General features: G+C 54.5%; 3 protein-coding genes and 1 long non-coding RNA gene across 10 annotated transcripts; 1 reads left to right on the forward strand and 3 right to left on the reverse strand.

The window, feature by feature from the left end:
- Positions 1-23,432: 23,432 nt before the first annotated feature.
- On the reverse strand, positions 23,433-31,189 carry FIGNL1 (fidgetin like 1). 4 transcript variants are annotated; one of them, XM_062179129.1, is made up of 3 exons: positions 31,116-31,189; positions 28,196-28,309; positions 23,433-26,890 (listed from the first exon to the last, which is right to left on the reverse strand). In XM_062179129.1, the coding sequence occupies exon 3, from the start codon at positions 26,879-26,881 to the stop codon at positions 24,848-24,850; it is 2,034 nt and encodes a 677-aa protein (XP_062035113.1). In that variant the 5' UTR covers positions 26,882-26,890; positions 28,196-28,309; positions 31,116-31,189; the 3' UTR covers positions 23,433-24,847. The 4 variants fall into 4 exon arrangements, with proteins under 4 accessions (XP_062035113.1, XP_062035114.1, XP_062035112.1 ...); XM_062179130.1 differs by having other exon boundaries at positions 28,196-28,304; positions 31,116-31,148; XM_062179128.1 differs by lacking the exon at positions 31,116-31,189 and adding an exon at positions 30,589-30,811.
- Positions 31,190-36,466: 5,277 nt separating this feature from the next.
- Positions 36,467-81,670, reverse strand: DDC (dopa decarboxylase). 2 transcript variants are annotated; one of them, XM_062179105.1, is made up of 15 exons: positions 81,564-81,670; positions 70,398-70,610; positions 69,056-69,169; positions 68,517-68,636; positions 62,773-62,907; positions 61,942-62,085; positions 56,945-57,011; positions 55,729-55,823; positions 52,945-53,012; positions 46,014-46,090; positions 43,660-43,679; positions 41,747-41,845; positions 40,252-40,353; positions 37,810-38,011; positions 36,467-36,556 (listed from the first exon to the last, which is right to left on the reverse strand). In XM_062179105.1, exons 2-15 carry the CDS (start codon positions 70,596-70,598, stop codon positions 36,543-36,545), a joined length of 1,458 nt encoding a protein of 485 aa, XP_062035089.1. In that variant the 5' UTR covers positions 70,599-70,610; positions 81,564-81,670; the 3' UTR covers positions 36,467-36,542. The 2 variants fall into 2 exon arrangements, with proteins under 2 accessions (XP_062035089.1, XP_062035090.1); XM_062179106.1 differs by having other exon boundaries at positions 81,530-81,666.
- A 30,215-nt stretch (positions 81,671-111,885) lies between these two features.
- GRB10 (growth factor receptor bound protein 10) lies at positions 111,886-223,255 on the reverse strand. Of its 3 annotated transcripts, none has more exons than XM_062178457.1 (16): positions 223,167-223,255; positions 197,535-197,619; positions 151,043-151,262; positions 148,365-148,506; positions 132,998-133,154; positions 130,441-130,556; positions 129,519-129,587; positions 127,674-127,811; positions 125,141-125,251; positions 122,808-122,906; positions 119,387-119,464; positions 118,451-118,567; positions 117,804-117,870; positions 117,572-117,659; positions 114,212-114,305; positions 111,886-112,368 (listed from the first exon to the last, which is right to left on the reverse strand). In XM_062178457.1, the coding sequence occupies exons 2-16, from the start codon at positions 197,557-197,559 to the stop codon at positions 112,222-112,224; spliced, it is 1,668 nt and encodes a 555-aa protein (XP_062034441.1). In that variant the 5' UTR covers positions 197,560-197,619; positions 223,167-223,255; the 3' UTR covers positions 111,886-112,221. The 3 variants fall into 3 exon arrangements, with proteins under 3 accessions (XP_062034441.1, XP_062034440.1, XP_062034442.1); XM_062178456.1 differs by having other exon boundaries at positions 148,365-148,509; XM_062178458.1 differs by lacking the exon at positions 197,535-197,619 and having other exon boundaries at positions 148,365-148,509; positions 223,167-223,245.
- A 398-nt stretch (positions 223,256-223,653) lies between these two features.
- Positions 223,654-225,191, forward strand: LOC133749028 (uncharacterized). The gene is made up of 3 exons (XR_009864567.1): positions 223,654-223,714; positions 224,289-224,432; positions 225,114-225,191. It is a non-coding gene; the product is annotated as an uncharacterized LOC133749028 (long non-coding RNA).
- The last annotated feature ends 58,768 nt before the right edge of the window (positions 225,192-283,959 follow it).

Below are 283,959 nucleotides of genomic sequence, written 5' to 3' on the forward strand. Positions count from 1 at the left end.
TCTCCACGGCCACCAGGTGAGCCAGAGACCCAGCCTCAAGCCCATCTTAGAGCTTAGACACGGGGCCATGGCCCTGACACACCAGGGCCAGGGTCAGTGATGTGGCCATGCCCACTCGGGACTGCCTCACCCCAGCCTTCACAGCGGCCCTGGGAGGGAACGCAGGCCGCACCTGTGGGGACAAAGGACCAGCTTCTGAGTGCCGCCCCTGGGTTTCCCTCCTTGAAAATGAGTCCCGGAAACAGGTCCCCTAGGCAGGTTGAATGACGGAGGGGTGAGAAGGGCGCCTGGGGACCGGCAAAGGGGCAGTGCCACAAGAGGCCTCAGCAGGCAGGCTACGTTCCCTTGGCAGGGCCCCAGAGCCCAGCAGGGTGCGATCAGTGCTTTGGAAAGGACAGGAGAAAGAACCCCACTGAGCCGTGACCTCCGTCACCCCCAGGCTACCCGTCCCCCACGTCTGGGGAGCCTGGCGGCCCGTGCCCAGGACCATTGCCTTCGCACTCGTGGAGCAAGTCCAGCGGCTCTAGGGCAGCAGCCGGCCCTGCCAGGCCCCGCACCCTCCTCCTCAGCCGGGGCACACGGGCGAGGCCCCAGCGGGTCAGTGAATTGGCACAGGGGAAGCAGATGCACCCACCACAGTCCCCAGGCGCACTGGGAACCCATGGCTGGGGGGAGATTTGCATAATAGGGATAATTTGGTACCAAAACTGCCCCCTGAAGTGAACTGCATGGATCCCCATAGAGTGAACAGATTTCACTTCTTCTTTCCCATGTTCGGTCAAACGGACGAGTGTGACGTGGAATGTGGGAATTGTCCACGGGCTTCTGCCTTCTCTCCCTTCCTGAGTCAGCCCCAGGCCTCCCCCTCTCCCTCTCCCTCTCCCTCCCTCTCCCTCTCCCTCTCCCTCTCCCTCTCCCTCCCTCCCCCTCTCCCTCTCCCTCTCCCTCCCTCCCCCTCTCCCTCTCCCTCTCCCTCCTTCCATTCCTCCCTCTCCCTCTCCCTCCCTCCCCCTCTCCATCTCCCTCTCCCTCCCTCTCCCTCATTCCATTCCTCCTCTCCTTCTTCTTTCTCTCTCTCCCTCTCCCTCTCCTTCTTCCTCTCTCTCCCCCTCCTTCTCTCTCTCCCTCTCTCTCTCCCTCTCCCTCTCCCTCTCTCTCCTTTCTCTCAGCCCTGCCACACCCCTATGCCTGAGAGGGTGGCTGTGTCATTCCCACAGGGTCCTGTGCCAAAGCGTGCCCCAAGCCCTTCTGCCATCAGCCGGTTCTCAGCAGCCCTTGCGTGCAACCGTGCAGGCTCCAGGCTTGCGGGAGGCGCCGGGCATCTCCCCCAGTGCGTCTCACGCTGCTGCATCCCAGCACCTGCAAGAGCTTCCTCCTTGTCCCTCCTGCTCATGTGGGCAGAGGGTGGCCCGGCCCAGGGCACAGCGGGCATGTGGTTTCAAGGCTCCTCAATTCGATTCCCCTTTCAGGGCCCTCCTCCCTCCGGGCACGGCCCAGCCTCCCACCCACAGTGGCCCTGCCCTTGGCAGAACCCTGCGTGGATCCCCTCTGCCTGCGCCACTCCCAGCACTTGAAGTGTCAGGATCCCTTTTTTGAAAGTTGGCTCCTGCCACCCCATGGAAAGTCAGCTGTGCACTCAGAGCCACTGATCCAGCAAAGAGAGATTCGCATGGACGGTCAGGGAGGCCTGCAGCGTTGCAGGGACCCCGAGGGGCGTGGCAGGCGGCCCAGGGGTTGGACCCACTCTCTCCAGAGTGGCCGGCCTGACCCCAAATGCATGCTTTGAGTTCTCTGGCCCCAAGGCCCTGCTGGTCCTTGAGGACTGGCGCCCCAGTTTAGGAGCTTTCTCAAGTCCGGCACTCTGTGCTCCTGGAGCCCTTTGTCCAAGTCTGTGCCGAGTGGTCGGGCTGTCACGGGGCTGTGCGTGAAGCAGAGCCTCCTCCATCGGACTGTGAGCCTCTGGAAGGCAGGAGCTGAACCTGCAGCCATGCTGGGTGGGCCTGGGGAGAGGGAGCTGGCCCGCAGTGGGAGTGGGGGAGGGGGAGGGGATCTTCTTCCAGAACGCCTCCAGGGCTCTTGGTTTTCCAGAGTTGTGCTCCCACTCCTTTGTCACTGCCCTGGGCGGGTTCTGTCCCACCAGCATTCAGAGGGACCTGGGGCCAGTGCCCTGCAGGAGCCATGGGGAAGCTGACAGCTACACCACCAGGGAGTGTCCAGAGCCCAGCCTGTGCCAGATGGGACACGATCCAGCTGAGACCCTGAGTCCAGCCAGGATCTGTGGGACCCAAGTGCATCTCGGCTGAGTCACCAGCAGCGGAAGGTGGGGAGATGCAAAGTTGTCAAAAAAAAAAAAAAAAAAGCCGGAGAGGGCAGAAGAGTGGAAGACACAGGAGGAAGCAAAAGGGGCTCGAAGTAGAAGTTCAAAATGTGGCCGATTTTAGCCCAGCTGAACCGATAACCACCATAAATGTCAGTGCTGCACGCTCCAGTCACCAGGCCAAGACCGCGAGGGCGGAGCCAGAACCAAGCCCCCCTGTGCAGGTTCTCTACTTGCATCTCATTTTAAACAGAAGGGCACTTAGGTGTCAACAGTACGGGGGCAGAGAAAGGATCACCGGGAAAGCGGGGGGCCACGCTGGCTTCGGAGGGCGTGGGCGGCAGTGAGCAGAGTTGTCGGGGTGGAGAAGTGGGGTTCCGTAGTGGCTCCAGGGCGCACCCCCGAGATGCAGCCGCCCTCCGTGTGCATGCCCCCAGCAATACAGCACCAAGACTCGTACAGCAAAGGCTAAAACTGCGAGTAGCACAGACCGGCCCCACGCTGTTGGCTGGAGACTGGGGCACCTTCCCCCGGATGAGTGCTGGGTGGGCAAGAACCAGCGAGGAGAGGCTGAGCTGAGAGGCAGCAGGTGTTTGGGTGAAGTCAGGTAGCAGGAAAATTCTAGGCAGGTGGCCGGCCGGGGCCTGGGTCCTGAGCCTCGGATGTTGCGGGCTGTTCCTGGCTGTAGGGGGGGCTGGAGTGTCCCAGGGTGGGGGTGGGGTTCCAGGGCCTGTGGGCAGGAGCGACCCTGCTCCACTGGGGCCAGCAGGGGCCCCGTGCCCTGGGGCTGCCGGCTGCGGTGGGTGGCACGGTTCCCTGAGGAAGGGTGGAAGCTGCACGAACAGCAGTTTCAGGTAGTGAAACTCCAGCCAGCGAGGCCCAGGGTTTCCCAAGGTCACAGGGAGTCGCCCTCGGGCTCATCTCCTGAAGTCCATGCTGCACAGCACAGGAACGGGCAGGGGCAGGGGCTCAGGAGAAGCTGCCGCAGTCCCCAGGCGTTTGAGAGCTGCCTGTGCTTTCTTTAATCCCGACGAACGCAACTGTGTTCTCGAACCCAGAGGAGTCCCACCGTCCCCTGCTTTACTCTCCTCATTGTCTCGGCACCTCTGTGGAGAACGGGGCTCCGGGAGAGGTGCCGTGGCCTCCGTGCCAGTCCCTCCCAGGCCTCTCTGGTACTGAAGTCCCCAGCACAGCCGCGCCGCACCTGGGCGCCAGGCTCTGGGCCGAGGAGGAAGAGCCAGGCTCAGCCCCTGCACCCCGGGACTTATGTCTCCTCTTCCTGGAGGGGCTCCAGGTCCCCAGGGCCTGCTCTGCCCCTGCTCTCTCCTGGCCTCTGGGGATGAGCCTTTCTGTGAGAGCAGCACTGGCGCAGGGTGCGTGAGTCCGGGGCCCACAGTGGCCCAGCCTGGGCAGTTCAGAGCCAAGGGGGCGCCCCCGGCCCACGTTCCTTGCACAGGGATGAAGTGGCATCCCCGTGTCTGCCGCCGCTGCCTGTGCCTTGGCCCCATGCTGGGGTGAGGCCTAACGGAGCACCTGGACCACGCAGAACGGGTTTGGGATCTAAACATGTGGGTTGGCTGTACAGAAAGCACCAGCACACGTTTCCTGGATCATTCTAGATCAGACCTAGGTCAAAGGTATCATCAGGAGAGAGAAGCTTCAGCATTGGGCAAGTGTGCTGTGTGCCAGGTCCCGAGCTGGGAGCCCCACACCAAGGCTCTTGGCACCGGCCCGAGGCTTTGCCATACCCGCGTGGCTCCTATGTCTCAGGCAGAACACGGACTTCCCCACAGCAGGCGGCGTCCACAGATCTGTGGGCCAGGATAACGCACTTCCCAACGGCAGAATGAGCGCCAGATGCCAACGGTATGGTAATAACCTCAACAAGGGCTTCGTGTATCTGGTGTGTCATCTTTAAGGCAGAGGAGAACGGCTGTCAGTCAACAGTCACCCTTTTCTGCCAAGTATTTTCCTACGAGTGTTTGCCTTAGGCGTCGTTCGTCTTGATGCTTGGCAGGATGCAGACTGTTGGGTGCACATTCAATCATTTGGACTCACAGGAAAGAGTTGGGAAATCATTCCACCCGAGCAGTGGGCCACCTGCTTCTGTCACTGTACGTGGGAGGCTGCCACGGTGGGGAGGGCAGGAAGGAAGTGGGAAAAGTGGTTTTGGGAGAAAAACGTGATGGAGAGATTGGCCACGTGCTTCTCCCGCGTGTGAAGGCGTAGGACGTGCATTGTCACGGATGAGAGTGTGCTGACTTGGGGGTCAGGACTGCCGGTTCTAGGGGAAATCCGAAGTAGCAGAAGCAGTTTTCCAGGAGGGAAAATGAGCAGTGCGGACAGGTCCAGCAGTTGCCCACGTGTCAGCTCAGAGCGATGGCTCCCAGAGTCCCACCAGCCGCCCACGAGACTCACAGCACACGGTGCCAGAGTTCGCCTTCCTGGAAGAAGTGAGGGTGAAAAATTCCAAAAGAATTCCTTGGATAGACACCAACTGCTCAACCCACGCTTAGGAGAAATTAATCCTCTCCTGTGCATGTTGTTCTCTGCGGTGTAAATGGCTTCATTCAGTTTATTTTCATTTTTTCTTGTATTTGAAAGAGTGAAAAAGAGAGAGACAGGCAGAGAGAGATCGTCCATCCACTGTTTCACTCCCCAAGTGCCCGCAACAGCCAAGGCTGAGACAGGCCAAAGCCAGGAGCCCAGAACCCAATCCAGCTCTCCCACATGGGTGGCAGGGACCCAAGTACTTGAGCATCACTTGCTGCTTTCCAGGGTGCACATTGGCAAGAAGTTGAATCTGAGGCAGAGGAGGTAGCACTTGAACCAGGCACTCCAAATGGGATCCAGATGTCCCAAGAGCATCTTAACCACGGCGCCGAACGCCCAGCCCTCTGCAGGCCCAGAAGCTGCAGGTGACTCAAGTCTCCCGGCATTCTGCCCAGCCCCCACGAGGCCTGCACGCTTCACTCCACAGCCCACGGCAGGTGTCGGAACGTCTGTGGAATCACTCAAGTCCTCCCCCCACATCCCAGTCATCCTGGTATCTGTTCATAAACACGTGAAGAATCTTCAAAAGCCTCACGGAACGTGGGCATCACCTGTTCAGGACATTGCCGTTCCTTCTCTGATAGGAAGCGCGGCTTCAGAGCAGAGCCCGGGGGCATGAGGCGCAGTCCAGCCCGCACCTCTGGGCCCTGCAGCGGCCAGCTTCTGGACCAGAGAGCATTTCTCACGGCTGGGCTTCCTCCCCAAGACCTCTGGGCCCAGGAGCCTTCCCTCTGGCCCGCAGGCAGACACTGCAGAGGCAGCAGTGCTGTGGTGGCTGCTCATCCCCACCCGCTAGAGGGAAGAGCCAGGCTGAGCGAGGCAGGGACCTTGTCTGTGGTCCCCCAGGGAGGGAGCGCTACACCTCTCATCACAGCCTGGGTCCCACTGGGAGGCTGAGACTCCTGTTCCTCACGTGGAGCAGTGTGAGGGGTGCACCTCGTGCACACACGAAGTCCCCTTCGGCTGTGCGGAGAGACCGAGCCCAGAGCAGCTGAGCCACGCCTGACAGTCTACTCTGTTGCCATTTGTTCAGAGTCCCACACCTTTCCCGGCGACGCCAACACAACGCGCAGCCTGTGTCCCCTCCCCAGGTGGAGGGGCTGCTCGGGGCAATGCTGGCCCGGGGCAGGCCACAGCCGCCTGTGGTATTAAAGTAGGACAGAAGGGGCCGGCGCTGTGGTGCAGTGGGTAAAGCTGCCGCCTGCAGTGCTGGCATCCCATATGGATGCTGGTTCGAGTCCCGGCTGCTCCACTTCCGATCCAGCTCTCTGCTATGGCCTAGGAAAGCAGTGGGTGATGGCTCAATTCCTTGGGCCCCTGCAGGGTGGGAGACCTGGAGGAAGCTCCTGGCCCTGGCTTCAGATTGGTCCAGCTCCTGCCATTTTGGCCAATTGGGAGTGAACCAATGAATGGAAAACCTCTCTCTCTCTCTCTCTCTCTCTCTCTCTCTCTCTCTCTCCCTCTGCCTTTCTGTAACTCTGACTTTCAAGTAAATAAATAGTTCTTTAAAGTAGAACAGAAAACGCAGTCACCTCAGTTCACCCGCCATGGGTGGCTGCCTTGCTGCCTGCGGTTCCCAGGGCTCCCAGGGCTCCCTGGGTGCAGCCCAGTGCCTGGCCCAGGACGGGTCCCTCCCCTGCCCGAGTCCTGCCCAGGGCTCCCTGGGTGCAGCCCAGTTCCTGGCCCAGGACGGGTCCCTCCCCTGCCCGAGTCCTGCAGGAGATCCCAGGCCTTTCCAGGGACGCCTGCCCGGGGCGCCTCCCACACGCCAAGCTGGCAGCACTGCTCACTCCCATGGCGCCCAGAGCTCTGCCCTCTGCTGACAGGGAAATGCCATCCCTGGGGACAGGAGCGGGCGGCCGGTACTTGCTCCTGCACGCCCAGGTGCGGGGCCTCTCAGACGCCCCCGCCCCGCCCGTCTCTCTGGAGGTTCCTGTGACCTCCAGTCCCCTCCTGCCAGAGGTGACCTGCAAAACAGAAACTGAGGGTGGGATTTCCAGTAAATAGGGAAGAACTCACTCCGCCCTGGGCCGGTTCTTGCAGGATCATCCTCCTCCCGGGAGAAAAAGAGGAAAAGCAGGCAAATCACTTTCCTCTTGCTTCTGCTTCTCCTAAATAAACTGCTTGCCTCATTTCCTTTGCAGTTAGAGAAATGTTCCTTGTGAAAGCCGCGATTTCCACACAGGACACCGCGGAGGCATTTGCATCCCCAGGTTCCTGCCGTCCTGCAGCTCATGCTGCCCTTCAATCTCTGCCACGCGAGCCCAGGTCACCGGGATCTCCCCCAGCCCGGCCCCAGGGGCGCGCAGCTGGAGGTCTCCGAGCTCACCCATGACAACGCAGGCTGGACCCAAGGACGTCCAAAGTCACTTCTGTGCCCTGAACCCATCCTACGTGTGGCCATCTCTGTGTGTCCCTAACGACCTCCCCTGCTTTATCTGCAACAACAGAGCATGGGAACGCTCGTTCTGACTACTGGATCCTCCCTGCAGACGGGAGAGCAGACAGGAGAGCGGACAGGCACGAGACTGTGGGGCCTCCCTGGGAGTCAGGTGGTGCCCGCCCTGAGGACGCATGGACACGCTGGTGCCAAGCAGAGAACCCGGGGCTCAATGGGCCGGTCCCTGCCCACTCTGTCCTCATCCTCACCCTCCACCTTGTCTGCTGGGCCAGGAGAGCACTGTTCACTCCAAAGGGACTTAGGTCGATGCTCACTGGCCTCAGAGCAGATGTCAGTCAAATGGTTCTGTTGGAGCCCTCCCAGGAGTTCCATGGAGGCCAGAACATGCTGGAAGCCCAGCTAAGTGTCAAAGTCTATGCAAATGTAACTGTGCTATATTAAAATAAATAGCATAGAGAAATAGCAAGGGAAACTCAAATGTTGAGATTTTTAGAATGAACTGAACTTTTCCTGAAAGATGTATTTATTTATTTTGAAAGAGTTACAGAGAGGGAGAAGCAGACAGAGATCTTCCATCCACTGGCTCAGAGCTTTCCCAGGCCATAAGCAGGGAGCTGGATCAGAAGTGGAGCAGCCAAGACACAAGTCGGTGACCATATGGGATGCCAGCGCCACAGGCCTTGGCTTTACCTGCTACACCACAGCGCTGGCCCCAAAATGAACATTTTTTCTAACAGTTGAGTTGAAATTGAAAAGATACCAGAATGCAAGGTGATTTCCCCAGGGGTGGCTGGGAGCCGGGGGAAAGCTGGGAGAGGCTCTCCACCTAGTGGTGAAGTGAGGCTGGACGGACAGAGCTGTGGCCAGGACCACCCTGCCGCCAGGCGGCCCCAGGGCGCCCTGCCTCCTAACTCCCCACCATAGAGAGAGGAAAAGCCAAGTGAAGTGGCAGGGAGCTCTTCTGAGTCCCTCCAGAGTTGGGGTGCACACAGTGGTGCAGCGTATCTGCAACTTGGAAGGTGTGCTAAAGATCTGCTTCCCAGATGGTGTCCCCAGGACCAGTTCTCACGTCGGCCCCCACCCCTGCATTCCCACTCAGAGGAGGTGGCAAGGGCCCTGCTTGGTGGTCCGCACCCCTCCAGCCGGGGGCCCTCAGCCTCAGCCCAAGTCCGAGTAGGAGGAGGCTGCCAGTGGTGAGAACCAAGCCCAGGACAGAGTCCTGGCTCCTGGCCCTCGCCCTTGTGCTGCCACTGGCCACCTCCACTCACCACGCTGTGACGTGGATGACAAAAAATGACCGCTGGGCCCCAAGTTCTGGTCCTGCACATTCCAGCTCCAGTGAGCTGGGGTGTGTCGCTCGCTGGCTGCTGTGACGCTGGGGCAGTGACTATCCCTGCCCCGTGGGTGACCGTCGCTATGAAGTGACCTCGTGTGGGAAAGCCACAGCGCCCGGCACATCCAAGGCCCTGCCTGTGTCCCCAGCCTCTGCTCTCTGCCACACCCTCACATGCCCTGGAGCCTGTCTGTCATTGTCAGGAAAACTGGTGAGGTTTAGATGCGGGCGTGGAGGACTGTGGGGGACACGGCGCTGATGACTCGGCTCCGTCTCCACGAAGCAGGCGTCTCCCCGAGGAAGTGCCATTGTGATGAATCCCTTGTAGTTTTGTTTTGTGGTGTTGTAAATGTCTGTTTATTCATTTACAGAGAAGCAGAGACAGCGGTGGGGTGGGGCGTGGAGAGAGCAAGAGGAGCGTACTCATGCATGGGTTCCCTCCCCACAAACCCCAGGCTGGAGCTGGGAGTCGAGAATGCGCCCCAGGCCTCCCACATGGGGGCGAGAACCCAATCACAACCAGAGCTTGTGTTGGCGGGAGATTGGAGTCTGGACCCAGAGCCGGGTGTGAAACCAAGGCACCCTGTTGAAGGGTGCAGAGGTCTTAATCGGCACCTTGACCACGAGGCCACATGCCTGTCCCTCATGCAGTTTGGATCGGCAAGTACACTCAGATAAGCCACCCAGCACAGTTTATGGAAGTTGTATTTGTAACAGACAAAATTTAGACACAACCCCTGTGCGTGTCAACATGGGTGCATGCAAAGTCAAGACTTAAACCCACGGTGGCATACTATCCACAGAGAAAAGGAACGAGCAGCTGGCACGCGCCACAGCAGGAGTGAACTCCAAAATAATTCGCTCCAGCACAGGAGCCAAGGCAGGCGCACACTGCGTGCTGTTTCCACGCTGTCTGTTGAATGCCGACTCACGTCTGGGTCAGCACAAAGCTCCAGCTACCGCCTGGGCTGGGGGCGGGGGCTGGGAGTGCTGTGGGCAATGGGGCCTCCTCTCTGATGATTCCTGTGTCCTGGCGATCAGCGAGGCCCGACAGAACATTCTGTGATGGAGGGAATGCTCTGTGTCTGCTCGGCCCGAGGCAGGGGCCGGTTGCCCGGGACCTGGTCTCGCAGCTCCTGTGATGTGAGTGAGCAACGCTGATGGCCGCCTAGCACGGTGGCTGCTCAGGAAGACAGCACATCCGTAGCCGCTCCTGCAAACGTTCCCCTGGGTCCCCGACATACAGCAGGTCCTCAGCCCGATCCAGCGTGTTCACCAGGGGCACTGTTGAAGAAGTGTTAGATGTTTGAGGAGCTAGAAGTGTTTACCCTGAGTAGACACCACACAATGTACACAAGTATTGAAACATCCCCTGGGACCCCTGGAATATGTACCAGTTCTGTGTCTCTGTTGAAAGATTTTTAATTCAGCATCTTTAAAGCAGAATAAAAACAGAAGTGAATGAAGTCGGAGATTCTGTCACTGAGCAGGAAATGTGAATGAGCTAGTAGGTTCCGGGTAGGGGGTGGATCTGTAAGATTTTAGGGGGGCACCTGGAATCCATGGGGAGCTCTTTCTTTTACTCCCAGCTTGCTAGGGGCAAATGCACTCAGGTGTGCACGTGATGCTTGCCAATGACAGAGCACATGCGTGACCAAGGTCCCGGAAGATCACGATGGAGCAGAAAAACTCCACTCACCTGGGGGTGTGTGAGCAGCTGTCACATTGCAGTGGAACACGTCACTCACGTGTACGCACTGACGCCAGTGCAAATGCCAGCGGGGCTTCCACAGTGCACACACACTGTGTATGAACAGGCCCCTGCTCAGCAGTCGCTGGCTGTCCCGGGCTCTCGTGGTCACTGCACAGCACTTGTCATGGGAGGGAAAGATCCCTGTGCAGTGGTGTACAGTGTGGCACCAGCAGCCTCGAGGCCTCGTGCTCACTGCGTCCCTCGATGGCATTCAGAGGCCACATCCAGTGGCTGGCCACGCCAACAGGTCTGTGTAAGCACCCACTCAGGCGGTCACACAGCGAGGTCACACAGCGAGGAAGCTGTGTAGCAACGTCCCTGGCACTCAGCGACACACAGCGTGCACACAGGGGTCACCAGTGAGCTGAAGAATTAATCCCATGTTTGCCTTTTGTGCCCCAAACCAAGTGGGCAGGAAATGTCCTTTTCCAGGCCTTAGTAGTTATTTATTGCTGCACGCCACGTCTCAACACCTAGCAGCTCCCAGCAGGAAGCATCTATTCTCTCACGGTTCCTGCGGGTCGTGGATCAAGGTGGTGCACGGGGTCAGAACGAAGCTGCGGGGCCCGACGTCCAGTCTGAGGGCTCACCAGGGGAGGATCCACTTCCACTCCACTCCTGATCTCAGGTTCCGGCCTCAGGGGCTGCCGGCAGAGAGCCTCATTCCTTGCGGGCTACTGGCCAGGGGCCTCTTGGCCCTGCTTCTGGCCACCAGCAGAGGGCGAGAGCGAGTGGCAGAACTGATGCAGGTTAGCAGCCCTGCTCAGTCTCATTCCAAAGGGGAGGCCTAAAGGGATTGCAGGGGCCTGCAGTTCATCTCGGAGAATCCTGGACAAAGCTTGAAGGCCAGGGACTCATCCACCCGTGGCTACTGGATTTGCACTGGGTTCTGGGCCCTGCCCCAGGGATCAGCCATCCGTTTCCACAAAAGGCTTTTGCAGACGAAGAGTGTAACAGCTGATTTCCTGCCCGTGGAGTCCAGGGGTCCGGTGGCCGCCTCTGCTCTGTGCTCTCTCCGTAGCCGCGTCCGTGTGACCTGGCTCTGTCTCTGCCATGGCGTGCTCAGAGCTGTGGCTTCACCCCACACGCACACGTCACGCCCGTACGCCTGTGTGAGTTAACGCCTGCTGTGCCTTGGCCTCACGCTTCCCAGAGGCCCCCCGTTTGTTGAGAGGCTGCATAAGGCACACAAAGCTTCTGGGTGAGTGAATGTCCTGACGTTTTCATCCATCTGAAGTTCTGGCAAAAGACTATTTAATCAAGACCCCACCCCCACCCCGGCTCCTGCCCATGGGTCTCTGGATCTCAGCGTCTCTGCCATCTGAAAAGACTGTTTCCGACTCGCTGGCCCTGGTTCTGCTCTGAGCGACAGCTCTGCTCTCAGGGCGCTGGCTCCTCCTGCATTTCACTGCAGGCCACGGTGGGAACTCCCCCAGAGGCGACTCCGACACTTTGCTTGGAAATCCCTTTAGCTAACGCAGCTGAGCCAATTGACCACACGCTCTGCTCTCTGCAAACGGCAGGCGACAACACCACCAAGCATCTGCCACAAGACCCCGCCCTGGCTCTAATAACAAAGTCCGTGTTCCTAGGACACCTGGCCACTGTTGCGGGGCTCTGTCCACCGCCCTCCTAAGCCTTCCCCTGCTACTCTAGTGACAGTCGCCATCCGCTTGGTCTGGACACAGCTGAGCCAGGTCCTTGCCTCCCTGTCTCACATCCCACAGAACCACAGCTCAGGTGTCAGCTGGGCCGCACTCGCTCCCGGAAGATGCCCTGGGGAAGCCACCGGGTGTGAGCCCCCTCGGGTGGCGGCAGAACCGTCGGCCTTGCGCTGATTGGACTGGAAAGTCAGGTGCGTGCCGATGATGGGACAGATTCCAGTGTGGCCAGGCGCCTTTTCAAGACCCGTGCCGGTGGGAGAAGGGATCTTCCAGCAAGACTTTTCTCTGACAGCTTGAATTGTATTATCTGCAGCAAACACTGTTGGTTGCTTTTCTTGAACGACGCTCACTCCATTCATTTATGAGAAGACGCTTGCCAAAAACTCGAGTCTGAACAACCACAACTTGGCTGCCGTTCTCTCCTTAAGAAATGCCGTTCCACGGGGAAAGCAGCTGGTTTGGTGCCCGACTGAGACAAGTGGACAGGCGCCCCTCCTGAAGGACAGCAGGGCTTCAGCCGCCCTGGGATTGCTGGGTGTGTTCTTCCCATCTTGAAAGACATGCCCTCAGGGCTTGAGCTGTCACAGAACCAATACTTCTTTGCTGCTAAATCAGAGATGTCCTCTTTTTCAACATTTAAAAAGTCTTAAAGAAAGAGAACAATTCCACAAAGGGGGAGGACAGGGAACGGGGTGACTGTTGAGAAAAGCCACCAGCCAAGCCCATCCAGTGTTTAAACACAGAGACTCCGAGAACAACGACGGCACAGCAGCGACAGGAGGAGAGATGAGAAACAGCACACAGCTGTCTGGGAGCTGTGGGAGACACCAGCCCACCAAGGCCACGGCTACAGGGGTGACACGGGACCCAGCAGCCTTCTCTTCCTCTTGGGAAGGGCAGAGGAAGCAAGCACACAGCCACATCACGACAGCGGCACCAGGAGTGACACTGGCATTCTTAACTAGGAGCGTGGCTATGTGCAGCGCAAAGGCTCCTGGCCGGGAGAAGCCACGCAGGGGACAGCGTGGGCAGCAGCAGCGGGGCCCCCTCGGCTCTCTCGCTGCCGTCGCCGACCACAGAAACACGGACACATCTAGGTCAGGCCTGAGCCTGGGCCTCTCCTCCCCACAGGGACAGCTCTGGTCCGCAGAGCTCTGTGACCCACACTCTGAGAACTGCTGCTATCAAAGAACAATCAGCTCTAAAATCCTGAGAAATAAACAGGGAAAAACCGAAAATTCTTCAGTGAACGATGCCATAAACTCAGCCGTTAGGAAAACATCAATTTAATGTCTTCTATCATATTCTACATCTAGAAAAGAATCAAGTGAAAATACAAATATAAGAGCTGAATTGGATATTGCATGTCTGGTTGGAAAGAGTCTTCTTTTAAATAAATACAAAAAGACATTTTTTTCTTTAGAAAGGCAGAGTTACAGATGGGGAGGGACAGAGGTCTTCCATTCACTGGGTCCCTCCCCAGATGGCTGCAATGGTCAAGGCTGGGCCAGGCCAAAGCCAGGAGCTTCATCCTCTTTTCCCACGTGCGTGCAGGACCCCAGACACCTGGGCTGCTTCTGCTGTTTTGCCCAGGCCATTAGTGGGGAGCTGGATGGGATGTGGAGCAGCTGGGAAACGAACAAGCGCCCATATGGGTTATGGGTGTCAGGCAGTGGCTTTACCTGCTCTGCCACAACACCAGCCCCTCGCAAGACTTTCTATACCAAAAACAACAGAAGACATCACAAACCACGGATCTGAACATCTGAATGAGAAAACATCCACTTCCTGGACAGCGTCCCCTTCTGTTTCCAACCAGCCTGCCTCTGGGACGCTGAACACCCCGAGTCCACGCCTCCGGTCCAGCCCGGCAGGCAGGTGAGCAGGACCCCGAGTCCACACCTCTGATCTAGCCCGGCAGGCAGGTGAGCAGGACCCTGAGTCCACACCTCTGGTCCAGCCGGGCAGGCAGGTGAGCAGGACCCCGAGTCCACACCTCCGATCCAGCCCGACAGGCAGGTGAGCAGGACCCCGAGTCCACACCTCCGATCCAGCCCGGCAGGCAGGTGAGCAGGACCCCGAGTTCACACCTCCGATCCAGCCCGGCAGGCAGGTGAGCAGGACCCCGAGTTCACGCCTCCGGTCCAGCCGGCAGGCAGGTGAGCAGGACCCCGAGTCCACACCTCTGATCCAGCCCGGCAGGCAGGTGAGCAGGACCCCGAGTCCACACCCACCTCTGGTCTAGCCCGGCAGGCAGGTGAGCAGGACCCCGAGTCCACACCTCCGATCCAGCCCGGCAGGCAGGTGAGCAGGACCCCGAGTCCACACCTCTGGTCTAGCCCGGCAGGCAGGTGAGCAGGACCCCGAGTCCACACCTCTGATCCAGCCCGGCAGGCAGGTGAGCAGGACCCCGAGTCCACACCCACCTCTGGTCTAGCCCGGCAGGCAGGTGAGCAGGACCCCGAGTCCACACCTCCGGTCCAGCCCGGCAGGCAGGTGAGCAGGACCCCGAGTCCACACCTCCGGTCCAGCCGGCAGGCAGGTGAGCAGGACCCCGAGTCCACACCTCTGATCCAGCCCGGCAGGCAGGTGAGCAGGACCCCGAGTCCACACCTCTGATCCAGCCCGGCAGGCAGGTGAGCAGGACCCCGAGTCCACACCTCTGGTCCAGCCGGCAGGCAGGTGAGCAGGACCCCGAGTCCACACCTCCAATCCAGCCCGGCAGGCAGGTGAGCAGGACCCCGAGTCCACGCCTCCGGTCCAGCCGGCAGGCAGTTGAGCAGGACAAGGATGCCACTCGACTGCTGTTTCTGTCGTTTCAGACATCACTCTGCATTTTCCAGTTGCATCGTTTCTTGTTGCATTCTGAACTGAAGCTGGAGCTTCTTAGACCGAAGTGTGCAGGCGAGTTCCCTGGGGGTCAAGGTGAAACGCAGATTCTTGGTGCAGTGGGCGGTGCCACTGACTCTGCGGGGCACTGCAGACGCCGTGGTAAGTGAGGTGCTGGGCACCTCGCTGGGGTTACCAGCCTCCTACTTCTCTTCAGCCCATAAAGTTCTGTGCTGCTTTTACAAGAATTTCCTCAATCCCTGACAGTCTTCTCCCGACAGCAGTCAGACAATAGGGAGTTAAGCCGAGTACAGCATGGACTGCCCATTCAACAGAGTACCTTTACCCCCTGGTATCCACGGGACTTGGATGGTTCCAGGAGCCCCACAGATCCCCACATAACCCATGCACACCCTCCCACATGCTTTCAGTCAGCTCTAGATTACTCACGCCTAATGCGATGTAAATGCTACGTAATTGTTTCACTGTTTAGACAATAACCACAAGGGAAACGTCTGTACGTGATTAGTACAGATTGAATTTTCCCCTGATGTTTTTTATCTGTGGTTGGTTGAATCCAGAGATGTGAAAGCTTCAGATGCACAGGATTACTATGCAGCCCTATAGAGTTTTGGGGATATAATCTTAGTTTACGGTACATAAAATTTTAATGGCAATTGTATCTCCACTGTAATTCTAGCTACTAAAAATAAAAAATACTGTTTGTACATTTACAAAAAAAGAACAGCCCTGGGGCCAATGCCTAAGCCTCTGCATGCCGCACCAGCATCCCATGTGGGCACCAGTTCATGTCCCAGCTGCTCCTCTTGCAAACCCCAGTTCTCTGCTATGGCCTGGAAAAGCATGGAAGATGGCCCAAGTGCTTGGGCCCCTGCACACTCATGGAGACCCTGAAGAAGCTCCTGGTTCCTGGCTTCGGATCAGCTCAGCTACAGTCGTTCAACTATTGCAACAATTTGGGTAGTGAACCTGCAGATGGAAGACCTCTCTCTCCATCTCTCCCTCTCTCTCTGCCTCTCATATAAAGGACAGCCTGGACAGAAACATACCAACAAATTCTGAGTTGTGGAATCCTGTGTTTTCTTCTCCCTTATGCATTGTGAACTTTTCACACTTTCTTCAAGGAGCATATATTAGAATCGATTCTTGATATGCACTGAAGCGTTCTTTAGAACCAAGATACTACCAATCAGTAGATGTGGGAGACTCTTGTGGCTGCTGATCACAAGGACCTGTAAAAATCTCTTTAACCCCAGCCCCAGCGAGACATCACTCAGGTGCATCCTCTGCACCCAACCCTAGCATTCAGATGAGAGGTCCTCCAGGTGTATTCTCTGAGTGTCAGTGGTGTCTTTACAAAGCGCTTCGTAGCACCTTGTTCTGCCACATGCTGATCCAGAAGTTTCAACTAATACTTGTACAAAAATGCCGAGAAGAAATACAGAAAACAGTGGAACGAAGAAAATTTTAAAATCTTTTAATCTATATCAATCATACACATGACATTTTCAAACTATTTCTCATTTGCATCTATCTTTTCCTCAGGAAAAACACAGGGACAAGGAAGGCACAAACATTAAATTCTAAATTCTAGTGCTTTTCAGGGATAGTTTGTTTTACTTGTTGACCCTGGGCCTGTGTGTATTTCTTTTTGTTTTTAAGATTTATTTATTTTATTTGAAAGATAGAGTTACAGAGAGGCAGAGGAGAGAGAGAGAGAGAGAGAGAGAGAGAGAGAGAGAGAGAGAGAGGTCTTTCACCCCTGGTTCATTCCCCAGATGGCCACAACGGCCAAAGCTGTGCCAATCCGAAGCCAGGAGCCAGGAGCTTCTTCCAGGTCTCTCACGCGGATGCAGGGGCCCAAAAACTTGGGTCTCCTCCACTGCTTTCCTAGGCCACAGCAGAGAGCGGGATTGGAAGTGGTATAGCCGGGACTTGAACCAGCGCCCATACAGGATGCCAGCACTGCAGACAATGGCTTTACCAGCTGTGCCACAGCGCCAGCCCCTGAGTGTATTTCTGGGGTCACCTACATAAATACAGAGTTTTTCTCTCATGAAAAACTCATCTTTTCCTATTGAATACGTCTTCTCCTCTTTAAAATCGGTAACATCTTAGAGAAGCTCATTTATCCTAAGCTGGTTTCAGCATTTATCATGTTGCTTGCCACTTAAGAATTTTCTGTAGAGCATTATAAAGTGCCTACTACGACTTAGTAAATTCTCCATTCCTGAGAATAGCTATCTATGATGTGATTCCTAAACATGGTAGAATCTTAGGGGATTCCTGAGTAATAGTTTGATTTTTATCCTGTTAAAATTGTTCGTGTGGGCTGCAAGCAAGACCAGCCTTGCTCCTGAGTGCAGTCACCGAGCATCACTACTGCACCCGGTGTCACAGCGCTCAGGGGCACTGGGCTGGGCCTGCACCCAACAGCGATGCTAGGTGGGTCTCTTGGCCCTGTCTTGCTCACTTAGTCTTTGCTGAGCGAAATTCCTGAGTATGCTACAGGAAGAGATGCCCTTGATCCAAAGAACACTGTGAATCCATTCAGTGGTGAGCCAAGTGATTGCCTAGGCAACATCTAACACCCAAAGGTACAGGGTAGATGGCAGTGGAATTGAGAGAGAGAGTACGAAAGAGCCTGGGGAATTAGCTATACATCAGGATTAAGTTGTCCAAAGCACTAAAAGGGCTTCAGGGAAAACAAATTTTTCATTTCTTTGTGTACAATTGCAGCAGGAACATTGTGTGCATTTTCCACTCTGATTTAGGCCGGTTGAAGGGAATAAATAATGAAGTATGGAGATATTTATTTTGCATCTAAGCTTATCCATTAAAATAGATTTATCTGCATCATTTCCCTTAAATTGCAACCATGCCCTCGTTTTACAGCAATTTTCTGTATTTTGTGAAATTGCGCCTTCAGGAGCTTCTCGTGCGCTCGGGGATGCCTTGTCCCGCCAGGTCAGAGACGTGTGTGTCGCCTGGCTGTTTCCTCCAGCTGTGGGAGCCCTACCACGTCTGCATGCCAACGCCAGAGTGGGGTTTATCCACTTGCACAGTCATGGATGTAATGCAATACATGTCTGATGCTTGCTCGAGGGTTCTTCTGAACATTGTTTCTTAAAATGCGGATGAAGTGTGTATTCAGCTCATGGCTACTTGTTAAAGTGGTTTTGATGGCTTTGCTTGGTTTAGAGTTGGGTGGTCAACAATGTGCTATGGATTCTGATTCAGGTTTGTTTCTGAGTACAAACGGCCACAGGTGTAGAACACGGCCATGGCCAGTGTGGGTTTGTTTGGTCACCACCTTTTCAGTCCCATTTTCTACCTGCCATGCATGGTGTTTTCTTTTCTTTTTTTTTTTTAAAGATTTTATTTATTTATTTATTTGAGAGGTAGAGTTACAGACAGTGAGAGAGAGAGACAGAGAGGTCTTCCATCCGATGGTTCACTCCCCAAATGACCACAATGGCTGGAGCTGCACGAGGAGCCAGGAGCTTCTTCCAGGTCTCCCATGTAGGTGCAGGGGCCCAATGACTTGGACCATCTTGTACTGTTTTCCCAGGCCATAGCAGAGAGCTGGATTGGAAGAGGAGCAGCCAGGACTAGAACCGGTGCCCATATGGGATGCCGGCGCCGCAGGCGGAGGATTAACCTACTGCACCACGGCGCCGGCCCCATGCACGGTGTTTTCTAAGAGGAATTCATAACAGGGTTTTAAATTCTTATCCCTTGCCTATCTGTTTCTAACTGAATTAACAGCTCCAAGTTTTAAAATACACTATTTATGCAATGAATCTACAATCAGTAGTTTGGAGATACTATTCTACTGAGATTTGAAAACTTACAGAGGGGTCTATTATAGTAATCCAGCGAAATCACTATGCTGTGTGGAGTCAAACACGGAGGCCGGTGCCCCAGTGAGGGTCCTGTGCGAGTGAGTGTGCAGCTGACTTTCCCCTGGACAACCCCTTCCCTGTCAGCGCAGGTGAACTTAGACTTCTGCAGGGAACCCCACAGAAGGGATTTCATTATTCTCTGTTGCTGGATATTTATCTATTTTTTCTATATTCGAAGAAAAATGCCAATGTACTTATTCTGTGGTGTGTGTGCCTAGAAGGGGAATCATATTTGCTGGACAAAGATGGGATATACACACGCTGTCTCCCAACAGCACACACCTGTGCTAGACTCACCAAACCCAAAGAACAATGGATAATACCAACATCTGCAAACTGTATGCCAGTATTCTAGAAATTTCTAAAATGTCATATTTATTTTCAACTCTGAGTGGCAGAGAGGGAGAGAGAAAGAGAAAGGAAGGGAGGGAGGGAGGGAGGGAGGGAATTGCACCCGAAGGCTCACACTGCCTGGAGCCGAGAATCCCGCCCAGGTCCGTGTGTGAAGGTTCCTGGCTGGTGTCACGGGCAGCGACTGCAGTCAGCATCAGTTGTTTTCCTGAATTCAGCTGAGTGCAGTCTCCTGGATTCCCTTCCTTTTTTTTCCTCCTCCTGCTCATCATTTGCACTTCCTGTTCCTGTCTATTCCTTTTCAGTATTTCTGTTTTATTTTATAAAGAGAACATGTCTGCTCCTCTTCCAGTCCAGCTCTCTGCTATGGCCTGGGAAAGCAGTAGAAGATGGCCCAAGTCCTTGGGCCCCTGCACCCACCTGGGAGACCCAGAAGAAGCTCCTGGCTCCTGATCGGTGCAGCTCTGGCTGTTGCAGCCATCTGGGGAGTATATCAGCAGATGAAAGATCTCTCTCTCTCTCTCTCTCTCTGCCTCTCCTTCTCTCTCTGTGTAGCTCTTTCAAGTAAATAAATAAATCTTTAAAAAATTTCATACCAAAATAAACTTTTAATTCCTCTCCATGAACTCTTGGTGTGCCTTCATACTAATACATGGAAATAATAATGGGATGCTGATTTCACCGGATTCTTTTTTAAAAGATTTATTTATTTATTTATTTGAAAGTCAGAGTTAGAAAGAGAGGGAGACAGAGATCTTCCACCTACTGATTCACTCCCCTAATGGCTGCAATGGCCAGGGCTGGCCTAGGCCAAAGCTAGGAGCCAGGAGCTTCATCCGTGTCCCTCGTGGACGCAGCAGCCTAAGTAACTGGGTCATCCTCTGCTGCTTTTCCCAGGCCATTAGCAGGGAGCTGGATCAGAAGCAGAGCTGTCAAGACTTGAACCAGAACCCATATTGGATGCTGGCATCGCAAGTGGCAGCTTTACCTGAACGCCACAACGCCAGCCTCCTCACCTGGTTCTTTTGGCTTTTTAAAATGTGGCTACCAGGAATCTTAAAATTATGTCCCACTCACACAATGAAAAGCTGGTGACACGGATTCCCCAGAGTTGCCGACAATGCCCTGGTGAAGGTGGCAGTTTAGGGAGCACTCCTGGCCGTGGCTGGTGGTATTGATTCTGCTGAGTTGACTTGGGGTCTTGTTTTATTGGCTCTGCAACAGCTCTGTCTTGACGGCATCTGTGACAGCCCCACATTGGCGTGGTTCCGGATCCTGGCAGCAATTCCCTGAAAACACAGGAGTGTCCTCTCTAACACAAAGTGCACGGTGAGGTCGCTTTCCTGGCATCCTAAATTCATCCTGTGGTCCAGAAGAGACCAGAGGCTGAGGTTCCGACTCTGGATTTACTTTGTGCACTGTGATCACTCCTATCTTCTAAATGCCTGGAGCCTTCGTAGTTCTGTAGCAACTTACACTCAACTACTCCTTATGCTCTGTTAATATTATTGATAATAATGTATAATTATTAATACAGTAATCTAAAATCCTGTTTCTTTATCCTGTATGAAAGTAACATTCAAGTTTCTGGACATCATCCCTTTACAAAGGCACCGTGTTCCTGTGGTTTAGTTTCTCACTCCCTGGACAGTTTAGTGCCCAAAGCCCATGGCTGCAGCAGTGTCTTGCTATGGCCTTGCTGGCTCCATTCCAGCCCTGCTGTGCTGTGGTCAGAGCTGAACCACCTTACCACACAGGACTCCCTCACCAAGTGCCTCCACCTCTCAGCTTCAGGGCTCCTGGGCCTGCCCCTAAGCCTGTGTTTCCTATCACAAGACTTCACTAAAATATATCTCAAAAACTCCTTCCAGCTCCCAGCATCACCAGAGGAAGCGGTTTGCTGAAATCACCTGGAACTTTAGCAATGGGCTATTTGCAATGTCCTGCTTTTATCTTATGAACTCTGCTCAAGTTTCATTGGATCCCACATGGTCAAGAACTGGGTTTAGCCGTGAGGCTCCTCGGCTCTTGCTCACAGCTGTTTATGTTCTCCATCTTTCTTTGTTAATTTCTCTACCCTCATTTTTCATTGAGCTGGGTCAATCTTGAGAGGTCTTTTTTCCTCTTTCTCATAAAGAATGCGTTAAGTGGTAAGTTTGGGGGTCCACGTTGTTATTTTGGACCTACAATTTTAACCTAAACGTCATTTGTCCCAGGCACTTGTAGCACTGCCCTGTTACTTTCTAGTATTTGATGTTGACGCTGGTGATACCGATTCAGTCTTCGTACCTCTTTCTCGGTGTCTCCACTTCTCTCTCTCAGGTCAGAAGTCTCACGTCTCCAGTTCCTTCTGCACACAGTGAAGTCTGATGGAGTCCCCACGTGTTGTGCTCAGGAAACCCCGTTCTCATTCATGACACCGTTGGCTCCCTCTCCTTCTCCATAGGATTCTTGTTATGTGGACAAGACTTTACAGAAACACACTTTTCACATCACTCCCTATCTCCATCTCTTTATCTTTCTGCTTAGGGTTCTCAAGCCGGTCCACATCTTATTCCCCCGTTAACTAACGTGTTGCCATCCTCTTCCATTCTCAAGCTCAGTCCTCACTCTAAGATTTGCCATTTTGTGATCCAAGGTCTCTCCTGCTTCAGTCGCTCCTCCAGCCTTGTGGCTGTTGAGGACAGACTGTGAGGCACCCTCCACATCCTCACTCCGTCTGTGCCCCTTACCATCCCCGGGTGTGGGAAGGGCAGCTGGCTTGCAGCACAGCCAGGTACAATGGCCAATCATGACTGTCTTGCCGATGGCACTATCCATGTTCCCTTGTTGGCTTTGGGGAAGCAGCCACATTGGGAAGCACATGGCACAGAAAGAAGTGACCTCCAGCCAACAGACTGCAGGAAACCACTTGGGTCCAGCCACCTGTATGAACCCAAATGCGGCTGATCTCTGGTGAGCTTGGATCTGCCAGAGACGGCAGCACTGGTCACACCTTCATTGGAAACGTGAGCCCTGGAGCATGGCTGCGGCTGAGCCCAGATCGTTAAAGTGTGTTGCTGTAAGTCGCCAAGTTCCTGGTAATCCTGCTACATAGCCGTAAGCACCTGATACAGTGGCTGCCTTTCCCTTTGTGGCCACTGTGTCTTCCTGGGTTGTTTTTTTAGGTTGCTGGAAGAATTCAGTGCCATGCAGTTGTAGGACTTGGGTCTCTGCTGACTGCTGGGAGGGGCAGGGTCAGCTCCCAGAGGCCTGTCTCCAACACTCACACATGGACTCCTCTATGTACCTGTTAGTGGGAGACTGACTTTAGAAAAATGAAGCAGGTAACACGTTACAACTCGAGACATTGTGGAAGCTCTCCCTGCTTCACAAGCCCTTGTGCTTCTGTCCGCTGGGGCAACCTGAGGTTACCTTCTACTTCTTGGGTCACAGGACACACAAGAGCCAGGCCACCGTGATCAGCTGCCGATTTACACAACACTGCTGCCCAGGGACTCGGGGTTAAGTGCTACGGTTTAAACAGGACTTGGCTAACCAAACTCATACAGAAAGTGCCCACATCTTACAATGAGTAAGTGCTAATGGCTGAGGGAGGCTTGACCTGTTTATGTCTCTGAAGGTGAGGCCTTTGGGAAAGAAGTGGATTTATTAGGCTGCCGAGGTGGCTGTGGCTGAATCATGATGGCTCTAGTGGGAGTCCACATAAAAGGAAGATGAAGAGTGCTTCCTGTGTTTCCTGGCTCACTGTGGGACCATCCCCTGTTCCTCTATACACGCTCTGCCATTGCCAGCTTACACTGGATACAGGACTAATGGGGCTGCCTGACCTTGGACTATGAACCTCCGGAACTATAAACTGTATCAGCTCCTCTCAGGCATTTTAAAGTAACAAGAAGCTAATACATCAACCCTGAAGGGAATAAGCTATGCTGGACTGGCCTTTGGTGGCAGGAACCCTAGCACTTGAGGCATCACCTCTGCCTCCAAGGGTGTGCACTGGCAGGAAATTACAAACGCAAGTAAACCCAGAACTCAAACCCAGGCACTCTACATGGGATCCAAGCAGAAAAGAAAAACTACAGAGAATTACTTGGCATCAACACCTAGGAACCTAAGCTTAGTGTTGTTTTTATAGAAACAGAAAAGCACAAAGGCAATAACAAATACCGTGATGTTTTATAATGTTAAAACAACTAAAGATAGCTTTAAAATCCAAATTCTATTAAACAATAATCACATATTTCAATAGGAAAAGCATTAAAAATACAAAGAATAAAAATTGTACAAACTGACAAATTTACCCATTAAGGCCAGCACCGCGGCTCAATAGGCTAATCCTCCGCCTGCGGCACCGGCACCCCAGGTTCTAGTCCTGGTCGGGGCACCGGATTCTGCCCCGGTTGCCCCTCTTCCAGGCCAGCTCTCTGCTGTGGCACGGGAGTGCAGTGGAGGATGGCCCAAGTCCTTGGGCCCCACACCCGCATGGGAGACCAGGAGAAGCACCTGGCTCCTGGCTTTGGACCAGCGTGATGCGTGGCCGCGGTGGCCATTGGAGGGTGAACCAATGGCAAAGGAAGACCTTTCTCTCTGTCTCTTTCTCTCTCACTGTCCACTCTGCATGTCAAAAAAAAAAAATTTACCCATTAAACGTTTCAAAGTCCACATCAGCTTGCACTGTTCAGAGAAAATGTTAGAGCTTGAATGCAGACTCCATGAGACCAAGGGTCTGTCTGTTGGCTGCTGCTCTACGTTAGCAACCAGAACACTGTGACTCAGTTTTGTGAATGAATCAGCTCAAAAAGAATGCCAACAAGACCCAGAACCATCCAGTACTCAGTGCTGTCATGGAACAGTTATGTGATCCCTTTCGTTCAGGGCAGATGGAAAGTCTACACGGGTACTACTTTTCTAGAGGACAAAAGTTGCAAAAATGTGCCTAGTACTAATGGTATTTAACATATCTTTGTTTACAATAAGATGACCTAATGCCTTGTCCTCTAACAGAAGAGTAAATAAATTAAAACCCATCTACACAATGGAACCTTGGGCAATGTGTAAGAAGATGTCACAGATATTTATGCAAACATGGAAAACAACAATGCACTTTAAAGTGTAGGCTCCAAAAGTGAGTGCATGACAGGCCCACTCCTGTATCCGGAAGAACCTGTGCTAAAACAGTAACCAGACATCCCCCAAAGTAGCAGGAAAGCAGTGATTTTTATTGCTTATTTCTATTTTCTAATATTTCTACAAGGAACGTATATTCTTTATAAAACAAAATGATCCATTATAAAAATCTGAAAACACTCTTTTGAATGAGTACAATTTTATAGGCTGTGAAGTAGCAATATTGTTAAACACTATTCCCCCCCAAAAACTACAACACTCCCCTCTCATTGTGTAGATATGTCTCTGACTCTAGATTGTACTTGGCTATTTCTGAAACATGTTTTCATCGTTAGCCCTGATAAGGGAAGAAAAGCATAAACGTTACAAATCAGCAGAACAAGGTAAAAACTGACATATCCACTCTAGCAGCCGGTGAGATCTTAAATCTACTTATTTACCAATACACAATGCTGTTTCACTATTCCTGTTTGAGGTACAGAATTCAGAACATATCCTAAAAAATACAATGAACACATTCCATTTCCTGTGCTAAAAACTGAAGATGAATGTAATACAATGATGCTGTCTTTTAATTTCAAGTGACTCATTTACTTTCCACAACCAAAAGTTCTGTTCCAGTTTTCGTAAGTCTCTAAATCTTTCGCAGACACACTAGGCCGCACAGTTTTAAAAGCATTTTCAAAGTCAACATAAGCTATTCGTCGAACTTGGTCTGGTGTGATAGTAGTGATGTCGGCAGCCTGCAAGCTGCGGATGGGGCCCAGGGAAGCTTCTCTGCAGAGCTGGGTCACGTCCGCGCCGGAGAACCCCTCAGACTGCTGCACAATCCGCTCCGTTTCTCCCTCACTGAGGCAACACTGCTCCCTGGACATCAGATTAATGATGATCTGTCTCCTGGCCGAGGCTTCTGGGAGGGGGATGTAGAGCCTCTTCACTAACCGTCGGCGGGCAGCCTCATCGATCTCTTGTGGCCGGTTTGTGGCTCCCACCACTAAAATGCGGTCTTCAGAAGATGTGGTTGCTCCGTCTAACTGGACCAAAAATTCGGTTTTTATCCTTCTAGAAGACTCATGCTCTCCGTCCCCCCGCTGAGATAACAGGGAATCAATTTCATCAATAAATATCACAGCTGGCTGCTGACACCTTGCAACAGCAAACAATGCGCGGACCATTTTCTCCCCCTCACCCACCCATTTAGAAGTCAAGGACGAGGCAGAGATGCTGAAGAATGTTGCTCCAGACTGACTAGCGATGCACTTGCCAATCAGAGTTTTGCCTGTGCCAGGAGGCCCAAAGAGCAGAATCCCTTTAGGGGGTCCCCGTAGCCCAGTGAAGATGTCTGGCCTCAGCATGGGCCACACAACTATTTCCTTGATTGTGGCCTTGGCAAATTCTACTCCTGCAATATCTTCCCAACTCACTGGAGGACCATGGTCCAGAATCTCATTCATAATAAGTTCAATCATCTTTGGCTCCAAATTCTTCAGACGCTCATCAACAGGCTGTGCGGGTTCTGTGGGCCCTGCCCCGCAAGGCTTATTATACTGCATTCCTCCACTCTGTTCTCCCCCATCTTGCTTAGGTACAGGAGGAACAAACTTCCCAAATATTCCTCGGGATCGACTAGCTCCTAGAGACTTTTTAACACCACCATATGAGGACCCTGCCACTCGCTGGGGCTGGTGACACTTCTTTTGCTGATCTACCCATAGTTGTTCTTTGGCAGTTTTAAAGGTGGGCAGGCTGCTCTCTTCCCTTTGGCCATTTTCTTCCATTCTACTGAAAGTCCTGTTTGGTATTGGGTTGGAAAGTGCATCAATGAAGCCAGAACCATAAAAAGCCTTCCTTTTCCGTGGGTTCTCACAGCCAGAGGGAAAACAAGACTGATCGGATGAGAACACACCTAGTCCTACACTGGCTCTCGGAGAGCTGTGGTTTTCCTTTTTGACATTTCCAAATAATGGTGTGGTATGGAATTTTGCAGTGGCTGACTCACCTGATGGTGCTGAGAATGTGGGACAGGTATCAGTGGTATTGGTCACGGCGGGTGGCTGGCCACTTGGAGGACACCTCAGGAGGCTGCTCTCTGGGCTGTCCTGTACCCTGTCTATGTCGTGAACTGAGTTAGGTAACAGGTCACCCTCTCCAGAACCTCCAGAAACACTGAATTTGGGAAGATCTAAGACAGGGTTCTCCTTGTGGATTACTACTGAGGCTTCTGCAGGTTCTAAGAGACAGTCTTTGGATTTTTTGCCAGCTTGCATCATCTTCTGTACACTGCTCATTTTGAAAACATTATTTATTGACAATCCAGACTGCCACTTATCACTGTCAGTTTGTTGAGATCTTGCCAAAGCTAAAATGCTTGCTGCATAATTATTCAAGCCAGTTTTAATATTGTCAGAATCAATAATTGCAGAATATTTCTCTGCATACCTTTTGAACAGTCTGGTGGCACAGACCTGGGAGATCTCAGAGTTTGCCCAGGCATACTGAATGCGTAAGATCTGTGCGCGGTAGGCATCAGCCTTCTGTTCAGATGTACAAGTGCCAGATGTAATTGCAAAATAATTCTTTTGCCACTCACTCAGATGTACAGACCTAGAGCTGGAGGTCTGCATTTTATAGTTCTACAACGAAGGGGAAACAAGAAAAAAATCAGGACCAAGAAGAAAACAAAGACATAACACTTTAAACATAGTTTTAAAATCTCCACTAATATGAAGGCCAGTACCCTTGACTTTTAACACATAAGATAAATTTAGGGGCTAGAGGTGGTGCAATGGTATAAAGCCCTGGCCTGCAGCGCCAGCATCCCATATGGGTACCAGCTGGAGTCCTGGCTGATACACTTCTTTTTTTTTTTTTTTTAAGATTTATTTTATTTATTTGAAAGAGTTACAGAGAGAGGCAGAGATAGAGAGAGAGGTCTTCCATCCGCTGGTTCACTCCCCAGATGGCTGCAAGGAGTGGAGCTGCGCCAGGAGCCGGAAGCTTCCTTCAGGTCTCCCACGTGGGTACAGGGGCCCAAGGACTTGGGCCATCTTCCACTGTTTTCCCAGGCCATAGCAGAGAGCTGGATTGGAAGAGGGGCAGCCGGGACTAGAACTGGCACCAACATGGGATGCCGGTGCCTCAGGCCAGGGCTTTAACCTGCTTTAACCTGCTTTAACCTGCCACAGCGCCGGCCCCAAGGCTGATACACTTCTAATCCAGCTCCCTGCTAATGTGCCTGGAAGAGCAGCGGAGGATGGACCCAGTGCTTGGGACCTTAGCATCCACGTGGGAGACCCAGAAGAAGCTTCTGGCTTTGGATCGGCCCACCTCCAGCCGTTGCGGTCATTTGAGGAGTGAACCAGAAAATAGATACTACATTTGATCTTAGGCTAAAGGCCGAGAAGCGATAGAACCAGAAAATAGAAGACCTCTCTCTCTGCCTCTGCCTCTCTGTAACTCTGCTTTTCAAATAAATAAATGAATCTTTTTAAAAACAAAGGATAAATTTAAAAGGACAGATCATAAAGCAAATATCTAGTTAACCACAGATTTCAAGTATTCAAGACACAAAGATATTCTGATATAAAGTCTTCGTTATATTAACTTAATAATGACTTTTATAAATTAAATTGCTTGAATTCAGATGGCTTACACAAAAATGATTTAAACTTAATCAGCAAAAGAGAGGCGATATGAAAGAATAATAGAACCACTGTTACACAAACCAAACCAATTCAAGAACTTCACTTTGATCTCTTAAAAGAAAGCAGATGAGTGGTTTAAGCAAGCCTCTTTACTGTAACTGAAGCTTGTTTTCTTATCTGTAAAATGGGAGAACTATTGTTGAGTATCCAGTCAAGTGATAAATATGAAATTAATGTGAAAACAAGTATTGTTACGGCTGTTGCACAAATGAAGGCAAGAGTTTAGGAACTTACAGCCAATTACGAATGGTGCCAAAAGTCAAAGCCAAGCAGTTCCACTCCAGACACTGTGCACTTCACCAAGTATGCAATGTTCCTTGATGGCACCACCAAAAGTCACAGACTGAGCTAAACAGAACACAGATGGGCTGTGATACATGAGACGTCTTCAACGATTACTCACAAACACGCACTTGCAACAGGATGAGCCAAATCTCTTACAACTTCCTAAATTCATGCAAACAAAACTGTTCCAATTAATAAAATATGAAAACAAGCTAAGTAGTCTGCTTTCTAGGTTTCTTCTCTCAAGTTGTTTTCATAAGTTTCCTCACAGGAAGTTGTATTTTAATAAAACTGTGGGTAAATGCATCATATTGTGGGATGTGAAGAATGGACACAATTCTAAGCAAATTTGTAAGAAAATGTCCGTTTTCCAGGAGTACAAAATAAAATAGAATCAAAACACTCAGATGCTTTAAGCTTCACCTTTCAAATTACCTGTAAGCACAGGTTCATAATCGGCAAGTTCTTTTAGTGCAAGAGACACTAACAGCTGTAACATAGCATTGTATCTCCCATAATGCCCTGCAAAGGATCTGTCATATTGCAGACTGGCACTCATCAATCTTTGTTCAAAGAAAACAAGGAAATTTAAGAACCATTGAGATTGTATTTAAAGCTATAAACTTCAGCTAAGAATAGAAGTGGCCCCTTCGTAAAAGCAGTTCACCCTCCTTCCCACTACGCTGAAATCAAGCCCTAGTACGCTGTTGCTGACGCAGATACAGACATTATCAAGTCCTACTCGGCACAGTCCCTGACACTGCCTCCCTCAGTTTAAAGCTTCCTTGCCCAGCTTCTCCGATGGCAAATCAATCTCTTACTAAAACAAGTCACTAAATTAGGAAATTGTGCAGATGACCTCAAAGTCCCAATCACAAAACTCATGAGGTCATTTATCTTCTCTACAGATAAAGTCTTGTCTGGAGGGGTTTTCCAGGAGTCCCAGGCCCTGAACAAAGAACTACATCTGCAGGTAGCCCCCAGACTACAGACTGTGTCATCATCAAAATTCCCCAGAGAATATATCACTGACCAATCAAATGAGGGCTATCAGCCCTGTGACCAACCAGAGAGCTGCACACCGGCTGCACTCACACCTCTCACTCTCAACTTCAATCTACCAGATCCCCTACTCTTAACTCCTCAGGGAATCTGGGAATTAAGCAAGATAGCTCCTGACTCCTTGCTCTGATCTTTGCAAATAAATACCCACTTCTCCACTGCTCTGACTCTGACCAGCTGGCTGCACACGGGGCAAGTGGCCCCAGGTTTTGGAATTCCACAAACATTACCCCAACTCTTATTTTAATCTCTTTCAAAAACACTTAGCCTAAACCTTCAGAGTCACTATCTCACCCTCTCCTCTCCACGGCTTCACTGCGCTCCATCACCCACAGTCCTGCTATTCTCCAGCGGCCCAGGGGTCGTCACTGTTCCCAGAAAGCCCTTTTCTACCTTCCCTCTCACCATCTCTTTCAATACTCCTCTCCCAAGCCTCAGTCCTTCCTTTCAATTCAATTATCAACAAATACGGATACCGATAACCAAAACCACTTGCCCATCACTGATCAACACAGCCCTGGTCCTAAAACCATTATCAAGCCGATTTAGCCTTTCTCAGACCTAACAATCATGGACAGTTAGCAGCAACACAGGCACTGCATTTTAATCTTGGACTTGAAAACGTTCCGATTAAGAATGTACTAAGTGGCCAGCGCTGTGGCTCAACAGGCTAATCCTCCGCCTAGCGGAGCTGGCACACCGGGTTCTAGTCCTGGTTGCCCCTCTTCTAGGCCAGCTCTCTGCTATGGCCCAAGTGCAGGGCCCTGCACCCCAGGAGACCAGGAGAAGCACCTGGCTCCTGCTTTAGGATCAGCGCGGTGCGCCCGCAGCAGCGCGCCGGCCACGGCGGCCATTGGAGGGTGAACCAACGGCAAAGGAAGACCTTTCTCTCTGTCTCTCTTTCTCTCACTATCCACTCTGCCTGTCAAAAAAAAAAAAAAAAAAAAAAAAGAATGTAGTAAGTGTCTTCCCAACTAGACAACTGGCTTCTGCGAGCAGAACTGCTTTCTACTGTATTTGCACTTTCAGTACCTACAGTAACGTACGCACTGGGATAACCGCTGTTAAATGGGGCCAGGGCCCCTCGCACACCCATTTCTCAGAGACCAGGACCCGGCGCCCGTGTGCACATCACTCCATGGCCTGCCGGCAGCAGGGACCCGGACACACCTCCTAACATCGGCTTGTACCTGTAGCAGGTGCGCACGTGACTCCCCTGACAGGGTCTGGTTCTCGGCTCACTGCCTCGCCAGGCCCCCGTGAGGCATCAGCCTTCTTACCGCAGGTCACCGGGTCCAGCCGACCGCGGCTCCGACGCCGGCATCCCCTGTCCGAAAGCCTGGGCCACGCAGCTTCGGGGTACAGCCGAGCGCGAAATCCACGCGCGTCTCACACGCGCCTCAACCTCAGGGAGATTTTACTCAACATCTTACAGAGTGCCGCGCGTGGGACCGTTTCACGGGGTCTCGCTTCCCACGTACGACCCCGAGCCACACTCAGACCTTCAGATTTCAGAGCATTTCCGGCGTGGGCTGAGCGACGCTCGACCCGCGCGGGGCCCCGCACGTCCCGGCTCAGGTGCGCCGGAGCCGCCTCCCTCCCGCCCGCGCCCCGCGCCCGCGCCCGGCTCCAGTCGCCGCCTCACAGCGCCCCTCACACGGAGGATGCAGGGCAGCGGCGCCGAGGGCACGACCGCCGCCAGACCGGACCCCGCCGGCCGCAGCCGGCCCCGCCCCGGCTGACCCACGGACGCCGAGCCCGCCCCGGCCACCCGGGCACCCGCCCGGCTCCGGCCGCCACTGCCCACCTGCAGCCGCCCGCCTGCCAACTCCGACCGCTTCCGAAAAGCGCGGGGCCCGGCGTGCGCCTGCGCCCTGTGACGCGCCGGGCCTGCGCCGAGCGTGCGTGCGTGCGTGCGTGCGTCGCGGCGGGGCGGGGCGGGGCCGGCCTCAGGGGCTCCGGGGCACCTGGGACGCGCCCGTCGGGGAGGGGTCTGCGGTGTCCCCGCCGCGGGGCCCGCCTGGCCCAGGGGTCCGTGCCCCTGCGCGAGCCGTCGGGAGGCCGGCTCCGTGCCCATAGAGAGCGGAGCGTGCAGCCGGGTTCGGGCGGTAGCGAGGGGGACGCTCAGGTGCCAAGGACGAAAGCGCCGGAGCCCAGTCCGGTCCTCCCGGCGGACAAGGCCGAGGGTGGGTGGCTGAGGCTGGCAGGCCTGGCGACCGCCGTGGTGCGCAGAGCCCCTCGGCAGAGCTGCTGAGTGGGAGACGAAGTGAGCGATCTGGTGCTTGGACTCGGAAACCCCCCATCCGTAGCACGGAGCCAGGGGCCCAGCTGCGCGCCTGGCGAGGAGGGAGCGGCCGATGGGTCAGCCTCGGGCTGCCTCCCGTCACTCTTCAGAGGACGCCTGCTGGTACCGGCCCGGGTCCGCGGGGCTCGTTCTGACCGCTCGCAGAACAGCGGTTCCGGTTGAGGACCCCCCAGAGTGGTCTTGTGGCACGTGAGGTGACTGTGGGTCTGTCAGGCCTTGTGCAGGAGCTCAGTCCCAAACTACAGGTTTGCGGGATTCCTGACGTCTCACATGGGGCAGAGCCGGGTGGGCAGGGCTGACTGCGTGGTCGCTTACCTCAAGGGCCACCCTGCCTGCGGGGGGCGCACTTGCAGGTGCTTCCTGTCGGATCCGTCCGCTCCCTGTTCACGTATCCCCCCAGACAGGTATGTGGGAGTCCTGACCACCCCACCCCCACCTGTGCAGGTCCTGGCTGATGTGATGGAATTAAGATGACGCCACACTGGGTGAGGGGGCCCCTAAAGGGGGGGGAGGGGAAACCCGGAGGGACGAGGACCCTGTGAGGGCACAGCAGAGGAGGATGGTGTTCCCAGACTCCCTGAGTTGTCCCTGCCAACCCCGTTGTTCTGGGCTCTGCCCTCTGGAACCGTGACGGTGTCCATTTCTGTTGTTGAAGACCCTGGGGTCCTGGACTTCATTCAGCAGCCTTGGGAATGAACGAGCCCAGGTGTCCTCACGACATCGGGCCAGGGTGCTGCAGCGACTGAGCAGGGCTCTCCAGGGTTTAGGTCCCAGCCCCACTGCTCAAACCTCCAGGGATGGCTGGCAGTAAAGTGGTTGATGTTTGAGGCACCCTTAGCTCGCAGCCCTGCCCCTGAGAGCTGCCCGGTGCAGAGCTGAGGACTGAAAGGTAACCCACCTTGCTGGGGATTTTTCTACTTACAGACAAACTGTCTTGTTCTCATGAAATACTGGAATCTCAGATGTAGAAGATAGCTTCAAGGGAGCCTTGTTTTCGGTTCAGTTTCTGTCCCGAGGAAGAATTTCCTTTACCTCTTCCCAGTCTTTGATTTCCCCCGTGTTCACCTTCAGTGCCCTGCAAGAAATCCCACTGCACCTGCTCCCAGGCTGGTCTTTAAGTTTTTCTTCCCATGAAAACAAACCAAACAGCCCTGTCTCTCCGAATGTCACTTGCTGTTTGGAGCTGCAGAGCAGCCTTTGAAACTGAAGTCAATGTGATGTTTGCAGACTGGCCAAGTCCTCTCACTGGGTGGCCCATCCAAATTCTCATAGGACTTGGCTCCCTCTCACCTCACGACACCTGGAGACACCTCCCTTAGGAGGGGTGGAGTCTGGATTGGACCTTGGACACTTTGGGACCCGTGGGTCCCCTGGAATTCAGCCCACTCTCCCCTTCCTCCTTTTCTCTCTTTCCTCAACCTCCTAATACACATCTCTGCTTTGAGAACCTCCACCCAAATTTCTCCAAGATGGGAGATCCAGTTTTCCCCTGTTTATGCAAGTTCTTTGTCAGGAAGAAAATCAAAGTGGAGTAGCATTGGCTAAAGATACTTAGAGTTGGCCGGCACCGTGGCTCAACAGGCTAATCCTCCGCCTTGCGGTGCCGGCACACCGGGTTCTACTCCTGGTCGGGGCGCCGGATTCTATCCCAGTTGCCCCTCTTCCAGGCCAGCTCTCTGCTATGGCCCGGGAAGACAGTGGAGGATGGCCCAAGTCCTTGGGCCCTGCACCCGCAGGGGAGACCAGGAGAAGCACCTGGCTCCTGGCTTCAGATCAGCGCGATGCGCCGGCCGCAGCGGCCATTGGAGGGTGAACCAATGGCAAAAAGGAAGACCTTTCTCTCTGTCTCTTTCTCTCTCACTATCCACTCTGCCTGTCAAAAAAAAAGATAAAGATACTTAGAGTTGAGACTGCACGCAGTCAAGGCGCCGACGCACCAGCAGCTGCACTCACAAACAAGGCTGCAGACATCCACCTGCAGGTGCTGTGGCCTGGGCTGAGGGACAACTCACTGTAAACCATTTGTAAAAGCCCTGTGCCTGAATGTAGGTGAGGCGGAGCATCCCCTACCCAACTAAGCAGGAATCCTAAGACCCAAAAACAGAAAGGAAGTTCCATACGGGAATATGTGTTCACTAGGGCAACTCACATTGGACTCCAGACCTGGGCAGCAGGCAGTGGTGGCGGAATTGCTGCAAGTCTTGGTCCACACAGAATGCTAGAAGGGGCAAGGTGCTGTTGAGGCACCTGCAAGGCTGGAACTTGGGTCACAGAGTTCCGTACTTTAGGAATAGACCCCTAAATGTCTCTGAGCTTTCTATCAGGAAAGTTGTGACAACACAGGTTTTATTTCTGGTGAGGCAAGTGAGTGCCACTCCACGTGGTGTTCCGGTGGTTTCTCTCATACACCCCTGCTTCCCTGAATTACCACCCTCAATTCCTTCTTAGGAGATAGACTGACTCTTGTCAGTGCCAATCACAACTCCTGATGAGCAAGTGATGTGACTGCCACCACCCCCTTGTGACTTGAATCCTAAATATGGCCACCCTTTTGTAAGCGCATGCTCAGCTGCTTGAATAGTTTATCCCAATTGCAGTCCTAATTATTCCCACATAAATGTAATATTCTCTGTTCCCAACAAGCTCGATTTTATTCGTGATTGACAACCTTCTCACAGTACTTTCTTGCCTTCTATTTATTACAAGGGTAGGTCCTGACAGGTAACACAGAGGTGCTGAGGAAAGAGATTTTGACAATGAACACAGTAACAAAAGCAAAAAAAAAAAAAAAAAAAAAAAGTTTTACATCTGGGATTTATGTAATTCAGAAAAGCAGTAAAAACCTTTAGCCATTCTCCATATGTTTCCTTAAATATAGGCTCCCTGAGATAAATATCAGTTTCTAATCTGCCACCTCTGCTGGATTCCCAGTCCGGGCCACAGGTATTGGTATGAGTTGGGCGGGAAGTCAGTGAGGAACTAAGCTAAGGACTGCCACACCTAACCCCTGTGCGGAGCCCAGATCCCATCACCTGTGCCTGTTAAGACTCAGCACACCTCTCAGGCAGCTGAGCCTCACTTCCACTCAGGCACCAGACGGCCTGATGCCTTCCTGCGGCTTCACCCAAACCCTGCCTCCTCCGGATCCTCCTCAGGCCCTGCCCTGGAACCTCCCCAGGAGGAGGAGCTGGCCTGGGTGGGGCAGTTCTCTCTGGATGCCTGCACTCAGGTGTGCGTGTGTACTGTCTTCCTGTCTTTCAGTGAATCTTGCTTTTCTGTCCCCCTGTGTCTACATCTGGTTGTATTATCACACATGGGAAGGCAAGGAGCTAGATTAAGTCTAGCTGGGGGCCTCAGTGCCCAGGGCATGATTTGGGGACCCTTATCCCCACAGCAGTGTGGAGTTACTCAAAGCTGCCTTCCCTTAGAGTCTTCCCTCGATTCCCTTTGGACTCTGCCCTTAGGAAGGGACCACCTGGTGACAGCCCCTCTCCTCCTTTTGTTTGGCTTCTGGGGTTTGAATGTGTCAGCCTGAACAGGATTCTCTGGTTTCAGGGACTGTTGCTGTTTGCGGGGTTGTATGGATGAGGAGCAATAGGATCACAAGTTCCATCCCTTCTATCAACTGCTATTTGCATTCAGATCAAGCTGGTTCTTTTTCAACAGCAGGGGTGAGGTGCTTACTCAGAAGATACCAGGGGCCGTCACAGTACCACCTAGCTCCCTTGCCAGCAGTAGTCTCTGCAAAGTAAGAATTAAATGAAAATTTAAGACTATCACAGAACAATGCCGTAGTTATGTTTTTGTTAAATAAACTGGAAGGAAACACAACCTCCTATTCCTATCGTTGGGTGGTGTTTGGTCCCCAAGGTCTTAGGTTAATGGCACTAAGAGGCTGGAAATGTCATCCAGTTATGGTGTTTGAAGACAGGGCCTTTGGGTGGTGACTGGATTGGGTCCTTAGTGTGGAGTCCCCATGATGAGATCCTGGTGGCTTCCTAAGAGACCACGTAGACACAGATGTGGACAAGCACATCCTGTCTTGTTGCTGTGTGATGCCTTGCACCACCTCACAGCTCTGCCAACAAGAACTCTCACCAGAGGCTGAACCAGTGGAGCCCCTGGGCCAAAATCAAGCTCTTCCCCTGTAAAGCGGCTGCCTTGGGGATTGCATTACAGAGGCAAGGAGCTAATACAGTGAGTGATGTTACTGGAGAAAATGTCCCATCCTCACTGGAATTCACAGGAACACTCCAGTTGTTTATTGGCCATGATACCATAGGGCAGTCTTGGTGACCAAGGCCCAGAAAGTCAGACTCCCATCACAGCAGGAGAACCTGGTCTCATTGCTTGGATCCGGATGTCACTTGATTCCAGATGTATTTCCTTAGAAACTAAGCAATATGTGTATGTTAATGCATTGAAAATACTGCCTGACAGATACCAGGCACTCAAACAAATGGTGCACAAATGAATGCCATTAAAAATATCCCAGGAGCCTTCCCTTCCCCTGTCTGTTAGAGATGGCAAGTCTGCAACACAAGAACCATTTGGACACACCACAGCACAAGAACATCCAGTCATTCATTGCGCTGTAGCTGTTTATTAAGCATTTAGGCACAGGACTGAAGGCAATCTAGAGATCACAGGCATAATCTTGGGTCACGTGAGCACACTGTCCTGGGAAATAGCTTTTCTTGCCACCACCAATGGCTTCAAGGACATCAAAATCACAAATAGTGAAATAGAAGCTGTAGCCACCAGGATTAACTTCACACAGCAAATGATATTTCCTCATGGATGGGACACAGAGCAGATATAACAAAGCTCTGAGTAGCTGGGGAAAGAGGTGACCCACACACAGGATCTGGTTCATGCAGTCGGGATTATGTTTATTTTTTTCTTCTCATTCTGGTTTTCAGACACACTTCAACCTTTGGTCTCTACAGGAAAAAGAAATAGGGTAAATATATGGCTACATTCAAAAACAGAATTTTGCATGCACCTTAATTGAGTATAGAAAAGGGGTAGGCTACTTCTGCATGGTAGGAGGCAGCAGTGTGATGTAAAAAAGTTGAAACAAGGAGAGGAGGTTTGTTGCCAGTCTGGTTTCTCCAGTGACATTTTTATGCATATCAACTGGAATCTCTAATTTTCTACCCACAGCAAAACAGGGACAGCGCCTGCTTTCTCTGGGAACTACACACGCATGCAATGATGGCCTCAGATAAACACGAATAAAGCCAAGGTGTGGCCGTTTTCATTGTTCTAATTAGAGCAAGGTGCTTTCCTTGTGACTGACTTCTGTATCCCATGTGTTTTTCAGAAGGCTGCACCCCTGTTTGCATTTTGGGTGTGTGGCACATTCACCCCACGAGAACTAAGACTGCAGAGAAACAGGCCTTGGTTACCGAGTTCTCAGAGCTGGGTCTCATAGGGTCATGTGGGCTATGGGGATGGGGTCAGCAGGTGATGCTTGTTCATTAGATTCGCACAGGCGTGGGCAGCAGTCCGCTTCACTGGGAGTGCCCGCCGGCCTGCCACAGTTCTGTTCTCTGCATTGCAATGTGGTCCACAGCAAAGCAGGCCCTGGGAGACAGCCGTGATGGCTGTCTTGCATGTGGGAGACGAGACTTGGGTTGAGTTCCCAGCTCCTGGCCCCAGCCCCTCAAGTGTTGCAGGCATTTGGGATGTGCACCAGAAGACGGGAGCTGTCTCTCAATTTAAAAAAAGAAGTGGGGTTGCTGTTGTGGCCTAGCAGGTGACACTTGGGACAATGGCATCCCATACGGTGCCGGCTGGAGCCCTGCCTGCTCCACTCGGGTCCAGTGCCCTGCTAATGGCTTGGGAAAAGCGGGGTAAGGTGGCCCACGTGCTTGGGTCCCCGGACCCACGTGGGAGACCCCGAGGAAGCCTTCCGCTTGGCCCAGGCCTGTTAGGGCCACTTAGGGAGTGAACCAGCGGACAGAAGATCGCTCTGTGCCTAACTCTGCCTTTCAAGTAAACACATCTCAGAAGTGAAGTAGAAATCTAAGCCTCATGACTCGTTATGTCTCACCCCTTCCACTTCTCCAGACGTGGTTTGCGTCCCTCACGTTAGCACAGAAGTGGTTCTTCCCCAGGGCATTGGGCGTCCACGCGACTGCGGTCACGTGAGGCGGTCACGTGAGGCAGGCGCGCGGCTGCCGTCACTCACCCGCAGCCGGCTCAGCTTCCAGCACGGCGCCCGCCAGTTCCCGGATGTGCGCCCAGGCCAGCCGCACATGCGCAGACTCCGTGGTGCGCGAGCAGATGGCGAGACGCAGCACGAACTTGTCTCGGAGGTGGCAGGGCACCAGGTGGATCTTCTTGGCGTCGTTAATCCTTTGGAGGAGCGCTTCGTTCACCTGGTTGGAGCCCTGCGGGGTTGAGAGAGGCCACGTCAGGCGGCAGACGTGGAAGCGGCCGCGTGAGGGGACGTGGCCGCGTGAGGGGGGACGCGGCGCGCGCCTCCGTTACCAGGTCACCAGCGGCAGTGAAGGGCGGCCACGGGCCAGACGCTGCCGCCAGCCCGCCGGACAGCTCTCCGAGTTCTAGCGAGCTGCTGGTGTTCAGAGATGGAGGCGGCAGCGTGCCAAGGGCCCCCACGGTAGACAAACACCTGGCGCTTCCGGGAGCCGTGGAGTCTCCAGCGGCGGGCCCACACTCCCCATGAAGGGGCCACTGGCAATTCAGAACACTGCCCGGTGTGGACAAGCCTGCTCCTGTACAAGAGAGGAGGAAGCAGGGAGCGATGGTGCCAGGGGAATAGAGTTCTACCAGGACGCAAGAGCACGCAGCTGGCGTCATGTGATCGGAAAGTTAAACTGTTCAGGGCAAGAAATGCTTGCCCTGTTCAAATGGATTGGGCAAGAGAGGGCCTTCGCAGTGGAGGCAGGGAGCCATAGGATGGTCCAAGAGGAACGACCCCCCTCCCCCAACACAGACCCAGCAAGAAAGCTGAGGCCGAGGAAGGACTGGCGGGCGAGGCCAGAGGGAGAGAGCGTCTAGAGCCGCCTCGGCCACATCTGCTCCCCCGTGGATGCAGAGCTGTGCGGTCCTCTGGATGCTCAGCCTGCAGAGGACTGGGCCCAGAAGTCTGATGAGGTGGCGCAGACAGACGCGCACCCCGTTTGACAGTGTGCTTCCTCAGAGAAACACGCGACGTGGAAAGCAGGTGCACGGAGGAAGACACCGGCAGTGGAGCAGTGCCTGACCTCCTTCAGGCGAGCTTGGAAACTGCCCACAAGGGGACGGCACAGCTGGGTGCCATCTGCACAGCATGCGAGCAAAACAAAAGCCTTAGCCATGCCAAAGGTGGTGCTGTGGGAGATGACCCGACCCTAAAAGGCACGTGTTGTGCTGTTTCCCACGAATGCCCAAGCAGGCCTGTGGAGGGGGGCAGAGGGGAGGAGTGACCGCTGCTGAGCGTGTGGTTTCTTTGCGGGAGTGAAGGCCTGAGCTTGGGTAGTGAGATGGCTCCACAGCCCTGTGGATGCCACAGGCCGTTGAGACATACCCTTTAAGTGATGAGGTGAATGGAATCTCAATAAAATTGTTAAAATGAAATACAGAAGCCCAACAAGAACAGAAACGCTTGCTGGCGGCAGACGAGTGCCAGTGCTGAATGAACTGCCATGGCCCACCCCACCATGGCCCTCAGGACGCAGGTGCCTCAAGGCCCTGCCCCATGCACACTGCCGTGTGCCACGCCCTTGTGTCCCTCTGCACACCTGCAGCGGCCCCCAAGCCCATCATTCTGTGCCCTGTGGAGACCTGGGTCTCTTCAGAGCTGTGTCAGAGCAGACTGCAGATCTCCTGCTTCTGGATGTTTCCATGGCTGGCTCTCCTCCTCACCTCAAAGCTGCAGGACTCAGGTGAGGGGCAGCCATGAGACTGGAGACAGTGGTGCACTTGGACAGCACTGTGACAGCAGCGCAGCCCAGCCTGCTCCTGCTCCTCAGATCACTGCCTTTGAAAAGGAGGCCTCAGGAAGAGGTCTGCAACTGATTTGGAGGCTGTGGACCAATCAAAAGCCAGCGTAACAGTGGTCAGAGCACCAGGTGTCTCCAGCTCCATCCATTTGACGGTAGCCAGGGGCTGGGTGCTGCATAGCTTCCAGCCTGCTGGCAAACGCCGTTCTGAATCCTGGGAAAAATGGCGACACCCAGTCTACAAGGACCAGCGCCCTTCTCACAGGTACCACTCAGCCGGTGTGCTCACCCTCCCACGAGGGACCTGCTGGGGTCAGCATCAGCCTCACCCTCCTGAGGGGATGTTAGGGTCATGGTGAGGATGATGTTAATGGTGTGGGGTCATGGACAGCCTGGACCAGCACCCAGAAAGTTCTGTGGCAGAAGTGGGGGCAGAGCTTTGGGGATGGGAAAATGAGGTGAATTTTAGGGACAAGAAAGCTTTGCAAGCAAGTAGTGTCTGAGAGTGTGAGGAGGAGGCCAAGCAGCCTTAGCTCACAGAACAGAGTCTGTGGAAGGCGTGGAGTCTGGTGGGTCAGTGCAGTGGGACCTGCAGGCCTGTCTGTCAGACTCCTGGGAGAGGGTGGAAGATGCTCCCCCTGGCCCATTCAGAGAAGGCAAAAAAGGCTGCCTGAGTGCAAACGTACCTTTAGCCGAAAACAGACGAGTCCCAGCGTGACTTTCGTGCATATTTCAAAGCGGGGATCCTGGAGCACCAAGGACTCAAACTCGTGAGCCAGCTGGACATGCTTGGGAGAGAAAGAGGAGCTGCCCGCGTGTCCCATGGGCTCCCAGTCCAGAGGCCAGCCCCTGGAACAGCTCCCTGGCTGCCCAGCCGCAGCTGAGTGTGGGAGCCTCCACTCACCTGCTGTCCCCTTGCATTTCTCAACTTGAGAAAAGGGCTGGCATGTTCACACAAACCCAACCATTGTGGTCTCTACACAGGGCTGTTTTACCCCACCTAGACAGTCTTACATCATTGTTGCGTGAACGTGCTGCAGAGGCGTTTGAATGTTCTAGAAGGGATGATCGCTGACATCCACTGGCCACTCCCTTTTGTGTGAGCCGTGCTGCATGCTTCTCACCCTGTCATCCCCACCACATGGGAGAAACTGTGATTGGACCCATTTTGCAGGGAAGGAAAAAGGTTCTGAGAGGCAGGTAATGTGCCCAGACTGCCCTGGGGAGGCCCTGGCAGAGCTGGGATGCTAAGACAGCCAGGCCTGGGTCCTGAGGTTGCCGTTCCACCTCTTGGCCACTCAGAGGTGGGAACCACATCCATCCACAGCATTGGCGCTGCCTGTGCCTCACTGAGCACACCAACTTCTAGGTGTGCAGGCTCTTCCTGGTGGGGCTGGGGGCACGGCTTGCTCTTTCTATACCTGGGGAACACACTCCAGGCCCCATGCAGCAGGTGCTCTGCAGGCTGTCAGCCAGAATCCTGGACCCCGCCTAGTTGGAACTGAAGGACGGTCAAACACACTGCTGTCATCCTACCACCAGAGGGCGCCAAAGACCTCACCCTCCAGGCGTTGGCTGTGTGGGCTGCACTGCCCTGCAGGGAGCTCCTAAGGCAGCATTGGGAGCATGTCCAGAGACAGCGTAGTCACAGCCGTGGTCCTGGAGCTTCCAGACGTGATTGCACACGGGTACGCCTGCTCCGGAATGCTTTGCCTCCCCCCCCCCCACCATGAAGCTGAATTCCCCTCCTTGTGCATTCTCGGCTGGGGAGGACGCCTCTGACCCTGACCTCACACACTCCCCACTCACTCAGGACCCTGACAGTGCTGCTGGCTGGGAGCATTGTGAGGATGCCTCTGACGGATCCCTCCCACCCTGGGGTCCTGGTCAGCGTGGTTGGGAGGACAGCAGCCAGTGTTCTCCCCACTGTGCTGACTGCCTAGACTGCTGGCCAACAGTGGTGACAGACAACCTGTGCAGACTTGTCACTCTGACTGTCTTCTGTGGGCTGAAGTGTTACCAGCAGGCAGCAACCCCAACAGCCCCTCACCACAAAACAACCAGGTCCGTATCAGGGCACTGGGCCATGGTCAACCCACTCTTAACAACCAGATGATAGGGCAGAGCCCTCCCCAGAGTGCCCTAGGCCCTCAGCAGCCCAGGAAAGGAGGACGCAGTCACCTTGCGGATGTAGGCCTGCAGCCCCCTGACACCGTAGAGCCGGAACACAAACCACATCTTCAGGGAGCGGAACCTGCGGCCCAGCGGAATCTGCCAATGCTGCAACAAGACACTTCGTCAGCCAGGAGCGCACCCAGAGTGGCTTCCTTCTCTGCTCCCCAGTCCACCTGTTCCTCTGGGAGGCAGCCAAGTCCCGGAGCCACTGCTCTCTGATGGCCTTGCCACCTCCGGAGCTGCCAGGCCCACCATGGTGTGAGCAGGGCCCCAGGCAGAGGGTATCTTTGCAAAGCTCTCAAAAGAGGAGTTCAGACAGGGACAGGTGACAGCGGCTCAGGTGTCCCTAGTTTTCACTCTGTGGAACGGACCTGTGCCAGCTCAGATATAGCTGGAAGATGGCTGTGCCTCGGGGGACAGAGGCTCCTGCTGGGGGCAGGAGAGAGATTGATTCCGAGTCTACACCTCTGTGGAGTGGGCACAGCTAGGGAAAGCAGAGGAAGAACACGGAGCAGGAGACAGAAGCAGAGAACAGCCAAGGAGAAGGCACGGGAGGAGCTCCAGGGACCCCAGCTGGCGAGGCCGGGGCAGATGCTGCCCGCCCTGCTCATCCTGTTTCTGGTGGAGCCACGTGGGGAGGCACACACAGTTCTTGTGTGGGTTCTTGTGCTGGGGTCCTGCAGGGCATGTTGGTCACTACAGAGTTTCCAGTAGCACCTGGGCTACTTTATGTCCCTTGGAAGCGGTGTCATGCCTTTTCTTCCTAGCAATACTGAAGATGTAGGGAAGGGAAGTTTAAAGGGAAGACAGGGTAGACAGCTTTGTCCTGTGGCCTAACTGCCCTGTTTTTGGTCTTATCCACTAGGAAGAGCTCATTGTGAGTGGAAGGCCCCACTCAGACTTGTGAGAGAGCCATGCGTGGTCATTCGTCACAGGGACATCAATGCACCACGTAATGTGGATCTCTGTGTGGCCTCTCTGTAATGATTAAGGCCTTGGAGGAGTCTGGACGGCATTACGATTTGCATTTCAGTGGAGCAGCAGCAGCAGCAGTGTGGTCAGCCCAGCCTGGGGTCTGAGAACCAGCACAGAGAGGACGCCGGGCATCAGCGCAACCTGAGGCAGTGTCAGGCTGGGGAGATTACAGGCGGTCCTGCTCTCAGACGGGATTGAACATTCCTGCTATATTTTCCTTAAACAGACGCTGTTTCCTTAATTTTGTAAAAGGTATTTGGATCCTAAAGGGGATTTTGTATCCGAGTGTCAAGTGACCTCGTTCATTCTCCTGGCCATGTCCGGAGTGCACACCCTGGCCTTGCTCCCTGGTGTGGAGCTGGGCGGTGCCATGCCTGCCCACCACTGCTATGTGCAGACACACACCTCCATCAGCAAGGGGCAGCTGTACTGGAGTGACACCTGTGCCCACCACATCTGACCAGAGGATGACTGGACTCGGGTCATCTCAAGAGGGGGAGGCGCCGAGCCAGAGGCCCCAGGCCTGTCCCCCAGTGGTTCTGTGTGAGCCTCCCAGCACTGCCTTTGGCTCCAAATTCCTTTCCAGGGAAAAGCGTGGACAGCTGCTGTCTCCAGAGCCCACTTTACCACTGTGACACATCACAGGGCAGGAGAAGCAAGGGGTGAGGTGAGGCCCGCACCACCAGGCACTCCATGTTCCCTGAATCCTTCTGTCCCCCAGCCCTCAGCATCCTGCAGCGACACAGAACCCCCCCCCCTCCCTGGGAGGGCGCACTAGGGACTAGCCCCACTTCCCCTCCCAACCCTAGACCTCCTGTGGGGGTCAGCAGGACGGCCCAGTGCCTGGAAGAGCCTAGTTAGTGGGTCAGTTAGGGCCCAGTGAGCAGGAGGCCTGTGCCCACTCACACCTTGGGTCACAGCCTCCCTGGAGTTCAGCCACTTACCCTATAGTCAGTGATGAGCCCTGGAGAGAAAGGAAAGGGAAGAGAAGGTGTGAGACCTGCATGGGCCACGCACAGCCTGTGTCCCCTGCAAGTTCTGAGCTGAGGCAAAACCACACGGTGGGCAGGGCCTGCAGAGTGGAGGCCTGGGAGCAGGAAGCCCCAAACACAAAGGGGACCCCTGGTGTGTGCTTTGTGGGGTCCCACAACTGTGAGCACTGGGCTGTCACCTCGTGCCCAGCAGACATGCTGTGCTCAGTCACTTGTGCTCCTGTGGGCCAGTGGAGGGGGCCCAGAGCAATCAGAGTGATAAGGAGAGGAAGGGAGGAGGCCTGCATGGAGTTCTCACTTCTGCAGGTGCGAGCATGGGCCGCAGGCAGCATCTGGCATGGGCGGGTGCTCCGTGGCCACGTCTGGAAGTCCAGGGCACCACGTGGGCCACAACAAGGGGCCACTTGACATTTTGTTCTCCCCACTCCCCTGAACTGTGGGGGGACAGAGCCCTGGACACTGAGGACACAGAGGTCCTACAGGCGAGGGATCAGTGAGAGTGAGAGGAGCTGCGTGGACCGGCGGCGGAGGACGTCTCAAGCATTGGAAAACCGGTGGTGGAGGACGTCTCAAGCATTGGAAACCTGATCCACTCACACAGGTCTGGCCCTGCACACGTGGGGCTTCCTGAATGCCTCTGTGCTCAGATAATTGTGACTACGACTTGGCCATCACAGGCCCTCTCCTGGGATGAGCTGGCCACCTAGCACTGCCCACTGCATGCAGTGGTGTTTATACGGTTTTTTTTTTTTTTGAAGAAAGTCTCAGTTAAAGTTTAATAGATACTACAAAAGGTCAGTGGACTGATGCTCCACTACTGGTACATCATACACATCAAATGGCCTTGTGCCCCAACACAGCTCAGGCCATTCCAAACAAAAGGAAAAGGCTGGACTCCCCAACCCTGTAGGATAGGCCTTTCCTTTATAGCACACCATATCTTGGCTGAATCTATAGTTTTCTATTTTAACCAGGGGGAAAAAAGTACAAAAAGATTTTGTTCTCATGGTTGCATGCTGCAGCCTATCACTAACTGGCTCAGCGCTCACTTCTGCTTGGAGATGTCCTTCCTGGGCATCACTCCCCAGCTGCCACCTGCCTGGCCTTTCCCAGGGGAGTATAGGCAGGAGCTGCAGGCTCAGGGCCCTGTGTTATGTGAGCCTGAGAAGGCCCAGGGTCCCCCAGCTGACCCTAGGTTCCAGTGTGCTCCATCCCCCATGCCACAGCCTCTCACGGGCGGTGCAGGGCTCATCGGTGGCAAAGACAGCGCCAGCTTCAGGGACTGCATCCTGGCGTGACTCAGACACCACCAGGAATCCGAGGACAGAACACAGGTGCTCCACAAGGGTGTACTGACAACCACAGCGTGTCAGGGGAGGGTGGAGGGCCCCCTTCTCCAGGGGCACCACACCACCTGTTGTGGTGGCCATGTGAGTTAGTTCTGAATTTCACACTATCTTTCAGAGCCCACCTCGGAGACATCCTCATTGCCAGTCCCTTGCACCCCTCGGGCCCAGCCTGTGGGAGCACAAGAGCCTCCTGGAGGGCGGTGTTACTCCCTGCCTCACAGGAGGCCCCAGGAGTTCCTGCAGCATCCCTGAGCCAGAGACAGCTCTGTCCTCAGCCCTAAGCTCCGGTGCAGGCAGCAAATCCGCTTTAGAAAGACATTAGGCTCTATTTCCTAACTATTTTCCTACCCCAGGAGCTGTCTATACCTACGCTGAGGTCCTGTGGCTACCCTCACTGTCTACACCCACACTCTACAACCACCACCCACGCAGGTCCCATGGCTATGCCCACCATCTACACCCACGCTGAGGTCCCATGGCTATGCCCACCATCTACACCCACGCTGAGGTCCCATGGCTATGCCCACCATCTACACCCACGATGGGATCTCATGGTTATGCCCTCTGTGTACACCCACACTCTATAACCACACTGTCTATAGCTACACAGGTCCCATAGCTATGCCCACCATCTACACCCACACTGAGGTCCCATGGCTATGCCCTCTGTGTACACCCACACTCTATAACCACACTGTCTATACCCACACAGGTCCCATGGCTGTTCCCACCACCTACACCCATAATGGGATCCCATGTCTGTACCTACGGTTGTGGTGCTGCCCCTGCTCCCATCCTGTGGAGCCCAAGTTCAAAGCAACCATAACCAGGAGTCTCCCTCTAGGACATGGGGATGAAGCCCCAGGGGCAGGGCCCAGACACCATGTGGGGTGGCAAGGACACAACTCCCACGAAACCAGAGTGTGAACAGAACACCAGCAGCAAGTGCCTGCTTACCTGAGTCCTGGTGGCTGTGCTTCAGGTAAACAGGATCCAACTTAAAGGCACCTGTTAAGTCTGTCCTCTTTTTCACCCTGGGTCAAGAGAATACACAATAGGGCTCAGGACGCAGGGCTGTGAATGGGACCACGCTTCCTGCTCTCCCCATGCTCGGGTACCTGTTTCCAGGTGGGAGCTAGAACAAATTGTGAGTGTTCCCTGGAGTTTGTCCCCATCTGTGGCATGTGGTTTCTAACATGCCTGGTGTCTCTGGAGCAGTGAGAGTGCCTTTCCCGTGGTGAGGAGCTCGGCTCTGGCGTGGTTTCAGGGTGGCAGCTCCTTGACCGAGGCCAAGGCGAGAACAGAGGGATGCACATTGCGGCCCCACCTTCCAGTCTCCAGCAGGGGCTGGGGCCAGCTCGTGATCAGATCAGTGGTGCTGCTCCATTACAAAGCCCTCAAAGATTGGGTTCCACTCGGGTGGGGAGCACCCAGGGGGACCTGGCAGCCTGCGACCTGCCTCCCCACCCTCCCCTTGCCCACAGCAGCTCCTCCTTGGCCGTTCACACACTAAACCTGCAGATGTAGGTGAAACACACTCAGGTTCTGTGAGGTTAGCAGAGGCTGGCGCTGAGCCCAGCATTTGTGGAAGCCCTCAACTTAGGGGTCACATCACACAGAAATGCGGGTGGCCTGGGGGCCTGGTCCTAGCGACCAGGCTCTTCGTGGCACACAAATACACCAGCCAGGGTGTTGACCAGAATGGCACTGAGGTCTGGACTGAGTCGCGATGTTCACAACACGTCACTGCATTTAGCTAAGGCTCCTGACGCAGCTCCCAAAACATTCTAGAATATTTTTCACAATGACCTAAACAGGTTTGGATGTATTTGTCCATAGTAACCTATGTGCTATGAAAAAGAGTATTTCCGTTTTGAAAAACGTCGTGTGCTGCTCTCTGTCAGTGTTAAAAGTCCACTCCTTCTGGAAAGCCCAGGCCTCGCCAGAGAACAGCGGGTCTCGGCTCCTCAGCCCAGGCCTACCCTTTCCCTCCTTCGTGTTCTCTCTCATTGTGACGAACAGGTTTCCTGCAGCTGCTTGGTAGATAAGAAGGTTCTCTCCTGTCCCCGTGTCGCTAAGACCCTTTGTCCTGAGTGGGTGTTGGGTTTACGTAATGCTTCTTCCGCACCAAGTGGGACGATAACGCCTTCGTCCTTCCTCATCGACTCCCTTCTAACACAAAATCACGCTGGCTCATCTGGAACAGACATTTGGTCATGGCAACCGCATTTCTCCACACGTCAGCAGGCTATGCTTGCTCTCCTTTGACTTGGGAGGTTTACATCTACGTGGAGCCCCAGGCACACTTGCTCTGTGACAGGAGGGGGTGGGGGAGTCCGCTTCCACTGTCTTGTGTGCTGCACCCACCGTGGGATGGGTACCAGTAGGATTTTGGCTGCAGGAGCAAAGTTAAAATGTTGGCACGCTGTGTTTGTGATGGGTTTTTTTTTTAGACTTCCTATGTATTCTTGAGCTGCACTGGTGGCGTTTTGTGGTTGCTGTCTGTGTGTTGGTGGTGATTCGGGGCATGACGCCGTCACGGGGTTTCAATCTCCGGAGTGCCTACATTCCGTCCTCCACACCTTCTCCTCCTCGTCCTCCCCACACCTTCTCCTCCTCGTCCCGGAGCCGCCGGCCCACAGCTGTTCTCCCAGCAGCCGAGCTCTGCGCCTGCTCGGCTGGGCCTCTCTCATGGGTCTTCATAGCCTGTTTCATGACGTCAGTTCATCGTCATTATTGTCTTCCTGTTAGCTTTTGGGAATCTTGCCTGCTGCTGCTCTCTGGCTCACTCTGCTCTCTGGGCGTCGCGTCCGTTGCTCACCTCGGGTGCTGCGGCGTCTTCAGCTGAACTCAGTGCTTCTTCTTCCAGTCTCCCCCGGTGCTTCCTGGCCTGCATTCCGATAGCTCTGGCGGGGGAGGGGTCTCCTCTTCAGTAGTGAGGTTTGGACTTCGCATTTCCTTGTAACATTTCATGGACATAAAGGGGAAGAATTGTTCTTCAACAGATGATTAAAAGATGAGTGTGTGAACGCACACACACAGACGCACACAGACACGCAGGGGACCGTCCACCCATGATTCTAGAATCAAGTCCCACCATCGCTACAGAAATTAACTCTTTCACAGAAATAGAATTTTTAAAAACCTCCATTATAACAGAAGTGCGCAAATGCACTAGAACAATTTATGATAGTCTGAGGTCTGGACCAAATCCCAGCCTCTCTTAAAACGCTTGCTGCACAGGCCCTGGCCCATTTGGAAGCTGGGGCTGTCTCTGGAGGCCGAGGGGCCGGCATTCACACAGAACACATCCAGGATCCCCAGTGAACAATGAGACGCCTGCAAACAGGTAAGGGAATCGCCGGGAAGCCTGTTTTCTGTGCTGGTCATGAAAGGCAGTTTTAGAAACAATTATCTTGTCCATTCCAACAGTTAAAGAAGAGAACCAAAGTGTTTCTGTTAAATCATGGACTAACCACTGGCAAAACTTAATGAAACAAGAGACACTTTTTTTTTCTTTAAAGATTTTATTTATTTGAAAGAGTTACAGAGGGAGAGAGAGAAAGAGAGAGAGAGAGAGGTCTTCATCCGTTGGTTCACTCCCCAAGTGGTTGCAATGGGCAGAGCTGAGCAAATCTGAAGCCAGGAGCCTCCTCCGGGTCTCCCACATGGGTGCAGGGGCCCAAGGACTTGGGCCATCCTCCATGCATTCCCAGGTGCATTAGCAAGGAGCTGGATTGGAAGTGGAGCAGCCGGGACTCGAACTGCTGCCCATAAGGGATGCTGGCACTGTGCCACAGCGCCAGCCTGAGACACTTCTTTCAAGGAATACAAAGAAGGGCATGAGAGCCACATACAACCCATCTCTACCACACTTGGTGGGTGGGATTAGTGAAGTCTAACTAGACTGCTGTAAAAACGTTCACAGCTGCTGTTTGCTTTAAACTCCCAGGAGTGTTGGGCGCCCCCTGAGCTTTTCTGAATCTGGGTCTTAGGTGCATCCTTGGTCTCTGATTCCCTGGTCAGGGAGGCTTGTGCCACTGCAGCAGCCTCCTGGACCAGCCATCTATTTGCTTCTGCCCCACGGAGATTCAGCACAGCATGACGACACTGGGGAGTGGGGTCTCAGGCTGTACCCTCCCCATGCAACGTCACCACCTGCAGGGCCCCAGCCCCATGGCCACTGCAGACACACAGGGCAGGGCCAGGGTGGCATGGCAGGGCAGAGCGTTGGGGTTCAGGCATTCATCTCTCGGCTGCAGGCCGCACCTCCTGGGCTAACATCCAGGACTGTGCTCAGTGCTCAGGGAAAAGAGCCGATAACAGCATGGGGGGAAAGGAGACGGGATCAGACCCATTCACACCAAAGAGCTGCTCCCTGCTCTCTGTATCTGTCAGAGAGAACCCCAGGGTGCACGCTGGGCATCGTCCCATGTCCACGCATCTGGAACATGTGTGCGGCTCTGTGTGCCTGTGCTCTTGGCTTTTGTGCTGTGAAAGGCAGAATCTTGTCTGACTCGTTTTACCTGGCACTAGGATTCTTTTTAAAGACATATTTATTTATTTCAAAGGCAGAGACAGCAAGGGAGATAGACGGAAAGAGATCTTCCATCTGCTGGTTCTCTCCCCAAATGGCCGCAATGGCTGGGGCTAGGCAGACTCAAAGCCAGGAGCTTCACCCTGGCAGCAGAAGATAGGCTGAGTGCTTGGGCCCCGGCCACCCACGTGGGAGACCTGCATGGAGTTCCAGGCTCTTGGCCCAGCCCTGGCCACTGTGGCCACATGTGGAGTGAACCAGCAGATGGAAGATCTCTGTCTTTCTGTGTGTTTCTGTCTGTAAACCTAAAGAGAGAGAGAGAAGTGAAGGGGAGGGGAGGGAGGGAGAGAAGGGGAGGGAAGGGGAAAGAGGGGGAGTGGAGGGGAGGGGAGGGGAGAGAAAAGAGCCCATGCCCTGCGCAGGACTGCTGAGCTCCCACCACCACGACCACGGAACTGACACTTTTAAGAGCTCTCATTACTTAAAGGGTTTGCAGTGGGCATCATGGTACAGCCGGTTAAGCCCCACGTGGGATGCCTGCATCTTGCAAAGGAGTGCCTAGTTCAAGTCCTGGCTGCTCCACTTCCCTTCAAATTTTCTGCTAATGCACCTGGGAAGGCAGCAAATGATGACTCAGGCATTGAGTCCATGCCACCAACCACCTGGATGGAGCTCCTGCCTCCTGGCTTCAACCTGGCCCAGCCCTGACTGTTGTGGGCATGTGGGGAGTGAACCAGTAGGCAAAGGAACTTTCTGTCACTCTGCCATTCAAACAAACAAATAAAATCTTTTTTTAAAAAGCTGTACGTTCACATAGGCAGCTGGTGCAGGCCACATTTAAACCCTGTGGACCCAGGGAAATGGCCTATGTGAGTTCTGGGCTGTACCCCACAACCTCCGTTCACACAGGGACCTGTGCACTCACTCCTCCCCCTCCTGGGTGTGCCTCTGCCATGCAGCTCTAGGTCCCTGACCCCTGGCCCTCAGGCAGCCATCCAACAGGTGGAGGGCTGCCCGCCAGTCTCCAGCACAGTGCTCTCACTGCCAGCTCCAGGGCCTTCCCCGAGCAGCGCCCTCTCCTGCACCTGCCCTCCTGCCCCTCCCATCACAGGGACTGCTGTTTCCAAGTCACCAGCGCTTGGCACCCCTCATTCTCCTCATCCCGGTTCCTGGCTCAGACTGGGCAGCCCACCAGCCTCAGCCACGGTGTAATTCCCTGGGAGGGGTCTGGACAGGTGCCCGGAAGAGCCCGCCCACACCGTGGTGCCCACAGGGCCATGCGGGAAGGGAAAGGCCCTGCCCTTGCCCAGACAGATGACGGGAACACAGGTGGCACTGAGGGAGGGCGGCAGGTCCTAAGAAGACACAAACGCTGTGAGGGCCACACAACCAGAACGTCCCTGGGGCGGAAGAGCCACTGACCCAGCTTACATCTCGGGGCGCAGCCTCAGGGCTTTCAGGAGAGATTTCTTAGGGCTCTCAGGGGCTGGGAGCCTCTGAATGTGGCCTTGTTTGGAGGCAGTGAGGTTACAGCAAGGCCACCAGGTGGGGCTTGGTCCAGCAAGAGGTGTTTTCCTAAGAGGAGGAGGCAGGGACGTAGACGCGCACCAGGGGCGGCCAGGTGAGGCCCACTCCCTGCACAAGCACAGTGCCCAGACAGCCAAAGGCAGCAAATCCTTCCTGCTTTGACTTGGCTGGTCAGTCTCCAGGTCGTGGCCTTGGGCTCGGGGAGGCCTGATGCCCCACAGCTGCCCGTGCAGGAGAGAGGCACGCAGGCTCCGTTACAGATACAATCATGTCTCCTTGGCCTTCCAGACCCCTGGGAGGCGAGGGCTCCTCCGTGGATGACAACCACAGCTCCCCACAACACCGCCCATCGGTGCCCAACCATAGGCAGCTCTGTGTCTCAGACCTGGCTTCCAGGTCCCCTCCTTGGACACCCTCTGCACCTTCCCCTTTCCAAACGGTCTGCCACCTGCCTGCCTTTGCTGTCCGTCTTCTCTCGTCAGTCACCCCCAGGATGGCACCCCTCCCTCTGCACGCAGGTCCTGCACCCAGCGCAGCAGCGGCGGCTCTTGGCTCTCCCCGCCTCGGCTCTGGGGTGCAGTGCCACCCAGCGTGTCCAGAGGCAGCAGCAGTGCCCCAGGGCCTGAGCAAACGTCCTTCTCACCACGTTCTCCCTCCCTGGGCTTCCCGGGAAGGCTCCCGTGGGCTCTGCAGACCCCCGTCATGTCACTGTGGCTCCCTCCAGCAGCCTCCCCAACTGACCAGATACCCCAGCAGCAAGAAATGACAGTCCACTCAAATTGAAAGGGACTTGTGACACATGGAATAAGCTGTCCTTACCACATTCCACGTCCAGTAAAACAGGAAACACAACCATGAGAATAAGGAAGAATACTCAGATTCACAAAAACCAGAGCTTCTTGAAGCCCTCATTATTATTTCAGACAAAGTTAAGTTTGCACTGCCGGAGCATAGTGAGTTTTTAAAATCCTGCATCAGAAACTGGAGAAGAGACTTTGACAGAACACTCTGCTGCTTGGAATAGGAACAGAGGCTGGGAAGACAGGTGCCTCGGGAGACACCAGGCTGTGACGCCAGGCAGGGGCTGGCAGGAGCTGCCCGTAGGAGCTCTGCTCACCTCTCTCTCCAAGGCTAGAAACCACTCGTTTAACCACACACTGAGCCACCTGCAGAGCCACGCATATGGAACAGTCTGAGAATTCTGCAAGTTTGCGTGTTGTGTGACACGCACACAAAGGCCCCTGGTCGGTCCCAGGATTGCTTAATCCATGTCTCACTCCCGGAAGCCACACTTGCTGGATTCCAGGGTCGCCTCCCGGCTGACAGTGTTTCTGTAAACATCGCACCTGGGGTGTGGTATCCACTTCTTTAACTCTCAGCTCATTCTCTTACTCTAAATATGCCCACAGCAGTCGTGGCACGGTCACAAGGACTTCCAGGGAGATTCTTGGGTCCCAGGGCTACTTTTAAATACATGTGAATTGAATTTGCCCTTAACAAAGGCTTTTCAACATCTACCCTGGCATTGCTTAAACTCAGCCTTCAACTCTGACGAATAAAAATCTAAGGACAAAAACACAAACAGCCGAGTTCCAAGTAGGAGCTGAAATTTCCTCGCACTTGTTTTCTGCTCCTGCACGATAAATCACGCTGAGGACTCTCTCCACGTCCTCTGCTCCCCGATGGACGCCAGGATGTTGCAACCGTGTGTTCCCGACCAGAGTCTGCCCCGCACGGAGCGCTCGGGGCCCAGTGCGCCCAGCTCCCGCCTCCCTTGCGGCCAGCTCCTCTGAGAGGCAGTGGGCCCGGAAGAGGCAAACTCACCACATGGCGGAGCAGTCGAAGTTCACCAGCAGCCACTTGTGGGGGTTAAAGTTAAACGAATCTGCAAACTGCAGAGCAACAAGAACAAAGAGCAGCGGTCAGGGGACGTTTTAGTGACAAGTGCCCAGCTACAAAGCCAGGCCCCACACTCAGTGATGTGCCCGCATCCCCAGCAGGAGCACTGTCGCTCCTGCGTCGCCTCAGGTCTGCTAACGTGTGTCCACATCACATTTCAAGTACTGGAATATTTGGAAGGCTCAGAAGTGTCATGCCCAAGCACTCTGTTCAGAAGTGGCGTGGGTCAGGCTGGTAAGATCCTGTCTGCCCATCGCTCCTTCAAGTTCATGAACTTGCAGAGTTCCCAGAGTGTATGCAGTCATAAGTAAGGAGAAAGCGAAAGCCCCAGAACCAACCTATGCGCTCAGAGATGAACCCAGCTTTTCACTTCATTGGTTCGTTCCTTTGCCACAGCTGCCCAGTGGTCCCACAACCCTGCCTGTTTGCCTACGTGGTTTCTCCTGTAGTTTTAAGGATGGCATCCGGGCGCTGATGTTCCTGATGGGTGCAGCGTCCCCGCGAGTGATGGCCGCGGACAAGTGGCTCCAGCCTCTGACGGCACGTTTCCAGGAGAGAGCACACACAAAGTGCGAAGAGGGGCTGAGGATTCGCCCTGCACTCCGCATGCTTGCTGAGCTGTCGCGAACGCTGCCTCCTAACAGTTTTCAGTGCATGCCCTGGTTCCTCCTCGGACAGAAGAGCTGGGGATGAGGCCGCCCAGCTAACAGTGCCACCGCCCGGCCCCAGTCTGGCCATGTTAGGTAGGAAGTCAGAAATGAGCTTCTCTGTGTGTGACAAAGGCCTAAGGCATTGACACCCAGGCCCAGCATCTGCATCTCAAAGTCATCCCCATAACCTTCCAGGTGCAGCCCAGTATCTGCACTTCAAACATCCTGCCCCTTCTACCCGATAACCATCCTTCCTCTAATGGGGCAATGCCAGCCAGGCTTCCCCCGTCTGATTACTTCAGGGGGGAAACTCAGAAAGGAATTTTTCGTATTTACATCCAAAAAGTCCTTTGTTCCAGGAGGAGAAGAGGCGGGAAGGCAAGACCCATCCCCTTAAAAACCCCCAGCCTCAACCAGACGGACTGCGCTCTGCTGAGCCGCCCGCCTGTCCTGCCCAGGTGTAAACTCTCCACTAAACCATGTAACCCCGCTCTCCCCCAGTCTGAGTGGCTGGGCACTCTCCCTCAGGTCCTGTCTGGAGAGGTGCCCGTCTGTTCTTACGGATGTCCCTGCCCTAATAAACCTTCCTACTTTGCTTTCCACTACTCTCTGTCTCACGCCTGAATTCTTTCTTGCTCAAGACAAGAACCCTTGCTTTCTCCGGTAACAGCCACATCCCCCGGAGGGGAATCCTGTCTCCCCAGGCTTTGCGACATCTCCTTTCCATTGAGTACCATGGCTAAGCACCAAGGGGTCGCAGAGGTTAGGTGGCCCAGGTGGGCACCAGCGGGGAGACAGGGAGACGTTAGCCCAGCAACCATTACCTTCCACCCTGCCCACGCTGGAGGGGCCGCCTCATTTCCTTCCCCGGCTTCCCTAAATGTAATTTTGAGGAGACAGGATATTAAAGCAAGGTTCATTTGTTGATAGAAGGAAACAAAAGGTTAAAGAGAAGCTTTGTTTGCTGTGCCTTTTATTAGCTCCCTCCTCTGGGGCTGATCTGTTTAAACTTCTTTCATTCCCCAGCAGTGCTATTTTCCTCCTGCTGACAGGGGGACAGGCTCTTATCTGCACGGGGAGGGCCATGACAGGATATTGCAGCCCTTATCTGACCCAGGAGCTGCCAGGCTCTCAGAAGCAGGGATGGAGTCAGGACTGAAATGAGGCATTGTTGGGCACGGAGCCTGTCTGTGGCTGATAGGATCGCCCCGGGCGTTGTCATGGGGTGGTCTGACAACCAGGCACCTTCTGCGAAAGAAGGTCCTTGGTCTTTGGGCAGAGAGAGGCAGTGGTGGGAGACCATGCCGCCCTGCACCTGACCACCCCACGCGCCCCGGGAAGATGAAGAGCGGAGGCTCCTAGCTGCACTCCGCCCAGGGCCCAGCTCCTTGATGTGTGTCAGCTGTGTGTGCCTCACCCAAGGTGCTCTGCTCTGTAGTGTCTGGGAGGTGGGGTTCTCTGGGTTTTGGAAAATTTGCAAAATGAGGTTCCTGGGGAAAGGGACCCCAGTCTAAATGTAAAATCCACTTTCGTTCCGTGCACGCCCCACACACATAACCTGAAGGCATTTTTAGAGTCTTTTTAAGAGACTTAGGCATGAAACCCAGAGGCATGGTGTGGGATTTTCCACTTGTGGCCCCTGTGGACACTCAGAACATCTTATATTTGAAGCCGTGAGCATAAAGGGCAGACAGGACTGTGAAAGCGAACCAGCTGGTATGGACTTGCAGCCTGGGGTATCCAGTTACCCCAGAACTGAAATGCATCAGGGCTTCATCTGGGTCCATTGCATGAGCTACAGTGTCTGGGGTCAGGACGGCTCAGTCCAGGACTGGCGTGGAGGGCAAGTGGCTGTCACCACCACGGCGTGCCAGGAAGGTGCCATGTGGTGGGGAAGCCACCAGCCCTGGCCTGGGGACCACTTCCCCTAGTCCCTGGAATTGGCTTTAAGGTCATTTGCCAATACAGAGCACAGAAAGAAACACAACATCAGACTCTTAGGAGGCAGAAGGCATAGGCGACCCAAGCAGGACCCAGCAGGAGGGAAGAGTGCACCCACCTCCACTCCGTTCAGAAGGTGCCGGAACTCAGGGCAGATGAAGGCGCTGCCGGCGTAGGCGGCATCGATGTGCAGCCACAGGTCCTCCTGGGCGCCTGCAGCAGAAGCAGCCGTGAGCCCCTCCACCGCGTGGCTCTGCCCTGCCCGGCCTCCCGAGCACCCTGCTTGCTGGGCCTCGGTGAACTGGTGGCCCCAGACACACACAGGCACCCAGTGACTGCCTGCCCCACTCCCGGGGGCCCAGGCAGCTCTCCATGTTCAGTGTTTGCCAGCCCCTTCCCCCTCAAACACTCACCTACATTTTCCTCTACCTGAGCCCCCTCCCCATCTCACTGCTCTGCCAACGCCCACCCAGGGCTGCCTCCCTAGCTCTCCTCACTGACCCCTTGACCCCTTCCCTAGTGGCCTACGCGCATCCCCTGAGGGAGGGTCTAGCACACATCCCCCGAGCCCTCCCCGCCAACCAGGCAGCAGCAGCGGCTTTGACCCTCCCCCGCCTCACTCTTCACAGGCAACATGGGGAAGTCACACTCAGGACGCGAGGAGTAAATGAGGCAGAGCCCACAGCCTGCCTGCCTGGACCCTGTAATGCAGTGAGAAACATTCCCTCCTCAGCCCCCACCCAGCACAGCCAGGGGGCAGCTGGGGTGGAAGGGCCCTGCCTTGTGAGCCTCAGAGGTGCACCTGCACCTGCGGGGACAGGTGGATCTGTGGCTCTCTCGTCCTGAGTGCCACTTCCCCGTGTTGCCTGTGAAGAGTGAGGTGGGGGAGGGTCCACTCCTCTGCATCAGGCCACAGGCAGATCCAGGGTTGGGAGGTGTGGTTACGGGGCACATGACTGCGATGTTGAAAAGGATTTACACCGGACTTGAGCGCGGCCGGTTCTCGTGTTGTGTCCAGGGCCCTGGCACGCAGGGTGTCCTACGAGGGTGGTGGCCCTAAGCTTTGAAATCTATCATCACCCCCAGAGATGACACTGCTCGCAACACCTGCTTCCTCCTGATAGCGTGTTGGTCTAGCTACACCCGGCTCTGGGCCAATTAGCCCAGGTTCGGAGTGCGCAGAGAACAAGTTAATAAGGGTTATGCTGTTGCAGATGCAAGAAGGCCTGGCAGCTGCTCTCGACAGGAAGTCGGTGAGCAGGAAAAGTGCTCGCGCCTCGCGCAGGGGTCTGCCCTGCTGCCGCGTGCAGAGAGCACAGGGGGCCGGTACTCACAGATAGGACCCACTTCGAGGAGGTTGTCGAAGGAGCAGCAGGAGGTGGTCCCCAGCGTAGCAACCACCTGCAGAGGAAGAGGCAGACGAGCGCTCACCCTGGGCTGGTCGTGGCGCAACCTCTACACATCCAAGCACCGACAGCGAAGCCCAGAGCCATCACAGCACCAGAAACGCGGGCAATGGCGAGGCAGGGTTAGCGCAGATGGCAAAGCAATGCACTGGGCTAAAGGCCACAGCTGGTGGTGCAGCTCTGGGTGGCCAGCACAGGTGCCTCACCGGGCGTCTGCCCCCTCTCACACAACGCCAGCACGTGGGACGTGGGCCCTGCCTCGAGCGACGGGGGGCAGGCGTGGATGCTACCAGCTGCCATGTGCTGCTGTGCTTCTCGCCCCTCCCTGTCGCCCTCAGGGATTCTCCACGTGGGTTCCCACTCCAGTCTTGCAGTGGGAGTTCAAGCTCGGGCGCTATTTTTCTCTGGTGTTTGCAATTTCATCCTCATACATAAATTTTTTTTGACAGGCATAGTTATACAGTGAGAGAGAGACAGAGAGAAAGGTCTTCCTTCCGTTGGTTCACCCCCCAAATGGCTGCTATGGCCGGCGCGCTGCACTGATCCGAAGCCAGGAGCCAGGTGCTTCCTCCTGGTCTCCCATGCAGGTGCAGGGACCCAAGCACTTGGGCCATCCTCCACTTCCTTCCGGGACCACAGCAGAGAGCTGGACTGGAAGAGGAGCAACTGGGACAGAATCCAGCACCCCAACTGGGACTAGAACCCCGGGGTGCCAGCGCCACAGGCAGAGGATTAGCCAAGTGAGCCACGGCACTGGCCTCATACATAAATATTAAAATGCTTTCTGGAAAGCACCTGGCTAGCTCGGTTGGTAGACATGAGACTTTTTTATGTCATTAAATGAACAGTAACAATATACAGCAAGGGGCTGGTATTGTGATGTAGAGGGTTAAGCTGCACCTGTGACACTGGCAGGCCATGTAGGCGCTAGGTTAAGTCCCGGCTGCTCCACTTCTAATCGAGTTCCCTGCTAATACCTCTGGAAAAGAGAGGAAGATGGCCCAAGTACTTGGGCCCCTGCTACCCATGTAGAAGACCCAGATGAAACTCCTGGCTCCTGGCTTCACCCTGGCCATTGCAGCCATTTAGGGAGTGAACCAGGGTATGGAAGATGTCTCTCTCTCTGTGTGTGTGTATGTGTGTGTATTTCCTTTTCTCTCTGTAACTCTGCCTTTCAAATAAGTAAAACTTAGACAATTATACAATAAACAGAGAATGTCTCAATCACATTAATATTGCTTGTTATTTTATGTTCTCAATTTTGAGCCTCTTAGAAATGATATATCTGTCATTTTAACAATTCCTTTAGTTTCTTCTCATTTAAATGCCAATTGAACTAAACGCAAAACAAAACAAAATACCAAATCCCCTTGTTAACACCACTTTCCATCAGTTAATGTGTGCACAGAGGGGCTGAATGATGTTCCCATACTATTAAGACTGCTTATCTCCAGAGATGAGGTTTTGGCGAACATAAACCTCTAGCCTTAGATTCTTATTTAATTATCGATTCCCTTGTTGTTCTGAGCAGGAGACCTGTTTGCTGAAACAATAAAATCCTGCCTTGCCCTGGCAGTGGCGTCACCGTGGGTAAGAGCAGCTGCCCCAGGCTGAGTGCCTCCCGCACGTGGCAGGCTGATGCTGGGAGATTCAAACCCATGTCAGACTTCAGCATCCCAGCAACCTGAGGCCAGGGGCTTCGCGATCCCCACATGAGTGAAGCCCAGAGGGGCCAGCTGCCCTGAGACACACCCAGGCAGGAGTAGAACAATCGTGGCTGGGCTAGGTTAGCTCCTCTCATCCTGCCACACCTGGGGAAGACAGTCAGGCCCCAGACCCTGATCCACTCACAGAACCCTGTCCTGCGAGCCCCGACATGTGCAGCTCCTGAGGGAGGCCATGAGTAGGCTGTGGGCTGTGCCAGGCTGATGGACAGGCTGGGAGCTGGGGGGCAGAGTCCTAAGTAGCCTGTGAGGTGCTGAGCTGCAAGGCAACGTGCTCAGTTGTCAGAAGCCACAGCACCTGCTTTGCTCCAGGCTCTGATTACCCTGGCTCAGCATCCTCACCGCTAACCTGATTTCAGTCTGCTTTGCCAGGGCTTAATGACATTGTGCAGGGTGGGGAGGGAGGGAGGGGCGGGACCCGGCGCAGGCCTCCGTCGCGGAGCTCCCTCCGCCCGGCCATCCTCACCTGCTCTCCTCGCTGTCCTAGGCAGGCCTCATCACGTTGGCTCTCAGGGAAGGGAACTGCCACACGGAGGAAGGGGGGTGCACACGCCCCGAGGGCTAGCTCGGCCCTTGCCAAATGGGCCCCCTGCTCTCCGTGGTGGTCTTGACTGTTGAGTCTGCAACCCCTCTGGGAACAGAACCATCATCATTGGGCACGGGCAGGTACAGCCTTCAGGGGACAACCCAGCACTGAGACAGAACTCCAGGCAGACCCATCCCAATCTGCCCGATTAAGACAAAAGCCAGGGGCTTTCCTTCTACGTCTGTGCCCTTTGCCATCTCCTCATCCTGCAGGCCTCTCCTCGGCAGCCTGCCGTGAGTGCCACAGGATGCGGCTTCCGTGGTCTTTCCTGGGAGCCGGGCAGAGGTCACACCGCACCCCCCCAACCCCACCATCTACATGTGTTGTTCTCACCCAACGGTGAGAAGTGAATCTCAATTGAATTTCATCCATGGACACTTTAGCAAATCTACTTTTAAGAGTCAAGTTGCTTCCTCCTAGCAAAAAGTAAAGAAGCGAAAAGGCTTGGTCTAAGGTGCTGGTTAAGACGCTGCGTCCCCTGCTGATGGCGTCATCATTCAGCTCTGGCCCCTGACTCCGCTTCCTGCTAATGAAGACCCAGGGACACAGCAGCAGTGGCTCAAGAAAATGCGTTCCTGCCACTCACCTGGGAGACCAGCAGTAGCAAACACGGGGTCTGAAAAGACCTCAACAAAGAAGATATTTATATAGCAAACAAGGATGCTAGTCAGTGTCCTGTGTCGTTAGGGGATTTCAAATAAAGCAATGAGTTACCACTGCACACCTGCTAGAAAGTCTACAGCTGAAACCACTTCCTAGGATATGGGAAAGCAGGAATGATCCCTGATTGCTCCTGGGAATGCAAAATGGTAGGGCCGCTTGGGAAGATGGTTTGGCAGTTTTTTGTAAAACTATAGACACTTTTACCAAGTTACCCAGCAGCTGTGCTCCTAGCTGTTTACCCAGTACAGCCACAGGAAAGCCTACACACAAGTGCGCATAGCCATCTATTACAAATGTCAAAATTTGGAAGTGATCAAGATATCTTCCAGCAGGTGAATAGATTAAACAAGCACAATGCATCCATGTGTGCACCGTTATTCTGCAATAAAAAGAAACATGACAGCGAGCATGAGAAGTCACCAAGGAAATGGGAATACTTGTTGCTAAGAGAAAGGAATTAATCGGAATAGACGACCTCCTGTATATTTCCAACTACATGACATTGTGGGAAAGGAAAACGTAAAGACAATGCAAGGATCTGTTGTTGCCGAGGTGTGGTTGTGGGGGAGGAGAGGGAACCGGATGGAGCGCGGGGGTCTGACAGCTGTGACCCCGTCGTATATGATATGGAAGTGACGGGTATGTGTCGCGTGCGCCACCAAAGCCCTCAGAGCGCAGAATGTGGGAGTTAGAGTGGCGGGCGTGATGGCTATAAGTGTCGATGATGTGCAGTTTTGGGGAGCAGTTACAGAAATGTGAGATGCTAATCCAGAGGAATGAGGGGTGCGAGATAAGGGGGAATGTGGGATCTCTCTGTCCTCTGTGTCGGCAGAATTCATGGCAAGAAGAAGTTGTGGATTTATGAGAATTACCAGAAGAAAAGAGCTGCCCCACGGAATTCTACTCCCATCAAATATATCTCTCTAAAGGGAAGGCAAAATAAAGACATTAAAAAAAACCTGAGATGACGCATTATCTCAGATTCACACTGGAAGAAGTTCTAAAGGAAATTTTCAGACAAGAAAATCCTGTCAGATGAAACTAAGGAATAAAGACCACAGGAAGAGAAATGGGCAGGTTTATCTGTGGCCTCCCATGTAAAACAATGATAGCTAATGGGGTTTCCAATACCTGTAGGACTCGGTGGCACACATAACCTGGTGATGAGAAGAACACCTAACTCAGAAGCTAAAAAGTGAAGAAAATGGAATATTACAGATGTTTGAATCATCCAAGGAGTGGTCAGAAAGTAGAGAAGAAATCATACAACGGGTAAGATGGTAGGGGCCACTTAAGTTCATCAAAAGTCATCTGGGTACAGAAGAACAAGACAGGTCAGCAATTCCCACACCGGGTTTTAGAACAAATTTTGGGAACCAGAAACCTCATACACTGCATGCCCAGGGCATGCCTTAGAAATGACAATGGGAATGAGAAGCAAGGGGTGGAGACGCCACTGGTACATGCTGTCTGGAGCTGTAAGCCCCCTCCCCACTTCCCACCCCTCTCCCCGGGAGCAGCCCTGTCTGCAGGGAGGAGCTGGCGGTGCTCCTGGGCTCTCAGATACTTCACCTGGGAGTGCCACTGCTCACCTGCAACAAGCCTCTCCCAAAGGATGCATCTTAGCATCTACCAAGAGCCCGGGCACAGGCAGCAAGCCTGCTGACTGGCCACACACCTGCGGTGATGGAGGGCACCCACCACTGCCCCCAGGGCTATCGGGAGGCAGTCACAGGGCGTCCCTCCTCAAGGAAGTGGAAACAAGCAGCTTGGCGAGCGCAACCATGCACGTGTGAGTGCTCCGCCGTCAAAGATGCAGAAGGAGAAAAACGTGTGATCTCCGCCTAACCCAGCCCGAGTCCATGCCGCAGCCTGGAAACTGGCTGTGGTATGCACACACACACACTGACACACACACGCACACACACCGCAGGCCGTGGGTGTGCACTTACGAAGAAGGGAATTAGACCCGCAGCCTTGTCTCTGTCCAGGGCCTCCCGCAGGGCAGAAGCCCGCATGGCGAAGCTGCCATCCGAGGGGATCGCCCTTAACCTCACTGCGCCAATCAGGCCGGCTCTTTCCACGGAGGAGTGTGCCTGCAAAGACAGTGGGGTGGAGGCGGGGGTTGTGGCCATGGTCCTCTCACACCACAGCGGGGGCAAAGCTGCTCCCCCCGCCCCACGGAGCCTTTTGTCCTGGAGTTGCCTGAGTCACAAGGAATCTCCCTCTCAAGTGTAGGCAGGCACGGTCAGGGTGTGGAGGTCTGGGCTGGCATCGGTGAAGATTGTAGTTCCCTTGTTGGAATTCAAGAGCAAGTGGACTGGGAATCGCGGGCTCAGAGTCCGTGGGTGGATGCGTGGGGTCAGTGAGGCTCCATCAGCCTCCATATCCCTGTCGTCACCTGCAGCCATCAGCCCAAGAGCAGTGCGTGCCCCTGTGAGACGCTGCAGACACAGGCTCCGAGACTGCACCTGCTCTGCCCGGACGTAAAGCAGCAGCGGCCAGGCCAGGGAGCCCCACGGCGAGATGTCTGCAGCGCTGCTCTGACAGAACTGGGGGCCCAGCCCGAGCCCTTGCTGGCTAAATGGTGGTGCTGGGGTCACTTGGAGCCCTCGGCTTGATCTTGGGAGTTCCCACCCAACTGTGCCTCTCCCCTTTGCGTGGGTCTCCTCTGTCACAATAAGATAAACGTGATGCTGCCTGGTTTCGTTTGGTTTGGCCTCTGCATCTGACACAAGACACTGAGATCTTGAAGCCTGGGGACCCCCTGCCCACACACTCACCTGATCAGAGGAATAGGCCACCAGCTTGTCCATGATGGAGGCCGGCGTCAGCTCGGGGGAGGCCGCCTGCAGCCGCCGGATCACCTTGGTGCGAGCAGCCAGCAGGGCCACCAAGGTGGCTTCACTGGCACTTCCCTAGAACCCAGAGAAAGGCCCGAGTGAGACCTGGGCCCAGCACAGAGCCTGCGACCGCACAGTTGGAAAATGCGTTGCTGCGCACGCACAGTTGGTGAGGGCGCCAGGCACTGTGACGCCTGTTTCCCAGGGGCCCATGCATCTGTTCACCAGAGCCTGGCCCGGGTCATAGCCATGGCGCACATCTCAAGTTTGTAAAGTGGGGATGTGTCCTCAAGACCCAGACCTTCCTTGGAGGATTTCTTTCCATCTCTAATGCTGTGGGCTGAACCGTGTCCCCCACAGGGCTCCTATGTGGAAGCCCTAAACCCTAGTGCCTGCGAAAGTAAGATGTGGAGGTAACTAGGCTAACATGGGGTCTCCAGGGTGGCTCTAATCGCCTCTGGCTACGTCTGATACAAAGAGGCTGTTGAGACCCCAGACCCCTGACACACAGAGGAGCAGCCGTGTGGGGGCCCGGGGAGGAGGCAGCGCTGCCCACGCCTTGCCCGTGGCTCCCTCGTGTCCGGAGCTGAGAGAGCACCGAGCTCCATGCAAGCTGCCCGGTATCTGGGCATGGCTGTGGGGGCCGCAGCAGACCCGTGCGGGTGACTCATTTTGGCAAAGTAGCAAAGAAGAGTTCAGAATGCACTCCTGGGAGGCCAGGAGCGGCCGAGGGATGCACGTTCCCTGCCGGCCACGTTCATCCCACACGTCCATGCTGTGGCCTGCAGCAGGGAGAGGAGACGGTGAGCAGGCCCCTACTTCCCCAATCAGAGGCCAGGAGGGAGCCCTCCTGTCCCCTGGGTGGCCTGGGCCTGCCTGTGAGCAGCTCTCCTGGAGCCAACCCTTCAGGAGCACAGAGCAGCTTCTGGTTGACTATGAGAGATGTTTGTGAGATTAGCGTCCTACAGATACAACACACAAGTCACAAAGCCAAAATGCTCAAATCTTGTCATTTTATACTCCCTTCACTCACCCTGCTTTCTCATTGAAAGATTTAAAAATGTATTCGAGAGAGAGGAGTCACACGCGCAGGACTGACTGCAACCACCCCTCCCCCAAGCCCCAGCCCAGGTGAGCCCTGAGCCACAGTCGAGGTGGCTGAGTCTCTAACCAGTTCCTTATGGGTTTTCTCTTGGGCTCTGTCCACTTGCCCAGGGAGCATGCTCCTCCTGTGGTCAACAGTAGTGGTTTTTAAAAAAGATTTAATTACTTATTTGAAAGTGAGTTACACAGAGGGAGAGACAAGAGACACAGAGAGATCTTCCTTCTGCTGGTTCACTGCCCAGATGGCCACAATGGCCAGGGCTGGGCCAGGCTGAAGCCAGGAGCAACGAGCTTCTTACAGGTCTCCCATGTGGGTGGCAGGGTTCAGTCACTTTGGTCCTCTTCTGCTACTTTCCCAGGCCATTAGCAGGGAGCTGGATTGGAAGTGGAGCAGCCAGGATTCAAACCGGTGCCCATGTGGGATGCCATGTTGCAGTCGGTGGCTTTATTTGCTACGCCACAGCACTGACCCAATAACAGTGATTTTTACAAACCCAAGGAAGCAATTGTCAGGAGAGTGTGGGGATGGCAATAGCTCCTGTGAGCCAGCAGGTTTGCCACCTGCAGTGTGAGAGCGGAGGGGCCTCTGTGCCCAAGGCTGGTGCAGACCCTGGCTGCTGAGGGCGAGCGTGGCTGCTCCTGCTGTGGCAGAGCAGGGACCACGGACATGGCTTTGCCTCAGGCACACAAAGGTTGCCATGGCGAGCCAGCCCCAGCCAGAGCATGGAGACAAGACAGGAGGCTGAGGGCTCCTGACACCCCACCCCCACCCACACCCGACAGCTGTCTCTTCAGTTCCTGGTTTCTGCAAACATCGCCGCTCAAGAAATTGGCTTTTCTTCCACAAGAGCTTTCAGACCCAATTAAGGGACCATTTTCACAGCCATGGTGTGCCTGGCATCATGACGATGTCACCATTTGTCCCAGACGCCTGCTGCAGGGATCAATAACACAGGCCGCGCTCCGGGGCCTGGCGAATGACAGCCGTCAGCCTCATCATTGGGAAGGGCGCTCTGCCGGCTGCAGGCACGCCCCAAATGCCTGTTCTCCCCCAGCACAACCTGGCATGGCGCTGTGGGGGCTGGGTGGCAGCCTGGCCTGATTGTTCCTGACCAGACCTGGCACGTCCTGTCTCTGGAAAACGGGATTGTCCTTAGTGGGGAGAGGCGGTGACCCACGGCGGCGTGCACAGCAAGCCCAGCGGCGGGGGTGAGCCGGTGCCAGGCTCAGTGCGCCCGCCCCCCGTCCTTGATTAGCTGTGGCCCTGGACCTCAGTTTCCTCATCACGGAGAAGGGCTGATGCTGATGCCATCACTCCCCGTGGACATTCTGAGGGTGAAGTGGGGAGGCACAAGAGACAGCCTCAACACGGCCGAGGCCCCAGACGGCTCAGTCACACGCAGCGGCCGTCTGACGGACACGTCCCCGACCTCAGGCCTTGTGGGACTCCTTGAGAAGCACTGGGTGGCAGGGCGGGGCCTGGTTGCCAGACGAATGATGTGCAGCCCCATCAGGGGAAGGTCGAGAGAGGCAGTGTCTCTGTGGTTCTGCTCTGAGCCCTGCTGGAGCACGGGTGCTGAGTGTGCCTACAGCCGGGACAGCCGCAGGCAGAGGCTGAGACCTGGCCCTGAAGGGCGGCCCTGAGCTGTCATTCACAGCAAGAGTGGAAAGTGTGGTAGACTAGAAACATCTTATGGATGTGAATCTCAACCCAGGAGAGAGATGGTGCCCTGGCACTCTCGGCAAGGATGCTGCACCCGTGAGCAGCCACCACAGCCACGTGGCAGGTGACACGCCCTGCACAGGGCCCGTGTGCCATGCGGCACCTCCATTTTGCTGGTATGTTACTTACTTATGCACACACTACTTAGTCTGCATACTCGCGGGACGTCAAACTGAAATTAGCCTGGAGGGAAGCACGCCCCCAGAGCCCCCTGTTCTCCCCGCTGTGACCAAGGCCCCGTGTGAAGCAGAGCAGAACAGTGTGAGTGAGTCCTGCAGTGAGCACAACGGACCAGCGACGTGCAAGACGAAAATGATGTAAAGAAAACCCTGAGACGTTCTCTCAAAATGGAGAGGAGAAACGGGCACAAGAGGGGAATATCCAGAGAGAGAGAGAGAGAGAGAAAGAGAGAGAGACAGACTCTGGGAGGCCCCCAATCTGCAGAACCCAAGACAGCTGAGAACTGAGCGGAAAAGGCCTACAGACTCTGCAGAGATTCTCCCCTGGGAAGAGGAGGCCAGTGTGGGGTTAGCAGGGCCCCCAGGTGCCAAGTGGGACAGGATGGATGGGAGCATGTGTGGGATTATAGGAAACAGTAGGTCTGGCCCTAAGCCAGGCCTCTTGTGGAGTGCGAGACTGCACTTTGCCAGGAATATATTTTTTTGAAAGCTGACGTGGCAGAGATGCAGGGGCTGGGAGGGGTGGGAGTGGGGTGGGGGAGGGAGGGAGTGGGAGAAAGAGAGACAGAGACCTCAGTTGCTGGTTTACTCTTCACACACCTGCAACTGCCAGGGCCAGGCCAAAGCCGGGGGGCAGGGACCAATCCAGGTCTCCATGGGGCCACAGGGGCCATCACTGCTTCCTCCCAAAGTGCCCATCAGCAGGACGCTGGAGCCAGGAGTGGAACTGGCACTTGAACTCAAGCACTCGGGTATGGGATGCAGGCATCCCAAGCAGCATCTTAACCACTGTGCCAAAATCCCTAGCCTCCTTGCCTGGGGCCCAGAAGCCAGTCCTCTGTGGGTGCACTGCTGTCCCTGTGGCTCCCTGCCATGTCCACGGCAGGCTTGCTGTCCCTAGACAAGGACTCAAGGGCATGCCCTGGACAAGCCAGACCCCTGCAGCCTACAGTGGGAGCTGCCTGGCCATCACCACAGTACAGCTGACCGGGCATCCACCCAGGCTGTGCTACGGCCCCTCCCCACGCCCACAGGGCACGTGTGATGTGGATCGTGGCTGGGATCTTGGCCACGGAGGCCTCTGGCAGGAGAAACCACGTCCTGGGGAGCCCAAGTGATTTCATGTTTGCTGAGCCCTTGCTGCCTCTATACCTAAAATCCAGTTCCTGGTCTCCTATCACAGCTCAGCTCGAAGCAGGGCCAAGGTCTTGTTTCCACCAGCCCCCACCCCAGAACCACTCGTGTGTGACAGGAAGCAAGATAACCAGAGCGAGCAGAGAAAGCGGTCGGAGCCTGGCTGCTGGCCCATGTGTCCCAGAGATGGCGGCCAGCGCAGGGCGTGCAGCGTGGCTGGCCCAGATCCCCTGCAGGGAGTGAAGCAAGGCCCAGCCCTGTGGACGAGGGTCCCTGGAGGTGCAGCATGGGCAGGCATGACAGCTTCCTCCTGTTCCCACGCATGCCGCCGTGGTCCACAGAATGAGGCTGTGCCTCCCCCACGGTTCCAGGTTTAACCGCAGAACGTGACTGCTCACTGCACAGGTACAGTGACTTTGAAAGCTGCTGGGATTAGGTTAAGAGTCTTGATTTGGGGAGATTACTTTGGATTATCTGGGCAGGCCCAATCCAATCAGAGTAGGGCCCTGCCTTCTGATCTGTGGTCAGAAGGAGCCGTGACCACGAAAGAAAGGTCAGAGAGAAGGGGCACAGTTGGCTTGGCAGGTGGTGGGGGCCACGAGGGATTCCAAGAGCCTCTGGAAGCAGAGAGACCCAAGGAGACGGATTCCACCCTGCAGTGTCAGGGGTGGCTACTGAGACCCCAGCCGCAGGGCCAGGCTCTGATCTGTGGTCCAACACTGATACCTCCTCCAGCCGAGAGCCAGGCCCAGCGGTTTGAAAACCCGGACTTGCTGAGTTAGGGCTGGCTTTGTGTTCCGTTTGGACATGTCACCACGTGTCCACGTCCAAAGGCACTGTCCAGTCTGTGCCTCAGTGTTCTCACTTGTTGAATGGGCACAGTAATAATGGCCCTCACTCGCCCTCAGAGCCTTTGAGAAGACAGTCACTTCAAGGCCGACCGTGCTTTCCCAGTGTTCACTCAAGCACTCCATGTAGAAGACGCTGAAGGGAGGTGGTGGTTTTCACATTGTTCACCTTCTATGCCAGGGAGTGGAGAAAGCACACAAAGTCCAAGCGGCCCCAGTGGTGCTTGTCCCAGAGTCCCAGGGTAACTCCAACACGGCTGCCATCCGGTCTATCCTGTTTCCTGGTGAGTCACTCACAACAGGTGCAGGTTAAACATGGACGGCGACTTCCGTGGATGCGGAAATGGCGCTGGCTCACGCACCAGCGGCATTCAGGACTGTTGGGGCATGACCACAGCTGCCACTCCACTCCCTCCTTTATCAGCAGCCCGCTGCTTCAGTAAGGACGCTAACCCACCCACAGGGGCTGTGCTCCCATGGCTGCGGTGGTGAGGTCACAGGCTGAGTCCCACAGAACACAACTTACACAGACCTACAACTTCCTGACTGGGAGCCAGGAGACAAGCTCCCTAAGTTCTGAGTTCCCTCTCCTGGAACCCCAGGCCTACCACAGTGCCAGAACCAGACCCAGACCCTGCCAGGGCAGCATCAGGGTTCAGCCCCTGCAGCCAGGGCCTCTGTGGAGTCTGCCCATACCTGGATCACTCCTCCCCCTTCTCCGGCTCTCCCGGCCAAGAACGCCTCCGGCAGCTCCAGCATCTTCCCCAGCCAGTCCATCATCACTGTCTCGAGCTCCGTGCATGCCGGGCTCGCAGCCTGGGGGGGCAGAGGGAGGGAATTAACCAAGGGCGGCTGCCCCCCGGTTCCCAGCAGCCTGGGAGCGAAGGTGTGGCAAGGAGGTGATCGCACTACTTCTGTCCCTCTGCTCTACTGGTTTGTCAGAAGGATTAAAGTTTTTCAAAATGCCCACCCTGGATGGGGATGGCTGATGGCTGCTGAGGTTTGATTCAGGCCAAGTGCTTCTAACAGCAGCACGTGCAGAGCTGGCTCTAGGCTGTTGAGCACCATCCAGGCAGCCGCACACTGGCTCTTGTCCCGCCTGTCCAATCTCCCCTGCAGCCAGCCTCTCTGGCACGGAGCCCTTCCCCCTCCCTGCATGGTGGCTTCGGCCTGTGTGTTGGGGGCCAGGACCCAAACATGGCCCCACTGTCAGGACCGCCCCCCGCCCCACTCACCCAAGAGAAGCCGATGCAGCCGATGGCCCCGCACAGCATGTCGGCCAGCATGGCCGGGTAGGAGCTGGCCGTGGGGAAGTAGGCGAAGAAGAAGGGGCTGTGCCAGTGCGTCACCTGTGGGAAGAGGTGGTCACTGGGGGTGAGGAGGGGGCCATGTGCCCCGTGTGGCCCCGATGGACGCGTCCAGACCCAGTCATTCTGATCCCTCTCCCCACACCTGTGCAGTCACCACTGTTAAAAGAGCCGCTTTCCGGACACGAACATATCTTCTGGCCCAGAAAGAGCTGACACAGCCCCGAGATGCAGCCAGAGGCCAGGGCTGTTTGCCATGCAAATGACCTCAATGAAACGGTGTAGAATGGCTGTGTGTGTGTGTGTGTGTATAAGACTTCAGGTGAAAGCCAGGATCCTGCACTTCTCAGAGCCCAAATGTCCAGGGAAGAGGCCCTGGAGGAGGCAATGTGGGCAGGACTAGGGGATGTGCTCTGGTCTCAGAGAACTGAGCTCTGAGGTCAACGTCCCCACTGGATGATCTACTCCCCCAGACCCCCGTGCTGAGAGCCAGTGGTGGGTCTGATGAGTCCAGACCTCTTCAGCTCTGAAGACCACACGCCTGCTTCTCACTGAGTTCACAACCACCCTCAGGGCCCCGGCAGAGACACAGGCCAACTCCACCGGCCCCGGTCCAGGACTCTGCCCACATCCCAGGGCAGGTGCACCTGATGCAGAAATTGGAACGTTCGGTCCAGCCAGGCACTGAGCCCCGCAGAGGGGCCATGCGGTGCATCCCTCAGCAGGAACGTCCCACTGCGGAAGCACAGAGCTGGAAGGAAGCTTCCTGTGCCATGTGCTCCCCGCTCCCCGCCGAGGGTGCACTGCGGAGGCTCCTGTGCCTTCCAGAAGCTCGTGGTGGCTCATCAGCCCCAGAGGGAGGCCTGCTGGGGCTGTCAGCTTCCAGGAGAGCAGGCCCCCGTGGGCCACTCTCAAAGTAGGAGAAGCTTTTCTCCACGCCTGCCAGGGACCCTCTGAGGAACACGAGGTGGTCAGGGCCTCGTCCTCTGCCCAGCAGATGGGGCAGACTCCACGTGGGCCTCTCGGGGCCAGCACTGAGTCTGGGGGCACCTCGGGGGAAGACGCACTTGCTGGACTTGCAGCTCGTGGGAGCTGGGTTGGGATCTGGGCTCCATCATGAATGGACTGTCTTCTGTGTGACCTCAGGTGCCCACCTAACCTCTCTGGGCCTCAGTTGTGAGAAATGCCACAAGTTTCTCTCCAACCCATGCCTGGGCGGCACCGCACTGGTGTTAGCCCCCGCCTTCTCCCACCATGGATGCTCTCTTACCCCTGGCATGATGATCTTCTCGATGTCACTGATGATGTCCTCAAATGTGTCTGGCTCCTCGGGGGCGCAGGTGGGCACCAGGGGCCGCAGGTAGCCGGGCTCCACGTCAGGGTAGACCTGGCGGCCCTCAATGCCTTCCAGGTAGTCAGCCACGTAATCCACCATCTCCTTCCCTCTCCTCCGGAACTCGCTCGCGTCCATGGTGACTCAGCTCTGTCAGAGAGGCAGGCCACACACACACAGAGAAAACAGGCAGTGAGCAGCATGGCCTCTGGCCCGGAGGAGGGAGACTCCAAGGAGGCTGATGGGTGGAGTGACCTGGGCAGCGACGCACATGCTCTGGGGCCACCCTTCCACGTCTGGACGAAGTGGACGTGGTGGTGCCTTGGAGGCTGCCCACAATGCTGCTACGTCTACCAGTCCCAGGCTCTTCCCCAGGAGAAGACAACCCAAGGTCTCCCAGCCGGAAGGCAGACAGGAAGCACCAGCTCTCTCATTATCTTTTCCAACCCCAGTGACAAACATGGCTCAAGCCCAGCTGTTGCAGAGAGACGCTCTCCACCCCTTCAGCTTGTGCTCGTCTGAGAAGCGACAATAGCAATGCCGAGCCCCTGGGAGCTGTGAGACGGCGTCACTGATGCTTGGGGGCTCTCCGTCCCCAGCCTGGGACAGTGCACCTGCCCCCAGAGCTGGGGTCCCCTTCCTTCTTCTAGGTTCCATACCCAGGACACTTGCACGTCTCACACATTCTGCTTTTCTGACATATGATTTCCCCTCATTGCCTAAGTGACACACAGCTAATCCTTGGAAGTCATGGGTTATGCTCTCTAAATACTCCCCATTCCTGACTCAGTGAATGGTGAACTGTCCTCCTACGGGGGCACAGCCTAGCTTCCTGTCATTTTTGTCAGCCAATCAGCACATCGTCTTTGTAATGTGCTTCTTGTTAGAGACACCTTGTTCGTGCACGTCAACTCATAAACACCGATCTTACAGCCAGCAGCACTGCCACTCACGCCTGCGGAAGCTTCTGTAACACGCGTGTTTCTCGTGGGGCACGGCATAGTGTTCTTGTGATGGGAACCCTGGACGGCACGATGGCAGGACGTGGCAGGGCTGCATCCAACAGTCACATCACAGGCGAAAGCACAAACCTGTGAAGCAGGTGGTAGGAGACGGACGGAGGAAGGCACACTCGTTTACGAGGGCTGAGCCAGGAAGGCAGGCGGCGCCTTGTGCAGCCTCAGCCGGAACACACTTGCTGGGACGCAGCTTTCTGCTCGGCTGCACACGTGTGTCCGTGACCACGTGCCACGACCAGTGCTGATCTTGGGTTACAAGTAAATTTCAGCACAAACTGAAACTATCTGAAAGTGTTGCTGCCAATCTTCTTGCTCGCTTTCTTCACAGAGGATGGACCACACGCCCCACCCCCGGCCCCATGCACAGGTGCCTTTCTCTGTGGCCCTCACAGTCACGTAACACGTCACAATGCCAGTGGGCTAAGTTCACAGCACAGTTCTCTGCTGCTGTCCCCACCTCCCCTGTGGAAGTGGTGAGGGGCAGTGGCTCCCAGTGCACTGGGAGCTGAAAGGTGGGGGTTGGACTCCATCGCATCCCTCTGATGGCTGTGGAGCTCATGCCAGGCCACCATGCTCAGCCTCATTTTCCAAATGGACACAAAGTCAGGGTAACAATAGCAGGGCCTCAAAGAGCTTTCTGCAGAGATTAAATGGATAGAAACAGCTTAGGACGGTGCATGGAATAAGCCCTGGGTGAAGGCCAGCTCAGCGTTGCCGTGCAAGGCAATGCGCAACCTCTTCACATTTTTGCACATTTTGTTTTCTAATAAAAAAATCCCCAAAAGAAGAGTCCTTTTTTTGTGCATACACACATGTTATATTGCCACATTTCTCCCAAGCATGTTGTTTCAACTAAGTCCCTCCCACAACCTTGTCTAAGAAAGACCACTTTGCTGAGTTGTCCTGGGCCTGGATGCCCATGGAAGCTTACCAGCATCAGAAGCAGAAGTGATTCTGTTTTACCTCAGCTAAGGGGGACGGTTCCTCTTGTTTCTCTGCCATTTGGATTTCCTCTTTAAGAAATGCTGGTTCCCAGCATTGTTAGACATCTTTTTTTTTTTTTTTTTTTTTGACAGGCAGAGTGGACAGTGAGAGAGAGACAGAGAGAAAGGTCTTCCTTTTGCCGTTGGTTCACCCTCCAATAGCCGCCGCGGTAGCGCGCTGCGGCCGGCGCACCACACTGTTCCAATGGCAGGAGCCAGGTGCTTCTCCTGGTCTCCCATGGGGTGCAGGGCCCAAGCACTTGGGCCATCCTCCACTGCACTCCCTGGCCACAGCAGAGAGCTGGCCTGGAAGAGGGGCAACCGGGACAGGATCGGTGCCCCGACCGGGACTAGAACCCAGTGTGCCGGCGCCGCAAGGCGGAGGATTAGCCTGTTGAGCCACAGCGCCAGCCTAGACATCTTTTAATTTTCTAGTTTCTATCTATGACATAGGTTGCAAACATTTTCCTCTGACCTCCTTTGCCTTTAGATTTATTCTGACCTGCAGCGATTTTGACTTTACGTGGTGGAATCTCATAGTCATTCTCTATGGTTTGCCCCTTCAGTGTGACAATGAGAAATGCCCTTTAAGTATGCCAGCGACCTCCACCTGCACAGCTGCAGGCCTGGAGCGAGGGGCCTTGCAGAACCAGGAAGCAGGCTTGGCCTCCGGGGATCAGCCGCCTGTTTCCAAGGGGAGTGAAATAGTATGAGGTCAAGACAGTGTGCGCCAGGAGGAGACAGAGACAGCACCTCCGAACATGCCGCCTGGAGATGCGTCTCTAGCTAAATGGAAAGGCAGGGCCTGGCAGTGATGTGCAAATCATTTTCTGCCATTTATTTGTGTGGATTATTTCCTGGGATCCCTGGCCGGACATCTTACTGTGTCAGTAACAGCCAGAGCTGCATCGAGCAGAGCCAGTGCACCTCCAACCCCACACGCTGTGAGCAGAGTCCAGCTCCCCTCCCTCCCTCAGACCCCCTGACCCACCGTGGGGCTATTATTATCCTTATCTTGGCGATCTATGGTCTAACTTCCACTGATGCCCTTTGCTCATTGAGGCTTCTCCACATGGGGCCTTCTGCTCCTGTGCTTTGCCTTTTCGGGTGCAGAGAGAGATGGGTGGTGGGGGAAATGTGAGCACCACAGGGGTTCAGTGGACTGGGAACGAGGGAGTAGTCTCCAGTCCTCTACGCCATCCTATGCTGGTCCTCCTCTCCCACCTCAAGTCCACACCTGCAGCTGGAGACATCTCTGCCATACCCCGGAGTCCCAGAGACCATGACTCAGGGTCAATAGCCCTTCCCTCCCAAAGCCCCTCTCCACCTGCCCACACTTCCACTCTCCCAGTGCTGGGATTTCACGCCTTGGAGTCCCCTGCCACTGCCGTCTGCCCAGAAGAGGTTTCGGCAGGTGGTGGGGAGAGGTGGGAGTTCAGCACCCTGGTGTAGGAAGTTTGCTGGTCCTTGCACACCCAGCACCCAGGGGACCACCAGCCCCACTGTTGAGCCTGTGAGCCAGTGCCCCTGTGCCAGGCTCTGTCCATGGTGCTGCCAGTCCCAGCTCCCAGGGCAAGCTCTCCTGGAAATCTGGACAGGGAGATTTCTCCAGCCTTCCCAGATTTTCACTTCATGCCCTCAACAAGAGAATGCTGTCAACTCTCCTCACACACCTTCCAGCAACAAGAACCGCAACTGATGTTTCAAAAACACACTGGCACCTCTGGGACTGCGAGGTCCTGTCTTCCCTAGAGCACACGCGTGGAAACCTGGGCACAAACCTGACGTGGCCAACTTCCCCAGAAAGACGGCGTTGTTGGTGAACACTTCCTCTGCGGTTCACAGTGAGCCCGATAGGAGAAGCACTTCCCACCAAGATCACAAAGAGTCCAACAACAGGGAGTGAGGCGGCTGATATGTCGCTTCACGAAACCCCCAGCCCTTGTTAACCCCTGCAGGCTGACTGAACAACACAGCACCCCAGAGTTGTCCGTGACACAAAGCACAAGCAACACCACAATCCACTCCCAGGGGCGGCATCTGGCACAGTGGTTACGATGCTGCTGGGGACACCCGCGTCCCACACTGGGCTGCCTCGGTTCTAGTCCTGGCTCTGCTCCCAATCCTGGCTTCTCTGCCACTGCAGACCCTGGGAGGCAGCCAGTGGTTGCTCAAGCATTTGGGTCCCTGCCACCCACTGGGAGACCCAGATTGGATTCCTGGCTCCTGGCTTTGGCCTGGCCCTGTGCTGACTGTCGTGGGCATTTGAAAGTGAGCCAACAGATGGGAGTTCTTGTCTCTTTGCCTTTCAAATAAATAAATAAATAAATAATCAGCTCACAAGAGGCCTGAGTATGCCAAAAGCTGTCAGGCAAGCCCAAGGTCAAAGTCACCACTTCAACCTCTGACCTTCCTGAGCAGGTGTATGTGGCAACCCCTCCCCATCCACACAGCACTCCTGGGAAGAGCCACAGAAGCCTGTTCACCTCCTGAGCCTCAGCCCCTCTCCCCGAGTGAGGGCAGAGTCCAGGCTGCTCGTGCCCAGTGCCAGGTTTGTGCAGTGGGAGTGGCCCCAAGAAGACTGAGCCAGCATCTGCCCTCTGGCCCCTCACCTGCCCTCCCACTGGCAAACACTCCCAGAATCCTGTGTCTGAGGCCCGAGACGTGCAGCTGATGGGGGAGGAGGCGAGAGAGGGTGATCTGTTTGTCAGCAAAGACCTGGACACACCTCTGCCTGGGTGAGCACTATCTCAGGCAGTGCTAGGTCTGTGCTCAGTATGCAGAGGGGAACGAAGACCAGAGGCAGGAGGGGCCCCCCAGGTGAAGGGGGAGGGCAGCAAAGTTGGGGGGTGTTCTCTGTCCTTTATGCCAGGTGACCATGTCAGTCCAGAGCCGGGCCAGCAGCCCCCCACAATCCCACCACTTCTTTATGCTCACGCAATCATCTCCGGGTCAACTGGGTTCTTCCTGTTTCCACAGGGACTCTCTCATTGGCTAGAAAACGATTAACACGCATGAAGTTAGCCACACTTCCTGAGGATCCGCTGCACTCTGCTGAGCTCCTCACCTGTGTTCTCAACCCCTGCTTTGTAACCACCACATCAGGGCTACCCCATTTCACAGCTGAGAAGGCTGAGGGCCTCTACCCAGAGCCCCAGCTGTGTAGGCTGGGCCACCGCGGAACTTTGTTACCTGGCTCCGGGAGCCCTTGGGGTCTTGGCCAGGTGCCTGAGGTCAGGAAACCATGCACAAAGCACTGAGGTGATTTCAGGACTGGACACCAGAAATGCTGGCCTCTCCCTGAGCCTAAAGGGCAACGGTGGGCCCATGGGCTCTTCCCGGGAGCCACCTGGACACTGCAGCTACTCCTGTGGCTTAGAGGCAACGTCCATGGCACCTGGAAATGGGGCAGTCTCAGTGCCGTCCTTCGATGGGGGCGTGGGTGCGGCCAAGCCAACTGGGCTCGCAGCGCCACCTGTCTCAGTCCTGCAGCAGCAAGTATGGGGCCTGGGTGGCTTACAAACACGGCTACTGAGGCTGGGGATCTGGTCCCAGGGCCAGCACGACGGGCTCTGGGCTGCAGGGGAGGGGCCTCTTGGATAGGGGAACTAATGCCGTGGTGGACTCCCATGGCCTAAGCGCCTCCCACAGTGTGGGTCAGTGCTTGAACATGTGGATTTGGGGAGGCCACTGCACCTCCACTTCCGGTGCAAATGGCCCCAATGCCATGCAGCACAAAGTTGCTGGGGCTTCTGCAATGAACCTGTTGGTTCACTCCTGTGGCCTGGCCCCTGAGGGATGGGCCACACTCACCATCTCCTGGGAGCTCCCTGTTCAGAGGGAAGTCCCATGAGGGCCCAAGCACCAGGGTTCACCAGGTCCAGCCAGGAGGCCTCCTCCTCCCGGGTATGAGAGCACTCCTGCCACAGCCCTGGGGAGTCCCTGGGCCAGTTTCTTCCTCTTGGCAGCCATGGGGAGTAGAGAGAGCAGTGGGGGCAGGGTTGTGGCACCGTGGTGCCACCGGGACACCTGCATCCTCTACCAGAGTGCCAGCTTGAGTCCGGACTACTCAGCTTTCTGCTAATGCATCCCGGAAGGCAGCTGGTTGTGCCACCCGTGTGGGAGACCCAGATAGAGTTCCAGGCTCTGGGCGTCGGCCTGGCTTAACCCTGGCTGTTGCTGGTATTTGGGGAGTGAAACAGTGGGTGGAAGATCTCTGTCTCTCTGTCTCTGCCACTCTGCCTTTCAAGTAGATTAAAAAAAAACACACGTTTCTTATAAAAGAAACTGACCTGGGTCCTGGCTGTACCGGTGGGGCTGTGCGGCTGCCAGCGGATGTCCTGGCCTCTCAGAACCTTTGCCTCCCCCTTGGTATAAAGGGCAAATGAGCTGATGCAGGCAGGGAGCATTCTGGGCTGTCAGCTTCTCTCCCGTCTGTGCTAGTATTGACGTTGCAAACCTGTGTCCCCCTGTGTCGCTGTTGACGTCATGGGGGAAATGTGCATGTCCCTTCTGCACCTGTTGTGGGTGGGTTATTCAGCTGCGATGGGCACAACCACAGTTGCCGGAGGAATATTTCTGGGACAGCCTCGCTCCTCTGCCTACTGACAAGAGTCTTGCCCTGGGTTTCTTATCCATTCTGTTTGGCAAACGGTGCCACGCCTAGGTAGTTTCCTGGCTGTCAGCTCCCTATGGGAAAACGCTGTATTTGTACCCACATCTCCATAACTATGCAGCGACCTCTCTGATTGGAAAAATTCCCAACTTGAGCATTTGAAAGGAACAGCAGGATATCGGGACCTTCAGCCCCTTGGCTGCCTGGGCTGGGTCCTGTCCATAAACAAGGCACAAGCTGTGAGGGCCCAGGGGTCCTGCTTTCACGAAACCCCCTCCTGCTCTATGCCTGGCTTCAGCATGTGCAGCCCTTAACCTACCGCACCTGTGTGCCTGAAGAAGCGCCCAGGGCCGACACCCTCGGGACACAGGTGCACCACCCAAATCTGCCCTCCAAGGAATCAACCCCTCCCGAGGCAGTCAAGGGCTGTGGGTTTCACGGTTCCTGTCGCCCGTTTCCAGATTTTTCCTAGCACCAATGGTGAGGACAAGTATGCCAATGCTGTTAGCTTTTGTTACATCCACATTTTGCACTTACATTTTAAAATTTCTATCAAAAACCATTCATATCTTATTATTTTCATTAACAGCATGTGTCAGAATCACCAAGTAACGGGGATTTCGCTTTTCCTCTCGGTTTCTGTTTTGCTTTTATCTTTTCCCAGAAAAGCAGCATCTTAGATGGAAAGCTCTCTCCCACTCCTGGACTTTTTCCCCCCGAGTCTTTCCCTGATGCCCTTGGCATCACACCGACAGCTCAGAGGGTCACGGCCGTCTGCCTGTTCTCTGCTCCCTGCCCTAGACCACTCACTCTGAGCCGCTGTCTGCTGGGGGCTTTCCAGATCCCAGAGGGGCCTGGGGGATGCCCCCTCCTGATGTATGGGCTCCTAGAGCTCGGGGTGCCTGGCTTGGTGGGTCTGCCTCCTGTGCTGTGGCTCTCCCTTGGGGAGTTTTGTTTCTTTATGAACCAGGTCAGTGGTAAACATTCATTTTCATTCATTGTGTACTCTCCATTATTTCTTCCCTTGCTCAGCTGCTGGCCTGTCACCCGCAGAAACCTCCCCAGAGAATAGGTTGGCATTTGGTCACCACATCCCATTGTGCAAAAAGCCAAGCAGACTGGTGTCACCAAGCCTTCGGCTAAGCTCTTGGCACCCGTCATTTCACAGGCCACCTTCAGCACCTCTGCAAGTCCGGCCTCCTCAGCCTGCTCCTCCCGACCACACAAGCAGCAGGTGGAGGAAGGCAGACGCTGCCTGGGAGCCAGCCTCTCCCAGTTACACCCGTAACCCAGCATCCCGCACTGGGAACCAGAGGTGAGGCCAGACACCAGCAGGGGCTCCTGCCCAGGCTAGGGGAGGCAGAGTCTGCGACCCAGAGTATGGTTGGGGGTCCTGCCCTTTCACACCCGTGGAACAGGAGAGCAGAGGGCTGAGCATGTGGGGCGCGTCTGTCGCACCTGAGCTGATCCTGTGGAAGCCCACAGAGGCTGACTAAATGCTACTTTCGCCATGTTCCCTAGAGAAGTGGCTCTCTTACCTCCTCCAATAAATAAACAGGCACAGGCCCGGTGTAAGCCCTGCACTTGTAATTTCAGAGACAATGGCTGGGCCAGCAGGCTGCTTGCCCAAGTCCACCAGCCCAGCAGTGGTCACTCCGACCCAAGAGCCAGGCTATGGATTTTTGGCCTTGGCTCTGGGCTTGAACCTCTGCTGGGAGGCCAGGAGGCAGGCGCTGCCCGCTCTGCCTGTAAGGCCTCTGTGGCCCAGCCCGGGGAGAAACATCCAGGAAGAAGCTTTCCCTGGGGCCTGGCCCCAGACTCAGCCCCAGTCCAGTTTTGTTCTGCGAGCCCTGAGTAGAATCTGCAGGATCATCAACACCTGTCACGGCCCGTGGAGTGGGAGCAAGCACAGCATAGCCCGGCTCTCCGGATTCAGGGAGGCTGGGGGAGAGTCGCATCTCAATCACACGGGCTGTTTGCAGGAGCCCACCTTCCAGGCACCCCAGAGTCAGAGGGAAAGCTGTGGGGGTAACTCAGTTCTCCCCCTTCAAAAATCTGCTGTGTCCTCAACATAGCACAGCAGGGTGCCTGCTGGCCTTGCCCAGGGACCCCGCAGGCTGCTGAGGAAAAGCAGCCGATCTCCGAGCACCCGACACACCCCGAGGGGCCAGCTCTGGGCTGTGGTTGTCTCCTGGCCAGGGTTCTGCTTCCTGGGGGATTTCACTCCATGAATGAGAACCCTGCACAGAGCAGAGTTCCCGGGGTCTCAGAGAGCAAGACAATGGCCAGGAAGCCTCCCACCTGCCTGCCTGTCCCTGGGAGCCTGGAGAGGAGAGGCTGTCAGGGCACGCATTTCAGAGCCCCCACGTAGTAAGCACCCACTGTACGCTCAGCCCTTCGCATCACCAGACCGACTGTTACCACGGTTGTATGGGAGGACGCCCTCAGCTCTGGCGCGTCAGAGCTCAGGGTGGGAGGGGGCTGCCCTCGCAGGTGCAAACCCGGCTCTGCACGGCTCCATAGTTTCCTCCTTCCTCACCCCATAGAGTGGCCTCCGTGGGCTCCAAAGGCACACGCACCAGTCTGGCTCAGCTGCCATCGCGGCTCAGAGAACACGGCCTGGGAAACAATCGGAAGCTCCTCATCGTTTGCCTGACCTGTTGCTTGGAGATGGCACCAAAAATCAGGCCCGACTAGCAGGTGCCTGCCTTCTCAGAAACTTCCACACCCGGGTTGCCAGATATCCTGGGCAGCCAAGGAGAGGACACAGACACAGCCAGAGTCAGCCGCAAACCTCCCACCCCCAACCCAGGGTCACGGCCCCGCAGGAGCCAGCCAGACAAAGAGCGGTACTCACAGCAGCCGGAGGTGCTTGCTCTCTGTCCTCTGCTGCGCCGTGACAGTTAAATGGCATGGAGGATGCGATTGCCATTTATGTAGACAAAGTGGCCGCCTCCTCGAAGCCAATCAGCGCAGCCGGCTCTGCATTATTTACCCAGAGCATCCCCTGCTCGCCCTGCAGGGCGTGCGAGCTGCCCTGGCAGGATGGGGCCAGGAGAGGGGCCTGCAGTCGCGGGGAAAAAGCCCCGGGGAAATGGGACCTGTGTCCTGGTCAGGGTGCGAGACCCCAGCCTCCGTCCCAGGAAGACAGTGAGGGGCCCTGTGCAGGGCCTGCTCCTTCTGCAAGGGGATTCCTGGGGGCCTGCCGTGCTGGTTCCATGAGCCTCCCACATCCCACCTGCCTCCTGCTCTGCATGTCCCCCTCCCCAGGGAGCAGCAACAGCGGGGAGTGCCCACCGCCCACCCCCCAGCTGCACGCGGCAGACAAGGTGGTGAGCAGGGCCCACCCGGATGGGGAGTAGTTCCTCTGCTCCTGACCCTATGCACGTACATGCACAGCTGTGCACACATGCGCACCACACATGTGCACACATACACACACACACCCTGCATGTCCAGGGCCTGCGGTGCAGTGCAGAGCGGGGGTCCCCTAAGCACAGCACGCAAGGGAGCAGCTAAGTGAGATGACTCCCCCAGAGCTGGGACACAGGCAGAGACCTCCGTGGTGGCAGGGAATCAGCCCATGGGCAGGATCTGTGCGGAGCCCTGGCCCAGCCGGTGCACAGCCAGCTCGGGCCACAGGCGGTAAGGAGATTAGGCCATGGGCACTGAGGGCAAGACGGCCGGAGGCTAGCTCACCCTGCCCCCGCCAACTTCTAGATCAGCCCTGAGCACAGGGGAGAGGCAGGACCTGGCCGGGCAGCTGCAGCTCTGTGGGAAGCGACAGCAACATGCAGGACTGGCAACCACACATCCCCTGAGCTGAAACCTCTCCTACTTGGGGAGCAGAGGCACCTTGCCTCACCCGTGGCACACAGGGAGAGCGGGCCTTGGTCAGGGACTAGCCAAGCCTGGGGCTGGGTGAATGCCCGGTGCTCCAGTAGAGTGGACCCCTTCCCCGGTGCAAAGCAGCCCCTGCTGAGCCCCGGGGATCATGTCGGGGTACATGCTGGGGGCAGGAGACAGGCACGAGGAGGGGTGGGTCTGTGGAGGTGAGGAAGCGAAGGGACTCTCCCACCCTGCAGTCACCACTGTGACGGCTTCACAGTGAGGGGGAGATGCTCCCCCCCCCCCCACCGATGAGCCAGGGCTGAGAGCTGGGGCAGCTCCTGAATGCAGAGACAAAGAGCCCATGCCTGCGGAGCCTGGGTCCTGGGCACTGTGGTGGTGGCACCGGGGTAGGCGAGGAGGAGCCGTGCTGGCTGCAGCCCCTCACCCCATGCAAGTTCTGGGGTGGCTGTGCGTGCGAGCAGGTGCATGGACCCCACGGAGCGGACCTCCCACAGGAGGGGTCAGGTTTGGCAGAAACTACCCAACCCGGCAAGCCAGTTAACCATCAATTAGCAAACAGGGGACCACAGCACTCTGGCCAGGACACAAGCAGCCGCTCACCTGCTGGCATTCCCATCCCCAGAGGTCCACTTGCCTTGGTGGGCCTCCCAGGCCTCAGGGCTGTGCAAACCTGCAGCAGCAGCCGGCAGCCAGAGCAGGTGCTTGGTGCTCTCTTCACAGCCTGGAGCCTGTGTCTGGCCTGACCTTGCAACTTGAGCCTGGTGCGCTGGTTAAACATTAATTTCCAATGGAGGTAAAGGTCAGGCAGACAGGAGAAACCGAGAGGGAGCAGCTCCTCGCCCGGGGACCTGAGAAAGTGCCTTCTGGGGAGCCCGTTTCACCCTTGCACAGGCGGCCTGTGGCTGTAACCAAGGCATCTTCCTTCCCATTTCACATCCAGGCCGACAGCCCGGCTGGAGCTGTACAGCGCCTGCCACCAGTGACTCACGGTGTTTGCATACGGAGATGCCTTGGAGAGGCCGACCTCGCACCCAGCTGGGAATGTGCTGCCATCAGCTGCACCCAGCTGCGCTCCAGGCCGCCTCAGAGCGGAGCCAGGCGGCGGCCTCACGGTCGGCAGGCTGGCTCATGGCAGCTCCCCTCCCGTAGGAAAGCCCTCGTGCCGGCGTGGGAGGGCAGCAGCACACTGCGGATCCAGAGCTCAGTCTTGGGGTAACCGTTTCCTCTCGCCAGCTCCCGTCTCGGGTGCACTGGCGGTCCCGGGGGAGCAGCAGGGGCCTGATGGTGCTGGCCGAGCCCTCTCACACTAGGGGAGCAGGGCCAGGGTCGGGGTGCTCGCGGCGAGCGGACCCCGCGACGTGGACTCTCCCTGCTGTGGCATCAGCTGCCTGTACACACTTCCTGGGGCTTTTCTGGGGAGTTGCTGGGCTCCCGATGGGGCTCCCAGGCAGGTAAATGGAGCCGAGAGAAGCCCAGGGAGCGAACCAGGTGTGACGGCGTGCAACGCTGTCTGTAACTGGCGATTGGATCCTCCCACCTTCCCAGGGTGCACCTGCCGCAGCTCAGACCCCGCCCACCGGCGGCTCCAATTGGGTCCCGTGCACTTCCGGATGGCAGAGGCGCGAGGGGCGAGCGTGCTTCCGGCTCAGGCCCTGGCTGTGAGGAGCCGCTGCTGCCGCTGGGGCCCTGGCGGCTCCTCTGGGAGCCGGGGCGCGCCTTCCGGATCACAGGTGATGTTTCTGGCTGTCCCCCGCTGTAGTGGGCAGCTGGTCCGCCCGCTCCTGCCGGGTGTTCCTCTGTGGAGCAGCCGCACCTGCGTGTGCGTGTTCGCTCGGTCCTCTGCCTGGTGGGTTTGGAACTCGGCAGATCGCGGGCCGCATCAGGCCCGCGGGCCCGGTCTCTCGGGGGCCTAGTTCTGGGCCCGCGGGTGGGAGATTCTGCCACCCCAGCCACCGCACACGGAGGACGCGGTTTGGGAGAGAGAATTTCACTCCTTGGGGAGAGACTGCTGCGTCTGAACGCCCCTCGGGCCATGTCATGGCTGCTCGGGCGACCTGTGGCTGAGGTGACACCGGGGGAGATGGCCGATAAGCAGAGCGGCGTGAGCCTGCCGGCTGTGTCGGCGGCTGGCTAGGAGCTTCCTACTGCAAGACTGGAGCCACAGCTCCTGCGGGGGCGAGCCCAGGCGGGTGCTCCCCTCATAAAATCTCTAAATCCCCTCGAAGCCGCGGGTGCAATTGGCAGTGCAGAAGGAGAAATCCTACCGTGCAGCCCAAAGCACTTCTTAACTACCGCGGTGCCAACTAAATCCGAAACGAAGACGCAGTTTTCTTGTGAAAATGCTGGCGCTTCAGTGTGTCTGGAGTTATCTCAGGTGTTTCTCCTGCAGGCTCTGAGAGAAGTTATGGTTAACTCGGGCAACTAAGACTAAGAAGTGATTCTGATTAGCTGATGGTAATCAAAAGGCATTGGCGATGTCAAAAACTTGCAGAAACTGCTTTATTCTGTCTTGTAACATATGTGTGTCAGGATGTATGTTGTGTCTGGTCAAAAACTCTTCAAGAGCTCTGTTTTAATTGATTCATAGATACAAGGTTGGCCATATAAATTAGAACTTTAAACAGTGCAAAAACCCTTTTGGTTCATGTGAAGATTGTAATGGACAGATTATGGAGCATTTGTTGGTAGAAAGAGTGGAATCACATGTTGATGCCACATGCTAATCCTTGTAACCAAGGCTTTTTCTCTGTAACTGGCTTAGTTAAAAATGGTGCTGTATGCCCTGGAAGATTTCTTGAGTTTTGATTGCTTGGAAGACTTCTTTTCTACATACATAAAGAGAACAGATTCCATATATCTCATATATATGATTTTAAGCCCATAATTATACTTCCCTCCCTCCCTCTTCCTTCTTTCCTTTATTTTTTCTTGATTTTTGTGATAACATACTTTCAACTTATTTTATAGTCCCAGGCTTAACCATCTACTCACTAAATAATTCAACAAATAGAAAGTAGGAAGACCAGTGTTCTACAGGAGTATAGACAAGGGTTATAAACAGTAATCAAATCAAAATCTCAATTTTACTCATATACATTACTTTTTTGTACACAATATTAGCTACAAATCACAGAAAACATTTTTCTTTTTGGTTCTCATTAAGCACAATGGTCTCAAGTTGCATCCATTTTGTTGCAAAAGACAGTATTTCATTCTTTTTTATAGCTGAGTAGTATTCTATCATGTATCTATACCACATTTTTAAATATTTATTTGAAAGACAGTTACAGAGTGAGAGAGGGAGAGACAGATCTTCCATCCTCTGGTTCATTCTCCAAATAGCTGCAATAGCCAGGGCTGGGCCAGGTGAAGCCAGGAGCTGAAGCCAAGAGCTTCATCCAGGTTTGACACATGGATGTTTCCCACATGCATTAGCAGGGGGTTGGATTGGAAGTGGACCAGCTGAGACACAAATTGGCACCTATATATGATGCCAGCATCACAGCCAGTGTCTACCTGCTATGGCACAATGCTGGCCCTACATTTTCTTTATCCAGTCATCAGCTTATGGATGTGTGGGTTGGTTCCATATCTTAGCTATTGTGATTTGAACTGCTGCTAAAAACATGGAAGTACAGATAACTCTTTCATACGCTGATTTCATTTCCTTTGGGTAAATTCCAAGGAGTGGGCTGACTGGGTCATATGGTAGATCTATTTTCAGATTTTTGGGGAATCTTTGTACTGTCTTCCATAATGGTTTTACTAGCATACATTTGCATCATCAGTGTATTAAGGTATCTTTTTCTCCATATCCTCACCAGAATCTGTTGTTTTTTATTTTTGTAAGAGAGCCATTCTGACTTGGGTGAGGTGGAACCTTATTGTGATTTTTATTTTCATTTCCCTGATGGCTAGTGATCCTGAGCATATTTTCACGTGTTGTTCATTTTTATTTCACCCTTGAAAAATATTCTTTGCCCATTTCTTCACTGAATTGTTTATTAGTTTTGTAATTTCTTGTGCTCCTTTTATATTTTAGATTTAATCCTTTATTAGATGAAGAGGTTGCAAATATTTTCTTGAATTCTGTCCTTGTCTCTGTGTGTATCCTTTGCTGTGCAGAAGCTTCTTGGCTTGATATAATCTCATTTGTCTATTTCAGCCTTTATTTCCTGTGCTTCTTGGATCTTATCCAAGAAGGCTTTGTCCTTTAGAGTTTCCCTTGATTACTCCTAATAATTTGGTGGTTTCAGGTGTTAGCTTTAGATCCTTGATCTGTTGTGAGTTGATTTTTGTATAGGATGTAAAATAGCATTCTTGTTTTCAAACTTCTGCATGTAGAGATCCAATTTTCCCAACCCCGTTTGTTGAAGAGATTGTCATTTCTCTAGGGAATCATTTTTAGCTTGTTGTCGAAGATGAGTTGGTTGCAGATGCATGGATTGATTTCCGGGGTTTCTATTCTGTTCCATTGGTCAATAAGTCTATTATTGTGTCAGTACCAGGCTGTTTTGATTTATAACTGCCCTGAAATATGACTTGAAATCAGGTATTGCAGTGCCTCTGGCTTTGTTTTTATTAAGGATGCTTTAGCTATTTGGAGTCTCCTGTGTTTCCATACACATTTTAGAATTGTCTTTTCTCAATCTGAAGAGTGTGCTTGGTATTTTGATTGGTATTGCATTGGATTTCTACATTGCTTTGGGTAATATGGATATTTTTATGATACTAATTGTTCCAATTCATGAACATGGGAGGTTTTTCCATTTTTTTGGTGTGTATGTGTGTGGTCTTCTGTTTCGTCCCTTAATGTTTTGTAATCATCATTATGGAGGTTACATACACCTGGGTTAAATTTATCTCAATATATTTAAATTGTTTTGTAGCTATTATGAATGGTACTGACATGGCATTATTTGTGTATACAAATACTACTGGTTTTTGTGGGTTCATTTTATCTCCTGACACTTTGTCAAACTTTATGAGTTCCAGTAGCCTCTTACTGGGGACGTTTGGTTGTTTTCTTAAAAAATAAACAGGTCAGTGTCTCTCCATTCTCTCCTAGGTTTCTGATGTGAAATCTGTCAATCTAATTGGAGTTTCTTTAAAGATAATCTGGTGTTTCTCTCGCACATTTTCAGATCTTTTCTTGGTTTTACTTTGAAAGTTTGAATATAATGTGTCATGGTGAAGATCTTGGATTACATCTTTTTGGGGTTCTATGTACTTCCTTTATTGGATGTCCATTTCTTTCTTCAAATTAGAGAAATTTTCTGGTGTTATTTCACTGAATAAGTCTTGTAAGCCGTTGTGTTTTGGCATTACTTCAATAACTCCTAAGAGATGTATATTTGGCCATTTGATGCTATCCTATAGATCTTGAACACTTTTTTTTCATTTTTTCTTTTGTTTTTTGTCTAAGATATTTCCAAAGATTTGTTTTCTTGTTCAGATATTCTTTCTTCTGTGCCACCAAGTCTGTCGTTAAGGCTTTCCACTGTATTTTTATGTGGTATAATTGAATTATTCATTTCCAATATTTCAGTTTGATTTTTCTCTAATAAGTCTATTTCCAAGCAGAATTTCTCATCCATGTCATATATGAATTTGTTTAATTCATGTAATTGCTTCTTTGTGTTTTTGAGTAATCCTATAATCATTCTTGTGAATTCCTTTTCAGGCATTTTATCAACCTCCTGGTCTTTGACCTAATATTGAAGTATTTCTGTGTTCTATTTTGGGAGTCATACTGTTTCTGTGTTCATGTTTCTTATATTTCTATGTTTATTTTTACACATCTGGGATAATACTTGTTATCTTTCCTGAAGGCTTTGTTCTTGGAACTGTGCTTTTAAGGCATGCCTGTACCTTTAGCAGATATCCAGAGGGGTGTGCTGGGTGGGGCCAGGGAGTTCAGGTCATTGTTTGTGGGTGGGACATGAATCCAGAGTGACACCTATGTTGGGTGTGGTAGATCTCCTGTGTTGTCAGTGGAGGAGGAGGAGATGATCCTGATGCCTGGCATGTCCTCAGTCTCAGCCCTTCTCTGTGCCAAGGTGACCCGACTGTCTAGGGTGAGCTCACACCCTAGTATACCCCACTGTGTACTCCACTCACTCATGCACACAAACTGTACGAAGGATCTGTGTGGTCCGTTGTGTGATTAAAGAACCCCTCCACAATGACCATGCCCAGCACTCAGGGAATTCTGAGCTTCTGGAGTCAGACCCAGTGATTACCTAAAGACCCACCCACACCCCCACACCCTTATAAGTTTCCTTGCCAATCACAGCCACAGGGTGCAGGGCTCCCACAGTCAGAGTGGAAGAGATCTGTTCTCCACCATCTGAGCCTCCCTGTCCACAGAGAGAGATGCCTGGATGCTGGAGCCAGCTGTCTGCCTGATAAACATTGCCTGGTACTCTATCTCAGGAAGCTGAGTCTAGTGTTAGGGGCACGTGAAGGGAGCAACGTACCCTCCCTTCACCATGCTTACTGGAGCCCTTGCCAACTCCTCAGGCCAGACCTGAAGTCAGTGGGGACCATGGATTTCTCCCCCAAAGTCCATTGGGGGCATATGGGATGCAGCAACCTCCACTCACCTTCCTCTGGGAAGATGTACCCCTTCCATCCCACTAGTTTCCAGGGGTGTTGGTGCAGAGAGGGTAGGAAAGCAGTGTACCCTCCCTTCAAGGTTAAGTGGCTGCCCTGCCCCTGCCAGCTCTTCAGGCTGGACTCAAGTCAGTGGAACCCCTGGGTTCTCCCTCAGATAAGGGCACCAGTGGTGCATGGGGTGCTGTAGGCTGCCCTTGCTGCAATCTCAGAAGATGGCGTCTCCACAGCTGCTGAATGGGGAGGGGCTGGGGGCATCTTGCTTGTTGCTGTGTGTTTGGCCTTTGCTAATCGTCAGAGTCTCCTCTTTATGTAGACTTTCCACTGAAAACCTCTCCTCCTGTCCCCTGGGAAAGTGGCTCCTCCCTGGTCTGTCTTCCCATAGTCCAATTTGGTATGTCTCTTTCCCTACCCAGCCATTTGGATCTCCCCAAAATTACACTTTCCCTGCTTATTTTTTAACTTGATGATAAGATGCTACATTTATTTCTTTTGTATCATCTCATTAATCCAAATTATTGATTTTATCATTCACCAAATTAGTATCCCTTCCAGCAAATTCAAGAACTGACTCTTAAAAGAGTTACCATTATTTATCTGGTTTTTATGTTTTTTTGTGTTTTATATTTTATTTAATAAGGTATAAAAGTTTGATGTATTTCATATCTACAAATTTAGAAACATAGTGATACTTCCCACCTGCATTTCAACCCTTCTGCCTCCTCCCTCTCCTATTACCACTCTTAATTTTTTAAAAAAGATTTATTTATTTCAAAGGCAGAGTTACAGAGAGAGAAAAAGAGGTCTTGTATCTGCTGGTTCACTCCCCAAATGGCCACAATGGCTAGAATTGGGCCAATCTGAAGACAGGGGCCAGGAGCTTCTTCCAGGTCTACCATATGGGTGCAGAAGCCCAAGAACATGGGCCATCTTCCACTGCTTCCCCAGTCCATAGAAGAGAGCTTGTTATCTTTCCTGAAGGCTTTGTTCTTGGAACTGTGCTTTTAAGGCATGCCTGTACCTTTAGCAGATATCCAGAGGGGTGTGCTGGGTGGGGCCAGGGAGTTCAGGTCATTGTTTGTGGGTGGGACATGAATCCAGAGTGACACCTATGTTGGGTGTGGTAGATCTCCTGTGTTGTCAGTGGAGGAGGAGGAGATGATCCTGATGCCTGGCATGTCCTCAGTCTCAGCCCTTCTCTGTGCCAAGGTGACCCGACTGTCTAGGGTGAGCTCACACCCTAGTATACCCCACTGTGTACTCCACTCACTCATGCACACAAACTGTACGAAGGATCAGAAGTGGAGCAGCTGGGACTCAAACCATATGGGATGCTGGCACTTCAGATGATGGCTTTACCTGCTGTGCAACAGCACCAGGCCCACTCTTAATTTTTACCAAGATGTATTTTCAGTTTACCTTATGCCCCTACACTAAGAGTTCAACAAATGATATGAAGGAAAAATAGTAGACAAGTGCTGTAAATTTTCATTGAATATCAAAATGTCCATTTTACTTCAAAACATTAGATTTTATGTACTCCATTAGTTACCCCAGATCAGGGAAAACATGATATTTATCTTTTTGGAACTTATTTCACTAGGCATAATGGTTTCCAGTTGCATCCATTTTGCAGCAAAAGACAGGATTTTATTGCTTCTCAGCCTTTTGGCAAAGATCATATGTAGTAAGACAGAATTTCATTTTTTTAAAAGCTGAATTGTACTCTATAGTGTACAACTACCATAATTTCTTTATCCAGTTGTCAGTTGATGGACATCTGGGTTGATTCCATAGCTTAGCTATTATGAATGTAGCTCTATAAACATGGGGGTACAGAAAACTCTTTCATATGCTGATTTCTTTTGGTTTGGATAAATTCCCAGGGGTGGGATGTCTGGGTCATATGGTAGGTCTATATTTAGATTTCTGAGGTATCTTCATACTGTCTTCCACAGTGGCTGTACCAGTTTACATTCCCACCAACAGTGGATTATGGTACCTTTCCCCCAACATCTTTGCCAGCATTCATTGTTTGTTGATTTCTGTATGAGAGCCATTCTAACTGGGATAAGGTAAAACCTCATTATGGTTTTGAATTGCATTTCTCTAGTGGCTAGTGATCCTGAACATTTTTTCAAGTGTCTATTGGCCATTTCCTCTCTTGAAAAATGCCTTTTAAAATCCTTTGCCTATTTCTTAACTGGAATGTTTGTTTTGTTGTTGAATTTCCTGAGCTCTTTATAGGGTCTGGATATTAACCTTTTATCAGTTGCATAGTTTGCAAATATTTTCTCCCATTCTGTTGATTACCTCTTCACTTTCCTGAGTGTTTCTTTTGTAGTGAAGAAGCTTCTCAGCTTGATATAATGTCATGTGTCAATTTTGGCTTTGATTGCTTGTGCTTCTGGGGTCTTTTCCAAGAAGTCTCTGCCTTTGCCAGTGTCTTGCAGAGTTTCCCCAATGTTCTCTAGTAATTTGATGGTAATTGGGGTCATATACTTAGGTCTTTGATCCATTTTGAGTGTATTTTTGTGTAAGGTGTAAGAGTAAGGGTCTTATTTCATACTTCAACACATGGAGATCCAGTTTCCTCAGAACCATTTGTTGAAAAGACTATTCTTGCTCTAGGGATTGATTTTTAGCTCGTTTGTCAAAGATAAGCTCGTTGTAGGTGCATAGATTGATTTGGGGGGTTTCATTTCTGTTCTACTTGTTTACGCATCTGTATTTGTGCCAGTACCAGGCAGTTTTGAATGTAACAGCTGTGTAGTATATCTTGAAATCTAGCATTGTGATGCCTCCAGCTTTGGTTTTGTTGTATATGATTGTTTTAGGTATTCAGGGTCTGTTGTGTTTCTGTATGCATATTTGAAATTTTTTTCTAGATCTGAGAAGAATGTCCTTGATATTTTGATTTGGATCATATTGAATCTTGCATTGCTTTCAATAGCATTTTGATGCTATTGATTCTTCCAGTCCATGAACATGAAAGATTTTTCTATTTTTTGTGTCTCTTTTTCCTTCTTCAATGTTTTATAATTTCCGTTGAAGACATCTTTGTCATTGGTTAAATTTATTCCAAGATATTTTATTCTTTTTGGAGCTATTGTGAATGGGACTGATCTTAAAAGTTCTTTTTCAGTTAAAACATTGTCTATATATCCTACCACTTTACCAATCTCTTCTGTAGAGTTCCGATAGTCTCTTAGTGAAATCTTTTGGAACCCCTGTATATAGAATCATGTCAGCTGCAAATAGGAATGGTTTGACTTCCTCATTCCCAATTTGTATTTCTGTGACTTGTTTTTCTTGCCTAATGGCTCTGGTTAAAACTTCCAGGACTGTATTGAATAGCATTGATAAGAGTGGACATCCTTGTCTGGTTCCAGATATTAGTGGGAATGCTTCCAGCTTTTCCCCATTCAGTAAGATGCTGACCGTGGGTTTGTCATAAATTGCCTTGATTGTGTTGAGAAATATTCCTTCTATACCCAAGGTTTTCATCATGAAAGGATGTTGTATTTTATCAAATACTCTCTGCCTCTATTGAGATAATCTTACGGTTTTTGTTCTCCAGTTCGTTAGTGTGATGTATCACATTTATTGACTTGCCAATGTGAGACATCACTGCATACCAGGGATAAATCCCACTTGGTCCAGGTGAATGATCTTTCTGATGTGTTGTTGGATTTGGTTGGATAGTATTTTGTTGGGGATTTTTGTGTATGTGTTCATCAGAGAAATTGGTCTGTAGTAATCTTTGTTGTATCTTTTTCTGGTTTAGGACTTAAGGTGATGCTGGCTTCGTAGAAGGAATTTGGGAGGATTCCCTCACTTTCAATTGTTTTTGAATAGTTTGAGAATTGTTGGAGTTCTTTAAATGTCTGATAGAATTCAGCAGTGAAGCCATCAGACCTTGGGATTTTCATGGTTGGGAGGGTCTTTTCTGTCTTGGTTATTGGTCTGTTTAGGTTTTCTGTTTTCATGCCTAAGTTTTGGTAGATTGTGTCCAGGAATCTACCCATTTCTTCTTGGGTTTCCAAATTTTTGGCATACAGCTCATTGTAGTAATTTGTAGTAATGCCTGATGATTCTTTGTTATTTCTGTCATATCTGTTGTTACATTTCCTTTTTATCTCTGATTTTATTGATTTGGTTCTTTTCCCTCTTTTTGTTGGGCCAATGATGTATCATTTTTTAAAAATTTTTTTTCAAAAAACCTCTTCATTTCACTGATCTTTTGTATATATTTAAAAAGATTTATTTATTTATTTATTTATTTGAAAGAGTTACACAGAGAGAAGGAGAGGCAGAGAGAGAGAGAGAGAGGTCTTCCATCCGCTGGTTCACTCCCCAGATGGCCACGATGGCTGGAGCTACACCAATCCAAAGCCAAGAGCCAGTAGCTTCCTCCAGGTCTCCTGTGTGAGTGCAGGGGTCCAAGGACTTGGGCCATCTTATACTGCTTTCCTAGGCCATTGCAGAGAACTGGATTGGAAGTGGAGCAGCCAGGACTGGAACCAGCACCCTTAAATACCAGTTAGGTCCATTTGACCCATATTATCAATTAGTTCTGTTGTTTCCTTGCTGATTTTTTTTTTCTATTTGATCTGTCCAATGATGAAAGTAGCATATTGAAGTCCCTCGTTATTATTGTATTGGAGTCTATGTCTCCCTTTAGATACTTTAACATTTATTTTAAGTAGCCAGGTACCCATACATTTATTATGGTCACATATTCATATTCATCGCTTAATCATTGCTTAGTGTCTTTCTTTGTCTCTTAACGGTTTTTATCTTAAAGTGTATTTTGTCTGATATTAGGATGGCTACATCTGCCCTTTTCTGCTTTCTGTTAGCATGGAATATCTGCTCAGCCCCACTAGCCTGTCTGATGCACAGAGAGGCAGATGTTCCTAGAGGCAGCTGCCTGTCGGTGCTCTGCCTAGTAGGTTTGAGTCCCGGATCCTGTGGTATGTTGGGAGGCTAGGTCTGCCTCACAGTCCTACATGGGTACCCAGCTCCCCATTAATCCTCCCAGCCAGCCAAAATGGAGAACACAGATTTTCCCTCTGCTAGAGGATCACATGTATTATGCAAGGGCCTCTGGCTGAATGTTGACTTCTGCCTGCCAGGTACACTGGAGCTGCAGCTGCCAGTACTGCTGAGAAGATGATGTTTCAGTCAGTTGCTGTGTGTGTGCACAAGGGCTTCCGCAGCTGCCCCTTATCCCCAAAAGGGTACCCACCCTCTCTCAGCTGGCTGCTGGGTGCCATTGTAGGGGGATGGGTGAGAGGAAGTGACTACCCTCCTCCTTTTTAGAATTGTCAGCAGGTACCCTCTCCCTCTAAGGGCTCCAGACCAGACTTGAGCCACACTCTCGCTCCAGCTATATTACCAATGGCACGGGTTGCTGCAGTCTGATCTCACCTCAATCTCCAGAGCTGGCTCTCAGCTGCTAGAGTTGTGTGTTGTGTCTGTGTTCATGCCATGCACCTGTACCTTGCACACAGATCCACAGCATTCCTCTTCCTTCCGTAGAATTTCCACTGCATTTTTCTAACTCTTCCTGAAAATGTATGTATGTATTTATGTATGTATGTATGTATTACTGTTTATCCCTAGCCCAGTGCAATGCATCATCCCCTTTTCTGCCATCTTGGAATCATCTCCATATTTTGTTTTTAAGGTGTTTTTATGGGGGCCAGTGCTGTGGCAAGGGCAGATTAAAGCCCTGGACTATGGCACTGGCATTCCACATGGGTGCCAGATCGAGTCCTAGCTGTTCCACTTCTAATCCAACTCCCTGCCAATGCATCTGGAAAAGAAGCCAAAGATGGCCTAAAGTTCTTGGGCCCAAGAACCCACATGGGAGACTCGGAAGAAGCTCCTGGCTTCATCCTGGCCCAGCCCCAGTCATTGTGGCCATTTGAGGAGTGAACCAGTGGATGGAAGGCCTCTCTTTCTCTTTCTACCTCTCTCTGTAACTCTGCCTTTCAAATAAATACAAATAATTTTTTTACATAAAGATGCATTTATTTGAATATCAAATTTACAGAGAGAGTGGAGGTTCAGGGAAGGAGAGAGGAAGAGACAAATCTTCCATCTGCTTATTCACTCCCCAGATTGCCACAATGCTCAGGGTTCATCAAGGCTAAAGCAGGAGCCAGGAGCTTTGTCCAGGTCTCCCACATGGCTGGCAGGGACCCAAACACTTGGTCCATCTTCTCCTGTTTTTCCCAGGCAGTTGGAATATAGCTGGATTGGAACTGGAGCAGCTGGGACATGAAACAGTGCCCATATGGGATGTGGGTGTTACAGGCAGAAGCTTTACCCACTATGCCACAATGTCAGCCCCTATTTAAGAATGTTGGATCACCTTAACTCTGTTTAGATCTGGCTTACAGCTTTGGCTGAGAACTCAGATTAAATGGATTATCACTTTGACAGTGATCTAAGATCTTATTTTGACCCAGTGGTTTGAAGTTCTGAACTGGGACTTCTGACTTTCAGGTGTATCCCTGGAATTCTCAAAGGATCAGATTCTCAGTGTGGAGAGGTGATACCAATCTGAGTTAACTTAGAATGTGTATAATGATAACCTAAGTCTCTCTTGGTTAGGCTTGCTAACTTTGAGAGTTTTCCAAATATGAGATTACTATATGGTAAATAAACATTTTTAATGTACTTAATGGAAATAATCAACAAACTATAATGTCTGTTAGACTTATATTGTTTAACTTTTTTTTTTGACAGGCAGAGTGGACAGTGAGAGAGAGAGAGACAGAGAGAAAGGTCTTCCTTTGCCATTGGTTCACCCTCCAATGGCCGCCGCGGCCGGCGCACCACACTGATCCGATGGCAGGAGCCAGGTGCTTCTCCTGGTCTCCCATGGGGTGCAGGGCCCAAGCACTTGGGCTATCCTCCACTGCACTCCCTGGCCACAGCAGAGAGCTGGCCTGGAAGAGGGGCAACCAGGACAGAATCCGGCACCCCGACTGGGACTAGAACCCGGTGTGCTGGCGCTGCTGGGCAGAGGATTAGCCTATTGAGCCGTGGCACCAGCTTGTTTAACTTTTTAAAAAATGGTTATTTGAAAGAATTAGATCTTCCTTCTGTTGATTGACTCACCAAATGGCTGCAATGACCTGAGCTGGCCCAGGCCAAAGCTAGGTTCCAGGAGCTTCTCCCACATGGGTGGCAGGGGCCCAAGCACTTGGACCATATTCTGCTGCTTTCCCATGCATATTAGCAAGCAGCTGGATTGGAAGTAGAGCAGCCAGGACATGAAGCTGCACCCATATGGGATGCCGGCATCACAGGCAGTGGGTTAACCTGCTATGCCACAATGCCAGCCTCTGTTAAATATTTTTAAGATGCAAATGTGATTTTATGATATTTTGTTATACATTTCCTTTCTGAGTTTTGCATCTATTTCCTGTGAGAATTCTATAGAAGTATACTTTCTAGTGAGATTATGGTGGTGTGATAATGGTACCTGCAGAAGTCAGTAAGTTGTTTTAGCAATGAAGTCCAGGTAAACATAGTCTAGGGATCCCTCTTTCTACCCCTTTGTTGCTTAAATATTGCTAAAATGGTTTCTGACACTGAAGCCTGGTTGTCAATCTTTCCTCCCCCATGTGCTGGGACACACACAAGATGGCAAGGAGGAAATATGGGAGTTCAGATGGAGTCACTGGTGACAGCCCCGAACTAAAACATAAGGGTGAGAATTTAAGAAAAAAGTGTTCTTAGCATGATTCCTGCTAGAAACTGCAAACTGTCAGAGCTGCAGCCTCCACAGAGGGCCACCATTTTGAAGATAGGCTAGCCAGATATAACGCTAGGAATTTCCACATGTTACGCTAGAATCTACAAATAGCACCACACTGGGGTTGTCAGACCTGATATAGCACTTGAACTTTAGGTAATCAGGAAGCAAGGATTAGGACTGAGAGTATTGGCTCAACTCTAAAAAAGCAATGCTCTGTGGTATACATTTTAAAAATTTAGACATTGTCACTGAGAATAGTCATGTGTGAGGGATATTGTCATTCAGGACTGGCTGTGTCTGAGAACAGCCATGTTTGAGGTACATTGTCACCCATGTCTGAGTGTCTTAGAATAACAGCCACTTGTAAGGGACATTGAAACCAGGTCTGGCTGTGTCTGAGAATCACAGCCACATGTGAGGGACATTGTCACCCAGGGTCAGCTGTCTCTCACAGAAACAGCCATGTGTAAGGGACATTGTCACCCAAGGTTGCCAGTGTCTGAGAGTAACAACCATGTGTGAGGGACATTGTCGACCAGTGCTGGCTGTGTCAGAGAAAAACAGCCCTGTGTAAGGTATGTTGTCACCCAGTGCTGGCAGTGTCTGAGAGTAGCAGTCTCTTGTGAGGGACATGTCACACTGGGCTGTCACTGAGCTGAGTATGAGAATAATGGCCACATGTGAGGATTGTTCTTGTCCTGTGCTAGCTACGGCTGAGAATAATAGTTACTTGTGAGGGGTGGTATCACCCAAGGCTTGCTGTGTGTGAGAGTGACAGTCAAGGTGGAACATTATTACCTCTGGCTGACAGTGTCTGAGAATAACAGCCACATGTGAGGGGTGGTGTCAGTGTTTGAGATTAAGTCACTTGGGAGATACGATGCCATCCAGACATGGCTATGTCTGAGAATGAAAGCCACAATGTGAGATGTGTTGTAATGTGTGTCTGCATGTGTCTGAGATTACCAGCCATGTGTAATGGATATTGTCTCCTAGATCTGGTTGTGTTTGAGAATAATGTTGTATCTGGGAATAATAGTCACATGTGATGAATGTTGTGGCCAAATGTGGGCTGTGTGTAAGAATAGCAACCACAGTGAAGGCTGGTGTAACCCAGTGCTGAATTTAAAAATAAGTCACCTGTAAAGTACTTTATTAGGATGACTGTGTCTGAGAATAACAGTCACCACTGAGGCACATTGTCATCCAGGCCTGGCTGTATCTGAGAATAATGTTGTTTCTCAGAATAATGGTCACATGAGGTATATGGTTATCCAGTGCTGGCTGTGTCTAAGAATGACAGTCTCCTGTGTGGGACATTGTCACCCAGTGCTGGCTGTGTTTGAGAAAAGCTGACACACGTGAGGTATGTTGTCAGGCAGGGATGGTGGTATCTGAGAATAACAGCTACTTTCAGGGACAGTGTCACCCAGGGCTGTCTCTGTCTTAGTATAATAGTCATGTGTGATGGATGTGGTCATCCAGTGTTGGCTTTGTCTGAGAATAACAGCTACATGTGAGAGACAGTGTCACCAGAGCTGACTGTTTTAGTGTAACAGTCATGTGTGATGGACATTGTCACCAGTGCTGGCTATGGCTGAGAATTACATCCACGTGTGAGGCATGTTGTCTAACAGTGCTGGTAATGTTTGAGAATAGCTGTCACTTGTGAGGAACGATGTTACCTGACCTGGCTGTGTCTGAGAATGAAAGCCACATGTGAGGTACTTGTGACACATGTCTGTATATGTCTGAGTTTATCCACCATGTGTAAAGCATATTGTCACCAGATATGGCTATGTCTGAGAATATTGGTCATGTATGAGGCATGTTGTCACTCAGTGCTGGCTGTGTCTGAGAAAAACTGACACATGCGAGGTATGTTGTCAGATGGGGATGGTAGTGTCTGAGAATAACAACTACTTTCAGGGATAGTGTCACCCAGGGCTGCCTCTGTCTTAGTGTAACAGTCATGTGCGATGTCATTACCCAGTGTTGGCTTTGTATGAGAATAACAGTCACTTGTGAGTTGTGTTGTCACCCACTGTTGTCTGTGGTGAGAATAACGGCCACTTGTGAGGGATGGAGCCACAGAGTGCTGGCAATGTTTGACACTAACAGTTTTTTGTGAGGAACAATGTCACCCAGCCCTGGCTGTTGATGAGAATGAAAGCCACATGTGAGGTACCTGTTACACATGTCCATGTGTGTCTGAGTTTATCAGCCATGTGTAAAGAACATTGTCACCCTGGTATGGCTATGTCTGAGAAAAATGGTCATATGTAAGGCATGGTATAACTCATTACTGGCTGAGTGTAAGAAGAACAATGTTTCGTGAAGGACATTGTGACCCAGTGCTGACTGTGTCTAAGGAAAACAGACACATTTGAGGTATGTTGTCATCCAAGGATATTAGTGACCCGAATAAAGGCACTTAAATGGACAGTGTCATCCAGAGCTGGCTCTGAGTGTAACAGTCATATATGATGGATGTTGTCACCCAGTGTTGGCTGAGAATACCATCCACTTGTGAGGGATAGTGCACAGAGTGCTGACAGTGTTTTAGGCTAACAGTCTCCAGTGAGGAATGCTGTTACCCAGGCCTGGCTATGTCTGAGAATGAAAGCCACATGTGTAGTACTTTATCAAGTATATCTGTGTGTGTCTGAGTATCAGCATGTAAAGGATATTGTCACCCAGGTATAGCTGTGTCTGAGAATAATGGTTATGTGTGAGGCATATTGTCACCTGGTGCTGGCAGTGTTTGAGGCTAACAGTCTCCTGGGATGAACTGTGTCAACCAGACCTGGTTATGTTTAAGAATGAAAGCCACAGGATAGGTACTTTGTCATGCTGTATGTGTGTGTCTGAAGTTATCAGCCACATGTAAAGGACATTGTAACACAGGTCTGGTTGTGTCTGAGAATAATGTTTTTTTTTCTGGGAATTAGCAGTTACATGTGAGGAAAGTTTTGGCACAGTGCTGGCTATGGCTGAGAATAACAGCCATGATGAGGGCTTGTGTTACCATGCTGACTGTTTCTGAAAATTAGTCACCTGTGAACTATGTTGTCTCCTAGGATGACTGTCTGAGAATAACTGTCATTGCTGAGGCACACTGTCACCCAGGCCTGGCTGTATAAGAATAATGGTTGTGTTTCAGAACAGTCACATGTGAGGTATGTTGTTGAGCAGTGCAAGCTTTCTCTGAGAATAATAGTCTCCTGTGAGGGACATTGTCACACAGATATGACTGTGTTTGAGAATAATGTGGGGCTCTGAGACTAATAGTCACAGTGAGGCATGTTGTAATCCAATGCTATCTGCTTCCAAGAATAGCAGTCTCCTGTGAGGGACATTGTCACCCAGTGCTGGCTATGTCTGAGAATGAAAGCCATGTGTGAGGTCATACATCACCACGCATGTCTGTGTTGTCTGATATTGTCAGCCACTTATAAAGGACAGTGTCACTCAGGTCTGGTTATATCTAGGAATAATGGTTGTATTTGGGAAGAATAGTCACGTGAGGAATTTTGTGATTCAGTTTGTGCTGTGGCTGAGAAGGACAGTCATGGTGAGGGTTTGTGCTACCCAGTGCTTACTGTGTCTGAAAATAAGTCACCTGTGAAGTATGGAGTCTCTCAGGATGACTATCTCTGAGAGTAACAGTCACTATTGAGGCACACTGTCACCCAGACCTGTCTGTATCTGAGAATAATGTTTCTTAGAATAACGTCAACATTTGAGGTATGTGGTTGTCCAATGCTGACTGTGTCTAAGAATGATAGTCTCCTGTGAGGGACATTGTCAACAGTGCTGCCTGAGTGAGAATAACAGCAACGTATGTGGGACATTATCACCCTGGGTAAGTAGTGTCTCATAACAGCCAGGTGTGAGGTACGTTGTCACCCGTGTGTGTGTGTGTGTGTGTCTGAGAATATCAGCCATGTGAGCCATGCATAAAGGACCTTGTCACTCAGAGTTGGCTCTGAGGATATCTACCAGGTATGAAGGATGTTGTGACCAAGGGCTGGTTGTGTGCGAGAATAGCAGCGACAGCCACATGTGAGGTATGTTGGCACCCATGTCTGCATGTCTGAGTACACCAGCCACATGGAAGGCTGTGGCTGAGAATAACAGTCACATGTGAGGGCTAATGCCACCCAGGGCTGGCTGTGGTTTAGTGTAACAGTCACATGTGATGGACATTGTCACTCAGTGTTGGCTGTGACTGAGAATAACAGCCATGAGAGAGGGATGTTGCCAGAGTGCTGGCAGTATTTGAGACTAACAGTCTCTTATGATGAATGATATCACCCTGGCCTGGCTACGTCAGAATAGAAGCCATGTGTGGTACTTTGTCAAGCATGCCTGTTTTTATCTGAGAGTGTTAAGTACATGTAAAGGATATTGTCACCCAGTTCTGGCTGTGTCTGAGAATAATGGTCACATGTGAGTCATATTGTAACCCAGTACTGGCTGTGTCTAAGAATAATAGTCTTCTGTGAGGGACAGTGTTACCCAATGCTGGCTTTGTCTGTGAGAAGCAGACCCACATGAGTTAATATGTATCTCGATCTACATTTCTGAGTGTACCACCTACTTCTAAAGGGTACTGTTGCACAATGTTGGTTGCAACTGTGAATAACAGTCATGTGGGTGGGACATTGTTACCCAGTGCTGGGGATCTCTGAGAAAAACAGCCTCATGTTGGCTGGTGCCATGGCTCACTTGGCTAATCCTCCGCCTGCAGCGCTGGCACCCTGGGTTCTAGTCCCAGTTGGGGTGCCAGGTACTAGTCCTGGTTGCTCCTCTTCCAGTCCAGCTCTCTGCTGTGGCCCGGGAGGGCAGCAGAGGATGGCCCAAGTGCTTGGGTCCCTGCACCCGCATAGGAGACTGGGAGGAAGTACCCAGCTCCTGGCTTCGGATCGGCACATTGCCGGCCGTAGCGGCCACTAGGGGAGTGAACCAACAGAAGGAAGACCTTTCTCTCTGTGTCTCTCTCACTGTCTATAACTCTACCTGTCAAATAAAAAAGAAAAAGAAAAACAGCCTCATGTGAGATATGTTGTCACTCATGTGTGCATCTATGAGCGTTATTAACCATGTGTAGGTATGTTTCACCTAGGTATGGCTGTGTCTGAAAATAATGGTTGTGTCTGGGAATAATGGTCACATGTGAGGAAAGTTGAGGCCCATTGCTGCTTGTGGCTGAGAATAACAGTGAGTTCGAGGGTTGGTGTCACCCAGTGCTAGTTGTTTCTGAGAATAACAGTCACCTTTGAGGAACATAGTCAGGTCTGCCTGTATCTCAGAATAATGGCTGTGTCTGAGAATAACAGCCATAAGTGAGGGACATTGTACCCCATTGCTGGCTGTGGCTGATAAGAACTATGTGTGAGGTACCTGTAAAGGACATTGTGCACTATGGCTGCCTGTTTCTGAGATTAACAGGTACATGTGATATACATTGTCACCTTCTGATAGCTGTGCTTGAAAATAACATTCATGTGTGTAGGAGATTGTCACCCAGAGATGGCTTGTCTGAGAAAATCAGCCATGAGTAGATACGTTGTCACCCATGTCTGTGTGTCTGAGAAAATCGGCCATGTGTGAGGTTTGTTACCCATATCTGTGTGTCTGAGAATTCAGCCATGTGTGAGGTACGTTGTCACCCATGTCTTTGTGTCAGAGAATTCAGCCACGTGTGAGGTACATTGGTCACCCATGTCTGTGTGTCTGAGAATTCAGTCACATGTGAGGTACGTTGTCACCCATGTCTGTGTGTCAGAGAATTCAGCCATGTGTGAGGTACGTTGTCACCCATGTCTGTGTGTCTGAGAATTCAGCCACGTGTGAGGTACAGTGTCACCCATGTCTGTGTGTCTGAGAATTCAGCCACGTGTGAGGTACGTTGTCACCCATGTCTTTGTGTCAGAGAATTCAGCCACGTGTGAGGTACATTGGTCACCCATGTCTGTGTGTCTGAGAATTCAGCCACGTGTGAGGTATGTTGTCACCCATGTCTGTGTGAGATTTCAGTCATGTGTGAGGTATGTTGTCACCCATGTCTGCATGTCTGAGAATTTCAGCCACATGTAAAGGACATTGCCACTCCAGTCTGTCTGTATTTGAGAATAACGGGTGAGTCTGAGAACAAGGGTCACATTTGAGGGATGTTGTATCCCAGTGCTAGCTATGTCACAAAAACAGCCATGTGGAGATATGTTGGCATCCAGGTCTGGTTTCAACTAGAATAAGAGTCCCTTTTGAGGGATGGTATCACCCAATGCTGGCTGTATCTGAGAATAGCAGCCACTTGTGAGGTACATCGTCACACTTGTCTGCATGTGTCTGAAAGGGGAGTGTCACCCAGATCTGACTGTGTCTGAGAATAACAGTCATATCTAACAGACATTGTCATCCAGTGCTGGCTGTGGCTATGAGTAACAGCAACATATGAGGGACACTGTGACCCAGGGCTGGCTGTGTCTGAAATTAACAGGCATATATGAAGGATGGTGTCAGTCATATCTGTGTGTGTCTGAGAATATCAGCTGTATCTAAAGGACATTGTCACCCAGATGTGCCTATGTCTGAAAACTATGGTTGTGTGTGAGAATAATAGTCACATGTGAGGGACATTGTTACTGAGGGCTGGCTGTGAATAAGAGTAACAGGCACATCTGAGGGATGGTGTAACCCATTGCTGGCTGTGTCCCAGAGTAACAGTCACCTGTTGAGGGACACTGTCACCCAGAGATGGCTCTGTCTGAGAGTAACAGCCATGGTGAGGTTCATTGTCCCCCATTGCTGGCTGTGTCTGTGAATAACAGTACTGTGAGACATGGTCAGACAGTGTTGGCTGTGTATGAGATTATTAGCCACATTGAAGGACATTGTCACCCAGGCCTGGCTGTGTATCAGAATATCCAACGCATATGAGGGATGCTGTCATCCAGTGCTGGCTGTGTGAGAATAACAGCCATGTTGAGGTGTGTTGCCACCCATGTCTGCGTGTCTGAATTCAGCCACATGGAAAGGACTTTGTCACTGTGTCTGGCTGTGTCTGAGAATAACAGTTGCATCTGAGAATAGCAGCCATGTGTGAGGGATGGTGTCCTGTAGGGAAGGCTGTGTCTGAGAAGAGCAGTCACATCTGTGGGATTTTGTCACCCAGGACCAACTGTTTCTGAGAATAAACAGCCACACATGAAATAAGTTGTTGCCTATGGTTGGCTGTGTTTGAGAATATAAGCCACGTGTGAGGCCCAGCAGGGGGCAGAGTGGTCACTGCTGGGCAGCCCACCTCAGTGTGTTGTCACTTCCGGAACAATGAAGAGATTGCAGCTCAGCTATGACTGCTTGGGAAGCCCTTAACCATATTAACTGATATGTAAATATTACACCATCTTTAAGTACAGCCACCTGGCTTCCTGACCCCTCTGAGGCACCTCTGCGTGAGTGCTTTGAACAGTGTATTCCAGTAGGCTGGACCTGATTGATGTCCCTTTAGAAACTCTAGATCTGCATTCTTCAGATGAAAAAAGCACAGTGGACAATGGATTCGGGAATTGAGAGGGCCAAATATGCAGCGTGGCCTCAGGAAACTCTGCAAGCACAAGCGTTGCCACCAGGCGCCTCAGCCCAAAGGGCTACAGCTCTTGGCTCTCACCGAAGCCTTCTGTCTTGGAAGAGGTAAGAGAGTAAACCCCAACTCTAAGCATGTTTTTCTGTATCTTATGCTCTTTGAGTTATGTAGGTGGAATGTTGCAATCAAATATCTAAGCTAGCAGCTAAACAAATGTCTTTGATTTGGTCTCCTTCGTGGAAAACGCGAGGCCGACATACTGTACCGTGTCAAAGTTGTCATTCCAAAAACCCCTTACCCTGCCCCCAGTCAGCAGGAAGTAGCCAGAATGGAGTTAATGCCCCATTCCAATGGAATGGAAAATTGACAAGGGGTAATTCGCAACCACAATGGAAGGCATCTTCCCTTCCCTTATTTGGATTGACAGGGTCTGGCTGCTGGTGCTTTAGGTTGCCTATGACCAGTGATTCATAAGGTTTAATAATTCCAAGCCCCTACTGACAGGAGATGACTATGAGTGGCAGATCTCACACCCAGCTAAGGAGACGCTGCCACCATCAACTGCGGGCAGCTGAGCTCCAATATCCAGAAACACCCACCTGGCTGGCACCTGGATTTCCCAGACAGACCATCCAAGCAGAGCCTGGAAATCTGCTTGATTAGTAGTGGGCTGCAATCCCCGTTTTCCCTAATATTCGCCTACCCCCTTTTTTTTTTTTTTTTTGACAGGCAGAGCGGACAGTGAGAGAGAGAGACAGGGAGAAAGGTCTTCCCTCGCCATTGGTTCACCCTCCAATGGCCGCCGCACCGTGCTGATCCGATGGCAGCAGCCAGGTGCTTATCCTGGTCCCCCGCGGGGTGCAGGGCCCAAGCACCTGGGCCATCCTCCACTGCACTCCCTGGCCACAGCAGAGAGCTGGCCTGGAAGAGGGGCAACCGGGACAGAATCCGGTGCCCTGACTGGGACTAGAACCTAGTGTGCCGGCGCCGCAAAGCAGAGGATTAGCCTAGTGAGCCGCGGCGCCGGCTCACCTACCGTTTAAAAACCCTGTTGCTGGCTTGCTTGCAGGAGGAAGAACATATTTTGGATCCAGAGATGGCAATTTCCCAAACAGCCCCAGTTCCAAGCTTTTGAGCCCAATTGGTCATGCCATAAATCCCAGCCTCTTAGAAGTACCACTCACCCTTGCTGGCTACCCCCAAACTCAGGTGTACCTCCCAGTGCCATGCTTGAAAAGTGTGGCTGAGGTTTTCAGGCCCAGATAATGGTCAGAATCCCAGGATTGGCATTCCTACTGGAAACCCAGTAAGATGCATGAACCACTTCTCTCAATGGGATTTTGACAGATGTCCAGCAAGGCCACCATTGATTGCGTCTGGTGGGAGCAGAAAGCAGCCCTGAAAACTTGAACAGGGCACGGCTGCCCAGGTGGGAACAAGAGCAGGCTGAGTCTGAGGCTTGCTTGGGACAACTCCTTCAAGAACTGGGAGCAGGCAGCGAGGTGGACAAAATGGCTGTCACCAGAGGCATGTATCTGCCCAGCTTGGATGCAGGGGAGGGCTCCTGCGTTTTGCCCCTGGGGCAGGAAGAGGCTAGACTAGACTCTAGGGTGCCCACGCTTAGATGTGTAACCCCAGGGAGAGGCAGAGCCACATGGAGACCCTGAACCTGCATGGGAATCAAGGGAGGCAATAAGGAAGGGCAAGTGGGCCCCCCAGTGCCCATTCTGAGGTGCTGCACATAGAATCTCAAGTGTACCGGGGAAGTGATTGTCCTTAGCAAGGGGAAGAATGGGGGTGGGCCCTCCGGTCGGAGCACCCTCTGTGCAATCCAGAGGCTAGAGAGTTGGTGTCTGCCAGGCCCTGAAAGGAGGCAGCCTCCACAGACCCCTCTGAGCGGAGGATCTTGCAGGCCGAGGAGCTTGTGTTCTCCTGGCTGCAATGGGAGACAAGCCTGTGTTTCTAGAAAGCAGGGACTTCAGCTGATGACTGTATTGACCAGAGGAGACAAGAGTGAAAGTGTCTGCACTCTTCTGGTCTGCTGGAAAGTGCGGAAATCTGAGGAACCTGGTGGGAGCTGGGGAAGAACAGGGTTCGGGGTGTGTGTGTACATATGTGTATATGTGTCCATGTGTCCATGCATGGTGGGGGCTCCGGGAAGAGCAGGAATGGGGAGTTGGGAGATGTGGCAGTGAGGAAGCCATGCACTGAGGCAGAAGACAGGAATTCCATGTGAGAATTGTCTTTGCTGGCCACACAGCACCTTCAGGAAGGAAGACGTGCAGACGTGTAGTCATGCATGTTCTCAGAGCTCAGAGCCCAGGCCTGAACAGGACATAGCCTGGGGACTGCACAAGGAGGCGAATGGCTAACGGGGACAAATTCTCTCCAGAGCATGCAACCTAAAGTCTGCAGAAGAGGGGGAAATGACCAGCAGAGGCTCTTCTCCCACCCACTGTCTCTCCTGCACATGTGGGGCTTGTGAGGATCACACCAAGGCCCAGAACTCCGAAGAGAGAAACGCAGAGTAGGCCTTCTCTGGGCACGTGTGTGTGTGTCAGGTTCTCCAGAGGATGAGTGGCTCTGAGGACTTCCATGGTGGACGTCGGCTCCTGGTGATGAAGGGAATCCCACCATCGGGCCACAGCTGGAGGGCTAAGAAACCCAGTAGTGCAGTTAGCCTGTGTCTGAAGGTCCATGAACCAGGACCTTTGATGTTGAAGGACAGCAGACAGGTGGATAGGGATAGAGATAGGGATAGAAACAGGTGGCCTTTCCTCTGCCTCTTTATTCTGTCTGGGTCCTCACCACATCGGGTGATGCCCATGTGCATTGCTGTGGGTGATACTCTGTATCCCGTTCCCGATTCATATGCCAGTCTCTTTTCAGAAACAGCCACAGACACACCCAGAAATCTTGCTCCTCCAGCTGCCTGGGCATCCCCTGGTGCCATCAGATTGACAGCTGAGGTTCGCCATCACTGCTTATGCTGGGCTGGGCAGCTCTGCGGCAGGCTGTCCTGCTCACTGCAGGATGTTTAGCAGTGTCTGGGGCCTTTACTGACCAGATGCCACAGTGCTCAGTTGTGACAATCAGGAATGTCTCCTGGCAGTGTGCATGTCCTGGTGGCCACCTTGGCCCAGGTTGAGCACTGCTGGTCTGCTCTGACCTTGCTGTGCCCCAGGGTGGACAGTACCATGTGTGCAGCCGTGGTAACTGCTTCATGCCACTCTTCTGTGGCTTCCACAGGAGCCACCACCCATATGGCCACGTGCACTGCAGGACTGTGAGTGTGGATGCATCTGAGGGGTGCTGGTGCTTGGACATCTGTGTGCCCTGGCTCACTGTGTAAAATGCATTTCCTACTGTAGGGGTACTCAAAATAAGGGGTTCCTTGGTGTGGTTCTCCTGAAAGTGGACAGGGTTTCCTGCAAAGCCACTGCCTGTCTGTGCCAGGGGGACCTGGAGACTCTGGTGAAGTCAGGTGGGGACAAGAGACAAGGCCACATTCATGAACCTACACTGTGGTTGGATCCACAGAGGACTGCCAGAGAAGTGGAATTTTCCTGGAAAACCCAACTGGCCTAGGAGTCAGTGAGCTCGCCACTGTGCTGGCAAGAGCAGTTCTTAGTTTCTGGGAAGTGCACTCACTAAATTCTTCCCCGACAGGCCCGTGCCTTTGGCGTCTACATCAATGTCATCATCAAACCCGAGCTCACCTAGACTTTCTCTTGTGTTGCCTCCTGAATGCTATGGTTTTGCATTTTACCTTTAAGCCTGTGATGCATTGTGGGTGGTTTCTGTGAAGGGTGTGAGGTCTACACTTAGATCCACTTTGGACTTTTCACATGTTGTGTCCCGTTGTTTCAGGACCATTTGTTGGAAAGACTCCATTGCAGTGCCTTGTTCTTTCGACAAAGACTGGTTGGTTTTTTGTGCATGGGTCTGCTCTGAGGCTCTCTGCTCTGTTCCATTTGTCTGTCTTCACCAGCATTGAAAGTGGGTCGTGTCAGTCATCAACTTTGTTCTTCTCTAATTTGCTGTTTTTCAGATCACCAGCCTCAGCCAGCTGGCAGTTCAAGGAACCAGTTTTGCAGGTCTTACAACCAGCATTTTTAGAAAAATTGAGTATGACAGAATAAAATGAAAGAGGGGCATTTTCTCTAATCCTGGAAGTGCTGTTTGCTGACACTTGCATTTGTAACCCATATGTGTCCTAGGTCACAGTGTGTAGTGTGGCTCTGTAAGCTGTGCCCATGCCTCACAAGCCTCTGTGAGGAGGATCTTCTAAAATGCAGGTCAGGACCCCTACAGTCTGAAAGTGAGGACTCAGCAGTGTATACTGAAGGCTAGGGAGGCAGCTTGGGCCACCATTTCCCCTGTGTCCGTGTCTCACCCAAAGATGTGGTGTCCTAAGGGGTCCTTAGCTTGTGCAGTTTTCTTTCTGTGGATTGCCTGCCATTATTTCTAGCTAGTGAGTGACAAGGACTCAGCCTGTCAGGCGGACCACGCTGTGTGCCCACAAGACTCAAGTTGCCTGCCAGGAGACCCATGGGCTCTGAGCTGTGTTCAGCCACGTGGACAGCTGACCAATGGGGAAGTGAAGCACTGGTAACCTTTTCAGCTGGGCTCCACCTACCTTCCCGTAACCACACTCTGGGATCTTCAGGTTGGGTTTCACTTAAAAAAGTGTGTTTCTGGCCCAGGAGCATCTGGGGTGCTCCTCTCCGCAGATGAGGAAAGGGGAGAGTGGAGTGGCTGGGGCTGGGGGGTCCTGTGGGGGCACGAGGAGTAATGGTAGCCTACAACCCTCTTGCTGCCTGGCAACAGGGTCAGTGGCATTTCAGAGGCCATTGCCAAGCTCTGTGACCAATGTCAGTGTACATCTCCCATCTACAGGAAAAGGGGATGGGCAGGGCACAGGCAGAACCCCCAGGCGGAGACTTTGCTGAGCTGAACCAGGCAAACTGGACAGCTTCCTTTCTTCCAGCAAGCATCAGGGGCTGTCGGCGAGACCATCCCTGGACATGGAGCTGGCCTGGTTGGGCCAGTGGCCTCCCAGGGCCATTCCCGTGTCACTCTGTGCTCCCTGGGGCCCCTCTGCCACTGAGTCTGATCCTTAGTCCTTCTCACTGCCAGCTGCTGCCTCCATTGCACTCGGATGTCTCAAGTGCCTCTGGCAGTTTGGGGAAACATAAAATGTTGTGGCTTTAGGATCCCAGGGTTACAGGGGCTTCAGGCATGGGGGAGACCTCCTCAACCTTCTGGGTGCTCCCAGGTCAACAATTTTCATTCCCTAGGCCATATGAGACCCAAGACCCATCTTCCATGGAGACGCCCGAAGCACAGAGGAAACAGGAGGCCACAGCAGAAGGGAAGGCTGAGCGCTTGCCAACATGGCTGTGGGCGAGGTCAACATCGCACCCAAACAGCACGGACTCAAGAGAAACGACACCGGCCGAGGGCCCTTCACTGGCAGGGCTGCAGCAGCCAGGGCAGTGAGCCCAAGGGGGGTCGCTGAGAGAGCAGCAGTGAGCAGCAGGTGCCAGGCCCCCAGACCAATCATCTTAGCACTTAGATGTGACTCAGACAATCCCCAGAAGCTAGTAAGAACTCGGTGAGTCTGTAGATCTGGAAACAGACACCAAAGCAGCTGCCAAGCAGCCTCCTGCTCAGTGCCCTCTGCTGGCTGTGCCAGGACCTGCAGTCATGGCAGCCTTGACCACTGGGTCCTCACAGCCCAGCTTGGGCTAGGACAATAGCATTTCTTTTTAATGACTGCTGTCCTTCTTACTAACTGTCTGACTTTGAGGTGAAAAGGAGCAAGACTGAGTTCACCATCCCAAGCCAGAAGCTGCAGAATATTTTACATGAACACTTTTTTTTTTTAAATCCCCTCTTACAATCTTCCTGTTCACTCAGCTTCAGCCCCCAACTTAAGGAGATGGAGGCAACATGGCCACGTTTCCAGCTGTGCCACTTGTGTCCTCTGGTTTTGAACAACCACTGACATACACAGTTCCCTGCCCACCCCGGTTTCCCCGTCATCTGGATGGGGACCACTTGGGACTCATCTTTGTGCCACCCGCCCTCCTAGGCTGAGCTGCTTGGCACTGAGTTTCAGATTCTGAGCACAAAGGACAGGAGTGCACCAGGCACAGTGGTGTCCTCCTGTGGGGGTTGGGGCTGGGAGAGGGCAGGTCAACAGATGACTCCAGGTCCCCTGAGCAGGAAAACCTAGGTTGTTGACACCTTGTCCCAGCAGGGGACATGCCATGCCACTGGACTTGGAGTATGGGAAGGTTTGGGTTTGGTGGTGGTGGTGGGGATCTTTGCTAAGCTGTCTGGGTAATTGACTCTTGGGGAGCTTTCTGAGATCTATGACCCTTGTGGGGGAGGCACAGGGGGATGAGGTAACTTTCATAGTCCTGGCACAACATGGGGCACAGCTGGGCCATGCATTCTGGATGGCTGCCCAGCCGTGTGCTGGTTTCCAGCCGGGGTTAGGAAGCACATTTTTAGAGATTCTGTCGTTGCTGCAAGCTCTCGGTGGCTAACCATCCAGGGTGTTAAAAATACAGACACAGACATTACAAGCCATAGAAAATGAAGAACACTGTATTAATGTTTATTTCTAGTTACAAGAAACAGAACATCAGTCCCTTATTTGTACAAAAATACCTGAACGTTTACAGTTAGGTTCACGAGCCAGAGAGCTATGTACAGAATGAAGCGGAGCACGCGGGTAAAGGTTTTGTCTCCTCATCAACACCTTCTGCAGTCCCTGAACTGATGACACACAGGGTGACACTGCCACATCACAAATCTATAAGGAGCTAGTCCCAGCCCGCAAGGCGCAGCGATGGGTCAGACTGTCAGGTGTCATGTGCAGAAAGGAGAGGACAAAACACCTAAGCTGAGGCACATGTTTCTTCAAGGTTTAGCAAACAAAAAGAAGATTCTGGAACTCTAACAACACCCAAAGCATTTGGCGTTTTCCTTCTCGACTTAATCCAGGTTGCTACAATGGAGTTTCCATTCAGAAAATAAAATCACAGGCAGAGAAAAAGGTCAACAGGCTCCACAACAACCCTGAGCTGTCCCCTTTACATTCACGTCAATTAAATACAAAAATAAAAGTCAAATGTCCTTCCGTCCCAGCCCGGGGGCTGACGCCACCGCAGGCACAAGGGACTTGCTGTTTCCAGGTGGGATTCCCAGCCAGGGGCCGCGAGAAGTCTGCTGCACGCGGGCAGGGCGGTCTACACTCTCCACAATTCACTACGCTGGGGAGGTACAAAAGACTACGTCAAACCAGCTACATACAAAATCGTGAGTCAGAGCCAAGCTTTGTTCTTCTTTTAAATAGAACGCACACTTATAAATATGAAATACTGCACATCCTAGCTGTCCGTCAGGGAGCGGCACGAGGGAGGGGTTTGGCGCTGTTGTGTTGTCTATAGAAACAGAGCAAAGAAACCCTAGAGTTGTCTGTAAAGGTTTTGCCAGCTGGTGGGGATGGAGACAGCTCTCCCCAGGGTGGGGTCAGTGAGGGGAAGAAGGGTCTGGTGGGGAACGAGACAGCCCTCCCAGGGTGGGGTCAGCGGCAGCAGCCGCCAGCCGCTAACTTGACAATCACCCTGTTGTCAATTGTTCCAAAGATTAACTGGGTGCAAAGGAAGAAGAGGCCACTGAGCATTTATGGTTAAAAATAACACTTTGCTACAAAAGTCTTCATTTCAGTGAGTAGGCATTTCATGGAAACAATGGGAGCGTGCTCTGGGAACTATGGTCCAGCGTTTCCATACTATGGACGGGCGGCAGCCATCCTGTCTCAGCACAGCTCTCCCACGTCTGTGCTCACCCACACACATCAACCAGAGGTCCAGGACGTGCTGTGGGAGGGAGCTGGGGTGAGCCAGTGGCTAGAATGGGCTCAGCGGAGTTGGTCAGGTGTCACCTTGGGCAAGGTAGTCACTCTGTTCACCCCAGTGGTGTGGGGGCTTGTCAGGGCTGTCCCTTCTGCTCTGTGGCAGTCAAAGGTACAGAAATAGCCCCTCTCACTTTAGGACAAGGCCAGGGGAAGAGCGGACCCAGTGACAACTTGAGCCTCTGACTGACTCATCTCCCAGAGTGGGAAGCAAGTGACTTGTTGCTACCACTGGCCAGCACCCACAGCCACTAAGGCATTACTGCCTACGTCCACAGACTCACAGGACGGAGGCCACTGACCTTGGAAAGCCAGCCCAAGCCTGTGCCCTCTGCAATGGCTCTGTCTTCACCGCCATGGAAACCCACAGAGCACAGCAGAAAGCTACCTGGTGCCATTTTCTCTGCAGCTTCTTTAACCTCCTAAGGGGGATCAGCCACAGGACAACTCACACCACCACAAGGGGGTAAGGCAGTGACTGTTCTAGAACAGGCTGGTGGCTGGGAAAATGCAAGGCTGAGATTTCCCCAGACGGACTGCGCAACAGGCTGGGCGCGTCCCGAGAAGGCCAGCCTGTGCTAAGCTGGAGGGCATCGCCCAACCCTGCTGTGCTGGGGCACAGTGAGTTTTCCAAAGAAAGAGTCCACGGCACGTGGAGAACGAGACACGCTGACAACAACAGGACAGGACACCTGTGCGCAGAGCAGTGGCTAATGACAGACCGGTCCACGAAACATGCCAAACGCCTACCACAGGTGACACCTTGTATATTTAAAAACAAAGCTTTTCAAGTATACTGGGAAGGGCTGGGGTGGGGGCAGGGGGTGTTTGTAATCTGGGAGCTGAATCCATGTTGTGGCAACCTAGAGAGGGCGTAGCTACCTATGGGAACACTGGGGTACCCACGGTCAGTCTGAGGCCCGCCCCCACTCGCAACTATGCTCATCTGACACAGGCTGACCAGCCACGTCCCTCCTGCCAGAGGCTGAATACAACACTGACAACACAGAAGGAGTGCAAAAAAGTGATCAATACAAAAAAAGTAAACATATCAGTTTTAATTGTCAAGATTACTCCAGGGCAAGAGTTCGTTTCCAATTCCTTCTCTCCGGTTCTTGTTCTGATGTGGCCCAGCCAAGATGATCTTTCCAGTTTATTTTTCCAACTTGCGCTGGATTTCTCAGGCCCTTTCTGATTTGGATGATACAAAGGGCCATGGTCCCGCCAGGTGTGCGGCAGGAAAATGTCAATTCAACAAACAAGTCCCTCCTGGTTGGCTGGTACCGGAGGAACCATCTCGCTCTGATGGTACAGAAATATTCTCAATACACGCGCAGACCTCTTCCTCGCTCCAGTGTGAACGGCCTCCAGGTGGGAGGTCATAAGGCCACTCGGATGCAGTGGTGCTTGAGTTTGCAAGGCAGGACCCCTTTGTTCAGCTGGTAGAAGTCAACCAGCTGGATCAGGTCGGAGAACCTGGTGTTGCCGTCATCCAGGCTGAGGAAGGTCTGCCCATCATCCTCACACTGTAGAGACACAAGTGCACACCCACTTATCAGAGACCACAATCTCGTGGGAGAAGTCAGGATGTGGCCAGCATCAGCTCTGTCAGCTCATGGCTGGATTTCCAAGGGACACCCACAGAGCTCGCCAGGTAGGCCAGAAAATGCTGGGTGGGACACTTGGCCAGTGACGATGGGGGAGTTGCTAAGGCCACTGGGCCTGGGGGCTGACTCCACTGTGACAATCAAGTTTCCCAGTTAAGCTCTAAGTACCCACTGTGCACAGCATGCCTGTTCAAGTATAGCCAGGCCTGGGTCCTCCCTATGGACCAGGCAACTTTGCCATGTTCCCAGGTTCACTTTGCCTCCCTGTGACACTAGGGGATTAGGATGATCCCATGGCTGAAGCAGCCTCCCCAGGACCTGTAAGATATTTACTAAAATGGGGGAACTGCACTCCTAGCTTGTTTTAACTCAGCAACTGCAGCATGAAGCAGAATGGGAGAGCCTTGTGGCCTGGAGAAGGGAAGCACCTGTTGACTCCAGAGACACTGCAAAGCCTATAGTGATGGCTGCAGCCTATCTGCCAGCAGAGGGCCACCATCTTGCCCCAAGATACTTGCAGGATTTGGGGTTATTTTGGGAGTGTGGTAGAACATGCTGTGACCACCCTGAAATATTGATGTTAACACAGTTGTAACATCTGGGTCAGTAATGTAATGTGAGAGAAAGAGAGGACTATGCATGAAGCTTTCCTATGAATGACAACTCCTGTGTTTGCCTAAAATGTGTGGTGGGAGCCCAGGCTCCAGCCAGTGCAGCACAAGGCAAGCTGCTGAGAGCCACCAGCCTCACTTTCAGCCTCACTTTCCCCCTCTATAAGATGGGAGTGGTCAGAAAGCAGCAGAGGCCCACAAGTATACCACCTGCAGTGTGAGCACTTCACCTCTCCCTGCTCCACAAAAGCTGGCCAGGACTCCCACCTCAGCATTCCTACTCCACAGCTTTCTGGCACAGTACAGTCCTAGAGACAATCCTCAAAGGCCCTAGTGTTCAGGTTACATGTGGGAGATGCCCATGACCAACAGCGTGAAACAGATGCACTTAGTTACTGGGCGTGAAGACCCAATCTCTGAAGAAACACTGGCCATTCTCCCTTGATAGAATACTTCCTGGGCATGATTCCACAGGAAATATTTCATGTGGGTTGTTAATACCCACAGAACAGATCACTGCACTATGGAAAACACTTGGTACTAATTGTGTGTGTCACACCCCAACCCAAGTGGGTTCTCAGAGGAGCTGACACAACCAGGCAACAAACCTGAACTGTGGCACACTGCAGGGAGGGCTGGACCACATCCCCCAAATCTAACAAAGATGGCTGTATGAGAATAGAGTGCTGGTAGGTGGGTTCTGCAGTTAGTCAAAGGTCATCCATGGACCATATAGCCAGAGCAACACAATTTCTCCTTAGAGGGCTACTTGACCTGGGTTTTTCTGGAGCCTTCTTGAGTAGCCTGGCATAGACCAGAAAACTTAAGACTCCCCACTGAGTGGGTCCTGTGCTTTGGGCTCCAGGCTCATGGCCACTGGCCCTCAGCTTATAGATCTCCACATCTACCTCTCTGATTTTGGTTACAAATGTGTGTGGGAGGGCCTCATGCAGGGTCACCACATTCAGGGAGACACTTTCCCAATTTCAAAGACCAAACCTTTCAAGGAAATCTAGAGTCTCTCACCTGAGGTTCTGGAACTCTGCTACTTAATGCTCCACAGTCTTGCTGGTTTCTAACCCAAACACTGTATTGAGAGGGAGACCAGAGCACAAAACACAGGGAACTGGGATGAAAGCATCATTACTTACAGGTAAGATCTGGAAGTTTTTAATTTTCTGGTGATGACACAGTGTGAGTACAAATGCCTTTGGATTACTCTGGCTGTCACGAAGCAGGAAAAGCCTGGGAAATGAAAATCCATGATGGTCAGCAGTTTTACACATTCATTGCATACATGTGAAGTCACCACACACATGAACCCATCACACATGCACACGCTCCTGGCCCCATCTGCCAGCATGGGCTTTGAGGCCAGAATCGAGCACTGGCACCTGAGGGGCCTTTGGTGTCAATAGCTTGAAAATGCTATCCTCCCTGAAAGGAACCTGGCCCCCATGGAAGGGGTGACTCTAGGGCTGAGGCAGGGAATCTGCAGGATCAGGAGGAACACTTTGAGTCAGAAAGTTTGAACAACTTCAGAGAACCATTGGGACAACATGAGAAAGGGTCCAGCCTGGCTAAATCCGAGCAACATGAAACCACAGATGTAAAGGATTAAAACCCATGAAACAGCTCACACAAGGAGCATAAATAAAAAGCTCTTCCTCAGGAGAATGTCAGCTAAAGAAACAGAAGAAGATGGGTTAGAAAGCACCAATGATGCATGGAAGGTGATGTCAGAGGTGAGGCAGGGGTGAGAAGAGCGTGGCTTGGGTCAGCAAGAGTCCTGGTGCCACTTAGCTTCACAATGCTGGGACTGGGAAATTTGCCTTCTCAGCCATGGCTGCATCATCAGCAACAGGGCACTGACATGCAGGATTCTGTAAGACAATGACTGATGTGCTACAGCAATGCCAGGCTTGGTAGCTTCAAACACCAGACATCACAGTTGGCCAATGGCAGCAGCACAGTGATGTGGAAGAGAACTACAATTACAGGGAAAGGCACAACAAGGCACTAAGCCTGTGGAGCAACTATTGCCTAGCTCAGGAAGTCAAGGACACAGCCTGGGAAGATGCTGGCAGGGATCACGGCTCACTGGTCCATTCGGAAAGGAATGAAGAGCTGCTGTGCCAGGCACCAAGAATAGCCAGCATGAGAGGGGAGGGGTGGGGACTCAAGACTGAGGGCTGAGAAGAGACAGTTCCGTATTCCAGCCAGGTATTGAGCAGTGTTGGAACAATTTTACAGCCACAAGGAAAAAAAATGAGCTCCATTCTTGACACTGTACACAAAGACTGATTCCAAATGCATCTGAAATCTAAACAAAAGCAAAAATGAATAATCAAGGAAGGTGAGATGTAAGAGATGAAACAAGTGCTTGAAAACAACAGGCCCACCTCCATCATGACTTGGGAGAAGAGCAAAAGTGCTACAATTTTACAAAGCAGAAAAACAGAAGCTGCCAAGAGATAGCCAAGAATCACAGAAAGAGGCATTGCAGCACCCCGACACGTGGATGGAGCATAGCCTCCCTCTGAAGAGTTGTACTCATACACTTGTGTTGACTGCAACACACACCTGGCTGAGGGGACCCTGGAACACTTCACAGTGTGACAGAAGCCTTTACCTTCTGACACTGCTCAGAAGTCACCAGGAAAATGACAAAATGCTATAGTGCTGAGTGAGAAAAGTGATGTTCTCTGTACTGAAAAGAAGCATAGAGCCTCCCCACCTGCTGCCTGGGCTTCGGAGTCAGAGAAACAGTAAAATCAAGGAAATAAGAACCCTGTACCCTAAAACTTGAACTGGTGATGGAGATGTGCAGCCCAGAGTGCTTTGTGCTTTGAAAAAGCTCATTCTAGCTCTGCACACAGAGAAGAAGGGGGGCAGCCCAGACTCCATTTTCCATCAGAAAGAACCAGGGATCCCTGGAAAACTGACATTTGGGCCTTCAATACATTATGCCACACCTGAAATCAAACATGTTGAGTTTTGGGTCAAAAGGACTCAGGAACCAATCCAAAAAAGGCCCTGGTGGCCAATGAGGAGAATTAGCTTTGACTGAAATAAGCCTGAGTGCATTCAGTTGTTCAAACACCCTCATCTGTCACTAGTGAGCGATTATAGGGTACCAACCTGTTATTTAGAAAACTGACAAGGGGAAAGCCCATTATGTTCAGCTACCTTTTCCAGCAAACCAAATATTGGATGAGTGGAAGAGGTTTAGCCACTAAGTGATGAAGGAATAACTAGAAAATAATTGTTTGGGAATTGGTAATGAAATATTGAACCTGGGCAAGGTCACCAATGGCTGCTGAAACAGGTGATTTGGGCCTGGGGACCACACCAGGAAAGGCCCAGGCTTCAGCACTGGAAGCTCTCTCCTCTCCAGCACCACCAAGTGACAGCCAGACTTCCCACACTGCCTGTGCAGGCACAGGGCTGTGCATCTCCCTGGGGACCACTTTCCAGGAGCAAGGGAAACCACAAGTACACAATCGGCAAACAACCACCTCTTCAAAAAGTGATGAGGGAAACTACTCAAGGAGACTTAGTGATAAATGAGGAGGCATGCATAGCATTTGGTTGATGTAAGTGGATTAAGTGGATTTAAGGATCTTTTGGGAGGTGACAATTAGAGAAATTTGAACATGGGTTGGATTTTAGCTGAAATAAGGAATTCTTGTTTATTTTATTGATTATAATAGTGATATTACATCTATAAGGATAGGAAGGATTTTTTTTTTTTTTGACAGAAACCGAAATATTTGCTGGTAGAAATTTGGGCTGAGGTTCCTTTAGGGGGAGTAAAGACAGGAACAAAGACCTGCAAACCTTCCTTCTGGGCAATGACTAAAGTGGAGCTCATTTCATTGTCCTCTAGGTAAATTAGAAAATTCCCATAATAGAAATTTTTGGAATAGGCATGATAAAAGGACTAATTGGTGGATGTAGCAGCTTCCTCTGACCAGAGAGTGGCCCAGGGCACACACCTTACTGTGCTGGGAAGGGCAGCCTCTTGGCACCTGGGAGCAAGGTTGTAGGGGATGCCAGGGCATTTGGCAGGGCCTTGCAGTGTGAGCTGCAGGAGCCATCCCTGCATCACAGCCTGGGCTCTCCCTTCTAAGTCCTGGCCAGTATAGTCTGGGATGAGCCTTGGCCCTTGGGACAGAGACCTGATAATGGCTTGTGCAGGAGACCTACCCCTTTCACTGGGTGCCCCCATGAGGCCCTGATAGAAACAACATAGTCCAGCGCATAGGGGCCTCAGACAGGTGGGACGCCTGTGTCAGATACCATATGCCATGGTGGTTCTGGGTGGGGGCTGCCTCAGCATGGAGCTAACTGCCAAGTGAATAATTCAACAGTGCAAGGTACAGGAGCCTGTCTGCTATCTGTTTGGGGCTCTAGTGGGACAAACACAGCTGGAATATCTTCCTGGCATACCATGGACATCTCCGCACCCCCACTTCTTCCTCTGGAAGATGAGCCCAACAGCTCCTTACCCATCCACAAGCCCTTGCTGCTTGATGATCCTGTGGGACTCCTCCCTGGAGATCCTCCCATGGAACCAGTGCTGGGTCCTGTGGATCACTGTGGAACAGGGGAAAGGGATGGAGTCACAGCACCCCTGCATGCAGCTGCCAAGGAGTCCAGCCCGGAAGCACAGAAAAGCCCAGGCCAGCTGGCAACCTGAGGAGGCCAAGGGAGGGGTGGGGGTATCTGGCCCCTGCTTACCGGTGCTGAAGGAGTTAGGGTGGAGGGGACTTTGGCTAGATAAGATGTTCATCCGGGTGCTTCTCTTCTGCAAAAACAAACCCTGAGGTTAGCACGGAAGATGGTGGCAAACCCACAGCACCCAGCATGGCTAGCCTAAGGTGGGCTTGGCCTTCAACACCCTTGAAGCCCCTACCTGACCACTGAGGATGGTGGGCTTAGGGTTCCCAGGTGTTAGAAACAAAATGAGCTGGTATGTTTCTAGCCTTTCTGGAACTGATGGAAACACAACCAGCATGGCCTGCAAGACAGGCTCCGTCTAGGAGACGAGCAGCAGCCCTCGGGGCTCGGCTGCCTTCCCCACAGCCTATTCAATGTTTGCAGATGACCTGAGACAGTTTGTGAGCAGAGGTGTGCATAGAGCCAAGCAGAGCAAAGATCTGCTTCTTTCATGCCCCTTCCAAGAGAGCCAGGGGACAGAGGCCATGGGCTGGCTGGGTGCTGGGAACATGGATTACTGAGAAGAGCCAACTGCATCCTGCAGCTAACTTGGGTGCCCCTTAACAGCTCACTCCTGCCAACACCTGCAGAGCTATTGTGCTGGGAGACTGAGTGGAGGGGAGGTCACCCACCAGTGAGCCTCTCAGGGGGACAGGGCTGCAGCTTACCCTCCAGGCATGGCCCTCCTCCAGGGCAGCACTCTGGGCTTCAGCTGGATTCTCAATGACTCTTCCTGTTTGCCCAGAAAAATCCATTGCCACAAGAGAATTCTCAGAGACACTGCGCTAGAAAGGAAAAGCCACACATTCTCAGCACATGGAGGCAGTGGAACTAAACCACCATCTAGGGACCAGGGAAGGCCTCTCTGCCCATGCCTCCAAGCTCCCTGAGTTTTGAAAGTTCACTGATGCTGGCTGAAAATTCACTGACCAGAGATCTTTTGGGATAAACATGACTTGTTTTTCTTAACATGAACAGCATTTGGATTTTCTCACAGTATTCAAAGGCTGTTGGGGAAGACTCCCATACCATCAGGTTCTGGGGCATGTCACTGTTCTCAGGCTCCCCAACTTGCACTAAAATATATGGAAGAAACCTAAGCACCAACGGCAGACCAGGTCCTGCAGCTGCCTCAGCTGTGGGAAACACTGCACTCTCCTCTGTGGCTTATCTGCTGACTCACAGGCACCAAGTCTTTAGGGTCTTAAGATGGTGTCTTCTGAGGGTGAAGCATTCCTGCACCTTTTCAGGACACAAGGTACACTGAGGTCACTAAGAGTGCTCAGAGAATCTCCAAACCCTCACCAGAAACCACTGGAGCCTTCAGTAGCCCCCATGGATACTGCAACTCCAAGGAGCAAAAGGCCAATGACAGGAAGGGCGGCTATCAACACTCCTCCCTGGACAGACATGCAGGGCAGGGAGTTGTGTGGGGAAGAATTCACTTAGTTATGCTAGAGAGACTAAACACCTACCTCCTGGGAAGCTGGTATGTCTGGGACACACCAGCTTCCCTTGGCTACCTGGTATGAAATCAGATACCAGCCAAACGTGCAGATGCAGAAGTGGCCAAACAGGACTCTGGGGGTTGCAGCCCCACTTACCACTGGTGTTGCAAAGGGTGCCAGCAAGCCCTTCCTCTGCTGAGGGATGCGATAGTTCTGGTACAGGAGCATTCCATACTGAGGGGGGAAAGGCAGAGTCAGTACCAGGGCCTTCCAAATGCCACGGCAGGGACAGGTAATGCTGAGCACAAAGAGTGAGCCCATGACACCTGGCACACTTCCCTCGGTTCTGCTGCTGCTGATTTTGGAATGTTCCAGAGGGGAGTGGGCAGGGCAGTGGCAGACACAGTAACACTAAGGACATCAACCAAGTCCTGTCTTAGGTGCTTTATGCTATAACTTCATTGAGTCCCCTCCAGTCACTCCTCCATTTACTAAATTTTCCATATTTTATAGATAATGTAACCAAAGCACAGGAGTGAAGCAGGGTGCCCAGATTCTGGAAAGACTCAGGACCTGAATGTACACAGCCTGCCCCACATCAGTGCTCTCCCTGATGACAAGCCTGACTTCCTGATCAACTCAGTGGTCTATGCTTTTATCACTATGGGAGTAAGGATGAAATATTCTACAGATATATATTCTCACACATTCAGATTCTCACAGTCTACTCCCAAATTACCCATTTGACCATCTTGACAAAGAATAAGAAAAGGAAGAAAGGCTGAGGTGAACAAAGCAGTTAGCAAGTTGTATGTGTCTTCCTCTTGACCTCCCTTCATGAACGCCAGCTCAGCCTGCAGTATGTGCTCATTTCTAAAATAAAGATACTCAGAACACAACGAAAAATCTAATGTATGTATAGCTGCACTCCTGTGGAAAACTTCTGAAGAGATAATGGGCAAGAATTTTCCAAAGTCAATAAAAAGGCATCAGGCTACACTTTCTAGGAAGATAAGAAGCCTGGGCCCAGACACATCATGGATATGTTACTAAAATACAGAGGCAAAGGGAAATGTGAAAAGCACCAGAGAAAAATAAACCTTCCTCTCATGGAAGGGCAGACTGCTGACATTTTCACCTTAACAATGAGACTTGAAGACAATGGAAAGGGTGACAAGGCACGAGGCAGTAACTGCTAACTTAGCTCTGGATGAGCACTGAAGTTTCTTCAGTAATGAAGGTGACATAAGTGTTGGGGAAATTTCTTAGGCCCACACTAAAAATATACATCTAAGGTGAATTACAGTGTGAGTTAGAAGAATGCAAATGCAGATTAAAGTACAAATATGTAGGTAATTAAAAAAAAACTGAGTCTATCAAATAATCTTCAGAGGTCTTAGATATATAAATAACATACATGCCAGAGACACTTCAAAAGGAAAGAAGATATTAAGTGAGGTGAAATTTCTTTAATCTGGCCTGAAAGTGGCAAAAACACTAAATTATATGTGATTTTATTAAGGTGAAATTTGTGTTGCAATGCCTAGGGTAACCACTGGAAATAGTAATCAAATAAATAAGTAAGGGCTTAATAGAGAAATAATTGATGAACCCAAACAAGAGGAAGACAGAAGAGGTGGGACAAATGGGAAATGATAGATTCAGGTAGAAATTATCAATTTACCACATTAGATGACACAAATCACAATACGTGCTCCAATAGGACTATCACAGTAAAATAAAATTATGTTGTACGTGTAAGAGACACGTACTTAAAATGTAAGGACTCAGGAAAATATGGCCAAAGGAAAACTAAACAAATCTGAATCAAAACAAAGCTGAGATAACGGCTAATGTCAGATACATTAGAGAAGGCATTGCTAGAGCTGATGAAGCAGACCTCCTAATGACATGGGATTGATAAACCAAGAAAACAGAAATATCCTAACCTTTGGTGGTCACCTAATAAAACACATACTTTAATATCCATATGGATGTGTATGTGGCCATCTTTTGGTTTCCATGGTTCCAGGACCCCCATGGATAGCCAAGTCTGCAGATGGTCATATCCCCTATATAAAATGGTATAGTATTTTCATGGAATGAATGCAAACCCGCTTGCATACTATATATTATCTCTAGATTACTTGTAATGCCTAATACAATGCAAATGCTATGTAGTTACACCTGACTGTTTAGGTCATAATAACAAGAAAAGATGTATATGTTCAGTACAGATGCATGGGTTTTCAAAATATTTTCGATCCATGATTTGCTAAATCTGGATTTAGAACCCCTGAATACCCAGGACCAATGTGTATATTTCCATCACACACACACACACACACACACGAATTAAACTTGCACAAAGAAAAGCTTGCCATGGATCCTGGGAGATGACTACAAGGTTCTAGGAATGTCTTATCTCATACAGGTGTCCTGTGTTTCTCCAGAGATCATGCCAGGCCACACAGTCTAGATAACTATGTGATTCATGATGGGGGCCTTGGGCCACACATGTCAGTTCTGGAGGGGAGGAGACCCAAGGTCAGCCATGCAGATGATCAGTCTTTATGGCCAACTGCTGATGAAAACTGGATACCAAGGCTCAGGTGAGCTTCCTGTGTGTTGTAACATACACATTATTGCTCAGAGAAGCAAGTGCTGGAAGTGGACAGCTGACTGTTCCCACTTGGAGCTCTTTGGGGTTCTACCCAGGCACCTTTTTCTGTAGTCAATTTTAATGTATAGCCTTTCATTGAAAAAACTAGAATCACTGGGACCAGCACTGTGGTCCAGTGGGTAAAGCCACTATCTGCAGTGGTGGCACCCCAAATGGGCACTAGTTTGAGTCCCAGTTGCTTTAATTCTGATTCAGCTCCCTGCTAACAGCCTGGGAAAGCAGTAGATGATGGTCCAAGTTCTTGGGTAGATTTCAAAAAATGTTGCACCAAAATAAACAGATCACTTAACTGCTCTCCTCGCAAGTGTTTCCAGGTCCCTCTGCACACTGCCACTTAGCTCTCAGCCTTAACTGCCCGATTGCAGCCCACAAAAGCACTATCAAGGGCATCAGCCCAATGGTCATCATCATACACATGGTCAGTGTATCCTAGGAGCCTCCCTCCCCCAACAGCAGTACCCCCAGGGAAGCTGCAGGTCTGCTTGGTCATGAGGGTCACTAACCACCCCCCTCACTCTACTCTCTCCCTGTCCTTACTTTGCTGACCCTGCCCCTGCAACCCAGTGGTTCTCAACTCATAGCAACTGCCTCCCCTGCCCCCATACCTGCCATCATCTGGGGGTGCTTTGGTTGTCCCACATAGTTAAGGTGCTGCCAGTATGACACACAGTATACCCCTATGCCAGACAAAGGACTGTTCATCCCCAAATGGCAGCCATGCTGAGGTTGAAGACCCAGTTTTGCCCTTTTCCACATTCAGCCCTGCTGGAAGCCCCTGTCATCTGGTGTGGAGAGCTGTGGGGCTAACATTGACCAATACAAGCTACCAGCATTTGTGTGACTCAGCAGAGCCCATGCCAGCTGCCAATCCCCAGGCAGAGACGCTGCCAGCACCTTAAGGAGACGGAACGCAGTCATCCAGCATATTCGGCTTTGCTCATCCTCTGCGCATAGCAGTCGCAGTTCCTTGATTTCATTCCTCACTTTGATTGGCTAAAGGAGGTCAAAGAAAATCCACTGAGCAGAGCACGGTGAGTCAGGGAGGGGACCTGGGAGGCACATGTGCCCTGGGGAGGGGCCCCTGTCCACCTGCCCAGCAAGCCCTTCACAGCTTCCATCCAGGACTGGCTCTGGCCCAGGGGAGGTGATGGAATGTCACAGAAAACCAGAGAGCAGGACAGGATGGGGTAACAGGAGAGGAAAAGCTGGGTTCCCTGGGAGGAGAACCTGCTTCAGCTACAGAAGGAAAAGCCTTTGGAGGTACTGCCTGCAGGGGCCTGAGTGGGCAGCTAGGCCTGGCCTCAGGGGCTGGGGAGTGTGTTGGCAGCACCAGACTGGGCCCCAAGTGGAAGGTCTATGGTGTGTGATGTCGCCCCTGGATAAGCTGGGGTTGGTGGGTATGAAGTTAAGACAGGTGCCCCGGCAGAGGCAGTGCCGTGTGACCAGGCAGGAGACTGTTGCAGATACGAGCTGAGTGGGACTTCCACGTGAACCCTGACCTGGATGCAAGGGACAGTGCTGGGGAGGACTCCGCTCAGCCTTCCACCTCAGTAAGCCAGAGAGCAGCTGGACACGAGCAGCTGCCCCTGCAGGAGAAGCAGTGCAGCCGGTGTGGCACGGGCTGGCGCTTCCTGCCACCTGCAGCCCCTCCGGTGGCTGTCTTGAAGTAGACGTCTGTTACTTCAGCTCCCTTAACCCCAGGGTTCACCCTAAGAAACCCTGCACATGCCCTGTTTTTCCTATCTGTACAGGCCCCGGATGAAGTTCAGTCATAAATAAGGCACACAGGGCCCTTAGGGACAATTGTGTAACAACACATTGTGACAAGCTGCATGTGAATGTCTGTCTCTCTGGAATACCCCCTTGTAATTTCACCTTTTCCTCTGCGAGGAGCAGGTTACAGCTTCTCTCTGGCCACCCACATTGCCAGCAGTGGGGCTACACTTGCACTAGGTGTCACTTGAACACGGGCCCAGAGACACTGCAACAGCCGATCCAGTAACTTGGAAGGCTGCTCAGTGTGAACCCGCCAGACCAGGGAGTGATTCACATCCAGGGTGTTCAGCATCTGAGTGGTGCATGACATAAAACTTACACATGGCTTACTTCTGGAACTTTCTATTCTCGACCATGGCTGACTACAAGTGACCAGAACTATGGAAAGTGAAGCCATGGACAAGGGGATGGCTGTGCTTGAGTGGTGCAAGGTGCAGTCCTAGGATGGAATTCACTCCCTGTTTCAGCCCAGGCCCAGGTCTGTCCCCTGGGGGCGGAGCCTGAGCTCTGGCTGAGGTTGCCCGCTGGGAGGAGCTCTCAGCACAACTGCTCTCTGGCTACTTGATGTGGGCAACATGGCTGATGAGTTCCTGCTCCACAGAATCTGGAGATGAGGTGAGGTTACTGATCTAACCGTGAGCAGGACAGCTGGGCCACGGGAGTATTTGGTGAAATCGTCCGACAATGTGATCATCAACATGCCACAACCTCACGAGGGGAAGGGCAGCGGCCAGCCACAGGGGTGTGTGTGTGTGTGTGTGTGTGTGCGTGCGTGTCTGCGTGCATATGTGAACCAGGGGTCTTCAAGTTCATGGAAAATGCTGATTATGAAACACCTATGTGCTGATTTAAAAACATTTGCAGCAAAATAAACCTTTCAATTCCATTTTCAGGAGCTTTTTGAAGTTCCCTTGTGTGTTTATGTGTATGTGTGCACAATGTTTGCACATGTGTAAAGTGTGTGTACAGTGGACAGATGTATGTGCCCAGGCACAATGCATGCTTTTATAGGAATGGATAACTACAATGTGAACCTGTGTTTCTGTTGAAAGCAAACAACACAGACACACCTGGGGGACTCCCCTGTGGCCGACCCGGGGTGGAGGGCCTACCTTCATGCAGAGCCCGTGGTCCGTGGGAGGGTGGGGTGTGGGTACCTTGATGCAGAGCCCGGGTCCGTGGGAGGGTGGGGTGTGGGTACCTTGATGCAGAGCCCGGGTCCGTGGGAGGGTGGGGTGTGGGTACCTTGATGCAGAGCCCGGGTCCGTGGGAGGGTGGGGTGTGGGTACCTTGATGCAGAGCCCGTGGTCCGTGGGTGGGTAGGGGGTACCTTTATGCAGAGCCCGGGTCCGTGGGTGGGTGAGGGGTACCTTTATGCAGAGCCCGTGGTCCGTGGGTGGGTAGGGGGTACCTTTATGCAGAGCCCGGGTCCGTGGGTGGGTGAGGGGTACCTTTATGCAGAGCCCGTGGTCCGTGGGTGCACTGTACTGCTTCTTCCCAGAAATCAGGGAGAAGATGTTGTTCTCCTCCAGGTCAGCAAGCAGCTGCAGGTGCCTGGGTTCCTGTGGAGATGCAGCCAGACCTCAGTCTGTGGCGCACAAAGCCTCTGTCCCTCGTCCGGCTACCAGCAGGAGAGGCCTGGGCGCATTGCACTCTTCCCCAACAGACACTTTAGGGCTAGGACCATGGTGTGAAATAAGTGCTAACTTAAACCTAACTCATCCAGCCCTCCTGTAAGAAAACCACCTTCCAGAACCTGTGACTGCTGGGGTGGGAAGTCCTGCAGCAGAAGGCGGTGTGTCAGTCAACCAGAGCCTCATACAAGATGGTGGCCCACAAGACTGCTAAGGAGCCGGAAGGTTCCCACCACCCAGCAGTGTCACAGCCGCCCTAACGCTGTGGCGTGTGTGCTTGTAGCGGTGCTGGTGTTGGCTTACCTGCTGTGCTGTTAGGTGCACAGAACAACACACACATAGGACATTGACCTCAACAAGGTACAACCACAACTAGGCCCCCGGTCCATGCAGTTGCTGCTCTCCATTTTTACTGTTTTTTACAGGGTGCTCATTTCTAGCTATAACAAAGCCTCAGGTAGGTCCTCAGGCATTGCTGTCACAGGAGGTGACCCTGTGTGGGCCCAGGCTCATGCATGTGGTTGTGTCTTCGTTTTTCTTTTAAGCATAAAGTGTTAAAAAAAAATATGAAAAATACCAAAAGTCGAAAAAAGCTTATAAAATAAGGAACTACAGAAAGAAAACATTTTTGAACAACTGAGTAATATGCTTGTGTATTAAGCTAAATTTAATACAAAAGAGTCAAAACGTTAAAAATCAGAAAGTAAAAAAGTTACAGTAAACCAAGGCTGAGTTATGGAAGAAAGGGTTTTTTGGACATGTAGTGCAGCCCCTGTGTGCACTGACTGTCAAGACTGCCAAGTCCAGGGGTGGCTCCCAGGCCTTCACACGGGCACAGGAGCCCTGTGCCACAAGCTCTACCCGTGGTATGTCCTGTGCAGGTACACCATCTCTTACCCGTCACACCACGATTGCATTGTACCTTTTCTGTGGTAAGTACACAGGTACCATCCAGCACCGTCAGCACTGTACAGGTCACACAGCCTAGGCGCATGGCAGGTTTTCCCATCGAGGGTTCTGTAAGTGCCTCGATGTCCACTTACAGTGTCCACTTGAGGACATGTGCACAGTGACTCAGAGGTGCATATCTGTATTTGATACTTCTGCAATTCAAAGCCCTGTGGCCAGGCTGGTGCTGTGGCATAGCTGGTAAAGCTGCTGCCTGCAGTGCTGGCATCCCATATGGCCGCCTGTTCAAGTCCCAGGTGCTCCACTTCTAATCCAGCTCTCTGCTATGGCCTGCGAAAGCAGAAGATGGCCCAAGTGCTTGGGCCCCTGTACCCACAGGGGAGATCAGGAAGAAGCTCCTGGCTCCTGGCTTCAGATCAGCACAGCTCTGGCCATTGTAGCCATTTGGGGAGTGAACCAGCAGATAGAAGACCCCCCTCTCTCTGCCTCTGCCTCTCTGAAATTCTGCCTTTCAAATAAATAAATAGATCTTACACATAAAAAGAAAGCTCTGTGATCAAATATTCAAGGTAAAAGCTTGAATACTGAAACTTGACCCAAAGGGCACAGTTATAAGCGCATTTTAAACACAGGCTCATGCCCCCTTTCATTTGTTCTGTGTTCAGCATCCAATTGTGCCTCCAGTTCTGACAGCTCGTCCCAGCCTCCCCGCCTGACCTCCCCAGCCCAGCTGTGTTCCCCACTCCAGGCCCCCTGTCTGCGGCTGGAGTGGGAGCTGTGTGTACGTCAGGGCGGGGCTGGCAGCATACTGCCCTTCCCTGCTTCCGTGAGGTCATAGCCATGCTAGGGCAGCCTGATGCTTGGCACACTCGCCTGGGGTCCCCCAATCCCAGCAAGAGCAGAAGAGACAGATGGCAGCTCTTAGAAGGGAGAGCTCAGCCAGGGCTGGCTGGACACAGCTCCCACTACACAGAGCGGTCACCAGAGACAGCAGGTGAGGGTGTCCAGAGACCACAGGAGACCTGGCTAAGTTCCCAGTGCCATCAGCTCTCCTCTGAGGCCTGCATCTGGTTCCCATCTCTCACCTTCTCTTACCACCGGGGCCACACACCACACTGAAACTCACTCCAAAACATGCCTATGAGAATGAATGTAGGGCCGGCAGTACGGTGGTAGCAACCTCGCTGTCAGCCTGTGGCTGCCTTGAATCCCAGGGAAACCAGAAGGCTGTGTTCCCAGCCACAGCAGGGTCTTGCAGGCCTGCGTTCTCACTTGCTTCGAGGTAGACCAGTAGACTGGTACCTCTGAATTTAGCTGTGACACAGCGAGCTTATTCATGAGCGATCGCAAGTCTGAGAGAGGCTAAGGCACATTTTACCAGGACACCCAAGCTCACTGGGACCCACCCAGCTGGGGGCGCCCGGGCAGGGGCCACACTCACTTTGGATGTTCCCTTTGTGGAGCAGTAGAGGCCAGAGCGGCGCAGGCACACGTACAGCTTCTTCCACGACTTTCTTCCCAGCTCTTTCACATGCAGAAATCCTTGAATCTCAGGGCAGCTGCTGGCGTTCAGAAAGTTCTGCAGAGGGGAAAAGGTGAGGGGTCAGATAACACTGAAACAACTGAAATGGGTATGTTAGCACGGCTGACATTTTAATACCAACTTTTTGGGGGTCAAACTAAGAGTGTTCTTCTATCCAAAGTCTCAACCCCGAGTCAGCTGGCATTGCCTAGAATACTATGGACCTTTCTAGCAGCGGTGAACACAGAGAGAACTTCCTCCCACGGCTGTGGCCCGAGAGTATCCTGCCCGTCCTACTTCTGCACGGACCCTTCAAGCCAACAGAGCGAGGCAGCAGCCAGGCCCAGGAGGGGCTGACCGGAGGCTCTGGGTTGGGAGCCAATGTGTGGCTGAGCTTGAGCAGTGCGGTCCACTTGTACACATGGACCCTTTGGTGACAGCTACTGATCAGCTGGCTCCTCCCAGGGCAGCCTTGAGCACAAAGGCTCTCCCGCAGGACGGAAGGCAAGAGCCAGGCTCAGAGTCAAGTCCTCGCCTGAGTCCCCCTCTCACGGCCCCTCCCGCCCACCGCTGCCCGGATCCGGCCCGCGTCGCCCACTCTGCCCCAGCAGGCTGAGGCTGCGGTCGGGGGCCCGGGGGAAGCACTGGACTTTCAAACGGCAGAGACAAACGTTGTCATCAACAAAGGCGGGGCGGAACTTCACAGGAGCTAAATGTTCATGGTTTCTCTCGTGGCCGATGCCCTGCAGATACTGGTGGGTACCTTAAGGAAGCGTTTGCTTCTGTGGCTCAAAGTGTTGCATATACACTTTGAGGGGTGCTGCAGTACCGCCCCTTCCAACTCCAACGGGCCCCAGGGGCTCCCCCTGGTGGCAGGGAGGGGAAAGACCAGACTCTCTTGGCACCAGCTTCAGAGGCTGAAAGACTCCTGCTTATTATTATTATTATTTTTATTTTTCATTTTTATTTTTTGACAGGCAGAGTTAGACAGTGAGAGAGAGAGACAGAGAGAGAGTTATAGACAGTGAGAGACAGAGAGAAAGGTCTTCCTTCCGTTGGTTCACTCTGCTAATGGCTGCCACGGCCGGTGCTGCGCCCATCCAAAGCCAGGAGCCGGGTGCTTCCTCCCGGTCTCCCATGCGGGTGCAGGGACCCAAGCACTAAGGCCATCCTCCACTGCCTTCCCGGGCCACAGCAGAGAGCTGGACTGGAAGAGGAGCAACCAGGACTAGAACCCGGAGTGCCAGCGCCACAGGCAGAGGGTTAGCCAAATGAGCCACAGCACCAGCCTTATTATTATTTTTATTGACAACTTAGGATGCAAAGTACTCTACTTTCAAACTTCTAAAACGTGGGAACGAGATGGTATGTGCACGTTTGGAACTTTTACTCCTCACTGGGCACACTTCTATCTGATGATCTGCTGGAGAGGCACCGAGTGGGCGCAGGGCTTCTGTTGAACGTAGACACCAAGTCACTGTGAAAGGCCTTTGTGGTGCCCGGCCACCACTGCTGCGAGGCAGACCGGGTGTCTGCACAGTCTGAGCAGTCGGGCAGGGAGGTGTCGGGACCCATGCTCACAGAGACCTCGCTGCTGGGAGCGTCGATGTCACAGCAAGTTCATCATCCCATGTCCGGCTGCTCTCCGGTAAACACTTACCTCGTTCCCCTGCCCCACGGGCAGCCCAGGTGTGTGACGAGGCTGCCATCACGCCCCCCGCAGCCCCAGGAGAATCGTCGCCCCCCGATGGCGTGCGCCCGTACCTGCAGCACCTGCGTATGACTTCCATTGGACGGCTGGCACCAAGTGACCATTTGTTCCGGGAAGAAATTCTAAAGGAAAAACAAATGGGTCAGGGGTTAGCCTCAACAGGGGGAAGCAGGTGCAGCCGTCTAATCGCCCCCACAGGAGTCCTCGCGTGCACATGTACCAGAACCGCCATCAGGTGACTCCTCGCTCCCACACAGAAAACCCCTCCTCCAGGAGCCTGAATTTGGTGTCCTAAAGGGCAGTCCTAAGTCATAGTATCTACACCCCTGTGGAGCTCAGGTCTCCTGGCGAGCGCTGCCGCAGGGGCAGGGTGTGAATTCAGGGGAGTGGTAGGGATTCCAGAAGCTCGACAGCGAGCAGTCTAGGAGAAGTGTTCTCTTTCTCTCCAGAAAGTTAGCAAGTTTGCTCCTGCTGAATGAAAAGGCAGCTGAACTGCCAGCCAGAGCGAGTCCGGGTCTTGTCCCCAAGCTGACCCGGGTGCTGTGACGGCCATAAGGCTCCCTCCGGGGCTCACAGCAGAGAAGATCGGGCCAGTCGATCATACGATTCCTCACTCCCTCCTCGCCCACGGACGGAGCGCTCGGAGTGGGCACAGTGAGCTTCTCTCCAGTTGCACCGGTTTGTTCCAAGCGACTGGGGAACTCTGAGTTGCTGGGAAAGCCCAGCCTCCGCTCCCCCCCCACCATGGCCACCGTCTGGAGACGCAGCCCACTGCGCCCCCCACCCAGTCACGAGGGCATCTGATTGAGCACCAAGGACAGGCGCCGAGCAAAGGCTGCGGTGCGAAACAGCCCAGACTCTCAAACCCACCTGCTGGGCCACAGGTCCCAGCAGGCTCTGTGTAACTGGGCTCCATTAAACCCCGACAGCAGCCCCAAGAGTCCCAAACCTCAAACCCAAGGAGGCACGACTTACCACAGGGTTTCTAAAGAACTCGTATTTTGCATAATTCTTCCTGAACAGAAGTTTGCCCTCACTTCCCATGGTGCCCTCCACCTGGACCACCAGCTCATGGTCTTCCAAGCACCGCTCTGCAGGGAGAAGGATGTGTATGAGCAGGTGGGTGAGGGCCAGGGCGGGCACTAGGCCGAACGCCAGGAACGCCACTCCCCGCTCCCTGTCCCGGGCCCCAGGACGCAGGGTTCAGGCCGGTTCTACCCAGGGAATTGGGCAGAACTGGAACGCCACCTGCATCCACATGGAAAAGATACCCTGGAAGCAAGGGGTGAAGTTTGGGCAAAAGCAGAAAAAGATCTCTGCTGTCACCAGGGCACTCGTCTCAGACGCCCACGCTGCCACCAGCAGCAGCGTCCGGAGCTGATCTGCTTCAGCCCCACGCTCGGCAGTGGAGGGGCCACGGCAGACCCAGTCCACCTGCCCTGGGCACGGCCCCGGCTGGGGCACAAAGAGCACTCAGCACCTGCCATGCACCACAGGACCCTTGGGAGCAAAGCTGTAGCATCCACGTGGACACAGCCTCCAAAGCTGTGAGCCAGTAAACGCCGCCTTCCCAAGCGTCTCGGGTGTGCACATGGATGGTGACAAGCATGCAAAGCAGGGGCGTTGATACGCCTGTGTGTGCTCTGAAATGTGTGCTTTTAAAAATCCCTTTGAGGGGCCGGCGCTGCGGCGTAGCTGGTAAAGCCGCCGCCTGCAGTGCCTGCATCCCATATGGACACCAGTTCGAGACCTGGCTTCTCCTCTGCTGATCCAGCTCTCTGCTATGGCCTGGGAAAGCAGTAGAAGACGGCCCAAGTGCTTGGACCCCTGCACTCACATGGGAGACCAGGAAGAAACTCCTGGCTCCTGGCTTCAGATCAGCGCAGCTCCAGCTATTGCCGGCAGCTCGCTCGCTCGCTCACTCTCTCTCCCTCTCTCTCTCTCTCTGCCTCTCCTTCTCTCTCTGTGTAACTCTGACTTTCAAGTAAATAAATAAAATCTTTAAAAATAAAATCCCTCTGAAAGTTCCTTGGTTACTTTGTGTCAGAGCATGACATCGCCTATCTGTAGGGCTGTCCTGGCTGAAATGGACCTCCCAGCTGCTGTGCCTTGAGCAGACAGGCAGGGGCGCCAGCCAAAGCCGGAGTCATCGGACCCCAGACCGAGGCACACACGGGGAAGTTCCTGGGATGGGAATGAGCGCGCGGCTAGTGGCCGCTGGGGAGGCTCAGTCAGACAGGCTGGCCCTCAGCAGAGGTGGGGCAGCAGCCAGCGAGAGGTCCAGCGGCTTACTTCTAAGAGCTGGGCAGGTCTCAGTCGGGGACGGGGGAGGGTTTGATCCCCGGCTCCAGCATCTGATGCCAGCTTCCGGGGCAGACCCTGGAAGTCAGTAATGATGGCTCAAGTAATTGGACTTCGGCCATCCTTGTGGGAGACCTAGATTGAATTCTTGCTTCCTGGTGTCAGCCTTGGCTCAGCCCTGGCTCAGCCCCGGCACAGCCCCAGACGCTGCAGGCTTCTGTGGAGTGACAGCAGCAGATGCTAACCCTCTCTTTCTGCCTCTCCAAAAAATGTTTAACAGAGACTGTATATGAAAGTACAGGGGAGGAAGTAGAGCAACAACAAATTTCTACGGCATCCTGCAGAGTTCGGTGTGAGAGCTCAGCTGGGAGAAGCTGTTGAGAAAGCAACACTCCTGTCTGCAGAGGGACAGGGGGACGTGTGACCTGCCGGTCTTTCACGAGGCTCTCCAGAACTCGGGGCAATCCGTGCTGCTCTCCTCTCCCTCAAGACCTGGGGGCAGCAGAGCTGCCGACTCAGACTCTGGGTTTCAATATTTGGCTATGACTTTGTAAGCACCATGCTGTTTCCAATAAGTTCAGGAAAATCTAAAATGTTTGCCTGAAGCAGGCCACCAGAGCACACCAAATAAAATGCTTCCTGAGGCCTGGAAAGAGCAAATGTTTTCAAATACGTCTTTAAGGTCGTCTCTCGCTTTCTGGGCATCACGCACATGTACACATCACACATACACACACTCACACACACCCACCACACAGACACCCCCAAATACACCCATTCACACACCTATCCATAGCCACTCCCACATACACACCACTAGGGCTTTTCTAAGCAGTTCAGCAAGGGGTGCCAAGACTCAGACACGGGGGAAACTGCTCTCTGATGCTGTGGGTCTCAGCACACGGCCACCGCTCTCTCCTCCCACGGGCGCAGGCTACTCTCCCGAGAGGGGGTGCTGCAGTATGGTCTTGTGGGTGGCCAGCCTTCCCCAGGACCCTGGAGCCTCCCCTAAGCCACAGGCTACAGGTGTGCAGCTGTCCCACGGGGAGGGGCCACAGGGAATTGTAGCTTCAACACCCAAGGTGAGGCTCTCGGCACCGAGGAGAAAGGGCTGGGAGCGGGGAGGGGGCAACATCCAGGGCACCCTGGCGGCTGCTCACTCGCCAGGGCTGCGGGGCCACACACGCGATGCAGGCAGTGGCCCTGCCAACCCGCCTGGGCTGCTCCTTACCGAGTCCCAGGTGTGGGTGGTGTTCCACCAGGGTCCAGCTGTTGTCATCCACGCAGTGACTCCTGTAAATCAGCAGCTGGCACAGGTCCCGGGCTGTCATGTCCGTCAGAATCTCCACCACTTTGCTTGTCCCATCCTCACTAAAGACCTTGACATCCTGCAACACACAAGGAGACACACGCAGGTCAACAGCTGCGGAAGTGAAAATGAAATCAAGCAGAAGACACGGACACAGTGCAGCTCCTGCACACAGACGACTGCGTGTCCCAGCAGCTGGTCTCTGCTGGCTGCAGGGGCGCAGGACAAAGGCCCGTCCGCCTCCACTGGGCACCAAGGTAGGATTAGCACATGACTCCTTCAGCCCATGGCCAAACCAAAGACCAATCATTGCGGGCAGCCAGTGGTCTCGCAGTGGACCAACTGCAAAGTCAGGCAAAGCAGCAGAAACCCAGGTGTCTCCCCCCAGCCCCCACCTTCTGACCCGGCCGTCTCCACCCCCGGGGTGCCTGTCCCAACTCCGAGGCTGAGAGCAAAGTGGAGAAAAGGTGACACAGGCTGAACCCTGAAATAGCGAAGCAGCCCAGCAGGCAGCGCCGCGAAGCGCTTGCACCCTCCCTCCAAGACTGCAGGCCCCCTCTCCCCAGCAGTGGTCAAACCCAGCTGCAGTGCAGGGGATCAGAAGCACTGGAGCCCGCCACAGCACCGGCGGGGAAGACGAGGGGCTCAAACACTGCACCCCAACAGCACCGAAGCAGCAGCAAGGACCAAGATGGCATCTTGAGCCCCAGCCGCCTCTCACCAGCGGGTTGCTCCCAGTACTGCCCACCGTCCCGGCAGCCTGGGCTCCCGCTAGCCTGGCGATGCCTGGCTGCCCCCACTTGTCCCTTGGGAAGTGACTTGAGCCAGCTGCCAGCCTGGCAGCCCAACTGTGCTCCTCCCCGGCTGATGTAACTGCCACGGGCAACTTTCCCAAGTCCCTGCTCATGACCCCAGGGTGGAGGTGAGGACGAGACACCACCACCACAGCGGGCTCAAACCAGCCAGCCAGGGACACACAGGGTCTCTGGGCCCAGCCAGCCAGGGACACGCAGGGTCTCTGGGCCCAGCCAGCCAGGGACACGCCTCTGGTCTCCAGGTGAACGCTTTCCTTAGCAAGGCTTTAACACCAAAGAGAAAACTGGGCCCCTGCAGCCTCTCCTCTTCCAGGGCAGGGCGAGCCTGCATCCCCGAGTCCACACTCCTAACGCCCCTACACCTACGCTTGTGAGACTCGGCCATTGTCTCCAGGAGGGCTGGACTGCGCTGAACTGTGTCCCTGTCCCTCCCAGCCCAGCCACCAGCACTACTGCAGGTCGCTGCAGACTCTGAACCCAGGCTGCTCCGTGGCTACCCCCAAAATGTCCACGTCTGGTTTGAGCAGCAAACGCTGGGATGAGCTGTGTCCATCGCCCACTTCCTGTCCTTCTGGTCTCCCCACAGGAGGCTGGGCTGGCAGGCCACACAGAAGGGCAGGCAGGCAGGAGACGGCTGCTCCCGTAGTCAGGGGCCACGGGTGGACAGACTCTCCGGTCCCAGGAACGGGACCGGGAATGCCATACTGCCCACAGCGCCCTGCACACGCCTCTCTGGCAGTCTCCCTACACGTCCAGGCCTGATTTCAGACAGGAGGAGCACTGAGACGGAACACACTGTCCACAGCAGCAATCTCAACGGGGCAGACACTTGGGCTGTGATGAAGAGTGTTTGTAGCGAACACCAAGGGCATTACGCAAGCAGTGGCCGCCCGCCATGGAGCCTCCCAAAGCCTGAAGCTCCAGAAGCAGCACTCTGTTCTGGGCAACGACCCCTCAGGAACCACGGGACAGCGTCGGGGCTTGTCTGGGAAGCAGGAGAGGGTTCTGGCCAGCCCAGGGCCGCCCTGGCTCGCTTGGGTTCCAGCATTTGTACAGCATGAGGGAGGGTACAGGGGTCTCAGAGGTGGGTCCAGGCCATGACTCCACAGGGACTCACGGTTCAGACAGGGGAAGGTGGGTCAGGTAGGTCCCTCCCAGGCCAACACTTGCCCTGGGAATAGAGTCTGGGGAGCAGCGGGCAGGTGGACAAGCTGAGAGCCTGCAGTTCCAGCTGGGCCCAGCCCCCCACGGCTCACGCCCAAGGCTTGCTGTCCTATCACGTGGCCCGTTCTTGCACACACACAGTGCTGTGCCCCAGATACGGCGACAGCACCGCGATGACTCGTCCTGTGGATAGAACGAGGCCTCTACAACCAGCCAGAGTCGTGATCCTGCCTCAGCAGCCACGGTGGGGCCGCGCTGGGTGGTCCAGCCCCTCTGGGGCCTCAGGCTGCACACGTGGCACATGGGGGTCCCTACGCAGCAGCCGCCTCGGAGCGCTGCTCAGACAGCTCACAAGATGGCCCTGGAAAAGCTCCCCACCAGCTGTGCCCACCATCCCTGGGAGGTGCGTGGATCTCATGTGGACAGGGAACAAGGCTCCTGCCAAAGGCTGCAGGATGTGGTAGGGAACAGGCCTCAGGCGGCCACTCCCCACTCCGATTCCAGTCCCAGGGAGCAGACCTGGACAAAACGGCCAACCCCGGCTTCCTGGATGACCTTGTCTCTGTGGCAAAGGCCACGCATGAAAACACAGGGTGATGGGACAGAGGACAGGACGTGTCAGCAGCTGACACCCTTCACGGTTGGCGGCAGAAGGGCTGAACCTGCTCTGAAAGCCCTCCGTGGTGACTGGAGTGCCACTGCCTGCAGGCTGTCCAGCGCCACCTTCTGTGTGCTCCTGTACAGAGCGGCAGCCAGGACTTCCTGCATACACCGAAGGGCGGGGCAGAGGGAAGGGTATGTGGCGGGCCCAGTCCACCTGGGGCGCCGGCCTGGCTTTCTGTCCCTCTGCCCGCTGCCCCAGGCAGGTGGAGGGTGGGGGCTCCTCCGGGCTCCTCCCTGCCGTCAACCTCAGCATCGGCCCCACCGCGGCTCTGGGCGCCAGGCACACCTTGCTGCAGCTGGCCGGCTGCTGGTGCCAGGAGCCTCCTTGCTGAACTCAAAAGACCTCCGGACTCTGGCCAGGAGGCTCCGCCAAGGGCTCTGCAATGACCACCTCGTAAAAATAGAAAGCGAAGCCCTCTGGGCCCCAACTGCAGTGTCCCGTGTCCCTGGACAGCCGGCCTGGCTTCCTGAGGCACACACTGCCCCAAGCAGCCGAGGCCCGGCCCCTGACCTCCACACAGAAATCCAGACCTCAGGGTGTGGAGTCAGTGGCGCTCGGGCCCAGCTCCTCTTCATTCTTCCTTGTGCAACTTAACCTCTTGGGTCGAAAGCTCCTCCTATGGCAGGCATTGGGTGCAGCGGTTAATGCGGCACGTGGGACACCCACATCCCACATCACAATTACTGCTCTGCTTCTAATCCAGCTTCCCGCCAGGGTGTACCCTGGGGGGTGACCAGCGGTGGCTCAGTGCTCGGGATCCTGTCACCGTGTGGGACCCAGATGGAGTTCCTGGTTCCTGGCGCCAGCCTGAGCAAACCTGGGCTGTCACAGGCACTTGGGGAATTTAGTAGTGGATGACGGATTTCTATTATTATATATTTTTATAAAAGTAATAATTTTTATGGGGCTGGCGCTGTGGTACAGTGGGTTAAAGGCCCAGTCTGCAGTGCCGGCATCCCACTTGGGCACCGGTTCTAGTCCTGGCTGCTCCTCTTCTGATCCAGCTGTCTGCTATGGCCTGGGAAAGCAGTAGAAGATGGCCCAAGTCCTTGGGCCCCTGCAGCCACGTGGGAGACCCAGAAGAAGCTCCTGGCTCTTGGCTTCGGATCAGCACAGCTCTGGCTGTTGCGGCCAACTGGGGAGTGAACTAGTGGATGGAAGACCTCTCTTTCTCTCAATCTCGCTCTCTCTCTGTAACTCTGAATTTCAAATAAATAAACAAATCTTTAAAAAGTAATAATGTTTAAAAAGCTCTGGCAAGCTGTGCTGAGACTTAATGATTCTCAGTGTCTCTCTTAAATACCAGCGGGACCGCCTTCTGGCATGGCCACATTGTAACTGGAGTGCTACAGGATGCACCCTGGGAGGGTACAATAGAAAGGGCCATGGAACCCTACCGTGACCGTCTAACTACTCTGTGTTATAAACCCCACTGTGGGTGCTGCATTCCATTGAGACTGCTGCAGCCCACTGAGGGTGCTAAACCCCGCTGTGACTGCCAAACCCCATGGTGGGTGCAGTGATTGTATGGGGTCTCCAGAACAGGGAGCAGGGGCAGCTCTGCTCAGGCAGGAGAGGAAATCAACTCCAGGGCAGATGCACTGACTCCCACCCCTCCCCACCTGATGAAGAATGTTCTGGAAGGCAGAACAACCTGTCAAGGAGATGGAAAGAACTGGAGCCGGGATTTGGGCCCAGGGCTCCCTGGCTCTCCAGGCAGAACCAAGCAGAGTAAGGGAAGTTAATTTTGGTGAAAAGGAATGTGTTTTACCTAACGCTTTTCAGCTCATTGGTTCCAAATTAACAGCATCATTCCTGTTCATTAGTGAAACCAAAACAGCACCAAGAGCCTCCCAAGGAGGTCTATCTCGGCTCGCAGCTTGGAGATCAGTGGCCCCAGAGGCTGAGGCACTGGGTGAGGCCGGAGCACGGTGGAGCCAGGGGCAGGGACGGGGAGCAGGCTCTTCCTGGCGTCCCTGATCTCTCTTTACAAAGGCATCAGGACTGGGTCATGGGCTCGACCCCACAGCCTGATCCACTCCCTTCACCTCCCACAGGCCCCACCCGCAGACACCAAAGTGGATCAAGCTGCGGCTCTCGTGCATCAGCCGTTACCACAAGACACTGGGGCTTCAACGTCTGCATGTGCTTGGGGGCCAAATCCTTTACAAATCAAAGAAGATGCAGGCTGAGTATGTCCTGCCACACGTGCACATATACACCTGCATGCATACGCTCACACATGCACGAGCACACACACATAAGCACGTGGACAAATCATACACACAAATGTATGCAAGAACAGGTACAGAAACACATGCATCCACACAAAAGCACACATGTGTACACACACGCACACCAGAACACATAACCCACGCATCCACACATGCATGCAAAAGCACGTGCACACCTAAGTGCATGTATACATGCACAGTTCATGGAAACGTATACCCACAGATAATATACAAGCTCACAAATACACACATGTACAAATATATGACACGCATGTGTACACCCATCTACATAAACACATACATGTACACACAAGCATCCACACACACACATATGCACAGGCACATATCTCAGTTTTTTACTGTAACACATTCACTATAACAAACTTGGAACAAAGGAAGAACACCCTGGCGATGACCCCCAGCTCCTTGGTTCCCTGCCGCAGCCCGAGGGGCCACCCACCCGCCACTCAGCGCACAGCCAGGACAGACATGGAGACCAAGTCCAGTCCCACGGCAGCTTCCAAAGCCCGGCCTCACGCCACGTCATCGGCCCTGTCCAGCTGCAGCCCCGTGGCTGTTTCGGAGCCTGTGAAGTTTCTCCACGTGCTCGGCTCAAACCGGAGACTGCCAGTGCTCCCTTCCTGTCGTGGGGCTGCTGCACCTCTCCCCTTCTTCACAGGAAGTGCTGTGTGCCACACTTCAGCCACACACCCTCTCACATGGGACGCGTGCCCAGACAAGGGTGGGTGGCCACGTTTCCACAGCAACCACTCCTCCTCCAGTTAAAACTGGCAGGCGGCACAATGCGGCATGGCTGGTGTGTGGCATAACCCTGGGTCCTCCACGTCCCTGTTGGGGCCCTGCACGCAGCTCCCTGCAGCCTACCCTGAGCCCACAGATGGGCGTAGGTGACAGCAGGGCCAGCTGTCCCCTCAACCCCAATCCCTGACTGCTGGTGACTGTCAGGCGGGCTCAGGTGGGCATCCCCCAGGCCACGCAGAGTGCACCTACTGCAGAGTGAGCGCCTAGCCAACCATGGCTGCTGCAGCCTCCCCTCACCCGCCTTCTTTCACTGGTGGAAGGGAGGTGTCCACACAGGCCAGCTGTGCAGCAAGCGGCCTGGACCAGGAGCAAGTGCAGGACATCGGCCTCCAAGAGGGCCGGGGCCGCCGTGCAGCACAGCTGCTGTGCCTGCCCAGACCTCACGGCCACTGGGCAGCGGGCAGGGGAGGCGCACGCAGGCCAGGCAGAACAGTGACAGACAGGCTGCAGGGTAGGATGGCAGAGCTGAGGCAGGCTTACTGGGAATTCAGAAAACAGTGAAATTCGAGGGGCGTGGTCAAGATGAGGGGGAGAGAGAGGGAGAGGGAGGGAGGGAAGAAGAGGGAGAGAGAGAGGGAGGAGGGACAGAAGGAGGAAGGGAGAGGGAGGGAGAGGAAGGGAGGGAAGGAGAGGGATGGAGAGAGAGAGGGAAGAGGAACAGGAGGAGGAAGGGAGAGAGAAGGAAAAGGGGGAGGGGGGCTAAGAGACGACAAAGGAGCTGCAATCCCAGGACCTCCTCCACTGCTGGCCGAGACAGCAGACGCCATGGCCACACTTTCACAAGGGGAGCTGTCACTTAGGGCTGTGTTTTTATCCAAGAAAATGTATTTACAGAAACATATGATTTTCACCCTGAAAATCCCAGTTCATCTGCTAAAGACATCTGCTACCAACGGAGTTTAGACTAACACTCTTCACACTACCAACAGAACCTTACGTTTCAGAATTCGGCTTCCTCACCATTCAAATGGCATCGCATAATCACAGAAACACCGACAGCTGGCAAGAGCAATGGTCACCAGTGAGATTTGTTTTTTAAAAGCTCCGCAAGGGGCTGGTGTTGTAGTGCAGGGGGCCAAGGTGCCACCTGCAACACCAGCATCATGACAGAGCGCCAATTCCAGTCCTGGGTGTTCTGCTCTCAATCCAGCCCCCTTCTTCCGATCCAGCTCCCTGCTAACGCACCATGGAAGGCGGGGAGGATGCCCCAAGTGCTGGCACCCCTACCACCACACGGAAGACCTGGATGGGGTTTCTGGCTCCTGGCTTTGGCCTGGTCCAGCCCCTACCATCGCGGCCACTTGGGGGCAAAAGGGAGTGGAGGTAAACCAGAGGATGGAAGCTCTCTCTGTCTCAAATATATAAAATGAATTTAAAAAAAAAAAAAAAAGCTCTGAGCTCTACAGGGGTTGGCATGGCATTGCGGTGTAACAGGTAAAGCCAGCATTCCATATGGGCAATGGTTGCTGTTCCAGCTGCTCCACTTCCAATCCAGCTCCCTGCTAACAGCCTGGGAGAGCAGCAGGAGATGGCCCAAGTGCTTCGGCGCCTGCACTCATGTGGGAGGCACTGATGAAACTCCTGGCTCCTCGCTTTGGCCTGGCCTGCAGCTATCTGGGGACTGAATCAACAGATGAAAGATCTCTTTCTCTGTCTCTCCCTCTTTGTAACTCTAAGTTTCTAATTAATTAATTAATTATTTTAAAAAGCCAAACAAATTCCCATGGCCTCCCAGTTTGCTCTTCTGGCAGTAAAAGTTAGCAACCTACAAGAACAACTGGTGACCGTGTGCAAGGGCCACCTCGCTCACATATCAGCTCTGGGCCTCCAGACGGACACCTGGGTTACAAAGATAAGGCGTCCAACAGATACATTTCACAGTGTGGAGAGCAGACCCAAGCAGTCAGTGCTACAGAGCCACAGGCAGGGCTCCCCGTAGCAATCAAACATCAGAGGAGTTGTTAGTCTACACACAGCACACACAGGGAAGGGAATGACAAAGCCAGGCCCATGCCATTTGCACCCAGGGCGGAGTAGTCTCTCCCTGGGCACCTGCTCTGGCTGACCCGGGGTGCGGTAGTCTCTGGGCACCCTTCTCATACTCAGGACTCTTTCTCATCTTAATCCCAAATGATGGTGTATTCCCAGAAGTGCTTCCTAGCATCTAACTACTCTTTGGAAGGAGGTACTCATCACCATGGAGAGCCCAAATCCAAACAGCCCCTCTGTTCTTAACAGGCAACTCCTGAGCAGGGCAGGGCCACTGGGCGCCCAGCCCCAGGGACCACACTCTCGACTTTTCCTCTGATCTGTCAGCTCTGTGTGGAGGTGATGCGGTAGGTAGGTTTCTGGATTTCAAATTTTGAAAAAGCTACAGGGGCTCCTAGTACTAAGTCAGAGTTCTGCTTGATTCAGCGGCTAAGAGAAAATAAAGCTAAAAACCTGAGCTGCACCCAAAGCTGTAACCACAAGGCGAGCAGGACAGCGCTTGTAACACAGAGAAGCAACAGCACGTGCATGCCGCTTCGCTGGACAGCCTCCAAGTGTCTGGCACCCCCGCGCCAGGCAGCACAGCAAACCCGTCTCATCCTCTGGTCTCGAGGTCTCAAAAACTGTTCACCTACAGCCAGGACATGGGTTTCTATAGAAACCACTGGCCCTTTATGGGGTGGGGGCTCCAAGTGACACCACAAAGGTTAGGGAAAGGGCGAGGGACCCACAGGGGAATTTCAGGCCACAAACCCAGGCTCTCGTGCAAGGACATGGCCTTTGCAGAGGGTGTGAGGACACTGCACGTCAGCCGTGCCCGGACAGCCGCCCTGGCAGCTGCGTGTCCAGAGCCCAACAAGTCTGCCAGGCAGGGGCCAAGCTCCAGCCACGAGGGCCTGGCTCCAAGGCCCCGAAACGCACGCTGCCCAGAACACAGACGTGTGCTTACAGACGGCCAGAGCGGCACGCACCCCAGGAACCTGCCCTTGGGGAAGGATCCACCGTGCAGTCAAGTGAGCCTCGACACCCAGCACGGCACCACTTCTGCACAGACCCTGGGCGGCAGGCACGGCCGGGCGGGGAGTGTGACACGGACCCCTGCTTGCCGGGTGGCTGTCAGCTGTGTCGTCCAAACACAGGAAATACTCAGGGCATGGTAAATAACTAAAAACATGCACAAAATTACAGCTGCCCTCGCCTGAAACCAGGTAAAACAGAGTGACAGGAAGGCACCCAGCTGCGTGTAGGTGGAGGGGGCGACTGGGTCTTTGGCGCTCAGATCCCAAGGCTCAATCCAGAAAGTACTGCTGCGTGCCCCTCCCCGCCTATCTGTGACCTCAGCGCTCCGCAGGGGACAGCAAAGCAGCGGCTGCCTGACGGCTCCATTTATACCTCTTCAGGGCTGTGCTCATCTGCACAGGAGGTGAAGATGGCAGAATTCTACAGACAGGGCCAGAAACTGTCGCCTGGACCCCGTGCATGCCGTGTGGTTAGCACGGGAAGCCATCTTGGGGGAAGGTAAGGAAAACAGGCATTAGCAGCTGGTTCTCTCCGGGCTAAAATAAGAGCTGCCAGCAGGGGGCGCGCGCTCCTCCACCTTCAGGCCAGCGTGCCACGTCGGAGCTCAGCTTCCTAGAAACGTGGACACCTGGCGAGCCGCCGTGGGGGAGGGGCACCCACCAAACTCTCTCCTCCCAGTCCTCTGGGGTAGCCTCACTTGCTGCCCTCCCATACTCAAATCACCTCTCCTTCGTGCTACTTAAGAGGCTGAGAGGAGAACCTAAGAACAAAGAACAGGGCGGGTAGACTGGGTCCAGGTAGCGGTCAGGGCAGACAGAGGGGACAGAGCTGGTGAGGCTGCACAAGCGGCCCCCAGAAGGCACAGGGCCAGGAGAACTGTGATACCCAGCCCCGGGGACACACTCCCTAGAGGCCAGCTTCTATGGAGGCTCCCAAGGGGGAGCCCCTCCAGCAGGACCCAAAGCACAACACTGCTCTCCTGGGAGTCCCATGGATCGCTTCACCCCAGGCCCGGGGCAGACAAGCACAGACCAGAGCGTGGAGCAGAAGCCCCGTGGTCACTCCGCATGGGACCAGATTTTGCAATGTTTGCTCATAGATACACTGTGAGGACACATCTGGGGGAATGCAAAGTTCATTATGTTTCCTGCACACCTGATACACAAAGCTTACAGAGAGCTGTGCACAGGGTCTTGAACAATTCTGTGTGTGGAGCACACTTCCTGGGGAGGGGCCTCCGCTCTGCACGCAGAACTTCCATTATCGCAGTGCAGATTCTGGATGTTTCAACTGTGCAGACCCCACCGAGTAACCACAGTCCGTGGGTGTGACAGGCTGGCTCTTCAGGCTGAATGGCGGTTCCAATACTCTCACGCAGAAGAGTTTCTGATCACAGAAGCCACCACACTGGTTAATCAGGGAAAGGATGTCTGACCAGTGCCTGCCCTCCTGCTAGTAAAATTTAAGTCAGAGCACCAGCAAAAGTTAGCAAGTCAATGCAGTGGGAAAATCATGTTTTGTTCATCCCAAGAGATGCAGCCTTCATTGAAAAATGTACCCACGCCTGGGGAAGACCGAGGTTAATTGCACAGCACCTCTGACTCTACAGCTCGGCCCTCACCACCAGAGGGGCTTCAGAAAGCCCCTGGGAAATGGAATTAAAACTTTGATGCAAAACCTGTGCATGATGAAGTTCACGCGCAGGTTTTCAATAATATGCATTTTCCATGAACTTTTTGAAGGTCCTGGGTGTGTATGCATTCCAAGGTTTTTGTTGTTGCTATTTTGTGCTTTTTGAGGGGGCACCAAAGCAGACTGGTCTTTCTGAAACACCCCTCGAAACAGCCACATGTGGGCAAGGTACAGACTCACGTTTCTGGCAGAGAATGGAGATTCTCCCTGCAGAGCACGCTGGTGACTTAAGAGTTCACATTTTCAGGATCAGGAGCTGTTGGAAGCCGTAACAAAGGCCCAGCCCTAGGCGTCTCAGATTTACAGACTTTGTATGTAAAGAGATATTTATAGTCCAGAGAACGACTGGAGGCTGGGATTTCACATGAGAGTCCAGTGACGATTTCCTGTCTCACACTTAGCCCCACAAGTGGCCAGTTCCAGGTCACGCCTACTGGGCTACGGTTGCATCACTTGGGAGGTCAACAGAGACACACGGGGACATCACGTCGGAGTTCCAGGACTACTCCCTGGCTACGGGGGCTGACGCCCGGCGGCTCTGAGCAGTGCCAGGGAAACCTGAAGCCAGGGAGAGGGCACTCACAGTCCCAGTGTGACCATGGAGCACACTGCGCACAGGCGCCATGGACAGTGGCTCTGGGAGCACACCTGAGTCCATCAGCTTTTCAGAGCCTCCCAAACCAAGCAGGAAATGTGCATTTCCACAAAAGTGAGGGAACGTCAAACACTCCCCAAACTAACCAGGCCTGTGTTTCCTTACTTTCACAACGGCCAAAGTAACTGGAATTCTAGAAAACACAGGGGAAAAGACCCAATTGCGTGTGTGTGTGGGAGGGGAGGTTGGTAACAGAAGGGAGGCCTGGACACCAGGGCGCAGATGAAGCCGGACGCTGCTCCACCACGTGCAGCTCAAGGAGGGGGACTGTCGGGAGCCACCGCCCTCTGGAACCCAGCCTTCAGCTCACGCAAGGGGCACACGCCAACAGTGGAGACCTAATGTCGCTCTGAGCCTACCTCAGACTTAGTTCTGCTACCATATTGCCTGCAGTCATGGGGCTGTCCCCAGGGCTGGTGTCCACCCCCAGGGCTGCAGCCCACTGTGTCCCCGCGTCCCATCCTAGGAGCAGGTGCACTGTGACGAGCACCAGGTCCACACCACAGCAATCACTCTCTAGACCTGGCATGCTGGCATCGCCAGCCACCAACTCCTGACCACTCCTGCCCCATTAAGTGGCCACCTGAAATGGAAACCCAGAGAGCGGAGGCAGGTCAGTCTTGTAGTCGTCTAAGGAAGGCCTCGTGTGCTTGGGCTATAACATCCAGGGTCTCCTCTGCTCTTTCCCCTGCCCCGGTTCTCTACCCTAAACCTCTCAGTACGGACATAGTAAGGTGGCCCAAGAGCCTGCTGCCTGCCTCTCCTGCCCCAGTCACCTCCCAGACTACATCATGCCTTCTCCTGGGCTCAGCTGGCTGGGTCCTTTTCCTTTCAGACTCTGGACTGGGCTCCAGTCCCCACTTCTAAGAGAGGGGAAAGCACCTCGCATTTCTCTTTCCCATAGGCATGTGACAACTAACAGGACGCAGACACCTGACCCAGCAGCATCACCCCCAGGACTCCTGACTCAGAGACCTCAAAGGCAGGCAGCTGAGGGGCTCACGTGCAGCACCGGCAGCACCAACAGACCACACTATGCACGAGGCCCAAAGGAAGGGGGGACTCAGACAAACATCCCCCTGGAGAGGCTCAGCAAGGCTCTGTCACAGAAGTGCGAGCACTCGAGGCTGGGAAGAGGCAGAGGAAACAGGGAGCCGGGGAACAGCACACATCACACCCACGTGGAAGCAGTGCGTCCAGTTCTCAGTGGGTGCTGATGAGGCTGGCCCACAGGAGCCACTGCACAGGGTGAGGCTAGCCCACAGGAGCCACTGCACAGGGTGAGGCTGGCCCACAGGAGCCATTGCACAGGGTGAGGCTAGCCCACAGGAATCCACTGCACAGGGTGAGGCTGGCCCACAGGAGCCACTGCACAGGGTGAGGCTGGCCCACAGGAGCCACTGCACAGGGTGAGGCTAGCCCATAGGAGCCACTGCACAGGGTGAGGCTGGCCCACAGGAGCCACTGCACAGGGTGAGGCTGGCCCACAGGAGCCACTGCACAGGGTGAGGCTAGCCCACAGGAGCCACTGCATATTCCATGAACACAGAGGGTGCAGTCTTTAACACAGGGGAAGGAACTGTTTGTTATCTGGATGTGACGGGTGTGTACTGAGCACACTCAGCGAGACGTGTCCAGTGTGTGCTATGTACACTCTGAGGTGTGACCAGTGCAGGCCGTGTGTCGTGCACACTGACATGTGAGCAGTGAGTGTCGTGCACGGTGTTGTTTGAGCAGTGTGTGCTGTGCAGTGAGGTGTGACTCACGCATGCACACTCAGTGAGGTGTGAGTGTGCATGTGTTCACACTCAGTGAGACGTGCCCAGTGTGTGCTATGTACACTCTGAGGTGTGACCAGTGCAGGCCGTGTGTCGTGCACACTGACATGTGAGCAGTGAGTGTCGTGCACGGTGTTGTTTGAGCAGTGTGTGCTGTGCAGTGAGGTGTGACTCACGCATGCACACTCAGTGAGGTGTGAGCGTGCATGTGTTCACACTCAGTGAGACGTGCCCAGTGTGTGCTATGCACACTCAACGTGTCCTCCAACTCTACTCCACGGATGTGCATAGCCAAACAGCGATAAACAATAATGATTCTAAGAAGTGTCTAGGGCAGGGCTAGGAACATTTTTTTTCCCCTCTGGATATTTAGGATATCATTCATGAGCCACACAGATTATCAAACTAAAAGTTAGCCCGCTATAGAGTTACTGAATTTCAAATCTTGCCTGCGGCTACCTAGACAGAACACCAAATGATTTCCTGGGCCTTACGCCGCCCACAGGTGGGATGTCCCCACTTCGTGCAGGGAGTTGGACATGCTAACTAGCCTGGCGCCATCATCACACACTGAGGACACGTGGTGCACAGTTAGTCGGTACCTCATACACACATACAGTTAGAACAAGAGAACAACTTGGCTCTCTCTAAGTGCGGCCAAGTGACTCAGCCTTTCTGCCCGTGCTTCCCCTGTGGCCTGAGGACTCTGGGCGACAACCAAGACCCCAGAGCAGTGGGATCCTGGGGATCCCACGGAAACAGCAGCAGACACAATTCACGGTCTTCCTGATTCTCAGACGCGGACAGCCCACGGGGGCACAGGCCCTTGTCCTGCCAGCTGCCGAGAGGGCCGCCTAAGATTTTCATGGTCTTATTTTAGGATGGGTTACTCTGTAAACAACCTCGGCTACAAATCCATAGACAGTCTGTCTGGATCCTTATTTGAGGCAGCCGTCACCCGGGAGGCAGACACCCCAGATGGACTTCAGGGCATGTGACGAGTGCCCAAAGCCAGGGCAGTGCTGGCTCCCAGACAGAGGCCACTGACCTCGCTCCTGAGTTTTGACGGCGCTGTGACCCAGCCGGCTCTGGAGGCCAGGGCCAGTGGCAGCAGCACACGTTATAAGAGCTGTCTGTGTGCCCAGGGTGCAGAACCTGCAGGGGACAGGACACGCGAGTGCAGCGGGTGGCCAGCCTGTCGTGCCTGAGGACAGCAAAGTGCGGCAGTGGGGAGCCCCGGGACGCAGAGACCGTGGTAAGGCAGATGACCTCGAGTGATGCCTGTCTGGAAGACGGCCAGGGTCTCAGGAACCCGAATAAGGTGGCTGCAGCTTGGGCTCTGGGTCCTAGCCACCTCTCTCACCTCCATGGGCTCAGTTTCCTTGATTGCAGGAGAGAGAACATGTGTACTTAATTCCCAGGGTGGGTCTGGACAGCAAGTGGATGCATCAATCAATCAATATATTAATCACTCACAGTAATACCTGGCACGCAGAAATACTCAAAAAAAAAAAAAAATCAGCTGCTCTGCTGTAATTATCACCAGCCCTGTCCCCCGCAAGGCTGGCTGGGACTCCTGGCAGGGCCTGGAACCCACCCTGGCCCCAGCCCCCATCAACTAGGCAGAAGTAGCTGTCAGCCTGTTTCTCTGACTGGACCGGCCACTGAGTTTCCTCACATACTGACAATGGCTGCATTAACGTGGCATCTAAGTGAAGGTCCTACTTGTTTTTCTTTTTATGTTTTATTTATTTGAAAGGCAGAGTGAGAGAGATGGAAGATATCTTCTATCCGCTGGTTCACTCCCTAAATGACTACGGCAGTTGGGGCTGGGCCAGGTGGAACTCGGAGCCAGGAGCCAGGAGCTCTGTGTCGGTCTCCCGTGTGGCTGGCAGACACCCAAGCACTTGGGCCGTAACCTGCTGTCTTCCCAGGTGCACTAGCACGAAGACAGATCGGAAGTGGAGGAGCCAGGACTCACGGGGGCACTCCCACCCAGGATGCTAGTGAGCATCTCCGCTGTGCCCTCACTGGCTATGCACTAAAAGCCGACCCTACAGGGCTAAAGTCGAAACCACAAGCTCAAGTTCAGACATGCAGCCATCAGCCTCTGGTCAGGAGGAAGCCGTCGGCCTTGGAAGGCTGGTGTTCCGAGTCAGGACCACGAGGTGGAAACAGCTTTGTCAGGATGCCTGAGCCCAGGCACTTGAGCCTTCAGTTTGATTTCCCAGAAGGCTCTGGAAGCACCAAGAGCCACCCTTAAGCACCACATCGTCAGTGTTTGTGGCACGTTTATGGAACGCGTCTGACACACGATTGCATTCCTCAGGTGGAATTGTCCGCTGAATCCAAACTGCTCCAGAGACGTCAGAATGGCGGCAGCGGGAGAAGAGCCCCAGCCCCTTCCTGCCTCCCCAGGTGAGCCACGCGCCTGTGCACACCCCACGCACACTCACCTGCTTTGTCACGGGCTGGCTCGGAGGCAGAGAGGCCGGCGGGAGCACCGGGGAGCTCCCAGGGCCGCTCAGCTCTGGGAAGGGGTTGGGGATGGCCGGCAGCGAAGAGGTTCGGAACTGCGGGTCTTCATCCTGAAGGCGCCTGCTGGGGAGTGAGAGAAGGGCGCGGTTAGGGCCGCCCTGGCCCGGGGGTCAGCCCCCCTCTTCCGTGGGGGTGCTCGGGGTCGGAGAGCCAGAGGCGACCCAGCACATGCTGCGTGTGGGGCCCCGGGGACGTCGGGAGGCAGCACAGGTGGACCCTGGGCGCGCCGTGCGGGCTGTGAGGCAGTCGAACCAGGGCCGTCCCAAGCCACATCTCTTCCAAAGCTCCAGAAGCCTGGGCCCAGGCGCACCCATGGGGGCTGCGGGACGGGGCGAGAAGCAGCCGCTGGGCGGCAAAGCTCAGGAGAGGGCGCAGCCACGGGCGGACATAACTGCCCCTCGGCCGCACACCCAGACCGCTAATGCAGGAGCTGTGCTTCCCTGTGACCAAAACCTGAGGGGCAACGTGACAAGTCGTCATGCTCAGTCGCGAAAGAACCAACTCCTCCATGAACCAGCGTGGGGCGGGGCCCTGTGCACGCACTCACCAGAGGCCAAGGGGTGCACACGCGCATGCGCACTACAGAGCCCCCCCCCCCCCCTCCCGCCCAGGCGCGCAGGTGCGCCGCAGACTACTCAGGGCTCACTCAGAGGCTGCGGGGTTCCTCCAAACACCTCACCACGGATCTCAGTGAACAGCCGGTGTGCAGCCAGGTGTTTGTGAAAAGGAACATTTCCGGAGAACGAGCCTGGGAACATCCCCGAAGCCAACGTTTATCTAACCGAGGAAGCAGAAGCGCCCCAGCGTCCTCACCGAATTGTGAAACGAGCCCGCGCTTGTGTCCACAGAGAAAGGCTGCTGACCCTGAACTCACTGCAACCGCGGGTTTCATGAATCCATAGTCCTTGACACGACAGCTCAGCAACCCCAGCATTGCGGCACCGCCCGCACCAGCACTACACCTGGGCCCATCTGCACGTCCACCCCTGCTCGGAAGCCTGCAGGCTTTGCTCAACAGCAGCTGCGGGTGAGACTGGTGTTCTGGACACCGAGTTGGACAAACACTGGCAGAGGGGCCCAGCTACCCCCACAATGGGACACAAGGCAGCAGGCCTGAGAGGCAGAGGCCAGGGGCAAGACCAACATGGGGGCTGCAGAAAACCCAGTGTCAGACCACAGAGAAATGTCTTAGAAGTTTCTGGAAGCCAGGAGGATCCTAGCACAAGGAGCAGAGTGCCTGGCAGACACAGTGCTGAGACCCCAGGACAGAGGGCCGCCTTCACACCCTCCTGAGTTAGTCCACTGCGGGCACAGCCTCACCTCAACCCTTGCCCTCCTCCTGGGTCTCTGTGCCCAGAATCCACCAGGAGTGCCTGGGACAGGCAAGGTTGCACGGAGTCCCCAGCAGCTGTCCTCACTGCTCAGCCTGGGTTCACAAGGTCTCCGTGGAATGTGGAAGGCGCCCTCCGCGTTCCCCTCTGCCCAGCTACCTCCTTACCTCTCAGCCATGGTCCTCCTGGGCACTCAAGACAAAACCAGGTAGGCCTGCACGCTCTGTCTCCTCCCCAGCAGAACCCATGTGCTCACAATCTGCACGCTTGCAGCCCACCACGCGCCCAGGGTCCTCATCAGCCTGCCACCCTCCCCAGCTGTGAGCTGGCTTCCCGGTCAGCAAACGCTCAGACCCCTCTGCTCTCTGTCCCGCCGCCCTCCACCGACCCTAGGCAGCCAGAATGACGTTGCCAAGACCCAAACCTGTCCAAACTCCCCCAACCCCGACCCCATTCTGCCCCTGGGAAGGACACCCTGAGGCCTTAGAGGCCCCACTCCGGGCCCCAAGATTGCGACCTTCTGGACAGCCATCTCTGGCCAGCCACCTTGCTCAAGCCTCTGTGTTCTTGGGAACATGGTGCGGCCTGGCTTGTGCGTTTCTGACAAGCCCCAGGGGCACAGCTGCTGTTGGCCCCACAGCCCCATGGGGAATGCAGGCTCGAGGCCTGCACTGCCTGCACTGTGCAAGCACCTTTCCTGCTTCCTCTTCACCAGGAGCACCGGTACACAGCAGGCGCTCATTCAAAGCCGCCGGCAGTGCGCAGAGCCCCACATTCACCCAGTCCTGCCAGGCTGGACCCACGTACACTCAGTGGTCTCGGTCACCCGTGGTCCACAGGCACGGTCAGGGCCTGAGGCTCTTCCCCACAGAACACTGTCCAAAGATCAGCAGTGGTCACTGCCTGTGTCACCCACCTGTTCACCTCATTGAGTGGACAGTGTCCCATCGCGCCATCCCGAAAAGAAGGGGAGCGTGGTGAATTGGACATCACAAGAGCGCATGCCTGTGCACGTGACCCTACCACTGTGCCTAATTCACAAACTATCATAGGTGTGTGTGTGTGTAGGAGAAATGTGCATGTAGAGTTTATCCACGGCGGCGGGGGGGGGGGGGGGGGGGGGGGGTCCCTCACATGCCCCTGCAGTCAAGGAGGCACTAAAAGGAACCCATTAGCCCCAGGTTTTGCTCAGCCAACCCATGCCTCCCGATCCCACCTGACAAGCAGAAGCAAAGCCTATCTCTGCGGAGGGAGGCGGGGCTCACCTGACAGCCAGGATGTGCACGGGCTGGGAGCGCTGCACCTTCTGCCGCGGGGATGCCTGCGGTGGGGCGGGCCGGGCACTCGCGGCAGGTGGCTGGCTGCGGGTGTGCTGGCCGTTCTGCAGCAGGGGCACCGTGTCCGACTGCATGTTGCTGCAGGCCGAGTACAGGCTCTCCAAGGACGTGTTCATGTCGTTCACCAGCTTCTCCAGGTCCTCATCCTCTGCACGGGACAAGGCGAGAGAGGAAGGACACGTTAGCGGCGGCCCGAGTCGCACCCACACACCTTGGGGTCAGGCTCCCAAACTGTCAAGACAACCGTCTTGACAACATGTCGGAAAGAATTGGTGTTAGATCCGGGCACCACATCCCTGTCCGAGGGATGCCTAGGTACCACACTTGCCCCCCATCCCTGTCCAAGAGACGCCTTAGGAACCACACTTGCCACCCATCCCTGTCCAAGAGACGCCTTAGGAACCACACTTGCCACCCATCCCTGTCCGAGAGACGCCTTAGGAACCACACTTGCCACCCATCCCTGAGATGCCGGGGCAGCCCAACACGTGCACCTGTCTCTCCAGAGCTCCTGCTCAGGTCCACCCTCCTCAACTCCGCCCACACTTAGCCACGTCCCAGGGCCACAGGCACCGCTGACTGGATCATCCCAGGAGGACACTGTCCCTAATGAGATCCACCAGGACTCTCTGCTCCCCGGGACTCCAGAATGAAACAGACATGGGAGCTATGCTGCAGCCACGCCCGACACCAGTCCCAGTCCAACGAGGCTAGACAGCAGCCAAAGCCTTAGCGGAGACTCACTGTGTGGCCACTGCTAAACATGTGCAGCGTGGACCCCGAGGTACCCACCCTGTCCCCCACATTGGCCCCAGAGTCCGAGGAAGGCCGTCTGCACCAGGGGCACAAAGCACATGCAGGGGCAGAAGCCAGGGTGGCACAGGACAGGTGGACAGAAAGGGGTAGAGCCCAGAGTCCACAGTAATTAACTACACATGAGTCAACCTGGCTGGGCCATGGTGCCCAGCTCTGGTTAAACACCAGTCCAGGCACTGCTCAGAAGGTATCTAGTGGACGAGACTCCGGGCACGACAGAGCCTCTGCCACACACACTCAGATAAAGTTTCCGAGGTTCTGGAAGGAAGAAGCAATGCCGCCCCATCCTGCAGATTTGGCCCTTGCTGGACTCCACGGTGTCTCTCTCAAACCAGCTCCTAGAATGTGTGCATTTCTCTGAGGACCTGGATTGGAACAGAGACTTTGGGCTGCAACCAGCACCCTCAGACAGGGACAATGACAGGGACCTGTGACCGGGGTTCGCCGCTGGGCTCAGGGCAGCCTCATACAGCTCGGCTTCTGGTGCTTTCTGAAGCCAGGCTGTACCCTGCACAGGGAACAGGTCTATAGAACAGCCGCACACCCCCAGAGCGATGTTGTGGCTGTGCTTCAGCTACTCTGAGGTTCTTCTGATCTGTGACGCAGTCCACGTCACAGCGCTGGCCGCTTCTGTGAGTCTGCAGACTAGCCTCTTGTTAACAGCACAGCAGGCACCAGCTGAGCTCCCTGCAGGGCAGCCTGCTCCCCGGTGCCCTGGGTGACATCCCCTCGACACACAGGGCTTGCAGTCACAGATGGCAGGGCCACCCACTGAAGGAGCCCAGAGACTGCACCAAGGCCGTGCGATTCCAGCCGTGCTCCACAGGGTGCCGGTCAGAGCTGGGGACCGGGGTGTCCTAGCTCCTTCCTTTGGCTGTAACATAGGGTTAGCAACAGGACCCTGCCTCAGGGATGGTGGGGGCTGGCTTAGTGATTATCTGTAAGCCTTGGAACAGACAGGAGTACAGCAAACAAGGGCATGTTACTGATTAGCTTGACTTCCAGCTCTCCCTACAGAACCAGACAGCGTGGTCACTATTCACCCAGTTTAACAGCCACGGAGTCAGGACTCATGGGATTAAGTTGCTTGCCCAAGATCACACAGCACTAAGCAAAGTGCCATGAGGTTAAAAATGAGTTAGCAGCTGCTCCTCTGACCTGAGCAGGTGCACGCTCCATATAGGAGCTCACAGATCTTTCCAGAACATACTGCCTCCCCGCCTTACTGCTCCCCACACAAAACTCTACAGTGGCCCTTGCTAGGGCTTCCCATGTCACTCAAGGCTGAGGGGGCATAGTAAGACAAGAAAGCATGAAATAACAACAGCATAGCACAGCCTGAAGGCCTGGGAGCCGGGGGTGGGGGGGACAAAGGACCCCAGGGTAACACCTGGGCATCTGCATCAGGTGGGGGCTGAGGGAGTACAGAAGTGCCTGCGCCTTCCCTGGGTTGCCCCTCTGCACACCATGATATTTGCTGATCTGCTCACCAAAGCCACATGAATCAGAGACGTTCCATTTCAGGTTTTAGTATTCATGAATGAAATCCAACCCCAACATTTCAACATTTCAAACCTTCCTACCTTCTACCACCTCTTTTAAAGCAATCTGAATGTCCTACTCTAAATCCAACCTTAATGTTTTCTCTGGGGTCAATCACTATGTTATCTGCTTGATAACAGATTCTCTCACAGATATCTGACTTATTTATGTATGTCAACTTGGTTAAGTTCTAACGGAGACCAAAAGTTCCGTCTTCGAAAGAGTGATTACAATGTCTGATGTGGAAGGAGACACTTCCTCATATTCTACACCAAGTTGAAAAAAGAAGTCACTAGTCACTACACCACGGTGTTACGGAAACCACATGTGGTTTCTGGGGACGTGCCACGTGCCACGTGTCTCGGCGAGGACTCTGAGTGCCTTTGTGTGCTGTAGCTGCTGCTGGATTCTTTTCTGGTCCTGTGAATCCAGTCAATCAGCCCGGTGCTGCCAGTAATGTGAAGAGAGAACGGGGCAGATGCTCTTGAACATGAACCCAGGTGCAGTGCCGAGCCGACGCTGACCCAGTGCCAACGCAGTCCCTGTGACTGTCCTCTGGAGGAGCCAACTAGGAGGAGAGGGGAAGCACGGTCTTATCCACAAGGCGCCCTCACATGGATCTGTGAGGGAGTATTCACTGCACAAATATAGGCCAAATGACACAGCTGCCAATCAAGTTATTAATAGTTATTTTCCTTCCTTAAATAGCCCATTCCAGACCTGGGCATTGACTTTGCCCCAAATATTTGAGAAGCTTATCTGATCTCAAATTCACATCTCATTTGGTTTCGCCGTCATTAGCAAGGTGAGGCTGGTCTGGTTCTAAAATAGACACAAATTCAGTGAAACACATTTGCATTTGGCTCATAAACCGTTCCAAGCCAACGTCTTCCATAAACCAAACGAGGTGTGCTGGCCCCGGGACAGGCCAGGGGAGAGAGAACAAGTGAGCAGCGAAGAATTTGCTTCTCTCCTGCCCTCCTCACTTCCTCCACTCAAAAACACACTGCTGGGTTCAGAGCACCCTCTAGTGTCTTTCGGGTGTTAATCAGAGATAAAGAGGACGCTTGATTCCCTGCACTGAATTATTTCAGCCAGCTCTCCCCACCCCCAGAGCTTCTCGCAGGAAGCTTTAGGGACACATCCATCAAGGTTCTCTGTGCACAGAAGTGAACCTCTCGTCCCCTCCCCCGCTTTCACAAACAGGGCGCCCATTAGGCAATGAACAGCCGAGGGGCAGTCACAGTAGGTTCAGGCCCCACAGAGAAAACACGTAGGGTACCTTAAGTGAAAAGTCCCCCAAACACGTGCAAAGGTCAAAGTTCCTCCCCTGTCTGTGTGGACAAGGACTGAAGGGCGGGCTGCAAAGGTGACTGCACCTGGACCCTGTTCACTTGGCAAGCTGCCTTTGCTGACTTCCAGCCAAGTGAGCCTTTGTGCAAACAGAACTTAGAATTCTCTTGAAATGTCCTCCTGCACACCGATTCACAGTCTAGGCAGAGGCATTTATTTTTCAGCGTGTCGACTCTGGACACGCGTGAGCAGATTCACAGCATCGGGCGTCACGCTCTCAGTCTTTTGTTCTCATTCACCACGGTTAAGGAAACTCAGTAAACGTAAAAAGAAATCATGTAACCTGAGCCCAGTTAAAGATACAACTGCAACTTCTAATTCATAGAATTATTTTACAAAATGGAATCAGTGTTTCATTTCTGTGGTTTCGACAGGATTTGAGGCAGGAAATAAAAACCCCAGAATCAGCCCGTCCAGGGGACGCACAAGAACTCTCCTGCAGGGCGTCGGGAGTCTGTACCCCTTTGTTTCGTGTTTTAAAATATGCATTTATTTACTCATTTGAAAGGCAGCGCGTAGTGAGAGACCCCCGGCTCCCTCCCTGCCTCGCTGGGCTCCCCGTGTGCAGGATTCCATGCGGTCCTGCGGGAGGGAGAAGTCCTTGAGGCTCTCAGGCTTGGGAGGACGTGGAGGAAACTGGTATTTCAGAAATGAGTGGCTAAAGTCACGTTTCCCTCATGGAAGAATTCTTACAATTTAGCCCCTCTCCTCCTCTCCTCGTTTTAATGGACACCTAACGACTGTACGTGTTTCTGGGGCACAACATGAGGTTTGTACACTGTGTCACATTCAGGTCAGGGGAACTGCACATCCACAGCTCAAACAGTGATCATTTCATTGTGGTGAGAGAACAAAGTCCTCTTTCAGCTGCTCTGAAACAGACCATACATGATTGTCACCTATAGACAACCTACTGTGCAAGCCCCAGGGACGATCCCATGACCGGGTGGACCCAGGTGCCTGCAGGGATCTCTCCTCCATTGCACAGAGCCTCCACGAAGCCCTCAAGACACGGTCTGGCCATCTGAGAGTATTTACCTTCATGGGGCTCTTTCAGAACTCAAAAGCAAACACTGGCCAGGCTTCCTGCACATTCCCCTTTGCAATTCTTGAGTTTCTAAGGGCTGTGCCCTCCCTCCTAGCTACGTGACCTGTACCTTTCCCATTAAGTGCCCCGGGCTTCACATCTGAGTCTAGGGTGAGTCTGGTTAATTTTGCCCATCGAATGCCAAGCTGGTAGAATTTCACAGGTTGGCGCATCAGGCTGAGTGGAGGAGCTGATGAACCCACAGCTGCTGAATCCATAATACCTCAGGGAGTCCTCAGAACTGCTGGGGTGGGGTGATGGGGGTTGCATTTCTCTAGCTGGGAGCAGCCTCTCCCCACCACTGTTCCCCTGCACTGCTTATCTCTGGGCTGAGGGCTCAGAAAGAGACAGAAGAGTGTAAGGGAGTCTCAGAACTCTAGAAAAGACACCGTAGCTCTCTCTGGAACACTCGGACCAGCTGGCCCACTAGAGAGCTCCAGGAGCAGTGAGAATCACACCGGGGGTACGTCGAGTTTGCGCAGTGGTGGGCCACGATGCGTGTGTCCCGATGGGTGGCTAGACTTGGCTCACTGTGACCTAACTCTTGCTAACACTGTCTCCGTGCTTCGGGATCTGATGGCAAAACGCGGATCTTCAGCACAGATCTACCATTCCCTCTGACGGGGGGGTTGTGGTCAACGGGTGTGCAGCACAGGCCCCGCTCCGCTGCCACAGAGCCCACAAAAGGACAGGAAGGCTGCCTGCTCCAACAGGAGGCCTACCCACTTGGAAAGAGTCTACCCACGTGGACAGGTGAGTTAACGACATTTTACTTACTTCCCCAGGCAACGAATGTCAAAGACGATGTCAAGGGCAGCTCTCAGACACAGGCACGGGCATCCTGCTGGCCAGGCAAGCCTGCCTCCACAGCAGCAGGGGCAGGGAGAGGAACGGTAGACTCAGCCCTCTGTACTCGGATCCCAGGGATTTTACTGGATTTCATATATAAAAATCAATCTACATTGCAAGGGCTGTGAAAATTCCATCAAAAGAAACAAAGGAAAGCTGCTCATTTAACTCGGTCTTCCATCTATGAACACGAAAGACTGGTGTCTGATGTGCAGGAAGTGTGCCCTAGGAAGGCAAGTGTGCCATCCTGTCTGGGCTTGGCTTCTCCACGGAGCTGGAAGGAAGCACCTGGCATTCCGTCTCCATGAGACTTGGGGACTGCTGTGTTCTGCACTGTAGAGCCCTTCTAACACAGGGAGGGGATTTTCCACTACCCAAAGCTGATAGCCTGCCAAGCAAGGCCCAGGGACCTGGGCTACAAATTCCACTTAAAAAGCAAAGATGCAGCCATGCAATTTCTAATTGTACTTTTAGAAAATATGGGTGGGGGGCCACCCGAGTCCCAGAATACCATTCCGGAAGTGCAAAAGACAACGCCACATCATCTCAACTCTGCCTTAGCAATTTAATTTGTTCCTTCTCAACCATTTGATTTCAATTCCGAATTCTTCTATTACATCATAAATCAGGCAGAAATCTGGGTACAAGAAACTATATAAATAACTTGTCATTCTGGAAGGTTCTCATTTTCCATCAACTCTAAAAATATTATCCCAGAACACTGGAATTGAAGAAGGAAAATCCAGGCTATGATCCAAAGGCCCGCATCCTAACACCGCGCCCTCACCAAGTCCATTTTCTAAAGGTAACCTGGACACCAGGAATCTTCATTGTCACACGCAACGTTAACACCTTGAAAGTCCAAGAGTTTAAGGCCATAAACCCCAAATCTCCTCATTCTGCAAATATTTACTGAGCGTCTCCTACATCTCTGCCATTGCTCCAGGTGCTAGAAACAGATGCTAACAGAACAGAACTCCGTTCTGCTTCCTGGAGCACCACGCTCTGGAGACGGATATGACGCTGAAAAGGACCACTTTTTTTTAAAACTCTTGAATCACAATTCTGTCTAGGAAGAACCTGAAGTGTGCTCCAGCCAATGGCAACCATTGGGGAGATAAGGGGTAAGTGGGGCCCAGTGGGTAGGTGGCGGGTAGACAGGCCCCAGCAGGCAGATGATGGGGTGGACAGGGCCCGGTGGTGAGAAAGAGAAGTTCCCAGCTGCAAGGGGATGCCTCAAACCGAGAGTTTGGGCATGGGTGGGAAGCTAAAGGAAGTACACAGTATGGTGTGTGTCCTCAGACGGAGAGAACCTTGGCCGAGTTAATGAAGTTCCCGGTCTATAAACACATCCCAGAGGCCAGAAATTCTCCCAGCATGGTTATGCTCACTGCTTGGCAGAGAAGGGTTTTAAAATGAGATCTCTGTTTACAGGCAAGACAGTCAAGGGGAGGGCACTCAGCTCCAAAAAGAGGCTAAATTCAAAGGCATCCAGAGGGGAAAGTCATCCCAGGAGAACAGTGCCCAGCGGTTCCAAGAAATGGCATGGCTCCCAGAACTGGGAAGCCCAGGAGAGAGGCGCCGGCTCCCCAGGATGTGGACGGAGCTGTGGCTTACCCAGAAGGACGGGACACTCAGGAGGCCCAGGGCGGGCACTGGGAACTGCCCCTCAACCTGCTCCAAGCTGGGCCACCTGGGAGCCCTGTAGGAAGAGGCAGGACCCTGGGACCCTGCTGCTCCTGAGAATCCAAGCCGTGGGTTGGACAGAACATCTGTGGCCCCGAGAATCTACTGGCTCAAAACGGATCCCTGAGTGGCGCTCTTAGGAGGTGGAGCCTTTGGAAGGTGACAGGGTCACGACTGCGGAACCCAGAGTCCGAGTGCCCTTCCCACCCTCCCCCACGGAACCGGCCAGGGCCTCGCTCTCGGGCTTCCGGCTGCTGGAGCTGTGAGAAAACGTCTCTGCTGCAGCTAAGCCCAGGCCGTGGCATTGCGTTACAGCGGCCAAGGCCAGGACGGCTCCGAGCAGAGCGCTGGCTATTTTTATGACAACTGTTCATCAATGATGACAAATGAAGGCACACGCAAGGGGACTTCAAGAAGTTCATGGAACAGTGGGCTTCAATTAAAGGCCAAGTTTTTTCCATGCAAAAACTTTGCAATCTGTGCTTGCTCATAATAGGAGTTTTCCATGACCTTTCTGAAGACCCTCCCTACAGTGGCACTTCTGAGGCGTGTCCCAGGAGAAGGGACGTGTACTTGGCGGTCCGGGAGACACTCAGGGTGCTGGTGCAGACAGGGCAGGGGATGCACAGGCTGAGCTCAGAGAGCAGCAGACAGGTTCTGATTTTCATCTCTCGGGGAGAGCGGACCTGAGTCCATGGGACTCCACGCTGTCCGGTGACTCCACTTTGTAGGGTGTGCTGAAAACTCTGGCCACCACTCTTGAGCAGCTACAAGAGCTTCAGAGCTGCAGCCATTGGTTTCCAGCTCCTACCAAGCCAGCCAAGTGGACGTTTTACATATCTCAGGTGGAGGGAGTGAGGCCGAGTCACTCGGCTACCGAGCCCGGGACACAGCTGGATACTGCCTCCTTCCTACATTTCGACCAGGGGAAGCTTGGGGAATGGTCCAGCTGTCCACATGCATCTGGACCGCCAAAGACAGATTCCAGGGCATTCCGGAAGCAGGGGTGGAAAGCTGTGGGGAAGCTCACTACCCAAGGGTCTACCACACATCAGCCAACACGGAAGAACTGGCAAACGGAGCCTGCTCTCCTGGCTGGGGCCAGGAGACATCCACGCCAGCCAGTGGCCTGCACCTGTGAAAACACTGGCCACTTCAGCTAGCCATGGGCGAGTTAGTCCCTGGAATCACAGAGACCCAGGTCCCTGGGGCTGCCCCTTTCCCAAGGTGAAAGCAGTGATCCAGTGGATCCCAGTCTGCAGCCAGGGCACGCCGGCCCCGTTCACTGCGCCGCCAGCGGGTCCCAGTCAGCAGCCAGGGCACACAGGCCCTGTTCACTGCGCTGAGCCCTGCCGGAGGCACCAGCAGGTCCATCTAGCCACCTGACTCGAGCAGAGTGAGAACCTGCTGGGGTTACTTCTCAACACACTTAAAGCAATCCACGGTGAGGAGAGGGTTAACGACCAGTGTGGCAACTTCTGGTCCCACCTCTGAAAAGGTCAGGACTATTACAAAGGACCTTTGTTGTCAGAGGGAATCTAGGGGGACAGGGTGTTGGCCAGGGGGAAACAGCAGAGGTGAGGTCCCCGGGCAGGCCGTGGGCTCCACACCACACTGGACCTCGCAGCAGTCTCTGTGGGGAGCTGCAGGTGTGAAGGTGCTGCTCACTGGGAAGGAACTCCCAGTTCTGGGGACCTACGTGGACTACAACGATAACCACGTCAGCAATGCGGCAGGAACGGCTTTTGCAGGTGACAGTGCGCGCTGCACTGAAGACGGGTGGGTATTGCTCTTTTGTAAACCTTCCTGAAGGTCTGGAGCTCAGAGGCCCCTCTCTGGAAACAGAGATGAAGATTTTACATAAAAATAATTCATTCCAAAATAAATATGTTTATCTGGACCAGCTGGAGGCTGATTAAAACTGGTTAGCTATGGTTTAAACAAAAACAGTTAAATGGAGCTAAAATGCAATATAACTGATAAAACATAATATTGGATTATAGGAGAGAGGATACTCACATTCATTACCCAAGGGAAACCCAAAGATACTCTCTTTTCATGGATCTTAATTAAAGGGGAGAATGACTTCCTGCTAAACGACACCCTGTTACTCCTAGAAGGACTTAGGCTTCCTGGGACGAAATCCCCCATCCGCTAGGTGGCCCGAGGTTAGAAAGGACTCGGCGCTCACTACTGCACCCCGAGGCCCTGGCAAGCCACGGACTAGTGTGATACATGAATGAGCGAGTGGTGAGGGAGGGGAGTTGTGGAACGGGGGAATGGGAGACCGGAGTTGCTAGGATCCTGATGGCAAATGGGAACAGGAAGCATGAACGGGGTACAGCCATCGCTCGAGGGGACAAAGGAGCAGCAGGACTTGAGAGCGCCTGAGATGCTGTGGAGGTGACACAGCCTTCTCTGCGCCACCCTGCGAGGCCAGTTCTAAGGCTGGTCGCACCTGGGAAGCCAGGGGAATGCAGGCTCCTCCACGCCGTCTCCCTGCAGACACAAAGCCTCTGTGGAAACAGAATGCGCAGGGAGCTGACCGCAGAGATCCGGCACCTTGGCTGCTTTCGTGGCCAAGGCAAGTCCGACGCCCACGGCTGAAGAGTCAGAAGGAAAGGAAAACGCTGGGGGGCTGGAGTGAGAAACAAGGGCTGATCCGGGGGCAGGGCAGTCTCACGCCCAGCCCCCCGACTCCCCGTGCTGTGGTCTGGGCAACTCTGCCCCACCGGCCTCACTGCCTCTGCTCAGGGAGCCAGTAAGACTGAGCTGCGTTGGATGGGCTACAACATAAAGCACTCATCCCAATCCACTAGGAACCAATTTCTCCAACAGAGAAGGGGGCAGCGAGTTGGGTGCACCTCACAGGTGCCCCAGCATCCGTCACCCTGGCCTGGGAGCAGAGGCGGGCACAGGCATGCGGATGCCGTGTGCCACGGAGCACAAGAACGTGCACAACACCAGCCCGCCAGGAAGGGATTACAGGGGACTCTTCTCCCAGCTCTCATGCATCTCAACCCCACAGCAAGGTGTGCAGGTATTGGGGGAGCTGGGCGGGAAGAGCTCATCTGTGTTCTCCCTCACGGACCTGGGTATCCTCCCATGTCACTGGACACTCAACTCAGGTACAGAGAGGACTCCACGGCCACAGAAGGATGTGGATGCTGACCTGAGCAGTTTTCTTTTTCAATTTCCCCCCTTTTCTGGGTGAATATGCTGACTGAGACACACACATACACACACACTTCCTTGAAGTAAACTCCTAACACTGGCTCAGAGCACGTGGGTGTTGCAGGGCTCCTTGTCTCCCTCCAGGGTGAGACTCCCTCTCCCGGGGGCGCACTGGGCAGGCTGGGCATCATCTACTCGATGCCGCTGCCTCGCAGGGCTCACAACCTTTCTGCAAAGAACACACTGTCCGCCTGACGGTACAGAAGAAACAGACTCAGCTCCCCAAGGGAGCGCATCCTCAGATAAACACAGCGTCCAAGGGCAGCCCTTCCTGACGCTCACCACGGAGCCACACTGCCCCCCACGCCTGCAAACCCATCGGGGCCCAGCGACTCCATGCACTTTTGCATGTGGACTTCACGTGAGAGGCCCGGGGACGGGGCCTCAGCTCCGGGTCGCCGAGGTGCATGACAGACACGCTCACAGCACCCACGCGTGTGCCGACAGGGATCTGGGAAGGAGGGCCATCCACACGGTAGAGCCCAGGTGGCAACACACAGGGAAACCTGGGACTGTCACACTCAGCTAGAAGAAACTAGCGACAACAGGACAAATATCGGGTGATTCCAGTCACGGGTGGCACCCGGGACAGGCAAATTCAGAGAGCCAGGAAGTGGATCACAGGTCACGGGGCCCGGGGGAATTAGTGCACAGCGGACACAAAAACTCATGGCTTTATTGGCCAAAACTTTGCAAAGGGCGAGGTGACAGCCGAGCCTCGGTAACACCGCCGAGTCAGGTACCCGCAAAGACGGCTAAAATGGGAAATTCTGTCTTCCAGGTTCTACCACAGCAAGGAAATACGTGAGCAAAGCCGTCGAGAGTGGTTCCAGCCCTCACCAAATCAGCCGCTTTCGAAGCAGAACGCCTGCCTTCCCGCAGCTGCTCAGAAAAGCATGGCGTGTCCTCAGCAGCTGCCACACAGAGGAAGACGAGCAGCTGAGACTTGCAACGTGGCCGGAACGCAGAGGCAAGGAGCCCCCTCTGCTGGGCTGCAGGGGCAGGCTGTGGGGGTCCCAGCTAATCCTCTCCTCTCCTCTCCACTCAGGCCGTGTGGGGAACAGCAGCCCCCTCACCCCCCGGGGCCCCCGGCGCGGCGTCCCGACGGGCCAACTAGAAAACCAGCCCGGCATCTGGTGAAAAAAGAACCCAGTGCGTCGGGTTTGGCATCCGGCGGAGAGGAGGGAGGACACGTAGGCTCCTGCAGGCTGTGCTGGAGGCCCAGCTCCACGCTGGCTGCCCCACCCCCAGGAAGGGGCCCACCCCGAGGAGGGAGGGGCTGGGCCTCGCCGCGGGGCCAGAGCTGCAAGCCCAGGCCCACTCAGCGCAGACGCCCGGGGCCTCCAGTGCGCCAAGAGCGCCGACGAACAGCCCGAACCTGGACACACTTGAAAGAGGGACTGTGCCTCTCTGCTGCTGTGCCGGGCCTGGGCTCCGGCGTCCGTGCCTTCCAGCCCCGTGGGTGTCCCTGTTTTTCCCGGGCAGTGAGTGTGCAGAGCACACAGACACCCACGCCGGCCTCTGCTGCACACTGCCTGCCCCTGCTCTTTCTTCTATTTGATTGTTTATCTTCTTCTATTTATAGGGTTTATAGGATTCAAAAGAAATAAACAGAAGATACTAATGCTCCCCGTGTTACATGCATTGCAGATGGTTCTTGCCAGGCTGAAGTGTGCCTTCAGCATTTTAACTATCGGCTCTTATGTCTGTACAGGAATTTGAACTTGTAATACCCAAACTTAGCATTTTCCCTTCATGGCTGCGCTGTGTTACTTGGGAAAGTCTGTCTTAGCCTGGGAGCACAAAGACATAAATATTCTCACCACTCGTTAAGTCTTGGTATTCAAATATCTAAAAGACATGTTGCTTTTTCACCTTTAGTTATTGAACTGGCAGGAGCTGACTGCTGCGCCAGTGTGGGCCAGGGTTCCAGCCCCCTGGGCCCCTAGCCCTGGCCCCTGCCCGCCCCTTCTGGAAGCTTCTGTGCCTTCCGTTCACAGCGACTGCTCTGCACTGTCTTTCCACGATGTGCTGCTCTCCTCCTGGAGGTCCCTCCTGATCCTTGGTCTTTTCGTCTGCGCTTGGAGCAGCAAACTCTCCTCCCTGGGCTGACCCCAAGGTGCCTGCAGCACAGACCACTCCTCCGGGCCCTGTTCTTCAGCTCCAACCTGGCCATTGGTGAGTTTTGCTTTTTCTTCTTAAAGTTAGAAAGCAGCTGTTAAATCGGACCGAAACTCTGTGGGGAATGTGGCTGCGCCTGCATTAAATTTAGAAAAACAAAGGGGCACCCAAGAGCACATGGGAAAGACAATTAAAATCCAAGTTTATTTGGTGTGAGGACATTCTGAAGTCCATGCGGCTTGTTCAGAGTGCGTGTTTTCCGCACGTCGAGGCCCCTGGTGAGTTCCAGCACACGTGATACATGATCACGGCACAGCGCTCCACCTGCTCTCACCGTTTGTGCAGGTCTTTAGCAACATCCTATGATGCCTGCCTGCAGCTTGTTGAGTTTACTCCTAGGTACTTTAGGATTCTGGTCACTATTAGAAACAACATTTCTTTATCCCCATGTTTCCTGGTTGTCTTCCCCTGGTGTACAGGATACCACTAAGAGCCACGTGTGGCTCTCATGTCGCATCTGTCACCTCACAGAACTGTTACTCAGCTTCGTAGGTCTCTGCATTGCGGTGTGGAATTTCTATCTAGAGAGCTGTGTTATTTTATCCCATTTCCATTTGTGTTTCTCGCTGTACTACACAGGCCAAAACTTCTAGCAACAGTGGGCACCTTGTCTGATTTTGCAATATGCAGGTACACGACTAACAAAGTCCAGGCAAAAGCGTATTATGGGAAATCTGTGCCTGGATTTCAGAACTGCCTGCATCAAACCACATTTGTCTTCTAATGCAATTTTCCCCGGCTTCCTGAAGTACCCTCCTATTTCTCCATGACACAGATCTTAGGTTTCTGACAAATGTTAGCAGGTGAAGGAACTGCCCTTTCGGTGTGGCTTGGTGAGTCTTGGTGCTGTTTGCTGAGTTCAGAATTGGCTGAAATGTTCCTGTACAGTGAGATGATCCCTCTTCCCTTCAACCTTTAAGTGAACATAATGGATGTGTTCAGAATCTTCTTCATGAAGAAAAACCATCCTTGCATTACTGTACTCAACTCAACTTGGTCAAAACGTGCTTTTTGTGTGCTTTATATGAACTACTAATATTGAGTCATTAGACTTTTAATGTTAACATATGAAAATAGGTCTAGGATTTTAATCTCTGGCACTATTTCCAAACTACACAGACACTATGTGACTGGGAGAGCATGCACAAAAGACAGGCAGTAAACTGTGTGTGAGAGAGAAAACTGTGTGTGTGTGTGAGAGAGAGAGAGAGAGAACCTCTGTGTGTGCATGCATGAGAGAAAACTGTGTGTGTGTGTGAGAGAGAGAGAGAGAGAGAGAGAGAACCTCTGTGTGTGCATGCATGAGAGAAAACTGTGTGTGTGTGTGAGAGAGAGAGAGAGAGAGAGAGAGAACCTCTGTGTGTGCATGCATGAGAGAAAACTGTGTGTGTGTGGGACAGAGAAAAAACTGTGTGTGTGAGAGAGAGAGAGAGAGAGAGAGAACCTCTGTGTGTGCATGCATGAGAGAAAACTGTGTGTGTGTGTGTGTGTGTGTGTAAGAGAGAGAGTTAGTGTTGGTCACAAGCAGAGTACTAATGCCCTTTGACTTAAAACAAGGCCAGGCCTCAATAAACCCCAAGTACCCTGAGTGGAAAACACACATATCCTTCTGGCGTACGGCACACTCAGCACACGGCACGACACAGGTGCCATGCAGCCCTCATGACCGCGGCCCCTGCGGGCGTCAGCAGGGAGCACGAGACCCCCACAGTGCTAGCTGGGCTGCACCTGCCATGCAGCAGGAAGATGGGGTACACCCCAGGCTCCAGAGCACCCCGACCACAACAAGAGCCCCTATGTGGGGGCCCCATGTGTCAGCTTCAGTACTGGCTGTTGAAATGTCCCTGACCACACGGGAGTCCCTCAGCACTCAGAGTGCCATGCGGAGGGAATACACACGCAGCACCATTTTCCTGCTGATGTGAGAGACACACGCTTTCACACACAGAGGGGAGGGTTTCTCGGAGCCATGGCGTCTGGGAGACGAGGGCAGTGGCACAGCGCTGGCTCCTCACTCTGGGAGCCCTTATCAGGCACTGCCTGATCTCCGTTTCTGCAGTTCCCCAGCCAAGGCTTCCCCGCCCGGTCAGCTGAACACAACACCCATAAGACCCTGGAATGGGGCGGACAGGACACAGAACGCTGCCCGTCCAGGACACCGAGTGCGGGATTCCCGCATGCAGCCAGGGGCCCACACCCTCTTGTTGTGCTCACCCCTGTGGACACGCTAACCTAGCCCAGGAGACGCTTCCAGGACACAGCATGGCAACCCGAGAGACACCCCGGGCGCACGGCCTGCATCTCCCTCGGCCGCCTCACATCCCTAGAAGCAGCCTGGCCAGGCCAAAGGTCATGTGCATGTGTTCAGGCTCTGGAAACACAGCGTCGGGCTCCTCTTCACTCGGAACAGTGGGCAAACTGCCCCTCTCACAGCAGCCGCGGCAACTGGCGCCGCAACTCGGCATTTCTCTGGAAGTGCGTTCCGTGCCAAATCCACAGATAAGCAGCGCCCCCCGCCCCGCCCCTGTGGCTTTCCTCTGCAGGTGCTTCCCAGGAAACCTGAACACCTACTCGTACATACAGTGGTCCTCGACACACACCCCTCCCAGCCAACCCTGGCCCCACTGCTTGGGAGTTTGGGGCCAGTCACTGGGGCTCTCGGATCAATGGGCTCACCTGTAAACGAACTAACGGACCCCATATGACCACAAAAGGGGCCTGGTGAGTACCACCAACACACACACATAGCCACACGGACACACATGCACACCCACATGGACACAAGAACACACACGCACACCCACATGGACACAAGAACACACACGCACAGCCACGGCTCTCCCTGGCCCACTGCAGGCTGACTTCTTCCCCATTCTCCCAGGACACACTTGGGCCTGGCAGGAAACTGGCCACACTGCAGCAAAAGTGTGACTTCCCACCTCGTCTGTCTGCGGGTGCAGTTATATTTTTGACTCTCAGGAGTTTAATTCAATGTCTTCAAGTCTTGATCTTTTCTTTCTGATTCTTCATTCTGAGCTTGAAAACTGCCATCAGCCTCTACCAAAAAAGCTGAAAACCATTCACTTGTGTTTTATTTTGATTTCTTTTCTGACTGATGTACACAGGTGCTTCAAAAAGAATCACAGAACATGGAACTAAAAGGCAAGTATTTTGGCGCAAGAGAATTCTTTTGGAACCCATGCACACAAGTGGCCTTCAGGAAGGTCGAGGAAGGGAGGTGCTGTGAAGAAACCGCACGCAGACGTCAAAATGCTACTGTGTGAAAAGCGATCACGTTTCCACTGGGCTACCCGTGCCCACCCAGCACAGACCCACAAGCACCGAGCAGCCACAGCATCCAACGGGGCCTGATTCTCACCAGCACCACCCCCACGTGCAGCTCCTCTCGCCATTATGGGCAAGAGCAGCCCAGGAGCTGCCAACACTGGGCACAGCCTGGCACAGCCTGGCACAGCGAGCTGTAGCTCAGTGTCCACAAACGACGGGCATCTGTGAGGCCCGCACCTCCTTATGGCTTCGCCGGGAGATGAGTGAGGGACCGAGCGCTGGCTCTGCAGGAAGCCCGTGCCGTGACTGGGCCGCCCTGCCCTCGTCACCAGCTAAGTTTAGAGCCTTTCCATCACCTGTCGATGGAGCCCCACGCCCAGGGCCCGTCAATCCTGACGAATGGCTTTCCCAAAATAAAACGTCTCTGCCAAGTCCCTTCTGCTCCTGTTCTGGACGGGGCATTCCCACGTCGAGGAGGCCGTCGGCCTGAAGGAGTAGGGGGAGCTCTGGAATCTCTGCCGAGGGGGATGGCGTGACCTTGGGGAGGACGGCAGCCCCAGAGGACTGCTGGGAAGACTCCGTGTGGCCAGGCACATAAATAAATCACCACTTGTGAGTGCCCGCTGCTATTTTTACTACAACACTGCCGCTGCCGCCACCTCCTCCACCATCACCTCCATCTCTGCCACCATCTCCAACACAATCTGTCAACTCCGTCACCTCCTGCACCACCAAACTTCACCGCAACCTCCACCACCCCACCACGTCCTCCGTCACCTCCCCCTCCCCCACCTGCAACAGCTCCACCGTCAGCTCATCACCTCCACTACCTCTACCCTCACCCTGACACCTCCACCCATCGCTTCCTCCAACCCCAACATTCACAAACCCCTTCCCTTGAGAAAGGACAACTGGACAGTAAGACATCCACGTGCAGCCCCACACACGGCATTGATCTGTACAACGGTTGGCATGCAGAGCCTGAATCAACTGAGAGCTCAACGGTTACTTCAGAGTTGGCAAATTAAAGATCTCTAAACCACCCACTTAATAATGACAACCACAGCCTTTCCAGTGCCACAAGAGGTCCAGTTAGGCTACAGATTACGGTGTGAATATAGCAAGCAACAGATTCCAGACGGAGTAAGATTTTCACTCTGACCTCAGGGCATCGTGGCCAGCCCTAACTCCACGTCCCAGAAACGGGGGAGTGACTGCAGGCTTCCCTCCTGAAAGTCCCCACGCCTGTCCCTCCCGTTCCCTGCCATCACGGGGGATCCCCACACACTGAGCCTCAGGGAGCTGCAGGGTCCAGGCCAAAGCTGCCAGTGTCCAGTTTCTTCTGGGGGACTAAGGAGCCTGAGAAAAAGGGCTGGGTCAAAAAGGCATTAACCGGGGCGGGCACTGTGTGTGCAGGGAAAGCTGTCGCCTGTAGCGCCCGCATCCCATATGGGCGCCAGTTCAAGTCCTGGCAGCTCCACTTCTAATCCAGCTCTCTGCTGTGGCCTGGCAAAGCAGTAGAAGATAGCCCAAGTCTTTGGGTCCCTGAAACCATGTGGGAGACCCAGAAGAAGCTCCTGGCTCCTGGCTCCTGGCTCCGGATCGGCCCAGCTCAGGCAATTACAGCCATTTGGGGAGTGAACCAGTGAATGGAAGACCTTTCTCTCTCTCTGCCTTTGCCTCTAACTTTGCCTTTCAAATAAATAAATACATCTTTAAAAAAAAAAAAAAGGCATTAACTGAAGGCTGAGGAGAACACAGCTGGGAAGAGGAGTTTGAATCTCACGCACTGGCCGTGAGGACAATCCTCCTACAACTCTGAGCCTCGACTTCCCCATCTGAAACAGGTATGGCCAAGCAGCAGCCACATGAGGGGGTGCACACGGCCACTGCAACTACGCTGACCCCAGCTTCTTCAGCTCCGAGCTTCTTACTTTCTCTCTTGGTTCCACAACCGCCTGCAACGTCAGCTCTCAAAGCAGAGAACCAAAGTACATGCAGCTGGAACAACCAACCAAGACCCTTTCCTGGGAGAGTATCAGGTGTGCAGGAGGCACAAATGCACCTGCACCCTTTCCCCAGTGAGACAAAGAGGCAGCTCGCTCTTGAACTTTCCCAACCAGTTTCTCAGAGTCCAACTTTCTCAACAATAACTACAGAATCTGGAAACAGTCCTCATCGTCCTGGACGACCAGATAAAGGTCCCTTGGTAGGGGCCCCTCCTCACTTCTAAGACCCTCTCACGGGCAGGGCGCAAGGTCACTGGCAGCTGGAGGCCAAGAACCTGGAGGTGAGAAAGGATGCGTGAGGTCTCCACAGCATGTGTGGATCTGGTGCAGGAGCTCTTAAGTGGCAGGGGTGAGACGGAGCAGAAGGCAGAGAACAGCTTCGAGCAGCACGGAAGGCCATGGCAAAGGGGACGTGAGGCGACACTCTAAAGAAGCACCATTCATGGAGCCTTCTATGAGGAAAGAGGTGAACACAGAAAAGACCCCACTGGACTGACACTGGGGACAGAGCAGATTAGCCCTTCTGCCCCAAGCTTCTCTCTCCTGTAAGGAAAGCACAGGAAGACCATGGGGGCCCAGACTCAGCAGGGAACGCACAAGGCAGCTCCCCTGTCCTTCACTTGTGACAACTTACTGTGGCCTGAGCCAAACGTCTGAGGACTGCCGGCGTGGAGACTGCACAACACTGAGCAAATACGCCCGCTCCCCAGGCCCACTTCCTCAACATCAGAACCAGACTCTTGGACCCATGACCTCCAAACCTCTTTCCCATCCTAAGGCTGAGTCTGTACCCTACAGAGAAATGTTCCGAAGCTAATCTATTCCTAGAACCATGGTTAAAATAATACCACGGTGACTTCAGAGCTCCTGGCCAACATGGACTATCAGGGATTGGATGTACCCTCTCTCTCCTTAAATAACTAAGAGATTAAAATGCTTTTCATACACTGGACACCAGGCAGCACAGCGTAGTGGTTTCTGAGAGTGAGGACACAGGCGACGCCAGCCCCACTTGCGTCTGCTGCGCTACCTGGACAGGGTTTCTGATCTCAGGGCAAGGAGGGAAACTGAAGGAAGACGCAGGTCTTCCCATGCAGAAAGATACAGAGTTCGAGGAGACGCAGGCAGAGAGAGGAGCTGGGGCAGACCGAGCAGGGAGCTCTGGAGACCCTCTTGGGGTTCCTCCCAAATCTTTAGCTGACTACTGCTGACTTCGCACTGGGGGAAGGGAAGAACCACTGGAGAAAGTAGGCAGAGCCACCCCCGGTGCTCACACGGAGCAGGTAAAAGTGTGTTCCCACCCCACTAAGTGGAAAACCTCTGTCCACAGAAGGATCCTGCCAACAGTGAGGGCAAATCAGCGTGCACCAAACAACTGCCAGCCCAGCTAACAAAGAGTAAAAGCAAGCTTCAAAGGATCAAACGACGCCTAACAAGCTAAAGTGTTCCCAGAACCAGACTCAAAACATGTTTCAGGGAACATAAAAAAAAATCAACAAAACAACGTACTCAACCATGTACAATGTCTAGCATCCAAACAAAAATTACCAGACAGGGAGACAGGAAAAGAACATAAGACCATTAATAAAGACCAGAGCCATGAACCCAGACAGGACACACAGCAACCACAAGCAGGCTCAGTGTGTCCGAGAGGAAGTCAGTCAAACAGCTGAAAACACAACACAGGTGAACAGAGGTGTGCTGGGTGGGACGAACCACGCATCAGACCCCAGCCTGTATCGCATCACCAACTCTCCTTCTGGCCCCAGCCACCAGTCTCGATGGGGGCTCCCTCCACACTGAGGGACCGTGGGGTTCAGAGGCTGGGGTAGGAGAGCACCCTGTGAAAGGACCATCTCTAGCAGGACACACAGAGGCAAAGGAAGAGGGACACGGCCACAGCCAATGCCCCCAAAGGAAGCCAGAGGGGGCAGACAGGAAACCAACTCAGATTTGGGGCCAGAGAGAAGTGAGGTTGGAGCCGACTCTTCTCACTGTCCAGCACTACAACCTGGCCAGGGCAGGCCCCTCAGCCTCAGTCTCACCACAAGTCAACCTAGGTACCAACACCCATCCCGACGTGAGGAAGTACAAGTCCTGCACAAAACACGGGGCTGCTCCCTCCTCAGCCCAACGGAGACAGCAGGTGAAGATGGAGGAGCATGCATGGGCACAGAAAACATAATTCAAGTGTGAGCTTATGCTGCTGTGAAAAGCAGTGAGATGCATGCAGGTTTTTTTCATAATAAGCATCTTTCAGGAACTTGCTGGAGGCAGCTCCTATGGACAGATCTCAGAATGTTCTTGAATCAAAGAAACTCATCTTTTCATTCCATGTTCAGGAGAAGCACAGCAGGGGAAAGAAGAGGGTTCACACAGCCCTCACAGTCAGCGCCAGCCACACACGGTCCAGGAGTGGACCCATAACTCACACACAGTCACTGCCCTAGACATGGCCCCCATAAAGGGTGGGCAGGGAGCTGGCACCGTGGCAGAGCAGGTAAAGCTGCCTCCTGTGACACGGTTATGACCCGGGGAGGGCACTTTGTGTCCCAGCCTGGCTCCCTGCTATGCCTTGGGAGAGCAGTGGGGATGGCTCAAGTGCTCGGGCCCCTGCACCCACATGGGAGACCCAGATGAAGCATCTGACTCCTGGCTTCAGCTTGGCCCAGCACTGGCTGTTGCAGTCATCTGGGGAGTGAACCAACAGATGGAAGATCTCTGTGTGTCTCTCTCCCTACCTTTGCTCTTAACTCTGCCTTCCAAATAAATCTTAAAAAAAAAAAAAAAAAGGAGGGCAGATGGACATGCCAGCCAGGGTACTCGGCACACGTAACGAGCAGCGTTTGCAGTGCACTCTGCACCGCACTGCTTGCCGGCATGTCCTCAAACACCTGGCACCCCACCCATGGCCATCCAGGAAGCAGCATTTTTGCCAGCTTGCTGAGAAATGCTTTCTCAAACCATGTGGGACGCTGGCGTCACAGGTGTCAGCTTTACCTGCTGTGAGACAGTGCTGGCCCCCAGACTCACATTCTTAGGTGGCATAGAAAACCATTGCAGGCAGGTGCTATGCAGCTGGCACACTAAGGGTGCTTCACGGAGCTTGGTATCCTGCTATGTGGACTGCAAGCGCAGGAGGCACCACCACCAAAGGTCTCAAAGAACACAGAGGCCAGCGGACATCCACCTGCCACGCCTGCACAAGTGGTCACTCAGGCAGGAAGAGCTACAGCGCTGGAGGCCTGGGCCCAGTCCTGGTGCTCGAGGGGTGGGTTCCCCACCGAAGGTTCAGGGACAGAGCCCTGAAACGGCAGCAACACATGTGACCCAGGGTCATGTGACCTGGGTGTCCCCAAGCCTTCACGCTGCTGTCCTGTCTCCACCCGCAGCGCAGGCCCTGGGGTAGAACTACAAGGGGTCCCAAGGAGCTGCATCTCAGTACAAGCAAGGGTGTTTTTCTTCATCAACCAGGAAACCTCAAAAATAGAATCATGGGTTGGGCATCTCTCATCCCAAAACCCAGAACAGGAAATTCTGAAATATCCGGAACCAACACCAGGGCTACATGTGGGAATTCCATACCTGGCCCTGGCTCGAGGGGCCTCAGTCGGAACACGGGCACTAAAAATAGTGTGTGAAGTCACCTGCAGGCTGTGCACAGCTGTCCAGGAAACGCACACAGAGTCCCTGTTTGGACTTGGGGTCCCATCCCCAAGACCCCTCATTATGCAACCCCAAGCATTACAAGGGAACGCAGAGTGAAACAGTGTTTCCGATAAAGGGCTCTTGACTGCTCCTGCTGCACCACACGTCAGGCCAGCTAAGCACCTTTTGCCAGACTGGTGAGAAACGATTTCCCAAACCCAAGGCCATCCAAGCTTTAAAAGTGAATATTCCTCTATGATTCTAAAGACTCGGAAAGATTATAATCTCAATTTTTTTTTTTAAAGTCAGCAATCTCTTGGAATTTCCACAACAGGCTTAACCAACGACAGAAAACCCACACTTGGAAGCAGGGTGACCATGCCGACAGACGGCCGCACGGGACCCGCTTTGCTTTGCATTTTGCATTTCTCTGAAGATGGCAAATGTTCTCACATTTGCCGTGACACCTAGCACAGGGGCCGGAAGTGGTCAAGAATTAAGGACCGTGTGGGCACAAGGAGGACAGCGTGGTGTCCACCCCGATGAATGCAGGCGCTGTGGTCCTGGCGACCCCATCCCACCGCGGGGCCAAGCATGTGGCACACAGGGTGCTGGATGGCTTGACCTGGTTCTGCCGCAATGGGATGCGAGTCTTCTGAACTTTGGGGCCTTCACGCTTGGACACAAGGAGCTGCAAGCCAAGGTGCAGGCCCTTCAAACAAGGAGTGCAAACGGCAACTGAAGATGCTTAGCTTGGTGCCAAAAATGTTGACACCCACACATACATTTTTTCACAATGATGCGTATGATACCATTTCATGATAGTTCTGAAAATCCCTCATACAAACAGGACTCCCTGCTGGCCCCCAACAGCCCTCCCGTTCCCAGCTGAGTAGACCCCGACTTCCTTCCCCATGCCTCCTCTTCCCCGGGGACCCCTTCTCATCTGCTTTTCTTACTCAGGCATTATTATCACCATCACACTGGGGACCTCACTCCCCAGTGGGTCCTCCACCAGAACCCCAGAGCCCCAGGGATGGCTACCCAGCTCCTAGCCGGCTCCCTGGACCCCAGTGCACCGGGCAGTGGCCATACTCCACCAGCATCCAGGGAATGTTGGAGGTTGACCCCGGCTGGGCCCCTCGGCGTGGGCGAGCTGCTGCTGGGCCACCCTCACCTGCCTCTCTGAGGCCCGCGACAGCCTGGCACCAGCAGGGAAACAGATGCAGGGGTCTCCCGGGGGACGGCGGAACTGTGAGGTGCACAGGCAGCATCCAAGGGAGGCAGCCCCGTGTCCATCATGGGTGCAGAGCGGGCCACATAAACGCACACGCCGAGCGCGGTGGTGCTCTCCCCACACACAGTCGCCTATCAGTGACTCACCGACTGAGTCACACATCCGGTCCAAGCCACAGCTATTAGTGAAAAGCTACAATTAGAAAAGTATTAGTGAGCTGAAGACTTCAAGAAGACGTTTTTCTCCACAGAGCCCCGAAGAGCCGTCTAATTGCTGTAATTGCTCAAGACCGGAGCCCACTGTAAATCACTCCGTGTTCTGAGAAATTCTGGAACTGTCAGCTGATTTTCCAGGAAAGACGATGCGCGCTGCCCAGTCTCGGCACTGGGTCTCTGCAGGAGTAGACGCAACAGAACCCGGAGCACTTCCTCCGAGGACCACAGAGCCGCCAGGGAGCGCCCCCCTGGTTCCAGCACACTCCCGGCCCCTGGGAAGCAGCTGGGGGCACCCAGCAGTGAAGGCGACACCCACATGGTCCCTCGTGGACGGCCCCTGACTGGAGTCTGTGCTGCGCAGGGGACACGTGAGGGCCGGCGGGAAAAGTAAGGACCTCTGCCATGGACCTCCCTTAAAGCCCAGCCATCACCTGGGCTGGGGAAGCTGTGCTTTGTGCTCTCAGGACTGAGGGCATGATGGGCACTGTCCGCAAGGCAGACCAGCCACACACAGCTCAGATCAAGGGGAGAGACCAGCGCTGCCTCTTTAAGAACGAGAAAACACCATGGCCAAAGGGGTCTCCATGAGAACCCACAGGACCATTTATGGGACACACAGGTCACCCCCAACCTCAGGAGCCTCTGGGGCTTCAAATGACCTATTTCCTGGTGTGCAGGGGACGCTAGCTGTGGGTCCAAGCCGATGGTTTTCCGACACTTGAGCCTTTCCCGTCTGCTTCACTCCCAGACAAAAACCAGCAGATGTCTCGGCAGCCACGCTGTACCTGCAGCCAGCCAGAGACCAGAAACGTGCCACCGTCTGCTCGAGGACCCCAAAGGCAGAGAACAGAGGGACACAAATGGATGAGAGGCCCCACATGGACACAGCAGGGTTCACAAGCCATCCAGAGAGCCGCGGACTGGGGCTGCGGGCGCACCCCACGAGGCAGACGTTCAAAGTCAAGTCTGTGTCTGAAGACGAGGAACCTCACAGATGAACACGGCAGGGACATAAACGAGAACCTGGGGACCTGCTTATCACAGGCAGGGGACACCTGGCCGATGAGCCCCGGCCAAGAACCAGCCCTTTTCACCGCCACCCCTTGCCCTGAATGCTCAGAGGTCCAGCAAATATTCCAACGTTCACTGTCCTTCCAACTCGTCACTTGGATTTTGGAAGCACCTCGGGTGGAGGGCGGGGGTGGGACACCTGCTCCACCACAAACATCAAACCCCAGGTAGCAGCAGGCAAGTGTGTAGCACAGAACTCGGCCAGAACAGGGTGCCACAGTCAAATGGAAACCACCATGGAATCTCACAGAGAAGCAAAGCAAGGGGGACTGAGGGCGAACATGCCATCAGCTCCTGCTGCGTGGGACCTGTCACTGGTCTCTGCTGACCTGCTCACAACAGAAGGGGTCTGGTCCTCAACCTGCACGACCCTGCCAGGACCCCATGTCCAGGCTCACACATCCCTGGTGACACGGAAAGCCATCAGGTGACCAGCTAAAGCCATGGGACCCTTCTACTTCTTCAGATCACAAAGACCGTGAGACACCGCGCCTGAGGACACCCACAGACAGCCGGCTCGCTCGAGGGCAGCCTGGCAGGCGATGAGCTCCTGGACGTTGCTGCGGGTGTGCTTGGGGGGCCTGCTCAGGGGCACCAGCTGTCCCCCACTGTGGGGAGACTGGCACACGCCCTGGAACCTCGCCGAGTCACCGATGTCACCACTCTGTGGGAGAAGGGCACCTGGAGAGGGAGAGGGACATTGGCAGCTCACTGGCACTCAGCATCTCCCCACAGTCACCCATCAACACCCTAAGGTCTCCATCATGCTCTGGGAAACAGCACTTTAGCCACAGCAAGCTCACTGGTTGCAAGTGTCTTGACAGACAGGACCGCAGAGCATCCCTGGGAGGTGTTGGTTCTCCTAGCCATGGCCAAGAACAAGCCGCATTTTGGGGGACAGTAAATCTGGCTCTCCCCCTGCTTGGCCCTGGTGCTGCATCAAATTAAAGGCATTAACTCTACCCTCTGAAATAACAAAAATCCCAGCTGAGGCCCCGTTACGGGCTGAACTATATTATCCCTAAACTCCTACGTGGCAGCTCAGCATGTGACTGCACTGGGGGGAGAAGGTCTCTAAATGGATAACCCAGTTAACAAACAGGAGGTGACCGGCGTGAGCCCTGGTCCTACCTGACAGGTGTCTGAAGAACAGGAGACAGCACACAGGACACAGACACAAGGAGAGAAAGGATCTGCCCACGCCCTGCTTGCCGGCTCCTGCCCCAGCATAGTGAAGGAGTGTGAGTGTTATGATAACTCCAGGAAGTTAATTTAGGCTCTAAACACAAAAGCATCACTCAGCCATCACATGACTGAAAGGACCAGAAGCAGCCGTATCTGCATAACTTACCCCCGACTCTTGCTTTCTTGCATGTTCCTCTAGGGTCCTTCCAACAACAGCAAAGGAGCTGAGCAGGACGCGGCGGAGCTGGGGCCGATAAGCCAGGTGTGCGCCCAGGTGTCCTCACCCAAGCAGGACCACGGCTGCACTCTGTCTGCCTTTCTAATAAATAAACCTTTTTAAATAAGCAAACTGCACAACACTGCTAGGAGAATACACAGCAGACACAACAAATGGAAAGATATCCCCTGTTCTCATTGGAAAACTGACGCTGTTAACATCAAACACTAACGAAAATGATGACAGATTCAATGCGATCTCAATCAAGATCCCATTGGCATTTTCTGCAGAATCCTAAAATTCCTGACTTTACCCAGGAGCCTGAGCAGCCAAGTCCATCTTGAGAAGGAAGAATACATTTGGAACGTGCACAAATCCCGATTCAAAACTCACTCCAAAGCCACAGTAACTAAAACAGTGTGGTACTGGCACAAGGACAGATGTGGACAAATGGAATGAAAGAGACAACGCAGAAACTTTCACAACAGATGGCAAGACCGCTCACCGGGGAAGGGGCAGACCTGGGAAAACACAGGAGCATGAGGCTGAACCCTAACCTTGGAAACAAGAACTACCTCAACGTGGACAAGAGACGTGGAGGTGAGGGTAAAATTGTCAACTCATGGCAGAAACCTCCATGACGCTGGATCGGACAATGATTTTTAGGACATGACAGCAATGTCACAGACAACAAAAGGAGAATAAAAATAGGTAAGCTGGGCTTCATTTAAAAAATTCTGCGCAAAGGGCACTGTCCAAAGATGAAGACACAGACCACAGAACTGGTCAAAATACTCGCACATCATCTACCTGCTCAAGGGTTAATACCCAGAGCATATTAAGAAAACACCTACAACAACAACAACAAAATACGAACAACCCAATTCAAAAACAGGCATCCATGTCCCAGCTACTCCCCTTCTGATCCAGCTCCCCACTAACGCACCTGGGAAAGCAGCAGCAGATGGCCCAAGTGCTTGGGCCCCTGCACCCATGTGGGAGATCCAGATGGAGCTCCAGGCTCCTGGATTCTGCCTAGCCCAAGCCTGGTCATTAGGGCCATTTGGGGAGTGAACCAGAGACTGGGAACTCTCTCTCCCAGTCTCTCCCTCTCTCTCTATAATTCTTGCTTTCAAACAAATAAAGAAATCTTTAAAAACAAAATAAAATAAAAGGCAAGCTAAGGCCTGGAATAGACACTGCCCCAGAGAAGACACAGGACGGCCATGGCCCGTGAAAAGCTGCTCGGCGTCACCAGGGAGTCACCAGTGAAACCACAGGGAGGAACCACAAGAAGAACAAAGGCAGGAAGTGAGCCTTGGCAAACACGCGGAGAAAGCGGGGCTCGTGGGCGCTGCTGTGTGAATGTGAAACGGTTCAGCTGCTGCTGACAATTATATGGGATTCCTCAAAAACGAGACAGAGGATTAGAGCATGACCCAGCAACTCCACGTGCAGGCATGGAACCCAGAGGAACGGGAGGCACAGCCGTGTCCCTGGCAGCGCGGCTCGCAGCCGCCAGAAGGTGGACTGAAACCACACGCCCTGGCAATCACCGGAGAAGCAGAACGGGGCACAGACGGCGGCGGAGTGAGGCAGCAATGAGACCGCGGCTCAGGCTGTGCTCGGACGGGGCTTCACGACAGAGTGAGCAAGTCGCCAGCACCGATCCGCAGGTGCCCTGCGTGAAGGGCCCACGACAGGAAAACCCACAGAGACAGGGCCCACGCGGGCGAGGAGCAGGCACGGAGCCCGCCGTTGGGGTGATGAGCAGGTCCAACAATGGGTGAATGTGCTTCCTCCCACTGCACTGGGTACCTGCACACGGCTGACCTGATCATAGTGCGCTGTGCGCAGTTCACCCTGACGGAAACGCTGGAGAAACTGAACTTCACTGAGCGTTAGTGGAATTAGGATCTTCCGCTGAGTGTGTTTGAGACAATGAGAGGAATCAGCAGAACCTCTCAGGCTGTCAGAGCAGGCAGTGACTCCAAAGAGGTCTGTTTGCTGCCACGCGTGTTCCAGCACGCGGGACCTGGCCACGGCGGCTCATGGCTTCTCCGGTATTGGCCAGCAGTGCACAAGTCCTGTTTTGTAGCTCCAGGGAAGCCCGTGAGGCTCTAAGTGACACACACGGCAAGCCCTCCATAAAGCGACGTCATCACCCGGAACCGACAGAGATGGAAAGTTCTGTCATCCGTGCTCTCGTGAAGACAGAAACCCAGGAAGCAGAGCATCCCTGACCGAGAGACCTGAGATGCACGGATGCCCACAGGGTTCAGGTGTCAGACACCCTGGGATTGTGGTTTTGGATGATGGATGCTCAGTGTGCAGTCCACGTGAACATCCCCAACCCAAAACACTTGCAGCCCCAAGCCCTTCAGGGACGGGACATCCAGCCTGCAGCACACCAACACCACCGGGCTCCCACGTCCTCCCAGTTCACAGATGCAAGGATCGCTGAACCTTTCCGGAGTCCAGTTTCTTTTTTTTCCCCAAGATTTATTTATTTGAAGGGCAGTTACATAGAGAAAAGGAGACAGAGAGAGATATTTCTTTCACTGGTTCACTTCCCAGATGGCTACAACAATTAGGGCTGGGCTGATCCAAAGCCAGGAGCCAGAAGCTTCCTCTGGGTCTCCCATGTGGGTGCAGGGGCTCAAGGACTTGGGCCATCTTCCATTGCTTTCCCAGGCCTTAGCAGAGAGCTGGATCGGAAGTGGAGCAGCTGGACTTGAACCAGCGCCCATATGGGATGAAGGCACTGCAGACGGCGGCTTTACCTGCTACACCACAGTGCCGGCCCCTTCAGGTAAAAGTTTGAAAAGCCAGGGCTGGCACCGTTAAGCTGCCACCTATCAAGACTGCCATTTGGAATCCTGACTGCTCTGCTTCCAATCCAGCTCCCTGCTAACGCATCTGGGAAGGCAGCAGAAGACGTCCAAGTGCTTGGACCCCTGCCACACACATGGGAGACCCAGATGAAGGTCCTGGCTCCTGGCTCCAGCCTGGCCCAGCCCAGGCTGCTGTGGCCATTTGGGGAGTGAAGGTGTCTGTCTCTCTCTTTCTCCCTCTCACTCTGCCTCCCTGTCTCTAACTCTGACTTGCAAATAAATAAATCTTTAAAGAAAATTCAGCCAATATATTGAAGTGTGTTGATTTTAACTGAGTTTTGAACTTACGAACAGACTTAAAGGCTCTGTTGAAGTCTCGCTCAGAAAGAGAGCTCCGGCAAAGCAGAAAGCTGGCTGGCGATCAAGTGAACTCCAACAATGTCAATATTTACACTGCTGGGTCCGGCAGCTCAGCCCCGCACGCCTTTGTTCTTCTGATTCTGTGCTTGTTTGTTTGTTTTTCCACTTTAAGGGCAATCAGCACTAACTAAATTAAAATAACACAATTGTCATACATTGAAATCACTGCACCCAGGCACCCTCTTCCTGAAACGTGCACTGGGCGTTCCAAAGGGACACCGAGTGTGGCAGACGCCAGGTGACGCGGTCTCAAGCCCCTCCTACCCCAGGTGCTGCCCGGCACGTTCAGGCCACAGCAGAACTGCGGGGTGGATGTCCCTCCTCCCCAAATGGGCGACGGACAAATTGACAGTGTCTTCTAGAAGAAGCAAGTGCCAGGCTGGCAGATGACTGAACACCAGGCTGTCCTTGTCCATGCCCAGAAGTGTCAGCCTCCTCACCCTCAGCAACTGGGAGGCACCCCTGGCCTCACCAGTCCTACCCCTCTCTCCACTCGAGGCCTCTCCCCTCTCGCTGGGCTCGGGACCCACAGGCTGCTGCAGAGCTGGTCCCAGCAGCTACTGGGGCTCTGGCACTATCTCTGCCTGTGACCCCGCGTCCAGAAACCCACAGAAGATCGGCGGCTGTAGGAGCTGCGGCAGCCTGAGGGCCATGTGGCTGGACAACGTCCCTCCCTGGGCCAAGATGACCCTCCCTCCTTGTATTTGACCACAGAACCAAAACTTGCACTCCCGGCTGCTAGGAACTTCCAGAGCAACTTGTTCACACCTTCTCTCCTTCCCCCTCCCCCCAAGCTCTACAACCCCACTGACAGGACACACCCAGCCTTTGTGGCCATTTGGGAAGTGAACCAACAAGTAGAAGATCTCCCCTCTGTCTCTCAATCCCTCTCTCCCTCCCTTCCTCTCCCCCTAACTCTGCCTTGCAACTGTCATTTCAAGATAAAGAAAAAGGGGATACCTCCCGTAACAGCCAGAAGATTCTCTCCATTGAGAAAAGTACAAGTGAGCAATGTTCATGATATATTAAGGTAACCGAGAGTAGAAATGAAAACAGGATATTTGTATTCTAAATCATAATAAAAGTTTAAAGAGAAACTACTAATGCTTTGACATCAAAGGGAAAACAGAACAGAGGAGAAACACTTGAAAGAGAAACACTTTGCAACAGAAAATAGATGGCACACAGCCATAAATGTCAACAGCCCAAAAGCACTCAACATTTCAAAAAAGTCAAAAAGGAAAGACAGGAAGAGAACGTGCAAGGACATGAAAACCAAACACAAACCCAAAGAAAGCAAAAAAGCAAAATGAGGGCCCTTCGAAGAGTCCATGGAAAAGGGAGTTAACAGAGGGGTTAAGAGACCGGCCTCTGCACCAGCAGGTTCAAGTCCCAGCTCTGGCTCCAACTCCAGCTTCCTGCCAGCCAAGGTCTGGGAGGCAGCGGTTACAGCTCAGGTTCTGGGGCTCCTGGCACCCACATGAGAACCCTGGGTTGTGTTCCTGGGTTGATCCCAGCCCGGCCCTGGCCCTGGCAGGCATGGGGGCAGGGGGCCAGCAGATGGGAGCTCTGTCTGCCCATCACTCACTCTCAAATTTAAAAAAAAGAAGAAGAAGAAGAAGAGCTCATTTTGGTGCAAAAAAAATTTGAAATCTTTACAAAAAGAGGTTTTCAAACATTCTTGGAAAATGCACATTATGAACAAAGTCTATATGGATATATCAGATCTTTCTGCACCAGAATCACCTCATGTTTTCACATAACTGTTTTGAAGTACCTGGGTAACCTGGGACAGAGGCTCAGGGACCCAAATTGTGGGAGTGTGTCGCACTGAGGACAGCTGACAGGCAAGACCACTGCAGCTGGGGCCTTTAGCATAGACGACACACACAGATCTCCAACTCCCGCCCCCTGGAAATGTTTATGGTCAAAACAAACGACAACCAAAAGGACCCCAGGAGAAACCGAGCAAAAGGACCTGCGCCTGCAGAGCCTGAGAGAGCGAGCCCAGAGCACAGGGCCACAGAGCCTGAGACCGAGCGAGCCCAGAGCACAGGGCCACAAGCTGTCAAGGACAGTCAAGGACATCTACGAGAAACTGGCATTTGCGAACACTTACAAACACCTGGGATTACATTTTTTAAAAAAATATTAAACCACAAAGAAAAGCACTTTGTTCTGCAAAACTGCGAAGATCTCTGTGGTGAATGAATGCGCTCCCAAGAAAGAACCTGCTGGCCATAGGTCTCCTCTGGCTGCATGTGGGCACGGTCCCGTCTCCAGGTGCCCAGGTCCAAGGCGGAGACCCCGGGTGATATTCCGAGGGGCTGTGCACCACAGCCAAATATAACAAACTACAAATTAATAACACATGCATTAAAGAAAAAAACCACCTCAGCCACTGGAAAATGAAAAGCAAGCTCTGGCCTGAATAACTGGTCCAAGGAGGAAATTAAGATACAATAAGACTCTGGCAATCAGGACAATGCACACAATCCTGTGTCAAGTCCAAGGGAAGCACCAAAGCCAGTGCCATGAGACTTGCATCTTTATAAAATAAATTAAGAGAACAATGTGCAGCCGTCCTTAAACCAGAGGAAGGAAACGCAGTCGAAAACCAATTAGAGAGCAAGACCAAGGCGAAGGTTTGGTGCAGCGACTCCAGGCGCTGCCTGCGGTGCCCACACCCCACGTCGTGGTGCCTGGCATGAGCCCCGGCTCCACTTCTGTTCAGCTCCCTGCTCACGCACATCCTGGCGGGCAGCAGCGAGCGCTCAGGCACTGACATCCCTGCCACTCACGTGGGAGACCTGGAGGGGGTTCCAGGCTCCTGGCGTCGGTGTGTCCCAGCCCTGGATGTAGTGGGCACTTGGAGTGAACCAGCAGAGGAAAGGTCAATCTCTCTCTCTCTCTGCCTTTCACATAAAATAAAAATAAGTAAAAACAAAGCAACAAAATTTATTAAAATCCAAGAGAGATAATAAAAAACACGTCTCTTAAAAACAATCAGGAAACCAATAAAATTTTAACACACAAGAAAGGCATAGAACGCTTTTTAATCAGGTTGTAATTTTATGAAGTTTAGTAAAGAAATAAATGTGGAAACTTCAATAAAACTGTAATTTACTTAAAAACACACACACACACACACACACACAAACCAAAAGCAGAACAAGCTAAAGTAAAAATCCTTGAGACAGAAGCTGCTGCTCTAGGTGAACTGAGCGAAACCCAACTGGCACCGTCTCCCCAGCGGGAAGGCAGGGGATGTGCCCGCCCGGGGCCACGCCTCCCTCCTGAGCCCGCACCCGCACAGCAAACCCACACTCAGCAGCCTGCTTTCCACAGACAGAAAACGGTGTCCAGGCCCAGGAAGCCAAATCTAAAGCGCAATCCCTCCGCCTGAATCACGAAATACTGAAGACGAAGGCACCCGAAGGCCTTGGACAAGGCACGGTTGCCTCTTCCCAGCAGGCTCCAGGTCCCGCCTCTGGTGCTGTGCAGATCCGCGTGTGGGAGATGGGCCCCACCCATCTCCTGCCAAACCTGGTGCTTCCCCACGCGGCCCTGTGTGTGCTCAGCCTCCTGCCCCAGGAGCTGGGAGTCACAGACCTCTGACGGTGCTTTCTGCCTGCAAGTCTTCCCACACCTGACGACAGCAAACTCCAGGCAAATCCTGACACTGAGGACACCCGCTACCAGGGGGGCACCTGTTCCTCCCAGGGGCCATGAAGCCCCCAGCCATGGCCAGTTTTTGTGAATGGTGTGTAGCTCTCCCAGGCTGTATACAAGCACAGTAGAGACCACAGGCCCCCAAAGCCAGAGCCACTCAGGATCCGGCCCTTCTCAGAGCCTTTCGTTCTACACGTAGCAGAGCGCCAGAAGCAAAGGTCCCTGCGTGCTCGCTGCACACCACACAGTGGACACGCAGGCCACCTGGAGACCCTGCCGGGGTGCCAGCTCTGTCCTAAGTTGCACAGGCAGAGTGTCCCTAATCCAGATGCCCAAGACCACAAGTTCTGTGACCACCGACACAACACCACAAGTGTGACCCCACACCTGGTGTCACGAGACAGGTGGCGGTCACAGCGTGGGTGCACAGGACTGCTGCATAAGAGTGGGGTGACCCCTAGAAGGCCACTGCAGTGAACCCCACAGGGTGATGGGAGATGGAATGGTGACATATTCATATTGGTACATACAATGTTTGAAATTCCCGCATGGTGTCTCATAATATACATTTCGCATGAACTTTTTGATGAGCCTTTGTGTAATGTGTAAATGAAGCACAACTGAATTTTGTGCTGAAATCTGGCTCTCATCACCAAGGTGCCTCATTATGCATAGGCAAATATCCCAAAACCTAGAAAAATCCCAAGTCCCAAACTCTTCTGGTCCCCAAAATTTCAGACAATGGGGACAGCCTGTATCACAGCCCAGAGCTCTTACCACTAGGCTAACTCCAGGATAACTGGGACGTGCCTTCCTAGGGTGGCTGTTTGTCCTCGTCAGGATGCCAGTTAAGACGCCTGCACCCCACGTCTAACTACCAAAATCTGATCCCAGCTTCCTGCCGACGTCGGCCCCGGGGAGGTGTCGGGTGATGGCTCCCACGAAAGAGAGCTGGACCCAGTCTCCAGCTCCTGGGTCTCCGGCGGGGCCCAGCTCCAACCTTGGCACACATCTGGGGGGTGAATCAGAGGATGGAAGAGCTCTCTCTGACTCCCCGTCCCTCCATCTCCGTCACTCTGCCTTTCAAATAAATCTTGAAAGAAAGAAAAAAAGCGGTGGGGGGAGGGAGGCGGGAGAGGAATTTTCAGATAAGGAGGCCCTCAGCGTGGCCCGTGATCTCTCAGCATTTGCCTGACAGAGGAGGGGTCCTCCAGAGGTGACTGTCAGAGCCAGGAGGCGCACAGGGATCCACGCGCTGATCACCGGGAGTCAGCAGGCAGCTTCCACCCAGCGACAAGGGCACGCAGCAGAGGGAGCACCGAAAGCAGTCTTCCATTACGCGTGGGCAGCTTTAGAAGGTCAAAGGTTACCAGGTTTCAAGATTCAAAAATGGGAACAGCAGTCATGCAACCCCTGGGCTCCCATCACCGCCTCAAGTTGGAGGTCACCGAGACAGGGACATGCTCACACTGCACTTGGCTTGGTTTTTAAACCGTTATTTATTTGCTTTGCGTTCAAAAGGCAGAGAGACGGACAGAGATGCTCCATCCACTGGGGGGGACACTCTCCCAAGGCCCACGACAGCCAGGGGCTGGGCCAGCCTGCACCTGGATGCTGGGAACGCCACCCAGGGCTCCCCTGTGCACAGCCTGGCACCTCCCAGAGTGCCCCTCAGCAGGAAGCTGGAGCTGGGACCCTTCACCATCACCGTGGACCCAGATGCCGGCCTCGGTAGCTGCTTTTTCAGAGAGCCAGGGAGGGGAGTGAGACTGGGCATGGGACGACCCACGTAGCTGCACAGGGCTCGCCAGCGCCTTGGAATAGCCCAGGAACACGTCCCTTAAATGCCGATTTTCACGGAGAAAACACGGCATTTTCCGGGAAGTCTCGGACATCGTGTCCTTGGCACCACTCACAACGGAAGGGGAGAGATGCGGGGGCGATTTATCCTCTCCTCCCCCAGAAGTGGGGATTCTGACACAACACAAAACGAGTGGACACCCTCAGGTCACAAGCACGCCCCCCGCAGGCCCCGCAGCCCTGCACGTGTGGGGCGGCCATTCCTGGGCGGCCCCGGAGGAGGACAAGCTGGGAGGCACAGCCCAGGCCCTCCCCGCCGACCGACCGCTCTCCTCATTCCCGCCCAGCTCTGAGCCTTCCTGTTCCTCTAACCCTCCCCTTTCCTGCCCAGCTGGCCTCTTCCCTGCAGAGGGCCCCTGAACCGACCCTCCCCCTCCCCCGGTGTCAGTGTCACTCCCCAGGGCTTCCTCTGGCCCACCCTGCCCACAGCCGCCCCCTCACCCCACTGCCCTGCTCAGTGCCCCAGTGCCCGGCCCTGCCTGAGCTCCCTCCCCACTGCCCCGCCCTTGGGCCTGTGCGTTTTTGGTGCATTTTCCACATTGGAGGGAGGGGGCGCGGGGGGAGGGCGGGCAGCTCTCTCCACTAGCTCCTCTGGGCCTCCTGTGACCGCCCTGTGTCCTCCTGCAAACGTGGAGGAGGCCGGCCCAAGCCGCCATCCACTCCTTCAAGCCCACGCGGTCTCCCCGAAGCGCCCCCCCCCCCCCCCCACTCTCCGAAGGCCCGAAGGCCCGAGCGCGGAATGAGCCTTTTCCCGGGCTTCCCTCTGGCTCCCTGCCCACCACGCCTGGCTCGGCTGAAATTCCTCTCGATCCACGCATGCCGGATCCAAATGTGTCGTCCCCAGCCGGCATCGCGCCTGGGAGGATTAAAACCGGGGTACACAGGGGTGCTGCCGCACGTCTTTGCGTGCTCAGGCTCTCCTGGCGGCCCCTTCTCTCCCACACCGGCAGCCTTGGGGCCATAACGGGGGAGCAGGGCTGGTGAGGAGCGAGAGGTGGGGCTTGCGCTCCAGCTCTGGATGAGGAAGGAGCAGAGTGAAGGCTGGGGCGGCCTCCCCAGCCCCTCCCAAGTCCACAGAAAGCACAGAGGGCTCGGTGGGGGCAGAGCTGGGCCCCCACAGGGGTCTGCCGCGCCTCTTCCAGCCCTCGCCTGGCCCAGCCAGGCGGCAGGAAGTGCCGTCTACAGGCCTCTGTCCTACTCCCTGGCCTTCTGGGTCTTCTTTGTCCACCTCCTCCTCCCCCTCCCCCTCCCCCACACCTCCCTCCAGGACCCTGCCTGGGCTCAGAGACAGAGAGCGGCTGCCAGCAGGGGGCCGAGCAGGGGGGTGGCCCCCGCTCCTCTCCTAGGCGCCAGAAACCAGTTCCCAGAACCCCGCGCTCACGCCTCCACGGAAGCAGCAGGGGAGAGGAGCAGGGACCGAGATGGGGCCTGGGGCCAGCGTGGAGTCACAGCACGTTAGCCAGCCAACTGGGACGCTGGCTTCCCACAGGGCGCCAGTTCCTGTCATGGCTGCTCCACTTCCAACCCAGCTCCCTGCTAATGGCCAGGTAAAGCAGTGGGAGACAGCCCAAATGCCTGGGCCCCTGCACCCACGTGGGACACCCAGAGGGAGCTCCTGGCTCCTGGCTTTGGCCTGGCCCAGCCCCAGCTATTGCGGCCGTTTGGGGAGTGAACCAGCAGACAGAGGCTCTCTCCCTCTTTCTCTATAACTCTGCCTTTTAAACAGACAAACAAAAGAAAGTTTTAAAATAAAATGATGCTGGTCTGAGGAGCCTGGGAAACACAGGGAGGGCAGTAGGTCCCTGTCACGGCCAAACCGCACCCCCTCACGCCCCTAACAGGGCCTGTGGCTAGGGGTTAACAACAGAAGCCCCAGGGAGGAGGTTCCCTGGACTCTGGAGCAGACCCCTCTTGCCCAGGCCTGGCAACCTCTGGGGTGAGCAACCCCGGGCTGGAGGCGGAGCCACGGGGGCCTCCAGGGCAAGGGGAACCTGGCCTTCAGTTTCTGTGGGGAGTGGCCTCGCCCTGAGGGCCCATTCCTGGGGGGAGGGGCCAGGCTCAGGCTGGAGTGCAGGACTGGGAGGCGCCATCACAGGGTCCACAGCCAGGGTTGCTGTGTGCTCTGGGGCCACGTGGTGGTGGGAGAAGCACCATGGGACCGCACAGATCCTAGCTGCAAATATGAGGGCGGGGCTGAGGGACCCACAACGCATGCAGGGCAAGCTTCCCGCCAAAAGGGTGGCGGTGGGAAGCAGGGAGCAGAAAGAGCAGGAGAGCAGGACAAAGCAGCACTATGCAACATGTGCACAGAGCAAGCCGGCAGGACAGGAGGGCCGCCCGGGGCGGGCCAGGCTCCCGGGAAGCCCCAACATGCAGCTCCACAGAGCGCCCAGGCAGCCCCGTGTCTCACTCTCCCAGCACCCAGGAGGTCACACGGGATCTGCAGCTCTGAATATACAACGGGCTTTGTGCGAGATGCCGTGCCCGACCGTGGCTAATGCCAGTGTCCTGGGCGCGCTGCGGGCCGGCTGGGCAGAGCCAGGACACTCAGCGGGTCCAGAGGAAAAGCGTTTTCAGTTTCCAGGACTCCCCATGTGTGACTGGTTTGCCAGGACCTCGCCCCAGTGTGTCCGAGAGCTCTGGACAAGTCCGTTCCTCTGCAGCACTGCGGGCCAGGGTGGTGGACAGACCAGACCTGGAACAGCAGCCCGAGAGCACTGCAGGCTGAGAGCAGGGCTGGGTGAGCACCACAGCACCTGCCGTGCCCACACGACTCACACGCACTGGCGTGGCACCCGCCATGCCCACACGACTCACACGCGCTGGCGTGGCGCCCGCCATGCCCACACGACTCACACGCGCTGGCGTGGCGCCCGCTGTGCCCACAGACTCACACGCACTGGTGTCATGGACAAGGCAGCATTCACGAGGCAAGGTTTCTTCCCTAAGCCCCCAAAGCAGAAATGCTAGCAGACACAGATTCTTCCAGAAGGCCAGGAGAAGCCAGAACCCCACTGTGTGTGGACGCTACATTAAACACACAGGGAACAAAGCTCCCATTTCCTCACCTAGCAAAGTTGAAAATCCCTCAAACTCCACGGTTCCCAATGTCTACAAATGCGCCCCTCTATTTTACATAAAATCTAGATTTTTAATATGAAATTCTGCAATGGAAACCTAAACGGTTTTGTTTCAAAAGCACAGATCTATCTGCTCCACCACAAGGCCCTGTGCTGCCAGGATCACCTTAACAACCCAAGTTTTCTTCTGAAATTTGCAAACTTCTCAGGGGCACCTTTTCTTCCCTCATTGATTCTAAAAACTGCAATAGCTAAGAGTGATGGCCTCTGGTCTACACACACGTGCGCATGCGCACACACACACACACACACACACACCCAGGAGCCTCTGTCTGCGACTCATCCAGGAGCCACGCTGGACAGAACAAAGAGAAGGGCAAGGAAAACGCCCCCGCCTGCCTCTGCCCCGGACAGGCCCACCGCTCCGTCCCTGTGGAAGCAGGTGGTGCGGCAGGCGGGGGCCGCCCGACGGCTCTTCCCCCAGCTCATGGCCGCATTCCTCCACTTTCCTGTAATGGAGACCAGGACTCAAGAACACCACCCCGCCTTGCCGTTCAGCACGGACCTCAACACTCTGTCGATCTGGCTGCTCCCACACTCACAAAGGAAAGGGGGAAGCCAGCTCCTGCGAGACAGCTGGGCTCTGGGGCCTCGGGGCCCACACGGGGGAGCCTCTGGCAGCCCGGAACCGGGGGGATCACCCCCAAAGGGCCTCCCTCTGCCACCTCAGAACTGAGTTCCCCTGGGAGCTGCTAAGTCAGAATGTTCTTTGCAAGATTCAGCTTCTTTTTACCATGAATTTCAAGGACGCCATGAGCGACGTCTCTGTAGATGCCACCCCTAGTACAGCAGGCAAAAGTCCCTGAAAAGCTGAGAAAGCTGCTGAACGCCAGCCCTGGATGGGGGCCAAACACACAGAGCCGGGGCCGTCCCACGCCTAGCGCACACGGAGAGGCTCCTCCCGGCTTCACTCCCCTTCCAGACTCCATCTCAGGGACGTCCCGAGCAGCACAAGCTCCAACAGCCATGGCGCACGTGTGCCTGGCAGGAGTGGCTCCCAGGGCGACCCCCGGACATGCCGGAGGACGCTCCCACAGCTGGGGCCACCGGCAGCGGAGAAACAGACTGGAACACGCCTGGGTTTCCACACCCGCCCCGCCATCGGCTGGCTGGAACGAGTCCTCCGGTCACAACGCTACTCGAACAATGCTGCCACCTTAACGGGAGGGCAGACGAAGCGACTCCTGGGATCAGGAATCACCCCAGGCCGCAGATCAAGCAGGGTCCCAAAATAACTCACTGCTGACCGGGTCGGCTCTCCTGGGCCACGGTCCCAGCCTCTCTCACCACCTAAAGCAAGGCAGTCAGAAATCAAGGGGCGAAGCCGAGGCCCCACAGCGGTGTGGCCCTGAGGCTGTGGATCAGGCCCAGAGCGCGAGCCACACACATCTAGAACACGCAGTCCTGCCAGAGGCATGAACACCACAGGCCCTCGGCCCTGCCTCGCTCACCTCCCCTGCCCACAATCCAGATTGGCTGACCCATGCCGTGTCCCGGAGCCCTCAGTGGGAGACAGAACCTGGGGACCAGGACAAAAGGCAGGACCCCCCTGTGCAGCTCAGCTACAGAGGGAGAAAGCAACCTGCAGAGCCTGGAACAGCCCTCATGTCCAGCATCGGGCAGCCGGCTGAACGACAGTGACGCATCCACGCGGCGGAACGCTACTCGGCGGTAAAAGGACACAAACACTGACCTCAGAACGCAGCCGCTGGGTGAGACGAGTACACAGGATGAACGCGTCCCCATTGAACGATACTCCCGGAGAGGAGAGGGTGGCAAGCAAGGGGGTGCCGCCCCGGGGGACGAGCATTCTCCTTACCTTTGCTGCTCGTGACGGCTTCGCCTGGGAAAAAAGCAGCAGGTGCACGCCGCAAACACTCAGTGCGTCACGCCTCAATGAAACCGCGCTCTGTGCAGGGGCAAGGTAGACCCCGGGGGACTTGGTGTGACCAGGAACACGCAGCCCTGACTCTTCACGGTAACCACTTTTGCAAGGTCACCTTGAACACTGAATTAGTGATTCCTGGGCTCTGAGGAGCTCCTGGTCACACGCTGACCCGCCAATCTCACACTGCTGTTTGAAGACACCTTGGGTAAAAACACATCCCTCATGGGCCGACGGGGGACCCCTGGCCGACAGCACGGCCGCTTGTGCTGCCACCGAACGTGCCCATGGCGCCTTTCAGGCTGAGGATCAGCGGAGCCTTGCACAGGGGGCCATTTTGAATGGTGAAATTGCCAAGAGAAAATGGAGGAAAAACCTGGCTCCAAACAGACCATGGAAAGAAAGGGTGCAGGTCCACAGCCAGACCAGAACAAAAGCAAGAACAAGGGCAACCTGGACAGGGAGAGTCGGCCAGCAGACGCCCCTCACGGAGGACTCAGGGGCTGCCGCTCTCTGTGACTCGGACCAGGGCTCCCACGTGGCCGCCACCCTGCTGTGCAGGCCCCCAGGGCCCCGCACCACCGAAAGCCTGAGGGCAGAGCAGCGCTGGACAGGCTCCCGCCCTATCATCCAGAGAGGGCTCCTTGTGCCCTTCCACAGTCAGGCATGACAAACTCGAGAGCCGAAGGAATACACGGACCTGGGCAAAACCAAGTCACGCCTTAACCCACTTCCAAAATACCTCAGGAACAAAGGGCCTCTTGATGCCCGGTTAGCATCTCTGGTAACTTCCGGAAGTTCCTAAGCAAGCGAAAAGCCCTCCTTCTGACACTGAACGTTTATAGTAGTAACAGTGAGCGCTTGTACGCAGGCTGCTCGGCCGGACGGCCAGGACACAGACACGCCTAACGTAAAGAAAAACAGCAAATCTCACGCCAGACGGCGAGGGCCAGCGTGTTTGCAAAGGCAGAGAAAGAAGGAGCGGAGGAAGACAGGGACAAAAGTGGCGAGGCGGCAACCCCTGGAGCATAATTGTGTCCCGTCAAAGGCCACTGCCAGACCTGGGGACGGCTCTCAACGGAACCGGGAAGCACACGGGAGAGGCTACCTCAGCGCCATCAGACCGGGCGGCAAACCCAGCTGCCACGGCGCCTCTCCCGGGGAAGGCGTGGAAACCGAAGCCTAGGAGACAGAGGCGTGTGGGAGTCAGCACCGGTGACACAGCAACAGCCCTGCGGCACCCGGGAGGACCCCTCCCTCAGTAGCTTGTCCCCAGCAGAGACGGTGAGCGGGGCTCTGGGGTGCAGCTTCCAGGAGCTCCTGGCCAGGCAGGGAAGCACAAAGTTGGGTCTTCCCAAGCGGCTGAGGCACGGGGCACAGGCTCCGTGTCTGCAACAGGAGGCGCTCTGGTCTCCAGCGGGTCTCAGAAGTGGGAGTGTGTGCACTGATTCCTCCAGGTGAGCCCCCGCCACCAGGGCCCCTGAAACCTGAAACACTTGGGAGTCGGGAACATTTGGGACCTTTCCGGTTAGGGATGTCCCCCCTACATACGCTATATTGGTTCAGACGCAAGCACAGACCCATGCAAGCTCCAGTGCATCACACACATACCTAAGGCAGGAGAAAAAGTCCTGAATGAACAGAAACCCATGAACCCCTACCCAGGGAGAGCAAGCATTGCAAAGGTTTCGATGACATCGACAATAATTAATTTAAGAGTTAAAGATAATGTCATGGATGAAATGCAAGCTCAATCTAAATTCAAACAAATGCTTTCCTGAGACCCAGAGGAGCAATTCCAACACTAACAAAGCAAACTAATGGTGGACGGTCTGTCCCAGAGCAAGACGGGAGAATGACCCTCCTCGGGTGTGAAACAGACTCCCAGCAGCAGCAGGCTAACCGAGCCAAGCGCTGCACTCACAAAGGGATGCGGGCACGTTCATCGCCACACCACGTGCTGTAGAATCAACACTGCAACAGGAGTTCACATCCACTCAGCCACACACTAGCACCGGAGCCAAGGGACGGAAACCCGGGACATCCAACCCTGCCAACTCTCCAGGTGACCCTGGACTCCAAGACACAGACAGCAGAAGCGCTGGAGCTGTTAGTGACAAGGTGGAACACAAGGGAACCCCTTACCCAGAAAACGTCATCCACCCAAGCTTCTGGCAGGCGGAAGGCACACATTCTAAAGAAACACAAGTCCATGTCCTTCAAGTGAAGAAGGATGTCCATGGTCACGGCATCAGCACAGCTGGACGAGAACTCGGGACGAAGCAGAAATGAAATGAAGATGCCAAGTGGGAAATGACGAAAATCACCAGGTCCCAGCTGACACACAGGACCCTCGGCCCCAAAACGCCGAGAGCCAGTGAGAACACTCAACACGGGTGAGACCCAGAGCGAGCCACGCACACCACCGGCCCTCTGTGCGCCGAACAAGCACAGATGAGACGCCTGAAGAAGTGCATGGAGGATCCTCACAGGGAGCAAGCAGAGAGCAGAACACGCCCTCGCCTGCCACTGCTCCCCCAGCCCGTGGTCCCCACTCACACCCCAGTCTTCAGGGAACTCCCCTGGCAGACCGAGGTGCAAGAAGGGACGCCGAGTCTACAGAACTCGTGAGTGACGGCAGCCGGGTTACAGCTGCGAGGAAAACGGGGACTCGCACTCAGGAAGACATGTGGGAGCTGCACCTCCCACGAGCCTCACAGGCTGAGGGTTTAATCACAGCAAACACGGAGCAAACACAGAGGAATGATGTCGCGCAACAGCCCGATTCCTCCAGCTAGGCGTCAGGAAGGGGAAACCAGCTCCTTCCCCGGCAAAGACCCCCGCACGCTGAAACCCAGACAAGGAAATGCCCCGGGAGCAGCCAGCCATTGGCAACACTCTGCAGCCAGTGAGAGCCAGACAGCAGCAAAGGAGCTGTAACCTGGGACCTACCAGGCTGCAGAAAAGCAGAACGGAGCCCACCCAGAGTGCCTGTGTCACTGGGACTCTCCTGGGTCACAGGCAGCCTGTGGCATGGGCCGCCACTGGGGACAGACATCCTGTAGCTGAGCGCTGGTTCGAGTCCTGCCCGCTCCACTTCCCATCCAGGTCCCTCCTAATGTACCTGGGAAGGCAGTGGAAGATGGCCCAAGTACTGGGAGACCTGCATGGAGTCCCAGCCTCCTGGCTTTAGTCTGGCCCAGCCCCGGCCATTGTAACCTTTGGGGAATGAACCAGCCAATGGAAGCTCTGTCTCTCTCTGAGCCCCCCCCCCACCCCCCACCTTTCTTTCTTTCCATCACTCTTTGAAATAAGTAAATATTAAAATATGGAAACCTGGAAGCAGCCAGCCTAAGTGCACCTCCCCTAGTCCCCAGCCCTCAGCTCACGGGGGAGCACCCGCGGCACTGCCCCGCTGTCCCTCACATGTCCTTCCACATGACCCCCCAGCTCTGGGCTGTAGAACGAGCGTCCAAGAGCCATCGGCTCCTTCCATCCAGGCCTCAGGCTCGCAACCTGACCTGCACCCGGCTGCCCGCTCTCTAACCCCTCCCCACTGGGCTGCAGAGCCCACGCACGGGCACCACCGGCAGCCACCTGGCTGTGCTTTTCTGTTGCTATCATGGACAGCTGAGGCAGCCCGCGGTGCTGCAGGCTGAGCACTCGGCATGTGACGAGGGCCTCCTGCCGCCTGCTCACGCGGCGGGAAGGGGGAGGCTGCCCTCGGCCCTCTTCCTCTGCACAGAGCCACCCACGCCTTCACCTCCTGAGGCCCCGCTACTGGACGCCATCAACATAGACAGAAGAGTTAACTTCCTGACACTGGAAATTTGCGGGAGACAAATCCAAACTACACATTCAATGTGCTGGGCGCCCCCGAATAGCTGCCAGACCCGACCCACAGGCCCCCACCTCCCTCCTGGCCACCCGGGGCCACTGTCCCACGGCCGCTCTACTCACGCAGGGTCTCCGCCGCCGTCCTCCCCGAGGCCTTGGGCTGCTCCCGGTCCTCCGCCTGGAGTGCTCCGTGCAGGCCCCCGAGGGCCTCCCCCTCCAGCCTCCTCAGAGAAGAGAGGCTCCCAGCCCCCGCCCTACGCCGGCCGCCCCCACTGTGGCACAGCCCTGAGCCCGCCTCTCCTTAGGTCTGCACACCCCTCCGTCAGGGCTGTCCCTTGCTGTCTGTCAGCAGAAGGCCACAGGACTGGTGCCGACAAAGGCGGGGCACAATGGCCCTGCAGGATGGGTAGCCCCAAAAGCCACAGCCCCAGAGGGGGCTCAGAGCTGCTGGCAGGGGCGGGGGAGACCTTGGTGACGCTCAGCCTCCCTTGCCTAGACCTCCCCTCATGTAGAGGGTCCCACACAGGCACAGAGCACATGGCTCTCGCCCGCGCTCGGCCCAGGATGGGAGAGTGAGGACTGATCGGGGAAGCAGGGCGAGGGCAGGAGGGAGGTAACGCTGCCACTGACGACCGTGACGACCGAGTGTCCCCATTAATCTCTTACAGCGGGGACCCCAGGGAGGGCCGCCAGCTGGCACAGGAGAAGTGAGAGGCGGGGTTTCTCTCCACTCCACAGACTTCCCAGCCAGGAGCTCTTAAAGAGGGACCGTGGAGCAGCAGTAGGGACAGGATGGCTGCGGGCGCAGGGGCCCTGCGTGCCCCTCTCCCTCCCCGGCCCCCACCCCACCTCAGCAGGCTGGGTGCCTGAGGCTCGCGCTCGCCCTCCAGGGATCTCAGAGGAACCCCCGCTCCGCACCTAAACACAGGGAGCCCACCAGTGCTGCAGGCGGGGCCGTGTGAATGCCCACGCAGACCCTGCTCACTGCTGGACCTGCGCCTCTGCTTTCCCTCCTCCTTCCGTGTCTCACATTATGGGATGCAAAACAAGAAAAACACGAGATAAATCCACGTACTCTGGGAAATGCATGGCTGCCCGTGGAGCCAGCACCAAGGGCAACCACGGGAGCCATCCAAGCGGCAAGGCTGGCGAGTGATGTGGACGGGGCCAGGACCCCTCCTCACTGCAGGAATCTGGGCAAGTGGAGTTACCCGCCACCAAGGCCAGCCAGGTGGCCCCGGCACACCCCACACTCCAGCACCCCCTGAGGGGCTGTCCGTTTCAGGGACAATGCCATCTGTCGTTCTCCTTATCACTCGGTGTGCCCAATGAGAAACCACAGGAGCCCGGCTGTGGGGACAGAGCGGCAAGCGTGTCAACAAGGAAGGCCCGGCCTCAGCTCAGGACAGGACATCACCAGGACAGCGGCATCGGAGGGGCCATGGGAATGGGAACGGGCAGCAGGCAGTGACCAACTTACCATGCTGTTCCTGAGTTTAGCTGTGGGAGATGGCAGAGACCGCTGGTGCCTGCCCAGTGTGGATCCCTCTTGGCCCCTGCTCAGACCTCGGCCATGGCCTGCTGAGCCCCCACTGCTGCTCCCAGTGTGGATCCCTCTTAGCCCCTGCTCAGACTTTGGCCACAGCCTGCCGAGCCCCCACACTGCTCCAGGCCAGCCCAGTTCTGCAAGCCGGAGGCTGCGCAGAGTGAGAGGACCTGGCCCCTGCTGCTGGTCCTCCAGCTCCAGAGCAGCACATGTGTCTGTGGGTGCGGGGCAGGCAGGTGGGAGACCCCTAAGGGCCCGTAAACTCAGAGAGGGAGGCACGGGTGCTGCTTCCCGCCTCACAAGGCAGAGGGTTCTCACTCCGGGGTGGCCTCCCTGCGCCGGCCACTGCCTCGTACCCGGGCCCGCTGCAGGCCACGTGGTGACACGGGCCTCAGAGACTCTGCTCTCGGAACGCAGAACCTGCTGGTCGGACCGGCAGAGCCACTTGTGGCCCTCCAGAGTCTCGGAGTGGCCGAGTAGCACACACCGCCCTCAGGCTGGCCTGCAGGCCCTGGCCATGCTGCTGGACGGCTAGCCCCAAGGCGCCTATCTTCCCTGCTTGGTGCTACGGCGTGGGTGCTACCACCCCGATCCCCCTGGTGGGAACTCAGTCCCAGGATCCACCTCTCGTGGAATTTGGGGACACGGCATCTGGGAAGTGATGACGGTTAGAAGATGGCATGAGGCTGGGGCCCCACAACGGCACCGGTGGCTGTGCAAGAGGAGTTAGAGACCAGGGCCAGTGCACCTGCTCTGTGTCACTGGATGCCTGGCAGATGCCATGAGCCTTAGATCCCCATTCCTTACAAGTCACCCCGTGCCAAGTACTTTGTGAGAGCAACAGGCAGGGACCAAGAAACCAGATGACTCCCTCCCACCACCAGCCCTGGAGCCCAGTGCGACAGGGACCCCAACTGCTGCTCGGCTCCCATGTCCTGATGGCGACCACCCCATTCCACCCACCTGGGACGGGGAAGGCAGCGCCACGAGCAACAGATGCTGCCTCATGGTGCTGTGAGCCCCAGTTCCTTCCCTGTGCAAGGAGGCCCCTGGGCCCTCGCCTGCTGCCTGGGTCAGGGTTCTGAGTGCATGCTCGCTGGGGAGGGAGGCATCCAGCATCCACGCGGTGGCCCCAGAGGTGCCGCCCCAGCCAGGAGCGCGCTCTCCCTGCTGCACTCAGGGCTGCCAACCCGCCAGGACCAGCCCACCGCCACGCCCGGGGCCCCGGGCTGTGCGTCGAGGACAGCAGACACAGAGCAGATCTATGGCTAAGTGAAGGGAACGGCCGTGATGTGACAAACGGCTCCGAGAAACCAGCGTGCGAGGCTGCAATGCCACACTGCTTGCTTCCCTCTGCTCGCACCTGGCTCCAGCAACCTGCGAGAGAACAGAAAGACTCACACGGCCTCCCCCTCCACCCCAAAGGACTCTTGGCTGGGAGCTACTCTCCGGCGAGGGAGAGCCATGCCCTCCGCGCGGCCAGGGAGGTGACCTCACTCCTGCGGCCCCGGCGGCCAGCCGGGGGCTTGGTTTTCGCCGCCTTCACAGTCACCCTGGCTCTTGTCTACCCCCCGCCCCACTTCCTCGCCACAGGCAGCCAACACTTACTCCTGCGTCCTCTCATGCGCTCCATGCTGGCCCCGTCAGCTACACGGCCGTCTCCGCTGGGGTCTCTGAGCTGGTTCCCGCAGGTCTGCCGATGAAGGGAGGAGCGGAGGCAACCCTTACCCACTGGCCAACGCCCAGGAATGAGGATGTGCAAGGAGATATGTCTTCCCACCGTTGGGTGGGGGCTGCACGCACAAGTCTGCACACGTTCCAGATCAGCTCGTTCCCAGGGCCTGAGAGGCCCCCAGGCTGCTGACCTCTGCAGGAGTCCAAGCTCCTTGCACGTCACCTGCCCACAAGTGGCTACCCCCACCCCACCTCCTGGGGAGAGGGCTCTGCCCTGCGGGCCACAGTGGGAAAAGGAGGGTCCTGCCCGCTGAGGAGAGCAGAAAGCCTCCAGGAACCCCTGGTGACTCAGCAAAGTCCCCTCTAAAACACACTCCCTTCCTCGCGGGGCAGGAGCCAGCAAGGCTGCGCTGGGTCCTCCCTCGCAAAGTGAGTTCCAGCCAGAGTTTGGCCATCAAGGCCCACTCTGGCAGCCCCTCACAGGCTCTCCTCCTCCCTGCAGCCCGAGCCATTAACACAGTCGCAACAGACATGTTGCAGACCCTCTCCCCTAGAGACCCCCAAGTCACTCCCATCCTCTCAGGACCCTGATTCCCCAATCGTGGCCACATGCATGTTCAGGGAGGGGCCAGGGACCCCAGGGCTGCTGAGGGGGAGCCAGGGGTCACTTCCCTTGCCCTCCCCTTCACCACTTCTGACACCTCGGTGTGGCCCTGCATGACAGGGAAAAAGGGGTGCCTTCCACACCAGCCTGTCCTGGCCCAAGGCCAGCTCATGGGCAGCTGTGTGCACCCTGCAGCCATGAGCTCTGAACTCCAAGCACCACACCGAGGGTCTCTGCATTTCAACACTGTTGGGCCTCATCAGGCCTTCTGTAAACAAAACAAAACAAAAGCAAATTTGTTTAAAAAAAAGGACTTATTTATTTATTTATTTACTTGAAAGTTGAAGTTACAGAGAGAGGGGGAGAGACAGTGAGAGACAACTTCCATCTGCCGGCACACTCCCTAAACGTCCACAAGAGCCAGGGCAGAAGCAGGGGCGGCCAAAGCCAGGATCTTCACCCGGGTCTCCCTTGTGGGCGCAGGGGCCCAAGCACTTGGACATCTGATCAGTGCACCCAGAGCGGGAGTGGGAGGTGGAGGGAGAGGGAGCAGGGAGGCCCCTGGTCTCCCTGAAACCCCCTCCCTCCTTACCAGCTCACCTAAACCCTCTGTGTCTTCCGTGTCACACAGAAAGGGCCACCTCTTCTGGTCGCCCTGCTCGCCGTGGACTCCTGTCCTCCTGGGTGGCACCAGGAGTGGCCGCTTCACATGAAGCCTTGTGGTGCTTCTCCGGGCTGCTGTCTCAGACACACGGGGCCGGGGGAGCAGAGAGCCGAGGCCTCCTGCACTGTGGGTCTCGCTGAGCTGCGCAGGGCGCCCCCGACACCCCCAGTGCTGGGCCAGGCCTGGGCCTCTGCCCCCGGACTCCCAGTGAGTCTAGCAACTCCCACCGCCTCGGGCCAATGCCCGTGGAGATGGCGGACAGCTGCTGGCACTGCCACGTCCAGGCCTCGTCCATGTTTGAGTCCATAAAAGGACAGAAGTGTGCAGGGGCCCAGAGGCTTGGAGAGCTCCTTGTTCGGTATGAGAGGCCCCTTGGGGTCTGTCGGAGGCCTAAGCTGCTGAGCCTGCAGTTGGCACGATGGCGCCGGGCACGGCTCCATCCTCCCGGCAACAGGTGTGCAGGGTGGGCCTCGGGGGGCCTCAGCCTCCCGGGCCTCCGCCCCGCCCCTGGCCTCAGGCCTCTGCCCAAAGTGCCCCCTCACCTGGAGCCCATCAAAGGCTGACTCACAGCCCGGGGGCAGGACCCCGCCAGGACTGGTGGAGCCAAAATTATCTCCCAGATCACCTGTCCTCCCCTCCGTCCCTCACAGGGGTGCGCTGGAATTTTCTGGAGGCCACAGGACATGTGACTGAACACAGGCAGACAGGAAAAGCTGGCTGCCGTCTATGAGGACAGACGTCAAAGGGGTGGACAAGATGGCCAGGATGTCACTTCTCATCTGGTTGTGAAAACAAGCTTTGTTTCCACAAAAGATGTTACGTTAAAGGAGCTTATTACATTCTTTGTAGTGAATACATATTTTAAAATTTTTAAGCAGTGAATACATATTTTTAAATTCCTGCCTTGACTTCTAAAATGGTTGTTAAACATCAGAGGGCAGGGGCTCTCCACACCCACAGCGCGCCAGTGTCTCCAGTTGCTCTGAAGGGCGGCCGGGACCCTGGGAGCACGCAGGGTGGGAACCGCTGCCTCAGACACAGAGGGCCCCCAGAGCCAGGTAGGGGTCCTCGGCCCCAGCCTGCCTCCCACGAGGGGCACCAGGAGGAAGCCAGGCCACACTCGCGGCGGAATCACCGCCCAGCGCCCAGCGCCTGCTGCACAGACCCTGTGCAGGCCTCCTCCGCTGAGAGGACTTTCTTAAAACAATACCGAGCTTCAGACCTTGAGACTTGGCCGCACGAGCGCACAGCACTGGCCAGAACCACGTGGCAGCTCAGCTGCTGCACACCGCCCCGCAGAGCCAGGCGGGCTCAGCTGCTGCACACGGCCCCGCAGAGCCGGGCGGGCTCAGCCTGCTGCACACTGCCCCGTGGAGCTGGGCGGGGCACGGCAGGCCAGGCATTCCATTCCACTCCATTCCATTCCTCAGGGCCGGCTCCGAGCAGGGGTCCGGCAGGGTCAGTGCCTTTGAAGTGGCTTGTGCTGCTCGCGGGTTCTGGCAGGACTCGGCTCTGAGCCACTGAACGAGTTCTCCCTGTCTCCTGAAGCCACACGTGTGGGGAGAGGCAGAAGGAAAGCGGCATGTGGCCAGTAGCTCCAGTTTTCAAGCAAAACCCTAGCCCTGACCAGAGCTTCTACAGCCTCCCTGTCCCTGTGTGAAAACAGGGTCAGAACTCAGCAGCCCTCAGCAGCGCACACGACCAGATCTCCCCAACCACGGAAAAGGCCGACCCCAACCCCAGCTGTCTGTGTCCCTCCATCTGAACCGTCCGATGAAGGGACAGAGCCTGCAGCTCAGGGGAGGGGGCCACGTGGTGGGGCCCGAGCGCCCTGCACCCCAGCAGATCACTTCCCCCAGCTTAGCGAGAGGACAGCGTGAGGACGACTCCACTATGTGGCACCTGGACGGGCCTGTCAGCTCCTAGCAGGAGCAGTCACCACAAAGGCTGAGATGGAGGGCCCCTCTCTGCCTGCTGCTGAGGCCAGAGAGACCAAGTGACACTGGGAGGGGCTGCAGATCCCTTGGGGGACCCCATTCACTACCAGCGCCAACTCCACAGCCCCAGTCCCTCTGACTAATGGAAAACGAGGAAACTCATGACAACCACACCACCAAAGCCCTATGATGCAGCACTCAGCGACCACCAAAGCTACACAACAGCCACCCCCCAAACCTACACAACAGCCACCATCAAACCTACACAACAGCCACCCCTAAACCTACACAACAGCCGCCCCCCAAACCTACACAACAGCCACCCCCCCCAAACCTATACAACAGCCACCCATCAAACCTACAACAGCCGTCCCCTAAACCTACACAGCAGCCACCCCCCAAACCTACACAACAGCCACCCCCCCCAAACCTATACAACAGCTGCCCATCAAACCTACAACAGCCACCGTCAAACCTACACAACAGCCACTGTCAAACCTACACAACAGCCACCCCCCAAACCTACACAACAGCCACCATCAAACCTACACAACAGCCACCCCTAAACCTACACAACAGCCGCCCCCCAAACCTACACAACAGCCACCCATCAAACCTACAACAGCCGTCCCCTAAACCTACACAGCAGCTACCCCCCAAACCTACACAACAGCCACCCCCCCCAAACCTATACAACAGCTGCCCATCAAACCTACAACAGCCACCGTCAAACCTACACAACAGCCACCCCCCAAACCTACACAACAGCCACCCCTAAACCTACACAACAGCCACCCCCCCAAACCTACACAACAGCCACCCCCCAAACCTACACAACAGCCACTGTCAAACCTACACAACAGCCACCCCTAAACCTACACAACAGCCACCCCCCAAACCTACACAACAGCCACCCATCAAACCTACAACAGCCGTCCCCTAAACCTACACAGCAGCCACTGTCAAACCTACACAACAGCCACCCCCCCCAAACCTACACAACAGCCACCCCTAAACCTACACAGCAGCCACCCCTAAACCTACACAACAGCCGCCCATCAAACCTACAACAGCCGTCCCCCCAAACCTACAACAGCCACCCCTCCAACCTACACAGCAGCCACCCATCAAACCTACAACAGCCACCCCTCCAACCTACACAGCAGCCACCCATCAAACCTACAACAGCCGCCCATCAAACCTACACAGCAGCCACCCATCAAACCTACACAACAGCCGCCCCCCCAAACCTACACAACAGCCGCCCCCCAAACCTACACAACAGCCACCCATCAAAGCTACACAACAGGGGCTGGCACTGTGGTGTAGCAAGTAAAGTCACTGCCTGCAATGACAGCGTCCTATATGGATGCTGGTTAGAGACCTGGCTGTTCCACTTCTGATCCAGCTCTCTGTTATGGCCTGGGAAAGCAGTAGAAGTGCTTGGGCACCTGCACCAACATGGGAGACCCAGAAGAAGCTCCCGGCTCCTGGCTTTGGATCAGTGCAGCTCTGGCCATTGCAGCCATCTGGGGAGTGAACCAGCAGATGGAAGATCTCCCTCTCTCTCTCTCTCTCTCTCTCTGCCTCTGCCTCTGCCTCTCTGTAACTCTGCCTTTCAAATAAATAAATACATCTTAAAAAAAAAAGTCACCCATCAAAAGTACACAACAGTCACTCAAAGCTCCACAACAATCATCTATCAAAACTGCAATAGCCACTCATCAAAACTACACAACACCCATCCATCAAAGCTGCACGACATCATCCCATCCGGAAACTGGTGAAGGGACACTGCATTACACACAGGACAAGCATCCGTACCTGTGCTGCCAAATTTCCCAGCCACCTTGTGGTTCCGGATCCTTGAATCCAAGAATTCCAGGACCGTCAAGGAACAGAAGCTACACTGTGGCAGGTGAAACCTCACAGCTAATGTCTCACAGAAGAACGGGTTGGTGCACACTTTCCCCTAAGACGGGAACAAGACAGGATCTTCGCTTTTGCCAGTTCTATTCAACATGGTTTTGAAAGTTCTAGGCAAAGCAATTAAAAAGAAAGGAAACACATCCAACTTGGGAAAGAAGTCAAATCACCTGCACTCAACTCTAAGAACAACCGTAAGGTTAAATACTGACACTGGGCTTAACTTCTCAGATATAACACCAAAAGCACAGCCAATCAAAGAATTAAATAAACAAACTGAACTTCATCGAAAAATTAAAATTTGAGTATCATAAAACATGATCAAGACAATGAAAACATAACCCACAGAAAGGCACAAAAGTCACAAATCCTAAAAGACTGATAATCGATTAACACCCAGAGTACAAGGTTACTTGGAGAAGTCTATGGAAAATGGAATTAAAAGATAAGTTGGTTTTAGTGCCAAAAAATTAGAAATCCACGTATAATTTTTTCATAATATGCATTTCCATGAGCTTTTGGAAGACCTTTCATATGTACAGACTTAAAAATGTTTTTTCACCAAAATAAACAGTGTTTAATTCTAGTATCCACAAACACTTTGGAGTGCCCTCATATAAAGAACTAGAACTCAACAATGAAATAAATCAAATCCACAGTGAGATGCCACTTCCTACCTATTAGAACAGCCATTATGAAAAATAAATAAATAAAGAGGAAAACACCAAGCATTGGCACAGATGTGAAAAGTCAGAGCCCTTGTGCACTGCTGGAGGAGTATAAAATGGCGCAGCCACTGTGGAAAACAGTGCAGCTGTTCCTTAAGAGACGGAGCACAGAATTACCACACAGTCGAGGAATTCCACAGCTAGACCCCCACCCCCAGGGGCTGAGAGCAGGTACCCAGGAAGCGTCTCACATCAGATTCCCAGTAACTAGAATATTCCTTGCTGGCCATCAACAGTCTAATGGATAAACAAAAAATGCTATAAATACCGTGGGATATTATTCAGACATAAAATGCAATGAAGTGCTAACGCATGCCACAGTGTGAGTAAACACTGGAGACACTGTGCTGAGAGAAAGGAGCCAGCCACACAGAACCCATGATCCCATTCGCAGGAAATGGCCCAGAAAGTGGAGTTCCCGAGCACTGGGTGAAGGGTGACCGGGGGAACAGCCAAGAGCATGGCAGGGCTTTCTGAGGTCATGGATCTGTTGGGAAAAGTGGTCACATAGATGTGAACGTGCACGTGTAGGTCTCAGCCTGTGCCGCTGCAGCAGAACTCCTGAGAACAGGGAACTGTCAAGAACCAAAACTCACTTCTCACAGTTCAGCAGGCTGGGGAAGGCCTTGCTGTGTCCTCACATGGCAGAAGGCAGAAGGGCAAGCAAGAGATCCCAGCTACTCCCCTCCAAGGCTGCCCACCAGCCACAGAGGGCATCGCCTCCCAACGTGACAGCCCCCAGATTCAAATCCCACATATGAAACACTCCCCTCCCACCCCAACAGCCTCCCAGGTCTGTGTCCTCCCAACACAGCTCGTCTGAAGCCTCCGAATCAGACACACATGAGACCCAACTGTAGGCTTCTACTGAGGCAAAAGGCTCAGAAGCTGTTAACGTGCGAAGCCAAACAAGTCATTTGCTTTCACAACACAGGGTGGGACAGGCACCAAACACACATTCTCATTCCAAAAAAAGAATGAGGCAGGAAGAAAGTGATAACAGGTCTCAACCAATCCACAGCCCCACAGGGCAAACATTGCCTCTTAAGGCCACCAACTAAGCTCTGACCCCATGTTCCCCTGTAGGACACTGGGGTGTGGGTGGGTACCCAAGGCCCTGGGGCTCCTCAGCCCCAGCTTTGCTGGGTGCAGCCCACACAGCAGCTCCTATGGGCCCAGGGTGGTGTTGCCCACTGGTGCCCCTATAGCTGTGGGGTGTTGGGGGGCTACCCTGCTCTGACAGCCCCGTGCAGTGGCCCCCTCTCTGTGGCTGGGCTCAGCACCCTCACTCCCATGGGCACTGCCCTGGTGGCAGCCTGACCCCGTGGCAGTTCTCTGCCAAGGTCCCACAAAGGAGCTGCCGGGGTTCACAGCTGCGCCTCTGGGAGCAGCAGAACCCACTACACTTGAGTCTACCTGAGCACAGCTGGGTAGCAGGGACAGGAGCCAGCACCGGGCAGGAGTGCTGGTGACTCTTGGTGCCTAGGGGCCTATTGCCACACTGCTCTCTCTCTGGGGTTCTGGCTCCCTGCACCCTTGATGAGAAGGCGCCGAAGATCTCAGGATGCCTTCAGGAACATTCCGCCCTCATCGGGCAGCACCAGACCTCCTGCTATCTACTGAGGGATCTCCTTATCACAGGGCCACTGGGTCACACACCCAGTGATTTCTCCCAAACCGGTCAGCAGCCTGGCCAGGTGCAGACTTTTCCAGATCTTTAACTCCTGCCTCCATTTTGGTCATGAATAACATCTTTAAAAAAAAGAAAAATGGAGATTCTTTAAATTTTAATTGTTACTTATTTTTACTTGAAAGGCAGAGAAACAGAGAAAGAAAGATGGAGAAAGATCCATCCCGTGGTTTACTCCCCAGAAGCCCAGAACCCAACCTGGGTCTCCCACATGGGGAGGCAGGGACACCAGCACCTTAGCCATGAGCTGCAGCTTCCCGGGGTGCACGGCGGCAAGAGGCTGCCCCAGAAGCAGGGCTGGGGCCCGACCCAGGCACTCCCACATGGGCATCGTGAGCACCAACGCTCACCAGTGTACCTGTAAGTCCCACCCTCAGCCCACTTCTCTGGTAACATTTCAGCAGACGTGGCTAAGACATTGGGCAGTTCCCCCAAATGCCTCAGGTCACTGCTCTTCAATTCTGCCTTCCCCAAAGCCGAGGACAAGGACGCAACTCAGCCAGCATCCACCGGGCTGTGACAAGGATGGTCCTTCCTCCTGACACACTCATTTACTGCACCAGAACGTCCTTTGCTGCCTGCATTTCTACGATGTTCTGACTGAGGTCACTTAGATGACTGCTAAGAAGACGGGGGTCCGTCACAGCCACGGAGGCTTTCCCCAGCACCTACTTCCGGCTTCCACCCAACATGCTGTGCCTTCAGGAGCTGCTACAGGAGCACCTCCTACAGAACATCAGAACATCAGAGGGGGCGACTCTACAGCCACAGGAATGCAGCTTCCCCTGTTCTGGAGCCACTCAGTCCAAGACCAGGGCACCCGCAAGTGACTGGGACGTCTGCTCCCTGCCTCGCGGGACCAGCAGAGACGCAGCCTACCCCGCAGCCACTTCACAAGGGCCGCCACCCCACCCAGGACAGCTGTGCCCTGAGGCCCCGCCAGCCCTGTTGGTTCGGCACCCACATCTGGGTGTGTGTTAACATTCATCAACGGCATGATCTGTGAATATACTCACTGCAGTTACGTTGTCCACGTTAAACCTAAATGGGCAACTGTACTGTATGAATACTTCATTAAAGATGTGCCAGTTTTTATTATTTATTTATTTGACAGAGTATATCTATATTCATAAAGATGGGAGAGAGAGAATGAGAGACCGAGTGAGCACTTCCCCATCCACTGGGAAAGAGAAAAGACAAACAGCCAGAGACAGAGACGGAGAGAGAGCACGCTCCCATCCGCTGGGAAAGAGAGAGAGCGAACAAACGAATGAACTCCTCTATCCACTGGGAAAGAAAAAAGTAGCAGCCAGAGACAGAGAGAGCACGCTCCCATCCACTGGGAAAGTGAGAGAGAGAATCAGAGAGAGAGAGTGAGGGAGGGAGAGAGAGGGAGAGTGAGGGAGGAAGAGAGATGGATGCAGAGAGGGAGGGAGGGAGGGAGGGAGGAAGAGGGGGGAGAGAGAGAGACAGAGACAGAGAGAGCACGCTCCCATCCACTGGGAAAGTGAGAGAGAGAATCAGAGAGAGAGTGAGGGAGGGAGAGAGAGGGAGAGTGAGGAAGAGAGAGGGAGAGTGAGGGAGGAAGAGAGATGGATGCAGAGAGGGAGGGAGGGAGGGAGAGAGGAGAGAGGGAGGGAAGGAAGGAGGGAGAGAGAGAGAGAGAGGGAGAGGGAGAGAGGAGGGAGGGAGGGAGGAAGAGGGGGGAGAGAGAGAGAGACAGAGACAGAGAGAGCATGCTCCCATCCACTGGGAAAGTGAGAGAGAGAGAGTGAGGGAGGAAGAGAGAGAGGGAGAGAGAGAGGGAGAGGGAGGGAGGGAGAGAGAGAGGGAGGGGGAGGGAGGGAGAGAGAGAGAGAGAGAGAGAGAGAATGCTCCCATCCACTGGGAAAGTGAGAGAGAGAATCAGAGAGAGAGAGTGAGGGAGGGAGAGAGAGGGAGAGTGAGGGAGGAAGAGAGATGGATGCAGAGAGGGAGGGAGGGAGGGAGGGAGAGAGGAGAGAGGGAGGGAAGGAAGGAGGGAGAGAGAGAGAGAGAGGGAGAGGGAGAGAGGAGGGAGGGAGGGAGGAAGAGGGGGGGGAGAGAGAGAGACAGAGACAGAGAGAGCATGCTCCCATCCACTGGGAAAGTGAGAGAGAGAATCAGAGTGAGGGAGGAAGAGAGAGAGGAGGGAGGGAGGGAAAGAGAGAGAGAGAGAGAGAGAGAGAGAGAGAGAGAGAGTGCTCCCATCCACTGGGAAAGAAAAAGAGAGAAACAGACCAGAGAGAGAGAGAGAGAGAGGGTGCTCGCACTCTCTGAAATGCCTGCAAAGGCCAGAGGCTTAGGCGGAGCCAAGAGCTGGGAATTCCGTGCAGGTCTCCCAGTGCCAGACCCAACTACTTGAGCCATCCCCTGCTCCCTCCCAGGGTCTGCCTTAGCAGGAACCTGGAACCGGCAGCTGGGGCTGGGTCTTGAACCCAGGCCCTCTGATACGAAACACTGGCATCTGAACTGCTAATTCAATCAGTCCTCCTATGCCTTTTGTCAGGAGGGGCACAAAAAGATGACTCTAGAAGACCAGCCCTGTGAAGGAAGCAGCACAGCAGGGCTTCCCGTGGGCTCTGACCCAGCACGGCCCCTCTTCCCCCGCAGCACCCGCAGCACCCTCAGCACACTGACTTTCCGCAAAAATCCTGCCATTGACAGACCAACCTCCACCCTTGTTTCTGAGCTCATTTGGTGGGGACGATTCTCGCTTGTGCATTTTCAACCTCCAGGAAGCATGGAGGAGTCCAACACGACAGCACGCCCCGGGGATGCTCAACACCACGGGCAACATCTACCCAGCAACTAGCACAGGCACAAACCCAAGACTAAGGGATGAGTCACGAAGGAGGGAACATCTTGGGGCCAGCATGCCAGGCGACACTAAGGAGAGGCTTGCCCTGGAGTGGACACTGACACAGAACACGGCGTCTCCGGAGCAGGAAGAGAAGCTGCACTAGTGCCACCTCCCCTTACACGGAAGCAAGGAGCCAGCCCAGCTTTCTCTTCTGACAGACGCTAGGCACAGGCATTGGCACCCAGCCCCTGGGACATCACTGCTGCTCCTGTCCACATCAGAGACCAAGCCCCTCCCGGTCTGGCTGCTGGGATGGGGGCACCACCCAGGACCCAGTGAGGCGTGAGGTGTCACAACTCACAGGCTCGCTGAGGACACCAATCCTACAACCCTGACACGAAGGCAGGGAGGGCTTCCCAGGCTGTTCAAGATTCAAAAGGTCTCAGATCTTTCTAAAAGTATCCTACCACCATAAACAAAAGAGAAACCACAGGAGAAAGCCCATGAGGACCCAGGCAAATGTCAGAGAAGGGCTCTACACAAACATTGATAACCAGAATAAAGTGTGGACACATTTGAAAATGTCACTTAGAACAGCGGACAGCTCATCACAGAAAATGCCTGGCAGAAATTCCTGTTTAATTAATAGCAATACTGGGGTCCGTGTTGTGGCACAGCAGGTAAAGCTGCCACCTGCCATGCCTGCACCCTATACTGGCACCAGTTTGTGTCCCAGCTGCTCCACTTCCCATCCAGCTCCCTGCTAGTGTCCTGGGAAAAGCAGTGAATGATGGCCCAAGTGCTTGGGCCCCTGCCCCACCCATGTGGGAGACTCGGATGAATCTCCTGGCTTTGGCCTGGCCCAGCCCTGGCTGTAACAGCCACCAGGGTGTAAAACCAGCAGCTGGAAGCTCGTCCGCTCTCTAACTCTGCTTTGCAAATAAAGAAATCTTTAATAGCATGATTGACAATCACTGTTACGTGACAAAATGTCCTTTTCAGAAAATTTCTGGAGAAAGAGAAACTAGAGATGAAAGGGGGGATGCCCTCCTCCCTCCTGCAGGATGTGTGGAGACGGTCAGCTGAGGGGCACCCATGGGTGCTGGTCAGCAATGCAGAATCGCAGGCCCTATCCCAGACCTGCTGAAGCAGAGGATGCCATTTGACACAGCCTCACTTACACACTAAAGCACCATTTGGGACCAGCACTGTGGTGTGGCAGGTAGAGCAGCCGCCTGCAGTGCCTTCATCCCATAAGGGCAGCAGTTCGAGTCCCAGCTGCTCCACTTCCAATCCAGCTCTCTGCTATGGCCTGGGAAAGCAGCAGAAGATGGCCCAAGTCCTTGGGCCCCTGCACCCACATAGGAGACCTGGAAGAAGCTCCTGGCTCCTGGCTTTGGATCAGCCCAGCTCCAGCCATTGCAACCATTTGGGGAGTGAACCAGCAGATGAAAGACCTCTTTCTCTCTCTCTCTCTCTCTCTCTCTCTCTCTCTCTCTCTCTCTCAGCAGATGAAAGACCTCTCTCTCTCTCTCTCCTTCCCTCCTTCCCTCTCTCCCTCCCTACTTTCCTCTGCCTCTCTGTAACTCTTTCAAGTAAATAAATACATCTTTAAAAAAAGCATCACTTTCTGACACTTAGTATTCAACTTGTATCAGAACTGAAATTCACCAGCTGCCCTCAAGAAAAGGAGTGAGGAAAACACAATGATACCAGGCAGGCCTCCCCCTTGCTCTAGGTTTTGGCTTCAGTCACCTGTCAACCAGGGCCTGAAAACAGGAAATGGAAAACCAGAAACTAGTAAGTTTCAAATTGTGGGCCATGTGGAGTTGTGAAGTCCCTCTGCTCTGCCCAGCCTGGGTCAGGAGGCATCCTTTGGCCAAATATGTCCACGCCACACATGCCACCCAGAGTACCCATACCACTCACCCACGCCACACACAGTATCCACACCACTCACCCACGCCACCCACACACACAGTATCCACACCACTCACCCACACTACACACACACAGTATCCACACCACTCACCCACGCCACCCACACCACACACAATCCACACCACTCACCCACACACACACACAGTATCCACACCACTCACCCACGCCACCCACACACACAGTATCCACACCACTCACCCACGCCACCCACACCACACACAATCCACACCACTCACCCACACACACACACAGTATCCACACCACTCACCCACGCCACCCACACACACAGTATCCACACCACTCACCCACGCCACCCATACCACACACAAAAACAGTATTCACACCACTCACCCACACCACACACAATCCACACCACTCACCCACACTACATACACATAGTAGCCACACCACTCACCCACACCACACACACACAATCCACACCACTCACCCACACCACACACACAGTATCCACACCACTCACCCACACCACACACACACAATCCACACCACTCACCCACACCACACACACACAGTATCCACACCATTCACCCATGCCACCCACACCACACACAATCCACACCACTCACCCACACCACACATACCACACATGCCACATAATCCATGCCATCCACACCACACACACCACAAGCTGCCCACACAACTCACCCGTCAGACACCCAGGTTCACTGCCATGGTGCCACAACGCTTGTGTTCAAATATCCCTATTTTATTAAATACAAAGGTACTGAGGCCGCCCACTTGGATGCACTCGAGTGAACGGAATGAAAAGGGAAGACATGGTACGGCATCTTGAGAGCGCGCATCCACGCGCATGTGGCTTGTGCTGCAGGCTCTCCCTGTGCCTACTTCACAAATCCAGCTCCAGCACAGGCAGGTACACGCAGGAAAAACACAGGAGAGGACACTTGGAGATGTTTGTAGGAGATGGGATTAAACAATCAGGTTATTTCAGGGGTGAACATTCCGAAACCCAGGAGTTCTTTCATAACTTAGTTTTCCATGAACTAAAGACCCCTTGTGTGCACGGGTGTCCGAGTGTCGCACCAGAGCAGACTTATCTCCATGACCTTTAGCGGGCCCCCGCACAGGCTTCAGTGCTACCCCGTGGTTTCAGGTATCCGTGGAGGGCTTGGACCAGCCCCAGAATGAGGGAACTGTTGCCCTTCACGAGCCCTCTGTCTGCTCACCCCCCACTCCACCCCCCGACACAGGGCCTTCATTATTTCCAACCCAAGTGGGGCAGGAACAAGCTCCAGCGACAGCTGGCCCCTCAAACATTTGCTGAGTGAGTGACAGGAGGGAGAGGTCCTGACAAGTCTTGCGAAGGCCTCCTTGTAATCCTCATCCCATTTGGGCACCGAACAACTGCTTGGGGTTGCAGGGCTGTTGGAGGCGAAGGCGGACAACCAGTCGCAAGCCATCAGCATGACTGCAGACTCAGAAGCTGCCTCCCAGGGCAGTCATTTGGCACAGTGGTCAAGTCACTGCCTGGAATACCAGCATCCCACATAGGAGTGCCTGGACAGAGCCCCAGCTCCCCCACCCCACCTCCAATCCAGTTTCCTGCTAGTACACTTCCTGGGAGGCTGTAGGTAACAGCTCAGGCACTTGGGTGCCTTCCACCTTCATTGGAGACCTGGAGCCCTGGGCTCCTGGTTTCAGCCCTGCCCAGCCTCATCTATCGTGCGCATCTGAGGAGGGAACCAGCAGACAGAAGATCTTACTCACTATAGTGCAGGAACAGAGGGAAGGTTTTTGGAGGCGACTTACAGGTACTGCATAGACACCTAAAGCCACATTTGAGCTAGGGGCACCCTGACTTCAGCCCAGACCCTCCCAGATCCACCAACCAGGGATGACACAGGGAGCCACAGACAAGAAGGTGCGGAAGAGCAAAGAGGCCCCACGCACGGTGGCCGCCCCCATGCCCTCCCAGTCCCAGCCACAGGCAGCATTTCCCTACCCATTTCAATTAACTCTGTTCTGGAGAGGACCTAAGCCCACTCCCCATGGGCCAGAGAAGGGGAACCCTGTTCATGAACAAACCAGAATAAATCTTCATGGATACGGCGCAGGTGCCCATGCGGCTCGGGGTCAAGACCCATGCGTCACTTCCAACTACAAGGCCCCCAGACTCACAGTTAGGTTCTGTCCTCTGTGAGCTCAGCACACAGAGCACTGCAGGGTCGGGGGCTCCCCCGTGCCCACAGCCACTGCCCAGCGTCATGACAGAGCCTGGACCAGGCAGCACTAGCCCAGGAAGCAGCAAACTCAGAATCCCAAGTACAATTTCTACTGAAGGAAGACAGTGGGAAAATGACTAACTGGAGCCGTTGCCAGCCAGGGACTGCCCACTGTGACCTCCACAGCACACAAACACAACCAGCATCTTGGTCAAGGAGAGGCTGCACGGCCCCCGGTGGTCTCACAGGCCATGCCACCGTCTCAGCTACGCAAATGCATTCTGTGACATTCCACAGTGACAACGCCGCCCGCCACCATCTCAGAAGGCACCCCCCACAGCTGAGCGGCGTGTGCCTGCACACAGATTACAGCGCCCTGGTTCCAGACACCACACATGGCTGGGCCAAGAGTCCCACAGATGTGCTTCCCAGGGTGGAGCAGAGGGAGCCCCAGGGAAGGAGCTAAGAGAAACAAGAGGGCCTCTCCGGACCAAGGCTCCCCGTCCCCCCAGGGTCCACGGGGCTCTGACTGCCTGAACGCCCGTCTTGCTCCACCCTTGACCTAGTACTGAGGGAGCTACCAAGCTTCCGACCTAATCCCCAGGAGCCCAGAGCACCACACGGGCCCCCAGCCTTGCACCTCTCGAATTCCACAAAGACATGGGCAGACAGATCAGCTCCACAGGTGGACTCTGCATGGACAGGTTAGTGTCCCCAAGGCTGGTTCAGGGTGGTCGGGCTTCCAGACACATTCTTTCCCAAGCACAAGCCCCAGGGAGCAGCCCGGCTTCCGTGGGACCACAGGGCTGAGTGACCGTGGACTCAGACTGCAGTCTAAATGTCACCTCGCTCCGAAACTCAAAAGAGGCAGTGTTCTCGGAGAGTTCAGGAGCCCCGTCCTGGGGCGGTGACTCCACGAGGGCTGCAGAGACCTGTGGTGGAAAGTCTTAGCAGAGGATTCAGGAGTAAAAATAACACGCTTCTACTCTACCAACCTGGGACTCCTCTCAGTCCCTCTGAGCCCACAGTGAGACTGCCATTCCCTCCGCTGACTGCGTTTTTCCACAGGGAGTGCACAACACCTTCCGTCCCGCAGGGCAGGGCCAGGCGGGGCAGCGGGCATTTCAACCCCAAGCCCACAGCAAGGCAGTGCTTCGGGCACAGTGGCCTTGCACCCCAAATCTCGATGCATTTTGCTTCCCCACTCCACAGGAGCTCAAAACACACCCCTGGCTGCTGCCCAGCATAGCCCATCCCCAGTCCGTCCACGAAGCACACGGGCGTGGGCCCTGCTCCCACCACACGCAGCCCCAACCTGCCCAGCGCAGCAGCGGGTCTTGGCGCTCCTACCGCGAACGCCCAACTCCCATCAGGACTTCAGGAAAACAAGAAAAACCACCCCGCTGCAACCCCCGGCCTGGCAGCCGACAGTCAGAACGGGCGCCATCTCAGGCCAGCAGCCACCTGTGTGCCCAGGGCCCCCGCCACCACAGAGAGGACCGCAGGGCCAAGGACAGCCAACCCGCAAACGGGCAGCCGGGCCACGAGGGCAGGGGAGTCCTGCGCACACCGCACCAACGCGCTGAGCTCCATGGAGGATGGAGCGCAAGGAGGCTGCCGGCGTGCAGTTCCCGCAGGAGCAAGGCTCTTGCGGGGAAAGGTGCAAAGTCACGAGGTGCTTCACCGCAGAATTCCACGCCGGCTCCCGCGCCGCCACGGCCGGGCAGAGACCGGTCTCCGTCCGCCACGCACAGCGTCCCCGCGCCCGAGGCACGCCGGTGCAGCTCCTCCTGGTTACGTAACAGCGGCCGGTCCGCGGGAGGAGGTTACATAAGCCCATCTTGCCGCCGCGGCAGCGGAGCGCCACGCTACCGCGGCATACATCACTGCCGGGGCCCTTCCTCCCCACACCCGGGGCCGCGCAGCCCACGCGGAGCCAGCCCTGTGCACCGACCGGCCGCGGGCACCGCGGCAACCCCTCGCCCCCGCGCCGCGCCGACGGCCAAGCCCACCTGCGTACCTGGGGACACTGCCGCGGCGGCCTCGGCCGCACGGTGTCGCTGCGTGCTCGCCGCCGGCCCGGGCAGGGCTCCGGCGCCCGGCAGTTTCCAGCGTTTGGACAGCGCTCCGCATGGACAGCGCTCGGCCGCGAGATCGCGCCAGCGGCGCCCGGCTCGGCCCTGACAGGGACCTGCAGCGCGGAGCTCCGCAGCGGGGCGCCAGAGCCACCGGGCGCCCGAGTGCGCGCTAACACGCCCGGCGGGCCAGTGCCGCCTGCGGGGACGCCATCCTGGCGAGCGGACGATCCTGTGGGCCGCGCGCGCGGCCGGTCGGACCCACGCCCATCATCTCGCGGGTGCCGAGGCCCTCCTTTCGTGCCGCTCAGCCTTCCAGGCCCGGTACCCCCAAGCACCGGGCGGACGCGGGCAGCACCGCACGCCCTTGCGCACTACGGAACCCCAGGACCAACCCATGTGACGCGGCCACGCCCCAAGGCCCGGCGGGGGCCCTCCGCTGCCCAATCCCCGGATCCCTGGTTCTCATGGCAACCCCCAAGAACCTCGGGCTCCCGGCAGCGCTGCCTCCCCTCCCCCACGGCCCCCGCCCGAGGGCCGGCACGCGCACCACGGCCGGCCGCTCTGGGATGCCGCGTCTTCCGTGCCCGCGCAGCGCGCGGCACACGCGAACGAGCGCAGGTCCGCCGCGGGGCAGCGCCGGCAGCACCATGGGCAGCTCCCAGGCCGCGGCGAGGGCGGGGCCATGCGCGCCAGGCACCGGCCGATCGAAATTTCAGCACCAAGGCCGCCACCAACCAGCACCAGGGCCAGCGCCACTGGGCAGAGCGCGCCTGCACGCGGAGAGGAGCGCGGTGCCGCGTCGGACCCGAGTTGCGGGGGCGGGGGCGGGGACCTCGGAGCGGTGGCCGCGACTTTACACGAGCACCCCAGTCGAAGCCGGCAACAAAGGACGCAGAACGGAGACACCGCGGCTCCACACACAACACACGCACACGCGCGCACACGAGGCTGTCTCCGGGACCCCTGCCCCGCCCCCATGGGCTCTGAAACCCGAGGACACGCGAGGCCCTTACACGCAGTGGAGGGACGTCCGCACGGAACCTTCTGCTCGCGCCCTCCCGTGCGCCGCGCATCGTCTCTAGGTTTCTCATGAGCCCTCAGACCACGCAAAGGCTGCGTAAACAGTGATCGCACCGAGGTGTCTGGAGAAGAGGGACACGGAAACTAGGTCGTTCCCCAACCTCTTCTATCCCTGGGCGGCGGAGCCTGCGCGCGCAGGACCTGTGACTGCAGAGGCCAAGGGTGCATCCACCTCGCCGGCAACAAAGGAGCGGGCAAAGAAGCAGGGAAGGGCTGGGGATGCTGCTTGTGGTTTGCACAAGGTCATGGAGCTGGTAGGCAGCTCTCAACGCGCGCTCCCAGCAGGGCCCATGGGAGGGAGGGCTGAACGTGGGCGATGGCAGCAGGAGCAGAGACAGCATCAGCCAGTGGCCGGGACCTGCGTGCCGTCTACACGGGGGCAGAGGCTGCAGGGCCCTGGTGCAGGAGAGTCCAGCACGCTGGGAGGCCAGCTTAGCCCCCCCGCCCCCCAGCCACACCAGACGAAACCACAGACATTCACCCCAGGGAGCAGAGGCTCCGAGGTGGTCATGACCACGAAATTCCAACATTGTAAAGTCAATGAGATGAAAGCAGAGTTGAGGCAAGTTCTGAGAGCAGCCACCAGTAGAGCATTAAACCCCAAACAAAGGCCAGTGAGCCTTTCTCACAGCCTGGCTGACCGCAGGCGGCCAGGCCTGCTCCAGGAGGTGCGTGCACCCCTTCGTTGGTAGCCTCCACCTTCCACCAGGCAGCAGAGTGCACAGCACATGGCACAGGGGTCAGTGGTCCGGGATCCCACCCTGAGGTGCCAGGAGGAGTCAGGGTGCAGAGGGGCCACAGCAAGGCCCTTTTGTTCTGGACCACTCCTCACCTCTGCCATCCACCCGGCAGGGGCTTCCCTGCCAGGCTGGACATCAGTGGGCCCCAGCCTCCAGGGTGTGACAGGCCTGCCACACCCCTCCCACCCCATAAGGAATGCCCAAGGCAGTCTCCGCCTGTGACCACTGGGCACGCTGCCACACAGGACAACAGGAGGGCAGCTTCTCAAAGGCATCGAGGCCGGGGGACAGACAGTGATGGATGGACTTAGCAGATGCAGAAGTCCTGAGCTAAGCCCACAGGTGGAGACGGGCTGGGCGTACTCAGTGGAATTCCAGAAAGCCTCAGGAGTTAGAACCACAAGGGCCCCTGGGGGCGGGGGGCAGCAGGGTCCCAAACGAGAGGAAGAATTGGAAGCGGCAGGGACGGTCAGCCCGGGCCCCCTCCCTCACTCCAGCGGCCAGACCAGGGCTGGGGCTACCCTCCTGAGAGCAGAGAGGCAGGTCTCAGGACCCGGACACCGCCAGGGATCCCAGCCCCCACCACACAGACACCCCACACGGCAGATGAGGCCACACCCACAAGAAGCCTCAGGAGAATCTCAAAGAGAACACACTCCAGGCTTCCAGACAGGACAAAGCCAGAGCCATGCTGGTGTCCCTCACGCAGAGCACACGGCTGAGCCGCACCCGCACGGCCAGGCTGCCTCAAACAGAACTCTGCACTCAGAAACACTCACTGCGAACAACTTGAGACCCCAGAGGCCCCAGAAGTTGTGTCCCACCCACCCCTCCTCGGGAAGCTGTTACAGAACACTCTTCATCGAGTTCCAGGAAGAAACCAGAAAGAAGTCACGAGACCCAGGGGAAAGGCAGAGGGTGTGCCCAGGACCTCGGAGATGGGCTGGGAGCCTCCAGAGCCAACAGGCACTGTGGCCAAGGGTACCTGAGCCCGATTCCCCGGGAGGAATGTGGGGGAGCAGCTCGTGCATGTGCAAGAGCCGCACAGCTGTGTGTGTCTGGAAGTGGACGTGACAAGTACACTTTAAAAAAAAAAAACTGAGCAAAGACAGCTCAGGAGAAAACAGAATGTTCTTCGAGACGGGGAAAGCCTCAGCCACGTGGGACCGTGCCCGCCCTGATTCCTGGGCTGGCCACGTTCAGCAGGAGACGTGAGGGGGGATGGGAAAGGGTGTGGGCTTCCAGCACCGCCAGGGAGAGATCCCCACTCACAGGGAGGGGCCTCAGAGAGGCCCCGGACAGACTGGGTCCTGGGGGAAGGGAGGAGGGGGCAGTGCAGGAACACAGCAGACCGCGGGGCCTCCCTTCAGAAACCCAGAGGTCAACAGAAACCGCCCGCAGCTTAGCCTGGCTATCTCGGGAATTTTTTTTTTTGAAGATTTACTTATTTATTTATTTGAAAAGCAGAGTGACTGAAAGACAAAGAGAGAGGCGAGCCAATTCACTCCCCAAATGCCTGCAACAGCCGGGGCCAGGAGCCAGGAGCTCCATCTGCATCTCCCTCCTTGGGCCTTCCTCTGCTGCCTCCCAGGCACAGCAGCAGGAGGCCGGATCCAAAGTGGAGGAGGGACTGGACCCCAGGCACCCCAAGACGGGACATGGGGGTCCTGAGCAGCAGCTTAATCTGCCACGGCCCCCTCCGATCTGGGGAACTAGCAGACAGTATCCATGTATCACGTCCCTATGTCACGAGATAAAAGAGCCTCGCTGCACCTAAAGACAACATTGAGTAATTAGAAAGCCGGCTAAGGCTCTGGGTGACCAGAGGAGAGACGCCCGGGTGGCGGGGACAGGCGAAGGTGGAGGAGCCCAGGCTCTCTCCCATGGCCTCACTCCCTGCTCGGGGGCTCCGCGCCGAGGCACTCAGCGCGCCCCTCTCGGGTCACACCCTGGAGGGCATCTGGGAGCCCCCGCAGCTCTTCAGGAGGGAGCAGCGGCTCCGTGGAGGCACCTTGCAGGGCAGCCCTGCCCGGCTTGGAAGACGGGGACGGCGCCTCCGGCTGAAACCAGCGCCTACGGGACAGCGGGCAGGCCCTGGACAGCTCCCGGCCCCGCCCCCGCGCGCTGCGCAGAGTGCGCATGCCCCAGGCCGGGCGCTGTCCTTCGGCACCACGCTGCGGGCGCACTTCGGAGCCTCCGCTTAATGTAGCGGAGTTGCGCGTTTCTCGGAGTGGGGAATCCTAAAGACATGCTACTCTGTGATAGCAATTCCTCACCCGAAATTCTTGGGCCCAGAGTGTTTCAGATTTCGGATTTCTTTAGATTTTGGATAATTTGCATATACACAATGAGCTATTTTGAGGGCAGACCCCACGTGTAAACACAAAATTCATTTGTTTCACAGACAAGAGACCTTCAAAAACTTCATGGAAATGCATATTATGAAACAAGTAAGCAAAGATTTCAAAACATTTTTTAAACAAAATAATCTTACCTTTCAAATCCGCTTTTCCAGACTTCTAGAAGTGTTTTGTAGACCTTATGTTCATAGCCTGAAAGTGGTTTTATACAGAATTTGTTTTCTTAGTTTTTATTTATTTTCATTTTTACATGAAAGGCAGAGAGACAGAGACACAAAGATTCTTCCCTCCGCTGGTTCACTCCCCAAATGGCTGGGCCAGGTGAGCCTGGGAGCTGGAGCTCATCAGGGTCTCCACACAGCAGGGCCCCACTAACTAGCCCTCGCCTGCTGCCTGCCAAGGTACGTTCATCAGAAGCCAGAATCGAAGTGGAGCCAGGCACTCTGCCGTGGCAGAGTCCACCACTCCACCGAATGCCCACCCCATACAGTAATAACTCAGGGTGCAGAATTTTCCACTTGTGGCATCATGTCAGTGCTCAAAACGCTTAGGTTTGGAACATTCTGGATTCTGAGATTATGGCTATATTAGATGTCGTAAACATTCTCATCGTGGCGTTCAGGGTTAAGATGCCTGCATCCCTTCCTGGCGTGCCTGACTCCAGAGCACTGGGTCCCTGCTACTATGTGGGGAGACCTGGGCTCCTGGGTTTGGTGTGGCCCAGGGCTGGCTGTTGTGGACACTAGCGGGAAGCTGGACCCGAGGCTGAGGCAGGACCCACTCCCGGCACCCTGAAACCGAGTGCAGGCATCCCAAGCGGCATTTCCACTGTTGCATGGAACAGCTTTAGAGGCTCCTCGAGGAGCTCCTAGGGTGACACACTCATGTGACAGGGAGGGCCAGGTGCTGATTCCGTGCTGAAGCAGTGAGGGTGGCTGCCAGCCCCCCACCCTGCACCAGCTGTGCTGAACTTGGGGTGGGTGACTGATTAAGACCAACACATCCTGAGCTCTTTCTGTGCCAAATGCATTTTTTCTTTTTTTAATTCTTATTTATTTGAAACAAAGAGTGACAGAGACAAAGAGACCTTCTACCTGCTGGTTCACTCTCCAAATGGCTGGATTTGGAGACTGGGCCAGGCAAGAGGCTGGAACTCTATCCATGTCTCCCACTTGGGCGAGAGGAAAAGCAGTTAGGCCATCCTCCACTGCCCTTCCAGCTGCACCAGATCACAGCTGGAGCAGCCAGGACTCAAACAAGCTCCCCGCACTGCAACACAGGCCCCGCCCAGTGCTTTCTGAATCCCAGAAGCACAACTGCAGCTCCTGGAGCCCAGGCCCAGTGACCGAGCTCCGAGGCCATCAAGGAGCCAAGGAGAGGCGGAGCTGACCGCCTCGGGAGGCCCACAGCCCCCGCCGAGCTCTGCTGAGCTGGCGTGCGGCAGGCTGTCTGCTAGTTGCAGGGAACCCATTTTTGATGGCTGCTACGGTTTGTGGCCAGTGCCTTTGCCCTCCGAAGGCTGCCCAGGAGGAGTCCCAAGGGTCACAGCAAATGCAGCCCGTTGGAGTGGAGGACTTGCGCTCACACGAATGTGCACAAAGCACCAGAGATGAACGCAGGGGCAGCAGAGCCCCTTTCCTACTGAGCCTCTCACCCAGACGGAAAGCAAGGGCGTCCGCCATCCTGGGGCAGGCTGACCACCCTGAAGCCCCCCCCCCCCCCAAAATCCACGCAGAAACTAGAGGTGGGAAATGTGAGGCGGCCAGCGCCAGGAAACGGGGTCTGCCCCGACGCAGGGAATCAGGCGCATTCCTCTCTACCTGACACTGTTTCTGCTAACCCCAGACTGGCTTTTTCTTTTTCTTTTTTTCTTTTTTTTTTTAATGTAACCACTGCAAAGGACGACCACACCACATTGCATTCCATGCTGAAAGAAGAGCCGCGGGCCGGCCTCTGCATGGGGGGTTGCAGGCCTTGCCTGCTGCTGTCCCACCACGGGCCTGGTGACCAGCAGGCATGTGGACAAAAGCTCACTCCTCAGAGATCAGCTCAGCTGTGTCTCTAAGCTAGGGAGGGCAGGCAGCAGTGAGGACTCCACACCCATCAGCGGGCAGGCCCTGCAGATCCCTGCTCAGAGCCCCAGAGCACCTGTCTCCCAAGCCCCAAAAATAACTTGACTACCTCAATGCTGCACATAATCTGCTACACTTCTGAACTGGGTTTCATGGGAAAACGTCGAATACAACACCAAAATGTACTGGGTGCAGCCAAAGCAGTGCCCAGAGGGAAACTTCTAGCTTTAAATGCTTCTATCAGCAAAGGAAAGTCTAAAACCAGTGCTCTGAGGTTCTATGTTAAGAAGCTAGAGAAAGAAGAGGGAAGGAAACATCTACAATTAAGCAAAAAACAAAACGAGGCAGGTTAAAAGCAAAAAAAATTCAAGTTTATTCAATTTAGAACATAATGACTGATAAAGACACGGCAAATCTCTCCTCCTCCTGAGCCCATGCGGTCCACGCTGGATTAGCAGACAGAAACAGACACAAGGATTATGCAAACGTGCAAACCCACAGGCCTGGAGACCGAGCAAAATCCCTCCCTGTGAGCCCTGGCAGGCGGCCGGGACAGGCACACAGCACATCCTGTTCTGTGGGCCCTTCCCGCCCGTGCAGCCGAGAGCTGGACAGAACGTCGAGGAAACGGGTCCTTAATTTATGCCACCTCCAAAGCGTCAGGCTTCATCAGCCAGCCCAACCAAGAAACACTACTGCTCCAAGATGGAGCTGAAGGCACAGCGGCCGTCTTTGTTCGAGCACATGGTCAGGTCCTCAGAATCAGTCCTGAGCCAGCTCCGCGATTCTGACTTTGCTCTTTCACTGGACACAGGCACGGCCACTGGAGCAGGAGCAGGGCTGCCCCGGCTTCCGCTTCCGGTGGCCAGCACCGTCCAGAACCCTGGACAAGCAGCTCTGGGCCTGGCCGGCTCCGAAAACCAAAATGGGGCCGGCCGGGGGTGAAATGCAAGGGCTGGTTTGGGGGGCCCTCAGCTCTTCCATCTTAATTAAACCGTCATGGAGATAGCAAGCCTCACTCAACAGGCATGGGTCCACGTGTGAACGGCGAAAGCCCGGCCACGCGGTGACGCTGAGGGCTGGCAGCAGCCCCTCAACGGCCTGGCTGTGTGACGGGCAGGGCCGGCCTCTTCCTCCTCCTCACGGCTGCTCTTTCCCAGGTGGATGTACTTTCTCAGGGGCATAAAGCACACAGGGCTAAAAACACCCCACATTTAGGCTGTGCTGACAGCCTTGTCACGTGCTGGGCCTAGGACCTTGGGCAGGCCGAGTGACCTTGGGAGCCTGGGTTTCAGACCTGTGAAACGGGGGTCAGGGGCTGCAGACGGGATTAAAAGCAACGGGGTGCCTCCGAGGGCCTGGGGAGCTGGGAAGAGCTGCACACGTATCTGTGGCCATGCTTCTGAGTTACACCAGTGAGCCTGCTGGGCGTGCAAAATGTGTCCGCAATTCCCTCCCTGCAGTCAGGGGGCCGGCCTGTGCCTCCCTGCGCTCTCTAAGGGCTCCCAGGAAAACTCGAACATTCCATGCAGTGATCCCAGAGTTGTGATTTTTTTTTTTTTTTTTTTTTTGAACAGAAAAACCTAGACATCCGGACGCATTCCTGGAAGCACAGTGGCTGCAGGGCTCGGAGTCCACTGAAGGCTTCCCAAGCCACATTCGGTGCCCTGCGCGGCGGGAGCCCACTCCTGGGCAGAGAGGCGGTGTGGACACCCCCCGCGCCAGCGCCCGCCACGCCAGCGACGCGTGCTCAGGGCGGAAGGGAACGGGGCGCGCAGCAGAGGGGCTCCAAACGGCTGAATCAGCATTTTCAGAGACAAAGTATTCTGGGCCCAGCCTTTTAACCGGCGACGGGGAGAAAGTTGTGCAAGAAGGCGCCTGGCCTCGGCAGCGCGCGCGCTCCAGGCTCCGCTCTGCATCCCTGGAACGGAACGGGCCACCGCGTCCGCGGGAGACCCTCTCTCCGGCCTGGGACCCCGCCGGAGGAGTCACCTGTGGCTCGCCCGCGTCCCCGGCCCGTTCGGCGGCGAGCGCAGGCACTCAGCACAGAAGTAAAGAAGGGCCTGACCACGCACATGCCCCAGGCCCCGGGCCGCGGCCGCCGAGAGGCGCCCGGCGAGGCGGGGAAGTTGCATCAGAAATTTCCCCCTGCAAACCGCACGGCTCTTATCACGCGCGCACGGCCGGCCCGCGGGCCCCACGGCGGCTAACGGGGTCACCAGCAGCACCCGACACGACGACCGCCCCGGCCAGGGCCGGGCCGCGCGCCGCGCTCGGGAGTGTCTGGCACCGCCGCGGGCCGCCCGGGCGCGCGCGCCGCCGCCCCCGCCGTGCAGCCTGAGCGCCGCGGGCCCCTGGAGCGCGGCCTCCAGCGCGGCCCCCGCCCCGCCCCAGCCCTCGAGCCGCCGGCGGCGTCGGGCAAGACGGGGCCCGAAGGCGCCGCTCGGGCTCCCCGCGCCTGCCCCCCGGGGCCCGGGGCGCAGCGGGGAGAGCCCGGCGGGGCGCCCAGCCGCCTCCGCCGCGCCCCGCAGCCCCGTCCCGCCGCCCCGGGGCGCCCGAGCCCCCCAGCCCGCAGGCGACGCCCTTCCGCCCGCCGCGCCTCGGCGGGGCCCGGCGTCCCGGCGCGGCCGGGCAGCGCGCAGACAATGCCGGCCCGGGCCGCCGCCGAGGCGCGGCGCGGACCACAAAGTAACTTGCGCCGTGGCGCGCCCAACTCCGTACCTGCCGAGGCGCCGCTCCTCCCTCCGCGTGGCCGCCTGCGACCCTCGGCGTGGCCGGCGGCGGTCGCGGGTCCCCGCGGGCGAGGCTGCGCACAGGACGGTGCCGGGCGCCCCGCGCCGCCGCCGCCGCCGCCCCGAGGCTGCGCGGAAACTTTGGGCTCCAGCGGCTCCGCGCGCGCCCTGCCCTTCCTGCCGCCTCCCGGCCTCCCCACCCCCTCGATGGGCTTTAAACCCGCCCGGCCCCGCCCGCCGCCTCCGCCGCCGCCGCCGCCTCCGCCTCCGCCTCCTCCCCCGGCCGCCTTTCCTGCTCCTCCTCCCGCCGCCGCCGCCCGGACCGCTCGGCGGCCGCCAGCGCGGGAGGAGCCGGCCGGGCGCAGGGCGGGGCGCGGGGTGCGGGGCGCGGGCCCCCTCCCTCCGTGCCCCCGGACGGCCACCGCCGGGGCGCGGGCGGCCGCGCCCGCGCCCGCGCGGGGAGAACCGGACCCGTCCCGAGAGGCAGTTTGGAAGCGAATTGTTTGCAACTCACAAAGTCTTCACTGTGGGATCCGAGTGCGTGAGCTGGGGCGCTCGCCCCGCGCAGCCGGGGCCTGGGGCCGGCCTCCCCGGCCTAGGGGTCTCCTGGTGCGCGAGTGGCTGGGCCCGCGGGCGCGAGGGGAGGCCCCGGGCTGCTGTGCATTTGCTGTGGGCGCCAACGATCTTCGGTGTCCGCATCCCGGCAGTGGGTCCACGTGGCTCAAGTACAGCACGCCCCAGGCCCGAGTTTGTGGGACCCGCCGTCCGGAGCGGGGTTACCCGGGTCCGCACCGCGGCAGAACGACAGCACTGGCGAGAAGGGTCCAGGAATGGTGGCTTCCCGGCCTTGGAGTTAGAAAAGCAGTCGCAAGAACACACAGCCCTCATGGGCATGCCCACTGGCCTTGGACCCACTGGGGCCCCCGGGGTGTGTGTGTGTGTGTGTGTGTGTGCGCGGGCTGTGCAGATGGAGAAACTGAGGCCGTAGGAGGCAGGACCCCTGCGCGGAGGTTTCCTGGCTGCTCTGTGCCTGGAGCCCAGGCACTTCTGTAGCCCGCCATGTGGAACACTGTGGTTGGTGAAGGGTCCCCCTCTGCTTCCACCCAAACAGGCCTGGCTGAAATCACAGCCCACCGGCGCCAGCTGGAAAACCCGCAAGAAGAAAAGGGGAGAGTGCCGGCAACAGGACCCCAGATTCCTGCAGGAGAGCGCGGAGGACTCAACAGCAAGCAGGCGGCCGGCTGGGGCCAGGCGTGTAAGTGGGCACCCGCAGCCTTGCCCGGCAGCGCTACCCTGCGTCCACCAGTGCCCTGTGGCCATGCAGCCTTTGTGGCTGCTTGAGGAATTCTTGGCACAAACTTCGTCTTCCCCTGAGTCCCTTGTGAGCGGGCTTCCCACTTGGTGTCCCTGGGTGCTGGGTGTGTGGGTGCCTCTCCTGAGAGCATCTTACACAGCCACAGATGCCACATCCGTTGTCTGTGTGGGTTACACACGTCCATCCTATCTAGGTCTGCCTTCTGTCGGCCCATCTGATACTGTCCCTAGAAATAATAATAATGACAGAGCGTGCTGGCCGCACTCGCTCGTCCCCAGGTGTGTGGGCATGCTGACATCACTGCGCCCTCAAGGGTTCTGTGCCAGCAGAGATCCCTAGGTTTCCTGTGTCCTGGCCCCCACGTGCATGGGCTCGTGGACAGGTTGCATCTCCATGCCTCCACCTATCACCCCCAACAACCCCAAGACAGCAGCCACAGGAGGCACTGAGCCGTGAGGGCCAGGCGCCTCACCGAGGGGCAGCACACCTGCCAGAATGAGGGGTCAGGGCAGGAAGCAGGGTTCCCTGGAGGAACCCGGTGATCCGGACGTGACCTAGAATCTGAGGGTTCCGATTGGGAGTTGGTAACGAGTCGATTGACATCTGCCCATCTGCCCCCAGCCCATCCCCTGCTGGTCCTAAGCCTGGTGACTGTGGGAACCTTGAGCCCTTCCCAGCGATGCTGTGCTGGGCACAGAAAGGTCAGTACTGGGAAATGGTGTCAGACAGAGGCCTTGAAGAGGCTCTCAGCCCCAGGCCCCGCCCCAGACACCGGCCTGAGCCTTGCACACAGGAAGAGGACCTGGCAACCAGCACTGGCCCTCATGGCAGAGCTGGAGACCAGCGTCAGAGGCACAAAGGACTGCCTGCCCATCGCATGGGGCAGAAAACCACCGTTCATCACAGCGGCCCCAGCGCCTGCCCCAGGACCCTAGGAGCCTGTGTGCTCTCCGGATCCTCTGAAAGGGTGGGTTCTGGGGGCCGGAGCTAGGGAGCCTGTTGGCACCCAGGAAGAGCTTCCCGGTGGTGAGCATGCCCCCACAGAGTCCTGGCACCTCAAGGATGGTAAGCTGGGCAGAGAGGGAACTGAAGGAGGGGGTCTTTGAGGTCAAGGGAGAGGGGTGGACCTCAGCTCAGACCCAAAATCGGCCTTGGCTCCTTCAGAGAGCAGCGGCACCGAGTAGTTCCATGTACTCATTTATTTATTTACTATAAGGATTCATTTATTTATTTGAAAGGTAGAATGACTTAGACATCCCTTAGCCCAAAGCCAGGAGCCAAGGACTCTGTCTGCATCTCTCACGTGAGTCATAGGAGCAAACCCAAGCACTTGGGCCATTACCGCTGCCTCCCGGGGTGTGCACTAGCAGGAAGCTGGATCAGAAGCACCAAGGAGCTAGGACTCTATCCCAGGCCTCCCTAAGTGGCACCATCAGCACCCACCCCAGGTAGCTGGGTTTGGCCATAGAAGCTGGGGCTGGGGGTCCCAGTGCACTTGGGGTTGGCTGGGATACCATGCCAGAGAGGCGAGAGGGGCATGCACTCAAGAGCAGTTTATCCTTGAAAATGAAGTGGTGGGAGGGCTGAGACACGCCCAGCATGGTGCCCACCTGCACCACCCAGTGTCCCAGCTGCAGGCCCCAGCAAGCCTGGCTCTCCTTGACCCATCAGTGGGTCAAGGACGACAGCTGACCCTGAGTAGGTTGGCCAGTGTGTGGAGGGATGAGCCAGCCAATAGATGCCTGCACCTGGGGTTCTGAACCGGAAGTGCTGGGCTGGGGACCAGGTGAGGAGCAGTGAGTTTGGCTCAGGGTAAAGGCTCTGGGAGAAAAGGTGTCCCGAAGGATGCCCTAGGGGCCAGCGTTGTGGCATAACAGGTTAAGCTGCTGCTTGCAATGCCGGCATCCCTTATGGATGTCAGATCAAGACCCGGCTGCTCCAATTCTGATCCAGCTCCCTGCTATTATGGCTGGGAAAGCATTGGAGGATGGCCCAAGTGCTTGGGTCCCTGCCCCTGGCATGGGAGAACTGGAAGCTGCTGGCTCCTGGCTTCAGCCTGGCACAGCCCTGGCCATGGTGACCATTTGGGGAGTGAACCAGCAGATGGAAGATTCTCTGTAACACTGCCTTTCAAATAAATAAAAATAAATCTTGGAAAAAAGAAAAAAAGGATGCCCTTGGCGTCCTGTCACCCTGGGCTGACTAGTGTTGCCCTTGGGCTTGACTGTCCCATCTAACTTGCGATGGCTTCACGCAAGCTCTCCTTGTTCTCCTCTTTCTGAAGTAGTTTCAGTCACAACGGCTCCATAACTAAAACGGGCTTGCTGGGGGAGTTTTCCTTAGTGCCGCTTACTCAGGTGGGCCTGGCTGGCTGGAAGACTCCCGCGTTCTGGCGTGCGTTTGGTGGAGTTTGGACACGCACCAGCTGCACCTGCAGTCCAGGGTAGGCCCAGGGTTTCCGGATCTGCTGCACCCTCTCCCCGTAGCTGTGCTTTTCAAGAACAACATCCAGGTGGGTTAGTGCAGTCTGCAACTCAGCAAACTGCACGGATTGCACCCGTGTTTCATGAATCGAGAGCTTGTCCCTTCCATTTTAGATCTGTTTACTTGTCTGGAAGGCAGAGTGATGGGGAGAGAGAGAGGAAATCTCTCTTCTGCTGGTTCACTCCCCAAATGGCCACAACATCCAGGGCTGGGCCAGGCTCAAGCCTAGAGCCTGGAACTTCATCTGGGTCTCCCACACAGAGGGTAGGGGCTCAAGCACTTGGACCATCTTCCACTGCATTCCCAGACTCATTAGCAAAAAACCGGATCAGAACCAGAGCAGCCAGGTCTTGATCTGGCGTCCGTAAGGGATGCCAGTGGTGCAGGCAGCCCCAGCTCTCTCCTTTGTAAGGTAACCTACTGGACGGGTACGTCAATCTGTGCATCCATTTACCTGGCTGGCAGGAATCTGGGCTAGTCCAGGTTTTGTGCAACCGTGAGTGACCGGCTGTTCTGTGTCGAGGCTTTCCTGGGAACACAGGTTTCCTCTGGGCAGCTCCCTAGGAGAATGCAGTCATTAGTCATGCGCAGATGGCCCCGACTTTCCGTGGAGTGACTTTGCACTGCTGCAGAAGCATTTGTACGCGTTTCGTGGAACTCATACAGAGAACGTGGAATTCCATCTTCCTGGGCTAGCACTGTGTGTCACATCCTCTCTGGTCGGCAGCCGTCACCCGCGGGGCTGGGAAGAGGCACCCGACGTGCAGTGTGCTGGGTTTTCTGTAGCTGATGCTCCATGTCAGTCAGGAAGCACCTGGGTGTGTTTCACCTCATCAGAGACTGCCGGGTGGTTTTCAAAGTAGCCTCACCATTGCATCCACCCCAAGTGCATGAGCGTTCCAGCTGCTCCACATCTCTGTCAAGAGTTGCTGTTTAAAAAAAAAAAGTTGCTGTTGCCAGTCTTTGCGATTTTAGTTGTCCTGATTGGTGTGTAAGGGAATCTTATTGCTTCATTAATTTTCATTTGAAAAGAAAAAAAAGAGAGAGAGACAAACACACAGAGATCTTCCATCTGCTGGTCCATTCCCCAGATGCCCACAGGAGCCAGGGCTGAGCCTGGCCAAAGCTAGGAGCCTGGAACTCCAACTGGGTCTCCCACATGGGTGGCAGGGACTCACATACGTGAGCCGTCCACTGCTGTCTCCCACGAGCATGGAGCTATACTGGAAGCAGAAGAGCCGGGACTGGACCCAGGCACCCTGGTATGTGGTGTGGGCTTCCCCAGGGTCCTCGTAACCACTGCACCAAGCACCCACCCTCTTCTTTGACTGCCATTTGCGAATTCCTTCTGGGTAAGTGTGGAGCACTCTCTCGTGTGCTCGCTTGCCGTGCACCTGGAGTTTGTCAAGTGTCTGTGAGTTGTGCTCATGCTTCTGATTGGACTGTTTATTTTCTTGTCGTTGAGGTCTGAGAAACCTTTTATACATGTTGGATATCAGTCTTTGAGCAGATTTGTACGGCAAATACTCTTCCAACATTCTGTTTTCTAAATAGTGCCTTCCAAAGAACAGAAGGTGTCTTTTAGAGACTAAATTACCAGTTCATCCTTTCTCAATTTTTGTGTTTTTGCATCCTATCTAAGAACTTCCTTGCCACAACAGTTTTCTTCTAGGAATTTGATAATTTTAGCTCTGGCGTTTAGAGCTATACAAGTGGTTTTCAGAATATTCATGGAAAATTTGTGTTACAAAGAAGTACATAAGGATTTCCAAATTTTGTCACTAACAGTAAGTTGATCTCTTAACTCCATCTTGCACAGGGTTCCTGAAGGCCCTCCCTGGTCCAGACTGAGGTCATTTTGCAGATACAAGAGGTGTGGCTGAGCCTGGTTGTTCCACGGGTGATGGGAAGGAGTGGGCTGGTCCCAGCTATGTGACTTAGAAGAGTCGGAGACTTGCAGGTGAGGATGGAGGTGGCAGCTGGCAGTGCTCAGGTTGGGTGAGCCTAGGACAGAGCAGAGACCATGTTGCTTGGAGGCGAGTGATGTGTGCCTTGCCTTTCGGGGGGATTAGAACTCTGGTGGAGCATGTGAGGGGCTTGGCGGGGGGGCTGTGCAGCCGACCCGCCGCCAGTCAGGTGAGCAGAGTGTGGCCGAGCCTTCCTTATTTTGCAGGGTGGGGTGGGTCCTTTTCACACTGCTGTCACAAACTGCGTGAGGCTGGAGGCTTAAAAAGAAAAGAGGTTTGTTCAGCTCACCACGTTGGAGGCTGAATGTCCCCAGACCCAGCAGTCCCATCTGGGTGGGCCCTGGGGAGCTCCTGGGAGAGACAGTGAGGGAGGAGGGAAGACGGGGAGGCCCGGCTGCAGGCTTGCTCCTTCCCCCCTTGCAGGCAGTACCCGGGGTCCTTTCTGGGGCGGTGCCCTGTAGCTCAGGCCCACCACCTCCATGTCACACCAAGGACCGAGGCACAGGAGCCTCTGGGGCAAAGCCCAGCCAGGCCAGGGGTACAGTGGTGGTTTACACTGCACGTGGTGTGTTCAGACAAGGCCTCAATCTGGTGTTGCCCTGGATTCACATGCTGGCGGCTCCCGAGAAGTCGGATCTGGCAGTGCAGGCCCCTGTTCTCATTTGCTCCCGTGGCGGCCTCGTGGTGGTCGATGCCCTCACTCCAACAGCTGCCAGCCCCAGGGCAGCTCCCAGCCACGGGGCTGGGCCGGCGGAATGTGGAGCCGGCAGAGCCCAGGCCTTGGGTCCTGGGAGTAGGGCTTTGAGAAGATCACCCACAGCTTCCGGCTGGCTGTACCTTTCTAGGAGGCCGGCTTTTCAGATGGGAATGGGCTCACAACAGGCTCCTGTGTGTCTGGTGGCTCGGGCGCGGATGAGACCCTGGAGACCAGAGAGCAGCGTGGCACAGAGTGGGGCTCAGAGCCCCCGGCACGGAGAGCGGGGGGGGGGGGGGGCGTGCACTGAGACCCCTCCAGCTGCACCCTCTGGGACCTGCCGCACCGTCCTGGGCCCAGGCGCTTCCCAGCTCTGCCCGCAGCATCCTCGGGATGATGGCCGTGCCCGGGGCCAATACCGGTCCAGGCGTCCCCCCACCCCCGACCCTTGTGTCCAAGGGCACTAAGGGGACCCTTCTGCCCCCTGGCCTCTTGCAGAAGCCCTCAGGAGACTTCTGTCTCTGAGCGTCCAGGACCCAGCCTTAGGGCTGCACCCTGGAGGAAGGAAGATGAGGCTGTGAGCGTGCGGCATTTCAGACGTCTACGCTGGGGGGAGGCTTCCAACAACCAGAGACCAGGACAGGGCTGGGGTGCCTGCTACGTGGACAGCAGCACATGGCCCTTGTGAGAAAGAGGAGGCGAGGCCGCCTCCCAGTGGCAAGCAGCCTGGGAGCCGGGCTGCAGCAGCCGGGGACAAGCGTCCAGACCTAGCTCCGCCTTTGAAACAGGAGCTCCTCCGAAGCCACTTACAAACAAAAGCCAGCCCAGCCCTTTAACTCAATTAGAAGTTAATTAACCACTAATGTGGCACAAACTGTACTTAATGAAATATATCTCCATCCCAATACACTCCATGGTTTTAATAACCAAAGTTCCAGAGCTAACAGGAGAATCCAAAATAAGAACAAAATTAGTTAATTGGTAAAAAATTATCTGCAGCTACCGGGGCTCTCACAGCTGCCGCCTAAGTTGTGGGTGAGCGAGGGGCTGGGCTGCGCCTGCCTTCCAGACAGCACCGCACGGTTAATGTTTAAATGGTTAAAACCAGAAACTACCCGGGTTAGTCAGCGCTCATTGTTTAAGAGGATTAATCTGCTGCAAGTGTGTGTGACTCCACAGAAAATAGAACAGCTAATCCTGGAGATGAACTTGACAAAGAGCCGGCAACCACACTTGCAGGACGAGAAGCCGGTGCAGGGCCACGCAGCCGCCGGCTCGCCCTGGTCTCAGGGCCCTGCGCCCGTGAGCTGAGCGCGGCCGTCTGAGCACAAAGACAATTTCGTTTCACGCCACGTGCAGAGTCAGTTGCGTGGACTCCTGGGTGGCCCACACTTTCTCCAAGAGAATGCTGTTTCCTCCTCTCCCGGGGGTCTCCTCTCGGCAGCGCCTGCTCCCGTGTGCAAGGTGCACTCACGCTGGATGCCGTGCCAGGTCCTTTCTACCTGTGCTGCACTTAATCCTCACGAGACGTCGTAAGGTAAATACCGCTGCATTGTTGTATAGGCAGGGAAGCTGCACGGCTTCCCGGGGCCATGTGATGGACGGACGATGGCAGGGCTGGGGTTTCTGACCGCCGGGCCCCCTACGTCGGCCCCTCTCTTCTGTCCCTCCTCGTGGTTCTGCTGTGTTCTGTGTCATCGGGCATTTCAGCATGTGACCTCGGGACGCCACCTGCGCACTGCTCTGCGGTGAGATTCCGGTCTCTTTCACTTCCTCTGTAGCAAAGGCACGGTTTACTCTCTGATCACAGAGCGTGATCCTGTTCCTGGTGCGGCCGTGAGCCTGAACCCACCGCGGGGGAAGCCGGGCACGGGAGGGAGAGACCAAGTCCTTTCTCTACAAGGTGGGGACTTCAGCCGCCCTCTTCGCTGCCACTGCCCACCTGCGGTTAGGGAGTTTGAGGGCTTGGCCGTGATGTCGGCTTGGGGATTCTGACCTCCGGGACCAGACAGCCACAGGACATGGGCGGCTCCACGTGGGGCTGGCCCAGCGGTGGTCCCAGATGGAACCAGGTCAGCAGCTGGCAGAACTCCAGCGAGCGCAAAAGGGGTGCAGGTCGTGCAGGTGGGCGGCCCTCGCAGCCAGGGGACACCAGGCGCCACCCAGGTGCACGTCCAAGCCTTCACAGATGGAAGCTCGGCGCCTTCAGGTTCGCAGTTCCCTAGCAAGGACGAGGCAGGACACCGTCCAGCAAGGAGCGGCGACACCAGGGAAGACGGGTGCCTGCCACCGGCACTGGGCTTCCTCTGGGGCTGAGGCACAGCCGGGAATCTGCAGGGGTCTGGGGGGAGGAGGCAGAGCCCCTGGGAGGCTGTGAAGAGCAGCGGCAGGCGCCCATGAAATGCTGTTGGCAGGACGGGGCTGGTCAGCCGGGGAGGCACAGAGCAGAGGTCCCTGCAGTTGCCCCCATGCTGTCCAGGGCTCCCCGAGCTTGCGCCTGGAGTCCAGGAGACAGCGGGGGCCATGAGGACCGTCCTCTACGCAGCAGCCAGCGTCTCTGTGTGGCCACGAGCTGTGGGAGGCTCAGGTCAGGTCACCTCCAGCTGCAGGTGGGCTGGAGCGGGCACTGTGCCCTGGAGGGGCCATGGGCCAGGGGCTTCGTGTTGTATCCAGCCGGACACATGCTTCGGTCAGCCACAGGCACCACTCTCGCTCTCCTTATTTGCTGTGCAACTCTGAACAGACTAATTCATGTTCTCGTTGATAAAGCCAGGGTGGGCGTTCTTACCTAACAGGGTTGTTTTTCATATTTTACTTAATTTTGCCCATAATGTGTCAGTATTCTAGGGCAATATAATAAACCAGCCCAGCCCTGGCGGCGTAAACACACCAGCTTACTATATTTGCAGTCATTCAGACACAGGCAGCTGGTGTGCCTCTCTCTGCCTCGTCCCAGGGACACGGTGGCTGGTTTAGGAACAGGCAGGGGAATCAGCTTGGGCCAGGGAAGGGTGTCCCTGGGACTGTCTAAAGAGGGAGTTTCTGTTCTCTTGCAGGCTATAAGCTGTGACATAAAGTGTGCAACTGCAGACGCACTGGCAGCCTTCTTGGCTCCAGGAGGATTCAGTGAAGCAGAAGCTGGTCTCATGAGCCACCACGTGGAGCCGTGGGGGACATAGGGCTGTCATCCCAGCCATCCAATCCTGGGCTGCACATCCCACGGGTCAGTAGGCATCCCCACGGTGGTTGTTGTTGACTCGTGGTTCCTGCATGACAAGTAGTGTTCCGTTCACACGGACAGCACGTGGTAGGCTCCCCCCAGAGAGGAGCCTTGGGCCATCTTCACAAACACAGCGGGTCTCCTGATCACTTAGAGTGCTTCCCCCATGTGTAAGGGTCCCCAGAGGGACCCTCACGCCGGCCGTCCTCTGTCCCGTCCTGGGGAAACGTGCACTTGCAGTCACACTCGGCTTCCCAGGAGTTCAGGCACTCAGGTCGTCTGCATCCTCTCCTGGTGTCTTAGCCCAGGGTCTCAGGGAGACAGCTCAGAGAGGCCCCTCAGGCCTGAGCCCCAGGTCCTCAGGGCTGACACGGCCCCTCGAGCACCCGCAGGTGCAGCTGTCTGCCCAGCGGCGTCCCTGGGACATCCTGGTGTGGTGGTGAGCACAGGTTTGGGGTTCCGCATGGCCACTGTTTCATGCCGTGGGCTCTTGGGCAAGACACTGCGCCCCAGTTAGAAGGCAAGGGTCCCCTGCTCAGGGCTGCCACCTGCCTTGCGGTGGGGCCAGGGCCCAGCAGGAGGGCTCTGTTGTGACCCTCACCTGGAGGCCCGGGCCCCTCTCCCGTCTGGAGCAAGATTCAGCGGCAGCACTGCCTCCCGGTGGGGTTCCTTAGCGTCCGGTGAGCAGGAACCAGAGTGCTTCAAAGCCCTTGTGGGAGATGGGCTGAAAAGGGAAGTGGATTTGGGTGCAGTTTTTGAAATGTGTGCACACAGGGGGGCTCCAGAACATTCCTGGATGATGGTCCCGAAGAACCACGCAGGGACGTGAAAACCGCCTCCCTGAAATGAGCGTGCCTTCTCGTCCATTGCCCAAAACCGTTTGGAGGTGGCCTTGACCCCCGAATGCCCAGCAGTGCTGCTGTCCGGGACGCTGGGTCGTGCTGTGGTTGGGGGTGGCTTTTGGGTTAGTTCCTGCTTGGTGCCACTGTCTCCAAAGCGAGGTGCCCCAGCAGGAGGCGATTAGCGCTGGTTCCTCGGAGCAGGTGATGGGAACAGGAGCCTGCGCCTCCCACAATCGCCTGGATCCTGTTTCCTGCCTTGGTTTGTGTCACCTCCCACGGACTCGCACACACACTGCCCCCGTCCCGCCCCGGGCACCTGCCTGCCAGGCTGTGATGCAGCAGGGGACACTGCCAACCCCAGCACCCTGCTGTGTGGCCTCTCCAGCCACCAGAACCGTGAGCCCAAGCTGCCTCCCAGTGTCAGAGCCACACCCCCGAGGGCACTGCACACACCCTGTCCGAGGAATGTGCCTCTGTGCCTGTGCCCACCTGTTACCTGGACAGGGCAGTGCTGCCTGCAGGGTAGGCTTTGAGAAGCCCCACCCCGGCCCCCTCCCTCTCTACACACACCTCCTCCTCCAGGCTGGCCTCTGGCCTCCATGGCATCCATGTGGCCCAGGGGCAGGTGAGGAAGGAAAAGGGAGAAAACACGGAGATCACATCTGCTGTCCGTGGGCAATGGGCTGCCCTCCATGGACATCTCCCTCATGGCCACACGTAGCAGGGAGAGCTAAAAATACTTGGAATGTCAGCCACCCACCTGGCCTTTGCCGCTCCTGGTCTGGTGCGAGCCCGAGTCCCGGTAGGGCAAGCCACCTTCTCGCTGCTTTGCAGAGCCAGCAGGGCCCTTGGCACCACACTGCTGTCCTGGCCCACCCTGCACGCGCGAGACCCACAGCGGGGCCTCTGCCCGCAGAGCGCAGCCCAGCTCCCCTCCTGGCCTCTGTGGCTGCGCCTCGGCCGGGCTGGGCCTGCCCACGCCTGTGGTCTGCCCCCGAGCCTGGGTTCCTCACGACACTGTGGCTCCTTGGGCAACGCCCGCCCATGTCCCTGCAGCGTCTGTGTCCCCCAGCAGGCCCCCACAGGCGCCACAGTCCTACTCCCAGGGGTGTTGCCACCTCCTCGGTCTGACTCAGACTGCACACGGCGCCAGGGTCATGGGCAGGCCCCGGTGGGCCAGAGGGCTGTATCCTGAAGGCAACAAACGCAGCTTAATGTTCCCTCTGAGTGGGAGTCCACAAACCACTCCGAGCCCAGTGATGGAAGCTCACCAGCATCTCATTTGTCATCATTTCCTGGACCTGGGTTTGGCCTGGGCCCGGGGCTGTTCAGGGGCCCCCTGGCTGCAGCCACAGCAGCTCACCCTGTGGCTGTGCTCATGTGGCCTTGGGCGGGTGGGCAGGGCATGTCCTGGTGGGCCCCTGCCATCATCATCTGCCGAGGCTGTCAAGTGCCAAGGCCGGCACCCATGGAGGAGAGAGGTGCACAAAGACAGGCGTGTGACACACGTGCTGCAAAGCCCAGACGTGGCCTGGGAAGTTGCCTGAAAGACCCCGCTCACGCTCACAAGCCCCTACCCGGATCCAGCTGTCACACACGCAAATCTTTCCATTGAGCCTCAGACCGTCTCATGAGGCGCTTGACCTCACTGTGTGTGTCGCAGATTTCCGTGCATATGTCGTGTACCAGGTGCTAAGAGCAAGGAAGGGGTGTGGGTGGCCTGCTACCCCAGGTTCTGGTCCTGCTGTGAGGCCCACTCAGAGCCGGGGAGGAGGAGATTGTGCAGGGTGCGCACTGGGGGAACCCAAGGAAGGTGTGAGAGGTGGATGGCGGACGGCGACAGTCACAGGTCTTCGCCGAGCCCAGGGAGCTCTGGCGGGCCTACCTGGGCAGGGGCCAGGTTCTCACCAGTGCCCCTGCCTCGTCCACCGGCTGTTGGTGCAGCTGTCTCCAGCAGGGACCCTGACGCCTGAGAGATGGCCTCCTGGAGGCCCTGTGAGCCTCCCCTCCCCGCCACACAGCAGCCCAGGGCAGGAAGAGCGCCTGCAAGGTGCCTGGCACCTGAGTGCTACCCTCTGTTGGCCCCTTTCCTGTTGCTGTGACAAAAAGAGACTTAGGTGGCTCACTGGGAGGGTGGACCTCCAAGATCAGAACTCCTCTCAGCTGCCCATCACCGGGTAGCAGCACAGACGAGAGGGTGTGGCCACGCAGTCAGCAGGCCAGGGAGAGGGCAGCTTACCCTCTTGAGAACCAAGTCACTTTGTGGGACCAGCATCAACCCTTTCCAAGGCCAAGTCCCCTACAACCTAATCACCTCCCACAGGCCCCGCCTCTTAAAGGCCCCACCACCTGTTAGTACTTCCACACTGGGGACTTAGGAACAAGCCTTGTCCAAACCCTGGCACACCCCAGTCAAGCCAGCAGGGGCTTGCTGTGAGCAGGGACTGGCCATGGGGGGCTCCTCACCGTGGAGGCCAGCGGTGCCCCAGATTCATCCCTCATCCCACAGGGCCTTCCCCAGGCAGCTCTTCTCCTGGCACACAGGCAGCCTGCCCCGGTGCATCTTACAAGGACGCCTTCCTGGGTTGAGGTCTACACCCATGGCCTCTGCCCGAATCACCTGCTGCAGCTCCACAGCCCAGCTCCTGCCTGCCCCAGGGCATCCACGTGGCGCTGTGGTGCTGGAGCTGCAGCCACGGCTCAGCGCTCCCCCCTCAGTGCCATTCCAAACTCCGGGCGTCAGCGGGGAGACCTGGCTGCGCAGTCATGAGTCTCCCTTCCCTCACCGAGGGCCTCTGTGACCTGGCTCTCCCTCAACCACCAGGAAGCAGGTGCTCTGGCTTCTCCGCCCCATCCCTCCATAGGCAGGGCTTCCCTGTTTCTCCCACCTCTCCTGCGCTCTTCCAGGCTTCAGCACTTACCTCCTTCGTCCCCTGCTCAGGAACCAGGGCTGGGGAGCTCCAGGGAGAGTGCCAGGGCCTCCGGGAGGGACTCTGCGGCCTGAGCAGCCAGCAGGCACAGCTGCACACCCTAGGTGCTCGGGTGGACCCCACAGATGCAAATGGCCAAGACTGAGGGTCAGGCTGTATCTGTGGGGAGGGGAACAGAGCAGGGGTGAGACCCTCCAGAGCCACACCGCCCCTACACTGGTGCCCGGGACTGAACTCAGCATGCCCTGGGCTAGCACCCTCACTGTCTAGGGTACAGTGCCAGCCATGTGCCCTGCGCACCCCAGGCGCAGCAGTATGAGCTGGGTCTCGACCTGCTCCTCCTCCGCCTTGATGGCACTGCCACCCACCCCGATGCCCAGGCAGCCGAGTGGGCGCATCTTTCTCAGGCCAGCAACACCCCTGCCTCCTGAAACATGCCAGAAATGCAGATTGCCAGGCCCACAGAAGCCTACAGGCGCTGACCGGTTCTGGCTGCTGAGCCCACCGCTGGCTGGGACTGCCCGACCCCGCCATCTGCCTCCTCGGCAGGTTCTGTGAAAGGCTACCTCCCCCGCGTGACCGCCCGGGGGACTGGGCCCCGTGCACCCCGACTCCTGCAGCGGGTCTGCACTGAGAAGGGGCCCAAGAGGTGGGCTTGTGGGAATCTGGCCCCGCAGCTGCTTGTGAGGCCAGAGCGACGGCAGCGGTTGCTCCGTGAGCCTCTGCAGGAGGGGTCTGCCTCCTGCAGGCGGCCAGGGTGTCTGCCGCCAGGCACATTGTGCCGACAAGATTACCTTTGCAACCACGTTTTCATCCTGTTCGCAGTGGGAATAACGGGCTCTGTGTGGAGCACAGGTGACCCTGGTCCCGCGGTCTCCCCTGGGGGGTCCCTGGCAGGCTCCCCCAAGCTGAGCTCTGCAGCATTGTGGGCGGCTGCATGGTAACAGGGGTGCAGTAACCTCAGCGAGATACATGGGGAATCGCATGGCCGTTTTCTCGTTTCAAAGTGATACCGAGCTGTCTTGCAAGGAGACTTATTGCTCACCAACTGCACCGGGGCTTAGACAAAGACCCCTCGCCTCTGTTCCTCACCACATCCACGGGGCTGTAGGAAGCCACCTGACCCAAAGTGGGCCAATCCCGTGAGTGAGCTGTGCAGCCGGTGGCCCTGTGCCCCCAGTTCTTGCTCAGGAGCATCTGTGGGAAACAAGGAGCCTGACCTGGTGTACAGTGAGGGTGGGGGACAAACAGCAGGAACCCATACGAGGGACAGTGGCGCTGTGCTGAGAGGCGCGGCCAATGGACTCACTTGCTGGGGCAGCCTCTGCGCCACCCCTGGGTCTCCTCCCTTTCCCGGAGTGAACTTGGGGGATCCTCTGTTCTGAGCCTAGAGGCGCTTGGGCTGACCAGGGCCTGGCACCCAAGCCTCAGGACCACAAGTATTTCTGGAGGAACGAGTGTGTATGTGGTCAAGGGCAGGAAAGGAGCCCCACGGCAGGGGGCTGGTCCTGGCCACAGACCAAAGGGTGAGACTGCCGGGCTCGCACCTGACTTCCCACTTCCACGAGTCGCTTAGCTTCCCTGCACCAGAGCTTGGCCCATGCCTGGGGCACGCAGTGCTCAGCAAGCATTTGCTGTGTGATCCCCACTCCTCTCACACCCAGAGCCCCAGCTTGGCGCATGGTTCTCTCTCACCTGGCTTTAGCTGCCTGGGTGTGAGAGCTGGAATGACTGAAGGAGCTTTGTCCTCCTAAGTCAGTCGTTCCCAAGAGAGCCTCCCCAGCCTGCACGGTCAGCCGCTGGCACGTGGTCAGCTGCTGGCATGTGCTCACTCGCCCACTCTCCAGTGGGACACTCAGGCAGGCAGGTGACCCGGGACCACTGTTCTCAATGGCTTCTGATCCCCTACCTCCTGGAGGCAGCCAGGTATGTGGGACAGAAACTGCACAAAGACCCAACTCCAGCAAGTTACCAGCACAAGATCACGAGCTCGTGTCAGACGCAGCGGTGGGGGTCCCTACCGGAGCCCCGCCTCCCTGGAAACTTGGAACCTTTGGCCCCAGACCAGGGTGGCACCAGCTCCCAGGGGCCTACACCCTCAGGTCCCAAGGCGGAAAAGAAAGCAGCAACCCTGCGGCCCAGGGCTACTCTCATGCACTGCCCCAGCGAGAACGAGGCCCTTACTGCCAAATCCCAAGGCCGCTGAGTGATAGCATCCCACACGGACCGGCGGCCGGTACCTCCTGAGCCCAGAGCTGCAGGGAGCCGGCCCCTCTCTGCTCCGCTCCCCACAGGCTTGGGAAGGCCCCGCCAGGGCCTGATGCCCCCTCAGGGTCAGCACCACTCTGACCACCTGCTCTAGTTCACGGCATTTCCAAACCGAAGCACCTCACAGCTGAGAACAAAACCGCAGTGCTGAGGGGCCGGGCCAAGGTCATCAGCAATCCGGGGCGACCCAGGTGGAGTGGATCCACTGACTTCTCATTTAATTCAGGAGTTTGGACCTGAAAGGGGTGATGCTGGTAGAGATTTCTGCTGCTTTAGAAAATCAGAGCAAATGTAAATATTCCTAATGGCAAAGGAATTGTTAGCACAAATCCCGATGCTTTATAGTTTCATCATACAATGGGCTATTATATAAAGCTGAAAATAAAGTGAAAAGGTCTTGCTCTATCAACCATAATGATAAGTGAGAAACACCTAGTTTCTGTTTTCTTGGTCAATACAAAACGCCTATCGAAGCAGTGGCTTAGTGCCGTGTGGTGTCCACCTGCGCGGTATTGGTGAGCGCCACGGGCAGCTGTCTTACAGCAAAGATCCTATCCCTCCTGACGGTATCTGGGTCACGTGGAACTCTGGGTAGGACCTGAGGTCCGCATTGTTTTTGAAAAACGTTTCATGAATTCCATAAGGAGGAGCAGTGATGGAAAACTACTGCCCCTGTTTGCTCTGGTTTGAACGTGTTAGGAACTTAACCCCAAATTCACCAAAGCATCTGCTGGTGGTGTCTGGAGGCAGGGCCTGCGGGGGGTGAGCAGGGTCAGGTGAGGCCTGGGGTGACCTCAGGGGACAAGCAGGAGGCCTGTGCTCCCCACCAGAGGCCACACCGATGCCGGTGCCCTGCTCTTGCGTCCCCTGGCCTCCAGAACCGGGAGCCAAAACAGACCTCAATTCCTTACAAATTACCTGGTCTCAGGTGTGTGGCTAGAGCATAGCAAATGGACTAGGCACCGATTTACAGGTGAGCAAGCTGTGGTTCAGAGCAGCTGTCTGTCCCAGTCTCTCCAAGGCCCGGTGATTTCTCGTGGTGTGTGTTGGCAGGTGTAGGGCCCCAGGATCCCATCAAACGCCCATCAACAGACATGCCTGCCCTCGGGTCTCAGGGCTCCTCTCCTCACTCCTTCCACTTCCACATGCTATACATGCTACAGATCCTGCAGGATCCATAGTTTATTTGCTTGGATCTTCACATGGAGTGATCACTCAGGGAATTTTTAAAAATCAGAACAAAAGATCTTATCACTTTGTGTGGCTACATCTTCATCTGTGCTGCGGTTCTGGTGGCAAATGCTTCCAAAGCTTTCTAATGAAAACTGCGACCGGTGCCGCGGCTCACTAGGCTAATCCTCCACCTGCGGCGCCGGCACACCGGGTTCTAGTCCCGGTAGGGGCGCCGGATTCTGTCCCAGTTGCTCCTCTTCCAGGCCAGCTCTCTGCTGTGGCCCGGGAGTGCAGTGGAGGATGGCCCAGGTCCTTGGGCCCTGCACCCACATGGGAGACCAGGAGAAGCACCTGGCTCCTAGCTTCGGATCAGCGCAGTGCGCTGGCCGCAGCGGCCACTGGGGGGGTGAACCAACCGAAAAGGAAGACCTTTCTCTCTGTCTCTCTCTCTCTCTCACTGTCCTCTCTGCCTATAAAAAAAAAATAAGATAAAAAAAAAAGAAAACTGTTTGCCTTTCTTTCTGGAAGACACTTTCAGTCCACATGGAGCTCTGTGAGGTGGGGTGTGTCTGGAAGATGCCGTTCCAGTGTTTATGGCTTGTGTGTTTCTGACGAGAAGTCTGCTGCTTCCTGCGCCCTGTCCAGTTGTTCAGCTGGGAGAGTAAACAGGGCCCATGCTGTCCTGTGCGGCAGAAGCCGACGTCTGCCTCAGCTTCAGGTTCCCGTGAGCAGCGATGTCCTCGGTGCCTCCAGGCCCCGTGTGACCCTCCACGTGTCCAGCTTTTCCATCGTCTCCCTCTCGGTCCCTCCTTTGTGCTCACTTGCCTGCTCTCATGGGCCGTGCGTAGCCACGTGCCTCCTGCTGCATCCGGGGCTGGCTTCCTGCAGAGCTTAGCTGCCTGTGCCCAGGAACGCCAGTGGCACCAGTGGTGGGGGGTTACCCAAGGGGCCCTAGAAAACTCATGGAGAATGTGTCATGATTTCCTTGTTGTTTGCACCGGAAGAAACCCCTCTCAATTCCATGTGCCACAAACCTTCTGAAGCCCCTTGTGCATGCTGGGAGCTGGGCCTCTGCCACACTGTCCCAGCAATGCTGCTGACCTCCGGACACACAGCTCAGGTGCCGGGCTCTGCTCACCCGCAGGAAGTACACAGTTCTTGGCACTGGTGGATGTGGCTTAGAAACAGCAATGCCACCGAAACACCCAGGAATCGTCAAGTCCACTGAAACAGAAGGCATCGGCTTGGGCTTGCATTTTATCTCAGCGTCTAACATCCTCAGCTGATACCAGAGTATTTCAATGGATTCATGGAAGATAGAATTAAAAGATAAGTTTAATTTGGTGTAAAAAATGGAAATCTACAGTTTGTTCATGATATGGATTTTCTTGAAATGACCCCTTATATGCACAGATTTCAAAATTTTTTTGCACCAAAATAAGCATCTTTTTAAATTTCATTTTTCCACAGGCTTTTTGGAGTCCCTTTGTACTTTAGAACATAGGACTTCCAATCAGAATTTGGAGAAGCCGGGGAGCCGAGAGTTTCTGCCTGAGAACCCCACCTGCTTCCTATCCCTTATAAAATCGTCCCCTCTTCACCCTTCTACCCCTAAAGATCTCGTTCTCCACCTGAAGTCTCAGGCCAGACAAGGGCACTAAGACAAGTTCACAGAAAAGGAAACGGAAGGTACACTGAGCATCCGTCTCCGATGTGGGCCAGGGTAGTGAGAAACCTCAAGTACAATCAGGAGACGGAAGCCCTGGGAGAAGGTGGTCCTCAGGCGAGCGCTGCTCCACCTGCACTGCCTTGGTCCTCGGGCAGAGCATGGCTCCCGCCCTGCCCTGCCCTGCCCTGTGACGCTCGGCTGCTTTACTTCTGGAGGCAGATACCTAACACTGCCTCCTGCAGGGGCTGCTCTGGGGAGCGAAGGGACATCAGTTTGCCTTGTACCTGGGCAGGGAAGGAGAGATCCCCGCCCACACTGCCCTGCGTGCCCCAGCATTTTTCTGTCTGGAGTTTCATGATTCCTGCAGCCAAGGAGCAGTCATAAAGCACCCTGTGTGCCCAGAGCACAACTTCCCAGGCCTACTCCCTCACTACTCTCCCACGCGGCCTCTGCCCTTGCTGTTCCTGGACACATCTCTCTTATCCGGGTTTCAGGTGTGCCTGGTGCTATATTATTTGGTGCATACATATTCACCACAGTTAGATTTTACCATGTACCCTTTATCATTGACAAGTGATCTTCTTGGCCGGTGCCGCGGCTCACTAGGCTAATTCTCCACCTGCGGTGCTGGCACACCAAGTTCTAGTCCTGGTCGGGGTGCTGGTTCTGTCCCGGTTGCTCCTCTTCCAGGCCAGCTCTCTGCTGTGGCCCAGGAGTGCAGTGGAGGATGGCCCAAGTGCTTGGGCCCTGCACCCGCATGGGAGACCGGGAGGAGGTGCCTGGCTCCTGGATTTGGATCAACGCAGTGCACCGACTGTGGCGGCCATTTGGGGGGGGTGGTGAACCAATGGAAGGAAGACCTTTCTCTCTGTCTCTCTCTCTCTCTCTCACTGTCTAATTCTGCCTGTCCAAAAAAAAAGTGATCTTCACCTCTTCTTACATTTATCTGCAGTGCTGGTGCTGTGGTGCAGTGGGTAAAGCTGCCACCTGCAACGCTGGCATCCCTTATGGGCACTGGTTCTAGTCCCTCCTATTCACTCCCCATCCAGCTCTGTGCTAACGGCCTAGGAAAGCAGCAGAGAATGGCCCAAGGGCTTGGGCCCCTGCACTCACATGGGAGACCTGGAAGAAGCTCCTGGCTCCTGATGTTGGAATGGCTATTTGGGGAGTGAACCAATGAGTGGAAGGTGTCTCTCCCTTTCTCTTTCTCTCTGTAGAAATCTGCCTTTTGAATAAAGAAGTCTTTAAAAATAAAGTGCTGGACTCCTAAAATTCTTGTCCAGCTTTTCCCTGGGAGTCCCTCCTACTTCTTTCTTCAAAAAAATTCTTTGCGAGTCTTTTGTGTTAGGAAACTTTTAAGCTGAAAATAATTTTTGAAAGCAGTCAAAGGACACATAGGTGTTTGTTTTGTTTTTCCAACGTCTCATCAGGCCTGGAGACGTTTGACTGAAAGGCTGGGAAGTGGAGGACACTGGTGCCGGGGCTCCTGGAGAACCCGTTCAGTGTGTGAGTCCTTGTAGTGCTGGGGTGTGGTGGGATGCGCACTGGTTCAGTTTCTAAAGGCATGGATCCCAGAGCTGGGTCTACTTCTCTCACAGGTGCCTGCATTTTCCTGAGTCCTAGTTTCTGGCTTTGAATGAGGAGCCAGCAAACTCAGAGGGCTGTTACAGCCACTGAGGCACCGAAGGCAAAGATGGCGGGTGATTAGCGAGTGCTCAGTGAAACTGAGTTTGAATCGTGGGAGCGGCGATAGCACACAGAAAGTGCAATCAGTTTCTAGATTCAAAAGCCCTGAATTCCAACCCCAGCTCTTGTCACTTGCCCTGATCTTTGGATCTCTATCTGTAGAACAGCATGTGCCTTGGAGACTTGCTGGGGATGAGACGTGACAGTGCGCATGGAGTGGCTGCCTGCGAGGTTTGTAAGTGAGTCACTTTGTGGCAGGCACCAGTGCTGTGGTTATCAGACCTTTGATGGAGCACTTATCGGGTTCTTGCAGCATTGTACGTGCTTTCCGAGCATTCCCTCGATGGATTCTCATGGCGCCCCCATGTCACCTGACGGATCCTCACAGCACTCCTGTGCATGGTACTAAGTGATCTGTCCTGCTGATAACAGAAGCACAGAGGCGAAGCCTTAGCCGTGCCGCTGCGGCGTGGAGTGGCTGGATCCAAACCCAGGCCACTGGGCTCTGGAACCCTGTGTTTGCTGCTGCCACTCAATGCCGTGCTGGGAACGAGCCTGAAGGGGCTCTCGCTGTGCGGGATGGTTCACCAGCCGCCGGGCACCCCTGCGACATCCCCTACATCTAGAGTTCAGATTTCCTAGAACATTACACCAGCAGCTCGGCTTCTGTAGGAATTCTGGCAGGTAAATAAATGAAAGTAATAGACTGGACTCCTTACAGAACAAAACAGAGAAAACAACAGTGAAGCCTTCCTGGTGGATGAAAATCTAGATGCAGGCCAGCTGAAAAATATTCTTCCTAACATTACTGATAGATGGGGAGTTTCAGGCAGTAGTAAGAAGCTACCAACAGGGGCTGGCGCCGTGGCTCACTTGGCTAATCCTCGCCTGTGGTGCCGTCATCCCATATGGGCGCTGGGTTCTAGTCCTGGTTGCTCCTTTTCCAGTCCAGCTCTCTGCTTTGGCCCAGGAGGGCCGTGGAGGATGGCCCAAGTCCTTGGGTGCCTGCACCTGCGTGGGAGACCACTTGGCTCCTGGCTTTGGGTCGGTGCAGCATGCTGACTGTGCCGGCCATTTCTGTTGTGAACCAACAGAAGGAAGACCTTTCTCTCTGTCTCTCTCTCTCACTGTCTAACTCTACCTGTCAAAAAAGTAGAAAAAAAAAAAAAAAAAAAAAAAGAAGCTACCGACTGTGACGGCGATCTTGTCACCTATGGGTGCACCTGTCACCATGTTAAGGGGACTTGGGATCAAGCCTCCTGTGCACAGCAGCCCAGGTCCTGCGCAGAGTGGACACCCCCAGCTGTGTTCCCAGTGCAGGAGATGACTCCCAGCAGAGCTGCTGCAAGCAAGGCACCGGCTTGGTTCATCTGGTGCAGCGCGGCTGTGTCCCCTGGTCGTCCCATGCGGGAAGCCTAACCTTCAAATCCTCATGCTGGTGGGATTTGGAGGTGAGGCCTTTGGGAGGTGACTGGGATGAGATGAAGTCACGAGGGTGGGCCCCCATGAAGGCGTTACTGCCTTTGTAAGGAGAGAGAGAGAGACAGAGAGAGAGAGAGAGAGAGAGGAGCCGGCAGCTCTCTGTCTTGCCATGGGCTGTCCTGGCTATGCAAACAAGCAGCGAGAGGGAGGCCCTCACCGGGACTGCGCAGACGCCCGCACAGTGCTCCTGGTGGGAGCCGCGTCCGCTTCTCTTCATCAGCGGACTCATCCTGGTTATTTCGGTGCAGTGACAGAAGACGGACACGCACTCCACCCGAAGACTGCAGGACCAGGATGCTTGGAACTCAGTGGTGGGGCAAGGCCCCTCCAGGCTGCAGAGGACAAGTCCTCTGGGGACAGAACCACTGGGCCCCGTGCGGCCAGGCGAGTGCAGCTCCCCTCGGTCACTCTCGCTGTGGTTTTAAGCGGTGACGTGCTATCTGACCAACACACCCCACAGAAGGAGTCTGAGTTACAGGAGGTTAGGATGAGCAGGTGCGTGGTTAGGACATAAAGCGGCAGCTAAGACAACGCTCTCCGTGCCAGGCACTCCCATGGCCGAGGCTGTCTGTCCCTGTCACCACCAATGGTCTTGTGCGGCCCTGCTCGGGCTGATGTGCACAGCTGGCTCTCAGGGTCAGCTTCAGAAAAGGCTGGCCTGGTCAGAAGATCCGTGGTCACAGATCTTGAAAGGACGAGAGGATCCGGATCCTGTCATTTTCACCCACGGTGAGTTACTTGGATGAATTGCAGCATGGTAAGCAGAGGTGTGCCCGGGAACACCTCCCTGGCTTTCACCCAGCGCCCCACAGGACAGGCAGCGAAGTCCTCTGTCTCTGGGCTCTGGGGAGCACAGCCCAGGAGCAGAAAGGGTTGACTTTTGTTGAAATTTATTTCAGAAGATTTATGGACGTGTGAGATAAATATTGACCAAGTCCAAGTCAAGGTCGCTACTTATCTTCACAGTCATAAGTCTCAGCAGACTCTGACGCGACGTCATGAACCCCGCAGGGTTTCTCTGAAACCTCCACAAATCCCCCGTCAGGGCCATGAGTGCGGCTTGCAGACGCAGCCCATCCACGGCCCCACTGGGCACCTCACACACGTGGCCCAGCGGCTGCTGGTTCTTCTCCGTTGTCAGGGATTCCCCATGAGATGGACCAGGACTTGCTCCTACTACAAAAGAGGCAGAAGAGCGCCTGTCTCCTTGGCAAACACTACGCCTCAGGATACAGTACAGACACTTCTTTGTTCCCAAATGGAAGAAAGAGCCGAGTCTTGGTGGTGAGGATCTGCTGCTGACCTTATCTGCCCAGCTTGGCCTGACCTGTCCAGCTTCCCCTGTCAGTGAGCACCGCTGGCCCAGGGCCCTCATGCACCAGGGTCATGGGCATGGTGAGTGGGCACGCAGCTCTCAGGAAAACTGCTGTGTCTGGCCTGAGGGAGCCCTGCCCTCGGGAGCCGCGCCTGGGCTGCTGGATCTCTGTCAAGGCAGGGCCAGCAGCGGCACCCTCCCGCCTGGTCTGGCTCCTGGATTTTTGGTCCCTTCTGTGTGGGCCATGTGTGATGCCAACAAAGAATGTTGGACATGCAGCGGGAGGTCCCTGCCCCTACCCCACTCCACTCCACCCCCAAAGCCCTGTCTGCACGGAGCCCCTGCAGCACCCTTCCTGCCACCAGCCAGCTCATGCCTGCCTGTATTCCGATCCCTCTGAAGGCTCCCCGTCCTGCCGAGGGCAATCGTGGGGAGGCACAGTCGGCCTGTTGTCTCTTTGGGTTCGGCATCCACAGATCCCATGAACCGTGGCTCAAAAATATTCCAAGATGAAATTCCAGAAGTTGTGGAAATCAAAACTTGAACTTGCCCCACGCCAGGCACTATGCTGACCCCATCCGAGTGACAGATGTCTATGCGTGTCCTCATGTGGTCTCTAGCATGAGAAAGGAAACGTTCCACTCTTGGAGCGCTGGGTTGTGAGGCCTCCTGCGATGGTCCCAGCAGCTGCAGACAGCGCTGCCACTGGCCCCAGACACTGCAGGATGAGAGCGACCCATGGGCCACTCACAGGGCATTTGCACCATGTCAGGCTCAGTCACCTGGAGATGACCCAAGTGCAGGGGAGGGTGTGGGACTGCAGCATCCTGGGATACTGAGACAACTGTGCCACAAAGGGGGTGGCTAAAAGCAACACAAGTCTCTTCTCTCCCAGTCTGGATGTCGGAAGTCTGGAGTCAAGGGGCTGGCAGGCCAGGCTCCCTCCATAGGATCCAGGGACAGCTCTCATGGTCTCTTCTGGCTCTGGTGGTCACAGTGACACTTGGTGCTTTGCTGGTTGTAGCTGTATTGCTCCTATCACCATGTCCCCACATGGCCTTCTTCCTGTGCCACTCCCACTGCCGTGTCCCCACGTGGCCTTCTTCCCGTCACTCCCACCACCGTGTCCCCACGTGGCCTTCCCTTGTCACTCCCACTGCCGTGTCCCCACGTGGCCTTCTTCCTGTCACTCCCACTGCCGTGTCCCCACGTGGCCTTCTTCCTGTCACTCCCACTGCTGTGTCCCCACGTGGCCTTCTTCCTGTGTCACTTGTGGCCTTCTTCCCTTGTCACTCCCATCATTGTCTCCCCCTGTGGCTTTCTTCCTGTGTCACTCCCACCACCGTGTCCCCATGTGGCCTTCCTCCTGTCACTCCCACTGCCGTGTCCCCCCGTGGCCTTCTTCCCATGTCACTCCCACCGCCGTGGCCTTCTTCCCATCACTCACACTGCTGTGTCCCCACGTGGCCTTCTTCCCTTGTCACTCTCATCATCGTGTCCTGCATGGTTCTCCCCTCTGCACCTCAGGTGTGTCCCATATGTTGTAAGGACAGCTGTCATTGGGCTGGGCCCATCCTGGTGCAGCAAACCCCATCTTCATTTGTCACTTGCAAAGACACTGTCTCCAAATAAGGTCTCATTCCCAGGAGCCAGGGGCTAGGTCTTGAGCCTATTTTGAGGGCCACCATTTCACCCACCACACTCAGCTTCCCAAGAATAGGACAGGATCTCCTGACCCAGCTCCTCCTCCCCTCCACAGAGGCTCCTCGAGCCCCCTCCCCTAGATAAGTGCTGTGCTCGGGCTTCCTTGGGTCCACCCACCTCTCCTTGCCTTGAGTGACCCTTGGAGCTCTACTCATGGTGCCGTCCTAGGCCCCTGGGACTCAGTGCACCTGCCACTTCATCTTTGTCTCTTCACAAAATGGCCCAGTGTCTGCACAAACCCAGAGCAGTGCCCCCTCTGCCCCATTTCTGGAGCTAGTTCTCACTGGGGTAGTGCGAGAGAGTCTCCGTCACCCGTGGCTGACCTCCTGCAGCTTCAGGTTCCAGACACCTGTGGCCGACGCTCACAGACATGCACAGCTCCTAAGCTTCAGCCATGCACCGTTCTGAGCAGTGCCAGGAAACTGGGGCTGCACCTATCCATCCTGCTGGGGCATGAGCCCTCCTCCTGTTCAGGGAGCCCTTGTGGGTTTGAAATCCACGCATATGTGGGGTCTTCAAAAAGTTCATGGAAAGCGCCTATTATGAAAAACCTGTGCATGGCACCAAAGTAAGCCTGTGTTTCCATTCTACCCTCCACTGACTCCTGTCAGTCATTTGGAGACACTTGGGCGACTGCATCGAGCGTCCATGGCTCCCGGTGCTGGTGTTGGATGGCCTTTAATTTACTTAACGAGGTCTCAAAGCACAAGAGTGGTGACACCAGTGACTGGGACTCACCTGGAGGAAGCCACGAGAGGTGAAACTCATGACAGGAAAGACACAGGACTCAATACCGCTTGTGATTCCAGGCATCCACTGGGGTTTCTGGGGTGAATACGCCATAGTAAGGGGGCCTGCTGGATGTGCTGGCTGGGGTACAACCTCGGCATGAAGGCAATCGTGCTGTGGCTGAGTGCTGTCACCCCAGGCCTGTGCCCCCCTCAGCACAGCCTCAGCACTGCAGTGTCACTGGAGACAGGAGAGATGCAGCCTTGAAGTGCTCGTGCCGGAGGAAGAGTCAGCCAGCGCTGGTGCCTCTTCCAGGAAGGTGGACAGAGTGCAGCCTTTGACATGGTGGCGCGCAGGCTCCAGCCTCGTCCCTACCCTTAGGAGAACTGAGTGACCACACAAACCCACTTCACCTCTGGGGCCCAACAGCCTGAGGATTGGGGTCATAATCTCCAGGGCTCATCCTCAGGAGGACTGTAGAGGTAAAGAAAAGCCTATTTGGATGTGAAAAATGTGCATATGAGGGGGTTTTTGAAAGTTTATGGGAAATACACATTAGAGAAAAACTACACAGGGAGTACCTGAGTCACTGCCACTGCCTTCCAGGGTGCGGCTCAGCGGAAGCTGGAATCAGGAGCTGCGGCTGGGGATCGAACCTGAGTCCCTCATATGAAGCCCAGACATTCTGAGTGACGTCCTCACTATTAGGCCAAACTTCCGCCCCAGGTTATGGCTGTTTGGATCGAGTCATCTTCCTTAGTGATGTAACCTAAGGAACCAATTCACAAAACAGATGGATGGTCACACGTGCAAAATCATTGCTGCATTCTATTTATGTGATACAGAAAGATTGGAAATAATCTAAATGTTCCACAATAGGGTCTTAATTGGAAAAAAACTGTAAAACCTTAACTCTTTGGAATACCATATGAGTTTTTTTTCCCCAAGATGTATTTATTTAAAAGGCAGCGTGACAGAGAGAGGGAAAGAGATCACACACACACACACACAGTGGGGGAGAGAGATAACTTATATCCACTGCTTCACTCCCCAAATTGCCACAACTAGACAACTGGGGCAGTCTAAGCCAAAGCCAGAAGCCTTGAACTCCATCCAGGTCTCCCACATGGATGACAGGGACCCAGGCACTTGGGCCATCTTCTGCTGCTTTCCCAGGCACATTAGCAGGGAGCTGGATTGGAAGTGGAGCTGGGGAGACTCCAGCTGGTGCTCATATGGAATGTCAGTACTACACGGGGTGACTTGACCCACTGTGCCCCAACACCAGACCCCATGTGAACTCTGAGAAGGGTATATATGATGGTAGTCAAGCACAGAATGTTCCAGTAGCTGCACTGGGCAGACCAGGCTGACTACCTCAGAAGGCTTAGGGGTGTGTGGGCAGAGGGTAGTGTAGGCATGGGGACGCCTGGCCTTGGAGCTATCACTCCAGCAGCGTGGACAGCGTGTGTGTTGCTAGAGGCAAGCCTGGGGGCTGTTACAAAGGCCCAAGCAGACAGAGCGGCAGGGTGCTGAGGGTATGAACATCCCTGAAGTGAGCACAACAGGCCACTCCTGAGGCACAGCAGCGACACCTGCTGCAGAGGGCCAGGTACACCAGTGATGAGAGAGGAGGGTCCAGGCTGAGCCTGAATGCCCTGGGTGACCTGGGCCATATGCCATGTGATGCCGTGGTGGTCAATGATGGGCCATGTGTCAGGCAGTGTGACCACATGGCCCGGGTGTACAGAAGACTGACACATAAAAGGCAGTGTTACCACGCGAGACTGGTGTGTGGGAGGCTGTGTCACATAGAGGGTGGTGTTACTACATTGCCCACGTGTGTGGGAGGCTGTGCCACATGGAGGATAGTGCTACCACGTGGCCTGGGTGTGTGGGAGGCTGTGTCACATAGAGGGTGGTGTTACCATGTGGTCTGGGTGTGTGGGAGGCTATGTCACACATACAGCAGTGTCACCAGTGGCCTGCATGTGTAGGAGGTTGTGTCACACATACAGCAGTGTCACCAGTGGCCTGGGTGTGTCAGAAGCTGTGCTACCTAGGCTATTGCCGGCAGGCCCCATGTTGTTTGGCCAATGGCAGAATCACGACCAGCACTCCGCTTGCCACACTCCCGCTGCTAAGCCACACATGACTTTTCTTCTCTCTCTCCCCAGCCATTAGCATGTTCTCTTTATCAACATGGAACTCACGTACTATAACTGCCCTTTGGGAATGTACAGCTCAGTAGGTTTCCTGCAGATTCACAAGGCTCTGCAGCCCTGCCACCGTCCAGTCTCACAGCAGCGTCACCATTCCAAGAGGAAACCCTGTGCCTGTCAGCAGCCTCCTCCCGGGGCCTGGACACCACCGCCCACTCCTGTCTTGAAGGACTTGCTTGTCCTGGACGTTTCCTGGATGTGGGAGCAGACAGCAGTCCGCACTCTCCCTGCTGTCCCGGGGAGGCGCTCCCAGGGCTCAGCAACTTCCAGGGCCCCTACTTTGTTTCCTGGCTCCTGGTGGTCACTGTGCTCCATCAGCTGGCATCCAGCATCTTAAAAACTGATGCTTCCCAAATGTTGTTCCTGTCATGTCTTTGACCCAAGATGATGCCCGCAATCTGTGGTGCTGTCTTGACCTGCTGTGGAGCCCTTTGCATCGCTCTCTCCCAGGGTGTAGATGGTGAGTTCACAAAAGTCTGTATTTGAAGAGTGCCTTCTGCCCTATGGGCAGGTTTGAACGCTTCCTAAAGTGCAAAGCAGCCACAGGCGGGGGCTGCAGAGCTCACCAGGTGTTGACTGTGCAGCACCCTGGCTGGGAATGCAGCACAGCTCGGGACAGGGCAGAGACACCTGTGCTGAGCTTGTACAGAGCTCCCCCTCGCACTGTTCCCTAGCAGTCACTGCTACAACCCTTGCCCTAGCACCTGTGTTCCACGTGGGATTGTAAGGGATCCAGAGGCAATGTGAAGTGCACAGGAGGATGTGGTTGAGTTAGATGCGAGCGTTGCACCATTTTCTACAAGGGGCTGAGCATCCTCGGAGTCCTTGGATGCTGGTATCTACAGGGCTCATGGATCTCTAGGACAACCTTGCATACTTACTGCGGTCCCTCTACAGACACATGCCCCCTGGGTACCTCAAAAAGCTCATGGAAAAATGAAATTAAAAGATAAGTGCATTTTGGTGCAAAAACTTATGTAATCCATGTACATGAGGATTGAGGGTTTTTAAAAAAGTCCTTGGATTTGTGTATTATGAAAAAAACGCATCTCACACCAAAATCAATGTATCTTTTATTTCTTTGTTTAAAAATTTATTTATTTAACAGGCAGAGTTAGAGAGAGATTGAGATCTATCCACTGGTTCACTCCCCAAATGGCCACAACAGCCAGGGCTGGGCCAGGCCAGAGCCAGGAGCTTCTTCCCAGTCTCCCATGTGATCGCAGGAGCCCAAGCATTTGGGCCACCTTCCACTTTTCCCAGGCCATGGGCAGGGAGCTAGATGGGAAGTGGAGCAGCCAGGGCGTCAGGGATGCCAGCATCTTGGCAGTGTGACATGATGTCCTGGGGCCACTCTAACAAATTCCCAGGCTGTGGCCTGAGCACCACATGGCATTTCCTGGAGGTCTGCAGGTGGGCAGTCCAGGAGAGGGCGTTGGGGGCTGCTTCCTTCCGAGGCTCTGCTCCATACTGTCTCCTGGCGCCTGTGTTGCTGACACTTTTGGTGTTCTGTGGCCACTTGCCTCCATGTGCACAAGGGATGGGACGGGGAGCAGCCACACTCCTACCCAGCAGGGGTGGGCTGGGTGTGCAGGGCATGCTGTCTTCTGTATGGAGGTTGAGTCCGGGGAGAAACCAACTGAGCACATTTGCATGGCCAATTGAGAAGCCAGGAAGTTCTGCAGGTCTCCACACAGAGAGCTCTGAACTTGAGACCCTGGGGGTGGTCCTGTGGGCCTCACAGGGACCAGGCAAGAGAGGCAGCAGCAGACAGCCCAGGCTCGCTTCGTGCTCTCCACTCCCTTGTTCCACCTCCACCCGAAGTCTGCCTGTCTGTCCTTTCTTTGGTTTGCTGACGTCACCCGGTATCTGATCCAAGATTCTGTTTTTGCTACCAAAAGTCACGTAAGGCAAGTTCATCTTTTTGCAAGTGAAAGTCTTGACAGAGCCTTGCAGGAGAAGGAGGGAGCACAGGAAAAGGTGGGAGCACTTGCCCCAGCTGAGGATCCCATCTGAGCTGAGGGGGTCAGCCCCCACCCCCCAAAGGCCCTAGGTGCCTTGTCTTGGAGCAGCCAGCCCGGGGTCTGCAGAGTCGGGCTCTGCCGGGCAGGACGCAGCCTTGTTTATGTCACTTCCCCACCCCAACCGCACTCAAATAAGCAGTGCGCACCCCAGACCTGAGTCATCAGGCGAGGTAAATTATAAACTTCCAGAGCTGTGGCTTTTCAGAGATACCACATTTTCCTCGTATAATGAGCCTGCAGTTTGTGGCAAAGAATGACTTAAGAACAAGTGAACTCACTGTCTAAAAGGAGAGTTTTTATCACTATCAATTGCTTGCTGAGTGACAGGTCTGTTATTTCTCTTGGTGGGAGGAAGAGCTACAGGGCAGAGAGAAACCCTGGAAATAAACATGGCCTGCATAGCAGCGAGGCCTGGCCTGGCCTGAGGCGGAGAGCAAGTTCCTGGGCGAGACGCCTGGGTAGCGCCTTCCCCTCTTACGGCGACCTTGGCTTCCCACGAGTTCATTGCCACAGCAGCTGCAGCAGCTTCGCAGCAGGGGCTGGGCTGGGCTGGACTGGAGGTGACAGAGTCTGAAACGGGGTCCGGATGGAGGGCTCAGACTCAAGCAGCAACAGGCCGGTAAGTGGAGGTGGGAGGCCCACTAGGAGTCATGGGAGAAATCCCCTGGCAGAGGGAGGCAGGAGGGGTTCTGTCAGCTGGGTCACAGAAGGCTTCTCCCAGGAGACACCCTGGGCGTGGAGGCTGCAGCATGCATGGGGGCTGCCACGCCAGGGAGGCAACGGGCTCTGGCCGGTGCCAGCCCCGAGGCAGGAGAGGGTGTGCTGCATTCCCCTGGGAGGCAGCAGCGTGGCCCGGCTGGCATGGGGAACATGGGGAGGGGGGCTGATGACCAGACAAGGCCACTCAGGTGGGTGAGGAGATGCCTCAGGGTTTACCGCAGTGGTGGACAGAAGTGTGTGGAGGCTGCAGATGGTGGCTATGGCAGACACACGGAAGGCGTCTGGAGGACACAGGTGCAGGTGACGGCAGGAACCCAGGCGAGGGGTTCCGGTGTGACTCAGGGGTGAGCTCTTCCACTTGTCTTGGAAAGCGAGGAGCAAGTTTGCAGGTTTCCATGTTGGTCTCAAGGATCCTCATTTTGTCTTCTTTGATAAAATTCTCAGAGGCCACAGGAGAAGGGACATGGCAGATGCTGTCCACAGCTCTCATGGTGGACAGCCGTATCCTGGAAAATTTCCCCATTAAACATGAGCTTGGCCGTGGGATTAGACAAACCAGTGATCTAAAACTACACATGTGGAAAGCAATGGTTCAATTTTTCCCATCCTCATACAGGAGATGTGAATGCAAACTGGCTGGACGGAGGAGCACCACACTGCAGGGATGATAGCTCTGGCCCTGGCTCTCCCATCCCGCTGAGGGGAGCCAGGTTCTGGGTTGCTCAGGACACCTTGGGATTGCAGCTGGAAGCCAGTGGTTTCCATTAGGAGTCTCCAGGCTGAAGGAAGGGTTTACTGAGGCAATTAGAGAATTACCGTGGGGAGCCACCGAGGGTAAAATTTCAATCCAGACGTGACGGAGACGTGTGTGAGGTCGGCGGGCAGGTCCCATGGGCCGCAGGCAGCATGCCTGTCTTTGTGCTGATGTGTGTACATGTGTGCATGCATGTGTATGTGTGTGCATGCCTCACCGTTCCCTGCTGAAGGGAAGGTGGAGATGGTTGAGCTAGGCACTCTCCTAGCTGTAGAGGATGCAGGTCCAAGATCAAGGTGCAGGTGTGTCCCTCTGCGTGTCTGGACCTCACCTGCTCTCCTCCCGGGGACACAGTCACACAGGGGCCTGGGTGTACTCACAACCACAGGTGCTTTAGGCTTCTCCTTAATGACCCTCTCCCTGGATAGCCATATCCTGAGGTGTAGGGGCTAGGACTTCAACAAGTGAATCTTAGGGTGGTGGGACTCAGCCCCTGACAAAGACCCCAAAGCCCTTGAGGGTGCCCTGATCTTGCATGTGTTCGTGACTTTGGAAAGTTGGTGCTGCCTGCAGGAGGTAGCTGAGAGCAGTGGAACTCCCCACCCTCCCCAGATGCACAGAGGAATCTGAGTGGCTTGAGAAGGCGTGGGAGTTGGAGGCAGGTCTCTAACCTCACCTGGCACCTGCACCTGGCCTCAGGAACCTGGCAGGAAGCCGCTGGTGTTCTCCCTGCCTTGGCTTTCCCTTCCGTGTCCTGACTTTCATTGGAGCGCATGTTTAACAGGTCCCAGCTTCTTCTCACGGGTGCCCCTTGCTCCCCACTTGATCCTGTAGCTGGTTCCCTGAGCTGGGGCTCGCTAAGCCCCGGCCACAGGGCTACCCCAGGTCTGTCAGCTCCATTGTCTCCTCTAATGCAGCTCCCAGGAGCTCTGTGCTTCCCCAATCCAGTTAATAATTCATGACACATTCTCAGATCTGGGAGATCCCAGCAGGGGAGGGGACCGGATCATCAGGGGGCACTCTGCTGCCATAATGAAGTTGTCAAGTCCTAGAGTGCGCCTGATTGGGCAACAGCTAGGGGCTCCCATGTCAGCTCCCTGGTGCCCTCCTCCTGGGCACTGCCATTTATTGCTCCCTAGATTTGGCTCACAGCTCTGTGCGGGGGCTTCAGGAGGTTCCTGTGCAGGGGAATGAAAGTGACTGGGCTCTGAGGGCCCAGCTGTAACTGGCAGGCCATCTGTGGGTGGGTCTCCTGCGTGGTTGCAACAGAAGAAGTGGAAGGAGCCCAGGTAGGTGGGGGGGAGTGCTGTGCACCAGCACTGCTCACCTGTCCTATCCTGACATAGCCTCTGGGGCGGCCAGCTCAGAGGTGACATCACAGTGGTGAGGTGAGGCCAGCAGTGCCCGTGAGTTCCTCCCAGGCTCTCTAGCTCTGCCTCTGCCTCTCCCCTCACTGTGCCTTGAATGTGCTGAGCACATCCAATGCTCAGCAACTTCCTGGCACCTCCCTGGTCCACTCATGTCCCCCACATGTGCAGATTTCCAAAAGTTCATGGAAAACAAAACTGGAGGATACATTTACCTGGTGCAAAATAATTGCATAATATGCATTTCCTGTGAACTTTTTCAAGAGTCTTCATATGCATGGGCTTCAACACTTCTGCACTTATTCCATTTTCCATGAGTGTTTTGATGCCCCCACGTGTGGTGACAGGCTCACTCCCTTGCTGCCCAGGGCCTCCCTCAGTGCCACGCTCTCACCAGCCTTCCCTGCCTTGCCTGCCACCTCAGCCCTCATCACCAGCTCCTGTGCGCCACACTGTTTGCACACCCGCTCCTTGTGTCCCTGCGATTTCTTCTGCCTTGAACATCAGCTCCATTAGGGTAGGAGTTGATGAGTTTGGGATTTAACTTTATTGCTGTGCCCCCAATATTCATGGCTCCCAGTTGGCAACCAGAACCCCGCGGACCTGCCCCAGTCCATCCAGCTGCACGTGGTTAGTGCCTTAAGTCTGATCACAGCCACAGTAACTGCCATCAAGCTTAGGGAGGCTATGCAAGCTCCGTACCTGGGCTATGTGGTCTCTGTTCCAGCAAGGAGTGGACCCAGGCAAAAGTAACAGGTCTGCCTCCTGGGACGCTGAGCTGGTAATTCTATCAATGAGGTCTCAGGAAACTCACAGTTCCATGTGCACTCATGGACCAGGGCTGGGGATAAATGAGAGGAATGGAAGTCTGTCCAGGAAAAACAAGCTTGCAGAGTTAGAAATGGTGACACGTGGAGACAAGACACTGAAAGACCTCACCAGGGAATTAGAGACTGCTGGAGGTGCTGGGAGAACCAGGAGTGTGTCCCTCGCAGGGACACAGTGGGGCAGGGCTGGAGCAGTCCCCGGCCCCTCCAGATGGCACACATGTAAAGTTCCACAGTGGGCTCCACGCACGGCGCAATGCCTACTATGTCCCGGGTGCTCAGTGGATGTCTCCAGGGTAGAGTCTTGCTAAGATCAGACGTAAGCACCACTCTTCCTTTCTTTTCTAAGATGCTTCTCAGGACCCTGATGCAGAGAATTCCTGGTGGGTACCATGTGGCCTCATGGGAGGTATGTGCGTGTGAGCCCAGCTCCTGCTGTCTGGGCTGGCCCCTTTGCTGCCTGGTTGCTTTATGCCTCCGAGGCTACCTCTGGTCTGAGGGAGAGAATGCCCAGGGCCCAGGCTGCCTGGGTTCACCTGCAGCTCAGCAGTGTCCTTTCTGTGTAGCCTTGGCAAGGTACCACACTTCCCGGAGCTTCAGTTCCATCAGCTAAGAGAAGCAATGATTCTTCCCTCGCAGGGCTAGGTTGGGATTAAGGGAGGGGCCCAGGCATGCCTGGCACAGGGGCTATGCCTGGGGAAGATGTGGAGGAGAGGCCATGCCAGAGGAGTCCTTCACCTGCTCTGTGCAGGACACAGCTGGGGCAAGAGCCTTGTCCCGCCCCTGAGGTTTGCCAGGCTTCGGCTCCTGGAGATAGGAAGGAAGGAAGAAGGGACCTCCAGGGACATGGGTGATAAAGAAATGGGCCAGGGCAAGGCCTGAGAGAGCCCTCAGCACTGCTCATGGCAGGGCCTGACGCACCTGCTGAGGTCCAGGTGCTGGTGCTAAGGGTTCAGGTGGAGATACTGATGAGGAGAGGGGGAGGGGCTGGTCCTGAAGTGCTGCTGGACTCCTTGCTGGTCTGCCCCTGAATCAGATCACTTCTGGGGCCAGTGTTGTGGTGCAGCAGGTTAAAGCCCCAGCCGGCAGTGCCAGCATCCCATATGGGTGCCAGTTCGAGTCCTGGTTGCTCCACTTCTGATCCAGCTCTCTGCTTTGGCCTGGGAAAGCAGCTGAGGATGGTCCAAGTGCTTGAGCCCCTGAACCCACATAGGAAGTCCTGGAAAAAACTCCTGGCTCCTGGCTTCAGATTGGTGCAGCTCCGGATCCTGGCTTTGGATTGGCTCAGCTCCAGCCATTGCATCCATTTAGGAAGTAAACCAGCAGATGGAAGACCTCTCTGTGTCTCTACCTCTCTCTGTAACTCTGCCTTTCAAATAAAGAAAATAAATTTTAAAAAAAACCACACCATGTCAGGGACAGGAACAAGGCATACAATGAAAGGAACTGGACAGGCAGACCCAGGGACTGCTGAGCTCAGGTTTAAAGAGCCCATGAGTAAAGCAAGGAACAATGGTGCGGCACTGCACAGGGGATTCAGGAGAGCGTGCATCTCCAACCACATGCCAAGAAGACCAAGCTGTGGTGTGTGCCAGGGGCAGCAGAGAGGCCAAGGATGGAGCAGGCCCGTGGTCTGGGGCTCACAGTGCAGTGGCAGGTGGCAAAGCAGACAGACAACAATGAAATGTGGACACAGAGCCATAAAACACCATGGTGGTCTCAGCTCCATGAACATGTGGGCACTGGGTCGGCAGGGAGGAGGCCACTGTGCAGTAGGCTCGGGGGCTCCAATGGCTGCTCTCAGGCCATCTTGCTGGCCTGCAGGGGACCCCAAAGTCAAAGTGCAGACCAAAGGTCCAAGAATCCACCTATCTCTCCTTTAAAAAGCTGGCATTTCTGGAGGTTGTGGCAGTATCTGATGACGCAGCTGCACTGGACTCACGCTCCTGGTGGCAATGTCTGAGGGGGCTGTTGACTTTGGATGTAGAGCACTAATGCCTTGGGCCTGCCTCTCACCTGCTGCCCCCACGTGGCAACTCTGGGCATTTGGGCTTGTGACCTGAAATGAGTTGCCCTGGGTCCCTGCAAGCCTCCTGGGGGCTGAGAGGCCCGTGAGTGACAGTCCTGTGCTCCTGAGGTGACCTTGGAGTCCCGGCAACCCTGGCTGGTGCCATGAAGGTGAAATGCGTGACTCCATTGCAATTCTCGAAAGTGAAAACGAGCGTGGACTTCTGTGAGCAGCTGGGACGATATGCTAGCAGAAACACCGTTAGGGGGATCTTTAATCAGCCTCCAAGGGTGACCCTGGACTGAAGTTTCCAAGCCTGCAGCTGGGACTCTTTTCCATGTCACAGCTGTCCCAGTGGCCTGCATGAAGATGAGTTACAAGTAACGTAAAGTGTGTCTAACAGAGACCTGGGCGGAGGGCGAGCTGCTGCATCTGAGTCCCATGGGGAGGCTCCAGCCTGCGGTGCTGGTGCTGCCGGGCAGGCGGAGCTCAGCAGGGGCAGAGCACAGTGGGTCTGCAGGGTCTGATGTGGCTGCTGGAGAAGTGGAGTGACCAGAAAGAGGGAGTCCCAGGCCGCTGAGGGCATCTTCCAGCCACAGCACAGGAATTCATTCCCGACACTTTCTCTTTTCTCCAAGTGTTTATCATGAAAAACTCCAAGCATATCCTGAAGTTGAAATCAGGCTATGATGAACTCCTGCTGACTCTCCATGCAGAGTCTACAGTGTTCAAGTTTCCACACCTGCTTTACTCACTCATGTGTGCATGTGTAGCACATGTGTAAACATGTTGTGTATGTTATATAACACACGTTTTAGTACATGTGTGTAACACCTGTTTTGGGTTATGTATGTGCATAACACAAGGATGTTTTGTGTCATGTATACATAGAACACACATGCTGTTTCACATATGCTCAGCAATGATCCGTGTCATGTATGTGACACACACGTGTGTTGTCACATATGTGTTTTATGGCTGTTCGTGTGTGTAAATTTTTTCCTGAGCCACTGTGTTGCTGACAGAAGGGTACCTAATCTCGAACACATCCATCATCTGCATCTTTAAGAACCATGATGGTCTCTCAGGTGACAATGACATTACCTAAAAAACGGATGATCAGGGCCAGTGTTGTGGCACAGTGGAAGCCACCACCTGTAATGCTGGCATCCCATGCTGGAGCACTGGTTCAAGTTCAGCTGCTCTGTGTCCAATCCAGCTCCCAGCTAATATGCCTGGGAGAGCTTCTGGATCCTGGCTTTAGCCTGGCCTGGTCCCAGTGATTGTGGCCACTTGGAGAGTGAGCCAGCAGACGGATGATCTCTCTGTCTCTGTCATTCTGCCTTTCAAGTATTTTTTTTAAAGTTACGATTCTTGAGTATAATCTGACATCCAGACCACATGAATGAGGCCTCAGAATGTCTTTTACGCCCATTTGATCAATCTTGATAGGTGAGGTGAACCAGCTTCTGCTTTCCCTTTGTTTCCACCTCTCAGCAATGAGTTGGGCAGAGCACACTACGATCCCGAGCATGGCAATGCAGGATGAGAAGAAAGCTTGGGAAGGAAATCACGGCCTCTGTCCTGGAGCTCAGCAGAGAGGCTTGGGCTACAGATCCACGCTGTGGTCGCAAACCAGAGGAGGCAGCTAAAATGCTGGGTGTGCGTGCGTCCATCTGGAGACACTGGGGTCACCATCTCCATCATTGTCACCATCACTATCGCCTGTCACCTGCTGAGGCGTGTCCATCTGAACTGTCCTCAGAGGCTCTTGTCACTTTTTTGGCACAGCTGCAGGTGGCAAGTCTTGCTGTTTGCATCTCTCTGAGAGTGCTGGGGTCCCTTGCCCAAGTCATTGCTCTGCAGTGCTAGGAGCTGAGGTTTGCACCCAGGCCTGCATGTGCCTGACCCCAGCCTCTGTGCAGGACTGGACAGGGAACCCAGGAGGTGCACGTGGGCATAGCTAGGAGGAGCCTGGATGAGATGACCAGACCAGAGAGAAGTTCCCAGAAAGGAGCGGGACACATTTTCATTTATTCCCGGTTTTCTGCAACTCCTATTCTGGAAACTATACTTTCTCAGACTATGAGAGGCCCAGGAACAGGCTGGTGAACAAGACGCACAGCCCTGGGCAGGGGTGGGGGTGTGAACTGTTGACGGACATCCAGGGTGCAAACTCAGGCACAAGTCAGCTGGGGAAGTGAGGAGGCCATCAGGGAGGTGGAGTTGGAGGTGAGGATGGCCCTGAAGTCTGAGAGGGGAGGGACACAGGATAGTGGACAGATAGCAGACAGGGGCAGGGGCCAAGGGTTTGCTCTGTTGTTAAAGAACAGGAGAGACAGCAGAGGGCTCCTGGACAGACACAGGGAAGACGGAAGGTAGAGGAGGTTAAGTACAAAGTTGAAAACAAGACAGAGACAGAAGGGCCAGGGTCCATCTAAAGGCAGGGGTGTGGGTCCAGCTGCAATGGAAGGAGAGGGCTTAGCATGTGGGAGCAGATGCTTATTCTCTTGTTCCCCGGATGCACCCAGTGCACGGACCAGGTGTGGCCCCAGGGAGAGATCCGTGGTAACAGAAGGTCTTTCCTCTTTCACAGAGGAGCCAGGCTCAGAGAAGTCAGGCGAATCTGCTAAAAATTGGCCCAGCAGGAAAGGCAGTGTGCTCTATAAGAGTGCAAGGGGATCGTAAGTGTGGCCTATTTGTTTTCTGTGGCTAAAAAACATGTCCACAGCTGGTAACTGTTTAAAGAAAGAAGGTTTTCACTTGTTAGCTCACATTTTGGAAGCTAAAAGTCCAAGATCAGGCAGCCCCATGGTTTGGCCTCTGGTGATGCTGGCAGGTGATGTCACAGTGGCAGGTGCACCTGCAAGAGTAGCCACAGGAGTGGGAAGGGGCCTGTCCTGCTCCTCTGCTCCTCTGTGACCACCTACTCCGTGGGAACCGACGTCTCAATGAGAACCACCCAGTGCCTTCCAAGGGGAGGGCTCTCAATCGCTGTGATCCGGTCACCCATGCCCCTCAAAGTCTGAAAGGCCTTACCTCTCAGGACCATGCTTCCAGCACAGGACCCCCTGGGGTGAGCCACACCCAGTCAGGGCACTCATACGCCTCCAAAGGTACCTTTGGCATTCAGTTTCTAGGGAAAGCTCAGATTTAAATACACAGCCCTCATTCTAGGAATTTGCATTTTAGGTTAAAAATTACTTTTCTTTCTCTTTCTCATAGAGTAACTTTTATAGCAAAATCAAAATAAGCTAATTTGAAGAATTTTAACTTGACACCCGCAGAGATAAGAACACAGCCATGAAGGACACACCCTGGAAAGACCACATTCTGGCCAGCCACTGTGCAATGGGGACAGACCCAGAAAAGTTCCAAACTCAGGTGCTCAGCATGAGGGCCACCCTCTCAAGACCAAGATTACTTCTCCAAATATTGTACACAGGGGGTTATGGCATCAGCACATTTTCAAAAATATTTATTTATTTGTTTATTTGAAAGCCAGAGTTAGAGAGGAGGAGAGAAAGAGAAAGACATAAAGAGAGAGAGGGCGGGAGAGTGCATCTATCCCCTGGTTTCCTCCCCAAATGACTGTAACAGCCAGAGCTGGGCCAGGCCAGGAGTCTGGAATTCCATCTGGGTCTCCCACGTGGGTGGCAATGGCCCATGTACTGCTTTTCCAGGTGCATTAGTAGGGAGCTGGATCAGAAGTGGATCAGCCAGGAGCCAAACTGGGATGTCCCCATTGCAAAGCACAACGCCAGCCCCAAGCATTAGCCCATCTGAGAGGACACAGCAGGAGGCCCTGCCTCCTCTGAGCCCCACCAACCCTGCCAGGTGTGAACGAGAGTGCCTGGGGCATTCCTCTTGCTCCCGACTCTGTGCTGGGGTTCCCCAGGCCTCCCACTGCCCACACATGGCCCGGGACATGGCACCTGCTCAGGCGCTGACCGAGAGCCGACAGCTGCTGCACACCTGGGTGCAAGGGGAGCTGTGGTGCTTGCTGGTGCTCTACCCTCTGCCTGCAGTGCTCTGCGGCTGCTCAGGGGCTGGTGCATGGCAGCATCACTTCCATGGCCACTGTGCGAGCCCTATGCCCACCCAGAGGCACCGTGGCTCCATGACACACAAGGCCAGCACCCTGGTCTTCGGGTTCCACCTCCCACCCACAGCAGCACAGGCCCCATCTCTTCCCCTGTGGCCCCGTTCTCAGGTCATGCCATGGACTTTCTCTGAGTGCTCCCTCTCCTCGCTGTCCTGATGGGACCAACTGGCCAATAGCTGTTTCCTGAACGTGGAGCCTAATCACCCCATCTGTGCCCTGAGAAAGTGGACGCGGGTTTCTGCTTCCACCTCTGCTTTCTGCACGGGTTCAGCTGGGTGGCGCCAGCTCAGTGCAGCATGAGGCTGCACCAGAGGGTAGCTAGTGCATGGGGAAAGCCCCTCATGTGCACATCGGTCCGGGAAGGGCTTTGACCTGTGAGCATGTGGGAGAAAACTGCTTCCCCAGGGCTGCCTTCCCTGGACAGCAGGGCAGCTGGGCACAGCCCTCAGGTGCTGGCACCTTCTGTTCCTAGGTCTCCTGTGTCCCTGTGCCTGGGAGAGGCAGAGCAGGGCAGGGGCAAGGGGCAAGCCAGAGCAGAAGGGAGGAGGGCACTGTGGCTGCTCCTCTTACATAAGGACTCCAGCTCTGCAGAATGTAACCACATTCAATCTGAATCACCTCCCTGAAGACCCCCTGTTCAGATGCAGTCACATAGGCCCCAGGGGTGGGGGCAGGGGACAATCCAGTCTATGATGATGGCATGTGGGTTGTCACACATGGCTGGCTTGGCTCACCTGTGCATCAGGCGTGACACCAGGTGTGCCAAAGTGTGCAGGTGACTTCCTAGAAGTGAGGACAGGTTTAAGGCAAACCCTTCCCTGCACCATGGGGTGTGAAGGGTCATCAGAAAGCTCACAGGAAGTACATGTGACAGTAAAACCACGCATGGCATGGGAACAAACTTACCACTGAGCTCTGTGTCCCTTCTGAAGTGCTCTCCAATCATCTGGAGTCGTGCGTGACTTCACACCACCCAGGAGAGTGGGGACAGCGAGTCACCATTGTCATCATCTGGGTCAGAGTGAACAAGAGGCTGAGGGCCGTGGCTTCCGGGGCCCCTGGGTGCAGCAGGGACCACAAAGCAGCGAGAGTGGGGCCTGTTTGTGATTATGTCGCCTTGGATGCTGCTGGTGCTGGCACAGTGTTCTCACAGGAGGCTAACTGTCCTTATTCCTCATGTCAATGTCCTGTTGGCTAAGGACATAACAAGGAAGTCAACTCTGGAATGGACACAGGACTGCAGGAAGCACTGTGCATGTCAGCAGGTGCACCGCGGGACTTCCCGAGGACTCCTTCGGTACAAATTCTCTGCCAGAGCAATCCTCCGAGGCGGATGCAAGGAGGGAATTCTCCGGGTCCACAGGGACAGCCCTGGAAGGTTCCGGTAGATGAGAACGAGCATCTACCCTTTAAACACTTGTTTTGAATTAGAAAAAGCCCAGCATGCCAAGAAAATCCTAATGTCTCTGATTTCTCTGTATTCCTGTTACAATTTTATTTCCAGAAACAGAATTCAAGTATTTCTACTCAGTTAGCTTTCCACTGGCACTAATTACATGCGAGTCAGTTTGCTTTCTGTTTAGGCTTCGCAGTCTTAAGAGCACTGCTCTCAGGGAAGAAAAATCTGCAGTATGAAGGGCTTGGGCTCGCGTTGGGAAACTTGGAGCAGGAATCTCAGCCTCTCATCATGCAACCCCTTGTGTTGGATGAGTAGCTGCCTCTGCTTCTCACTAGCTCATGGGCTTATGCATCTGAGGAATATTCACTGCACCTGCTGGCACCCACGGGCATCACTGTTTCTGCCACCATGGACCTCTGAAAGCAGAGCAGCCATGGTGATCCTCCGACACTGTGTCACAAATGATCCATTTTTATTTTTGATCCACTGCAGGCTCATTTTTTACAATCTTTAAAAAGTGACATCACTCTCCCAAAGGTTTCTATTGCAGCTTGGCGACAAACTGCTCCTGTACAGCATTGTCCACAGCCTGTGTCCCCACGAGCTGTGCCATGGACCCCCTGGCTTTACACCAGACACTAGCTCTGTGCTCCCACCAAGATCCCTGGTGCCAACTTTGGCAGGCCCACATCATGGATCTAAAGCCACTTCTCCAGCTGCTCCTAAGGGAGAGGCAGGGTGAGCTTCAGGGAAGCTGTCAGTGATGGGTCAAGTCCTGGCTTTGGGAGGCAGATTGCTGTACCACTTATTGTTTGGCCCCTTCAACTGTTGCTAGAGGTGTTGGTTATCTCCCCATATGTGTCACTTGGCATGATGACAGTGAATAGGTCTCCCTCACACTGTCTCCGCCCCAAGTCTTTGTAAGTTCCTTCGTGCGTTTCTGCCCCAGCTGTGGACTCTGCATGACTCTGAATGTACTGTGTGTGCTCTGCACACTGTACACTCTGCGTACAGTCTGCATACTCTGTACACTGCATACACAGCACACTGACAGAGGAGAGGCACTGCTACATCACTGCTCTCAGCAGTGACCAGAGATGCCCCAAACCATGTGTCTTCATCTGTTTCTGCTGGTGTGGAGGCTGGAAAGCCCAAGTTTGGTGTTGGTGAGGGCGCCCCTCCACTTCCAGCACGGCACCATTGCCACTGCCTCTCAAGGGAACGCTGTGCCCTCACATCGCAGAAGCAGAAGGCCAAAGGGCAGGTGGCATGGAGGCCTTGTTCCTAAGAGCCTGCTCCCATTCCAGACCCAGCCCCCTCCTGAGGGACTGCTGCTGCACACCGTCACAGTGGGGATCTGAGGGGCACCCAGCCCCCACCCTGAGGCTCCTGTCTTCTCTCCCACGTCCTCAGCGTTCTCCTCCAGGGGGTATGTCATGACTCCTGTGGCTGCTTTGGACCCTTCCTCCCACTGCCCATGGGCAGACAGGCAAGGTTTCCAGAATCTCCCGGAAGCACAGTTTCCAGGGATGGGGGAAGGAGCAGTGGCGAGTAGAGGGGCAGTGAGGCCAGGCCAGGCAGAGGATGTCGTGAGGGTGCTGGGCAGGTGGGCACAGCAAGACAGTCAATGCCACAGGAGCCCAGGCCATGCGAGGAGGAACACATGTGTCTACTGCTGCATCCACAGGAGAAGCAGGTTTGTGTCACACAGGGCGAAGGGAGAAGCCTGGGCTGATCTGCAGGTGATTCTGGGAGGGGCCTGGGTCTGCAGCATGAGCCTCATGGCTGCTTCCTGCAGTAGCTGTGGACATTGGCCAGGAAGCTCGATGGCCCCAGCACATCCTGCTGGCAGCTGGTTCACACTGCTGCGATTCCACTGCTCCATCCTCTCAGCTGCATACAGCTCTGTGAATGCGTGGAAGACGACCCAGTTGTGTTAAGTCCACAGTGCTTCCTTTCCTCGGAAGGGGCTTTGTGCAAGCGTAAGGCTACGCTCTCACTGATACAAGACTTTCCATGCCTTAGCCTTGCTCCCATGCAGCCTCACTTCCTCAGGGTCACCACACGGGCAGGGACCTGGGTCCTCTTTACCTGGGCTCTTCCTTATTCCTGACCTTGGGAGCTGCCATGGGACGGCTCTTTAAAGCTGCATGTGAGGACAATCAGAGGGCCCATCTGCTGAGGGTCACAGGGTCCAGCACGTTCTCCTCCTATCATCAAGGAGAAACCACAGGCCGGTGCACTTGGTTTTCAGATGCACTGATGGCTCCTGAGGCCCGAGGCCCAGCTTTTCATCTCCTTGCTAACATTCCCTTTGCCATTGACAAAGGAGGTGTGTGTGTGAGCCTCGCTACATCACCACAAAAACATAGCTCACAGTGATCATGTGGGTGGGAGCCAGACACTGTGTCTTTGTTTGGTCATTTAGTGATGTAACCCTCGAAAAATCCTCTCTCAGATAATTCTGTTGGGAACAGTTTCCAAGCCATTAAAATGTTATTCTTTTGAGTCCTCCTGCGTCGGCAACAGAGGAACGGGGACTAAATGCAGTGTCACTGTGACTTGGCCAACGATGAATCGATGAATCGGACCCTCTCCAGAAACCCAGAGTGCGAAGCTGATAATGAGTTTCCTGGAGGCAGAGCCCAGCTCGCGACTGGAGAGTGTCACAGACACAGGTAGAGGGCGCCTGTCAGGATGTGGAGCTGGAGGAGGAGCTTATGGCTGCAAACACCAGGGACAAAGATTCTCTAAGCAAATTGGTGCCTGTTGATGTTGCTATTTCAGAAGAAGCATCTGCCTGAATCAAGTACTGGAGCTGTCCATTCACACAGACACCTGCTGTTGGATTACAAATAATCGTCACTCAGGGAAGAACCTCAACAGGATGGTCAGAGGTTCTGGCACAGGATGGAGTCTTGGAGCCAGAGCACAAATGAATGCATTCGCCTAACTGCAGGAAACAGAGGCCATGCCTGGGACCACAGCAGCGGGCAGGAGCAAAGCAGCAGCACCAGGGTTTGAAAGAAGCCTCGCAGACAACGGGGAGCAAAGGGCCCTGAACTGGCCTTCGGGCATGATGGCGTAAGGGCTGCCATCGGGGGCCATCCCTGGACACCTGGCTTGATCACCAGTGATAACCAAGCAGCATCTATCATGCATCAACTGTTTGCTCCACTTATGACTTTCAACCACACACACTGCTGAAGGCAGGACTTCCAAGTGTAGCATGCTCATCGCACGTCTTCCCTGAATTGAAACTTCACTTGGTAGATAGTTTCCAAGATCCGCTTTCTACTAACACAAAGGGAGTAGACAACCAAGCTCACGTGAGTTCTACTCATAAAGCAAGTAGGCTTAAGGGCATCCTGCAGCTGTGGCTCAGGTCCTGCCTCTGGTTGTCCCACCTGCTGCCCCCAGGCAACGATGCTTGAGCCCAGCTGCTTCCAGCTACCCGGCACCCAGAGGAAAGGACGTTCGACGTGACTCAGCCCAAGCAGGCAGCTCTGTGTGGCGGAATGGCCACACAGGGTGTGCCTCAGTGAGGGGCTGCATGGTGCCTCCCGGAGGGAGAGGAGTGAAGAGAGATGAGCACATCTTCAGTTTGCAGTCCAGGGCCCTGGAACAAGCACAGAGGGGGTGCTCCTGTCTGGGAAGCAGTGGAGTCGGTCTGGCACACCCCACCGGGTCTCCGAACCCTGCACGCCCTGAGCGCCACTCTGCTGGACAGCCCCACACCGGCCCTGGGAAGTCCCAGGAAAGCAGGGTCTTTGGCGCTGTGGGGCACCAGAGAAAGAAGCAGAGACTGGCATTTGATGAGAGCATTTGAAAATGCCCTGTGAGGCTGTGTAATGCCAGGCTGAACCCAAGACGTCCAAACCTTTCTTTGGGTTGTTCTACTGTTCAGACACATCTGTCCTCCCTGTGGCCGCCTAGAACAGGGCGGCTTTCACTGTGTTCACGTACAGCCGCTGAGATCTCACGGGGTCCTGTGACAATCTGAGGACCTGGGGGGGCAGCTGCCAGTGCTCCCCTCTCTCAGGAGCCCCCTCCCCACATCAGGGCAGGGAGCAGGACCCTGTGCTGAGAGGCGCAGCTCCGACCCCAAGGTTGCCGCTCTTCCCAGCACTTTTGTACATTCTCAGGAAGGGTGTCCCAGGGAATGTCAGTGTGACCTCAGACAATGGGTCACAGACAGGGGACAGGGACGGGTAGGGAGAAAGCAGGGAGAGGAGTGAGGCTGGTTAGTCCCAACTGTGGACGTTTAGTGCAGAGAAAGGTCTCAGTCCTAACTGGCTATGAAAATTGGCCAGGGAGCAGGGAAAGCACTGTGTGAGCAGCCCTAGCCCCAGGGACACTGACCAGACAGGCTCAGGGAGACGCACGTCGCCAGTGGTCCTGAGAAGGCTCAGGGGTCATCTGAATGTGGCAGGAGAGCTGCAAACCCTCATAACCCTTGTTCCATGGCTCCCCTTGGGGCTGAAGGCACAGGCAGTGGCTGGACTTCCACGCTCGTCCAGCGACAGGAGGTGCAGAGGCCAATGGTGGCAGGCTGGGGAGCAGCCCCTGGGGTGTGGGCTGGGTATGGTCACCAGAGAGGTGGCTGCCAGTGGCCTGGGGGCACAGGTGTTGGGGCCCACAGCCTGGATCTTGGAGCATGGCAGAAGCAGTGGTGTGGCTGGGGGGACTCACAGCCTCCAGCGAGTCTGGGGAGGGAGCAAGGGGACATTCCCTCTGTGAAACAGAAAAAGGACCAGGATTTCTCCAGTGTGATGGGGCAAGGCCCAGCCAGGTCAGTCTCCTTCCTGCCACAGATGGCAGTCCGGTTATATTCACTGCAATGTGTGCCCCTCACAGCCGTCCTGCACTGCAGAGCCAGGGACCAGAGGTTGGCCTGAGTGATTAATAAAACCACCTCACACCTGGATTAGCCACAAAAACCCAACAAATCCCATAAATAACGTCCCTACCCCAACTTCCCACTGACGCCAGTGGCACCACCAGCATCCCTGCTCCTTGGAACTTTTTCCGTCCCCTTAAGAGCTGCAGTCCTCAAGTGCTCAGCAACCCTGGACATCTGTCAGAACCGCCACTGACTCACGCGCCACTCTCACAGAACCGAAAACCACACTGCCACGCTGCCAGGTGCTCCCAGCCGGGGCCTCTGTCTCATTAACTTTGCACCAACAGGCAACAAAACACTATCCCCTGGATGAGAGGACATGGGCACGTTTATGGAAAAAGGAATTAAAAGATGAGTTTATTTAAGCATTTAAAACCCATGTGTACAAGGGTCTTCAAAATGTTCATGGAGATATGTATTTTGAAAAGCTCTGCATGGATTTCATGTGCTTTGGCACCAAAACAAACTCACCTTTTGATTCCATATCTCACAAATTTCCTGAAGTTTCTTCCCTATGTAGAAAATGTCCAGTCTCAATTCTCTGTCCCAGCATTGTCACTCTTTTGTCAGGACCTATAGGGTAGTGTTCCCTGTAACTGGGGGAGGGGGAGGGCACGTTCCAAGACCCCCCACTGCATGGGTGCCTGATCCAGACTCTGGGCTGTGCTTTTCTTCTATACCCACACTGGTGACAAAGTCAAGGACTTCCCCTAAAGGAAGCACTGCACAACTTCTCTTTGGTGTCCAAGTGGTAGCGTAACTGTGGCCATTAATTATTACATAAAGCAGCGTCACTGAACACAGCCAATCTGATAATCCAGCAGCTACTAATGGCTACTGGGTGATGGCATACACAGCACCTCCTGTCCCAGGAAGAAGGAGTGGAATGGTGTGAGACTTTTCCACCTGAATCAGAGTAGGGCACAACTAAACACTTATGGATCATTTGTTTCTGGAAGCTTCCATCTCATACCTTCAGATCAAAGTTGGCTGTGGGTGATGAAGGTGGGCAAGGGCACTGCTGTGTGACAGATTCTCCCACTGTCCTCCAGCAGTGTCTCCTCTCCAGAAACACCTTGTCGCAGCCCAACACCCGCATCTCTTTTTTGGCTTTCATCTTTGTCCCTGAAGATTCTTCTTTTTTAAAGATTTATTTATCTGAAAGGCACAGTTGCAGAGAGGCAGAGACAGTGAGAGAGATCTTCCATCTGCTGGTTCACTCCCCAATGGCTGCTATGCCTGGAGCTGCACCAATTTGAAGCCAGGAGCCAGGAGCTTCTTCCCGGTCTCCCATATGGGTACAAGGGCCTAAACACTTGGCCCATCTTCTATTGCTTTCCCAGGTCGTAGCAGAGAACAGATTGGAAGTGGAGCAGCCAGGACTCAAAATCGGTTCCCATATGAGATGCCAGCACTGCAGGTGGTGGCTCTAACCACTACGCCACAGCACTGACTCCCTCTGGAGGTTCTTGCAGCTGCTCCCCTCGACACCAGCTGGGTCTGTGCAGTGCTTTGTTCCCCATCCCGAGCTGGGTGCCGAGGGGCGATGGGCAGAGTGAACACTTCCCAGGAGACAAAACAGTTAGCCAGGAGCACGTGCCGGGGAGCAGGGGAGACAGGCAGGGAGTCCTTTGTGAGCTGAGCCTCGTCAAGTTGCTGCTCTTCCGGTCAGCAATGGTTGAATGCTGGCAATTCCACTCGGGGTGGGGGGGTGGTTTCAAAGCTGGTTGTGCCATGGAGATGGAGACAGGGCTGTTCCAGTTGTTTTATCTTCCTGTGACGGGCAGGGGTAGCCTCCTCCATGACAATGGACACTGACGTGGCACCTCATGGTGCTCAGCCTGGCACTGGACATAAGCAAAAGCCCCTCTTGGGTGCTAGGAACTGAGCAGACACTGAGCAAGCAAATGCAATGTGCACGGACCCTGAGCCGCTGCTTTTGGGATCCCTCTAGCTAAATCTCTGCTCCTGTCCAGGGCTGCTGCTTTAGAAAACCTGGCAGTGGCATTGCTTGGTTCAACCCTGCAGCCAGACACAGCTCCTGAGGCGCCACCTGCAGGAATGGCCTGGGACACTTGCTTCCTGCTAGCACGGTGAGCAGGCTCTTCCCTGTGGCCCTCAGTGGCACCAGGTTTTGTCAGTGTGATGAGCTGACTGCTGTTCCTTTCTTTTGCAGTGACTTGTTTTGAATTGCTAATGTTGCCAGACATTTATCTGGACCATCTGTATTTCCTGGCCATCTTCTTTCCCTTCAGCAGAAGCAGTGTAGTTCCTAAGAGAGTTCTGAGAGCCCGGGTGTGGCAGCAGGAGTGTCTGTGCTGGCCACACCCGAGTTCTCAGACACTCCTGCTGCGGCTGTGCTGGGCTACAGGTTCCAGGTGCCTCCCACATCTCTGCTGTCTGTCCTTGTGGTGAAGCACACCTGTCAGCAAGCTGGGGTTCACCAACCAACATCTAGAAAACACACAGTGATACTTAGAAAACCCCAAGTTCACAGTTTATCCTGACATTCACATGATAAAGCCGTGTATATAAAAACAGTAGACAAAAATGGGGAGGGGGATGAAGAGGGAGAGAGATAGAAGAGAGAGGGAAGGGTGGAGGGAGGGAGGGAGAGAGTCAGAGAGAGAGGGGAAAAGAGTCAGAGAGACAGAGTCAGAGAGAGAGTCAGAGAGAGGGAGGGAGAGAGAAAAGGAGGAGAGAGGAGACAGAGAGGGAGAGAGACAGGAGGAGAGGGAGGGGAGAGAGTCATGGAAAGAGGGAGAGGGAAAGAATAGATAGAAAGGGAGACAGAAGAAGAGAGGGAGAAGGAGTGAGAGGGAGAGAGAAAAAAGAGAGAAGACAAACAAGGAGAGACAGAGAGAGGGAGAAGGAGAGAGAGGGAGAGGAAGAAAGATGGAGTAGAGACACAGAAAGAGGGAGTGAGAAAGGGAGAAAGAAAGGGAGAGGGAAAGAGACAGAGGGAGAGAGTCAGAGAGGGAGAGGGAGAGAGTGAGGGAGAGAAAGAAGAGAGGAAGGGAGGAAAAGGGAGAGAGAGGGAGGAAAAGGGAGAGAGAGGGAGGGAGAGGAAGGGAGAGGGAGGGAGGGAGAGAAAGAGAAAGGGAAGGAGGGAGAGGGAGAGTGAGAAGGAGGGAGGAAGTGGGAGGGAAGGAGAGGGAGAGAGAGAGAGGGAGAGGGTGAGAGAGGGAGGGAGAGGGAGGCAGAGAGAGTGAGGGAGAAGGAGAGCAAGAGGGAGAGAGAGAGGAAGAGAGAGGGAGGGAGAGAGAAAGTGAGAGAGAGGGAGAGAGGGAGGGAGAGAGGGCAGGAGAGGAAGAGGGAGAGAGAGGGAGAGATAAGGACAGAGGGAGAGGGAGATGGAGGGAGAGGGAGAGGGAAGGAGAAGGAGAAAGAGAAAGAGGGAGAGAGAGGCAGGGAGAGGTAGAGAGAGGGAGAGAGAAAAGGAGAGAGTGAGGAAGAGAGGGAAAGGGAGGGAGAAAGAGGGAGGGAGAGGGAGAGAGAGAGAGCGAGAGGGAAAGAGAGAGGGAGAGGGAGGGAGAGAGAATGAAGAAGAGGGAGGGAGAGAGAGGGAGAGGGTGAGAGAGGAAGGGAGAGGGAGGCAGAGAGAGCGAGGGAGAAGGAGAGCAAGAGGGAGAGAGAGAGGGAGAGAGAGGGAGGGAGAGAGAAAGTGAGAGAGAGGGAGAGAAGGAGGGAGAGAGAGGGCAGGAGAGGAAGAGGGAGAGATAAGGACAGAGGGAGAGGGAGATGGAGGGAGAGAGGGAGAGGGAGAGAAAGAGGGAGAGAGAGTGAAAGGGAGGCAGGAAGAGGTAGAGAGAGGGAGAGAGAGGGAGAGAGAAAATGAGTGAGGAAGAGAGGGAAAGGGAGGGAGAAAAAGGGAGGGAAGGGAGAGAGAGGGAGAGGGAAAGAGAGAGAGGGAGAGGGAGGGAGAGAGAGGGAGAGGGAGAGACAGGGAGAGAGAGTGAGGGAGAGAGGGGGAGGTAGAGAGAGGGAGAGAGAAAGGGAGGGAAAGGGAGAGTGACAAGAGAGAGAAGGAGGGAAAGAGAGAGGGAGTTAGAGAGAGGAAGAATGAGGGGGAGGGAGAGAGAGGGAAGGAGAAAGATGGAGGGGGAGAAGGAGGGGGAGAGAGGGAGAGAAAAAGGGAGAGGGAGGGAGAAAGAGGGAGAGAGAGGAAAGGAGGAGAGAGAGAGGGAGAGTGAGAGGAAGAGGGAGAGGGAAAGGGAGAGAAAGAAGGAGAGAGAGGAGAGAGAGAGGGAGGGAGAGCGAGCGAGAGAGAGGAAAAGAGGGAGAAAGACAGAGAGAAAGGGAGAGAGAGGGAGAGTGAGAGAGAGAGAGAAAGGGAGAGGGAGAGAGAGAGTAAGGAAGAGGGAGAGGGAGGGAGAGAGAGAGGTTTGGGCACTGGCGGGTGGTGCTGAGGAGCACCTCCCTGTTGTCAATCTCCTGGCTGGTCTGAGGGAGGAGTGGTCGTGATCCCAGACCTTCTGAAGAAGGGAACCTGTGTCTGAGGTGACCCAGATAGGTACAGGGAGTGCAGGGGAGACAGTGAACTCTTTTCTTTTCTTTTCTTTTCTTTTCTTTTCTTTTCTTTTCTTTTCTTTTCTTTTTTCTTTTCTTTGAACACCTTTCACTTACAGTGTTCTTCACTCCAGGGATCTGGTGACATGAATTCTGGTTTCCACCAACAGTGCTCTGTGTGCTGATTCTGAGTAGAAGTGGTGCAGTCAAGAGAATCTGGGGGGAGGGGGCCTGTGGCCACAAGAGAGAAGTCTTTGCATCAAGTCACGGGTGTTCTAGGGTGGGCTTTCGCAAGAACAGACTGGCAAAGCCTGGGCATCTCCTGGCGTCAGTGGGAACCACGGGGCGGAGGCTGTTGGACTGCGAGCTCCCCTGGACTGAGATTTTCCCAACCTGAAAGGTGACTACACTCTCACAGGTAAGAACTGTGCAGTCCTACAGGTGGCGCCCATGTGGCTACGGTTTTACAGAGAACTCACAGGGCGGGGTAAGCTCCCCTCTTCTGAGAGTGAGAAGCCCTGGTCAGGCAGAACTGGGTGCAAGCATCACTCAGCCTCAGAAGTGGGCTCCTCCTCGTCTGGTCTGGAGAGGAATCCTCAGTGCACCCACAGTGCAGGGCCGGCTCCTTGCTTCTGCCTATTGTGGGGCACTGGGCTGCCACACCTTCCTTTTCCTGTCTGACATCTGGGTGCCCATGGACATCTGCCTGCACCTTGCAGTCAGAGAGCTGGGACAGCTGCTGGAGCCATGGGCCACGTGGCTGCCTAAATTCTAATCTTGCCACACATCCTCCACAAATGGTATAAACCAACACTACAATTACAGCCACACACACATTTCAAACCTTGCACACTTTTCTCAACATAGCTATAAAGCCCCAGACACTACCACTTCATGTCACCTAAACACAAAACGTTAAGTCTCAGTTTCTAGCAGGGCTGTTTTACAGCGAACAAGGTGGAGTCTCCAGTATGCTGCACAGGGGAGGGTGTTGTGGTGTGGGGGGTTAAGCAGTCACATCCCACGTTGGAGTGCTGGTTCAAATCATCTCCTTAAGCAACAAAAATATTCACAGATAAAAGTGTAGAGGCCACATTTCACATAGAGGGAAAATCAGACTCTGCTGTGACAACAGAAACAGTAAGGCAGAGTGGACGCCAGATCCAGAAGTCAGAGTCACATGAACAGGCTCAGCTGACTTGTTAAAAAGACTTCACACTTGTCTCACAAAATGACATTCAAGGAACACATCCTACCCCCAAATCATTAGTGGTTCTGAAAGGCTAGAAATAAAGGAATGAATCAAGTTCTACCAGAACAATGGAAACAAGAATGACAGGCTGCAATCATGCTGTCAGTAAAGACAATTCAAGCCAGAAAAAACAGGAAAGGCCACTTTCTAATGCTAAAAGCCAAACTTCACAATGAAGCTAGAACAATTATGAACATCTATGCACCAAGCAACATGGTGACCACTTTTGTGGAGCAGAAGCTACAACTGAGACAGAGACCTGCAGGGGCTCACTTATGGTGGGAGAGCACAACACCCATTCTTAGCACAAGGCAGAGCAGCAGATAGGAGATAAACGAGGTGACACACTACATACCTGTCCTATCCTATAAATGACAGCTTCAACAAGGTCGATTTCATGCTTACACATGAGCATTAATACCCTGCCATAAGGAACATGGACTTTTTAAACCACATTTCTAGCATTGATTAACACTGATAATGTCCTGGATCATAAAAGGGAATCAGAGGGTGGGCATTTGGTGCAGCGGGACATCCACATCCCACCTTTCACTGCCTCACACTGAGTCCTGGATCCATTTCTGACTCCAGCTTCCTGCTAAGAAGATGGTAGCTGATGCCACAAATATCTGGGTCCTTGCCACCCAGGTGGGATACATGGATGGAGGTCCCAGCTCCTGACTTTGGCCTGGACTAGCCCTGGCTGTTTTAGGCATTTGGGGAGTGAACCAGTGGACATAAGTCTTGCTTGCTCTCCCCCACTGTCTCCCAAATCAATAAAAAATATTTTAAAAGGATGAGAATGTTCCACAAAATAGAAATATTATAACATTATTGAATGACAAGGCAATAAAATCAGAAATGGTCACAATTTAATGGCTCTTCTCCCATCTACTTGGAAATTAAAAAGTAAGAAGCTCCTATTAAACAGAATTTGAGTGGAAGAGGAAAAATAAACTAATTTCTAAAATTTAATGAAGAAAACAGCACATATTACAATTTGTAATATGCATTTAAAACAGTTATCAGATGAAAATTCACTGCCTTAAATTCTTCATTAAACATGAAAGAGTGAAAATATATAACTAAAAGTTGAACTCCAAAAGGCAGAAAAAGAACAACAAACTAAATGATAGCAAAAAAAGAAAAAAAAACAAATATAAAGACATAAATGAGGTATAAACAAAAAGCAATATCAAACTCTTGATAAAAATGAACACGATAAACAATTAGTCACTGTAAACTAGAAAATGGAGGGAGAGGGCAAATGCACAGAAGATGAAATGACAAGGGGAAGTGCTGAGGTTGATTTCTTCTGAGAGGAGGAGTGTGGTAGGGGCAAGAGGTGCAGAGTCACCACACAGACCCCGGGAGCTGGGTGAAAGCAGGCCAGAGGCAAGCAGCCCGCAGACTCGTTTATTTCAGTTGGTACAGCAGCTTAAATAGCCTTGACAGCCAGCCAATCCAGTCAAGGGGTGGTCTATGCCCCAACCAATCACAGCCTGTTGCCAGCCAGTATCTGAAGTCATCCAATCACAGCCTGTTCCCAGTCAGTCTCCGTTTGCTATGTGGTTTCCAAAGCCATCCAATCACAACCTGTTGCCACGCAGGCTCTGTTGCCAGGTGGTTTTCAAAGCCATTCCTGAGTAACTGACATTAGCTTGCCAGCAGCCATTTTGGCATGGCCTTCTCTTTCCACCACAGGGAAGTAACAATGAAACACAAGTCTTTGAAAACACAAAATATTATTTCCTAGTTTTCTACACAACACTCTGAGGGGTTACCTTTCAGCTTAGTGGTTAAGACATGAGTTAAGATGCCCACATCCCGTGTCAGAGTACTTGGTGCAGTACCTGGCTCTGGCTCCTGATGCCAGCTTCCTGTTACTGTGGCCCCTCTGGGCAGCAGGGATCACTCAAGTGACCGGGTCCCTGTGACCCATGTGGGCGGTGTGGATTGAGTTCTTCACTCCTGGCAGTGGGCACCTGGGGAGGGAGACAAGGAACAGGAGCTCTATATGTTTCTTTCTCTGTGTCTCAAAGAAATATTAAAAGCTTAAAAAAATCTTTAAATAAAAATTAAAATCAGATGAATTTGATAAACCAAAAACTATGAAGTGGACTTTCAGGATACAGAGGAGAAAAGGGTGGAAAAGATGGAAGGGGTTGTCAGGCACAGCAAACCACTGGGCAGCGACATTTGTCTCTGCTTTTCTCTGTGTGTGATTCAGACTTTTGGAACTGTATATATGTTTCACATACATGATAAGGAAAATCAACAAAGCTGTGCAAAGAAACTCTAAGAGGTATACAAAATTAAACATATGAACTTACCTCTGTGTCAGAACATGGGAGGAAAAGAATAAACTAACCCAAGTAATTTTTTGATTCTGTATCCTCAGGCTAAAGACACAAAATCACGAGCAAACACTGAATTCTAGGTAAGACATGAACTGTGGGTTTGCAATCCTGAAATTCCTTCCTCTGTTTCCTAGAGCAGCCTAGGATTAAGCCAGAAGTAACAAATGGCGACTGACAGGAGCCAGGTTTCTCAGGGTTGGAGAAGACACTTACACCCCTGCACACAGGAGAAGTGGGATGGCCCTGTGTGAATGCAGTGAACTGAGTGTGAAATGGAACCTGGAGAATCCAAAAACACATGTATCCATTTGTTTCTCTCCATGTACCCACTCTCCTAGTTCCGTCCACTAGAGGCTAAGAGCAATGCCACCCTGTGGCAATGAGCACACTGAGTGCCAAAATGTTGGTTTCTAAGTACACTTGTGCTTTCCATAAAAAGAACATGCCTCCTTGGAGAAATAAACTGATCCCAGGACCACAACTGGCAGAAGACAAGGCAAGTACAGATCATCTTCTTGTCGATGTTTCAGAAAATTGCACGGCCAGCTATCAGGGACTCCACTGGCAATGTCTGGCCTCAGAATCTACCATGTCTACAACAGATTATAAGTACTGAAGAAGATTTGGTTTTGTGTCTCTACTAATAGCCATTAGTGACTAAAGGAAAGAATACACAGGAGACTGGAAAGACATTCCTCACAGTAGGATACCATCCAACACACATACAGGGGATAACAGAATTAGAACATCACCATCTGGCAAAAAACTGTGGAGGGAAGAATGATCAGTGGCTAAAATGCCTGGATCCCCAGTGTTGGGGCAAATTAACATCATTTGCTTTCTGATTAAAGGACTACATGAGATCATTTCTGTATAATTCCTGCTAAAAGTGAATGATTGAATAAAATGATAAGGATACACCAAATAAATACACACAGGAAACATTCTACACAATCACTGGCTTACCTTGTTCAAAAATGTCAGAGCAGGGCTGGCATTGGGGCTGCTGTTGTGGCGTGGTGGGTTAAGTCACCGTGTGCAGTGAAGGCATCCGGCTGCTCCTCTTCTGATCCAGCTCCCTGCTAATGCTCCTGGGAATGCAGCAGAGGACCACCCACGTGACTGGACCCTGCACCCACACAGGAGACCCAGGAGAAGCTCCTGGTTCTTGGCTCCTGACCTGCCCAGCTCCAGCTGTTGTGGTTATTTGAGGAGTGAACCAGCAGATGGAAGATTTCCCTCTCTGACTCTCTCTCTCTCTCTCTCTCTCTCTCTCTCTCTCTCTCTCTCTGCCCATCCTCTTTCTGTGTAACTCTGCCTTTCAAATAAATAGATCTTTTTTTAAAAAAAAAAAAAGTCAATGTTGGCCAGTGCCATGGCTTAACAGGCTAATCCTCTGCCTTGCGGTGCCGGCACACCGGATTCTAGTCCCAGTCGGGGCGCCGGATTCTCTCCCGGTTGCCCCTCTTCCAGGCCAGCTCTCTGCTATAGCCGGGGAAGGCAGTGGAGGATGGCCCAAGTCCTTGGGCCCTGCACCCCATGGGAGACCAGGAGAAGCACCTGGCTCCTGGCTTCGGATCAGCGAGATGTGCCGGCCCCAACGGCCATTGGAGGGTGAAACAACGGCAAAAAGGAAGACCTTTCTCTCTGTCTCTCTCTCACTATCCACTCTGCCTGTCCAAAAAAAAAAAAAAAGTCAATGCAATGAAACATAAAGCATGAGAAACTAAGATGAAAAGAGATTCAATATAAGGCATGATAACCTCGGATTGGATCCATAACCAGAGACATTTTTTTCCTCTTTTTAATCAGAACACTTTTTTGTGGCTACAATTGGTGAAATCTGAAAAATTTTTGTAGATTATAGTATCCATATAAATTTCCTAATCATTACAGTTCTACTGTAAGTCCACAGATTATCTTTGTATTTTTGAAAATACGTACTGAAGTATTTAAAAATTAAATAAATGTATGTTCTCAAATGGTTCAGGGAAAATAGAAAATGACAGAGAATTTATAGTAAAATATCACCATTATGGGAACCTGCATAAACAGATAGTTCTTTGCACTATAAAATAATCTGAAATTATTTTAAATATAAATTTTTTAAAAAGTAGAAAATTGAGAAAAACAAAGATAATGCAATATAACAGTGGGTGAGACTTTAAGGAACTTCCTGACATATACCCAGACAGCCAGTAGACATACGTAAAAGAACTCAACTTACTAGTAATGCAAAAAATGTACATTAAAACCACAATGCGATGTCACTATACAATCACAAAAAAAGGTTCCTATTTAACATCACAGACACAGAATGGGAGTGAAAGTTGGTAAGGCCATTTTTGACAAAGTGACACTGTCTATCAAAGGTGAATGGCAAGTAGATTATGACCCCAAAACTCTGCTTCTAGTCTCACATCAGAAATGCATTTGCACATCCACCAAAATAATACGCAATTCTTCAACAGCAGGTAAGCAGAACAGTACTGTGTAGAAGACAAACACAAGGGGGCTGGTGCTGTGGTGTAGCGAGTTAGATTGCTACCTGTGGTGCTGGCATCCCATATGGGCGCGGGTTCAAGACCCAGCTGTTCCACTTCCGATCCAGCTCTCTGCTATGGCCTGGGAAAGCCGTAGAGGACGGCAAAAGTCCTTGGGCCCCTGCACCAACGTGGGAAACCCAGAGGAAGATCCTGGCTCCCGGCTTTGGATCAGCAAAAAAGCTCCAGCCATTGCGGCCAACCGGGGAGTGAACCAGCGGATGGAAGACCTCTCTTTCTCTTTCTCTCTCTTTGCCTCTCCTTCTCTGTAATTCTGACTTTCAAAAAAATAAATAAATCTTTAAAAATTAGGAGAAGTACCACACACTTAAATTTGAAAATTTTAAAAAATTAAAATAAAAAAATAAAAAAGACAAACACACAGCAACATGGGCAGATCCCACAAAAATGGGCAGTGAGAAGAGCCATGCAGAGAGGGACATATGCTATGTATCTGCACATGTGCATGAACAAATGCACACTTGCTTTACATGGGATGTAATTACAAATGTATAGGTGTAAATACATTTATTTTCTGTGTGTGCAATTGCACACATATATGCACAAATATATACTTACACATTAATGTCTTTGTACATTAATGTATAATAACTGATACATATTGTTATAACTGTGGAGCAGGCAGAATTAAGCTGCAGTGGCAGAGGTAAATATTTGCAACTTTAGTGAGGCAGGAGGCATCACTGGAGGGCTTCTTGCTCTCTGACACTCCACATCTTGACCTGGGTGGTGGTGACACAATTGTGTTCACTTTGTGATAACTTCCTGAGATGAAATTTTTTGTGAAAGTTTTCATTTATTTATTTGAGCCAGAGTTAGATACAGAGAGAGAGAGACAGAGGGAGCGGTCTTCCATCTGCAGGTTCACTCCCCAATGGCTGCAACAGTGAGAGCTGAGCTGATCTGAAGCTAGGGGCCAGGAGCTTCTGGGTCTCCCATGCAGGTGCAAGGGCCCAAGTACCTGTGCCATTTTCCGCTGCTTTCCCAGGCCATAGCAGAGAGCTTGATCAGAAGTGGAGCAGCTGGGACAAGAACCAGTGCCCATATGGGATGCTGGCACTGCAGGTGGAGGATTAACCTGCTAGGCCACAGCGCCGGCCCCCTAAAGTGAAAATTTTAACCATCTGTCCCCTCTTCAGTCTGACATGCAATAAAAAATTAAGAAACAATCAGAGAAAGCAAAGAGGCCTAATAATAAAACCAAAAATATCAGAGTTTCAAAAGTGACTCTGCCCCAGAATTGGGAGAAAGGGAAACTAAAAGTCACATTCATGGCCCTGACATACTAACCCCAGTATCTAAATCTAACCTACAGAGACTGGAAATGCATCCCAGCACCCAACTTTTCTCTATTTCCAAGGCTTCCATTGGTCAGGGGATCGTGTGGGACCCAGTTAGTGACAGCATCTGTCCTGTGCTTCCTGCAGGGGAAGTAAGACCCTGGGGAACACTGGGACCCCTTACCAAGGAGGGGGCACAGCACCAACTCCAGACGTCCATATGGCTGGGCCACACTTGACCTTCTGTTTGATGGAGTCTGGTAACATGCTTCAGTCTGAGTTTTTCTGGCAGAATCCAACACCATTTATTCTGGGTTGGTTTTATCCTGTGCTGCCTCCACCCATCTTGTTATGGCACCTTAACATTTTACCATTAACATTAAACCACAGAGTAGTCATTTTCTGCAGTCAATGGCTAATGAAATCTAACAATCTGTTTCTGTGCTCACCGGTGTTCCCCTAGCCCAGTCTTTTCCTCTGGGTTTTCTTGTACTAAGAAGAGAAGAATGTTCTTAATTTGTCCTTTTAGTGAGCTGTAGGTGGTAAACTCTCTCAGCCTTTGAATGCCCGCGAATGCCTTTGTTTTGCAGTCTCATTTGAGGAATGATCATGCTCAAAGTTCAAAGTTGACAATTATTTTTTCTTGGCACTTTGAAGATAATTCTGCATCACTGCAGCTGAGACGTCTGTGGCCAATCTGTCGGTCCTTTGTCGTTGTCTTTCTAATGTTCAGCTCTAAGAGCTTCTCTTCATTCTCAATGTGTCATCCATTCATCACCACAGGTGTGGGGAGGCTTGTTTTTTTATTTACCATGATTAAGACTCAGAGAGAACTGAGAGATCGGGTATTTCTAAAATTTCAGAAAATTCTCAGTGATTATTTCATGAAATATTTTTCCTAATTATTCCCATCATATTCATTTGTTAGAATTGTTTTTTATGAGAGAGGAGAGCAGAGGGAGGGGAGTAGAGGGGAGGGGAGGGGAGAGGAGAGGAGGAAAGGACATGGGAGGAGAGGAGAGGAAAGGGGAGGGGAGGAGAAGGGAGGGGAAGGGAAGAGAGGAGAGGGGAGGGGAGGGGAGAGAAGGGAAGGGGAGGGGAGAAGAGGGGAGGGGAGGAGAAGGGAGGGGATGGGAAGGGAGAAAAGAGGGGAGGAGAGGGGAGAGGAGAAAAAAGGGGAGGGGAGGGGAGAGGAGAGGAAAGGGGAGGGGAGGGCAGAGGAGAGGACACTCCCAAATTCCTGCAATGGCTCGGTTGGGCCAGGGCCAAAGCCAAGAATCAGGATCATAATCCAGGTCTCCCATGTGGGATACATGAGTCCAGCTACTGGAACCATCACTGATACCTCCCAGGGTCTGCAGTCACAGGAAATTGGAACCACAGGCAGAGCGAGGCACTGAACCAAGGCACTTCAGTGTGGGACTTGGTAGCCTGAACCACTAGGCTAAACACTCACTCCCATCTATACTCTTTTAGTTAAAATTCTAAAAAAAAGTATTGGAGCCACTAAATCTACCCTCTTTGTCTCTTAGCTGTTGTTTCATTAAAATAAAATCTTTATTTCTCTATTCTTAGTTATGGATAATTTGTTTATTCCTATTCTTTACTTCTCTAATTCTCTTTTGCATTCCACTTTAGAATTATTCTTTTCTTGGTTTATTGAATTTTTAATGTCTATGTATTTCAAAGAATTGCTGATTTTTTTAAAATCTGCAAACAACAAAAACAAAGTATTCTATAGTATGTTTGTGTTTAGATGATAGAAAGAAAGAGGGAGAGAGGGGGAGAGGGGGAGAGGGGGAGGGAGGGAGGGAGGGGGGGAGAGAGAGAGGAAGGGAAGGAGGGAGAGAGGAAGGGAGGGAAAGAATCTATAGAACTTTTGGAAATACCATATATATAGTGCTAAAAAACAATGAACTCTCAAGCCATGAGCAAATACAAAGGATACTTCAGTGAATTTTACTAAGGGAAACAGGCCATTCTGAAAAGAGTGTGCATTGTATGATTTCAGCTCTGTGATGTTCCAGAAAAGGCAAAATTAGAACAGTGAAAGGACCAAGGTTGCCAGGAATTGGGGCAGAGCACACAGGATTCTAGGGCAGTATCATACTCTGTACAACACCATAACCATGGGCACATTTTCCTATGTTTGTCCAAACCACAGAAGATACAAGAGTGCAACCTAACATGAACCAGGATGTTGGATGATGGCAGTGTGTCAGTGCAGCTTCACCCCTTGTTGCAAAGGCACCATGCTGGCTCTGGTGGGGGACACTGACAACAGGGGAAAGAGTGTATGGGACTCTGCACTTCCTGCTCAATTCTGTTGTCAATCTAAAACTAGTCTGAAAATTAAGTCTACTAAAATGGAACATATTCTGAAAAGAGTTGTGAAGTTTAATTACGACAGGTAACATAATCACATTAAAATTTCTAGTAAACCAGAAAATGATGCACTGCACTCTCTAGAGCAGAAATCATCAGTTCCCATCAATGCAAAGGGAAAATATGTTGAAAAAAAATATAAACTGATGATTTGGTTGGGGAGACTTCTGTCCATCAGTAACATTCTAGGCATCTGCATTTTTGACCTGGTACCTGTGGTGATAACCAGTCTCCTATGTCATCCTTCTTAGTCTTGTGTCTGCAGATGTAATACGTTCGCTCCAATGTCTTCCTAAGAGTAGGGTGCGTGGACTGTCCACCAGCCTAGGATTCCATCAAAGACCTGGGACTTCTCTGCTCTTTCCCAGTGTGACCCTGTGTGAGCCACTAGGACTCACCACTGCGTTTGTACAATCAGCAAATGCTCAAAGTACTAGTGGTGTGTGAGCCTTGGTGGTGGTTACTGGGGAGAGAAAATAATCCATCTTCAGTTAGTCTTGTCTATACAGTGCATTATAATCCTTATGCGATTCATTTTGTGATCTCGATAATCACCACCCAATGTCTGGGCATCCTCAGACTTTCTTCTGGTTGTTGTTGAACATCTGTATTTGTGGAGCACACT

The sequence above is a fragment of the Lepus europaeus genome, chromosome 20 (assembly GCF_033115175.1).
Source record: "Lepus europaeus isolate LE1 chromosome 20, mLepTim1.pri, whole genome shotgun sequence".
In the NCBI taxonomy this organism is placed as follows: Eukaryota; Metazoa; Chordata; class Mammalia; order Lagomorpha; family Leporidae; genus Lepus; species Lepus europaeus.

Excerpts from the sequence above, each read along its gene's own strand:
- GRB10 (XM_062178456.1), bottom strand. The coding sequence starts at position 197,559 with ATGGAGCGCATGAGAGGACGCAGGA. Across the intron at positions 119,465-122,807 it reads CTGCGTTCCGTCTCCTTAAG|TATGGAATGCTCCTGTACCA; the intron begins GTGCTGGCAGCG and ends TTCCCCCCTCAG. Across the intron at positions 112,369-114,211 it reads AAAACTTCCAGATCTTACCT|TGTGAGGATGATGGGCAGAC; the intron begins GTAAGTAATGAT and ends GTGTCTCTACAG.
- DDC (XM_062179105.1), bottom strand. The coding sequence starts at position 70,598 with ATGGACGCGAGCGAGTTCCGGAGGAGAGGGAAGGAGATGGTGGATTAC. Across the intron at positions 62,908-68,516 it reads AAGGGGGAGGAGTGATCCAG|GGAAGTGCCAGTGAAGCCAC; the intron begins GTATGGGCAGAC and ends TCTGGGTTCTAG. Across the intron at positions 62,086-62,772 it reads TGGCCTATTCCTCTGATCAG|GCACACTCCTCCGTGGAAAG; the intron begins GTGAGTGTGTGG and ends CTGTCTTTGCAG.
- FIGNL1 (XM_062179129.1), bottom strand. The coding sequence starts at position 26,881 with ATGCAGACCTCCAGCTCTAGGTCTGTACATCTGAGTGAGTGGCAAAAG.